Below are 288358 nucleotides of genomic sequence, written 5' to 3'. Positions count from 1 at the left end.
TACTAATGGTAAGATTGACTTATTCTTATATATATCTATATAATTAAAATCATAATAATAGTATAAGGGTGTATTTTAAACATTTAAAATACTTGGTGGTTTAATCTATTAATTAAACTATACTGTTAATTTAATCAAACTTAAACCATGTCTTTATGGAATTATTAACTCTTTTAATTAAACACTTTAATTATTTTAATGAAGTCCATAAAGTTCCAATTTTTTTTAACTTTAAAAAAAAAGATTTAATTTGGAATTAAAGTGTAAGACTTTACAAATTCCAAAACTTGAGGGCAAGTTTTGAAACTATTCCAAGTCTCTTCAATTTGTAACTCATGAGTTTTAAAGGTTCATAAAAATGAAGACTCTTCATTTTGTGAAACCTCTTTAGATCTTTAATCACAATTTAAAGAAGTGATCTTTGGTTATCCAGAACTTGAGGACAAGTTATGGACACCATCATTGCCATTAAGATAATGAATTAATCAATCATGCAAGTTACAAACAATTCCTATGATCTTCTAAAACTCATAAGAACAAATATTCATATCAACAATTTCAAGAATCATAAATAAACCATATAAAACTTGAAAATTTGATAATAACCATTTATTTGGATGAGAATAAACATTACCATAACATCAAAATCAAGTTTTACGAACAAAAACACTTTGTGGTAATGATTCTAATCCAAAACAAGCCAAAAACAAAAAAAATTCACTGAACAGTCACCACCTCGTGGTAAAATTTACCACCTCGTGGTAAACTGGCAAATTCCAAAAAACGATTTTTCTTGCAAATTGCATCAAGTATACAGAAAACAATCCTAGTCTCTGATACCACTGATGGGTTTTAAGCATTCTAACACTTCCTAAGTGTACATGCAAGCCTAATAACCTTGAATCTATGTTTTCTCTATATACATGCAAATTTCTTTTTTAAGGTTATTTCCTAACTAGCATGGCATGGGGATTACAAAAAACATAAAAATTAGTAGAAATACATACCTTGTTGTTGCTTGAATTCCTTCAAGACTTTGTGAGCCTAGCACCCCAAATGTTGTGCCTCTAATGCTTCACAGAACACTACAAAACTTGGAATAACTTGAGAGAATACTTCTTACACATGAAAATCAGTTATTCCCTCTCTAGAAACACTCTAGTCCCGATTTTGCATGCTATAGGGTTTCTTTTATAGTGTGTCATAATTAGGAGTTACAAATGTAAACCCTAATTGTCATGACTCTTTATTTCTCATGACCCATGGGTTTGTAACTCCCATGGACTATCCATGGAGCTCCATATGGTTATAACCAAACCCATAAACCATGGATCATTAATCCACCATAAAAGAATTGATGATTGTCATAATCAACCCTATATATTTAATTAGTCTCACTTTGATCACCAAATTAATACTAGATTAATACTTGATCAATACTAATTAAATAATACTATTATTAATATATTAGAACTTATAATATACTAATAATCACAAGTATACTTTCTCTCTTTTTATCTATCCAAGTATTGAAATGCCAAGCAACCCAAATGGACCATGTCAGGTCAGGTCAAGTACATACCAAATAAAGTTATGGACTTAGACACTATATCCAACACACACACACACAGATATATATATATATATATATATATATATATATATATATATATATATGTATATATATCGAGTCTTAAATGGAGTGGATAATAGTATACCCGTACCCACCCCGTCCCCGCTTCGGATAAGAAATCAAATCTCCATCGCCGATCCGTTACCCACAAATGCGGGGAATCCCCGATCTGCTTGCATCCCTAGTGATAAATAAAAGATGTTCTGTTTATATTCAGAAGTTCTGAGACCATATTTGATTCGATTATTCTTGTTTTCAGTTTGCATGTTTTGACTTCCAAAATAACTAGGTCGTTCTTCTCGAATGACTAAGTTATTCAAACCATCCACAGTCGGTTATATGTTGGAAGTAGATATGGATCAAGATTGTTATGAAGTTGGATTGCAGATGTCCAAGGTATCAGAAATAGCACGAGTTGTTGTAACATTCATGAATGCTTATAAGTTCTAAGTATTGGATTCAACCCACGCTCACTGGTATCACTTCATGGAATTTATCTCGAGTGATCGTGAGACATTAATATCATATAAGTCTTCAAACCTAGAGATATGACTTGTTTCCTATGAGTTGGTTATATATTGATTGTACGAAAACGCATTGGTAACTCGATCTTATAAAATGTGCCTTTATGTATGATTCAACAAGTAGTAGAACAAGCATATGAGTCGAAGTTTATATGTTCCTTCTTGGATTAGATGTGATATCTGGGCCCCTCGATGATTTTGTGTTGACCCATATACCGGGGCAGGTCAGAACTAAGTTGATGTGTTCAAATAAGTTCTATGTCAAACAAATCGGAAATCAGGAAACAAACTGCTGGACAATAAGTAAGAAATTGTTCAATGTATTTGCCCGGCTGATTTATCGAATAGAGGATTATATGATCACTTATCTTAAATGGCGTATCATCATCATCTCAGTTCCGCGACACCTTGAAAGAGCTACGATTGCTGATCGGTTCCTGAAGTTATTCTCTCACATATAGTTATTAGACTTATCTAAGAGGGAGACTGTTGGATTAGGTGTCTAAGTTCCTAACTATTTATGGGATGTACTTGACCCGGTTGGCATGGTCCATTTGGGTTGCATGACATTGCAACACTTGGATAGACTAAATGAAAGAAAGGACAATTAAGGATTATTAAAATATTATAAGTTCTAATATATTAATAATATTATTTAATTAGTATTGATCAAAGAATTAATTTGAAGTTAATTAAGTGATCAAAAAGAGGCTAATTAAATATATCGGGTTGACTGTGTAAATAATCTATTCTTATATAGTGGGCTAATGATCCATGGTTTGTATGGATTGGGTTAAAACAGATAAGGTGCTCCATGGATAATCCATGGAGGTTACAAACCCATGGATCATAGAATATGAAAAGCCATGAAAATTAGGGTTTACATGGTGTAACCCTAATTGTGCCACAACTATATAAAGAACCCCATGCAAGCAAAATTGGGACTACTACTAGTACAAGATAGAGGGCTAACCAATTTTGAGGTGTAAGTGAACTTCTCTCAAGTCTATTCCAAATGTTGTAGTGTTGTGTGAGACATTCGAGGCATCACACTTGAGGTGCTAAGCTCACAAGGTTCTCAAGGAAACCAAACTACAAAAAGGTATGTTCTTCTTCTAGCATTTATGTTTAAAACCCCATGGTATGCTGGATAGGTTAAGAACCTTGGAAAATCGTTTTTGCATGTATCATAGTAAAACATAGATCCAAGGTTTCTAGGGTTGCATGTACACCTTAGTAGTTTTAGAATGCTCAAAATCCAACATCATTCTCTTCCAGCCAGCACACATCAAAAGATTCCATAATCTACTTGTTGGTCTTGTTATATATACAATAAGCAGTGTGCACGACGTATCCCACAATGTAGCATTCATTAGCCTTAAAGTTGAACTTGGGGTTGGATTCTAGGTGAAGAAGGGTGCAAGTACATCCAAATATTTTGAAATGTTCAACCGATGGCTTGTGATTGTACAATATCTCGTATGGGGTCTTTATTTGTGCTTTATTGATCAGTACTCGATTCTGAACGTAACAAGCAGTATTGATCACCTCGGCCCAGAAGAAGACTGATAATTTGGAATCACAGAGCGTCCATCAAAGTACGGTTTTGCCGTTTCGCAACACCATTTTTCTGAGGAGTTCGAACAACACTATATTGACGCAATATACCCTTTTCGGCATAGAAATGCTCCAGAACTGTGTTCTTGAATTCTATGCCATTATCCGTTCTAAGTGCCTTCACCTTCTCATTTGTTTGATTCTCAATCATCACAATGAACCTCTTGATCAGTTCAGCGATCCCACTCTTGTTGGGTAACAAGAAAACCCATGTGAACCGCAAGTAGTCATCTATCACAACCAGGCAATAAGAGGTCTTGTTGATGTTGAGAACATTGACCGGACCAAATAAATCCAGGTGCAACAATTAAAGAACTTTTCTGATTGAGTTGACAGTCTTTGGCAAATCAAAACCTGGGATGATGTTTCCCTTGGGCACACGCCACGCATTTTTCAAAAGTAATAAAGTCTTTGACAAGAAGGCCACGCATTAACTCGTTTTTAGCATGACTATTCAGGTTCTTGGCATTCGCATGGCCGAGACGACGATGCCAAAGCATGGCATTGTGTTCAGAGACTTTAGAGAAGTGACATGTGACTTTTTCTAGAATATTATGATTCATTTCGATGATGTATGCATTTCCATCCGTCTTCAATTTCACCAAGATCCATTCTTCAGGGATAATAATTCCAGGCTTCAAGATCATACACTCTTTGTCAGTGAAGTGTGTTGAATAGCCTTTATCACAGATCTGTGAGACACTTAAGAGACTGTGCTTCAGCTCGGGATCATAGTTGACATTCTCAAAGCTAAGCACTCCGTTTGTGACAGTTCCTTTCTGAGTGATCTTCCTACCATCTCCTCCAGCGAAGGAAACATAGCCCCCATTAAAATTCTGAATGTCATGTAGTTGGGAGATGCATCCTATCATGTGCCTGGAACAACCACTGTCAACATACCAGGGTCAGAAGACATTCCTCCGTAGTTGTTCCTACACGATGTGCAACATTAATTAGATTTTGGAACCCTTGTCATTGAAACACTAGGTTTTCCCTTTTTAGCAACAAAAATTTCTTTTTCACTTTTTAAATTTGATTGATTACCAGACGCACATACAAAAGACTGACATGACTGGACATTTAAATTCTTAGGCACCCATTGGTATTTTGGTTTAGAAACATTTACAGGTGTTTTGGAAACATTTTTCTTTGGATTAGGCAAAGACCCAAACGAGGACTTTGATGAACCCGATCTTGGCTTAGCCACATTCAGTTTCGTTTAAGTACCTGTTGTATTTTCATGTAAAACCTGTTTATTCTTTTAAAGCCCAGCCCGTTTTCTTTCTTTATTGACATTCCATCATTTTTACGAAACGATATCTTGAGAATTTTCTAATGAGAGATCTTCCTTGTGACTCGTTCTCTCTTCTTTGTGCATAAAAAGGAACAAAAGCCCGATTTGGACAATTGCGTGCAATATGACCGGCAGTTCCACAGTTAAAACATGTATGTTTCTTAGCATAAAAACTAGTACCGCTCTTTTCTGGTCTAGTGTTCTTATTGACTCCCTTACTCTTCCCACAAGTGCATGTGCAAGATTTAGGTTGTGTGACAGGTGTAGATGGAGTGTATGTGCTAGTAACAGGAAGATCAGATTTATCAAACACATCACCACACTTATCAAAAATATTTGAATGATCAGGCATTGACACAAAATCATCACAAAGCAAAACATCAGTTTTTGAGTTAAAAACAAAAGCATCATTGTTTAATACAGACACATCAGATTTTGAAACAAGATTATTATTAGAAACACTCTCTTCAGAAGCTTGCTTGCCTTGACTTAATGGTGAATCTGCATAGGAAGTAGAAATGTTAGTATCCTTTTCCCTAACACTATTATCTGGCATAGGTACAACAGGTTTGCCATACACAAGATGTTCCTCTCTGTCCATCTCTTCCTGGGTCATAGGGATAGAAGTGTAATTGTGATTAAAAGGAGAAGGGACACTCTCATACCCTAGACCTACCTGCTTCTTGTCTTTCCATCTCATTTGTTTCTCTATTATGGTTGTAACTCTCTCACTTGACACATCAAACTTTTTGAAATTAAAATCAGCATTTTCAAATCGAAATTTTAATGTGTCAAGCTCGTCAATCATAGTGGAAAGTTGTTTCTTGATAAAATTGTAGTTCTCACACTTGTTGCTATACTCTTCCTATAGTTTCCTAAAATCCTAAGTTTTGGCCTCAAATTGTTCTTTTAGTGGTCTTTGGCCTTTCCTAAGGTTATAACCTTCGTACTTAAGGTCCTCATTTTCTGTACGCAATAATTCGATTTATTCACGAAAAAATTTAACAGTATCAATGCATGTTTGAGAACAAGAAAATTGTCTGACATCTTTCTTCTCAGGCTCACGGGTAGTGGATACCATGAAGGCAAACTGCAACTTCATCATATCTTCTTCAGGATCCTCTCCAACATTCTCCAGTGACTTCACTTATCTGGGCCAAATGTGCATTTTCAGGTCCTAAAATGTTCATGGCCTTAATTTGGTCTTCCCAATCAAATGAATGAGATACCACCGCTAGATTTGCAGTCTCGTTGTCAGCAGCAGCTCCCCTATTATTTCCAACCGACACCATTGTCCTTTCATGATTTACTCTTCTATCAGGCTTCAGACAATCACGAGCAAAGGGACTAGGCTCGTGACAATTGAAGCACCTGAACTTTCCTTTGTTGAATCACAACTTCTTCTCTGCATTCATCCCCCAATTATTCTTTCCCATTTTCTTTGCAAATTGCTTGCTCCTAAACACCACCATTGCAATTTGCCATGTAATGTCTATTTATTCTACATCCTCTAGGTGAATCTGAACAAGATCAGCAAATGAAATCTGAGGAGGCAATTCTCCAGCCACAAAGGCATTGTAGCAATTCACCAGGCCAGAGGCTAGGGCCATGTTCTCATCGGCTTCTTTGGGAGCAGAGGTGGTAATAGGAGCTTTTGAGGAGGAGGCAGCATGTGGATAAGGCATGGATGGTGGAACAACATGGGATGGTTGTTGGGAGATAGGAAAAGCTTGATTTTGTGGATCAGTAAAGGATGAAAAGTCATTGTTTGATGATATTCCCAGATTAGCAGTCAAATAGGAGTTCACATGGTTAAATTCCCTTTGCTTGTCATCAAGATCATAGGATTTAATAATTGCCACTATTTCTACAAGACTGAGTCGGTTGAGATCCTTTCTCTTCTTGATAAAAGAGACATTCATGTCCCATGACTTGGGGAGAGAGTTCAGTAGTTTCTTGTTAAACTCTGATCGTGGCACTAAAATTCCAGCAAAACTCATCTCAGTGGTAAGAGTGATAAATCGCTACAGTTGAGCCTCCCATGATTCTCCAAGAATATAACTAAACATGTTGAACTTTTGTATGAGCATGTATTGACAGCTCTACTTCATGTCTTCATTTCCCTCATAAAATTCAATCAATGCTTCCCACAGAGCTTTGGCTGACTCATACTCCCTGAATCCTTGTGTTATTTCTGGAGATAAGGCCATTGCAAGTGTTCCAAGAGCCTTCTCTTGTTACTCGATTTTCTTGAAATCCTCATCTGTTTAATTTGCAAAATCTTTGTCGACACTGGTTCCATTTTCAAGTACAACAGTGATTCTAACTGAACCCTTCAGAATGTTGCGCCATATTTTGAAATCCTTCATTTTGATGTATTTCTCCATTCTATACTTCCATTCAGGAAATCCTTCAGCAGACAGAAGACGCAGGATTCTTGTGGTCGTTCCCATAGTTGAATCCTACTCCTGATGAACTATAATGTGTTGTGATTCGATATATTTTTTTTTTAATTTTCATAATTGATTGAAAGCAAAATATGTAAAGAAAGCACAAACGAAAAGAGGTTCACAACCGAGAACAAGGTTTACAGCCCAAGGAGAGGTTACGGCCAAAAAGGGTTTACGGCCATACATGAGTTTGCATCCGAAAACAGTTCGCGGTCAAAGCATTTTATAGTCAAAGAGCAGTTTATAGTCGAAAACGTGGGTTTACAGTCCAAAACAGCACGTTTGCAGTAAAAAAACTATTTACAGCCGAAAACACAAGAGGTTTATGGCCGAAAACGAGTTTACAGCCATAAACAGATGAAGAGTTTACAGCCGAAAACACCAAGAATTTGATGAAAACAACTTATTTCGATCAGATCTTCAATCCCTTTGACCTTGAAGTCACGATCAACAGCAAAAACTCAGTAACCAAGCTTGAACATTCACGAAAATGAGGATAACTCCAAACGAAAACACAACTTGAACAGTTTTGACACTAGTGTGGCACTAATACCAATTGTAAGTCACAAATTTTGCTTGATGTATCAATCAGATCCACTTGATGGTGTGGAATCTGAATAAAGAGGATGATGCAAGATCAAATGGAGAAGAAGGAGAAAAAGAAGAAGATGAATCTATGATGTATTGATGATAAGATTGATGCTCCAACACAAAATTCACACACACATTATCTTCTTTTCTCTGAATTTCTCTCTCCACAATATGATTATGAATGAATGCCCCCTTGACTCCTCACCTTTACATATATATATATATATATATATATATATATATATATGTATATATATATATATATATATATATATATATATATATATATATATATATATGGGCCGCAAACTCAAGGCCCAAACTCAATGCTAAACGGAAAACACATGGGTTTTCGGTCCAAGCTACAAATAAAATAAATATTATTTTCGGCCCAAGACTAAAAATAATAAATTCTTAGAAAAGCAAAGTATAAACCATATTTCTTGACCCAACACTCTCCTTTAGTAGAAGCTATAACACATGATTAATCATCCCTACCTCTAGTGGAAACCGTTGATCCACTGATTCAAGCTGTAAATTCTTCAATACTAGCATATTATCCTCCTTAAGTTGCAACCAGATTTCGACTTCAAACACCTATGCAAGCTATTGATACCTTTCAAAGGGAGTCTAGTTCCAACTTCCAATGAAATATGCTCTTGCATCTCTCCCTATTGGTTCGAATAACTCAATCCCTTGGCAAAAGACTAACCAAATTTGAGAGTGATGTGGCTGAAATCAAACATATAGTCGCTTTGATAGATAATGATGATGAGATGATTGAAGACACTACCTTTAGCTCTCCAAGCAATGATCAACCAGATCCACCACCACAACCTGGTATTAATCCACCACCACCACCATCTGATAATAATCATCCACCACGAAGAAAAAAACCCCTCCTCATAGTCCCTCTCCACCTAATAACTCCCCCCCCCCCACCCAAACTGATGATGCCAAAAAGGGGGACAATCAAGCACTGGTGATGAAAACTGTAATTCTAGTTCAGTAATACTTGTCTGAATCACAAAGGGAGGATAATCAAGGAACAATGGTTGTTATTCATACTACGTTGGAAGCTATTGTTCATATAAGTGTTATCCATCCGTATGCATCTTCGGAGGGGGAGACTCCTCAAAGAACTCACAGTGGCATTGAGTCTGATGATGATCACCTTAATCCAAGAAAAAGAAAGGCATCCTTCTCAGGGGGAGCAAATAAAGCTAAAGCTGGAAATTCCTTAGCCATTGGTACTTCTTCACCCCATCCTTCTACCAAGAAAGGCAAATTAACATAAGGTGTTCATGCTTAAGAGGTAAAATTGGTGATTCAAAAATTGATTAAAAAGGTCGAAAAGTTGAACTTAATGCATTCACTTAGTCAATCTCATCTATTCACCTTAGATAGAACAAGCAATCCTATAATGTCCAAGTATACTAAGTTCCTTCTTTTGTATGCCATTGTCAACATATACAAAAAGCTGGCAGTGAGTGTTAAGCCAGTTTAACACATGTTTTGTTTACCTTGACAGTTAAAATCAAATGTGCTTTCAACATACTGATGATCTTCCTATTGCTCCCACTGAGCATCTGTTTAATATTCATTTGGAGGGCTTGCGTCATAAAGAATTGGAACTAGGCTATGATGTGATGATCTCTCTTGAACTCAGTAAGCATTTGACTGGTCTTCATATTGATGATTTTTATGACTCCTTTGAATATTATATTTCACAACATCAGAGAGGGGAGATTGTAAGGTCATGTCATATGATCTGTTTAGTCAAACACATAATACGTTGTCCACCAGTTCCAGCACCAACATTAGCTTGAACAACGACAACGTGATTTGAATGATCTTAGTGATCATTTGTATATTGGGTAGATATACTTGGTAATTATAGAGTAGATATTTTATTTGTAATCTTAGTGATTAGGTTCGGAACTTACATAGATTATATTATATCCCTAAAATAGTGGGATCTCCATTCAGTTATCATATATAGTATACAATAAGGGTTAATCCCCTAATAGAGCTTTGAGCCTTTCTTTATGCGGCTGTTCTCTTCGTGAGAAGCTTTTTCTTAGTGAAATTCTTTGTGATCATCCTTGTTCTTCTTTTAATATTTAATCTTTGTCACAACTGGAAATTTTGTGTCATGTAATCTATACATTCAAGCTAATGTGAATCAAAAACTTAAGAACATGATTGACACCTATGATTATGACTTCAAAAACTTCAATCAAATACATTATACAAGTACTACGAATAGTCATCAAACAATTGGAGACCCTAAAAGTCCTTGTTTAAGTCCATTTTGGACTAGGACTCCCTTATTGGATCCAAATGGACCAATAAGCTTCCAATTAGACTATCATGGGCTTAGAACCCTAATTGGGCTCTAATTGGACCCACACTAATTTATTTCAACATTTTGGGCCATGTTGGGCCTAGAATGAAATGAATTAAAAGCTTTGATCCATGAATAACCTAAACTAGTCCAACAAAAATGGAAAAATCATACTACATTCTTTTAGGTATAAAACACACCCTAACTAACTCTAATTTTGGGCTTAAGGGAAAAAGCCCAAATTTTTCTTTTCCCTTTCAAATTCTCGGCCCAAGGCCCAAGTCCAAGGAGAAATGGAAGAGTTGACTATTTGCTTGCCACCTCATTAATACCCAACATGTTTCCATGCACAACTCATACTTCTAGGAGCCTATCACTTCAAAGATCACATCTCTTCTTCCTATCTCTCTCACTCTCGGCCACATCTCAAACACACACACACATTTCACAAATTCTCTCAAAGAACATTCAAGAAAACTCTCTCATTTCCTCCCCATAATTTCGAGATTTTAAGAAGCTTTCAAGAGGATCTTTCAAGCTAATCACCATCTTAAGTAAGTATTTACTTATATATATAATCTAGCTATTTCATTCCATCAAAAACCTCTTCTAAATCTATTCCAACTTGTGATCATACACCTTAGAAGTCACCAAACTCGAGATCTACCAAGGAAGGGTGCTAAGGCCGAAAATCACTCCATTTCCTTCCATTTTCTTAGCAAAACCGAACCCACACCCAAGGTGATCTTCATACCCCCTATTTTCTATTTTTATGAGTTTTGTGGGGGGGGGGATACAAGTGAAAGTGTAGATCTATATGTGTTTTGTATGCCTTGTATGATTTCCATGCTTAGATGTATGCTTTTGTGTGCTATAATGTTGGATCTAGCCATAAAACCCCTCAAAACCGAGATATATCTTATGTTAAATGGTTTTAGCATCAAATATATTTCTACATACAAAGTGTTTCAAGAAAAATGGCTAAGTGGTTTAGTAACAATTTTCTTTGGGCTAAAAACACAAATTTTGGGCCTAAAATGTGAAAAATACAAAATTAAGGGTCCAAATTGACATATCACGAATTCTGATGGATGAGGTGTGCCAAAACAGTTTCAATAAAACAATTTCTGGAAATATACTCATTTAGAGGATTAAAAATATAAATTTCAAGCTTAATGGGCTAAAAATGACATTTTCGGCCCAATGAGGCCCATTATGCGAGATTTTCTGTTTTGGAGGGCCAAAACTGTATTTTTCTGTAAAACAGTGGACTATAAGTGTCCAAATCCTTTTCAAAGGTTTAAAATGCTTTTTAAATTTAAAAAGGACCAAAGTTGCAAAAATTTTACAATTTGGGCCAAAATTGTCAAAGTTGCGAAAAAGAAGGGTTATAACCGAGAAAACTGAAATTTCAGGGACTTAAACTGTTTTCATTGATAAATATGCTGAAAAATATCAATTTCAATAATTTTTGGTGTTAAAATGTGAAGAAAATTGATTTAAGGACCAAACCGGAAAGTATTTAACTAAAGGGTTGAAAAAGGTAAATTTTACCAACAATGAGGGGCTGAAAACAGAAAACTTTCAAGGCTAATTCAATACATGTAATTAATCAAACAATGGTACCACGACTATCGACGAAATACAATACACTACAATACCAAAATCGTTGTGAAACGAATTGGTTCGGTCTCGAACCAATGAAAATCCGAAACTACTAACACGACGATACTACGACTCATACAAATAACGTTTGGGAATTCAATATACATGCGAGTGTGCACAGACGTCTACGCACCATCTTTGGGCCCCAAAAGTGTAAAATCTTGCTTGTTAGGCCTAGCTAGCCCAATGACCTGATCTTAAGGCCCGAAGACATTTTTTTCTACGAAGTGTTGGGTTTCACCGACTTGGCACAACGTAGAGGGACTTTCAATGGCTTGTATACTACTGGTCCCCAAGGGTCCTTTGGTATTGCTAGTAAAGTCTACATTTTTTTTTGCGAGGCGGGTCGGGGACCCCTCGTACACATTTTTTTTATCCCCAACCGGTTAATAGAGTCATCGAGGTCTTCGTGCCCTCTTTCTCTTCGGATGTGGGATGACACGTAGTCAGGGCGGTTGGATAACGTGGTTAGTACGGACGACGCCTTCGGGATCGTTAGTATAGCTATAAACTGGTCGTTTGTGTAATGCGAGTTTGTAGCAATTAATCATGCTAAAAAATAATCCAACGTCACCTGGGAATGAGACTACTATTTTTGCAATGGTTTCAACGCAACTTCATGGAATTCAAAGGATTAGGAAAACATCGGGTTTTCCTAGGGTTTTTCAATACATACAGACTCGAAACGCACACAACTTTAATGAATGATTTTTATAAGTATAGAAACAAACAAGCATACCTATGGATCTTCACAAACATTTTCGAAAGCTTTTCATTTCAGAAAATATCAGATTTTCTGGTGGTTTTCAAACGATACGAACATTGTTTTCTTCAAATACCGCTTATGAACTCACCAACATTTTATATGTTGACGTTTTTCAAAATACTTGTATTCTCAGGGAACCAGTGATACAAAGGAAATAATATTCAGTGGTGGCCTGCAGTTTATTTATGTACGAGTCGAACAACTTATTTTTGGGAATGTAATGTTTAAACAATGTATTTCATGTAAACGCTACTGGTTGTACTATATTAATGCATGGTGACAAATGTTGTTATGTTTCATATATATTCAATGTTATGGTATTCAATTGAGTCACAACAGCCCCCGGACGTTTCCGCCGTCTGGTTCGGGGGTGTGACAGGTTGGTATCAGAGCTTTGTTTATAGTGAACTAGCATGTCGAGCCACACATTGATATGCAACTATAAACCAAAAAGAGGGACTAACATAACTCTGAACAAAACAAGTAAATAAAACACACTTGCTTGCATTAGAAAGAAGGACCTAACGCCGAATCAAACACAATAATGCTGGCATCTTGGTTAATTCGGGACTGTTCATAGTGATACCAAGGAGTGAATGTAGCCTGATCAACTACATTCTCTCCAAAGTAAAACTAACACACGTCTTGATGAGATCGGGATGGCTAGGGAACCTAAAACTATACCCTTATCACCAAAAAGAGAAAGTTCGCTTAGTCTGTACAATAGTCATAGCACCTAGGAATAATGTTAGCATATTTACATACTCGCGCAGACAGCATGGCTGGTTTTCATCACCCTGGAGACCCCTACTTCCCTAATCAGGGAAACAACGGGTGGCTAGAGGAGGAGGAGCCTGAGGAGGAGCAGCAGGGTATCCAGTTTCATCAGGTCCTAGTAGCTCATGGGATGCTTGTGGATGAGCCGGGAGAGAATCCAGGAGAAGCACACGACGTCGGACCCGACGAATACGTAGACACTGACTACGAATTTGGAGAGCTCGACGATGACGACGAAGACGGCCAGGTCAGGGACCAGGACCCCGTCCCGCCATACGAGAACGAGGCACAACCAGATCACCCCGCTCCACCAGCGAACCCCCCAAGAGAGAACTATTCCCTCGAAGCTGAGATCGCCGCACTGCGACAACAGCTGTATGCTATGGAGGCTCGGGCAGTGCAAGCAGAGCATGAGAGGGATGAGGTTATTGGAGACATGGCAGAGATGGCGCAGCTACTGGCGCAACATTTCGACATATGACCTCGGCACCACCTCCTGACGCAGCTCATCGCGGTTAGGGATAGACTTATCATAGTAGGTCATTAGGAATTATGTTATGTACTCCGGCTCTATGTTTAAGTGACTACACTACTCATGGAGCCGTTATGCTGTCGGATTAGTGTCACTTATGTATGCTCTTACGAGCAAATTTTCTTGTATTACATGCGGATAATATTAATGAACTTTTGTGTGTTTTGTTATGATATTACCAGTTATTATGTGTTGAGACGTTATGATTGTATGCCCGATGGTAGTAATGTTTAGGTTCGCACCATACACCTAGTTAGTAGGATCACAACCTCACAAAAACCACGTACACTCAACATCTTTCCGTTTCATGACAGAAAGATGCCTCGCCGAGCTACTCGCGGAAATCCCGAACCAACCCCGCCCGAAGTTGACACCACTGCTTTTCAGGCAGCCGTGTCTGCTGCGGTCACAGCAGCTATGGCACAACTTCACCGAGGGAACAACGGAGGAGGTAACGGGCAAGGATCCGGAAGTTCGAACAACGGGACGAACCAAGGACCCACTAAAACGTGCACCTACAAGGACTTCACCAACGCTAAACCACGAGCTTTCAACGGCACTGGAGGAGTGATCACTCTGAAGCGATGGATCGAGAAGGTAGAGTCGGTATTCGAGATATGCGAGTGCCCCGAGCAGATGAAGGTGAAGTTCGCGGCCTGTACTTTTGTGGACCAAGCACTCACTTGGTGGAACGGACACGTGGAAGCTATGACGCTCCCTGTCGCCAACTCTATCCCCTGGGCAGAAATGAAAGAAATGTTAATGGCTGAGTACTGCCCCCGAGGCGAAATACAAAAGATGGAGCAGGAACTATGGAACCTCACTGTGCAGAATGCGAACATCGATGCCTACATATCGAGATTTAGCGAACTATCTCTGTTGTGCCTGGGTATGATCACATCAGAAGGAAAGAAGATCGAACGATTCATCTGGGGACTGACACCTCCCATTCAGGGGAAAGTGATAGCTGCGAACCCTGAAACATTTGACAGTGCGAAGAGATTGGCAAAGAGGCTATATGATCACAACAACAAGAAGGGCGAGAAGCCAGTGGAGACTGAGAAGAAAAAGGAGGGTGATGGTAAGAAAGGGTGGAACAACAAGAGAAAGGGGCGTCAGGGCCCCGAGACCTCTAAAAAGCAGCAGACAGTGGCAGTTAACGCTGTCACCGCACCGGTTCCAGCCACACCACATGCTCCAGCCTCAGCTGCTTCAAATGCTTCAAGGCCCTATTCCGGTAATTTTCCCAAGTGCAACAAGTGCGGTTTCCATCACCATGGGGAATGTAGGGAGTTCCATTGCACCAGTTACAACCGAAGGGGACACACTGCAAGGTTCTGCAGGACATATCCTCCCCAGAATCAGAGTCAGGGAAACAATCAAAACAACAACAACAACAACCACCGCAATACCAACAACACCAATGCCGGCGGCAACAATGCAGGGCCTAGCCACACCTGTTTCGGGTGCGGAAGGACGGGGCATTTCCGCCGAGATTGCCCTAACAACAACTCAGGAAACAGGGGAGCAGGAAGAATGCTGACTATGGGTCAGAGTGATGCAGTTCAGGACCCCGCAGTTGTCACCAGTACGTTTCTCCTAAACCACACTTATGCATGCATCTTATTTGATACCGGAGCGGAGCGAAGTGTCGTAAGCGAGAAGTTTAAACATTTATTGAAACAACAACCCCAGAAGCTAAATGAAACCTATACGGTGGAAATGGCCAATGGGAAAACCGAATCCACTAGGGAAATCTACATCGGATGTACCCTAACCCTCAACCAACACGTTTTTCGAATAGACCTAATGCCAGTATCAATTAGGAGTTTCGATGTGATTATCGGCATGGATTGGTTAAGCCCCCACCATGCTGAGATTATGTGCCACGAGAAGGCCGTTCGCCTTTGTCTCCCGAATCACGAAACCCTAGTAATTTACAGAGACAAACCTAGCACGAATCTTCGTCTTATCTCGTGCATCAAAGCACAAAAACATCTGCGAAAGAACAATTTGGCGTTCTTGGCTCACATAGTGGACAAGACCAAAGAAGAAACCAACATCCAAGATATTCCGGTAGCGTGTGAATTTCCGGACGTGTTTCCTGAAGATCTTCCAGGAGTACCCCCAGAGAGACAGGTTGAGTTCCGAATCGACCTCGTTCCAGGAGCAACTCCTCTCGCTAAATCACCATATCGGTTGGCTCCTGCTGAAATGCAGGAATTGTCCAGCCAACTCAGTGAGCTTCTGGATAAGGGATTTATCCGACCTAGCTACTCGCCATGGGGAGCTCCGATGCTCTTTTTCAAAAAGAAGGACGGATCTTTCGGAATGTGCATCGATTACAGAGAGTTAAATAAACTCACTGTTAAAAACCGCTACCCACTCCCACGAATCGATGATCTATTCGACCAGCTCCAAGGAGCTAGTTATTTCTCCAAAATAGATCTACGGTCTGGATACCACCAACTCAAGGTCCGATAGGAGGATATTCCCAAAACCGCTTTCCGAACCCGCTATGGACATTATGAATTCGTCGTAATGCCCTTCGGTCTAACAAATGCACCTGCCGCATTTATGGACCTAATGAATCGTATCTGTCGACCGTTCCTTGACAACTTCGTCATTGTGTTTATCGATGACATCCTCGTCTATTCTCGAAGCAAAGAGGAGCATGGCCAACATCTACGACAAATTCTAGACACCCTGCGATCGGAAAAGCTTTACGCCAAACTCTCTAAGTGTGAGTTCTGGCTCTGGAACATGAATTTTCTAGGCCACGTAGTTAGCCAAGACGGAATTCATGTGGATCCCTCTAAGGTCAAAGCTGTGGAAGGATGGGCAACTCCGACTACGCCCACAGAAATTTGTCAGTTCTTAGGCCTAGCAGGCTACTATAGGAGATTCATCCAAAACTTCTCTAAGATCGCCAAGCCGCTTACCTTGCTTACGCAAAAGGGCGTGCCATTCAAGTGGACAGACCGACAAGAGATTGCGTTTCGAACCTTGAAGCAAGCTCTCTGCAGCGCTCCTGTACTATCTCTACCTGAAGGAACGGAAGATTTTGTAGTCTACTGTGACGCGTCGAATCAGGGTTTAGGTTGCGTTCTCATGCAACGTGGAAGAGTGATAGCATATGGGTCCCGCCAACTAAAGATGCACGAAGTAAATTACACGACCCATGACCTAGAACTGGGAGCCGTGGTCTTCGCTCTGAAAATTTGGAGGCACTACCTGTACGGTACAAAGTGCACCATCTTCACGGACCACAAAAGCCTCCAGCACATCTTGAATCAGAAGGAGCTGAACATGAGACAACGAAGATGGGTGGAATTGCTAAACGACTATGAATGCGAGATCAAGTACCATCCAGGCAAGGCCAACGTGGTAGCTGATGCATTAAGTCGGAAGGAGTACTCTAGTCGCCGTACGAGAACACACTCGATAACCATTCAATCTCATCTGGCCACTCAAATTGCATCAGTCCAGTCAGAGGCTATGAAAGCGGAAAATAGAACTAGCGAGGCATTGCGCGGGATGGAGAAGAACCTAGAAGCAAAAGAGAATGGGGTATACTACTTCATGAACCGTATTTGGGTCCCAAAAATCGGAGGATTTAGGGAGACCGTTATGAAGGAAGCCCACAAGACACGATACTCCATTCATCCCGGTTCGGACAAGATGTATTTGGACATTAAACAACACTATTGGTGGCCTAACATGAAGGCGGAAATCGCAACCTATGTTAGTCAGTGCCTTACGTGCGCCAAAGTAAAGGTGGAATACCAGAAACCTTCCGGATTGTTACAGCAACCGGCAATCCTTGAGTGGAAATGGGAGGGGATTTCTATGGATTTCGTGACCAAGCTGCCCAAGACGTCGGACGGACTGGACACCATATGGGTAATAATCGACCGACTGACGAAATCTGCCCACTTCCTGCCAATCAAAGAATCCTACAAGATGGAGAGACTGACGCGGTTGTACCTACGAGAAATCGTAAGACTCCATGGAGTGCCAAAATCTATCATCTCGGATAGGGACAGTAGGTTCACATCGCGCTTTTGGCAATCACTCCACAAGGCAATGGGAACTCATCTCGATATGAGTACCGCATATCACCCACAAACGGACGGTCAAAGTGAACGAACCATTCAAACGCTTGAAGACATGCTTCGTGCATGTGTGATAGACTTTGGAAAGTCTTGGGATACCCACCTACCGTTGATCGAATTCTCATATAACAATAGTTACCATTCGAGCATCAAAGTGGCTCCTTTCGAAGCACTGTACGGGCGTAAATGTAGATCACCGTTATGTTGGGCTGAAGTAGGTGACACCCAACTAGCAAGAACGCATATGTCAGACAGGGCACTAACAGGACCGGAGATCATTCGCGAAACCACAGAAAAGATCGTTCAGATCAGAGCTCGATTACAAGCATCACGTGACCGACAAAAGAGCTACGCCGATAAACGGCGAAAGCCCTTAGAATTCGAGGTCGGTGATCGAGTACTGTTGAAGGTCTCACCCTGTAAAGGGGTTATACGTTTCGGAAAACGGGGAAAGCTGAACCCGCGATACATTGGGCCTTTCGAAATCGTCGCCCGAATAGGCCCAGTAGCATACAGACTACAACTAGCCGCGGAGCTAAACGGTGTACACCCCGTGTTTCATGTCTCTAATCTGAAAAGTGCCTATCAGATGAAACCCTTGTCATTCCTCTTGAAGAAATCGAAATCAATGAGAATCTCCTGTTCGTCGAAGAACCAATCGAAATCATGGACAGGGAGGTGAAGCGTACTAAGCAAAGTCGCATCCCGATCATGAAGGTACGGTGGAACGCAAAGCGTGGGCCAGAATTCACGTGGGAACGCGAAGATCAAATGAAGCAAAAGTACCCTCACCTATTCTAGCATTCTCAAATCTAGCTTTCAAACAGAATTTCGCGATGAAATTCCCTCTAACGGGGGGATGATGTCACAACTGGAAATTTTGTGTCATGTAAACTATACATTCAAGCTAATGTGAATCAAAAACTTAAGAACATGATTGACACCTATGATTATGACTTCAAAAACTTCAATCAAATACATTATACAAGTACTACGAATAGTCATCAAACAATTGGAGACCCTAAAAGTCCTTGTTTAAGTCCATTTTGGACTAGGACTCCCTTATTGGATCCAAATGGACCAATAAGCTTCCAATTAGACTATCATGGGCTTAGAACCCTAATTGGGCTCTAATTGGACCCACACTAATTTATTTCAACATTTTGGGCCATGTTGGGCCTAGAATGAAATGAATTAAAAGCTTTGATCCATGAATACCCTAAACTAGTCCAACAAAAATGGAAAAATCATACTACATTCTTTTAGGTATAAAACACACCCTAACTAACTCTAATTTTGGGCTTAAGGGAAAAAGCCCAAATTTTTCTTTTCCCTTTCAAATTCTCGGCCCAAGGCCCAAGTCCAAGGAGAAATGGAAGAGTTGACTATTTGCTTGCCACCTCATTAATACCCAACATGTTTCCATGCACAACTCATACTTCTAGGAGCCTATCACTTCAAAGATCACATCTCTTCTTCCTATCTCTCTCACTCTCGGCCACATCTCAAACACACACACACATTTCACAAATTCTCTCAAAGAACATTCAAGAAAACTCTCTCATTTCCTCCCCATAATTTCGAGATTTTAAGAAGCTTTCAAGAGGATCTTTCAAGCTAATCACCATCTTAAGTAAGTATTTACTTATATATATAATCTAGCTATTTCATTCCATCAAAAACCTCTTCTAAATCTATTCCAACTTGTGATCATACACCTTAGAAGTCACCAAACTCGAGATCTACCAAGGAAGGGTGCTAAGGCCGAAAATCACTCCATTTCCTTCCATTTTCTTAGCAAAACCGAACCCACACCCAAGGTGAGCTTCATACCCCCTATTTTCTATTTTTATGAGTTTTGTGGGGGGGGGGGATACAAGTGAAAGTGTAGATCTATATGTGTTTTGTATGCCTTGTATGATTTCCATGCTTAGATGTATGCTTTTGTGTGCTATAATGTTGGATCTAGCCATAAAACCCCTCAAAACCGAGATATATCTTATGTTAAATGGTTTTAGCATCAAATATATTTCTACATACAAAGTGTTTCAAGAAAAATGGCTAAGTGGTTTAGTAACAATTTTCTTTGGGCTAAAAACACAAATTTTGGGCCTAAAATGTGAAAAATACAAAATTAAGGGTCCAAATTGACATATCACGAATTCTGATGGATGAGGTGTGCCAAAACAGTTTCAATAAAACAATTTCTGGAAATATACTCATTTAGAGGATTAAAAATATAAATTTCAAGCTTAATGGGCTAAAAATGACATTTTCGGCCCAATGAGGCCCATTATGCGAGATTTTCTGTTTTGGAGGGCCAAAACTGTATTTTTCTGTAAAACAGTGGACTATAAGTGTCCAAATCCTTTTCAAAGGTTTAAAATGCTTTTTAAATTTAAAAAGGACCAAAGTTGCAAAAATTTTACAATTTGGGCCAAAATTGTCAAAGTTGCGAAAAAGAAGGGTTATAACCGAGAAAACTGAAATTTCAGGGACTTAAACTGTTTTCATTGATAAATATGCTGAAAAATATCAATTTCAATAATTTTTGGTGTTAAAATGTGAAGAAAATTGATTTAAGGACCAAACCGGAAAGTATTTAACTAAAGGGTTGAAAAAGGTAAATTTTACCAACAATGAGGGGCTGAAAACAGAAAACTTTCAAGGCTAATTCAATACATGTAATTAATCAAACAATGGTACCACGACTATCGACGAAATACAATACACTACAATACCAAAATCGTTGTGAAACGAATTGGTTCGGTCTCGAACCAATGAAAATCCGAAACTACTAACACGACGATACTACGACTCATACAAATAACGTTTGGGAATTCAATATACATGCGAGTGTGCACAGACGTCTACGCACCATCTTTGGGCCCCAAAAGTGTAAAATCTTGCTTGTTAGGCCTAGCTAGCCCAATGACCTGATCTTAAGGCCCGAAGACATTTTTTTCTACGAAGTGTTGGGTTTCACCGACTTGGCACAACGTAGAGGGACTTTCAATGGCTTGTATACTACTGGTCCCCAAGGGTCCTTTGGTATTGCTAGTAAAGTCTACATTTTTTTTTGCGAGGCGGGTCGGGGACCCCTCGTACACATTTTTTTTATCCCCAACCGGTTAATAGAGTCATCGAGGTCTTCGTGCCCTCTTTCTCTTCGGATGTGGGACGACACGTAGTCAGGGCGGTTGGATAACGTGGTTAGTACGGACGACGCTTTCGGGATCGTTAGTATAGCTATAAACTGGTCGTTTGTGTAATGCGAGTTTGTAGCAATTAATCATGCTCAAAAATAATCCAACGTCGCCTGGGAATGAGACTACTATTTTTGCAATGGTTTCAACGCAACTTCATGGAATTCAAAGGATTAGGAAAACATCGGGTTTTCCTACGGTTTTTCAATACATACGGACTCGAAACGCACACAACTTTAATGAATGATTTTTATAAGTATAGAAACAAACAAGCATACCTATGGATCTTCACAAACATTTTCGAAAGCTTTTCATTTCAGAAAATATCGGATTTTCTGGTGGTTTTCAAACGATACGAACATTGTTTTCTTCAAATACCGCTTATGAACTCACCAACATTTTATATGTTGACGTTTTTCAAAATACTTGTATTCTCAGGGAACCAGTGATACAAAGGAAATAATATTCAGTGGTGGCCTGCAGTTTATTTATGTACGAGTCGAACAACTTATTTTTGGGAATGTAATGTTTAAACAATGTATTTCATGTAAACGCTACTGGTTGTACTATATTAATGCATGGTGACGAATGTTGTTATGTTTCATATATATTCAATGTTATGGTATTCAATTGAGTCACAACAGCCCCCCGGACGTTTCCGCCGTCTGGTTCGGGGGTGTGACAATCTTTGTTTTGTTTGCTTTTGCTTCATTATTCATACTTGGTTGTATTCGATCAATATAAACCTTTAAACAGTAATCTCTTAATGAAGTGTCATCAATAGCAATGTCTAGTGTAAACCTTCAATTATAAGGGACAAGAAAAATTAGTTAGAGGTTGAAACATAACAAGCTTCCAGTATTCCTAATCCATTTAAGATTCCAGTATTCCTAATCCATTTAAGATTCCTAATCCATATAAGGGACAAGAAAAATTAGTTAGAGGTTGAAAAATAAACTCTTGGTCAGAGTATTTTTAATCCCTTATGTATTTATAGTTAGTATATCTTTTATGGGTTGATATACTTAATTCACTATAAACAATGCTCTGATACCACTCTGTCACACCCCAAAACCAAGAACGGCGGAAACGTTCTGGGGTGGAGGACGTCATGTACAATATCACAACAATGAAAAGTAGTAAACAAGCAACAACATTATGCATTGCATGAATAATATAACTATTATACAAGTGTGTTCTGCCAAATTTTGATAAACACTAAAGCATAAATCAAAATGAAAGATGAGTCTTGAACGAGCTCCATCTTCTCTAAACCTTGCATCAGTACATGTCTATGTTTGACCTGAGGATACAAGTTATTTTGAAAGAGAGTATCAGCTTTAAAGCTGGTGAGATCATAAGTATTTTAGTGTCTTAATTTGTATGTATATGAACTATAAGTATTGAGAATGTATATGAACTGTAAGTATAACAATGTTTTGTAAATCAACTGTAAATGTTTGAAAAACCCTAGAAATCCCTATGATTCCTAATATTATATAAGGGTGTCTTTAACCAAGACCTAACTGCTCTGAATGTAGTCTTCTACCAAGACCTGACTGCTCAGAATGTAGTCTTCTACCAAGACCTGACTGCTCTGAATGTAGTCTTCTACCAAGACCTAACTGCTCTGAATGTTCGTTTCTTGTAAAAGTGTGTAATTTTCCAATTGTAACTATCATCAACAAAATATAGTTTTTACATTTAAGGTTTAAGTGAAAAGATCACTAAATATATGTAAAGGGAAAATTAATGTAGTATTGTAGTGTAGTGCTATAAGAACTACTGTTGTACTAACTACCTTAAACCGGATATATATTAAGGCATCATGTGATTAATTGTACCATACTATCGACTGGATAACAACGACAAAGGTAGGTCGTAAAAAGAAATGACGTTTGGCACCCGCAGACCTGCAGGTCCGGCTGTAGCTAGCAACAAGGTGTAGGATAGTCAATCCACAATAGATCTATACGCAAACTCACGCTCTCCCTCCAAGAGACTCTGGCTACAACTCGGGCCATGACATTGAAGGCATGCTCCGATACAGTGGATCACAATTATGTCAACGTATTTAAGTATATGTAATGTACTGAAATGTTCTACGTGTGCTAGTTGTAATGTGTGTTCTCTCTCTATCTAGCAAGTATAGTACTGTACTGTTGATGAGTTTTGATCATTCTAACACTTCCTAAGTGTACATGCAACCATAATAACCTTGGATCTATGTTTGTCTAATTATCATGCAAAGTTGATTTCCAAGGCTATGATCCTATCTAGCATACATGGGGAACAATTTTAACATAAATAATAGATTGAACTACATACGTTGTTGTTGTAAATGTTCCTTGAAACCTTGTGAGCCTAACACCCCAAGTGTGATGCCTCAAATGCTTCACACAACACCAAATGCTATGGAGTAAACTTGGAGAGAAAGTATAACACACTAAAATCGGCTCTAGCCCTCTTGTTTCTTGTCAAACCGATTTTGGGAGAAGACATGAGCTTTATATAGTGTTGACACATCTAGGGTTACACCATGTAAACCTTAATGTGTCATGACTCTTCATTTCCATGACCCATGGGTTTGTAACTCCCATGGAGCATCCAAAGGGTTTAACCCAACTTGACTATCCATGGAGCCTCGACAATCATAGCTCTTTTCAAGGTTTCTCAGGACTAAGAAGATGATGTACACCATTTCAGATAAGTGATCGTATAATCCTCTGTTCTAGATATCAGCCGGACAAACACATGGAACATAGTCTTGCTTATCGTCCAGCAGTTTGTTTCTCGATTTCCGATTTGTAGGACAAAGAACTTAATTTAACACATCAACTTAGTTCTGACCGGGCCCGGTACATAGGTCAAAACAAAATCATTGAGGGGCCCAGATATCAACTTCTAATCCAAGAAGGAACAGATAAACTTCGACTCATATGCTTGTTCAACTAATTGTTAAATTACACACAAACGCACGTTTTATAACATCGAGTTACCAATGCGGTTTCATACGTTCAACGCATAACTAACTCATAGTTAACAAGTCATATCTCTACGTTTGAAGACTTATATGATATTACCGTCTTGCGATCACTCGAGATAAATTCCATGAAGTGATACCAGCGAGCGTGGGTTGAATCCAATACTCAGAACTTATGAGCACTCATGAGTGTTGAGGCCATGTCCAACATCTTAGACCTCTACAACCAACTCATGACAGTCTTACTTCATATCTACTTCCAACATATGACTGACTGTGGATAATTTGAATAATATGTAAAACAACATAAATATTCTGGAAGTCAAAACATGCAAAAGAAATAATAGTAAACGATTGACAAAAGATAGTAACACTTTACTCATAAATAAATAAATACAACTTGTATTCATCATCAAATGTCAATTATATTTTACAAATTTCAATATTATTGAACTACTAAAACTAATATCATCCTTCAGCCCTATGCTCCTAATATGAAAACCATAGTAATGCTCAGGTTCATTCCTAACCCTTGTGGAATGCCTCAGAGGTACAACTGGAGGTATAATTGGATCAACAGGAGGTTCCTCGTCAAGTTGACTGCTAGGGTTTGAGGTTCCTTCACCACTTGACTCTTGAAGTTCTTCAAGGTCAATTAGCCTCCCAATGTCTCCTTGTCTTATGAACACACACACTCTCTCTCTCTCTCTCTCTCTCTCTCTCTCTCGAAAGACAGCCCTCCTTGCTACAAAGACCACATTCTCACTAGGTCTGTAGAAGAGGTAACCAAAGGATTTTTGTGGGTAGCCGATGAAAATACACTTCTCGCTTCGAGGTTCGAGCTTGTCATGAGTCTCGCGTCTCACGAAAGCCTTGCAACCCCAAACCTTGATGTGGGCTAGACTAGGAACTTTTCCAGTCCACATCTCGTGAGGTGTTTTGGCAACCTTCTTTGTAGGGACGAGATTAAGGATATGGGTGGCAGTCTCTAAGGCATACCCCCAAAATCAGATTGGTAGCGTAGCTCGACTCATCATGGAACGAACCATGTCCAACAAGGTTCGATTGTGCCTCTCAGCTACACCATTCAACTGTGGTGTCCTGGGAGGTGTCAATTGTGAGACAATCCCACATTCCCTTAGATAATCGAGGAACTCAGTACTAAGATAATCACCACCATGATCGAATCGAAGCATCTTAATGTTCCTGCCCAATTGATTCTCGACTTCCTGTTTAAACTCTTTAAACGTTTCAAAAGTCTCTGACTTATGCTTGATTAAGTAGACATATCCATATCTACTGTAATCATCCGTAAAAGTCACATAATAATGATTAGCATCCCTTGTGACATGTTTGAAGGGTCCACACACATCCGTGTGCACAAGATCCAAAAAACCTTCACCCCTCTCACATGAACCAGTGAAGGGTGACTTTGTCATTTTTCCAAGTAAGCATGATTCGCAACTATCATCTGACTTTAGGTCAAATGACTCCAAGACTCCATCCTTTTGGAGTTGGCCTATGCGTTTCTTGCTTATATGTCCAAGACGACAATGCCATAATGATGCTTTATCCAATTTATTATCATTAGTAGAATCAATACACATTACATTATTTCCTAAGTTATCAACAACATACACAACTTCATACACACCATCACAAGGTAATGCTTTAAAATAAAACACATTATTATAGAAAGCATTTATTCCACCAGTTTCATTATCAAGAGAAAAGGTAAAACCTTGTTTATACAAAGCATGAAAGGAAATAACATTTCTTGCCATTTCTGGAGAATAACAACATTTATTCAAATCTAAAGTAAATCCACTACTAAGCAACAAAGTATAAACTCTAATCTTGGTGACAGGTGAAACTTTTCTATTCGCCATGATCAAGTTTATCTTTCCATGCTCCACATTCTCACTTCTTCTTAGTCCCTGCATTTCAAAACAAATATGAATACCGCAACCGGTATCATGGACCCAAGAGTTAGAATAGAGTGAATTATTAGATGAGATAGTGTAAATACCTGCATGGTTGGGTTTAACTTTTCCATCCTTCAAATCTTGCTGGTACTTTGGACAGTTACGCTTCCAATGCGCCTTTTCGTGGCAGTAGAAGCATTCAGCCTCTTTGGGATTAGAAGAAGGTGTAACGAAACCTTTCTTGGTTCCACTAGAAGAGGAGCCATCAAGAGTCTTACCCTTGGTACCCTTCGAAGGGTTCTTTCTCTTCTTCCCTCTACCATTCCCGATTGCCAGGACAGGTGTTTAGTTTGGAGTAGTAGTAGGAGTGGTCACAACCGACTTACCTTTAAGACCTGATTCTGCGGTCTTTATGAGTCCCTAAAGTTTGCTAAGTGTAACTTCCTCCTTATTCATGTGGTATGTCATGCGGAATTGATCTTAGCACGAACGTAAGGAGTGCAAAATAATATCTATTGCTAACTCCTCAGGGAAGTTCACATTCAACTTCATCAATCGATCCACATACCTTTGCATTTTCTGCATGTGGCTTGTGATGGGTTCGCCATCTTTCATTCGGGTTGTGATCATAGAGGAGATGATTTCATATCGCTCTTGACGAGCACTCTGATGGTAACGGTCCATCAAATCATGGTGCATCTCAAAAGGATGGTAGTCCTCATAGGACTTTTGGAGTTCAGCTGTCATGGTGGCCATCATGATGCATGCCACTTTGGTAGCATCTCTTTCATGTGCCTCATATTCAGCAAACTCCTCAGGAGTAGCAGTTGGCTCAGGCACCTTGAGCTCCTTGTCAAGAACATATTCCTTGTTCTCGTAATGAGTGACCATCCTGATGTTTCTGATCCAATCAGTAAAGTTGCATCCATCAAAGATGACTCTCCCACAGAGATTCATGAGAGAGAAGGAGCCTGTAGGGTTTGAGCCAGGATTAGTATTGTTGGAAGACATCTGAAAAGAAGGAAAAAGGTTTAGTTTAGATACAGGGATAGTCCTTAATAAAACACCCAAATGTAGTATTAAGGCTAGGATCCAATCACAATATATTATAACCTAGAAGAGGGATGTCGTAATCCAAGTTATAACATATATGAAAGGTAGGTGAATGACGATTCACCAATTTCCACCATGAGAACGAAATATGAATTATTAGGTTTCTTTCGGCTTTTAGAAATTCCTAGATTCTTTGAGATTCATTGAACTTTTCAATGGCATGTTTCAATCTCGAGTGTGACATCATGTTTTGTGACTGGGATACCGAGGATCACAAAACAAGGTGTGAAGTAACCATGCAAATTACTTGGTACCCTTAATGTTTTACACTTAATCGTTCTGCCGGTAAACCACAAGCGCTCCTTCCGACCTCATGAAAAACCTTAAGTCACCCTTTGCCTTCCTTGGTAAGTCCAAGTTAGTGTGCCGGTAAACCACACACGCTCCACCAACGACTTAAGCAAGGTGCAAAGTGTAATTTCATGGATTAGCACCTTATTCACATTTTTCCTAAAGTAACTAAGATTGGGAATTTATAAAACATTTAGTTACTTTATAATAATCATTATACTTTTAATGAGAATTTATAAGTCCTTGTCTTACCCGTTCGGCTAACGACCCTCCACGGGTCAAGCAAGCGCTGGGTGAGAGTGGACACCCATTAAGTTGCCATTTTATAGGCAACAACCTTATACCCACCTTATAGACCGGCTTCGTGAATGAGGCGTACTAGTTGTAATACCGACTTTGATCTCATATATATATATATATATATATATATATATATATATATATATATATATATATATATATATATATATATATATATATATATATATATATATATATATATAATTATTAAATCATAATACTATAAGTATAAGGGTAGAATTTTAACTTTCAAAAAATCTAAGGGTTGGAACTAAAGTTTTAATCAAGACTTTACTTGTTCCAAAACTTGAGGGCAAGTTTTGTAACCTTTCAAAACTTTTCATTTCTTGTAACTTATGAGTTAATTAGAGTATTTAAAATGAAGACTCTTCATTTTTCTAACTCTTGTGTTCTTTTAATGGTTTTAATTCAAGTGTGACTCTTGGTTTTTCCATAACTTGAGGACAAGTTATGGACTCCGTTAAAACACATTATGATCAAGAATTAAACTACCAAGTAGGTTACAAGTAATTCCTATGATCATCTAAATTCATAAGATCAAGAACATGAATATCCATATCAAAGTTTCAAAACCACATGAACACATATAATCATGAAAAATTGATATTTGCCATTGTAAATGGATTAGAACAAACATTACTCCAACAAAAACAAGTTTTATAACACCAAAATAGTTTAGGGTAACGTTTCTAGTCCATTTCCAACAGCAAAAGTCGAAAATCTGCATTCTGTGGCTCCTACTCGTCGAGTGAACTAACCTAATCACCGAGTAGGATGAAGATACACATGAACTCGGCGAGTCCCCCCATGGACTCGGCGAGTTCATCAGGCAGAGAGCAAGTTTTTCGACTTGTTTCAACTTTTTAGCACAAATAACAAACAAACAAGCCTAGGGTCTGATACCACTGATGGGTTTTGAGCATTCTAACACTTCCTAAGTGTACATGCAACCCTAATAACCTTGGATCTATGTTTGTCTAATTATCATGCAAAGTTGATTTCCATGGCTATGATCCTATCTAGCATACATGGGGAACAAATTTAACATAAATAATAGATAGAACTACATACCTTGTTGTTGTAAATGTTCCTAGAAACCTTGTGAGCCTAGCACCCCAAGTGTGATGCCTCAAATGCTTCACACAACACCAAATGCTATGGAGTAAACTTGGAGAGAAAGTATAACACACTGAAATCGGCTCTAGCCCTCTTGTTTCTTGTCTAACCGATTTTGGGAGAACACATGAGCTTTATATAGTGTTGACACATCTAGGGTTACACCATGTAAACCCTAATGTGTCATGACTCTTCATTTCCATGACCCATGGGTTTGTAACTCCCATGGAACATCCAATGGGTTTAACCCAACTTGACTATCCATGGAGCCTCTTAACCCACTATATAAGTTATGGATGATTTACATAATTAACCCATATATTTAATTAGTTATCTTTTGATCAGTTAATTAATACCAAGATTAATGCTTGATCAAACTAATTAAATAATATTATTAATATATTAAAACTTATAATATATTAATAACCACAAGTGTTATTTCTCTCATTTAGTCTATCCAATTGCATGGTGCCATGCAACCCAAATGGACCATGTCGGGTCAGGTCAAGTACATACCAGAAATAGTTATGGACTTAGACACCTTATCCAACAGTCTCCCACTTGGATAAGTCTAATAACTATAACTGCAAGTATGACTTCAGGAACCGATCGGCATTCATAGCTCTTTTCAATGTTTCTCGGGACTAAGAAGATGATGGTACACCATTTCAGATAAGGGATCATATAATCCTCTGTTCTAGATATCAGCCGGACAAACACATGGAACATAGTCTTGCTTATCGTCCAGCAGTTTGTTTCCCGATTTCCGATTTGTTTGACAAAGAACTTAATTGAACACATCAACTTAGTTCTGATCGGGCCCGGTACATAGGTCAAAACAAAATCATCGAGGGGCCCAGATATCAGCTTCTAATCCAAGAAGGAACAGATAAACTTCGACTCATATGCTTGTTCTACTACTTGTTAAATTACACACAAACGCACGTTTTATAACATCGAGTTACCAATGCGGTTTCATACGTTCAATGCATAACTAACTCATAGTTAACAAGTCATATCTCTACGTTTGAAGACTTATATGATATTACCATCTCGCGATCACTCGAGATAAATTCCATGAAGTGATACCGGCGTGCGTGGGTTAAATCCAATACTCAGAACTTATGAGCACTCATGAGTGTTGAGGCCATGTCCAACATTGTTGGGTTGAAGATTATTTTGAAGATTGCGTCATTTGGGCTCGGCTGTTTATTTATTTAGTTTGTATTCCGGTTTGGGCCTGTCCAACCGTGAGTCCTTTTTGTTTATTATATAAGTATATGCTTGCATGCATATTAGGTTAATGATTAAAACGAAAGATCATAGCATAACGATAGAATTTACAGATTTCTTTAATTGTTCTTGTAACCTACCAATCCTCTACAGTTGATGTTCTTAATCGAGCTCTTCTGAGGATTTTGTTTTAATCATTCGACACGATTGATTCACTCTTGTCTTGTTCTTATTTTCGTGTTCTTGTTGTTTTTATAATTAATTACCTGTTTAAGATCTAATCGATCTTCATAGATTAAAGTTTTAATCTCATCAATTGGTATCAGAGCAGGAGGCTGTGTAATCGATACACATCTTTTCTGTGAAAAGGTTTAAATTAGGGTTTTTCCGCAATTACTGATATTTATTGAGCCGTCATCTCATTATTGACGTATCTTGATATTTATTGTTTTGCCCTAATCTGAGTTATTACTAGTCTGATCTTTTAACAGGTTTTTTTTCATAATGGACGAATCGCAATCAAATCCTATCAATATTTCCAACAGCATCGGTTCGACGACAAAGATTCCAATCCTTTATACCCATGACTATGAAGTCTGGGCGCATCACTTCGAAGACTACGTGATAGGATCTGAGGATAATGAATACCTCATATGGGAAGCTATCATTAATGGACCTTTTTCTCATTCGGCAACGTCCAGGATTATCAAAACTCAAAAGGAGTACAATGATCTGCTGAAGGATGTTAAAGATATTGCACAAGATGAAAAGGATAAATTCCAGTGCAATATCAAGGCGTTAAGATTGATTAGATTTGCCCTTCAATCCGACACCTTCAGGTTGGTCAGCTCATGCACGACGGCAAAGGAAGTTTGGGATAGACTTCACGAACTGTACTCTACAGACGAGGATCTTGAACATTCTATCCAAACCTTACTCTTATCGGAGTTTGGAGAATTCAGGCAAGGAGCCAAAGAAACAGTGACCCAGACGTTCGATCGCTTCAATCATCTTCTCAGCAGGATGGTCAAGCATGACATCGAAAGGAAGCTTATCAAGCAGAAGGTTACATTCTTAAATGGTCTAAGGTCTGAATGGAGAGCAGTGGTGTCTACAGTCAAAGCCCATGAGCAGTTTAAATCATATTCTCTGGCGAAACTGGTGGGTATTCTCAAGTCTCAGGAGAAGATTGTACTGCAGGAGAAAAACGTTGTTTCAAGCCTTGGTTCATTGGCCCTCCTGTCAAAAAGTAAAGCTGCGGTGGAGGATGAAGACCTTAACTTGGAGGAGTATGACCTCACGTCTGAGGATTATGCTATGATGGTGTCTAACCCCAAGAGGTTCATAAAGAAGAGATTCCCCAACAATAAAAACCGAAACTGGCAGGGGAGTTATAGTTCAGAAAAAGTTAACAATGAACCGAAGGTTGAGGAGCCCAAGAAGGAACCGAAGGCTGATGGTGATTCTGGAGTAAGCTGTTACTACTGTGGTGGGAAAAACCACTATGCTAAAGATTGTGTCCTTAAGAAGATGGCTGAAAAGGATGATGAAAAGGATGAGGAAGCTGTGCTGCAGAAAAGGCTCGATGAGATAAGAAAGAAGAAGTCTACCGCTAACCCGTCTATGAATGCTCTTATTGTGCAGGGTTCGGTTGCTGATGACGAGTTCAGTAGCGTGGAAGTTTGGTCTACCGACTCAGAAGACGATGAAGTGAGGAAGCCTACTCATGGAAAGGCTTATGTGGCAAAGGAGGAGAGCAGTGGAGGAAGATGCTTCATGGTGTCTGATGTATCTCAGATGAGGGGATACAACACCGATAGTGGAAGCAATGAACCAAAGGTGCAGGAGGACATGTGCTTTACGGCCAAACCACTCAGCCAGCAGTTCAATGAGCTTGATGAACTGATAAAGAAGGTACAATCGGTTTTTGTTTCATTTAAAGTACCACAATCCTCATATGAGAAAGAACTAAAAAATGTTAATACAAGAATTTCTCATCTAGATAGTAGCTTAACTCAAACTCGAGTCACCAATTCTAACCTAACTGATCAATTAAGCAGGGTGTCGTCGAAGAGTGAGGAGCGGTGCATGTGGATTGAGTTGAAGGAGTCTGAATTAGTTAAAATTAAAGACGAAAACATTTATTTACAAAGAGACAATTTAAAGTTGTTAAAACAGCGGAATGTTTTTTGTTTAATTGCAAAACGTCTTTATTGTAATATTACTCAACTTCACTTAGACTGTGAAATAGGCCAAAAGATCCATCGCATGATTTTGCCCTTCCTGGAGTTTAAGGAGGATGAAATTGATGCCGAAGCTTATAACTGTGAGAGTGTGATATCATCTGATGATGTCAATCCGACCTACATGTATGGACTGGACAAAATTGAATCTTTCATTAAATCCAAGGACCACAAGGATATGCTTAAAAACTTTTTGGATGAAAATGATAGACTTAAACTGAGAACCGAAACCATACAAAAATTTGACTCTTTAAACGCCAACGTAAGCTCAGAAAACAAAATTGATGTTGAAAATGCATCTGAGCTTAACGAGGACGACAACATGAGTGAAATTTCTGTAGAGGACACGGTTGACTGCTCAGAATTTGTAAAAAGTGAACCTAAAAACCACAAGAATCTAATTTCTGAAAATTCAGTGGAGTTCGCTCGATTGTCCCAACAAAAGTCACCAATCTTAGTAGAGAAAGCAGTTGTGTATCAAAAGGTTAGGACCACTCCGAATCAAGTATACAAGGTCACTGGAGTAACCGAACATCAGACACTGGAACTCGCAGCTACTGTAAACGAAGACAATGCTGATGGCTGCGATGAGTACTTCTGGTCAGCACCAATAGATAATGCAAACGAAACGGTGGGCTTATCAGAAAGAACTTCTTGGATGAGTAAAGGTAGATACATACCTGATCCCTTAAATAAGCCAGATAATTTCGATGAGCCAAGCACCAGCAGTACAAAAGACATTCCTCAGGAGAATGAAAGTTCGGCAACAGAAGACGTTCCCTCTACTTCCTCAGTGCAAAATGAAACTCCTACAGTTCAAAATGAACTAGCCAAGGAGAAACCGAAAATGAAAGCTAATGTTCATCATCATCCAAAGCAGATGAGGAATAAGAAACGAGAAAGGAACCAAAGATACAGGAAGAATCTCTCTGAAAGGAGACAATTCTGGCAATCCCAGAATGCATACTTCTCACATCAAGACAAGAATCTGAAGTATGAAAACAATCCTGTCGGAAAACCTGAGAGTCACAATAACCGAAAGCCAAGGTTCGGTTCTCAAGAGAATACCAACCGAAAGCAAAGGTTCGGTTCAAAGAACGATTCCAACCGAAAGCAAAGGTTCGGTTCAAAGAACGATTCCAACCGAAAGCAAAGGTTCGGTTCTGAAGTCAAAAGAGATCAAAACTCTAAGGTCAGTCCCTCCAATGATCAAAAGCAAAAGGGTCACCTAGAGTCTCCAACCAAAAAGTCTTCTCAATCTAAACCCACTTCTTCTAGTTCTTCTAATTCTTCTACTTCCACCAATTCATCTCCATCTTGCTCTAAAGCTAATTATGTTCGTACTCAAAAATCTCATTCGTCAGCTGAACAAAAAGGCAAACAGAAGGTCAATGAATCCAAACCAGAGTCCAAACCGATCGCACCTAATCCTAATAAGATAAAAGTTTTTACTATTAAAAGGAAAGATGAAACAACACTTATAAAACGAACATATCTAGTTGACATCTCTCTTACTGTTCCTGTTCCCATGAAAAGCTCACGTGGACCCAAGAAACTTTGGGTTCCTAAATCTGCTTAATTTTTGCAGGTTATAAGTGACGAGCAGTTCGATGAAGAATGGTACATCGATAGTGGCTGCTCACGTCACATGACAGGGAGGAAAGAGGAGCTCAGGGAATACAGATCTCTTGCAAATGGTGGCAATGTCAAGTTTGGAAATAATTCTTTCGGCACCATAAAGGGATACGGGATGATAAAAAATGGTGACTTTACTATAAGGAAGGTGGCTTATGTGGAAGGACTCCAACACAACCTCATCAGTGTATCTCAGCTTGTTGGAGGTACAGGTCTCAAAGTCTCATTCGATGATGAAGGTTCTGAAATTATTGAGAAAAAGACAAAGAAAGTAATTCACAAGTCGGAGCGAAAGGGTGAAATGTTTCCTCTAAACCTTAAACCCATCAAAGGAAACCCATCAATATGCTTGTTATCAAAAGCTCAATCTGACGAAAGCTGGTTGTGGCACCGAAGACTCTCTCATCTCAACTTTAAAGATATCAACCGACTTGTCAGTGGAGGTCATGTTAGGGGTCTTCCATTACTCAAGTTCGATAGAGATCATTTGTGTGCTGCATGCGAAATGGGGAAGCAGAGTCGTCAAAGTCATCCATCTGTAATTAACACAAAAGTTGTTGAACCACTCGAATTAATTCATATCGATTTGTGTGGTCCTTCATCTATCGAAAGCATCGGTGGTAGCAAGTATATTGTTGTTATTGTTGATGACTTTTCACGATTTACATGGGTGTTCTTTCTAAAGCTCAAATCTGAAGCGACTCATAAGCTGAAAGTGTTCATCAAGCAGATCGAAGTACAGCTCAAGAAGGTCGTTCGCAACATCAGGAGCGACAATGGTCTTGAATTTAAGAACAGGGAGTTTGAAGAATTTCTAGCAGAAAAGGGAATAAGTCACAACTTTTCAGCTCCCTACACACCACAACAGAATGGAATTGTCGAAAGACGAAACCGATCTTTGTGTGAAGCTGCCCGAACTATGCTAAGTTTCGCTTCCTTACCTCTTTATTTTTGGGCTGATGCTATTTCTGCTGCTTGTTTTACACAGAACAGGTCCTATCTCAACAAGCGATTCACACTCACACCTTATGAGATACTCAACAACAGAAAGCCCAATGTGAAATTTTTCCACGTGTTCGACTCACGGTGCTTCATCTTTAACTCTAAAGAACACCGCAACAAGTTCGATGTCAAAGCCGACGAGGGAATCTTTCTGGGCTATTCACTCACATCCAAAGCATACAGAGTCCTAAACAAGCGTTCGAGAAAAATTGAAGAGACATATTATGTGACCTTTGACGATAGCTATGTCAAAAAGCTACAGGCCAAAGAAGACACCGCTGGGGAAATCTTTCCTCAAACTGGCCAAGTCACAGTCTCGATCGCTAATCTATACGAGAAATTTCTGGAGCTCTTTGATGAACCAGAGAAAGCTTCTCTCTCAGAAGCAGGTGCATCAGACAACAAGGTCGACCACATGAAGCAAATTGTCGAAGAAGCTGCCAGGAGAATGAATGAAGGAGGATCGACTACTGATGACCCTCCATCCAACGATGCTTCAGTCGAGGGGGAGCCAAGCTCAAATGTCGAGGGGGAGCCAAGCTCTACAACGGCAACCGAAAGTGATTCTCCAACCGAAGGTGCATCAACGCCTACAAGTCCAGCATCACAAGATACCTCTGAACCTCAAGTTTCTCAAAGTTCATCAATCGAGGGGGAGCATGATGATTTGACGCTTGACTACGATAGCCAATCTGAGCCAGAAGAAATGATCAATGCTGAACTAGACCCAACCTTTGATCCAAATTACCCTCCTCTTACCAAATGGACCAGAGATCATCCTATCTCTCAAGTGGTTGGTGATGTATCTGAAAAGGTTCTGACCCGATCACAACTGAAGGCAAAACAGACATCCTTATTTTCAAAAGTTGAGTCTTGTATGTTTAACTCATTCGTATCAAAAGTTGAACTGAAGACAGTTAACACTGCCCTCGATCACTCTGATTGGGTTCAAGCAATGCAAGACGAACTGAACGAATTTGAAAGGAACAAAGTCTGGCGCCTCATTCCAACTCCACCAGATGCTTCGGTTGTTGGTCTCAAATGGGTTTTTAGGAACAAAATGGACAAGGAAGGGAATGTTATAAGGAACAAAGCTCGTCTGGTAGTAAAGGGATACTATCAGGAGGAAAGGATTGATTATGAAGAGACCTTCGCTCCTGTAGCTAGGCTGGAATCTGTAAGAATATTTCTTGCTTATGCTGCCCACAAAAACTTTGAAGTTTTCCAAATGGACGTCAAGTGTGCATTTCTCAATGGAGAACTCGAAGAAACCGTGTATGTGGAGCAACCTCCTGGGTTCGTGAACGAAAAATATCCAAATCATTGCTACATTCTGGATAAAGCTGTGTATGGCCTTAAACAAGCTCCGAGAGCCTGGTATGAAACGCTAACAAAATTTCTAAAGATGTCTAAATTCAAACAAGGTTCGGTTGACGCAACCTTCTTCCGCAAAAAGGAAGGTAACCACCTTATGATTGTTCAAATTTATGTCGATGACATCATCTTTGGCTCTACGAATCCCAGCTTAACAGCTGAATTCAGAAAGTTGATGGAGACTAAATTTGAAATGAGCTCAATGGGTCCTATTAACTTTTTCCTTGGTTTAAATATTAGACAGGGACCCGAAGGCATCTTTATCAATCAGGAAGCTTACACGAAGACTCTCCTAGCAAAGTTCGGTATGATGGGAGACTCAAAAGTCAAAGTCCCAATGGCATTCGGCACCAAGCTAACTCCATCCCTAGACAAACCGGCTGTCGATATCACGCTCTATCGTCAAATGATAGGCTTACTAATGTATCTTACTGCTAGCAGGCCTGACATCATGTTTTCTGTGTGTTATTGTGCTCGATTTCAGGCAAACCCACGCGAACCTCACATGCTTGCAGTGAAGAACATCTTACGCTATCTCAAGCGAACCACCTCCTTAGGTCTATGGTATCCTTCCAACTCAGGCTTCTTCGTTCAAGCCTATTCTGATGCTGACCTTGGAGGATGTGGACTCGACAGAAAAAGCACAACTGGTGGCTGTCAATTCCTTGACGAGAAGTTGGTCAGCTGGCAATCCAAGAAACAAACGTGTGTGTCGTTGTCTACTGCCGAAGCGGAATACATTGCCGCTGCATCCTGCACATCCCAAGTGATTTGGATCCAGAGTCAACTTCGAGACTATGGACTCAATATGAAGAAGATCCCACTATATTGTGACTCTGAAAGTGCAATTAGGATCTGTCATAACCCAGTGCAACACTCTAAAACCAAACACATAGCACTGAGGTATCACTTCATCAAAGATCACGTGGAAGATGGAAACGTCGAAGTTCACTTCGTAAGAACCACTGATCAACTGGCTGACGTCTTTACCAAAGCTCTTCCTGAAGCATCATTCAACAGAATATTGCAAGGACTAGGTATGATGGAATCAGAGTCAGTACCTAATACTACCTCTCAACCTCAAACGTAAGAAGCGAAACCAACCGAACGTTCGGTTTCGGTTAAACCATCTGACTCGCTCATTACTTCAAAGGTGGTTTTTCTTGGTTGTATATTTCTTGTACAAAATTGTTTTTCTTTGTGTTAAAAGTATTTTCCAATTGCAAGTCTAAATTCCTTGGTTTCTTAAAAATTTCCAAAACCGAAACCAACCGAACGCTCGGGTTCGGTTTTTCAAAATTTTTAGGAACCAAAACCAACCGAACGCTCGGGTTCGGTTTTTCAAAATTTTCTGGAACCGAAACCAACCGAACGCTCGGGTTCGGTTTTTCAATTTTTTTTTTCCAACCGAAACCAACCGAACGTTCGGGTTCGGTTTTTCATTTTTTTTTTCCAAAGTTTTTTTTAAGTCTTATTTTTTTCTCTTACTTATTTTTAAGTCTTATTTTTTTTCTCTTACTTATTTTTCGTTTAATTTTATTATTTTTTTATTTTTTTTATTTCTTTTGAATAAATCTCAAAAACACCAAAAATATTTTTTAGTTTTATTTTTTTCTTGTATGTTCGTTCGTTTATAGGGTTATAATTGATGATTTACTTAACTGTCCCTAGAAGCATGCTGCTGTATGTGTCCCAAGCCTCATAAGATTTTGAATAATAGCCTTTATGACTTGGTATACACAAACCTTGTCTTCCCAATAAGGCTAACACATTTATTCTAATCGTGAGCTACCTCACTCTCTTCTCACATGAGACAAGAGTTTCCTGCTTGGTCCTTTTTTTTCGCAGCAGAGGTACTTTATCTTCTTACACCATCTACATTACACTTCTCCATCATATTCATTTCATCAACGTAACCCTTGAGACTCTCAGAAATTACCACTGAGGTTTATGGTTACACAACATCTGTGTTTATGATCTTAGTTTCGTGTCACTACGAGCTGAGTGAAACCCAAAATTCAACACCTAATGAATTGACGGTGAACAATTAATTTGCTCAAGTTTTCACCAAAGGATTGACGAATGTACCCTAATGAAATCTCAAATTTTCTTTTGTGTGATTCCTATGAAATTGTTAAACACCATAACATTTCTTCCCTTGGGATCCAGTTTTTATTTTTTTTATCTGAGATTTTATATTTTTCCAAGCCACTTTAAAATAAAAACTTCTACCTACTTGTTCAACAGACTACACTGGTCTCACAAGTACTTTGATCCTTTCTTTCTTATTTCAAGATTAGAATTGATGCATCAAAGCGAAAGCCACCCCAATGTAGCCTAATTAAAAGAAGCCTTTCAACATTTCTTAAAAAGTGTTTGATCGTAATTCAACGGGAATCCACATTAACACTTTAAGGTCTCTCTTGACCTTGAAGGAAGAGATTCGTGCCCGGGATCATCAGTTTCGTGTCATTATTGACATCACAGTTAATCCTAAAAAGAATTGCTTTATTTCTTTTATTTTTACACTCTTTGCACGAAAATCTTTGATTTTCCAAAATTCCGTTACAAATTACTTTTAGGCTGCTTTATTGAATTGGTGGTTAATATTTAAGACGTGGTCAACAATTCTCCACGTGGGCAGTTTATTCAAAAAGATGCGATTTAAAAGATAAGACGGAAGGTTGCTGACTCGGCGGGAATTAAACGGATTGAAATTCAAACGACGGTAAAAAGGGGGCGCGTGTGAATTTGAAACGCCCATACTTTTACTGACATCAGGGACGCGTGTGCAACTTTCAAGCGCCATCTTTCTGGCACTTAAAGGCGCGTGAGGATTTGAAACGGTTTTCTTCTGAAACGACGCTTGTTGGGTGGCGTGACCCTAGGAATCTGACACTCTCTCTCTCCTACGTGATCATCGCGTAGAAGATTTGAAACGATTTTTCTCTCTCCAATCCCTCACTATAAAAGGCAGTCTACACTCTCATTTACCTTTTTACTGCTTCCGGATTTTCTAGAGAGAAAAAACTCCCAAAAGCTTCACTGTTCATCTTCTTCTTCTACTACATTCAACAATGGCGGAATCATCCTCAGTCCATGCTACCTCACGAATCCTTCCTATTCGTCCACAACAATGCCTGGTGATCGATCTCAACCCTCTGGCGTACGACTCCTACATGTCGCCGATCATCGAGTGCCTGAAGTACTCCCAAATCGCTACGACTCTCTCTAGGATCGAGTCCGTGCCCATGGCGTCTCTCTCGCAGGTTTATGCGACTGCCTATTACGAAAAAGCAGTCGAGCGGGTGTTCTTCGAGATTGCTGAACACAAGACCTCTATTTCTCGACAACGTTTCTACACAATGCTAGGGTTGGCTGTTGACCCATCGAGAATAAATCCGGAGACGATTCCGGTTGGGTATCTGTATAACATGTTTTACAATATGGGGTACATGGAGGTTCTCACCTCCGTCGCAAAATTCAAGAAATCTTGCTTGCCGCCACAGTGGAACGACATGTTCGCAGTCCTCTTCAAGGGCTTGTCGGAACGGAGCTCAGGGTCTGACGGTGCTACTCGACTTTTCTTGTCGATCATGTATGCAGTCTACAACGGGGTCAACTTGGATTTTGGGTTGGTCCTCTGGCAACAGCTGATCCTGAGCCTTTCTTCATCATCACGACACTCTGATGTGTCACTGGCCCGGTTCTGGATTTTAATCACAAAGTGGGCGATGGACAAGTTTGACATTCCCACTCCTACAGGTGCATCGATGTCTTCAATCGGTACGTTTCATACCAAGAAAATCATCGTATCGGATGCATCTAAATTCTCCTTTATTGGCTCTATTCCGGAGACAATGTATGGTGCCGTTCCATCTGACAGCAGACTCATTCGGACGATCAAGGAATTCAGGGCAACTGGTCCTAGGGAACTTACACCGGAAATGCTAAAGTTAATCCATGATGCTGACAAACCGGTTCCCAGGGGCAAAAAGGCGGACAAAGGGAAGCAAGCGACCAAAGCTCCTAAGGGTCCTTCTCCCAAGAAGAGGAAACAAACTAAAGTTGCACTGTCCCCACAACCGAAGAGGAGGAAGACTCAACCGAAGCGAAAGCTTTTTATTCCCTCTTCTTCGAGTGAATCAGAAAACGAGAGTTCGGGTTCGGACAGCTCTCAAGGAGGCGAAACCCCTCAACGAGGCAACACACCACCTCGATCACCTACCCCAGAGATGGAACCTCATAATTCACCAGTTCCTTCACCTCCTCCAACCATTCCTACTTCTATTCCGACCATAATCCCCACTACCACTATTCCTCCAACCTCTTTCCCTATACCACCACCCATTTTCTCAACTGCAACCGAAACACCACCAGTAACCGAAACCCCACCCGTAACCCAACCACCTCAAACCGAAACCCAGTATACAACCGAACCTACCTCCACTCAACCACCACCCGAAACTAACCCCACACTTACTCAACTTGAACCGACCAAAACAACCACACCCCCAGCTTCACCACCTCCACCATCTCCAGATAATGCCTCAGATGGTGATAACCCATTTCTTGGCGGTGATAACATGAACTTCGATTCGATCTATTTCAGTCCGTTTCAGGTTCAGAGTGACGAAGAGGATGATGCTCCAGTGACAAAGAAGCATCTTAAGGAGCTCCACGAGAAGGTTGACCTACTTCTCGCCTCTTCTTCCAACCAACAGTCATCTCTATCTGAAGTTGCACTTCAGAAGATTGTTGATGCCTTCTCCAGGGCTCAGCATGATTCGGTAGCTTCAGCAACTGCCGCCATCGAAGCCTCAACCAAAGCCTGTGAGGCTGCGACCGAAAAAGTCGATAAACTATTCTCCGACGCTTCTATCATGTTGAAGTCCTTACAGGAAAGCGCCGACGTCACAAAGACAACTTTGGAACCGATTGTTCAGCAATTGGCAAAGTTTGTTTCTACAGAGTTGACCTCGTTCGCTACACTTCGCCAATCTCTAAGCGACGACAACTCGGCCCTTCGTGCCTCCATCGACGAGCGCCTCGCTAAGCTTCAGGAGGATCTCGCAGCTGAAAATTCATTGATGGACGTTCTGGCGAGCAAAACCACCGCCCTCAAGGTCAAGAGCACGCAACTTTCAAACTCACAACAACAACTTGAAGCTCTTCGATCCGAAAGGGAGGTCATCAAGACATGTGTTTCGGATGTACATGCTGCTTTATCAAACATCCTAGAAGCACACGATCCCATTCTCAACCATTCAGTGAGTCGAACCCTTGCTGAAAAGCTTTCTCCTGCCATGGACCTTCTCAGCAAAATAGAAGGCTTACCGAGTTTCATGTCCATTCCGAAACAAGGGGGAGAAGAGAAGAAGACCGGATCGAAACCACCTCCTTCCTCCAAAGCTACTCACACAACCGAACCACCTCCGACTGGTCAAGCTTCGGGTTCTGGTGTGAAGGACAAAGGGAAAAACATAGCTGAGGAAGAAGATGAAGATGAAGATGATGAAACCATTGCTGACATGTTGAAACGAAAGAACAGTCGCAATGTGGATGATGATGTTAATCATGTGGCGCGAGAGGCTGAAGAAGCCGAACGCAAGCAGAAGGAAGCCCACGATCTCCTTGAGAGCAGGAAGACTCTCTTCCCTGCCTGGACTCGGAAGCGCTTGATTAAAGAAGCCATAGATACTCCCAGCATCTTATGGCTCAAGCCGGTGATCTCGTTCGACCGCTACAAGTCTGTCGACTCGCAGTTCGACATGCCGCTGACTCGAAAGGCGTTTATCTTCCACGCCTTCTCAAATATCTTTGAAGTCCCTCATCCAGATGCTGAACTTGATAGGGAGCTCATCTATTTCTATCTGAAGGCTGCTCGTCCTCAGTATCTGACTTGGAGCGCCCAGAAGATAGTAAACGTTCGGGTCTTAAAGCCTTACACCGAAAGAAGGTTCATAAACGTTCGGTTCAAGGTGATTCGAGGATCTGCAAAAACTGCACATCATATCTCCCTGGCAGATCTACCGAACTTAAATCCTCATGATTGGATTGTCTTGCATAATATCCTTTTGACTAATGAAGCCGAATATGATCCCATTATAGACCATATCAAAAGGATGTTAGTCTGTTACATCATGGAGGTTGCCCTTATGGATCAGGAGGTTGCCATAGTCTTCAAAAAGAAACCAAAGATAGCTCCTGTGGGATCGGCCAGTGATCTCAACCAAATGCAAATGGGCAGGATCGACCCGAGACGCAACTCGGTTATGTTCACTAGAGCAGAAGGACATAAATGGCTCTTTGCTTTAGCTGACAAACATCTTTACACCACTGCTTGTCTAGAGCTTGTGTTATCGATCATCAAAAGGTGTAAAGAGAATTCAGCTGATGATATCAAGTACTTCAACGACATGATCCAATGGTACATCCGGTTTAGACAGACAATTCTCGCTCTCACCAAATGTCTGTTTAGCACCGTGAAGAAGAAGGTACCTGCTTCAGCTGCTGGCCCAAGTAACAAGTGAAGATCTCGCTCCAATTGACGCAAAGGGGGAGATTGTTGGGCTGAAGATTATTTTGAAGATTGCTTCATTTGGGCTCGGCTGTTTATTTATTTAGTTTGTATTCCGGTTTGGGCATGTCCAACCGTGAGTCCTTTTTGTTTATTATATAAGTATATGCTTGCATGCATATTAGGTTAATGATTAAAACGAAAGATCAGAGCATAACGATAGAATTTACAGATTTCTTTAATCGTTCTTGTAACCTACCAATCCTCTACAATTGATGTTCTTAATCGAGCTCTTCTGAGGATTTTGTTTTAATCATTCGACACGATTGATTCACTCTTGCCTTGTTCTTATTTTCATGTTCTTGCTATTTTTATAATTAATTACCTGTTTAAGATCTAATCGATCTTCATAGATTAAAGTTTTAATCTCATCAAACATCTTAGACCTCTACAACCAACTCATGACAGTCTTACTTCATATCTACTTCCAACATATGACTGACTGTGGATAATTTGAATAATATGTAAAACAAAATATTCTGGAAGTCAAAACATGCAAAAGAAATAATAGTAAACGATTGACAAAAGATAGTAACACTTTACTCATAAATAAATACAACTTTTATTCATCATCAAATGTCAATTAAATTTTACAAATTTCAATATTATCTAACTAAAAAAACTAATATCATCCTTCAGCCCTATGCTCCTAGCATGCTGGAGATGCTTAACCCTACCCAGTCCCTTCGTGAGGGGATCTGCTGGGTTCTCATCCGATGATACCCTCTTTGCCACGAGGAGTCCTTCTTCAATACGATGTCTGATGAAATGATATTTTCTGTCAATGTGTCTAGAAAACATTTGAAGGAAAACATTTGAAGGAAACTGTTTGGTACAGTGTAATAAAGAGTTTTAAACACATAAAGTGTTTATGGAAAACATTTGAAGGAAACTGTTTGGTAAAACGGCTAATGAGTAGCCAATCATTTGAATGTTGCTTATTAATCACATGTGATTGATATAATAATTAACATAATTCTACTTGTACCCCCCCCCCCCATAAAACATTTAAAAATAGTTAAAAAATTTATTAAGGGGTATGAACTCACCTGTTGTGGGTAATACGGATGAATTGAAGAGGTAGGACTGCTAGGTGTCAAGTGAAGTCTTGAACACACTCTATGATCCTAGTTAACATATAATATCACATATATGCAACAAATTAGTCTATAAACAACTAATAAACAAGTCAAGACAGCGTAGGACATGCTAAACACCTTTATCAAGTGTTATTAGCCTCTAGGATTGCATCTAAGTGTTTGTAGGGGAAGCTATTGTGTGCAGGGCTCAAGGAAAACTCCATAAGGGAGTTCACAACCCTAAAGACACTACTAAATGAGTTTATGGTCGTAAACTCATGATTTTACAACCGTGAGCTCATACTTATGTGTCCATTTGATGTTTGATGCTCTATAAGGTCCTAAGAAGCATTTCTACTTAATAGCTTGGTCATTGGAAGAGTTTAGGGCATAATATAACTCCTTTTAGGATTTTACGGCCCTGGGACCATATCCCTTGGAGATTATGGCCATAATCTCCCTTTGGAGGATGTTTATGGTGTTTTCAAATCCCTAAATTAACTAGGAACTAAACTAGGCTATTGTACAAGGTTTTAGAAAAGTTTATAGCACCATTTGGCACTATTGCCTAGAGTTCACGGCCCTAGAACTTATTGGGCTGTGAACACCTTACTCTTGGTGTTCTAAGGGTGTTTGCTAGTCCTAAACTCATTAGGGTACATGTCTAAACTAGTCTCTTGGCTTAAGGAAGGCTTTTAGGGTGTTTTGGCACTTAAACATGGACTTCACGGCCCAAGAACTTCCTTGGCCGTGAACTCACTTTCACCCTTTGTTTCTTAATGATTTTGTGGTCTAAACATGTCATGGTAGTTCCTAGGTTGAGTTCCAAGGATTTGAGGGACATTAGGCACACTTTTGGCCCTTCTAAAGGAGTTTACTCTCCAAGTGTTCTTGGGCGGTAAAGTCCCAAATCTTGGGGTTTTGATCCGATTTCGATGTTATAAAACACAATCTGAGCTATATAATACAACTAGATAGAAGTACTCACGACTTGGGATAAAAACCCGAAGATCCGTGAGAGAGAATTCGGCTTTTCTCTAGTTGGAAATGTAACTAATGAATAAATATGGTTTAGATTTCTATATATAGTCCTGAGATTTTTGGCAGAAAATATTTTCTTCCCGGAATGAACTCTAATATCATAGAGTTTTGGAATAACAGTGTTGCACAAAACCCGAGTGCATCCACTCTCCTGATATCTCCTTAAGGGTAAAACCTGGAATACTCAAACTTATACCCGAAGTCTGGAATTTCACTATAACTGTTCTAACTTCTATCGACTTCATATGGTTTGTTCAGAATGGAAATTTCGGGTTGTCACATCATCCCGCTGTTGAAGGGAATTTCGTCCTGAAATTAGAATTTAGGCAAGGAAGTAGGTACGAATGATAGAGTCATGAGGAGGAAACTTCTTAATCGATTGGTTCTATTGCTCCTAAGTGAAATCGGGTTCTCGGTTGGTATCCCAACGAACCTTCACTAACTGGCGACGACATTGCTTCGTCCGCTTGACCTCTCGGTCGAGGGTCACTATGGTTCTAATACGAAGGCGAGGATCTCGTTAATCTCTTCCTCGTCGAGTGGGCTTACAAGAGTCCTAACGGAAAGGTACAGTTTCACGATCGAGACGCGAAGAGTAAAATGTACGTTACTAAGTTAGCGAAGTAGGTCTAGTTTGTGCGAGGCACAGGACCGATTCTGGTAAGAATATCGGAGGTCCTAACTATATTGGATTTAGCTTTCCACATGATACGAAGCGTATTAAGCTATTCCCAGAGTGAGTTTTTCCTATAGAATTTGGTCTCTCACATGGAATTCCAAAGGTTCTTTCTCTTGCTAAACTTCCCAGTCAAGGGCCACCCCCTTTCCGGGTAAAAGTCGGATGGGTTTCTGTGATTTGCGAGGAGTTATGGACGAACTATGACAGTAGGTCTGTAAGACCTATAATTTGGCGAATTTCTGTCGATGTCTCTGGTGTCGACAAATTCTCAACAGTTTTGACAAATTGAAAGAGTACTAAAAAATTCCCACATTACTAACAGTGTGTCATAGGAACCTGAATCTTCAATTTCAAAACTTGTGCTTAGAGAACTTCGCGAAAGTTCCTCTGAAGGTAATGTTTCCAGGGGTTCCTTCGTACCACGAGGGTAGATAAGTAAGTCATTACATGGAGAAATGACGAACTAATCCAAGTAAGAAAGACGTACCCTACTCATTTAGCTCGTGAATACTATGGGCGTATTGGTCCTATCCAAAGGGTATCACTACGGACTCAAAGTGTCCGCATCGAGTTCGGAAGATAGTCTTCCGGACATCCTTCCCTAACACTCGAACTGGTGATATTCGGATCTCAGGTCCATTTTTGAAAGTAATTCTTTCCTTGCGTTTGCTCAACCAATTCATCTATGCGAGGCAGAGACAACAATTTCTAACGGAAAAATCTGGACGGAGCCCTCGATAGCCGAGGCACATATGATGCAATCCGGCGATCTCTGGAAGATTAAGACTGGAGCTCTCCAGGGTGAGAAGCCTAGTCTTCCAATTCTATTTCTGTGTAGTTCGCTAAGTTGTCCGGACTGTTCTTGATTCTCCGTAGGTGTTTAGACTGTAGGGCGATCGATTTACAGGAGTCGTACTGGGTTCTAAGTTTGTTCACATGACGATGTGATTACTCGTAGGCTTGGGCAGTCTCCGTCCTGAAGTTCATATTAGAATTTATATATGGTTTCACAATCACAATCTCGTGTATACGAGTCGTATATAATTAAGATTGAAAAGGTAGTCGAATAACTGATTCTTCTTTAAGCTCACATCCCATCGAGGAAAAAGAAGTTAAAGTGGAATCATCAATTCTAAACCTGTAGAACCTTAATTATATATCACTCTTATGTATACATTCCTCAGTGATAGGTCAACCGCATGAATCCTTGGATTAAACTTAACGTACTGCACGAGTGGTACTTCGGGGATTTCTTCGGAAACGAGAAGAACTAAGAGGTACTCCACGCATGAGTACTTCGGTGTTCTGAAATGACGGTTTCGCTAAAAAGACGTTTACTGATAAGGAGACGTACGTATGAAGCTGTTTTTGTGAGGATCAAATTGAATCGAGTCGTATGATAATGTCGGAATCATATTGAAACTTAAAGACATTAGATTTGAACACAAGACGTTTACAGACAAAACACAACCGTGCAACCATCATCAGAGTTACAATACTATAGACTTACAACAAGACCATTGCTGCGAATAAGGTATACTACAAAAGGCAAGTATACGCAGCACGAGCATCCCTATACAGACATGATCTCGCAAAAGGTAAGACTCTAGTTGCACTAGTTCTGGATAGTTTATAAGTTTGTTACAACAACACGCCTAAATTAAATTAACGAGGGTCCGACGTAGTTTCTCCTACAGCTGTGATCCTGAGAATCTTCCCATCAGCACCCGAGTTCTTCACTATCGGGCAATCTTTCTTTAAGTGTCCAATTTCACTGCATTGGTGACGTATCTGGACAGCACCAACATTGGTGGTGGAAGTGAGGTGTTTAGCCAGTGTTATGTGGACACGAGTGCCTTCCTCATTACTCCACCTTGGAAATTGCTTCCTAAAGCGTTCGGCTGTATCACTACTCTCGTGTGTAGGGTTGGTCCTGATGAAAGGGACTTGAGTGATGGGTCGTGCCGGTGCTGCACAGCTACGAGCATGGTGCCCTATTTTTAGGCAATTGCAACATTGCATCTCATGGCAAGCCCCATGATGATGGAAACTACACTTATCACACTTCGGGAGTTTTCCCTCGCATGGCCTGCTCGGTACGGGAATGGCAGGGGTTTCCACTTGTTGCTGTTGCATGGTAAGTTTTTGGGATTTCTTGCATTCTTTCTGGGCTTGACGCTTTCGTTTCTTGTTCTCTGTCTTCCGGCTTTGCAATCCTGTGACTGTTACTATTTGGCGACTTCCTGGATGGATACCACGATTGGAAACTTCAATCCCATCATTAGCATTGATTGTGCTGATAGCGCTACGGTGCGCAAGGACAGCTGTCACGGCAGCCACCACGGCAGTTGTAACTACAGTTTGAAAGGTAGCGGCGTCCATAGGAAAAGTAGAGGTTTCGTTGTTCGATTGATTGCTTCCGGATGACAACATGATTCTGTAATACGAAAGATATGGATTTTGTGAGCGATTCTAGCTTACCCTAGATGTACTTCGATTGCTTAATCAAATATTAAGAGTATGTTCTTGAAAGGTTGACCTACATCCCTATGATGCAGTCCTAGTACGGCTTAGAGGTATGATCGCGAAGGTTTGACCTACATCCCTATGATGCAGTCCTAGTACGGAATGGAAGTGAGTTTGTAGAGTGGTCTCAAGACGTTTGTCGTTCAAGCCGAGGTATCGTGGGTTGGTGAATAACAGGATCCAACCACTAAAAGAGACTTGGAAATGTCTCCGGAGCTAAATTACTATAGTCCAATGACTTGACTAAAGCAGGTTTCAGATAGTCTCCAATGAAAGTATGATGAGAGTACTTGAATAAAGGAAATGACACAGAAGTTAGCCGACTATCAATATCTTTGATATTCATGACGTAAAAGTTCGGGAAAATGACCTTGTGAAGGTCTTACATCATATCCAGAGAAGATAGTTCTTGACAGCATAAAGTGTTGGATAAGGTGTCTAAGTCCATAACTATTTCTGGTATGTACTTGACTCGACCCGGCATGGTCCATTTGGGTTGCATGGCACCATGCAATTGGATAGACTAAATGAGAGAAATAACACTAGTGGTTATTAATATATTATAAGTTCTAATATATTAATAATATTATTTATTAGTTTGATCAAGAATTAATCTTGGTATTAATTAAGTGATCAAAAGATAACTAATTAAAGATATGGGTTGATTATGTAAATCATCCATAACTTATATAGTGGGCTAAGAGGCTCCATGGATAGTCAATTTGGGTTAAACCCATTCGATGTTCCATGGAGGCTCCATGGGAGTTACAAACCCATGGGTCATGGAAATGAAGAGTCATGACACATTAGGGTTTACATGGTGTAACCCTAGATGTGTCAACACAATATATAAAGCTCATGTGTTCTCCCAAAATCGGTTAGACAAGAAACAAGAGGGCTAGAGCCGATTTTAGTGTGTTATACTTTCTCTCCAAGTTTATTCCATAGCATTTGGTGTTGTGTGAAGCATTTGAGGTATCACACTTGGGGTGCTAGGCTCACAAGGTTTCAAGGAACATTTACAACAACAAGGTATGTAGTTCTATCTATTATTTATGTTAAAATTGTTCCCCATGTATGCTAGATAGGATCATAGCCTTGGAAATCAACTTTGCATGATAATTAGACAAACATAGATCCAAGGGTATTAGGGTTGCATGTACACTTAGGAAGGGTTAGAATGCTCAAAACCCATCAGTGGTATCAGAGCCTAGGGTTAGAACATTTGGTGTTTGTTTATGTTAAAAACTTGTTGTCTGCCTGATGAACTCGCCGAGTCCATGGGGGGACTCGTCGAGTTCATGTGTATCTTCATTCTACTCGGCGAGTAGGAGCCACAGAATGTAGATTTTCGACTGTTGCTGCTGGAAATGGACTAGAAACATTACCCTAAACTGTTTTGGTGTTATAAAACTTGTTTTAGATGGAGTAATGTTTGTTCTAATCCATTTACAATGGAAAATATCAATTTTTCATGATTATATGTATTCACATGTTTTTGAAACATTGATATGGATATTCATATTCTTGATCTTATGAATTTAGATGATCATAGGAATTACTTGTAACCTACTAGGTAGTTTAATTCTTGATCGTAATGTGTTTTAATGGAGTCCATAACTTGTCCTCAAGTTATGGAAAACCAAGAGTGACACTTAAATTAAAACCATTAAAAGAACACAAGAGTTAGAAAAATGAAGAGTCTTCATTTTAAATACTCTAATTAAATCATAAGTTACAAGAAATGTAAAGTTTTGAAAGGTTACAAAACTTGCCCTCAAGTTTTGGAACAAGTATAGTCTTGATTAAAACTTTAGTTCCAACCCTTAGATTTTTAAAAGTTAAAATTCTACCCTTATACTTATAGTATTATGATTTAATAATTATATATATATATATATATATATATATATATATATATATATATATATATATATATATATATATATATATATATATATATGTATAAGATCAAAGTCGTCTTACCGCTAGTACGCCTCATTCACGAAGCCGGTCTATAAGGTGGGTATAAGGTTGATGCCTATAAAATGGCAACTTAATGGGTGTCCACTCTCACCCACCACTTGCTTGACCGGTGGAGGGTCGTTAGCCGAACGGGTAAGACAAGGACTTATAAATTCTCATTAAAAGTATAATGATTATTATAAAGTAACTAAATGTTTTATAAATTCTCAATCTTAGTTACTTTAGGAAAAATGTGAATAAGGTGCTAATCATGAAATTACACTTTGCACCTTGCTTAAGTCGTTGGTGGAGCGTGTGTGGTTTACCGAAACACTAAGTTGGACATACCAAGGAAGGCAAAGGGTGACTTAAGGTTTTTCATGAGGTCGGAAGGAGCGCGTGTGGTTTACCGGCACAACGATTAAGTGAAAAACATTAAGGGTACCAAGTAATTTGCATGGTTACTTCACACCTTGTTTTGTGATCCTCGGTATCCCAGTCACAAAACATGAACGGAACACTCGAGATTAAAACATGCCATTGAAAAGTTCAATGAATCTCAAAGAATCTAGGAATTTCGAAAAGTCAAACAAAACCTAATAATTTATATTTCGTTTTCATGGTGGAAATTGGTGAATCGTCATTCACCTACCTTTCAAATATGTTATAACTTGGATTACGGCATCCCACTTCTAGGTTATAATATATTGTGACTGGATCCTAGCCTTAATACTATATTTGGGTGTTTTTTTAAGGACTATCCCTATATCTAAACTAAACCTTTTTCCTTCTTTTTAGAGGTCTTCCAACAATGCTACTCCTGGCTCAAACTCTACAGGCTCCTTCTCTCTCATGAATCTCTGTGGGAGAGTCATCTTTGATGGATCCAACTTACTGATTGGATCAGAAACATCAGGATGGTCACTCGTTATGAGAACAAGGAATATGTTCTTGACAAGGAGCTCAAGGTGCCTGAGCCAACTGCTACTCCTGAGGAGTTTGCTGAATATAAGGCACATGAAAGAGATGCTACCAAAGTGGCATGCATCATGATGGCCACCATGATAGCTGAACTCCAAAAGTCCTATGAGGACTACTATCCTTTTGAGATGCACCAGGATTTGATGGACCGCTACCATCAGAGTGCTTGTCAAGAGCGATATGAAATCATCTCCTCTATGATCACAACCCGAATGAAAGATGGCGAACCCATCACAAGCCACATGTAGAAAATGCAAAGGTATGTGGATCGATTGATGAAGTTGAATGTGAACTTCCCTAAGGAGTTAGCAATAGATATTATTTTGCACTCCTTACGTTCCTGCTATGATCAATTCCGCATGACATACCACATGAATAAGGAGGAAGTTACACTTAGAAAACTTCAGGGACTCCTAAAGACCGTAGAATCAGGTCTTAAAGGTAAGTCGGTTGTGACCACTCCTGATACTACTCCAAACTCAGGACCTGTCCTGGCAATCGAGAAAGGTAGAGGAAAGAAGAGAAAGAACCCTTCGAAGGGTACCAAGGGTAAGACTCTTGATGGCTCCTCTTCTAGCAGAACCAAGAAAGGTTTCGTTACACCTTCTTCTGATCCCAAAGTGGCTGAATGCTTCTACTGCCACGAAAAGGCGCACTGGAAGCGTAACTGTCCAAAATACCAGCAAGATTTGAAGGATGGGAAAGTTAAACCCAACCATGCAGGTATTTACACTATCTCATCTAATAATTCACTCTATTCTAACTCTTGGGTCCTTGATACCGGTTGCGGTATTCATATTTGTTCTAAAATGCAGGGACTAAGAAGAAGTGAGAATATGGAGCATGGAAAGATAAACTTGATCATGGCGAATACGAAAGTTTCACCTGTCACCAAGATTGGAGTTTATACTTTGTTGCTCAGTAGTGGATTTACTTTAGATTTGAATAAATGTTGTTATTTGCCAGAAATGGCAAGAAATGTTATTTCCTTTCATGCTTTGTATGAATAAGGTTTTACCTTTTCTTTTGATAATGAAACTGGTGGAATAAATGCTTTCTATAATAATGTGTTTTATTTTAAAGCATTACCTTGTGATGGTGTGTATGAAGATGTGTCTGTTGTAGATAACATAGGAAATAATGTAATGTGTATTGATTCTACTAATGATAATAACTTGGATAAAGCATCATTATGGCATTGTCGTCTTGGACATATAAGCAAGAAACGCATAGGCCAAATCCAAAAGGATGGAGTCTTGATGTCACTTGACCTAAAGTCAGATGATAGTTGCGAACCATGATTACTTGGAAAAATGACAAAGTCACCCTTCACTGGTTCATGTGAGAGGGGTGAAGGTTTGTTGGATCTTGTACACACGGATGTGTGTGGATCCTTCAAACATGCCACAAGGGATGTTAATCGTTATTATGTGACTTTTACAGATGATTACAGTAGACATGGATATGTCTACTTAATCAAGCATAAGTCAAAGACTTTTGAAAGGCTTAAAGAGTTTAAACCGGAAGTCGAGAATCAATTGGGCAGGAACATTAAGATACTTCGATCCGATCATGGTGGTGAGTATCTTAGTACTGAGTTCTTCGATTATCTAAGGGAATGTGGGATTGTCTCACAATTGACACCTCCCAGGACACCACAGTTGAATGGTGTAGCTGAGAGGCGCAATCGAACCTTGTTGGACATGGTTCGTTCCATGATGAGTCGAGCTATGCTACCAATCTCATTTTGGGGGTATGCCTTAGAGAATGCGACCCATATCCTTAATCTCGTCCCTATAAAGAAGGTTCCCAAAACACCTCACGAGATGTGGACTGGAAAATTTCCTAGTCTAGCCCACATCAAGGTTTAGGGTTGCAAGGCTTTCGTGAGACACGAGACTCATGACAAGCTCGAACCTCGAAGCGAGAAGTGTATTTTCATCGGCTACCCACAAAAATCCTTTGGTTACCTCTTCTATAGACCTAGTGAGAATGTGGTGTTTGTAGCAAGGAGGGTTGTCTTTCGACAGAGAGAGTTTATAAGACAAGGAGACAGTGAGAGGCAAATTGACCTTGAAGAACTTCAAGAGTCAAGTGGTGAAGGAACCTCAAACCCTAGCAGTCAACTTGAGGAGGAACCTCATGTTGATCCAATTATACCTCCAGTTGTACCTCTGAGGCGTTCCACAAGGGTTAGGAATGAACCTGAGCATTACTATGGTTTTCATATTACTGCGGAAGGTGAGACACTTATTAGTGATGAGACACTAATAGGTCTACATGAACCTAACAGTTATGCGGAAGCCATGGCAGGCCCTGAGTCTGCTAAATGGACAGAGGCAATGGAAAGCGAGATACAATCCATGTATGACAATCAAGTTTGGAACTTGGTTGAAAACTGCTTTCCTTAATGGAATGTTGGCTGAGGATGTTTACATGAATCAGCCAGAGGGTTTTTCAGCTCAAAGTACCCTAATAGAGTGTGTAAGCTTGAGAAATCCATCTATGGATTAAAGCAAGCACCTCGCAGATGGAATCTTTGATTTGATGAGAAAGTCAAGGAATTTGGCTTTTCTAGGAGTGAAGATGAATCTTGTGTATATGTCAAGGCTAGTGGGAGTATAGTTAGCTTTTTGGTATTATATGTGGATGACATACTACTCATTGGAAATGACATCCCAACTCTGCAGGAAGTTAAGTCCTGGCTTGGGAAGTGTTTTGCTATGAAGGACCTAGGAGAAGCTGCCTATATCCTAGGGATAAGGATCTTGAGAAACCGGAGTAAAAGACTAATTGGACTTAGTCAGAGTACATACTTGGACAAGGTGTTGAAGAGATTCAGCATGCAAGATTCCAAGAAAGGAGAGTTACCCATCCAGAGTAACACTAGACTGAGTAAGACTCAGAGCCCGAGTACTGAGGTTGAGATAGCAGAAATGAGTCGGATACCTTATGCTTCGGCAGTAGGCTCGATCATGTATGATATGACTTGTACTCATCCTGATGTAGCCTTTGCTTTAAGCATGGTTAGCAGGTATCAGGGGAATCCTGGTAAGGCTCACTGGACAGTGGTAAAGAACATTCTCAAGTACCTGCGAAGGACTAAGGACTGGGTCCTTACCCTCGGTGGGAGTGATGACTTGAGAGTTGTAGGGTATAGTGATGCTAGCTTCCAGACTGATAGGGATAATTTCCGCTCTCAGTCGGGCTGGGTCTTTACCTTGAATGGAGGAGCAATTTCTTGGAAAAGTTCCAAGCAGGAGACAGTGGCTGATTCAACTTGCGAATCAGAGTATATAGCGGCAAGCGAAGCGGCAAAAGAGGCTATGTGGCTAAAGAACTTCATTGGTGACCTTGGAGTTGTACCAGCTATATCGGAGCCTACAGAGATTTTCTGTGATAGTGAAAGTGCAGTTGCCTTAGCAAAGGAACCAAGGGATAACGGGAAATCCAGAGACATTGACATAAAATATCATTTCATCAGACATCGTATTGAAGAAGCACTCCTCGTGGCAAATAGGGTATCATCGGATGAGAACCCGGCAGATCCCCTCACAAAGGGACTGGGTAGGGTTAAGCTTCTTCAGCATGCTAGGAGCATAGGGCTGAAGGATGATATTAGTTTTTGTAGTTAGATAATATTGAAATTTGTAAAATGTAACTGACATTGGATGATGAATAAAAGTTGTATTTATTTATGAGTAAAGTGTTACTATCTTTTGTCAATCGTTTACTATGATTTCTTTTGCATGTTTTGACTTCCAGAATATTTATGTTGTTTCACATATTATTCAAATTATCCACAATCAGTCATATGTTGGAAGTAGATATGAAGTAATACTGTCATGAGTTAGTTGTAGAGGTCTAAGATGTTGGACATGGCCTCAACACTCATGAGTGCTCATAAGTTCTGAGTATTGGATTCAACCCACGCTCGCTGGTATCACTTCATGGAATTTATCTCGAGTGATCGCGAGACGGTAATATCATATAAGTATTCAAACCTAGAGATATGACTTGTTAACTATGAGTTTGTTATGCATTGAACGTATGAAATCGCATTGGTAACTCGATGTTATAAAACGTGCGTTTGTGTGTAATTTAACAAGTAGTAGAACAAGCATATGAGTCGAAGTTTATTTGTTCCTTCTTGGATTAGAAGCTGATATCTGGGCCCCTCGATGATTTTGTTTTGACCTATGTACCGGGCCCGGTCAGAACTAAGTTGATGTGTTCAATTAAGTTCTTTGTCAAAAAAATCGGAAATCGGGAAACAAACTGCTAGACGATAAGCAAGACTATGTTCCATGTGTTTGTTCGACTGATATCTAGAACAGAGGATTATATGATCCCTTATCTGAAATGGCATACCATCATCTTCTCAGTCCCGAGAATCCTTGAAAAGAGCTACAATTGATGATCGGTTCCTGAAGTCATACTTGCAATTATAGTTATTAGACTTATCCAAGTGGAGACTGTTGGATAAGGTGTCTAAGTCCATAACTATTTCTGGTATGTACTTGACCCGACCCGGCATGGTCCATTTGGGTTGCATGGCACCATGCAATTGGATAGACTAAATGATCAAGAATTAATCTTGGTATTAATTAAGTGATCAAAAGATAACTAATTAAATATACGGGTTGATTATGTAAATCATCCATAACTTATATAGTGGGCTAAAAGGCTCGATGGATAGTCAAGTTGGATTAAACCCATTGGATCCTCCATGGAGGCTCCATGGGAGTTACAAACCCATGGGTCATGGAAATGATGAGTGATGACACATTAGGGTTTACATGGTGTAACCCTAGATGTGTCAACACTATATAAAGGTCATGTGTTCTCCCAAAATAAGTTAGACATGAAACAAGACGGCTAGAGCCGATTTTAGTGTGTTATACTTTCTCTCCAAGTTTACTCCATAGCATTTGGTGTTGTGTGAAGCATTTGAGGCATCACACTTGGGGTGTTAGGCTCACAAGCTTTCAAGGAACATTTACAATAACAAGGTATGTAGTTCTATCTATTATTTATGTTAAAATTGTTCCCCATGTATGCTAGATAGGATCATAGCCTTGGAAATCAACTTTGCATGATAATTAGACAAACATCGATCCAAGGTTATTAGGGTTGCATGTACACTTAGGAAGTGTTAGAATGCTCAAAACTCATCATAAAGACCTAACCAAATGTACTTACAGTACAAGATAATTTCATAGAAAATGCCACATCGGGCATAGACAGAAAAACGATTCCTTTTAACAAGGAAAATAAAGTAAAGCGTCTACTACTAGCGACGGTCATCCCTCTGGTGAACTCTCAGTTCAGCCAGTTGACGTTCCAAATCAAGCAGGTGTCTTTCGTACACCTTCTGGCATACTCGGAGCTCTATGACTTCGGCTCGTGATTCAGCCAGTGCTTGAAGCAGGGTTTCATGGTTTCTCTCAGATCTCTCGCGAGCATCTTCTAGACGAATGGTGCAGAGACTATCCATTCTCGCATCGGCGACAACTTCGGTGATCTGATGTAGGGCTGTCCTGCCTTGAATCTCATTTCGAGCCACTCTGCGGACCAAGATTGGCAAGATTCTGTCTGCTGATCCCCCATTGCTCAGGTCGTAAAAGCTTCGGTCACCATTAAATGGCATGGGCTGATCTTGTCCTTGGCTTCATGTTTCCAAGCATTCCACCCACTCAGGCGTCGGGCCATGAAAAGTCGGACAAGGGTTAGGAATTGGAAAGGAAGCTGCTTGAGGTAGGTTCTCAACCTCGGGTTCGGAGTTAGCATCGTCCGAAAGGTCTTCATCATGGTGATCATTTAAAGGGATAAGATGATCATTCTCTAGTTCTTCTCCAAACCAACCAGCTATGACTTCGTTCGAAAGATATTGGTTGTCATGGTGATGGGGTCCAGCCATGTTATCTACGTGAGAATTGGGGTAAGAAAATAATTATTAGACGATCTATCTAGATTTAGAAAATCTTCATTAGTTACATCGCTATTTGTGAAGTGCATACTAGTTATATGTAATCGAAACAGGATAGCCCTTCGAATATGTGACCTTAACTCCAAATTCACACAGAATAGGGGTAAAGTAAATTTTTCACAGATTCTAAGTCTATAACATCCTAATTACATATAGCCTTAGTGTATCCACTTAGCAACTATCAACTTAGTAATGAAGATCCCGTTTTAGTTCTCAAGTATAAAGTACTTATAGTAACACCAAATACTCCTATAGTATTTTTTAAGTTTAATGTTATGTTCTACTGTTCTCATTGTGGTAGGGTTGGTATGATTTTAGATTTGTTTCAACCACACAACTACACTTAGGCACATGCTAGTCAACCCTCGGATAATATAGTTGATCAAGCTATATCTTCCCAGTTTTGACAATATGTCTCTAAGTCCACCTGTGTTGCCCAACAATCGTAATTCTTTTGTACTGTCCTAGTGACACTGATTTTAGTATGAATGCAGCACGTATACTTAATTAAATATTTTATTATTTAAAGTATAAACTCTTGGTCAGAGTATTTTTAATCCCTTATGTATTTATAGTTATTATATCTTTTATAGGTTGATATACTTAATTCGCTATAAACAATGCTCTGATACCACTCTGTCACACCCCAAAACCAAGAACGGCGGAAACGTTCTGGGGCGGAGGACGTCATGTACAGTATCACAACAATGAAAAGTAGTAAACAAGAAACAACATCATCCATTGCATTAATAATATAATTATTATACAAGTGTGTTCTGTCAAATTTTGATAAACACTAAAGCATAAATCAAAATGAAAGATGAGTCTTGAACGAGCTCCATCTTCTCTAGACCTTGCATCGGTACCTGTCTATGTTTGACCTGAGGATACAAGTTATTTTGAAAGAGAGTATCAGCTTTAAAGCTGGTGAGATCATAAGTATTTTAGTGTCTTAATTTGTATGTAAGAATTTGAATGTATATGAACTATAAGTATTGAGAATGTATATGAGTTGTAAGTATAACAATGTTTTGTAAATCAACTGTAAATGTTTGAAAAACCCTAGAAATCCCTATGATTCCTACTATTATATAAGGGTGTCTTCTACCAAGACCTAACTGCTCTGAATGTAGTCTTCTACCAAGACCTAACCGCTCTTAATGTAGTCTTCTACCAAGACCTGGCTGCTCTGAATGTAGTCTTCTACCAAGACCTAACTGCTCTGAATGTTCGTTTCTTATAAAAGTGTGTAATTTTCCAAGGGTAACTATCATTAACAAAATATAGTTTTTACATTTAATGTTTAAGTGAAAAGATCACTAAATATATGTAAAGGGAAAATTAATGTAGTACTTAATGTAGTGCTATAAGAACTACTGCTGTACTAACTACCTTAAACCAGATTTATATTAAGGCATCATGTGATTAATTGTACCATACTATCGACTGGATAACAACGACAAAGGTAGGTCGTAAAAAGAAATGACGTTTGGCACCCGCAGACCTGCAGGTCCGGTTGTAGCTAGCAGCAAGGTGTAGGATAGTCAATCCAGTATAGATCTATACGCAAACTCATGCTCTCTCGCTCCAAGAGACTATGGCTACCACTCGGGCCATGACATTGAAGGCATGCTTCGATACAGTGGATCACAATTATGTCAACGTATTTATGTATATGTAATGTACTGAATTGTTCTACGTGTGCTAGCTGTAATGTGTGTTCTCTCTCTATCTAGAAAGTATAGTACTGTACTGTAATGTTCTAGCTGCAATGTATGCTCTCTCTATCTACCAAGTATAGTAATGTACTGTAATGTTCTAGAAATTATTGACTCATGAATGAACTGACTCATTGTATGATATCACATTCTAGTAATAGTTCTAGTATCTTCCTAAACTACCCATATGGTTGTATACTAGTAATCTAATTGGTACGTATGGACATGGATGTATGCCCTTGCTACCCAAGGGCATTGGATGAACTTGAAGGACCTTTATGACTATATAAGTACACATGATATATAACTAATATTTAAATGACCTTCGGACCGGTACCCAATATCCCACCAGACCACATCCAAATCGAGGAAAAGGAAATAGGGTGGATAACCTTGATGTCAATCTATAAAACGGTTTTGAAAAACCTTTGAACATAATTATTATCTAAGAAAAGATCGACTTGATGTCAATCTATAAAACGGTTTTGAAGGCATGGGTTTGATAAAACAGTTTAGTATAAAGAAACATTTGTTTGAAACACAATTGTAAACAAGTTTGAAATGTAACATACAGAGTAATATGTACAGTGTAATAAAGAGTTTTAAACACATAAAGTGTTTATGGAAAACATTTGAAGGAAACTGTTTCATAAAACGGCTAATGAGTAGCCAATTATTTGAATGCTGCTTATTAATCACATGTGATTGATATAATAATTAGCATAATTCAACTTGTATCCCCCCCATAAAACATTTAAAAACAGTTAAAACATTTATTAAGGGGTATGAACTCACCTGTTGTGGGTGATACGGATGAACTGAAGAGGTAGGACTGCTAGGTGTCAAGTGAAGTATTGAACACACTCTATGATCCTAGTTAACATATAATATCACATATATGTAACAAATTAGTCTATAAACAACAAATAAACAAGTCAAGACACCCTAGGACATTCTAAACACCTTTATCAAGTGTTATTAGCCTCTAGGATTGCATCTAACTGTTTGTAGGGGAAGCTATTGTGTGTAGGGCTCAAGGAAAACTCCATAAGGGAGTTCACAAACCTAAAGACACTACTAAATGAGTTTACGGTCATAAACTCATGAGTTTACGGCCGTGATCTCATACTTATGTGTCCATTTGATGTTTGATTCTCTATAAGGTCCTAAGAAGCATTTCTACTTAACGGCTTGGTCCTTGGAAGAGTTTAGGGCATAATATAACTCCTTTTAGGAGTTTATGGCCCTGGGACCATATCCCTTGGAGATTACGGCCGTAATCTCCCTTGGGAGGATGTTTATGGTGTTTTCAACTCCCTAAATTAACTAGGAACTAAACTAGGCTATTGTACAAGGTTTTAGAAGAGTTTATAGCACCATTTGGCACTATTGCATGCAGTTCACGGCCCTAGAACTTCTTGGGCCGTGAACACCTTACTCTTGGTGTTCTAAGGTGTTGGATTAGTGTCTAAGTCCATAACTATTTTGGTATGTACTTGACCCGATGGTGCATGGTCCTTTTGGGTTGCCTTCACCAAAGCAACTTGAAAGGATGAATTATGGAGAGAGAGGGTTAATTATGATTTATTAATATATTATGAGAATAATATATTAAAGAAGAAATCATATTGTTTAATTAATATTAGTCAATAATTAATTAACAATAAATTTTGTGGCTAAAAGACATTAATTAAACTTAAGGGACTAGAACTATCAATTGTATGATAGTTGAATATTGGGCTAATGGACTCCTTATTAGAGGGGTGGACGAATTCTATGGGGAAACCCATTATAAATCGTCCTAGGCCTCTAAGGAGGGAGTCCAAGGGTTGCTTAGGGCTTAAGCAGTCAAATTAGGGTTTCCTTGTTAGATAACCCTAATAGCCTCACTATTTAATGATCCCTAGAGCACCAAAAACATGGCTAAGAGTTTCCTTAGGGTTTCCACACGTTTTTGGGTGCCTCCTCTCTTATCATTCTTCATCCTCTTGCTCTTGGTGTTTGTGAGCCATTAGAGGAGTGATACTTGTGACTCTAGGCTTTCTAAAGCCATTACAAGGAGGATTTGAGTTGTTATTGCAACATAACAACAAGACGTATGTAATCTAATCTTCTTGGTGAATTTCGAAAATAGTATGACTCATTAGGGTTTTATTATGTGCTCATAATGTTGTGTATCTAATAGTGAAAACATAGATCCAACTCTAGGGTTGCATGCATACATAGGATTGTTTGTATAAAACCCATCAGTGATATCAGAGCCATTGGTTTTTGTTTTCAATTAGCTTTATTCAATTGTATGAACTTGACATATTAGGGTTTATTGCCAATAAACCCTAGGAAGCTAGGATTTTCGAGATTAGGGTTTCCAAACCCTAATTTGCAAAAGCTTGAATAAGATTTTCAAATCCTTTCCTTAAACCTTTAGATTTCTAAATCTAGGGTTTGTCATAACCCCTTGATTTTCGAAATTGGCCTCCTCTCCAAGATAAGATCCTAAAATTTAGGGATTTGGATTATCTCATATCTTGTAATTATCCTTTGATAGTTAAATATGGTAATTAAGGATTTTGGAATATCCCATCCTTATTTTCGAAATCTATGAAGATTTTTAAGGGATTAGGATATCTTAAATGTATAAATGGTAATTATCCTCATGATTTAGATAATCCCTTATGATTTAATAATTAAAATTAATAGTCTAATTAAAGATAATTATTAGATCAAGAGTTTTAATGTTTAAAATTTTAATTTAAATGTCTTAAATTCGAAAATTTTAAGTGAGATTAAAACCTAATTGTTTTGAAAAGTTTCAAAACTTGTCCTCAAGTTTTGGAATTTAAATTGTCGATTAAAAGTTAATTTTGAAAGTCTAAATTTCAAAATCCTAATTTTGAAAAGTTCAAATTAAACCCTTGTGGTTTTATTAAAATTAATTAAGTGTATAATTAAAATAGAGTTAATAAATCCATAATGATTTTGGTTAATTAAAAGTAAAATTTAAAACCACCTACTATTTTAAAAGTGTAAAATACACCCTTATACTATGTATAACATTAGAGGTTTAATATTATATATGTATAACTTAAGTGCTAGTCTTACCGTTAGTAGGCATCATTCAAGAAGCCGATCTATAAGGGGGGTATAAGGTAATGGCCTATAAAATGGCCATTTAATGGGTGTCCACTCTTACCCACCGTTTCCTTGATTAGTGGAGGGTCGTTAGCCGAACGGGTAGGATAGGGCAAATCCTTTCCATTAAAAATATAATGAAGTATAAAGTAACTAAAAGTTTTACAAAATTCCCAATCTTAGCTACTTTAGGCAAAAGTGTATTGATGCGATTCCATGAAATTACACTTTGTGCCCTTGCGAAGACGTTAGTGGAGCGTGTGTGGTTAACCGACACACTAAATGGTTCTAAGCAAAGGTATCAAAGGGTGACTGAATGTTTGTCATAGTTCGGTGGAGCGTGTGTGGTTAACCGGCACATCGAATAGGTGACTGTAACATGTGGGGGCACCATGTAAGTTTGCATGGTTATTCACACCCGCTTTGTGATCCTCAGTATCCCAGTCACAAACTAGAGGGCTGTAACACCGTGAATTTCAAAATAATTTTTTGCATAATATAAAAACATATTCATTTAATTTTCATAAAACATCAATGTTTGAAACTCCAATCCATGTCATACAAAGTATCCCAAGATCACATATCATAAAAATCCCATGTGTGTGTACTGATCAAGCCGGCGCCTTCCCACGGTCATCACTAGTACCTGAAATAAATAACACCAACACTGTAAGCACAAAGCTGAGTGAGTTCCCCAAAATACCACACATAACACATATTAGCCACTCGAGGCTATAACTCTGTGGGTCCGTAGACCCTACTCTGTGAACCCTCTGGTTCTAACTCTGGGAACCTTCCGGTTCCAACTCTATAAACATGCACAGCATAAATCATATAGATATAATGCAGTACAACACAGAACATACATATAGCATACAAATACTATGTCACATAACTCTGATTACCTACTCAAGGTAAAGTATAGTGAGAAGACTCACCTCGCGTATCTCGATAACTCGCAAATCCCGGAAATCACTTGCGCTCGATCCTCCGAGCTATAATCCTCCTATAACACAATATATCTCTAACTAACACTTTCTCAACTAAGGTTGATTACCCCTATCAAGTCAACACTGGTCAACTCTGGTCAACGGTCAACGGTCAACTTTGACCGGACTCGGCGAGTGCACTAGAGCGACTCGGCGAGTCTATACGCGTTCACTGACTCCCTAGAATCCTCCGTTGACACGTCGAGTGCTTCCCTGACTCGACGAGTTCCACCTGGCATGAATCGTGGGGCCACCACGACTCAACTCGCCGAGTCTCAAGAACAACTCGGCGAGTTCAGGCTTGACTGAGCCCTCTAATGACTCTCCCTGACTCACTGGGTCAACCCCCAACCCGGCGAGTCCACTCGAAGAACACTTTACGTGAAACCCCAACCCTACTTGCCGAGTCTCAAGAACAACTCGGCGAGTTCATGCCATGCACAAACTCTATTGACCTTATGAGGTCAGATCTGCTTTCCCAAACCATAGATCTAGCCTCCCCAAGCATGAATGTCACGTAAAGTTTGGAACTTGATGCTTGTATAACCCCCACAAGGCATCAAAAGATGATTTGGTCCCAAAAATGACCACCTAGGTCTAATAACTCCATAATAACCCAAAAAGCCCCAAGGGTTAAGGTCTCTGGACCTCTTTGAGTCCAGATCCAAGGCACAAACTCGAAGAGGGACCATTTGCTTCACATAATCACTCTTCAAAGGAATTATAAAACCCTAACTCTAAAGACCAACCCTAAAACTGAAGGAGATTCGAATCATTACCTCAAAATGAAGCCTCTGGACTCTGGATCTGCTAGAATCTCACCTCCTCTTTGCTCTTGCCACCTTCTTCTTGCTAAAAAAGGAACACAAAGGCCCAAAAGTGACTTCTTCTCTCCCAAAACGAATTAGCTCTCTTAGGGTTCTCTCAAGGGACTGGTAGCCGCAATGGGAGGCTATAAGTGCCCTTAAATAGGCTCCAAACCCGGGGATTTAGGGTTTCATTAAACAGCGTGGACTCGCCGAGTCCACTCCTTGGACTCGCTGAGTCCAGGCGCGAACCCGCGTCCAAACCGCGATCCTACTCGGCGATTCTGAGCTTCAACTCGTCGAGTATCCTCACAAAATGCCAAAAAAATATAAGAATGAATAATACCTGGGAATCCGGGCTGTTACAATTCTCCCCCACTAGAACTAGACTTCGCCCTCGAAGTCTCGCTCTGCAAATAACTCCGGATGCTGCTCATGCATCTCACGCTCCGGCTCCCAAGTCATCTCGGACCCCTTCCGATGTTGCCACTGAACCAAAACCAGGGGTACCTCCTTGTTCCTCAGAACCTTGATTTTCCGATCTCTGATTGCCACTGGTCTCTCAGCATAATTCAGGCTCGCATCCACCTGAATATCCTGTAATGGAACCACTGCCGACTCATCGGCTATACACTTCCGCAGTTGCGACACATGGAAAGTGTCGTGAATCTGCCCCAACTTTGCTGGCAAATCCAAATGATAGGCTACCCGGCCTACCCTCGTGATCACTCGGAATGGACCAATATATATGGGCCCCAACTTGCCCTTCTTCCTAAATCAAATCACTCCTTTCCAAGGAGAGACCTTCAAGAGTACAAGGTCACCGACCTGAAACTCAAGCTCGGACCGACGTCTGTCTGCATAACTCTTCTGACGACTCTAAGCGGTCAACAACCTCTGTCCGACCTGCTGGATCTGCTCTATCGTCTAAAGCACGATCTCTGTACTACCCATCACCTGTTGTCCAACCTCTCCCCAATAAATGGGGGTCCGACACCTCCTCCCATACAACAGCTCAAAGGGAGGCATACCAATGCTCGAATGATGGCTGTTGTTGTATGAAAACTCTGCCAAGGGCAAATATGCATCCCAACTACCCTCGAAATCCAACACACATGCCCGGAGCATGTCCTCGAGCGTCTAAATCGTCCGCTCACTCTGACCGTCTGTCTGGGGATGATATGCGGTACTAAAATGCACTCTAGTACCCAACTCCTCATGAAACTTCTTCCAGAATCTGGAAGTGAAACGCACATCACGGTCTGAAACAATCGAGATCGGCACCCCATGCCGAGATACCACTTCCCTCACATACACCTCTGCCAATTTCTCTGCTGAAGAACTCTTGCTGATAGCAAGGAAGTGAGCGCTCTTCGTCAACCTGTCCACAATCACCCAAATTACATCAACTCCTCTGGTAGTCCTTGACAATTTGGTGATGAAATCCATGGTGATCTGTTCCCACTTCCATTCGGGAACCTCCAATGGCTGCAACTTACCATGCGGCCTCTGGTGCTCGGCTTTAACCCTACGGCAGGTCAAGCACCTCTCAACAAACCATGCAACATCCCTCTTCATACAAGGCCACCAATACTCCTTTCTCAGGTCCAAATACATCTTAGTGGCCCCAGGATGGATCGAAAATTTCGACCGATGAGCCTCTTCCATCAAAACGGTACGCGTTCCTCCCACAAACGGGACCCAGATACGCCCCTAAAATGTCATAAGCCCCCGACCATCGGTAACGAACTTTGAAACCAAACCAACAACCCGTTCCTTCTTCTGCATCTCAGGTTGCACAGCCTCGGCGTGTGCCCCACGAATGGCGTCCAACACTGGAGCTATCACGGTCAATCTCAAACATACATCCCGCAGCGGGGTGCTCTCCGCCCTGTGGCTGAGTGCATCGGCTACAACATTAGCCTTGCCTAGGTGGTACAGGATCTCACAATCATAATCCTTGACCACATCCAACCACCTTCTCTGTCGCATGTTTAGGTTGGGCTGATCCATCAAATATTTCAAACTCTTATGGTCTGTGTATATCGTACACCGAACCCCATACAGGTAGTGACGCCAAATCTTGAGGGCGAACACCACTGTCCCCAACTCTAGATCATGGGTGGGGTATCTCATCTCATGAGGCTTCAGCTGCCTCGATGCATATGCTATCACATGCCCCCTCTGCATCAGCACCGCCCCAACCCTAAAATTGATGCGTCACAGTATACCACAAAGTCCTCCATCCCTTCCGGGAGGGCTAACACCGGGGCTTCGCATAACCTTTGGCGAAGTGTCTCAAAGGAGGCCTGCTGCTCGGGGCCCCATGAAAAAGCAACACCCTTCCGGGTCAACCTGGTGAGTGGCACTGCGATCTTAGAGAAATCCTTGATAAATATCCGATAATACCCTGCCAACCCTAGGAAACTCCTGATCTCGGAGGGTGACCTCGGCACCTCCCAACTCATCACCGCCTCAACCTTGGCCGGGTCGACCAATATCCCTTTCTGGTTAACGAGATGTCCTAAGAACTGGACCTCCCGCAACCAGAAATCACACTTGGAGAATTTGGCATAAAGCCTCTCCGATCTCAGAACTCCGAGAACCTCTCTCAAATGCTCCTCATGCTGCTCTCTAGATCTCGAATATACCAGAATGTCGTCGATAAATACAATCACCGACCGATCCAACATCGGCCTGCACACTCGGTTCATGAGATCCATGAACACTGCTGAGGCATTGGTGAGCCCGAAAGGCATCACCACAAACTCATAATGCCCATAACGCGTCCTAAAAGCCGTCTTCTGGACGTCCTCATCTCGCACCCTCACCTGATGATATCCAGTCCTCAAATCGATCTTGGAGAACCAAGACACTCCCTGCAACTGATCGAACAAATCGTCGATCCTCGGCAACGGGTAACGGTTCTTGACTGTCCGTTTGTTCAACTCCCGGTAATCAATGCACATCCGGTGTGAACCATCCTTCTTCCTGACAAACAGGATAGGCGCTCCCCACGGTGAGCTGCTCGGCCGAATAAACCCCTTTCCCAGCAGCTCCTGAAGCTGCGAGGATTACTCTTGCATCTCTGGAGGTGCAAGGCGATAAGGCACCTTAGCGATAGGTGCGGCCCCCGGAACCAAGTCGATACTAAACTCCACTTGCCTCACAGGAGGCACACCCGGCAACTCCTTAGGAAACACATTCGGGAACTCACGCACTACCGGAACCTCCTCAACTAACCTCGGTCTCTCGGAATCCACCCGCGTATCCATCACATACGCCACAAAACCCTTACAGCCCTGTTGTAGACACTGCCTCGCCCTAGCGGCCGAACAAAACGCTGATCCCGAACGTGTACCCTCGTCGTACACCTTAAGAACTCCCCCACTAGGGTCTCGTATGGTCACCATTTGTCGCTCGTAGTCGATAACCGCACTGTATCTGCTCAACCAGTCCATGCCCACAATGACACAGACATCAGCCATCGCAATAGGAACCAGATCAATCGGGAACTCAACACCGAAAATCTCGACTACGCACCCCCGGAGAACCTCCATGGCATATATCACCGTCTCGTCAGCTATGGAAACTCTCAGAGGCCGACTCAACGCCTCACGACTAACACTGATATGCTGACTAAAAGCCAAAGATACAAAAGACATACTCGCACCCGAGTCAAATAACACCAAGGCAGGTACAGAATTCACAAGAAAAGTACCTACGCATAACATAATATAAGCATAATATCTCAACATCAAAATAAATACACGAAAGAATACATACCAGCCACAACATCGGGCGCTGCGCGGACCTCCTCCGCGATCAGCTGAAAAGCTCTCCCTCATGCCCTCGGCGCCTCGGCCTTCACTGGCCGACTCTCGGTAGCTCTGATGGCGGCAGGGGCAGCTCCCTGAGATGATCCTCGCAATTACGGACACTCTGCCTTCTGGTGTCCAGTCTGGTTGCAGTGGAAACACACCGCAAACCCCTTGGGGCAGTCCTTGGCCATATGCCCCTCCTTGCCACATTTGTAGCAAGATCCCGCTCTACAGACTCCATCGTGACCCTTTCCGCACTTCCCACAAGTGCAACCCTTCTGGCTCCCTGGTTTGGGATCAGCGGGCTTGGCCCGCTTGGCTGCCGGCTGAGACTACGCCGGTCGCCAATCCCTCCCCTGAGACTCCTCCTCCTCCCTGGCCTGAGTCTCTAACTCAATCTCCCTCTTCCGGGCATTTGCCTGAAGCTCGGCAAATGTCCGGTACGAGGAGTTCGCCGCGAACTCCCGAATGTCTCTCCTCAAAATACTCAGATATCGGCTCATACGTGCCTGCTCGGTGGACACGTGCTCAGGGCAGAACATCGCCCTCTCATGGAACATCTTGGTAATCGCCGTAACCGACTCAGTACCCTGCTTGAGGGTCAGAAACTCCTGGGCCAAACGCTCCCTCTCCACCTGGGGAACGTACTCATCTCGGAACATGGCAGTGAACCTCTCCCAGGTCACTGCCGCAAGCTCAGCAGGCGTAAAGTGCGCCGTCACAAACTTCCACCAGTCCTTCGCTCCCAAGCGAAGCTGGTTCAGCGCGAATCGAACCTTCAAATGCTCAGGAGATGAGCAAGTGAAGAAACACCCCTCTATGTTAGAAATCCATCTCATAGCCGCCACCGGGTCCTGGGTCCCATCAAACTCTGGCGGTTTTGTGTTGCTGAACTCTCTGAACAGCAACGCATCACCACTCTGCGGCCTCGCGGCAGCAATAGCTGCAGTGGCCGCTGCAACAGCAGCCTCAGAAAGAGCGGAATAACGCTCCTCAAAGGTCTCAATCAGCGTGGTCTTAATAGACCCGAACATCTCTGGTATCTCTTCCCTGATGGCCGCAGCCACCTCCTCATGGATGATCCGGCGGATCTCCTCATCACCGGTCTCACTGCTCTCAGGCATCAGATGTGTCCTCACCATGATCTACCTCTGAAATACAACATACGATAAATTAGAATCCATTCGAGCATACTCACACTCGACAACTCATCCTTTCGTGATCCTTGGTATTCCAAAGATTCTTACTTGGGCTGTACACCGCTCCGGTGCTTTCAGTAGTACGGGCCCAATACTACTGTCCGCACCCTATAAGAATACACCCCAAGTCCTCCTCTTCGGATTCCAAATCCCAAGTACTCTATCATGTATAATCCACTCTCTAACAGATCTCTCATAAGCCCCTCGCTGCTACCTACTCACTCTAAAGCATCTCATAGCAGCTCACCTCTCCCTAGGCTAAGGCATCACAAATCAGGCCACTCTAGTCCTAATAGGAGTACCTAGCCTACTCTAGCATGAGAATACATCATATCAATATCAATATCACATAACATGAGGGTATTTTGGGGAAATCACCATTCGGGCACGGACTGATCGTACACACAACTCTGCTCTGTGTTCTTCCAAAAACCTTTTACTCTTTTTGAAAATACTTCTCAAATCCTCAGTTTGAGTTCAAATACGCTCGAAGGTGTACTCGAATCCCTCAAATCAAGGCTTTGATACCAACTTGTAACACCGTGAATTTCAAAATAATTTTTCGCATAATATAAAAACATATTCATTTAATTTTCATAAAACATCAATGTTTGAAACTCCAATCCATGTCATACAAAGTATCCCAAGATCACATATCATAAAAATCCCATGTGTGTGTACTGATCAAGCCGGCGCCTTCCCACGATCATCACTAGTACCTGAAACAAATAACACCAACATTGTAAGCACAAAGCTTAGTGAGTTCCCCAAAATACCACACATAACACATACTAGCCACTCGAGACTATAACTATGTGGGTCCGTAGACCCTACTCTGTGAACCCTCTGGTTCTTACTCTGGGAACTTTCCGGTTCCAACTCTATAAACATGCACAGCATAAATCACATAGAAATAATGCAGTACAACATATAACATACATATAGCATACAAATACTCTGTCACATAACTCTGATTACCTACTCAAGGTAAAGTATAGTGAGAAGACTCACCTCGCGTATCTCGATAACTCGCAAATCTCGAAAATCACTCGCGCTCGATCCTCCGAGCTATAATCCTCCTATAACACAATATATCTCTAATTAACACTTTCTCAACTAAGGTTGACTACCCCTATCAAGTCAACATTGGTCAACTCTGGTCAACGGTCAACGGTCAACTTTGACCGGACTCGGCGAGTGCACTAGAGCGACTCGGCGAGTCTATACGCGTTCACTGACTCCCTAGAATCCTCCGTTGACACGTCGAGTGCTTCCCTGACTCGACGAGTTCCACCTGGCATGAATCGTGGGGCCACCATGACTCAACTCGCCGAGTCTCAAGAACAACTCGGCGAGTTCAGGCTTGACTCAGCCCTCTAATGACTCTCCCTGACTCACTGGGTCAACCCCCAACCCGGCGAGTCCACTCGAAGAACACTTTACTTGAAACCCCAACCCTACTCGCCGAGTCTCAAGAACAACTCGTCGAGTTCATTCCATGCACAAACTCTATTGACCTTCTGAGGTCAGATCTGCTTTCCCAAACCATAGATCTAGCCTCCCCAAGCATGAATGTCACGTAAAGTTTGGAACTTGATGCTTGTATAACCCCCACAAGGCATCAAAAGATGATTTGGTCCCAAAAATGACCACCTAGGTCTAATAACTCCATAATAACCCAAAAAGCCCCAAGGGTTAAGGTCTCTGGACCTCTTTGAGTCCAGATCCAAGGCACAAACTCGAAGAGGGACCATTTGCTTCACATAATCACTCTTCAAAGGAATTATAAAACCCTAACTCTAAAGACCAACCCTAAAACTGAAGGAGATTCGAATCATTACCTCAAAATGAAGCCTCTGGACTCTGGATCTGCTAGAATCTCACCTCCTCCTTGCTCTTGCCACCTTCTTCTTGCTAAACAAGGAACACAAAGGCCCAAAAGTGACTTCTTCTCTCCCAAAACGAATTAGCTCTTTTAGGGTTCTCTCAAGGGACTGGTAGCCGCAATGGGAGGCTATAAGTGCCCTTAAATAGGCTCTAAACCCAGGGATTTAGGGTTTCATTAAACAGTGTGGACTCGTCGAGTCCAGGCGCGAACCCGCGTCGAAACCGCGATCCTACTCAGTGGTTCTGAGCTCCAACTCGCCGAGTATCCTCACAAAATGCCAAAAAAATACAAGAATGAATAATACCTGCGAATCCGGGCTGTTACAGGGGCATAATGAGATTTAAACATGCCATTGAAAAGTTCAATGAATCTCAAAGGATCTAGGAGTTTTCATAGATTTAAAACTTAAATTTCTTTTTCGTTTTTTATGGTGGAAACTGGTAAATCGTGATTTACCTACGTTCAAATATTCTGCAACTAGATTACGGGATCCCTTTTCTAGGTTGTAGCGTATTGTGTTGGGTCCTAGCCTTAATATCTCATTTGGGTGATTTATAAAGGACTCAATCAATCAACTAACTTGAATTTAGTTTCTCCCGTTTTGTAGATGTCAAAGTACGACAACTATGGTATTCCCAAATCCCGTGGAACAAGCTTTCCACATGAAGATGATATTCCACGATTCGATCGAGGAACAAGAAATCATGCTTCACTTCCTCCACCTCCTCCAATTATTCTCCCTAACCCACAAGTTCGAAGTCTTGAAAAGTTCAAGCTCACTCAAGCCCTTTTGGCAAGTAAACATGGGAAACCTGTGTGTACACGTCTTAGAGATGAAGTCACACATTGATAGGTTATGAATGTTGGGATCTGTTGTCTGTGAGGAGCTGGCTATTGACGGGGTTCTTCAGTCGCTTCCTAAGTCATATAATGAGTTCGTAAGAAAGTACTATATGATGAACCACAACGTGACCCTTTTAGATCTCACCTACATGCTTATTGCTATTGAATCAGCAATGATTTGGCACACTGGAAAAGCAAAGTTGATTGGTGAATCTACATTCTAGACTTCCATGGATATAGGCAATGGAAACGAAAGGCATGCCATGATCGAAAGGTTTGATCATAAGAGAAAGGCAAAGTCTGAAGTAGTTCCATGTGCTATTCTAAAAGAGTCAATTTGCTTTTATTGCCAAGAGAAGGGGCATTGGAGACAAAGCTGCCCTATTTACCTAAGAGATCTAAGAGATGGGAGAGTCAAACCGTATGGCTCTGCTTTAGGTAAATTCCATTAACTAACTCTTTTAAGTTCCTATTCTAGATTCTTAATACATGATGTGATAAGATTACATTTGATGTTTTGTAGAATCGAAGAAAAGAGAGGAAACTTAAGGGAAGAAGTGAGCGGAACTAATCGTGAAGAAATGGATTTCGATCGCATTACTTGAAGATTAGATTCTTGAGCTACTACTTGGAGTTAGAATAAGATTGCTAAGAAATATGTATTAGCATAGTTTTTCAAAGAGTTGCATTGTAAGGACAAATTTTTCCGCAATAAAATAAAATTTTGATTTTATATTATTTATTTATCCTTGCCATGGCGTGTATGAAAAATTGATGTTTTGAATGTTTCTATTATTAGCAATAACGGATTTGATTCTTAATTATGTGGAAATGTCGAGAATTTACCAAATAGGGAGAGTTTCTCATCACCCAAGTTTCAATTGGACAGAAACTAGGAATCATGCAACTTGGTTGCATGATGAATAAGAAATTTCATATTTGGAAATTAGACTAATTCGTTGATAAAGTGTCAAGTGAAGGACTAGGAGATCGAGTACACAAAGTTGTGTGTTAATCAAGTCCACCATAAGAGTAACAAAGATATTCGTCATGATTTACTAAAGGTTTAGTAAATATGATTATACTTATAAGATTAAGTGTAATTTTGAATTGATTGAAAGAGTTTAAATCAATTACAGAACGAAAAAGAAGAATCAAGTAGGAATGAAGATAAAAGTTTTTGTATTCTAAGAAGAAGGGAGAGTACCTTTTATTATGTTTTATGATAGGTCTTAATGATTAAGACCCATATCTCAATTGATCCTCTAAGTGAGTCTTAGTACAATTGTATGTCTGATAAGAGGAATCAAGAATTGAAGAAATGGTTAAATCAAGAAGTCAATCATACTTCGTTCCAAAACAAGTCTTAGAGTTAAGATTGTGACATTGAGTGACAAGTCTTAAGAAGGTTTTTAACATTCACCAAATGTGGAAAGTTGTGATGTCTTGGATAAGACAAAGACCAACTAGGACCAATTTTGTGAAGTGCTTTGTCTTGCTAAAAGCTACACTAACTCTTGAGTATTTGTTTGTCGAGAAATGTTTATTGACAAGAGAATCTTATATGTCAAGGAGTCAGTGGGAGTCTTAATGGTCTTGAAAAGTTAAAGAACTAATCAAGAATAAACCTTATCGATCATCACTAGCACACGACTTGAGGTTCACAACCTATCGTGTTGACACTATCTTGTTTCTGTGTCGTTCCAATTGAGTTAATTATGCATGTGAGTTCTATGAGTTCTTATTTGAACGCATAAAAGCCAAGCACCTTGATCAATGAAAAGTACATTGATAGGAAAGGATGCATTGCTTAACTGCTTGGAAGACATGGTGGGCACTCATGTTACCATAAGGCAAGAAATCAAGACTAAGAGTTCGGTCCATACGAGTTTGGATTTGTCGCAAATCTTGGTTTTGACAAATTCACATGGATAGGAACACATACACCATTAAAATCTAAGTGTCATAAGATTCCCTCCTTCATGAAGATGACTGTGAGGAAATACTTTCACTAAGAGAGAGTTTAAGAAGATAGTGATTGTGAAAATTGGATTCTCGAATTTGATTATGGTTACGGTATCTCTTTCCATGATTCGAATTGTGAGATTTGGCAATTAGTCTGAATTGTTTAGACACACATATGAACTATCTTAGGAAAAGGTGTATAAGTTTAAGAAGCTTAGATAAAGGCTTATCGAGGCATCTGGTATTAGAAATCTGAAAGTTCAGCTTATTTCTGAATACATGTGAAAGATAATGGGAGCATAAGTGTTATGCTTATATGATAATAATCATCATGATAGTAGGAGCATAAATGTTGTGCTTGTATGATTATTAAGGCAAGTATTGCAAGTTAGCAATATTAATTATAGAAAACAAGAGTTTAACTTTGCAAAGTGGTAAGGGTTGAAAAGTTGTTTTGCTATAATTAAGGGAGAGAATATTATGCTTCATTTCAAATCTAAAGGCTTAGGTTGTGGAATGTTAATAAATTTAGTCAAGGATACATAGTGCGTGCTCAAAATTTCGATTATGATTATGGTATCCCTGTTCATAGTTTGAATTGTGAGAACATGACACATTAAATATTATGGCAGAAGATTGATAAAGTATCGTATCTTTATGTAAGACATTATGCATCGTGTCCCATACGCTTCGGGTATAGGATTGATTGCAAGTGCTATAATATTTGACCATTCTAAAATTTTCCAAATGTCTAGCGCATTTAGAGGGAAAAAGGATGAGAATCGGTTTTGACTAAGATACTTAAACAACCATCAAAGGACGATCCAAAGCTCGCTGAGGATTGGTCGCTATATGGTATTGGATGGACCATATTGACATTATTATGAATAGATAAGATTCTATTAAGAATGAGTTGTCATATGGAAAAATGGAAATGTTTCCATATTAGGAGTTGGATATTGAGAATCTGTATCTAAATTAGAAACTTCTATGCAAGAAAGGATGTTCAAAGGAATGTACTTTGAGTGAGAGACATCATATCTATAGAATTGTTTCTTATAGAGATTAGCCAAGTCTTGATGATTTTAAGCTATGACTTTACGAAAGAATCATTGCATAAAATGTTAGAATCTAGCATAAGTAACAAGAATTTGATATTCTTACACTTGTGATAGGGATTGGGAGTTGTGAAATGAGGATGATTGGAAATGTGTTCATTTGATCTATTTCACAAAGTAAGGACCATAGGTAAACATTGTGTGCATGCTAAGAGCATGGGACAAGTGTAGTAAAAATTCAAGTAGGAAGTTTATTACCCGAAACAACAAATAATGAGTAATCGATATGGTGATAAATAAAAGGTGTTTTATTTATACTCAATGGTTCGGGACCATATAGGATTAGTATTATTCTTGTGTTTCACTTTGCATGTTTTGACTTCCTGAATAATTAATTATTTCAGAATAATCGAATTATTCAAACGGACCACAGTCGTTCATATGTTGGAAGTATGTATGAATGAAGACTGTCGTGAATTGGTGTGTGGATTGTCTAAAGTGTATTAGACATAAGCAAATGTTTGCTGCAACGTTCATGAGTGCTTATGAATATGATTTGAGCATTGGATTAAAACCACGCTCACTTGGATCACTTCATGGATTTTATCACGAATGATTGGTGAGACGATAATATCTTATATTCTTGAAACCGAGATGTGTGAGTTGTATCTTGCGATTCGGTTACACATTGATAATATGTAAACACACCAGTAACTTGGTGTCATAAAACATATTGCTGTGTGTGATTCGGTAAGTGAGTGCAAGCAAGCATTGAATCAAAGTTTATCCGTTCCTTTTATCCAGAGTAGGATGAAAGCGATATCTATGGGCCCCTCGATGATTTAGTGATGACACCTAAGTGCTTAGCCAAGCCGGGACTAATTTGATGTGTTCAGTTGTAGTCTATTGTCAGTCGTCATAAATCGGAAATCGGGAAACAACACATAGACAGAGAGAATGATTTAAATCCATGTCTCAGTCTATACAATATCTAGAATGGAGGAATATATGATCTCTTATCTAAAGGACGCGTATCTGATAAGATCAGAGTTGACGGCGCCTTTTGAAAGCTACGATTGCGGATCAGGATCTGAAGTCATATGCATAATAGTTATTAGACTTATCCAGGTGGGAGACTGTTGGATTAGTGTCTAAGTCCATAACTATTTTGGTATGTACTTGACCCAATGGTGCATGGTCCTTTTGGGTTGCCTTCACCAAAGCAACTTGATAGGATGAATTATGGAGAGAGAGGATTAATTATGATTTATTAATATATTTTGAGATTAATATATTAAAGGAGAAATCATATTGTTTAATTAATATTAGTCAATAATAATTAAGAATTAATTTTGTGGCTAAAAGACATTAATTAAAATTAAGGGACTAGAACTGTCAATTGTATGATAGTTGAATATTGGGCTAATGGACTCCTTATTAGAGGGATGGACGAATTCTATGGGGAAACCCATTATAAATCGTCCTAGGCCTCTAAGGAGGGAGTCCATGGGTTGCTTGGGGCTTAAGCAGTCAAATTAGGGTTTCCTTGTTAGATAACCCTAATAGTCTCACTATTTAAGGATCCCTAGAGCACCAAAAACGTGGCTAAGAGTTTCCTTAGGGTTTCCACACGTTTTTGGGTGCCTCCTCTCTTATCATTCTTCATCCTCTTACTCTTGGTGTTTGTGAGCCATTAGAGGAGTGACACTTGTGACTCTAAGCTTTCTAAAGCCATTACAAGGAGGATTTGAGTTGTTATTGCAACATAACAACAAGAGGTATGTAATCTAATCTTCTTGGTGAATTTCGAAAATAGTATGACTCATTAGGGTTTTATTATGTGTTCATAATGTTGTGTATCTAATAGTGAAAACATAGATCCAACTCTAGGGTTGCATGCACACATAGGATTGTTTGTATAAAACCCATCATAAGGGTGTTTGCTAGTCCTAAACTTATTAGGGTACATGTCTAAACTAGTCTCTTGGCTCAAGTAAGGCTTTTAGGGTGTTTTGGCACTTAAACATGGAGTTCACGGCCCAAGAACTTCCTTGGCCGTGAACTCACTTTCACCCTTTTTTCTTAATGATTTTGTGGTCTAAACATGTCATGGTAGTTCCTAGGTTGAGCTCCAAGGCTTTGAGGGACATTGGGCACACTATTGGCCCTTATAAAGGAGTTTACTCTCCAAGTGTTCTTGGGCGGTAAACTACTAAATCTTGGGGTTTTCATCCGCTTTTGATGTTATAAAACACAATCTAAGCTATATAATACAACTAGATAGAAGTACTCACGATTTGGGATAAAAACCCAAAGATCCGTGAGAGAGAATTCGGCTTTTCTCTATTTGGAAATGTAACTAATGAATAAATATGGTTTAAAGTTCTATATATAGTCCTGAGATTTTTGGGAGAAAATATTTTGTTCCTGGAATGAACTCTAATATCATAGAGTTTTGGAATAACAGTGTTGCACAAAACCCGAGTGCATCCACTCTCCTGATATCTCCTGAAAGGTAAAACCTGGAATACTCAAACTTATACCCGAAGTCTGGAATTTCACTGTAACTGTTCTAACTTCTATTGACTTCATATGGTTTGTTCAGAATGGAAATTTCGGGTTGTCACACCCGGACGGCTAATTACGGTCTCGGTCTAGGGTTTTTGAAGTGTTTCCAGCCATGAACAAGTTTGCGGTCAACAATGTTTGTGGTGGAGCGTCTCCGGGTTCTCGGTGCGAGGGTTTGCGGTGGAGCATCTGCGAGGGTTTTCGGCTTCGGAAGATTTCGGTTTGCAAGTTTCCGGTCTTGCAGTTCTCGGTACTGATTTCGGTCTTGTTGTTCTCGGTTTGGTGTTTGATCCGAGATTTCGGTGCGATTCTACTCGGTTAGGATCAAGAGGTCTCGCATTTTCGGCCTAAAGTTTTGACTTTCGACTTTTGACTTCCAAGTTTGACTTTGTATCTTTCAATTTTGACCTTTGACTTTCAAAGTTGACTTTTGACTCTCAAGTTTAATCTTTAACTTTTAACTTTGACTTTCTCATTTAATTTTCAAGTTTTAACGTTTGACTTTCTCGTTTGATTTTTAATTCTCAAGTTTGACTTTTTAAGTTTAACCTTTGAGTTTTCAATTCAAAGGGTATTTTTGGTAAACAATGATTTCCACAATCACCAACGTTAATGAAACTTCATGTTCTCAGTCTTGTGAAGCTACAATTAAGCTTCTTCGTGATCAAATTGATATATTACGTAGACACAATGAGGACCTTAAATATGAAGGATATACTCTTAGGAAGGCCTAAAAACCTTTAAAAGAACAACTAGAGGCCAAAACCAAGGACTTTAGAAAACGTCAAGAAGCATATAGTAATAAATGTGAAAACTATAACTATGTTAAGAGACAACTTGCCAGCTTGACTGACGAGCTTGATGTGTCAAGTCAAAAAGTTAAGACTATGATTGAAAAACAACTAAAATTTAAAGATAATCAAAATAAGGATCTAGGGTTTCACAATGTTCCACCTCCCTTTAATGAAAACTATACCCCACCCCTTGAAATCAATAAGGAAGAGACACATGCTCAGTTTGGTCTGCCCCCTGTACCAGCTTCAGTTAAGACTGAACAATCAGGCCCAACTGAGAATATGTAGGTGAACGATACTGATGATTCTACTTCATGTGCAGGTAACGTAGTAGAAGATGAGAATAAGGAGAATAGGAACAATTCTAGTTTTGTTGATTCTGTTGATTGTCAACCCAATTTCTCTTTGAACTCTAAATCGGTTGCTTCTAATTCAATTACTTCTAATAAACCTACTATTGGTAAATACAGGCCACAAAACAAGCGAAACAGACTGCTTGTTGTAACCGTGCTTGTGGAAACAATCAGAGACAAGGCATGTGCATGCTACCAGGGACAGGCAGAAACAACTTCTACATGAAGAAACATACTTGTTTCCACTGTGGAACACCTGGACACATTGCCATAAATTTTCCAAATCGTGCACATATTCCCTACTATGCAAAACTGGCAAAACGAGCCAAAAAGGAGATTCTCCAAAAGAAATCCTTATAGGTCACAATCGCGCAATGGTGACTGGAATGAGAAAAAGGCGAAGAATCAAACTCCCAAGGACAAGAAGGGAATTCCGGCCAAGAAGCCAAACTCAAGAGATGGTCCAGTTAAACCAAAATCGGTTAGGTCAAAGTCATCTCGGTGTTCGGTTTCATGTTTTAAAGCAACTGATAAGGAAACCATCCGATCAAACAAGAAATGGGTTAAACCCGACTACAGATGGGTACCAAAGGTTCATACTCCCAAATTATCTAATGATTCTAACACTTCTTCATCTTTTGTGTGTGATAAACAGGATATGTCATGGGAGAGAGTATCTTGCGTCAATGATCAAGGTCAACCCAGTTTCAAAATGGATTGGGTTCTAAAGACCAACTAATCCCGCACTTTGTGCTAGACCAACTATGGGGAATATCATCAGACTTCGATTTTTTTGATAATGGCTTTTCCAGGCACATGATAGGGGGCATATGTCAACTGTACAACATTGAGAAATTAAATTGAGGGTATGTGTCCTTTGCAGGAAAGGAAGAAAGAAGAGGATCACAAATGGGGATTGTACTTAACAATGTGGAGAATTCTTGGACATGTTCCAAATATGAGACACAACTAAGATTGAATATGTTGTTGTATATGTGTGCTGTTCTTAGAACATCTGGATGCGACTTCAATTGGTTAATTACTGTTTGCATTTTCTCGATACTCCTGAGTTTCTCTTAAAAAGATTCGTTTTAAAGACAATTTTGTTTTTTATTTTCTTTCTTCCCCATGCCCAAATTAAGGGGGAGAAATCAAAATCCAAAATAAAAAACTAAAATCAAAAAGATGTTTTCTTTTGTAAGCACTTTTGGAAGTGACATTAAGAATGAGTGATAACGGGCAGTTTAAACAAGTGTAAGGTACTGAAGCTGAATTGTGTAGACTATATCCTCAATGTGCTGTTAGGCACGATGGATTCAAAAGGACTAGACATAGATTGACAATGAAAGTACTTGATAGTGTGGACTTATATACTTTCATTTGGACTGACCATATGAAGCTTGGATAGATTGAGCAGTGAAATAAACAAGGGAGCCTACAAGATACATTAAAGATACTTATCATCTAGAACTGTTGATCAACACTTCTTCGATGTACGGACTTATTTCCTTAATTCTGGTGCTGATAGAATGACTGAGGGGTTCTGATAAAGTAGGTATGTGTGAAATTTTTTTCTTGCTTTCTATCTGCTAGTCATATGTTTCCTCCTTTGCGCGATTGGAACATATCCGAACTGGAATGCAACATATGCAACTTTATTTCTATGCACCTTCTTATCTATGCAATTATTTCTATCTGTTAGCCCTATGCTGTCTCCTCTACGTGATTGGAAATGATCCGACCTGGAACACAACATATGCAACATTCTACCTCTCAATCCCTCTATCTATTTTTAAGTCATATATAGTTTCCTCTGCGTGATTGGAAGACATCTGACTTGGGATACAACATATATGTCTCTATATCCATCTTCTCTCTTAAATTATTGAGAAATCACCTAAAGTAAACAGTTCTTTCAAATTCCTTGATTGCTAGGGTATGTCGTGAATTGGGGAACACGTTCTAGTGCACCAAAAATTGAACTACTTAAATGGTTGTCTATAGATCTCGGTGTTGAATTTAATGTAGACAACGATATCATTGGCCGTCGTTAGCTAAATGGTCCATTTAGGAATATGGGTGCAATGTCTTGTCACTTATATTCTCTCCAACTTGTCAATATCTTTTGTGTTAAAGTGGATCACAATAACGGTGATTGAGTAGATCTAAACATGCAGGTGTGTGCTGATAAACGATATCGAATTGCTTGATAACTTTGATCCCAAAAATGTTTTAAATTTAGTTGTCATTTTTGTTTTTGTTAATTTTGTTCATATTTTTTTATCTATGCACAAATTTAGAGGGAGAATTAAAAAAATCAAAAAGAAAACATAAATTAAAAAAAACCAAACCCAAAAATATGTTTACTTCTTTTTCAGAAAAAACAAAAATCAAAAAATATTGTTTTGCATTGTTATTTTTATTTTTATTTCATAGCTATTTCTATTGTATGCTAAGTCTATTTTTACTTTTATTTTTTTATCTCAGAGTTCCGTTGGTCCTAAAAAGCAATTTCAAAAAGGAAGAAGAGACTCAAGGAGTCTATATCGGAATTTTATGAGCAAAGGTTGGGTCCTTGAACAACTGTGGTGAGAATGGTCTATATGATTCTGTGATACACATGGACTTTTTAGTCATTTGTTACTTTTCAAGGTGCAATAGTGGTCATTGAAAAATTCTCATTCGAAGGAACAAGAAGTGAAGATTATTCTTCAACAGTCAATCTTTCAACCCCAGAAGCAATGTGAAAATGTACTTGAAGTTATGTGACAGATTACAATGAAGCCTCCTTAATCAATTTGCTGCTATCGATGAACCTGCTGAAGTGATCCAGAAGAATCGGTCTCTCTATTATTTTCTCAGAAGATTTTCAAAGATGAAAGTGCTATTTTTCAAGAATCCTTAAAAGAAGCCTCCACTCCTAATGTGCGTTCGATTTAAATTTTTTGAAGAAAAGTCCAACTATTCAAGATGAATTCGTTTAAGCAGACATTCATATGTCCATTTTGAAGTTGTGAAGAAATCGATGATAAAAGCTGAAGCCAAGCACAAAGAAAAGATTGAGAAGAAAAGAAAGCTACAAACCTTGGGGGAGCTTGTTAGGTCATATGAAAAGAATGCTATAAACCAAGGAGGAGATGGTTAGGTCTAAATTTATGGTTTATAGATTGCTTTTCGAGGCCTTAATGGTTTTTGATGTAGTGTCGAAATTCCGATGAGTTTATTTGTTGTTTGGACCGAAATAACATGTGATTTTGGTCAAGATATTGGGTATTCGGTTTGGGCTCTATACTATATATATATATATATATATATATATATATAGAGAGAGAGAGAGAGATACAGAGAGAGAGAGAGAGAGCGAGAGAGATTAGAGAGGGGGGACATTTCGTGGATGCAATATTACAAGGCATGTGATTATAGAGAGAAAACAAGAGAGAACATGTGTAATCATCATCTTGTGTACCAAATTATATTGAATATAGTATGCATTTGAAGATTAATCATCTTGTGCTCTTGTTCTTCTTCTCTATTTTATCTTGCATCATTCACTTGATTGGAATTCCACACCATCAAATGAATCTGATTGACACATCAAAGCGAATTGGGGACTTACATGTAGGAACCCATTTTATCGATTGGATTGGTGCGGAATAATATTACCAAGAAGATAATCGTGTGAACAAGATATGTGAGTAAAACTATAATAGATAGATAGAGAGATACAACATAAAAAATTAACAACACTCATGGATGGGGTGAATCCACACCCAAAACTCTCTTTACAATCTATGTCTACATAGTGAACATATATATATATATATATATATATATATATATATATATATATATATATATATATATATATATATATATATATATATATATATATTAAAATGACGCTGGCCTCCACTTTATATACTAGTGGATGAAATATGCTTTCCATCCAAGTGAATATTCTAACCTAATAAACATTCATCATCATAGAGCATCTTCATGCTCCAAAAATTACCCCTAAATGCTCGAAAGCGGTAAGAGTAAAACAGTGATAAAAGGCAAAACATCCGACGAGCAAGGCTGGTAAGTCTGGTGCTAAAGTGTCTCGGAAAAGATGAAGTTGTCGTGATCTCGGAATCTGGCAATGGAATCTCTATCATCAAAGAACATACAGAGGAACCCAATATCCGAATAAAAATATGAAAACCCAATCTTCGAATGTGATTAATTCTCGAAAACCAATCATGTTCACAATCTCCCCTCGAGTGTTGAACTGAAGAACACAATGTTGAAGCACACAATGTCTTCAAAATTCCGAAGATCAAAAGACATGGTCTAGCAATCCAAAAATTTTATCGGAAGATCAAAAATAAGTGCCACATCTCATCGCCAAAATAATTTTTGTCTTCAAAATATCGCAAATCCAAACTCTATAAATTATAAGATCTGATCTAGATGCAAACACAAATGAGACATCACAAAATGTAGAGTCTGAAGATAAATAACCATAATGCGTAGAACATCTAGTAATGCCAAAAATTCGATCAATGAATACCAAAAACTAGTGCCGCATCATAATACTAAATTGATCTTCATCTTCAAATGTCTCTAACGTCAAAACTCCAATTATAAATCATAATGGATGCTCATGACTCTCCCCCTATTTTTGATCGACCATGAATTAAATATAAAAAATAATCATGAAACTCGACAAGAGAATATGTCGGATAAGATGGAGCATCACACGCTCCCCCTTGATGTGAGCCTCTACCCGTTAAAACGATGATATTATTTTTCGGGTCATGGGTAGACTTGGTGATGTATTTGATGGGTTTTAGCCATAAGAACATCCTATATGTTCATGCAAACCCTAATGCTTGGATCTAGGTTTCTCTATTGTACATGCAATTCATCCAAGACTATAAACCATACATCTAGCATATGATAATCAATATAACATATGAATTAGGGTTTAGATCATACCTTGATTGTTATGTAGCAATAACAATCTCAAATCCTCCTCGTGATGACTTTAGAAAGCTTATTAAAGTCACAAATGTCACTCCTCTAATGGTTCACAAACACCAAGAGCAAGAGGATGAAGAAGAGAAGAGAAGGAGACACCCAAAAACCGTCCAAAACCCTAAGGAGTTACTTGCCCACATTTTTGGTGCTCTAGGGATCTTTAAATAATGAAGCTATTAGGGTTATCAAACAAGGAAACCCTAATTTGGATGCTTAAGCCCTAAGCAACCCATGGACTCCTTCCTTAAAGGCCCTAGGACAATTTCTAATGGGTTTCCCCATAGAATTCGTCAACTTCTTTAATATGGAGTCCATTAGCTCAATATTCAACTATCATACAATTGACAGTTCCAGTCCCTTAAGCTTAATTAATGTCTTTTAGCCACAACCTTAATTCTTATTAATTCTTGACTAATATTAATTAAACAATATGATTTCTCCTTTAATATATTATTCTCATAATATATTAATAAATCATATTTAATCCTTTCTCTCCATAATTCATCCTATCAAGTTGCTTTGGTGAAGGCAACCCAAAAGGACCATGCACCATTGGGTCAAGTACATACCAAAATAGTTATGGACTTAGAAACTAATCCAACAGTCTCCCACTTGGATAAGTCAAATAACTATTCGGCGTATGACTTCAGATCTTGATCTGCAATCGTAGCTTTCCAAAGTTGTTATCAACTCTGATCTTATCAGATATGCATGTCCTTTAGATAAGGGATCATATATTCCTCTATTCTAGATATCGTATAGACTGAGACATGGATCTAAATCATTCTCTCTGTCTGTGTGTTGTTTCCCGAATTCAGATTTATGACGACTGACAACAGACTACAATTGAACACATCAATTTAGTCTCGGCTTGGCCAAGCGCTTAGGTGCCATCACTAAATCATCGAGGGGCCCACAGATATCGCTTTCACCCTACTTTGGATAAAAGGAACGGATAAACTTTGACTCAATGCTCGCTTTCACTCACTCACCGAATCACACACAACAATATGTTTTATAACACCAAGTTACTGGTGTGTTTACATATTATCAATGTGCAACCGACTTGCAAGATACAACTCACACATCTTGGTTTCAAGAATATAAGATGTTATCGTCTCACCAATCACTCGTGATAACAGTCAATGAAGTGATCCAAGTGAGTGTGGGATTAATCCAATGTTCAAATCATATTCATAAGCACTCGTGAATGTTGCAGCAAACATTTGCTTATGTCTAATACACTTTAGACAATACACACACCAATTCACGACAGTCTTCTTTCATATCTACTTCCAACATATGAACGACTGTGGCCCGTTTGAATAATTTGACTGTACTAAACAAGTAAAATTATTCAGGAAGTCAAAACATGCAAAGTGAAACACAAGGATAATACTAATCCCATATGGCCTCAAACCTTTGAGTATAAATAAAACACCTTTTATTTATCACCATATCGATTACTCATTATCTGTTGTTTCGGGTAATCAACTTCTTACTTGAATTATTACAACACTTGTCCCATGCTCCTAGCATGCACACAATGTTTTCCTACGGTTCTTACTTAGTGAAATAGATCAAATGAACACATGTCCAATCATACGCATTTCACAACTCCCAATCCTTTCTACAAGTGAAAGAATATCAAATTCTTGCCACTTATAAAATATGTTAGATTCAAACATTTTATGCAATGATCCTTTCGTAATGTCATTGCACTAAAGTCACAATGACTATTGCCAATGAAATTACAAAGTCCTCTATCGGAGATTGTTACAAGACAATTCCTTAGATGTGATGTCTCTCACTCAAAGTACATTCCTTTGAACATCCTTTTGCATAAAAGTTTCTAACTTAGACATTAATTCTCAATATCCAATTCCCAATATGGAAACCTTTCCATATTTTCCATATGACAACTCATTCTTAATAGAATCTTATCTACTCATAATAATGTCGATATGGTCCATCCAATACTATACTTCCAACTACTCACAAGCGACCAATCCTCGGCAAACTTTGGATTTTCCTTTGATAGTTGTTTAATTATCTTAGTCAAAACCAATTCTTGTCCTTTTCCCTCTAAATGTGCTAGACATTTGGAAAATTTTAGAATGGTCAAATATTTTATGTCTTACATAAAGATCTGATACTTTATCAATCTTCTGCCATAATATTTTATGTGCTACGTTCTCACAATTCGAAATATGAAGAGGAATGCCGTAATCATAATCGAAATTTAAGAACGTGCTATGTATCCTTGACTAAATTTATTAGCATTCCACAACCTAAGCCTTTGGATTTGAAATGAAGCATAATATTCTCTCCCTTAATTATAGCAAAACAATTATTCAACCCTTACAACTTTGCAAAGTATGACTCTTGTTTTCTATAATTAATATTGCTAACTTGCAATATTTGCCTTAATAATCATACAATCATACCATTTATGCTCCCACTATCATGATGATGATCATAAACATAACACTTATGCTCCCACTAGCTTTGACATGTATTCAGAAACAGCTTAACTTCCAGAAAAACAATACCTATTGAATTTCTTAAGTCCATGTTTCTAATACCTAATGCTTTGATAATCTTTTATCAAGGCTTCTTGAACTTATGCACCTTTGTCTTAGATAACTCATATGTGTGTCTAAACAATTCAGACTAATTTCCAAATCTCACAATTCGAATCATGGAAAGGGATTCCGTAACCATAATCGAATTCGAGAATCCAATTTTCACAATCACTATCTTCTTAAAATCTCTCTTAGTGAAAGCATTTCCTCACAGTCATTTTCATGAAGGAGGGAATCTTATGAAACTTAGAATTTAATGGTGTATGTGTTCCTATCCATGTGAATTTGTCAAAAAACAAAGTTTACGACAAATTCAAACTCATATGGACCGAACTTTCTTAATCTTGAGTAGTTAAGCAGCTCACCCTTTCCCATCAATGTACTTTTCATTGATTAAGGTCCTTTTATTCATTCAAAAGAGAACTCATAGAACTCATATGCATAATTAACTTGATTGGAACAACACAGAAACAAGATAATGTCAACACGATAGGTTGTAAACCTCTACTCGTGTGCTAGTGATGATCGATAAGGTTTATTCTTGATTAGTTCTTGAATCTTTTCAACACCATTAAGACTCCCACTAACTCCATGACATATAAGATTCTCTTGCCAATAAACATTTTTTGACAAACAAATATTCAAGAGTTAGTGTAGCTTTTATCAAGACAAAACACCATATATATAAAATTGGTCCTAGTTGGTCTTTATCTTATCCAAGACATCACAACTTTCCAATTTCAAATGTACGAAAATAAGAAAATCATTTTCCAAATTCTACACTTGATGAATGTTATAAACCTTCTTAAGACTTGTCACTCAATGTCACAATCTTAACTCTAAGACTTGTTTTGGAACGAAGTATGAGTGACTTCTTGATTTAACCATTTCTTCAATTCTCGATTCCTCTTCTTATACATACAACTGTACTAAGACTTATTTAGAGGATCAATTGAAATATGGTTCTTAATCATTAAGACATATCATAAAGCATAAAAGGTACTCTCCCTTCTTCTTAGAATAGAGAAACTTTTATCTTTCTGCCTACTTGATTCTTCTTATTCGTTCTGCTATTGATTTAAATCTTTTCAATCAATTCTGAATTACACTTAATCTTGTAAGTATAATCACATTTACTAAACTTTTAGTAAATCATGACGAATATCTTTGTTACTCTTGTGGTGGACTTAATCAACACACAACTTTGTGTACTCGATCTCTTAGTCCCTGGCTTGACACTTTGTCAACGAATTAGTCTAATTTCCAAATATGAAATTTCCCATTCATCATGCAACCAAGTTGCGTGATTCCAAATTTCTGTCCAACTGAAACTTGGGCGATGAGAAACTCTCCCTATTTGGTAAATTCTCGACATTTCCACAATTATCATAATTAAGAATCACATCCATTCGTTGTAGAAATATGCAAACATCAATTTTTCATAACGATTTTATTGCAAGGAAATAAATAAATAAATAAATAAATGAGTCAAATCAAACTTTATTTTATTCATAAAATCAGCGGAAAACATTTGTCCTTACAATGCAAATTCAAATGAAAAACTATGTAATCAACTATTCCTAACAACTCTATCATAACTTTCTAAGCTCAAAATCTAATCTTCAATTCCATGCGATCGAGATCCATTTCTTCGTGATTAGACTCATCTTGCTTTTTCATCAAGCTTCCTCTCTTTTCACTGATCCTGCAAAACATTCAAATGCAATCTTATCACATCATGTATTAAGAATCAATGAATAGGAACTTAATGGAGTTAGATAGTGGATTATACCTGAAGTACAACCATACTCTTTGACTCTCCCATCTTCTGGACTCTTTAGGCTCTTAGGGCAGACTTGTATCCAACGCCCTTTCTCTTGGCAGCAAACGCAGGTCGGTTCTCCTAGAATTCCTCGGAAGCATGGTTGGTTGACTTTCCTAACAAATACGCTCCATTGCTTTGCCAAATCATTTCTGATTCAGCAGCAATGAGCATGTAAGTTAGGTCAATGAGGCTTTCATCATGATCCATCATATAATACTTTCTTTTGAACTCATTATATGATTCAGGAAGTGACTGCAGAACCTAGTTCACAGCCAACTTTTCAGGGAATGACGCACCCAACATTATCAACCTATCGATGTGTGATTTCATTCCTAGAATGTGGGCACACACGGGTTTACCATCTTCATGTTTCATTTCCAATAGGGCTTTAGTGACATTGAACCTTTCAATTCTTCGATCTTATGGGTTAGGGAGAACAATTGGAGGAGGTGGAGGAAGTGAAGCATGATTTCTTGTTCCTCGATCAAATCGTGGAATATCATCTTCATGTGGAATGCTTGTTCCACGGGATTTGGGAAGACCATAGTTGTCGTACTTTGACATCTACAAAACGGGAGAAAACAAATTCAAGTTAGTTGATTGATTGAGTCCTTAATAAATCACCCAAATGAGATATTAAGGCTAGGACCCAACACAATACGCTACAACCTAGAAAAGGGATTCCGTAATCTAGTTGCAGAATATTTGAAGGTAAGTGAATGACGATTCACTAATTTCCACCATTAAAAACGAAAAGGAAATTTAAGTTTTAAATCTATGAAAACTCCTAGATACTTTGAGATTCATTGAACATTTCAATGGCACGTTTAAATCTCGATATGCCCCTCTAGTTTGTGACTGGGATGCCGAGGATCACAAATCGGGTGTGAATAACCATGCAAATCTACAAGGTGCCCACACATGTTACAGTCACCTATTCGATGTGCCGGTAAACCACACACGCTCCACCGAACGATGACAAACATTGAGTCACCCTTTGCTACCTTTGCTTAGAACCATTTAGTGTGCTGGTAAACCACACACGCTCCGCTAACTTCTTCACAAGGGCACAAAGTGTAATTTCATGGAATTGCATCAATTCACTTTTGCCTAAGTAACTAAGATTGGGAATTTGTAAAACATTTAGTTACTTTTGTACTTCATTATATATATAATGGAAGGTTTTGTCCTATCCTACCCGTTTGGCTAACGACCCTCCACTAGTCAAGAGTGTGGTGGGTAAGAGTGGATACCCATTCAATCGCCATTTTATAGGCAATTTCCTTAAACACCCCTTATAGACCAGCTTCGTGCATGAGGCCTACTAACGGTAAGACTGACTTTTACTCATACATATATATAATGTTAGACCTTTATTGTTATATATATATATATATATATATATATATATATATATATAGTATAGGGTGTATTTTACACTTTTAAAATACTAGGTGGTCAAATTTAACAATTATACTTTTAATTCATTTAAGTTGTGAACAAAAACTTTATGGATTTATTAAATCTCCTTTAATTATACACCTTAATTAATTAATAAAACCATAAGAGTGTGATTTGAACTTTTCAAAACAATACTAGGGTTTTAGAATTTAACATTCCTAAATTAAACTTTTAATCAACTTTTAAATTCCAAAACTTGAGGGCAAGTTTTGAAACATTTCAAAACATTAGGGTTTAGAATTTAAATATTTCAAAATCAAACTTTTAATCAAAATTTAAATTCCAAAACTTGAGGGCAAGTTTTGAAACCTTTTCAAAACATTAGGGTTTTAACTATTTAAATTTCAAAATAAAAGTTTTGAGTTCAAATTTAAACTATAAAACCTAAAGGGGAGAATTGAAACTTTTTCACAACACAAGGATCAAATAACAAATAATATAAATCAAACAATTAATTTCATCATTACCTATATTTGATCTAATTTCAATTTCTTGCAAAATAAGTTACCCAATTAATACAAATAATCAAACTTTATCATATAAGGAAGTTATTATCTAATCAACTGGTAATTATCTTTTGTTTAATCAAGGATATACTCATAAATATGTATAAAATCGGATTTTAATGACCAAAAACAGATAAGGCAAGTATTCATGAGTAAAATAGCGGGAAATCCCGAATATAGCTCCATCTGACGCTCGAACTCGCCGAATACCACACTGTACTCGCCGAGTTGAGGCCTACTCGCCGAGTACAATGTGGCACTCGCCGAGTTCATTAGGCAGGGAGCTCAAAACTCAATTTTGCAACTTGAACAAACACATAATGCATCAATACAATAGAAACCAATCAAGGCTCTGATACCACTGATGAGTTTTAGCCATAAGAACATCTTATATGCTCATGTAAACCCTAATGCTTGGATCTAGGTTTCTCTATTGTACATGCAATTCATCCAAGACTATAAACCATAGATCTAGCATATGATAATCAATATAACATATGAATTAGGGTTTAGATCATACCTTGATTGTTATGTAGCAATAACAATCTCAAATCCTCCTCGTGATGAGTTTAGAAAGCTTAGAGTCACAAATGTCACTTCTCTAATGGTTCACAAACACCAAGAGCAAGAGGATGAAGAAGATAAGAGAAGGAGACACCCAAAAACCGTCCAAAACCCTAAGGAGTTACTTGCCCACGTTTTTGGTGCACTAGGGATCTTTAAATAGTGAAGCTATTAGGATTATCAAACAAGGAAACCCTAATTTGGATGCTTAAGCCCTAAGCAACCCATGGACTCCTTCCTTAAAGGCCCTAGGATGATTTCTAATGGGGTTCCCCATAGAATTCGTCCACTTATTTAACATGGAGTCCATTAGCTCAATATTCAACTATCATACAATTGACAGTTCGAGTCCCTTAAGTTTAGTTAATGTCTTTTAGCCACAACCTTAATTCTTATTAATTCTAGACTAATATTAATTAAATAATATGATTTCTGCTTTAATATATTATTCTCATAATATATTAATAAATCATATTAATCCTTTCTCTCCATAATTCATCCTATCAAGTTGCTTTGGTGAAGGCAACCCAAAAGGACCATGCACCATCGGGTCAAGTACATACCAAAATAGTTATGGACTTAGACACTAATCCAACAGTATTGCCGAACTGAACAAACACTATAGACCATACATGATGACCCACTGCTGAAGAATCATAATGTTGAACTAAAGTAATGGTTATAACTAAAATGCAAAACCGAACTCCCAAAATACAACCAATGATTCGTCAATCAAGGTTGAAGTGAACCAGTCTAGACCTCTAATCGGTCTGAATGGTGGTTTGAGACCATATGTAACTAGTCCAAAGGAAGTAAAATGAGAACCTCGAAAAACATTGCTAATCAGACAAGCTTCCGAATGAAAATTTGTGGGTCAGAATCTCTGAAGCACATAAATATGAGGCTTCAAATACGAGTTGCTCGGAAAGAGGAAGAGAACACAAATAATAATCTCTGAACTAACTGTGTCTTCACTCATAATCAGCAAGAAGAATGAGGCATTGAACCATGGGGCTAAAAATGGTATTAAAAAATAATTGGTTTTAAAAAAAAATAGTTTTGATAAAAATAATTGGTATTAAAAAACTGGTTTAGAAAAATAATGGGTATTAAATAAAATTAATTGGGTAGACTTAAAATAAAATGAAATAAAATTAAAAATAAAAAAATGGATGAATTTCGGAATTAATAGGATTAGGAAATAGGTTGGAAGATCAAATTGATTCACAATGAAAATGGATTCACCAAAAAAAAGTTTCAAAATGGGACATGGGTTATATGAAAGACCCTAACTTTCGTATTTCTGAAAGACCCAAACTTTCATACTTGAGAATATAGTTACTCCAAAACATGCTACTTGCATATTCATAAAAACAATATTTTACATTGATAAAGAGGTTACAAACTACTGGATACAAACTGACTATTACAAAGTGTTATATATTACATAACTACCCAGGATACTATACATTTATACATACATGATCCCTAAATACAAAAGTAATATTACAACTATTCTAAACCTTCCGATAGTATATGACTATACTGGTTACTTATCTCCTGCAAATTTGTTAAACATTGAGAGGGTAAGCGGCGACGCTTAGTGAGTTCAATAATAGATACAATATAACGTTATGCCATATATATACTTCAATATGGCAGAAGCAAAGAGGAAAAAGGAACAAGGGCATATGTGAATCATGTGACAAACTTTCCATATGAATCATTGATCTGATTCAAAGATATACAATCAATGAGACATAACAATTTCCATACTTGATATACATCAATAAACCTTCGGCCTGAATGGCATAGAAGACATACACTTTTCTGATTAAACATTTTGGTAGATTTCAGGCTTTCAGCCCTGTCTAACCTTCTGCCAATGCCATAGAATAGAAATCATTCTCTTACGGAGACATGTTCTACATGGCCAGAGGCTACATACCAGTACCAATGTGAATCTAAGTCCTTTCACTGATCACATAGTCAAAGGTATTTCTTTGCTGTTAAAAATAGCGTATAAAAATAACACAAGAAAATAACCCGGAATAAATTACATTGAAAAGCACATAGCACATATAACACATAACATACAATTCTTCCTATATATTAAACTCACCTTGAAATAACCGGGGGTTATAATAACAATTTGAGCAGCATTTTCAGCTCCAAATATTACTTTATTTGTTGAAAACCGGGAGATTTATTGAAAACCAGGCTCTGCGAAAGTAGAACTTCAAAACCGAAAAAAAATTGGGCTTCTCGGGAACTTCGGGACGTATTTCGGGTCCTAAAATTGATATCGGGGCTTCGGTGGAAGTCAAAATATTAAAAATATTGAAAAACGGTGAAAATTTGGCAATTTCTCCATTTTCCTCGGCAAGGCTCGCATGCCTTTTATTTATAAGGCGAGGATGTGAGGGTTGGCTGATCAGAAGGGGGAGTCAGCGAGGTAGGTGGCAGCCGCGGAGCGACGCCAGGTGGCGGGTGCGAGCTTCGGACACGCGAAGGGCACGCGACGCTCTCGGATTGGACCAGCGAAGCTCGGATGCAATGAGTCACAACGACACGGGGCGAGGCGCGATGGAAGGGGATAGGCTTCAGCCTCGGTCCAATCAGAAGGCAATACGCGTCTGCTAATTCACCTAGATCGGATGATGTGGCCCATTCCAGATCTTATCCATGCGAAAATTCTCGGAAATTGAGCCCAAATCTTCTAAAATCCATAACTTTCACATACGGGCTCCGTTTTTTATGTTCTTTATATGCACGTGTAGTAAAAATTATGTTCTACAACTTTCGTTCAGACTTCGTCGGCAAATTTTGAATTTATTCTTAATATTATTATTTTTAACAGACCGGGACTGGTAAATCCGTTAAAAATTCATAACTTCTTCATCCGACATCCGTTTTCGTCATACTTTTTACCGTTGTACTAGTATTTACGAGATCTTCAATTCTCGTTTAGGTTGTGTCGGCTAAAAATCACCTGATCTAAAATTCGATTTTTTAGCTGTCTACTGCTAAGCTGAAACTTAGAAAAATCATAACTTCCTCATAGGAAGTCAGATTTTGGTGTTCTTTTTATCGAACTTCACGGTTTAACGAAGACTACGACTTTCATTTAGATCACTAAGGCTAAAAAGTAGTTTATCAAAAAATCACTTTTTACGTCATTCGACGTCGTGTCGGTTTTGTCGTTGATCTTAGAATGGTCATAACTTCTTCTTTATAACTCGGATTTCGACAAGGTTTTTGCCTTCAAGTTTCTAACGAGATTATTTAAAACTTTCAATAATAAAATTTTACTTATTTGAAATTTTATATTTTCGCTAAATTTCATTATTTGGCTTTTAGTTGGAATTTCATAAGACTTCCAATATTTTATGAGTGGTTCTAAACATAGTTTTACTTTATTTCTAGTAAAAACTATCTGTTAGAACTCAACACTCAATTTTACATAATATTTCATAATATTATTCACCTTTATAATTTACAATACACGATTTCAAAACCTGTATGTTACAAATACCTCCTCCTTTTGAGGATTTCGTCACCAAAATCATAACGATTAAAAAAAATAAATGAGGATACTTCACTCTTATCTCATTCTTATTTTCCCCAAGTATAATTTGGGCCTCGATGGTGCTTCCACTTGACAAGCACCAACTCCACTTCTTTATTACATAGATTAGTCGTTCATTCGTTTACGATCTTTTCAGGTTTTTCTACATATCTTAACTTATTATCCAATTTCTTTTAGGATAACGAAATCGTTTCATCATATACGCTCAAACATTTTCACAGATAACTCACATGAAATATATCATGAATACCTGCCAAATCTTCAGGCAATTCCAAATGGTATGCTTGTTTACCAATTTTCTGGATGATCTTGAAAGGATCAACAAATCTAGGACTTAGTTTTCCTTTCTCTCTAAATCATATAGTTCCTTTTCATGTGGATACCTTCAGTATTACGAATTCACTCTCCTAGAATTCTATAGGTCATCTTATCTTTTCTGCACATAACTTTTATCGATCCTGGGCCACTTTCATTCCTTCTCATAGCAATTGAATCTTATCAGTGGTATCCCAGATCATTTCAGGGCCTCCAAGGATCTTCTGTCCTATATCTCGCCAACATAATGGCGTACGACACTTATGACCATATAATGCTTCATATGATGGCATTTTGATTGAAGCATGGTAACTGTTATTATATGAAAATTCTACAAGATTAATTACTTGTCCCAGTTACCACCGAATTCCAAGACACATGCACGAAGCATATCTTCTACTGTTTGGATAGTTCTCTCTGTCTGACCATCTGTCTAGGGATGACAAACTTTGCTGAGAGAACCTCGAGATCCCAATTCACGTTTCATACTCACCCAAAAGTGAAAAGTGAAGCGAGTATCATGATCGAAAATAATCTTTAGTGGCACATCATGTCTCGCAATGATTTCGTCTAAGTAAACTTGTGTGTATTTCTCCATTAGAACCGTTGTACGTATGGTGAGAAAATATGCACTCTTAGTCAGCTGGTTGACAATTACCCAAATGTTATCATTCTATATAGCAGTCTCTGGCGATTAGAGTAGCACCAGGCATAAGGTCCATTTGGAATTCTATTTGCCTAATATATCCTCGATATAATTTACGAGTTTTTTTTCTTCTAAGAAAAAAGTTATTATTTTTAACGTAGACATAAAGAGAATCCTCTTCTTCAATAGGGATGCATACTATCTCTTCGTAGCACAAGAGTTCTGCATGGTTCTTAGAAAACCAATCCATGCCGAGAATAATATCAAGGTTGGGCAAGGAGATAGGAATTAGGTTAGCAAGAAGATTATAACCTTCAATTCCTATGACACTATCTCTATAGACTTTATCAGCAAGTAATAATATACTTCCTATGTTATCTATATGAAATGGTTGGACAATTACGTAACAAGCAATTCGAAAAGAATGTGCGAATTTATAAGGCACGAAAGAATCTGAGGCATCACAATCAAATAAGATGTGAGCAGATCTAGAGTTTACGAGAAAATTACTAGTCACAACATTCGAGTCCGAGCATACTTCTTCTGTTGTAGTCTAAAATGTACGATATTTAACTTTTGGTTTGCCAAACAATTTTCAAACTCTTCAAACTTCTTAGTTACTAGCGGTGCTCAAAGCTGCATCCGCTCGTCATTCCCTATTGGGCCTTCGATCCTAATCTTTGAGTTAAAACTCAATTCTAATTGCAAACTCCTGCTCCTTCTTGGTTTATAGACTAAACCCAAGATAAGGTCTTTACTTTTGCTATAACAACAACTTGAATGGTCATATTCTAGTGACCTTTGATTTTATATCACACAAAACACATAACGAACCAAACTCTTGTATTAGAATCAGATCGAATAAATCGAGCTAATGGAATAAAGAAAACAAAAAGAGTTTGATCAACATGTGGATGCTTCGGAACAGAAAGAATAGCACCATGTATCTCTAATTTGTGCTTTCGGACATACACATCAATTTTGTCAAATGACAGAATATTTCAATTGATTACTAAATCATGAATGCCATATTGTAATCTTTCCATGAATAACTAAATTTTTCATCACCTTCATAACAACTAACATCCCTAGTTAATGGTTGCTCAATTCTTCAATGATGATCATTATATTTCTATCGACCATCTCCTTCTTGACTGAAATTTCGTCATTACTCAATACATGGCTTTCTAAACCAATCAACTTTATCTTTATAGATTTATATTAATCGGACTCCACTCTTTATGACATTAAGATTTGAATGATAATTATCTTCTTAGTCATTACCGAAATGAAGGTAACGACACTCATGAATAAAACAGAATCATTTACTAGCTTCTTGGTAACCTTGTGACATTCCCTGATCCAAGCGTGACTCCTGTGCTTCCGATAGTATAGGCTTCTACTACCATTCACACCTACTCATACTCGTCCCAAGTATTTTTTCGAAGTTTTCCAAGTCACCATTCAAAATCACAAAACAACTTATCACACATGAATGTGTTCAAACAAATACACACAACAATTTCTCCAAGACTCAACTAGGTTTTCCGCGTTTCTATCAAACATGTCTTGGATTACTTATACTCGCCTTCTAAAATTCTTCTCATGCATATGCTTGATCTAGCATATTCTAATACCTTTTTATATGTCGATAGAATTTTACTTCCAATTCTTCATATAAATTCTTTCTCGGGTAGTGTCTACTCTGCAAGACATACTACACCCAAAATTTACTCTAGCAATGTGGAGACAAACGGTTTTCAACTACTTGTATCATCTTTTAACTTATGTAATTGACCATGCACTTTTGTTCATTTCATTATCCTTCCATGTCATCGTTATTCTTGTATTTGAGCAAGTCTAAGTCTGCTTCATAGGAGTCTATCCTAAGAAGTTTGCATTATAGCTGCATCTCAGCAAGCTCTACTAGCTTCAACTTGCTTCTCTGTCATTCCTGACTACAACATTTCTTCTCACACAATACTATGGGTGTATTATTTCTTCAACTAAGCATTCTACCTTACTTAAACAAGTATGTTACTTAACCTTTTATTACTAAATGACTTAATTCACCATCCTAATCATGTATGTTAAAATCGGCTTAACACACAACGGAACTTCCATAAGGATGTAATAGAAGTCAATCATTACTCAGTATTAATAAATACTAAGTCTGAATATCCTATATAGGGTTACTACTCAAACTGCATACTACATTACATTGTTTTTGAAAAATTCTTGGCCTATTGAGTTTGAAAACTTCATTAGTCCTTCCTTTAATTCTTCTAAATCTTGTACAACATCAATTGAGATACTATCGAAGTATTGATCGCTATGTTTGGTTCTTCCGATTCTATAAACAATCACTGCTTCAATCTGGTGGAACAACTTCATCGGTTATGCCAAAACATTTATCTTGACCAAACGTGTGTCAAACGCACATCTTTCTTCTAAATATGTTATTATTTCATCAAATTTATACTTTGAATGTACAACACCACTCTATTGGTATTAATACACTATTTACAATTTCACTTGGTAAATACTATTTTACGATATCCCTCGATCGTTTATCTACAAACTTATCGATCATAAGTCTCTTTATCACTTCGAAAAGTTTCATGTAAATTCTAATAAGGAAATTCTTAGAATTCTAAACATATAATTTTCTCATCTACACCAAGGTCGGTAACAGACCTTAAACTTTCTTAAATAATAGCAATATAGGTATGAAACCTAAAGCAGGCTATATTTACTAATCATTTAGCATATCCTAGAATATAAGGCATATCTCCTCTTAATATTCTAGTGCTTGCCCCATTAGGTATTCAACCTAAAGTATACTAGATACATACTGTATCATCTTTACTTAACAATTCATCTTTAAGTCTAGAAATTCTCAAAATTCCAAGTTCACATAACCTAATTCTCTAAAAAATTTGAAATAACTTAATATCTTAGAATTCTAGGGTTTATCAATACCCAATACCCCACTTAAGTATTTCCTATGGTTTGTATCCATATATTTACAATGTGTCACACCCCAAAACCGGAACGCCGGACACGTTCTGGGGTGGATGACGTCATGTCAAGTATCACAACATATGCAGTATAGTAATCAAAGTACAAAAACCATTGCATTAGTAATAATAATTTTACATAGTTTACATTTCATAGCAACATCAAAGTAATATAAGGAATAATATAGATGCAGCTCGGTACTAGGCTGTCTTCACAAAAGCTCCCAGGATGTACCTGTCTATCGCTGACCTGAGAATACAAGTTATTTTGAAAGCGAGTATCAACATTTTATAATGTTGGTGAGTCCATAAGTATTTAGTGTCATTTGTATAAATATGCATTTTTATTCAAAATAACTTTATGAAAGATAGTAGTTTAGAATCTATGCTGTATTAGCGTCCTTTCCTGAAAATCCTATATTTTTTTAAAAAAACAGTCTTCTACCAAGACCCGACTAATTTGTGTTTTAAGGAGTAGTTTTCCCCAAAAAACTATCATTACTAATTATAGAATTAACTTTAAAAGAGTAATGAGAAAATCAAAAGTGAAGATACTAAGGGAAAAATAACATATGCCTCAGCAGTAATACTGCTGACTAAGGCAAAAGAAATCATAGACTCCAGGAAAGTATCGAATGAATGATACACCTAGCTCAGTCGAACAAAAGGAAGCACAGACTCCAGACAGTATCGAATGGACGACACAGCTAGCAAAGTCTAAAACAAAGGAATATAGACTCCAAACTGTATCGAGTGAACAATACAGCTAGTGAAGTCTAAAACAAAGGGTGAATGTGAACCCATATGTAACCATGCTGAGCGATGATAGAGTATCCGATGACCCTCCAGGTCAAGCGTAGAGATAGTGACATTTAGAAGTAGTGGCATTATGTCACCCATGGGCCTTACGGGCGCGGACTGTAGCTAGTTGTCTGGGTGTGGGAGTGTCAGTCCTGTATAGATCTATACACATGATGTTCGCTCTCCTTCCCGGAGACTCTGGTTACACAGAGTTGGTGCAATGAAGCATCGTAGAGGGAAATAGTGTGTCACATTCTAAAGTAAAAGAGAGAGAGAGGGATAGAGATAGAGATAGAGATAGAGATAGAGATAGAGATAAAGATAGAGATAGAGATAGAGATTGAGATAGAGATAGAGATAGATATAGATATAGAGTCTCCTAACTATTCCTATAATAGTTACTAGGGTTCCAGAAACATGAATAATAGAAGGATGCATGTACTACTGAAGGCGATGAATTGGCTGAGTGAGAGAGAGGTTTTATGTCCATACATGTATACATGATATATAATTAATGTTTAAACGACCATCGGACGGATAACTGATACCCACCAGACCACATCCCAACGAGGAAAAGGAAATAGGGCGAACTAGCCATCCTAAGTCCTTTAAACACTATTTATATAATTATACAAATATAGGCATGCATTTAACGAAACAAAAGCATAGAAGAAACTTTGGTAAAACCTTTGGAAAACTTTTACAAATAAGAATTTATGACTTGATGTCATTTTGTAAAACAAGCTTTGACAACCTTTGGAAATCTTTTGAAAAACCATTCATAAACAACTTTGAAAAATGATTTGTATAAAACGGTTTAAGTGAAGAAAACATTTGATAAGAAATTTCGACTAGATGTCTCTTAAGTAAACAAACTTTGAAAAACTTTGGATAACCTTTCATGATCTAAAAAGGGATATTCATACTTTAACAAGATTCAAAACCCTGATTTGGAAATCTTTAATCTAGATAAACAATTTAACATGCAAAATTTATTTTTCTATACAGTTATTAATCACATGTGATTTATCTAATAACTATACAGTTCAACTTGTATTCCCACTATAAAGCAGTTAAAATCATTTAAAATGTTAATTCAGGGGTATGAACTCACCTGTTGCGGGTGGATCGGACGGAGGTGTCGGTTGGGTGCTCGATGCCAAGTAAAGACTTGAACACACTTAGTGACCTATTAACATATGATGACATATTTTTACATACAATTAGTGATTATAATACAAATTAAAGACGTATAAGGATCCTAATGTGCGGAAAACACTTTGGTCAAGTGCTAGGAGGCTATTGGGTTGCAATAACGGAGCGTATGGCCTAGTTAGGGAGTTTACTCTTCAAGAGTAAACTCTTTATGGAGATTTCAGCCCTAAGACCATATCCCCATGAGTTTACGGCCGTAAACTCATGGGTGGTGTGTTTTTGGATGTGTAAAGGTCTTATATTACTTGTAGAATTAGGCTAGGTTCAAATCCAGGACATAGGAAGGGGTTAAGGCTCCAAATGAACTATTTAAGGGAGTTCACGGCTGTAAATAAAGAGTTTACGGTCGTAAACTCTCACTTGGTCCTTCCACTCATGATTTAAGGTCTTAAATGAAAGAGTATAAGGTTCTATGCATTTTTCCAAGACAAAGGGGGGAAGTTAGGGCATCATTTGGCCTTCTTAATGGAGTTTATGTGACAACCCGAAATTTAGGGCTACTATTATAACCGTCAATCTATCCGTGAATCTCTTGTTTATCCGAATTACTGATTTTTAATGCACCTAAAGTAAAACAAATAATTTTATTCCATTTATTATATGATGTCATATGATACATTGCTTCCGAGTGTGTAAATCGTCAACATAATCAAACCGCTTAAATGACAACGTTAATTAATGCGTCTGAATAACTGAAATTTTGCATTAAGCAGTTTTGAGAAAAAAAAACATTAAAATATTATAGTACATGTTCCCTTATTTCCAAAAATATAAAGAACGTCCAAAACGGAGTTCGTATGCAAAAGATACAACAGTTTTAAGAAAACGGACAGTAAAACACTATTTTTCTTTAATCGTGTAAAACTGAATCGATCCGTTGAAGCCCTTACGCTTTGCCGATGGGATTTCCGAGAGCGTTTTTGGACTCAGGTTATAGTCTATTATTTAATTTCACACTCGAAATATCTATTACGAAAATATTCACAAAAGTCGCGAAAACAGACACCGCGAGCCGTTTAAACGCAAAACTTTAAATGTGATTTCCCGGAGTTTCGTAACTCCAAAAATTAATTTGTTTAATGTTTTAGAATCCTTGAATTAAACTCTATCTAACGATACTCTCAAAAAAAATTTCTCGATGCACGGATCACGAGGCACCCGGTTTTTAGTGTTTTGAACAATTAAAAGAGGGAATAAACCATGTGGGGCCCACATATGACTTAAGGAGCCCAAAAATCTGATCTTTCCCTCCCTTGTATCATCCCACGTGACTATATCTTCTTCCCCCGCTCCTTCTTTGTGTGCAAGTTTCACCAAAGAGAGTACATGATGAGTTGGAAGTATGGCTTACTTGTGTTGTGTGTGGGCATTTTTGGCTATAAAAGGAAGCTTAGATCACCCCCAAAATCACACCTCAAACTCCAGCTTTGTTCTCCATGTCTAAGATCTCCATTGTCTCTCTCTAAAACACTCTCTATCCCTCTCACGGTATACCACTTAACACCACCCAAAAACCATCAAACACCCCATTACTACCAAACTACTGCTTGTGAAGTTCCTCAGCCCCCTCTACCTTCGAACTTGCTGGAAAAGGGAAGAAAAATCGGCAGCAGGAGGCTACCGAACTTTCTCAATCTTCACAACATCATCGTCACTACCACCTTGCACCACCGACTTCCGCCACCTCCAGCCATCCATACGGTTGTAGGTAATCTCCAAACAACCCCTTTAATTATTTGTAATCCTTCGTCAATCATGAAATAACCACAATACAATCGCTGCATTTTTTTTTCCTGTTTCCATGCGAGGGACGAAGAACAAGAGGCAATGTGCCTCCTGTTATGAAACACAATGAAACCAAACTTTAAAACAAATTAAATACTTTTAGTCCCTCAACTTTCGAACTTGTACAACTTTGGCCATTCCTTCCTTTGGAATTAATTATTTTAACCCCCAAACCAAATACCCTTTCAAAACTAACCCTAAGTAAATGAAACTTGTATTAAAATGTGCAAAAATAATCTCCGTTTGGAAAATCCTTTACAAATTGACCCAAATTTTAATAAAAACAAACTATTTATAAAGTTTTTTTATATTCTATTTATTTAGTTAACTATTTTAATATCGAATTATTAAAGTTTTTAAATTTTTAAAATTAATTAATTTTTGGATTATTTACAAATTTTGGAAACTATTAAAAATAAACATTCTTTATTCAGATAAAATTTATTTAATTATTTAAATAAATTTTGAATCAGCAAAACTAAGGAAATTATTCAATGAAACATTATAATACCAAATCACATCCAAATATTAATATATAACGAAATTGTAAGAAATCGGATTAAACCCGGAGATTACGACATCAAGACAACACATTCCGATTTTCAAAACGACTCGATAACCGCTCATTAAGGTGAGTGTTACGGCCCCACTTTTACATGTTTTCAAGGGGGGGGGGGGGATACATGTAGTACTTGTATATCTAGTATATATCTATTTTCTAAATACTTTGTTTAAACAAACAAAACTGCCGTTTTTATGCAATATGATTCACACAAAAATATTATTTATTACGCTACTACTTAGGGTACGTGTACTAAGTAATATTTATCATACAGAATACATAAAACAATATCATTGTTTTGTGTAAATACTTTACCGGTTTTAGAAATAATTGTTTAAATGCTTACATGTTAAGTAAACAAAATCGTTTTAAACCTCAATAGTTTTATATGTTATTTTGTTAAGATAATACGATTAATAAAAATAACATATATGTTTTGACTAAAATTATGCTATGGCTGTATAGCCGGTTATCAACTTGATAGTTTCATTATACCTCATACATAGATAAAAATATATATAGGTTTATATATTTTTACGAGTTATAGAGCTCGTATCTTAGGCTCAATTATGTGCTTGTACTCAAAGTTTTATCAATTGTTTATACAAGTATTGTACTCTTCAATGGGTACGCTTATCAAATATACTTGTGAATTACCTGTTTATCCGTATCTACGGTTGTTAAGTTCAACATTGGCGGATAACTTTATCCGTATATCCGTATATCTGTTGATGACATAAATATATAGGTTTCTACATTTATACAAGTTATAGAACTTGTATCTTAGGCTCATACATGTGCTTGTATACACTATACTAAGTTTTGTCAACTGTTTAAACAAGTATCGCACACTTTACGTGTGTGCTTATCAAATATACTTGTTGTTTATCCGTATCTGCGGTTGTTAAGTTCAACCTTGGTAGATAACTGTATCCGTATATCCGTATGTTTGTTTATCCGTATCTGCGGTTGTGAAGTACAACCTTGGCAAAAAACTTTATTCGTTACCCGTACAACCATGGATTTGGTTGCTTTGAAACACAATTTAAAATATGGAATTACTAATGGAACATAACGTTTTGGCTTCGAAGATTTATTACAAACACAACTTTAAGTATGGAATTACTTATGAAACATAACGTTTCGGCTTTCAAAGATTCATTACAATCACAGTTTTACGTATGGGTTTACTTATACAAACTATACATTTTGGCTTTTAAAAACTCATTGCAAACACTGTTTTAACTATTGCTATACATACAAAGATAATACTTTTTAGACTTACTAAAAGTATTACTGCGTTAGCAGAAAACCTGTGACACTCACCAACCTTTGTGTTGACTTTCAAAATTACATGTATTCTTAGGGATCATTAGCCAGACGTTCAGACAGAAGATTAGCTGTGGATTGCAGACGACCTAGCTAGGTTGTTTTTGATATTTGCTTACCTGTTTAAGGCAACTACTATACTATTATTATCTGTAAGAACCTTGTATTCAAACTTAATGATGAAATAGAAATGCAGTTTTGTTTATCGTTGTACTTGTGCTATATATTCAGTTTATCTGTGATCCATGAACTTAGTCCCACTCCCGGCGTGTTCCGCCTTGGCCGGGGGTGTGACAGAATGGTATCAGAGCTAAATTGGCTATAGAGAACTCGTATCCTCGAAAGAGGAATACAACTATAGCAAACTAGCTTCTAATAAAAGTATTATTAATAATAACACTACTTGTCGACTACTTACACCATTGGATGGCCGGCCATCGTATGTGCTCGGTATTCGGGAAGAACAAACAAAAATTTATAATACTACAAACCCCACCAACCATAATATATAAGAGTTTATATATACTCTGACCCGCAATGAGAAAACTTAATAAAATTTCAACATCCCTTCAACTAAAACTACCAACTCAACCCTTCAGGTCAGACGCCTCAATTAGGGTTAGTACCGTACAGAAGTCATACCATAAATAAACCTGGAATGCACACCTATGTTATTTATGGTCAGGCCGGTGCACAACTAACCCTGAGCAAGGAGTCTGACAGACTACAACGGTTGAATGTTTTAAGAGATTGAAGGATGTTCTCCAGATTCGCTACAGCAACCTAGTACCTTAGAATCCATACATACATTTTAAAAAACTTACAATTCATTAGCAATTAAGGTCCCCTTTCTATCCTTTAGAAATCTAGAGGATTTCTAAACCAAGCACCTTTTCCTTATCATTTGGAAATCTAGAGGATTTCTAAATCAATCCTCTTTCTCTTATAATTTGTAGGATTTCACAAGCAAACTATATCATAAAATGCATCCCATGCATACTTGTTAGGACTTTATAGTATTAAGACAACTTAACGTGTCCGTTTGAAACATATTAGGAGATGGCCCCACGAAAGCAACCGGGAGTTCGTCCACCGCCAACTCCCCGAGGCAACGCGAGGAGAACCCCACCAGTAACTCAAACATCAGTGGAAACGCCAAACCAGGGAGGAGACCCAGAAGTAACAAATGTAAACCAAACATTCCAAATGAATTCTGCCATGATGCAGAACATGCTCGCACAAGGAATTGCTACGGCTTTGGCAGCATACGAGGCAGCCCGAAATGGAAACACTGGAAATAGTGGAAGTGGCACTCCCACAACTCACCAAAGCAACACCAGACACTGCTCCTATAAGGATTTCATGAGCTGCAAACCTTGACCCTTCTACGACACTGAAGGAGCTGTTGGGCTATCCCGTTGGATAGAAAAGACTGAGGCTGTCTTCCACATCAGTGCTTGCCCCGATGACTGTAGGGTTAAGTACGCTACCTGGACGTTGATGGACTCCGCCTTAACTTGGTGGAATAACCATGCAAAGTCCATGGGAATTGTTGAAGCTTATGCCATGGGCTGGGAATCCCTAAAGCAGCTAATGACCAAGGAGTATTGTCCCCGACAGGAGATACAAGCTCTAGAGCAAGAGCTTTGGAAACTTGTCATGAAAGGATCAGAAGTAGCTGCCTACACCTCTCGATTCAATGACCTTGCAAACCTTTGCCCAGGAATGGTGACCCTGGAAGACAGGAAGATCGAAAGGTACATTTGGGGACTAGCTTCACTTGTTCAAGGTCTAGTGACGGCATCCAAACCCTCCACTTTCGATAATGCTAAGCAATTAGCCTATCAGTTGACTGAACAGTGTGTCCGGAAAGGTACCATGACCCCACCGGCAGAGAAGAAGCTCATTGGAGGCACTAAAAGGAAGTTTCATGGGGAAACAAAGGAGGACTCCAAGCATCAGAAGTTTGAACCAGAACCGTTAGCTGTCTACGCTGCAGTTACTAATACTCCCACCCCAACTAAGTCCTACTCTGGGACTTTACCTCATTGTATAAAGTGCAATTTCCACTATGTCGGAAATTACAGGGAGGTGATCTGAAACAAGTGTAACATGAGAGGTCACATATCGAGGTACTGTAGAAGAACCCCAACCACTACGGCAGAAGGAATTCATAATTGTTACGAGTGCAATCAGCCAGGGCATTTTAGGAAGGACTGCCCACAACTAAAGAACCAAGGTGGCAATGGAAGGGTACTTATGATCACAGCAGCAGAGGCTCTTCCGGAACCACCTGTGGTTATTCGTACGTTTCATAACAACAATGTTTAGGCCTCGGTATTTATTAATACTAGTGCCAATTAAAGTTTTATCGACCATAGGTTTCAAAACACGACTAAACATGAAATCTATGCAGTAGATATAACAAAAAGTACTTGCTAGTTGCCTTGTAAGGTCGAACCTTGAAATATGGTGATGTTTGAGAACAAGTCTCAGCATCAACGTATATCTCAGTATCAGCATCAACGTTTGAGCAGCTCAGCATGTTTAGTTTATTCAGTGCATTGTAACAGATTTTGTATTTATCTTGTTTCCATAGTTAGCATAAATTAGTTAGCTGGCATATCCCTGATTTGTAGGGATTGTCTAGAATAGCAGTATATAATCTTTTGTATAGGTTTGTGAATGGTTACGCCTTTCATAAACCCTAATCGCTGCTTTGTGCACACGATAATCTCTTTGTGAGATTATCTTTCTTAGTGAAAGTTTTTCTTCGTGAATTCTTCTTGTTTTTATTTACTGTCATTGTTTGATAAATTGATTGATCTAAAGGCCTTTTCAATTGGTATCAGAGCACGTTTCTCTTATCAAACAAATGGCTTCATCTTCTTCTTCGTCGAACTCATCAAATCATCCCTCCGCTAAAATTCCTCCTTTTGATGAAACAAATTTTGCCATGTGGAAAATAAAGGCTCTATATGCTTTAGAATCAGTAGATGAAGACATGTTGGACATTGTCGAAAAGGGTCCATATGTCCTAATGTATCAGCCTCTGAAAAACAACGTTCCTGATGGTGCTATGAAGAAAACACCTAGAGAAAACTGGATGGCAGATGACAAAAGAAAAAATGGTCTAGATGTTCGTGCTCGTGCCGCAATCAGCTACGCTCTGCCATACAATATTTTTGGGCTAGTTCAAAATTGTATCTCAGCAAAAGAGATGATGGATACTCTGACTGTATCTTTTGAAGGCACTGAAGAAGTTAAGGCTACTCAAATAAATCATCTTAACCGAAGGTATGAACTTTTTTTGCTAAGAAAGGTGAAACCTTGACTCAAACCTTTAACAGATTCAATACTCTTGTTAATGATCTACGGAGATTAGATCAGTTGAAGCATAGAACTGTTCTAGTGCAGAAGTTTTTGGATTCTCTTGGTGCAGGTTGGGAGAACCATGTTGATGTGCTGAAAAATAGTGAGAAGATAAACACCATGGACTTACAAAGTCTGTATGGAAATCTTCAATACTATGAGGAATCCAAGCTTCAAAGAAAGGAGCTAATGAAAGATTCTCAGCGTAAATCATCTGTAGCCTTGTTCTCAAACAAAAAGCTAGTGTCAGATTCAGACACTGAAAGCCATTCAGACACTGATTCCTCTAAAACTGACACTGATGATCTTGAAAAGGTTGTGGCTAGTGCAGCTTTGATTGTAAAGACCTTTGAGAAATCAGGCCGAAACTTCTCCAAGTTTCAGAAAAAGATGGGTGGAAAGTTCTCAAAAAGATCAGAAGCTGATAAAGAGCATGGTACTGATAAGAAAGAGAAGGCTCAGTGCTTTAACTATGGGAGCACTGATCACTTTGCAAAGGAATGTAAACAAAAAAAACAAGGCTCGGATGAATACTGGAAGCAGAAGTACAACAAGCTAATTGAGAAACTGAAAGCAGAGAACTTGGAACATAAAGTTCTTGTTGCTGAAGAAGAAAAATGGAAGACTGATGAGGAGTCATCAGATGATGAAGTCAAGTGTCTAATGGTAAAGATAGAAGACACGGATGTTCCTGAAAAAGGCACAAGTACATTTGATGCTGATATGTCCGATGCTGTTGAAAATTCCAGGAAGCACAACACTGACTCTTCTTCAATGTATCAGGTTAAAAACTTTTTTTTCTATTCAATGAATGAAAAAATCAAAATGTTTGAGTATTTGGGTGTTATTAATTCTAAGAAGAATCAAACGATAAGAGATTTTCAAAATCAAATTGATCTTCTTGAAACTGATATATCCATGAAAAATAACATTATTGAGTCCATTCAGGAAAATCTTAGAATCACTAGTTTGTCAAACTCATTTTTGTCTACTGAAATTGACAATGTTAAAGATCTTTTGATCAAAGAACAAACTGTGCTTCATACTTGGGCAAAATCTCACAAAAATGCTAATTATATTATTTCTGCTCAAATTCCACATTCATGTGAGAAAATTCTTGGGGGTAATTTTGCAGAAGCTGAAAAGGTTTTTAAATCACAAGAAAAAGAATCTGAATTTTATTCCATGAATGAGATGAAAAACAATTTCAAAAATAAGTTTGTCAGTAACTCTTTTATTAATCAGAGTCTAATTGATGAATACTGTGTTACTAACTCTAATGGTGTTACTGAGTGTAATGTTGAAATTACCGGAATTGATCCAACTTCTTACCCTGCACATCTTGTAATACCAACTCCCCTCACTGAGAATATTATTGCCTTCCCTATCTCAAACGGAGTGTTTCATGTTGTTCATGAACAACTTAAGCATTTTCCTGATTGTAATGCATCTGTGAATAAGTCCAAATCAGACATTGATAGCTCATCATCTATCACTGATCAAATTCTTTCTGACACTGAATTCAGTTGTGACTCAATGATAAACAAAAGGATTCAAAGCTATCTTGGTGAATCTTACATGTCAAAATGTGTCAAGTCCAAAAATTTGCTTACCAAGAGGAACTTTGGTACTAGAGTTTCTTACAGATGTGGTGATACCTCTCACAAGATCAGTGAATGTTCATTTGATAAATCATCCTTAAGAGCTGATAATATTAAAATTAGAAATGAAAAATGGATTCTTAAGTCAAATTCTTTAAATTGTCTTCCTAAGGAGTGTTATAATCCATTATCAAATAACTTTGTGAATGACCCATCCTCGAATGGGTCAGTGTGTTCTAACTAGTTTCTCAGCACTGCAGGGTCAGGAGCATCTTTGGTACTTAAATAGTGGTTGCTCAAGGCATATGACAGGATCCAAGTCTCTCCTGGAAGACTATGTCAAGAAAACTGGTCCTGCAGTAACTTATGGAGACAATGGAAAAGGGTTCACTAAAGGATATGGAAATATCAAATGCAATAATGTGGTTTTTCAAAACGTTTCATATGTAAAGGGTCTCAAACACAACCTTATCTCCATCAGCCAATTGTGTGATGCTGACTATGAAGTTCACTTTACAAAGAAGGAAGGTAGAGTTGTCAACATTGACAAGAACATCGTACTTTCAGCAAGTAGAAAGGATGATATATATGTTCTTGATATGTTCTCATGTGACAAGGCGCTGATGCAATGCTTCTTTACAAAGTCTCAGACCAATCTCAGCTGGATTTGGCAGAAAAAGTTCAGCAACAAAAATCAGTTATTTCTATTTGCCAAAGTAAATATATTTCTGACTTGCTTGTTAAGTATTCTTTCAGTGACTGCAAACCAGCCTCTACTCCAGTGTCCAAGACTGATAAGATGCACGCTGATGCAACTGGAACTGATGTCAATCACTCTTTGTATCGAGGAATGATTGGATCTCTTTTATATCTCACGGCAAGTCGTCCTGATATCATGTTTGGAGCCATTCTCTGTGCTCGATTCCAAGCTAATCCCAAGGAATCCCATCTCATGGCCGTCAAACGTATCTTTCGATACTTGAAAGGGACTCAAAACTTAGCACTGTGGTATCCTCGCGACTCAGCATTTGAACTTTTTGGATACACTGATTCAGACTATGCAGGATGCAACTTAGACAAAAAGAGTACGTCTGGTGGATGTCATTTCCTTGGAAATCGTCTCATCAGCTGGTCTAGCAAGAAGCAAACATCAGTAGCCATCTCGACTGTAGAAGCTGAGTATGTTGCAGCTAGGAGATGTTGTGCTCAGCTCTTATGGATTCAAAATCAGCTTCTAGATTATGGGATTAAGTTCTCAAAGACTCCCATATATTGTGATAACACGAGTGCCATTCAAATGACACAAAACCCTGTTCAGCACTCAAAGACGAAGCATATCAAAATCAGACATCATTTCATCAGAGATAATGTTGAGAAGGGAAAAGTTGTTCTCGAACATGTTAAGACTTCAGAGCAACTTGCTGACATCTTCACCAAGGCACTGGATTCTCAAACAACTGCTTACATTATTGGAGAACTTGGAATGATTATTTTGTAATTAATTTTGCTAATGTTTGGTATTGTCTTATAAGCTGATGTACATTGTGCTGATGATGACATGCTGGTGATATTTGCATACCGAGTACTTGGTTTGATCTCTTATCTTTCTCTCTTCTTCAAGTCTTCTAAACTAAAGTTGAATGATTCACTGTATTAAACCATACACTGATAACAACTTAAAAATCTTTGCCGATGGTTAGATCACAACACCAAGATCTATCACACACAATTATCTCTTCTTACTAATCTTACACTGATTCTGTGATTCAGTGTGACAAAACACACGCTGATGAGAATCTAAAAATCTTTGCCGATGGTTAGACCAAAACACCAAGGTTTATCACACGCAACAATCCTTTCTTTACCTTCTTCTCATTCAGTGTCTAATGATTCGGTAAGATAAACCACTCACTGATAAAGTCACAACACTCTGTGCCGATGGTTAAATAATACAACTAGTATCTATCACATGCACCAATCTCCTTGCTAGCCCCAATTGAGCAAGTTGTACCTTGAATTGACGGAGAAATATTTTCAGCATGTAATTTTTGTGACCCTGATCTCAGCGCTTCCGCAAACACTGATTGACGCCTCATCTTCAGTTAACGGCTCTTTTACCCAACGGCTATTTTTTTATCTGACAGGTTGTTATGATACGCCGTTATTTTTGAAGAAAATAATCATTACCTTTTTTAAAAAGGCCCGTTTAATTCCATATTTAAACCTCTTCTCACCCTTATTTCAAACTTTCCTTCCACAATCTAAACTTCTTTCACTTATACTCAAAACCCTAGAACCCTAAAAACTCTCTAATGGCTGCTACTTTGTTCACCTTCTCCTCTACTTCACGAAGGGTAATCCCTGCCCCAAACTCTCCTCCTCTCCCAATATACATCAAAGCCACAAACTTTGTATTTAACCCTGATATTCCAGATGTTCATAGAGGTCTTGGACTCGATGATTTTGTTAACTTCTTAGCCTCCTGCCGTCTTCGTTACGCCATCAGTGACATTCCATCCGAGTTCTTACCTGAACAAGTCTGTGAGTTCTACTACACAGCAACAGTCAATGATGAAAACAATGTCATCACCGGGACCATTGGTCATGGAAGACATTCTGTCTTCATTACCGCAGAACTCCTCAGTGCTGCACTCAGGTTACCTATCTTTGAACCTTTCTCTGAACTTCCTTCTATTGAACGGTGTAGACGTCTATTCGATCAACTGGGATATGATCACTCAAAGGCTGGTGCTCGATCGGCTCTATTCTGCGCCTATGTATGACCCCAGGATGGAAATTCTTCACCGGTGCTCTGTGCAAGTGTGTGGGTCACAAGTCTCGAAGTGGTGATCAACTAAGTAATTATGAGCAACAAGTCATCTGCTCACTTCTTCTCAACAAAAGACTTGATTATGGGGCCCTATTCTTTGATCAACTTGTTTAGCTTCTTCATGCAAATGTACGCGCTGATCACGTTCCCTTTCCACGCTGGATTGCTCTTGTGCTCGATAAATTTTTCGCTGCAGACTACTTCTCACACTCTGGAAATACCATTCAATGCCCTCGCATGTCTATTCGAATGTATCAAGATGATCCCCTGGATACTGACATCGGAATTTCTGATAGGATGAGAGAATGGAGTGCAAATCCATACACTGTTCCTTCTCTCACCGCTGATACTGATGAAGGAGGCGCTGATGGTAACCATGAAGATCATGCCGGTCAAGAGGATGAACCACATGATGGTGGTCATTTCTCTCCTCAAATTTCTCATCATATCGTCTCTGTTACTGAGAAAGTTCCCTCAGCTCAAAAGAATTCACTGATTCAGGGGGAGCAACAATTTCAGGGGGAGCACCCATCTCAGGGGGAGCATCCCTCACAGGGGGAGAATCCACCCCAGGGGGACCAATATTCTCTGGGGATGCCACCTAGCTCACCAGCAGCTCTAGCCACTTCATTTATTCAAATTCCGGCCTCAGCATTTACTGAACATCTGACACTGACTCGGGACATGAGTCAGCGTCTTCTACGCATTGAGGCTGATGTTAATTAGCTAAAAGAAGTTCTTCTGCATACTCCTCCCTCTAGTCCCCAATCTGATGATGCTCAAAAAGGGGGAGATACTGATGATGATGCTGATGCTGATGCTGATGATAATGCTGATGATGAACCAAATGAGAGAGACACCGAACCTGTTGACAACACCATTGTTCAGCCTGAATCATCAAAGCCGATGCATGAGTCTGACTCTGCGGGGCCTAATAGTCCAGCAGCTACTGAAAAGCTGGTTGAAGATAGTGAGCATGATGATGAACCAGATGATGAATGTCAAATACTGGATATGAACTTCATTAATCCCCTTATTCCAGTTCAAGAAGAAGATTCAGATGATCTTGATAATGAATCTCAAAGGCCAGACATGAAATTAGTCGATCCTATTGCTGATCCCATTATTCTGGTCCAAGGAGAAGATTCAGACGTTTCCAGTGAAGATTCTCATCCGCTATCTCGAAAGCGTAAGGTAGCAGATACTGACTTGGCTCATTCTCAAACTGATACTTCTCTGCCTGGCAAGAAGCCCAAGTCCATAGTCAGTATATCAAATTTGGCGGCTGAATGGAACATGTCTCCTGATCAAGTTAAACAAATTCTTGATGAAGCTAATCAAGCTCAGCTTCTAAAGAATATTGCTCAAGCTGATGAAACCCTTATTCAGCATAAACTTCAGGCCAAAGGATCTTTTGAAGCTCAGATACAGAAATTCTTGGAATTTCAGTCCAAATCTCAATCTTCTCAGCCTTCTTCTAGCAGCAGTAAGCCTAAGTCTGACAGTGTTCTTGACAGGATTGATCGAAAGAGGTTTGAAGACGTTCTTAATCGACGAGTGTGTGGTGATAAGATCATCAAAGTTAAAGCTTCCAAACCACGCAATGAGAAAATTCTTACGTTGCTGATCACTCGTCAAGGTCCTCAACATTCATACACTGAAGTTGTCAAGAGGGGTGAGCTGATCAAATATGGATATTCTAAATGGATGGAATTACTCGAATTAGCATCCAAGCAAACCTCAGCTCACTCCTCTGAACTGACATGTGCTCTTCATTTGCTGATCAAGAAAGTTCAGCGTTTGGATCTTGTTCCTAAATAACGACCTCAGTATCAAGGCCAAAGGTCATCTGTTCCGAGAACTCGAAGAACCAAATTTCAAGTTGATAGTGAAGATGTGTTGGTTCTGGACTTTGGTGCTGGTGGAATAAACAATTCTCTTCCTATCAGTGTTGACCCGGTTCAGCATAAATTTATCTCAGTTCCTGAACACGGGATGTTCTATCTCGATAAAAATAGAAAGATGTGTTTTCAGCGAACTGCTGAGATCCCAAAGGCTCCAACCACTCATCTCGTTGGCTTAAGGCAAATGTGCATGAGTCATCAAGATCTCTCAGGAGAGTTTCACATTCTTATTGCTATGGAGCTGCTGAATAGAAGACAGGAGTTGCTGGATAGTCCTTACTGGCCAGTAAAAATAAAGGCTGAAGCTGAGTATGAAGAGTTCTTGTCCAGAGGTGTTTTGACTTAGTTAGTTTTGAACATCATCATATTGGGGAAGATTGTAAGGTCGAACCTTGAAATATGATGATGTTTGAGAACAAATCTCAACATCAGCGTATATCTCAGTATCAGCATCAACGTTTGAGCAGCTCAGCGTGTTTAGTTTATTCAGTGCATTTGTAACAAATTTTGTATTTATCTTGTTTCCATAGTTAGCGTAAATTAGTTAGCTGGCATATCCCAGATTTGTAGGGATTGTCTAGAATAGCAGTATATAATCTTTTGTATAGGTTTGTGAATGGTTACGCCTTTCATAAACCCTAATCGTTGCTTTGTGCACACGATAATCTCTTTGTGAGATTATCTTTCTTAGTGAAAGTTTTTCTTCGTGAATTCTTCTTGTTCTTATTTACTGTCATTGTTTGATAAATTGATTGATCTAAAGTCCTTTTCATGCCTTATCACCGAAGTTAATCATGCCATTCACATAGAAACTAAGGACCCTTGCTGGTAATCTATGCTTGCTAAATTTATACGTTAGGGTTGTATATAATTAAGATTCTACAGACTTAGGATTTGTGATTCCGCTTTACTTCTTGTTCCTTGTTTGGTTGTGGGCTTAGAGTAGAATCACTTATTCGACTGTCTATTCAATCTTGATTATATACGACTTATATACACCAAAGGAATGTAGAAGGACCAGCCAGGGATCATGTGCCACGTAAGTACATTACTATTTATCGATATGGCAAAAGTACTCCCTAGTTGCTTTCTCACCTGAATTAATCACATCATTCATATAGAAACTAAGGACCCTTGCTGGTAATCTACGATTGCTAAGTGTATAAGTCGGGGTTATATATAATAAAGATTCTAAAAACTTAGGATTTGTGATTCCACCTTACTTCCTGTTCCTTGTTTGGTTGTGGGCTTAGGGTAGATCACTTATTCGACAGTCTGTTCGATCTTGATTATATACGACTTGTATACACCAAACGATTATAGAAGGACCAGGCAGGGATCATGTATCACGAGATTACATTACTATTTATGGAAGCCCTGGTACTACCAGTACCAACTTAATTTCGGGACGAAATTTCCTTTAACGAGGAGGTAATGTGACAACCCGAAATTTAGGGCTACTATTATAACCGTCAATCTATCTGTGAATCTCTTCTTTATCCGAATTACTGATTTTTAATGCACCTAAAGTAAAACAAATAATTTTATTCCATTTATTATATGATGTCATATGATACATTGCTTCCGAGTGTGTAAATCGTCAACATAATCAAACCGCTTAAATGAAAACGTTAATTAATGCGTCTGAAAAACATAAATTTTGCATTAAGCAGTTTTGAGAAAAAAAAACATTAAAATATTATAGTAAATGTTCCCCTATTTCCGAAAATATAAAGAATGTCCAAAACGGAGTTCGTATGCAAAAGATACGACAGGTTTAAGAAAAACATACAGTAAAACACTGTTTTTCTTTAATCGCGTAAAACTGAATCGATCCGTTGAAGCCCTTACGCTTTGCTGATGGGATTTCCGAGAGCGTTTTTGGACTCAGGTTATAGTCTATTATTTAATTTCACACGCAAAATATCTATTACAAAAATATTCACAAAAGTCACGAAAACAGACACCGTGAGCCGTTTAAACGCAAAACTTAAAATATGATTTCCCGGAGTTCCGTAACTCCAAAAATTAATCTGTTTAATGTTTTAGAAACCTTGAATTAAACTCTATCTAACGATACTCTCAAAAAAAATTTCTCGATGCACAGATCCCGAGGCACCTGGTTTTTAGTGTTTTGGACAATTAAAAGAGGGAATAAACCATGTGGGGCCCACATATGACTTAAGAGCCCAAAAATATGATCTTTCCCTCCCTTGTATCATCCCATGTGACTATATCTTTCCCCTTTCCTTCTTTCTTTGTGTGCAAGTTTCACCACCAAAGAGAGTACATGATGAGTTGGAAGTATGGCTTACTTGTGTTGTGTGAGGGCATTTTTGGCTATAAAAGGAAGCTTAGATCACCCCCAAAATCACACCTCAAACTCCAGCTTTGTTCTCCATGTCTAAGATCTCCATTGTCTCTCTCTAAAACACTCTCTATCCCTCTCACAGTATACCACTTAACACCACCCAAAAACCATCAAACACCCCATTGCTACCAAACTACTGCTTGTGAAGTTCCTCAGCCCCCTCTACCTTCGAACTTGCTGGAAAAGGGAAGAAAAATCGGCAGCAGGAGGCTACCGAACTTTCTCAATCTTCACAGCATCATCGTCACTACCACCTTGCGCCACCGACTTCCGCCACCTCCAGCCATCCATACGGTTGTAGGTAATCTCCAAACAACCCCTTTAATTATTGGTAATCCTTCGTCAATCATGAAATAACCACAATACAATCGCTGCATTTTTTTTCCTGTTTCCATGTGAGGGACGACGAACAGGAGGCAATTGGCCTCCTGTTATCAAACACAATGAAACCAAACTTTAAAACAAATTAAATACTTTTAGTCCCTCAACTTTCGAACTTGTACAACTTTTGCCATTCCTTCCTTTGGAATTAATTATTTTAACCCCCAAACCAAATACCCTTTCAAAACTAACCCTAAGTAAATGAAACTTGTATTAAAATGTGCAAAAATAATCTCCGTTTGGAAAATCCTTTACAAATTGACCCAAATTTTAATAAAAACAAACTATTTATAAAGTTTTTTTTTTATATTCTATTTATTTAGTTAACTAATTTAATATCAAATTATTAAAGTTTTTAAATTTTTAAAATTAATTAATTTTGGCATTATTTACAAATTTTGGAAACTATTAAAAATAAACATTCTTTATTCAGATAAAATTTATTTAATTATTTAAATAAATTTTGAATCAGCAAAACTAAGGAAATTATTCAATGAAACATTATAATACCAAATCACATCCAAATATTAATATATAATGAAATTGTAAGAAATCGGATTAAACCCGGAGATTACGACATCAAGACAACACATTCCGGTTTTCACAACGACTCGATAACCGCTCATTAAGGTGAGTGTTACGGCCCCACTTTTACATGTTTTCAGGGGGGGGGGGGGGGGGGGGGGATACATGTAGTACTTGTATATCTAGTATATATCTATTTTCTAAATACTTTGTTTAAACAAACAAAACTGCCATTTTTATGCAATATGATTCACACAAAAATATTATTTATTACGCTACTACTTACGGTACGTGTACTAAGTAATATTTATCATACAAAATACATATTGTGTAAATACTTTACCGGTTTTAGAAATAATTGTTTAAATGCTTACATGTTAAGTAAACAAAATCGTTTTAAACCTCAATAGTTTTATATGTTATTTTGTTAAGATAATACGATTAATAAAAATAACATATACGTTTTGACTAAAATTATGCTATGGCTGTATAGCCGGTTATCAACTTGATAGTTTCATTATACCTCATACATAGATAAAAATATATATAGGTTTATATATTTTTACGAGTTATAGAGCTCGTATCTTAGGCTCAATTATGTGCTTGTACTCAAAGTTTTATCAATTGTTTATACAAGTATTGTACTCTTCAATGGGTACGCTTGTCAAATATACTTGTGAATTACCTGTTTATCCGTATCTGCGGTTGTTAAGTTCAACATTGGCGGATAACTTTATCCGTATATCCGTATTTCTGTTTATGACATAAATATATAGGTTTCTACATTTATACAAGTTATAGAACTTGTATCTTAGGCTCATACATGTGCTTGTATACACTATACTAAGTTTTTTCAACTGTTTAAACAAGTATCGCACACTTTACGTGTGTGCTTATCAAATATACTTGTTGTTTATCCATATCTGCGGTTGTTAAGTTCAACCTTGGCAGATAACTGTATCCGTATATCCGTATGTTTGTTTATCCGTATTTGCGGTTGTGAAGTACAACCTTGGCAGAAAACTTTATTCATTACCCGTACAACCATGGATTTGGTTGCTTTCAAACACAATTTAAAATATGGAATTACTAATGGAACATAACGTTTTGGCTTCAAAGATTTATTACAAACACAACTTTAAGTATGGAATTACTTATGAAACATAACGTTTCGGCTTTCAAAGATTCATTACAATCACAGTTTTACGTATGGGTTTACTTATACAAACTATACATTTTGGCTTTTAGAAACTCATTGCAAACACTGTTTTAACTGTTGTTATACATACAAAGATAATACTTTTTAGACTTACTAAAAGTATTACTGCGTTAGCAGAAAACCTGTGACACTCACCAACCTTTGTGTTGACTTTCAAAATTACATGTATTCTTAGGGGATCATTAGCCAGACGTTCAGACAGAAGATTAGTTGTGGATTGCAGACGACCTAGCTAGGTTGTTTTTGATATTTGCTTACCTGTTTAAGGAAACTACTGTACTATTATTATCTGTAAGAACCTTGTATTCAAACTTAATGATGAAATAGAAATGCAGTTTTGTTTCTCGTTGTACTTGTGCTATATATTCAGTTTATCTGTGATCCATGAACTTAGTCCCACTCCCGGCGTGTTCCGCCTTGGCCGGGGGTGTGACAGTTTATGGCCCATGGACCAATCCTTGAGCGGTTTACGGTCGTAAACTCCTAAGTCCATAGTTTCCTTGATGTTTATGGCCCTACTTCATTGGTGGTTGATTCTAGACATTTACCCAAGCCTTAGGAGGTGTTTCAGGGCAAATTTAACACCTTAATTGGTGTTCACGGCCCGAGAATAGGGGTTTACGGTCCAAGAGTGTTCTTGGGCTGTAAACACATGTTTACTCCTCAAAAGACAAGGCGTTGGTGTTCCAAGTCCTTTCATGTAAGCCCCTAAGTCATAACTAAGCTCCATAAGTGGTTTGGAAGGGTTTTGGGGCTTCAAAACCCCATTTATGAGTGTTTGCAATCCAAGAGTGTTCTTGGGCTGTAAACACATGATTATGAGGTTTTTGGGTGATTTAACCACGAATTTTCAGGTATATTAAGCTAATCAACAAGGTTGGATAGATTACTTACGACTGTGGAGCTCGAAATGGGCGTTTTTGGATCGAAAGCAACTTGTAGAGAGAGAGAGGGAGTATAGAGAGAGCGAAAAGGGTGTAAATGAGGTTTACTCACCCTTATATAGGGGTTTCAGTTTGTGGCCCAGTGGAAATCTACCCGATACTGACGTTAAACGGGGCTTTTGGTCGCACCTGATTGAATGGTCGTAATTTGGCTTAATTGTAACTAAAACTTTTCAAGGGATTATTAAGGGTGTTTCACGTGCCTCTAATTTGTTCCGACTCTTATGAAATTATAATAAAAGTCCCAATTTAATTAACCTAATCCAAAAGGTTAACGTACAATTTAATAATGCGAGTTTTATTAACGGAAGAAGAGGTTAAAATGACGGGATAAATTTCGGGTTGTCACATCATCCCCCCATTAGAGGGAATTTCGTCCTGAAATTTTTGTTTAGGCAAGGAAGTAGGCATGAACAATCGGATAGAGAGATGAGGGTGCTTTCTATTCGGTTGGTCCTTGCGCTCCCAAGCTAACTCTGTCCTTTACTTGGCGTCCTAACAAACTTTCACTTACGGGATGCGGATTCCGTTTCGTTAAGTTAGCGTTTCCTACAGGTTCGTCTATGAAGTTAGGGTTCCCAATGATTTCTATCAAGATGGGTGGGATACAAAGAGTGACGTCGGGCAAACACTTTTCAAGTCTAAGAAGTGGATTGATTTCGGGTGAAACTTATGGAATTTCCGAAAGTAGTCGTGGTCTGACGAGGGTTGGACCAATTTTTGTAAAGAATCTCGGATGGTCCTAAGCTCTTGGAAAGGTAGAGTTTTTCAGTACTTAGAACATAGAGTACTTCTATGGTGGGATCATCACTGGCGTGATCGCCATTCTGAAGTTCCAAACGTTCTCTCATACTGGGAGTGTAGTCCTTCAGGTTGGTTCTTAGAAAGCTCGGGTTATCCTTGGATTCTTGTTTCCTGTCAACTGGCTTTCAGAGGATTTCTAGATCAGCGGATGAATTGGATGTCTACAGGTATCTGTTTGCTGATGGGCGTCTATCTCAACCTAGTGCAAAATGAACCTGCACTTCTGGTTCTTGAGATGTTTCTAACAGAACTATCAGGGTCGGGGAGATAGGGTTTTAGCAGACGGATGTTTAGAAAGTTTTTAAACTTCTCATCATCGTCTAGTTGATGCTTTCATGACATGATTCCCAACAGGAGAGAATCATGCTCTTACTTGCTTTGCTGTTTCATGAATAACAATCTCTACTCAGGGCTAACACAGTCCTTAGAGATTTTTTGAAGTGTTGGACTATCTCGGGAGGTGGTTCTACTATTTCTGTGCGAGATAGTATTCTTAGAACACCTAGTAGTCCAACGAATCTCTAAGACATACTCTATTCTCTAAGGCGTTGGTTTTTTTCAGTTGCAGAAAGCACGTGCTCTTGTATAACCCATCGGCTAACACTTAGACTGGTGTCAAGTATATAATCACTTCATGATCTGGGTTATAAGGCTTTACGCAACCTACTTTGGTACTTTATTCAAGTATTCGTGGTTGCGGAGGTTATCCTGTGGTTCTTAGCATTCTAGTATTCACTTCATAGAATGCAGTCTATCGTCTATAGGGCGACAGTGACTTCTTCCACGTGAGGGGGGGGGGGGGGGGGAGTGTCCTAGGTACTACTCGTCAGTAACAGGGTGGACGAAGTGCCTGAGTAGTGTGAGCATCTTCTGCAATTACTCTTCCGGTGATTCTGAGTTTTCTTGATTTAGGTTAAGTCTAGAAGTATAGGGTTCCGTTACTCGGAACTTCTAATCTCTTCATCCACTCTTCTCAGAGTTTAACTTATCGCAGCTTCCAGGTTTCCGGGATATCCGCTGAGATGCTTAATTCGTGTGATTAAGCGTGAATGGATGGTCGTAGTCAATGTCTTTGACTCTCACGACTTAGATTTCTTTACCAACTGTGGGTGTTGGCTACTAAGTTGGCTTAATCGGGATGACAAAAAATTTCGGATTTGTGGTCATTTTAGTAGCTCAACCCGCAGTGGTTCTCTTGACTCTAGTTCCTATTCTATGGGATAGGATGAAGGGTTTCTACTTTAGGGTTCGTGGTAGAGCTCGTACTTGGCTTAACCACTAATACATGGTGTATGCAAGCCATATATAATTGAGGTCGACAGGATGTTCAGTTGTGCGACTCCACCCTAGACCCACAACCCAACGAGGAACAGGGAGTAGGGAGGAAGCACACATCTTAAATCTTATTGATCTAAATTATATACCACTCTTATGCATATACTCAGTTAGTAGTAACTAATCCCATGAGTTCTTTCTCTTGATTCACGAACCTGATTGTGAGGTGCTAAGGGTCCTTCTGGGGGATCTACGGAGTAGGTTTCGGGTGGTTATCGCCTTCTTGAATACCTGCAGTGTCTTTCGCTTCGGTTTCCATCTATCTAAGAAGGCGTTGGTTAACAACGCGCGATACCCTTCTCCTGGGTATTTCGGAAGGATTTTAGATAAGAGAGACGACTGAAGGATCGCATTAGGTTTTATTATTAGGTTCGTAAGAACTTTTATTTGCCGAAATGGCTACGGTGAAAGTTCTTTCTACACAGCACTAGGAATTTACACATGGTTGCACTAAGTCGAACCATGATTGATAGAGGCTTCGAAGTTGGCATACATCGACATGACATAGCATGAGGGTCGATAGGACCATGTTCTGAACGGGCACATAAGCTCTTGGCGTCTCAGGTTTCGTCCCATGTATCACTGTCGCGGATACTTGGACCGATAGAGTCGACGCGGAACTATAGAGGTTCCCGAGGGTTTCTGAATAGTGTACCCTTCATGAATGGATTCTCACGAGGCCTTTCTATAATCGCCTAACATATACTACTCATGTCTAATTATGGTGGGAAGGACTGTTGACGGAGCGACTCCGCCCTAAATCCACAACCAAACGAGGAACACGAAATGAGGCAGCATCACTCACTCTAGGTCTATCCATCTTAATTATACATGGCTTTAACGTATGTATCGATCCATTATAGCTTTACTTGATGAAATTTTGAATTTTACAACAATGCTGCGACTATTAGCGTTTTAATGTTTTCGATTAGTTATCTAGGATCGAGAGACGTACCAAAAGTTCTACCGGATTCCTTGATGACTCTCCCTAGGTATTTAGAGTTAGACTCCTCCTGCGCCTTCTTTGTTTCCTTCAGTTGGGTAGTCCTTCTTGAAGTGTCCAATCTCACCGCATAGATGGCATATTGGACTGGTCGCCACATTGGTGGTTGATGTGATGAACTCAACTGGGGTTCTGCAAATACGAGCGGTAAGCCCCTTCTTGTTGCACCTAGCACAAAAGAATTCTCGACATATTCCATGATGATGGTAGCTACACTTGCTGCAGTGGAGAAGGTTTCCTAGGTACGGTCTTCTAGGTGTCGGGATGGAAGGGCTGGCAGGGGTATTGACTGTCTCAGCTCGTTGCCCTTCGAAAGGTCCTTCAGCCGAGGAACTTCCCTCGTTCTTGAACTTTCACTTCAGTGGATTTGGTTGAGGTTCTTGGGTGGCTGGGTACGCAGAAGTTGGTTGCTGCCGTCCATTGCTAGGATCGGGATTCTCAATAGGGCTCTTGCTAACATTGGCGTTGTTAGCATTCAGTTGAGCCATGACAGCTGCTACGGCTGCCGAGACTGCAGCTTGGAACCTAGCTTCATCAAATAGGAGAGTTAGTTTCTTGCCAGTGGATTGGTTATGTTTCTTCGGAGACATGGTTTTTCCTACACAAAAAGGAACACAAGCTGTTAAGAGACGATGGTTAACCCTGGGCGTATCTATCCCCACTATAATAGGCAATAATTTTTCCCGCGCCTTGGATATTGGTTATCTGAGTGTCGACCTACATCCCTATGATGTAGTCCGGGTATTGAAGGTAGGAGTAATAGTATCAGAAAGTCATAAGATGGGATTCGTTGCTACTAAGTTATCTTTATACTAGAGAGATTCACTCTCCGGTTTTGGAAAGATTTGAGGACAGTTCGGAACGAAGACTGCAGGAAGAAAGGCTCATGAAGACTTATGGCTAAACATTCTCAACCGAGGTTTTGAAATCCGATCTATTCGTATTACTTGCGACGGGAAGAGGCGATTTAGCTAACACATAGTGTGAGTAGCGTAATCACTAACTCATTAAAGTGTATTATTTTATGGATGTATTAGCGGTGAGAATACGAGGAAAAGACACTTCTCGGGTTCCCTGTATTGGCTCCCTCTGTCTACCTCTTATCTTTGACTGGGGCCGGCGTTTGTTTTCTTCGGGTAGTTACCTAGGGTTCTCTTCTTGTGTAGACATATTGAATTTCTACTATGTCTTACTTCCAATTCTGACTCTGAGTGTCAGCGCTATCTTACTTCTGATCCTACCCCCTTAGTGTCATCGCTTCATGATGGATGACTGGAAACCTAGGAAGTTCAGGCGGATTTCCCACCAGTGTCCCTAAAAGGTATATTCACTTGGTGATTTCAATAGTCTCGTCCTAGTTCATCTGTTTCCGAACTGGTAATCTTCTCAATGAACCTTCTTCTGGGTCTGAATCAACTTTTCTGTTGAACACTGAAGTGGATAGGGTTTTCTACAGGATTCGTGCGAGAATGGAAATGTCTAGAGAATCCTAAGAGATTATTAACATTTCACTAGGTGATCCATATCGATTCCTGCTAAAATTACATAGGGTACACAAATTATATATAACCTAGATCCGATAGGCCTTCGAATATGTGATACAACTCTATATCCACATCCCAACGAGGAAAAGGAAGTAGAGCAAAACCACACATTCTTAGTCTATGAGATCCTTATTATATATAACCTTGGAAGTATACCCTCTGTAATCATAGGTATATCAATAAGGATCTTTTTAGTTTTTCACACAAGGTTGTCTATGGATCCTAAAATACCCCTATGGTATTTTAATTTCTTACTTGATTCTTAACTTCTAAATATGGTTCTGGTATTAAGGTGAGTCTTTTTGTATTCCAAAATACTCCCATAGTATTTTAAACTTTATGTTTGGCTCAAGAATTCCTAGTTGGTAAGTTTCAGATTCGTTGCAACACCACCATCACTCCTAAGCACACGTTGGTTGCATCTCGAATAAATGAAGTTGATCAAGTTACATTTATTCCAGATTACGATTACATAATTGCCCAGGTTTGACGGTAATGGTCAACATCCAAAGACTTTTATTTGTTTTTCTTGTGATACTTTTGTTCGAGTGTTTTAGATTCTGGATGTTCTTATACTTTGGTAAAATATGGTTATATTTTAAAGTATAATTCTTGGTCAGAGTGTTTTATCCCAATGTATTTATAGTCTGTATATCTTTTATGAATTGATATATTGAGCTCACTATAAACAATGCTCTGATACCAATCTGTCACACCCCAAAACCAAAACGACGGAAACGGTCTTGGGTGGATGACGTCATGTCAAGTATCACAACATATGCAGTGTAGTAATCAAAGTACAACAACCATTGCATTAATAGTAATAATTTTACACAGTTTACAATTCATAGCAACATCAAAGTAATACAAGGAATAATATAGATGCAGCTCGGTACTAGGCTGTCATCACAAAAGCTCTCGGGATGTACCTGTCTATCGCTGACCTGAGAATACAAGTTATTTTGAAAGCGAGTATCAGCATTTTATAATGTTGGTGAGTCCACAAGTATTTAGTGTCATTTGTATAAATATGCATTTTTATTCAAAATAACTTTATGAAAGATAGTAGTTTAGAATCTACGGTGTATTCGCATCCTTTCCAGAAAATCCTATATTTTCTAAATAAACATAGTCTTCTACCAAGACCCGACTGATTTATGTTTTAAGGAGTAGTTTTCCCCAAATTACTATCATTACCAAATACAGAATTCACTTTAAAAGAGTAATGAGAAAATCAAAAGTGAAGATACTAAGGCAAAAATAACATATGCCTCAGCATTAATACTGCTGACTAAGGCAAAAGAAATCATAGACTCCAGGAAAGTATCGAATGAATGAGACGCCTGGCTCACTCTAACAAAAGGAAGCACAGACTCCAGAAAGTATCGAATGGACGACACAGCTATCAAAGTCTAAAATAAAGGAATACAGACTCCAGACAGTATCGAGTGAACGATATAGCTAGTGAAGTCTAAAACAAAGGCTGAATGTGAACCTGTATGTAACCATGTTGATTGACGATAGAGTATCCGGTGACCTGGAGCTAGTAGTCTAGGTGTGGGAGTGTGAGTCCCGTATAGATCTATACACATGATGTTCGCTCTCCTTCCTGGAGACTCTGGTTACACGACGTTGTTGTAGTGAAGCATCGTAGAGGGAAATAGTGTCACATTCTAAAGTAAAAGAGAGAGAGGCATAGAGATAGAGATAGAGATAGAGCTAGAGATAGAGATAGAGATAGAGATAGAGATAGAGATAGAGCTAGAGATAGAGATAGAGATAGAGATAGAGATAGAGATAGAGATAAAGTCTCCTAACTATTCCTATAATAATTACTAGGGTTCCAGAAACATGAATAATAGAAGGATGCCTATACTACTCAAGGTGATGAATTGGCTGAGTGAGAGAGAGGTTTTATGTCCATACATGTATACATGATATATAATTAATGTTCAAACGACCTTCAGACGGATAACCGATACCCACCAGACCACATCCCAACGAGGAAAAGGAAATAGGGCAAACTAGCCTTCCTAAGTCCTTTAAACATTATTTATATAATTATACAAATATAGGCATGCATTTAACATATCAGAAGCATAGAAGAAACTTTGGTAAAACCTTTGGGAAACCTTTACAAATAATAATTTACGACTTGATGTCATTTTGTAAAACAAGCTTTGACAACCTTTGGAAATCTTTTGAAAAACCTTTCATAAACAACTTTGAAAAATGATTTGTATAAAACGGTTTAAGTGAAGAAAACATTTGGTAAGAAATTTCGACTAGATGTCTATTAAGTAAACAAACTTTGAAAAACTTTGGATAACTTATCATGATCTAAAAAGGGACATTCATACTTTAACAAGATTCGAAAACCTGATTTGGAAATCTTTAATCTAGATAAACAATTTAACATGCAAAATCTATTTTGCTATACAGTTATTAATCACATGTGATTTATCTAATAAATGTACAGTTCAACTTGTAATCCCCCTATAAAGCAGTTAAAATCATTTAAAAGGTTAATTCAGGGGTATGAACTCACCTGTTGCGGGTGGATCGGACGGAGGTGTCGGTTGGGTGCTCGGTGCCAAGTAAAGACTTGAACACACTTAGTGACCTATTAACATATGATGACATATGTTTACATACAATTAGTGATTATAATACTAATTAAACACGTATAAGCATCCTAATGTGCGGAAAACACTTTGGTCAAGAGCTAGGAGGCTATTGGGTTGCAATAAGGGAGTGTATGGCCTAGTTAAGGAGTTTACTATTCAAGGGTAAAATCCTTATGGAGATTTCAGCCCTAAGACCATATCCCCATGAGTTTACGGTAGTAAACTCATGGGTGGTGTGTTTTTGGATGTCTAAAGGTCTTATATCACTTGTAGAATTAGGATAGGTTCAAATCTAGGGCATAGGAAGGGGTTAAGGCTCCAAATGAACCATTTAAGGTAGTTCACGGCTGTAAACTCTCACTTGGTCCTTCCACTCATGATTTAAGGTCTTAAATGAAAGAGTATAAGGTTCTATGCATTTTTCCAAGCCAAAGGGGGGAAGTTAGGGCATCATTTGCCCTTCTTAAGGGAGTTTACGGCCAATGGACCAATCATTGGGGGGTTTACGGCCGTAAACTCCTAAGTCCATAGTTTCCTTGATGTTTAAGGCCCCTACATCATTGGTGGTTGATTCTAGACATTTACCCAAGCCTTAGGAGGTGTTTCAGGGCAAATTTAACACCTTAATTGGTGTTCACGGCCCAAGAAGAGGGGTTTACGGTCCAAGAGTGTTCTTGGGCCATAAAATCATGTTTACTCCTCAAAAGACAAGGTTTTGATGCTCTAAGTCCTTTCATGTAAGCCCCTAAGTCATAACTAAGCTCCATAAGTGGTTTGGAAGGGTTTTGGGGCTTCAAAACCCCATTTATGAGTGTTTGCGGTCCAAGAGTGTTCTTGGGCCGTAAGCCCATGATTATGAGGGTTTTGGGTGATTTAAACACGAATTTTCAAGTATATTAAGCTAATCAACAAGGTCGGATAGATTACTTACGATTATGGAGCTCGAAATGGGTGTTTTTGGATCGAAAGCAACTTGTAGAGAGAGAGAGAGAGTAGAGAGAGAGAGTGAAAAGGGTGTAAATGAGGTTTACTCACCCTTATATAGGGGTTTGATTTTGTGGCCCAGTGGAAATCTACCCGATACTAACGTTAAACGGGGCTTTTGGTCGCACGTGATTGAATGGTCATAATTTGGCTTAATTGTAACTAAAACTTTTCAAGGAATTATTGAGGGTGTTTCACGTGCCTCTAATTTGTTCCGACTCTTATGAAGTCATAATAAAAGTCCCAATTTAATTAACCTAATCCAAAAGCTTAACAGACAATTTGATAAAGCGAGTTTTATTAACGGAAGAAGAGATTAAAATGACGGGATAAATTTCGGGTTGTCGCACAATGATTCAGTTCATATATTGAACTTCCAATAGTTTAAGTCTAAATACCAATCTGTGGTATTTAGTTCACTTAAACCACTACTCTGATACCATGATTGAAAGACCCTAACTTTCGAATTTCTCAAAGACCCAAACTTTCATACTTGACAATATAGTTACTCCAAAACATGCTACTTTCATATTCATAAAAACAATATTTTACATTGATAAAGAGGTTACAAACTACTGGATACAAACTGACTATTACAAAGTGTTATATATTACATAACTACCCAGGATACTATACATTTATACATACATGATCCCTAAATACAAAAGTAATATTCTATACTGGTTACTTATCTCCTGCAAATTTGTTAAACATTGAGAGGGTAAGCGGTGATGCTTAGTGAGTTCAATAATAGATACAATATAACATTATGCCATATATATATGATGGGTTGTGAGCATTCTAACACTTCCTAAGTGTACATGCAACCCTAATAAACCTTGGATCTATGTTTGTCTAAGATACATGCAAATAATTACTTTTCCAAGGTTCATATCCTAACTAGCATGGCATGGGGAACTTGAATCAAATAAAGCTAGTAGAAACACTTACCTTGTAGTTGTAGTTGATTCCTTGGAGTTTTAGATCCTAGCACCAATAGTGTGGATGCCTCAAATGGAAATCACAAATCACCACAAACATGGAACTTTGAGAGAATAGTCACTACTATCTTGAAATCGGCCCTCACCTCAACAAGTGTCAACTAGTGTGATTTCAAGAACCAAAGCCTCCTTTATATAGTGTGATGGATTAGGGTTACATCCATGTAAACCCTAATACCCATGTCTCTTCATTTCCATAAGATCCATGGGTTAAAGCTCCATGGAGTATCCATGGACTTTCCCATACAAGCCTAGCCCATACCAAATAAGCATTAGCCCACACTATATAAATATAGAAGCCCATATTTAATTAGTAATATCTTTGATCTCTAAATTAATCCTAGATTAATTATAGATCAATACTAATTAAATAATATGATATTAAATTAATATATTAGAACTTATAATATATTAATAAATCATAACCTGTACTATTCTCAAATATTATCCATAAATTGTTCGGGTGAAGTGCAACCCAAATGGACCATGTCGGGTCTGGTCAAGTACATACCAAATATAGTTATGGGCTTAGACACTATATCCAACAGTCTCCCACTTGGATAAGTCTAATAACTATAGTTGCAAGTATGACTTCAGGAACCGATCAGCAATCGTAGCTCTTTAAACTCCGTTGAACTAGAATGCGCCATTTAGATAAGTGATCATATAATCCTCTGTTCTAGATATCAGCCGGACAAATACATGGAAAAATGTCTTGCTTATTGTCCAGCAATTTGTTTCCCGATTTCTGATTTGTTTGACAAAGAACTTAATTGAACACATCAACTTAGTTCTAACCGGGCCCGATACATAGGTCAAAACACAATCATCGAGAGGCCCAGATATCAGCTTCTAATCCAAGAAGGAACAGATAAACTTCGACTCATATGTTTGTTCTACCACTCATTGAATTATACACAAAGGCACGTTTTATAACATCGAGTTACCAATGCGTTTTCGTACAATCAATGCATAATCAACTCCTAGGTAACAAATCATATCTCTAGGCTTGAAGACTTATATGATATTACCGTCTCACGATCACTCGAGATAAAATTCCATGAAGTGATTCCAGTGAGCGTGGGTTGAGTCCAATGCTCAGAACTTATGAGCACTCATGATTGTTGTAGCCATGTCCAACACCTTAGACCTCTGCAACCAATCATGACAGTCTTGATTCATACCTACTTCCGACATATGACCGACTGTGGAGGTTTGAATAATATGATCTACCAAACATAATTATTCTGGAAGTCAAAACATGCAAAAGAAATATAGTAACGATTGACAAGAGATAGAAACACTTTACTCATAAATAAAACACTTTTTATTCATCATCTAATGTCAATTACACTTTACAAATTTCATAATTTATCTAACTACTAAAACTCATATCATCCTTCAGCCCTATGCTTCGAGCATGCTGGAGATGCTTAACCCTACTCAGTCCCTTCGTGAGGAGATCTGTTGGGTTCTCATCCGATGATACCCTCTTAGCCACGAGAATTCCTTCTTCTATTCGATGTCTGATGAAGTGATATTTTCTGTCAATGTGTCTGGATCTCCCATGATCTCTTGGTTCCTTAGCTAAGGCAACCGCACTATTGCTGTCACAGAAAATCTCCATTGGCTCTTTTATAGCTGGTACAACTCCAAGGTCTCCGATGAAGTTCTTTATCCATATAGCCTCCTTTGCTGCCTCTCTTGTTGCTATATACTCTGATTCACAAGTGGAATCAGCCACTGTCTCCTGCTTGGAACTCTTCCAAGTGATTGCTCCTCCGTTGAAGGTAAAGACCCAGCCCGACTGAGAGCGGAAATTATCCCTATCAGTCTGGAAGCTAGCATCACTATACCCTACAACTCTCAAGTCATCATTCCCACCGAAGGTAAGGACCCAGTCCTTAGTCCTTCATAGGTACTTGAGGATATTCTTTACCGCAGTCCAGTGTTCCTTGCCAGGGTTCTCCTGATACCTGCTAACCATGCTCAAAGCAAAGGCTACATCAGGTCGAGTACACGTTATACCATACATGATCGATCCTACAGCTGAAGCATAAGGAAGTCGACTCATTTTTTCTATCTCAGCCTCAGTACTAGGGCTTTGTGTCTTACTCAATCTGGCATTACTCTGAATGGGTAACTCACCTTTCTTGGAGTTATGCATGTTGAATCTTTTCAACACTTTTTCCAAGTAGGAACTTTGACTAAGTCCAATTAGTCTTTTACTCCGGTCTCTCAAAATCCTTATCCCTAGAATATAGGCAGCTTCTCCTAGGTCCTTCATAGAGAAACACTTCCCAAGCCAGGAATTAACTTCCTGCAAAGTTAGGATGTCATTTCCTATGAGTAGTATGTCATCCACATACAATACCAAGAAGCTGACTATACTCCCACTAACCTTGACATAAACACAAGATTCATCTTCACTCCTAGAAAAGCCAAATTCCCTGACCTTTTCATCAAAGCAAAGATTCCATCTGCGAGGTGCTTGCTTCAATCCATAAATGGATTTCTCAAGCTTACACACTCTATTAGGGTACTCGTTGCTGACAAAACCCTCTGGATGACTCATATAAACATCTTCAGCCAACTTTCCATTAAGGAAAGCGATTTGGACATCCATTTGCCATATTTCATAGTCATGAAATGCAGCTATGGCTAATAGAACCTGAATAGACTTAATCTTGGCTACTGGAGAAAAGGTCTCATCATAGTCCACTCCAGGAATTTGAGAGAAGCCCTTTGCAACCAGTTTAGCCTTATAAGTGTGTACTTTACCATCCATGTCGGTCTTCTTCTTGAAGACCCATTTGCACCGTATAGTCTTACGACCTGGTACATTCTCAACCAAGTTCCAAACTTGATTGTCATACATGGATTGTATCTTGCTATCCATAGCCTCTTTCCATTTCACATACTTGGGGCCTGACATGGCTTTCGCGTAACTGTTAGGTTCATCCAGACCTACTAGTGTCTCATCACTAATAAGTGTCTCACCTTCCGCAGTAATATGAAAACCATAGTAGTGCTCAGGTGCATTCCTCCTTTAGTTGGCTCAATAGGAGTTTCCTCCTCAAGTTGAGGGCTAGGGTTTGAAGTTCCTTCACCAGTTGACTCTTGAAGTTCTTCAAGGTCAATTTGCCTCCCACTGTCTCCTTGACTTATAAATTCTTTCTCACGAAAGACTCCTCTTCTTGCTACAAAGACCACATTATCACTAGGTCTGTAAAAGAGGTAACCAAAGGATCTTTGTGGGTAGCCGATGAAAATACACCTCTCGCTTCGGGGTTCTAGCTTATCATGAGACTCGCGCCTCACAAAAGCTACGCAACCCCAAATCTTGATGTGGTCTAGTTTGGGTACTTTACCAGTCCACATCTCGTGAGGAGTTTACTTTCTTTGTAGGGACTAGATTAAGGATATGGGCGGTAGTCTTTAAGGCATACCCCCAAAATGAGATTGGTAGCGAAGCTCGACTCATCATGGAACGAACCATATCCAACAAGGTTCGATTACGCCTCTCAGCTACACCATTCAACTGTGGTGTCCTGGGAGGTGTCAATTGTGAGACTATCCCACATTCCCTTAGATAGTCGAGGAACTCTGAACTAAGATACTCACCACCACGATCGGATCGAAGCATCTTAATGTTCCTGCCCAATTGATTCTCGACTTCCTGTTTAAATTCCTTAAACCTTTCGAAAGTCTCTGACTTATGCTTGATTAAATAGACATATCCATATCTACTGTAATCATCAGTAAAAGTCAAATAATAACGATTAGCATCCCTTGTGGCATGTTTGAATGGTCCACACACATCTGTGTGTACTAGGTCCATCAAACCTTCACCCCTCTCACAAGAACCTGTGAAGGGTGACTTTGTCATTTTTCCAAGTAAGCACGATTCGCAACTATCATCTGACTTTAGGTCAAATGATTCCAAGACTCCATCCTTTTGGAGTTGGCCTATGCGCTTCTTGCTTATATGTCCAAGTCGACAATGCCATAATGATGCTTTATCCAAGTTATTAATAGAATCAATACACATCACATTATTTCCTAAGTTATCAACCACAGATACTGTTTCATACACGCCATCACAAGGTAATGCTTTAAAATAAAGAACATTATTAAAGAAAGCATCAATAGAACCAACTTCATTATTAAATGAAAAAGGTAAAACCTTGTTTATATAATGCATGAAAGGAAATAATATTTCTTGCCATTTCTGGCGAATAACAACATTTATTCAAATCTAAACTAAACCCACTACTTAGCGACAAAGTATAAACTCCAATCTTGGTGACAGGTGTAACTTTCCTATTTCCCATGATTAAGTTTATTCTTCCTTGCTCCACATTCTCACTTCTTCTTTGTCCCTGCAAGTCACAACAAATATGAATACCACAACCGGTATCAAGGACCCAAGATTTAGAATGGGGTGAGTTATTAGAAATGGTAGTGTAAATACCTGCATGGTTGGGTTTAACTTTCCCATCCTTTACATCTTGCTGGTACTTTGGGCAGTTCCATTTCCAATGTGCCTTTTCATGGCAATAGAAGCATTCAGCCTCTTTTGAGTCAGAAGAAGGAGTGATGAAACCTTTCTTGGTTCCACTTGAATAAGAGCCATCAAGGGTCCTAACCTTGGTACCCTTCGAAGAACTCTTTCTCTTCTTCCCTCGTCCTTTCCCGATTGCCAAGACAGGGGCGGAGTTTGTAGGAGTAGAAGTAGTAACAACCGCCTTACCCTTAAGACCACTTTCCTCGGTCTTTAAGAGTCCTTGAAGTTTGCTGAGTGTGACCTTTTCCTTGTTCATGTGGTATGTCATGCGGAATTGATCATAACATGAAGGTAAGGAATGCAAAATGATATCTATTGCTAGCTCCTCGGGGAAGTTCACATTAAGCTTCAGCAAACGGTCCACAAATCTTTGCATTTTCTGCATGTGGCCCGTGATGGGTTCACCATCCTTCATGCGAGTTGTTATCATGGAGGAGATGATTTCATACCTCTCTTGACGAGCACTTTGATGGTATCTTTCCATCAAGTCTTGGTGCATCTCATAGGGGTAGAAATCTTCATAGGATTTTTGGAGATCCGCGGTCGTTGTGGCCATCATGATGCATGCCACTTTGGTGGCATCTCTTTCATGTGCCCTAAACTCAGCGATCTCTTGAGGAGTAGAAACTGACTCATCAATCTCCTTAAGTTCCTTATCAAGGACATATTCCTTGTCCTCGTAGCGAGTAATTATTCTAATGTTTCTGATCCATTCATTAAAGTTGGATCCATCAAAAGTGACTTTCCCACATAAGTTCATAAGGGTAAAGGAGCCATTGGGATTAGAGCCAGAAGCAGTAGAGTTTGCAGACATCTGAAAAGAAGAAAGAAGGTTTTAGTTTAGATATAGAGATAGTCCTTAATAAAACACCCAAATGTAGTATTAAGGCTAGGATCTAATCACAATATATTATACTTAGAAGAGGTATGTCGTAATCTAAGTAATAACATATTTGAAAGGTAGGTGAATGACGATTCACCAATTTCCACCAAAGTCGAAATATTAAAATATTAAATTTGGTTCTTAGAAACTCCTAGATTCTTTTGAGATTCAATGAACTTTTCAAAGGCATGTTTCAATCTCGAGTGTGCCCTCCAAGTTTTGTGACTGGGATGCCGAGGATCACAAAACGAGGTGTGAAGTAACCATGCAAATTACTTGGTACCCTTAATAAATTACCCCTCAATCGATGTGCCGGTTAACCACACACGCTCCATCGATACTATGATAAATATTAAGTCACCCTTTACTTACCTTGTTAAGTCCAAATTAGTGTGCCGGTTAACCACACACGCTCCACTAACGACTTAGACAAAGTGTAAAGTGTAATTTCATGGATTAGCACCTTATTCACATTTTTCCTAAAGTAACTAAGATTGGGAATTTAATAAAACATTTAGTTACTTTATAATATTCATCATACTTTTAATGAGAATTTATAAGTCCTTGTCTTACCCGTTCGGCTAACGACCCTCCACCAGTCAAGCAAGCGGTGGGTGAGAGTGGACACCCATTAAGTTGCCATTTTATAGGCAACAACGTTATACCCACCTTATAGACCGGCTTCATGAATGAGGCGTACTAGCAGTAAGACGACTTTAATCTTATACATACATATATATATATATATATATATATATATATATATATATATATATATATATATAATTATTAAATCATAATAATATAAGTATAAGGGTTGAATTTTAACTTTTAAAATTCTAAGGGTTGGAACTAAAGTTTTTAATATGACTTTACTTGTTCCGAAACTTGAGGGCAAGTTTTGTAAACTTTCAAAACTTTTCACTTCTTGTAACTTATGAGTTTAATAGAGTAATAAAATGAAGACTCGTCATTTTTCTAACTCTTGTGTTCTTTTAATGATTTTTAATTCAAGTGACTTTTGGTTTTCCATAACTTGAGGACAAGTTATGGACTCCATTAAAACACATAATGATCAAGAATTAATCTACCACATAGGTAACAAATAATTCCTATGATCATCTAAACATCATAAGATCAAGAACATGAACATGAACACTTTCATGAATCAAAACTACACTAAAAACTTTGTAATTTTGATATCTTGTTGTTGTAATTGGATTAGCATGAACATTACACCATCTTAAACAAGTTTTCAAGTACCAAAACAGTTTAGGGTAATGTTTCTAGTCTATTTCCAGCAACTAAAGTCGAAAATCTGCACTCTGTGGCTCCTACTCGCCGAGTGCATGAACCTACTCGGCGAGTAGGTTGAAGATACACATGAACTCGACGAGTCCCCCCATGGACTCGGCGAGTTCATCAGGCAGACAACAAGTTTTTTGACTTTTTCAACTATTTTGCATCAAGTATCAAACAAACAAGCCTAGGCTCTGATACCACTGATGGGTTTTGAGCATTCTAACACTTCCTAAGTGTACATGCAACCCTAATAAACCTTGGATCTATGTTCTTCTAAGATACATGCAAATAATTATTTTTCCAAGGTTCATATCCTAACTAGCATGGCATGGGGAACTTGAATCAAATAAAGCTAGTAGAAACACTTACCTTGTAGTTGTAGTTGATTCCTTTGAGTTTTAGAGCGTAGCACCAATAGTGTGGATGCCTCAAATGGAAATCACAAATCACCACAAACTTGGAACTTTGAGAGAATAGTCACTACTATCTTGAAAGCGGCCCTCACCTCAACAAGTGTCAACTAGTGTGATTTCAAGAACCACCTCCTTTATATAGTGTGATGGATTAGGTTTACATCCATGTAAACCCTAATACTCATGTCTCTTCATTTCCATGAGATCCAAGGGTTAAAGCTCCATGGAGTATCCATGGACTTTCCCATACAAGCCTAGCCCATACCAAATAAGCATTAGCCCACACTATATAAATATAGGAGCCCATATTTAATTAGTAATATCTTTGATCTCTAAATTAATCCTAGATTAATTATAGATCAATACTAATTAAATAATATGATCTTATATTAATATATTAGAACTTATAATATATTAATAAATCATAACCTGTACTATTCTCAAATATTATCCATAAATTGTTCGGGTGAAGTGCAACCCAAATGGACCATGCCCGGTTGGGTCAAGTACATACCAAATATAATTATGGACTTAGACACTATATCCAACAATATATACTTCAATATGGCAAAAGCAAAGAGGAACAAGGAACAACAAGGGCATATGTGAATCATGTGACAAAATTTCCATATCAATCATTGATTTGATTCAAAGATATACAATCAACGAGACATAACGATTTCCATACTTGATATACATCAATAAAGCTTCGGCCCGAATGGCACAGAAGACATACACTTTTCTAATTAAACATTTTGGTAGATTTCAGGCTTTCAGCCCTGTCTAACCTTCTGCCAATGCCATAGAATAGAAATCATTCTCTTATGGAGACATGTTCTACATGGCCAGATGCTACATACCAGTACCAATGTGAATCTAAGTCCTTTCACTGATCAAATGGTCAAAAGTATTTCTTTGCTATTAAAAATAGCGAATAAAAATAACACGAGAAAATAACCCGGAATAATAAAATTGAACAGCACATAACACATATAACACATAACATACAATTGTTCCTATATATTGAACTCACCTTGAAATAACCGGGGGTTATAATAATAATTTGAGCAGCATTTCGGCTCCAAATATGACTTTATTCGTTGAAAACCGAAGATTTATTGAAAACCGGGCTCTGTGAAGGTAGAACTTCAAAACCAAAAAAAATAAATTTTTGGGCTTCTCGGGAACTTCGGAACGTATTTCGGGTGCTAAACTTGATATTGGGGCTTCGGGGGAAGTCAAAATATTAAAAATATTGAAAAAGGGTGAAAATTTGGCAATTTCTCCATTTTACTCGGCAAGGCTCGCATGCCTTGTATTTATAGGGCGAGGATGCGAGGTTCGGCTGATCAGAAGGGGAGTCAGCGAGGCAGGTGGCAGCCGTGGAGTGAGGCCAGGTGGCGGGTGCGAGCTTCGGACACGCGAAGGGCACATGACGCTCTCGGATTGGACCAGCGAAGCTCGGATGCGATGAGTCACAGCGACACGGAGCGAGGCGCGTCGGAAGGGGATAGGCTTTGGCCTTGGTCCAATCAGAAGGCAACACACGTCAGTTGATTCACCTAGATCGGATGACGTGGCCCATTCCGGATCTTATCCATGCGAAAATTCTCGGAAATTGAGCCCAAATCTTCTAAAATCCATAACTTTCTCATATGGGCTCTGTTTTTGACGTTCTTTATATGCACGCGTAGGTAAAACTATGTTCTACAACTTTTGTTTAGAATTCGTGGGCAAACTTTGACTTTATTTTTAATATTATTATTTTTAACAGACCGGGAATGGTAAATCCGTTAAAAATTCATAACTTCTTAATCCGACATCCGTTTTCTTCAGACTTTTTACCGTTGTACTAATATTGACGAGATCTTCAATTCTCGTTTTGGTTGTGTTGGCTAAAAATCACCCGATATAAAATTCGATTTTTTAGCTGTCTACTGCTAAGCTGAAACTTAGAAAAATCATAACTTCCTCATAGGAAGTCATATTTTGGCGTTCTTTTTATCGAACTTCACGGTTTAACGAAGACTACGACTTTCATTTAGATCACTAAGGCTAAAAAGTAGTTTATCAAAAAATCACTTTTTACGTCATTCGACGTCGTGTCGGTTTTGTCGTTGATCTTCGAATGGTCATAACTTCTTCTTTATAACTCGGATTTCGACAAGGTTTTTGCCTTCAAGTTTCTAACGAGATTATTTAAAACTTTCAATAATAAAATTTTACTTATTTGAAATTTTATATTTTCGCTAAATTTCATTATTTGGCTTTTAGTTGGAATTTCATAAGACTTCCAATATTTTATGAGTGATTCTAAACATAGTTTTACTTTAATTCTAGTAAAAACTATCTGTTAGAATTCAACACTCAATTTTACATAATATTTCATAATATTATTCACTTTTATAATTTAAAATACACGATTTCAAAACGTGTATGTTACATTAGAAATCGGTGGGTCTGAAATGATTTTTATGTGGCTAGGTCCGAAATCTTGGAATAGATTCAAAAGGAGCCAAAATGGGTTAAGATGGATCCATATTGAGGGCAGTCTCAGAACTTTTAGGATCCATAGTGAAAATGGAGTCACATGAAAATCTAAAATGGATTTGACCGAGACAGGTAGGGTAAGACAGAATGGGTATGATGGGTTCAAATGGATTAACAATTGAATCTCAGAATTGGTTTAGGTGGGGTCCACCTCAGAAATTTGAAGGAAACAAAAAGATTGGTATTGAAAACACGGAGCAGATGCAACAACAGAGTGAATTGAATGGAGGTGGGTGGGGTCACTTGGTGAGTCTCGGATAGGTGTGCATCAAGCATTTACCAAAAAAAATGTGAATTTAATGAAATGGATGTGTAATGCCCGAAAAGATGTGTAGAGGACCGAACTGTACTCAATACGAGATATGTCACACCCCAAAACCAAGCACGGCGGAAACGTTCTGGGGCGGAGGACATCATGTACAATATCACAACAATGTAAAGTAGTGAACAAGCAACAACATCATCCATTGCATTAATAATAGAATTATTATACAAGTGTGTTCTGTCAAATTTTGATAAACACTAAAGCATAAATCAATAATGAAAGATGGGTCTTGAACGAGCTCCATCTTCTCTAAACCTTGCATCGGTACCTGTCTATGTTTGACCTGAGGATACAAGTTATTTTGAAAGAGAGTATCAGCTTTAAAGCTGGTGAGATCATAAGTATTTTAGTGTCTTAATTTGTAAGTAAGTATTTGTATGTATGAATTTGTATGTAAGAATTTGTAAGTAAGTATTTGTATGTAAGAATTTGTAAGTATATGAATTGTAAGTATTGAAAGTGTATATGAACTGTAAGTATGAAAATGTTTATAAAACAACTGTAAATGTTTGAAAAACCCTAGAAATCCCTATGATTCCTACTATCATATGAAGGTGTCTTTTACCAAGACCTAACTGCTCTGAATGTAATCTTCTACCAAGACCTAACTGCTCTGAATGTACGTTTCTTGTAAAAGTGTGTAATTTTCCAAGTGTAACTATCATTAACAAAATATATTTTTTACATTTAATGCTTAAGTGAAAAGATCACTATATATATGTAAAGGGAAAATTTATGTAGTACTGTAGTGTAGTGCTGTAAGAACTACTGTTGTACTAACTACCTTAAACCGGATTTATATTAAGGCATCATGCGATTAATTGCACCATGCTATTGACTGGTAACAACGACATAAGTATGGTCGTAAAAAGGAATGATGTTTGGCACCCACAGACCTGTAGGTCCCGCTGTAGCTAGTAGCAAGGTGTAGGATAGTCAATCTAGTATAGATCTATACGCAAACTCACTCTCTCCTTCCAAGAGAATTATGGCTACAAATCGGGCCATGACATTTAAGGCATGCTCCGATACAGTGGATCACGATTATGTCAACGTAGTAATGTATATGTAATGTACGAAAAAGTTCTACGTGTGCTAGCTGTAATGTGTGTTCTCCCTCTATCTAGAAAGTGTAGTAATGTACTGTAATGTTCTAGCTGTAGTGTACGTGCTCTCTATCTTGCAAGTATAGTAATGTACTGTAATGTTCTAGCTGTAGTGTACGTGCTCTCTATCTAGCAAGTATAGTAATGTACTGTAATGTTCTAGCTGTAGTGTACGTGCTCTCTATCTAGCAAGTATAGTAATGTACTGTAATGTTCTAGCAAGTATTGACTCTTGAATGAACTGACTCATTGTATGGTATCACGTTCTAGTATTGTTCTAGTATCTTCCTAAACTACCCGTATGGTAGTTTACTAGTAATCTAAATGGTACGTATGGACATGGATGTATACCCTTGCTACCCAAGGGCATGGGATGTACTGGAAGGGCCTTTATGACTATATATGTACATATGATATATAACTAATATTTAAACGACCTTCAGACGAGTATCCGATATCCCACCAGACCACATCTCAAGCGCGAAAAGGAAATAGGGTGGATAGCCTTCCTAAGTCTTTTAAACATTTCTTATATAACCATACATATAGAGGCATGCAATTTATAATATAAAAGCATAAATAAGTTTTGTAAAACCTTTGAACATAATTATTATCTTAAGAAAGATCGACTTGATGTCAATCTATAAAACGGTTTTGAAGGCATGGGTTTGATAAAACGGTTTAGTATAAAGAACATTTGTTTGAAACACAATTGTAAATAAGTTTGAAAAGTAATATACATAGTAAAATGTACAAAGAAATAAGTAGTTTTAAACACATAAAGTGTTTATGAAAGACATTTGAAGGAAACTGTTTAGTAAAACGGCTAATGAGTAGCCAATCATTTGAATGCTGCTTATTAATCACATGTGATTGATATAATAATTAGCATAGTTCTACTTGTATCCCCCCCATAAAACATTTCAAAAGACTTTAAAACATTGATTAAGGGGTATGAACTCACCTGTGGTAAGTGGATCGGAAGGAAGTGTCGGATAAGTGCTTGGTGTCAAGTGAAGACTTAGACACGCACAAAGATCCTAATAACATATAAGGATATATGTATATACACAATTAGTCTTTAAACAAATAATAAACAAAGTTAAGACACTCTAGGACATGCTAAACACTTTATACAAGTGTTATACGTCTCAAGGGTTGCATCTAAGTGTTGTAGGGAAATGCTAGAGTGTTTGGGGTCCAAGGGTAAACTCCCTTGGAGTTTACGGTTTTGATGGTCATGAAACCAAGAGTTTACGGTAGTAAACTCTAGAGTTTACGGTCGTAAACTCTAGTCCTAATAACTAGGTGTTGTTTGGTGGTTTAACAAGCCTCTTGGAGCAATTCTACTAAGTGGTTTGGCCTTTGGAATGGACTAGGGCATCAAAACACCTCATTTGAGGAGTTTACGGCCTCATGGCATTTTCCCTTGGGTTCATAAACCGTAAACCCATATGGAAGAGTGTAAAGCCATGTTTTCAAGTCCCTAACACAACTAGGTAAGTGTATGAGCTAGTTTCTAAGCCTAAGGAAGGAAAATGACCAACTTAAACTCAGTTTAGGGTGTTTACGGTTTTGGGAGATCCCCAAACCGTAAACCCCTATATTTGATGGTCTTTGATGTTTTTCTAGGTTTAAACTCAATGAGGAAGGGTTTAAACATGTCAAGGAAGGTTTAAACATCAAACTAGGGCTTAGATAAGGACTTAGGCACATTTTGGTGCCCTTTATGGTGGTTACGGCCCAAGAACATTCTTGGACCGTGAACACCTTCAATCTTGTGTTCTTGACATATTTTCTTGATGTTTAAATGTAGTACTAGCTTAAAATCACTCAAGGATAGAAGCACTTACTATTTGAAGGCTTGATTTGTGCTAAAAGGCCAAGAACACTTAGTGTGTGTTCTTGGTGTTTTGGAAAATCTAAACAAAAACCGGAAATGAATGGATGAATAGATGCACAAAAACTAGATTAAGTGTTTTACTAACTTGAAAGGGTTAAAACACTTACAAGATTGAAGATTTGGAATTAAATCTTGGATGATACTTGAGAGAAAACTTGGAGTTTACTCTTTTGACTTTTTAGGGAGTAAACACAAATGACTAGTTACTTGGGGAGTAAACTCACACATAGGTATGAGTTTACGGTTTTGGTGACTTCTAAACCCAAAACATAAAAGTTTGGTCGGGTGTTTCTAATACGCGAAGTGTTTGCGGTTTTCAAAAATCAAAACCCGAGACGACACTTTCTTTCACCCGTTCGTTTTAAAAATAATATTAAAATAATCAAATGAACTTTATATTTCTTAAAAATAAGAAATAATGACATTGACTTATGATACGAAGGGGTTGCTTTTAGGGTTTGACCGAATGGAAATTTCGGGTTGTCATATCATCCCCCTGTTAAACGGAATTTCGTCCTGAAATTAGAATTTAGATCAGGAAGTAGGTATGAATGATCAAGTCGAGAGGAGGAAACCTCCTAATCGATTGGTTCTAGCGCTCCTAAGTGAAATCGGGTCCTCGGTTGGTATCCCAACGAACCTTCACTAACGGGAGACTGCGTTGCTTCGTCCGCTTGACCTCTCAGTCGAGGGTCACTGCGGTTCAAATAGAAAGGCGAGGATCTCTACGAGTGGACTTACAAGAGTCCTAACAGAAAGGTATGGTTTCACGATCGAGACGCGAAGAGTAAAATGTACGTTCCTGAGTTTGCGGAGTAGGCCTAGTTTGTGCGAGGTATAGGACCAATTCTGGTAACAATCTCGGAGGTGCTATCTATCTTGGACTTTGCTTTCCACGCGATACGAAGCGTATTAAGCCATTCCCAGAGTGAGTTTTTCCTAAAGAACTTGGTCTCTCACTTGGAGCTTCCAAGGGTTCTTTCTCTTGCTAAACTTCCTAGTCAAGGGCCACTCCTTGCTGGGTCAAAGTCGAAAGGGTTCCTGTAATTTGCGAGGAGTTCTGAATGAACTATGACAGTAGGTTTGTAAGACCTAGAATGTGGCAAATTTTTGTCGGCATCTCTGGTGTCGACAAATTCTCAACGATTTTGACAAATTGAAAGAATACTCAAAATTTTCCACATCACTAATAGTGTGTCGTAGGAAATCTAACCCTTAAATTTCAAAACTCGTGTTTAGAGAACTTTGCGTATGTTCCTCCGACGGTAATGTTTCCATAGGTTCCTTCTTACTATGAGGGTAGATAAGTAAGTCGTTACATGGAGAATGAAGAACTGATCCAAGTAAGAAAGACGGACTCTATTCATTAAACTTATGAAAACTATGGGCGTATTGGTCCTATCCGAAGGTTATCACTACGGATTCGAAGTGTCCGCATCGAGTTCGGAAGATAGTCTTCCGGACAACCTTCCCTAACACTCGAAATGGTGATATTTGGATCTCAGACCCAATTCTGAAAGCAATTCTTTCCTTGCGTTTGCTCAACCATTTCATCTATGCGAGGCAGAGATAACGATTTCTAATGAAAAATCTAGATGGAGTCCTCGATATCCGAGGTACATACGATGCAATCCGCCTATCTCTGGAAGAATAAGACCGGGGTTCCCCAGGGTGAGAAGCATAGTCTTCCAATTCTATTTCGTCGTAGTTCGTTAAGTCCTCTGTATTGTTCTTGTATCTCGGTAGATGTTTAGAATGTATGGAGATCTGTTTACGGGAGTCATACTGGGTTCTAAGTTTGCTCACATGTCGATGCGATTACTCGTAGACTTAGGCAGTTCTCCGTCCTGAAGTTCATATTAGAATTCATACATGGTTTCTGATGGGTTTTGGCCATATGAACATTCATATGTGCACATGCAAACCCTAATGCTTGGATCTAGGTTTCTCTAATTAAACATGCTTTGAATCCAAGACTTCTAATGACCAATTAGGTATAAGAACAATACAAAATCGGATCTAGAAGTTTACCTTTGAATCTCTTGTTTATCTTGTTGTCTTGGAGCTCTAGGGTCACAATTGTCACTCCTCTAATGGCTTACAAACACCAACTGGCAAGGAGGATGATTTGAGAGAGAGAGGAGAGGGAAGATTCGGCCAGGGTTTCTTTTCTTTAGAAGAGATACCAATTTCCCTTGCCCTAGGGGTATATTTATACTTATAAGGCTCCTAGGGTTTCACCCTTAAACCCTAGTTAGATAATCTTTCCTTAAAGCAATCCAAATCCTTTCCAAGATAATGCCTTAGAAGAATTTGAGGCTATCCCAAGCCCTTGAATTCGTCCAAACCTTATCCCTTAAGGATTTACAGCCCAAAGTGCAACTATCAAACAATTGACAGTTTATACCCTCTTATTTAATTAATCTCTTTAAGTCACCAAATTAATACTAATTAATCTATGACTTATATTAATCAAATAACAGTATTATTATTCCTCATATTATTCTCATAATATATTAATAATATCTATTCTCTCATAATAAATCATCCTATCAAGTTGCTATGGTGAAGGCAACCCAAAAGGACCATGCACAATCGGGTCAAATACTTGCCTAATATAGTTGCAGCCTTAGACACTATTCCAACAGTCTCCCACTTGGATAAGTCTAGTAACTATATGCACAAGTACAATCCGATTCGCAATCGTAGCTCTCAAAGATGCTGTCAAACTCTGATCTAATCAATCTTGTCCTTTAGATAAGGGATCGTACAGTCCTCTGTTAGATATCATGCTGACAATTTCTATGCAATGATTAGTCTAACATTTAGGTTTCTCGATCTCTGATTTATTTGACATAGAACTTAATCGAACAGATCAATTCAGTTTTGACCGGGCCCGGCACATAAGTCAAATCAAATCATCGAGCGGCCGAGATATCGCTTTTATCCTCTTGGGATAAAAGTTAAAGATAAACTTCGACTTATATGGATTTACTTATTCATTAATCAACTATACACAACAATGCGTTTTATAACATCGAGTTACCAATGCGTTTTCGCATTATCAATGTACAATCAATTAACAAATAACAATCCATATATCTAGGTTTTAAGACTATATGATATTATCGTCTTGCGATCACCCTTTTTGTCGTATTCCATAAGGTGATTCCAGCAAGCGCGGGTTTGTTCCAATGCTCAAAACCAGTTTATAAGCACTCATGAATGTCGCAGCAATCTTTTTCTATGTCTAATACCATTTAGACAATCTACGTACCAATTCACGACAATCTTCATTCATATCTACTTCCAACATATGAACGATTGTGGACAATTTGAATAATTCGATTATTCTTAATAAACTCAATTATTCTGGAAGTCAAAACATGCAAAATGAAACAATAGTTAAACAATTAACATAAGACAGTAACATTACTCATAAATAAAACTCCTTTATTTAATCATCAAATGTTAATTACATTTATCTATTACACGTTTCTAATACTATCTAATCTATGCTAATATCATCCTTCAGCCAAATACTCCTAGCATGCTGCAAGTGTTTAACCCTACTCAGTCCCTTCATAAGCGGATCTGCTGGGTTATCTTTTGATGATATCCTCTTCACTACGAGTTGTCCTTCTTCTACACGATGTCTAATAAAGTGATAGTTTCTGTCGATGTGTCGAGATCTACCATGATCCCTCGGTTCCTTGGTCAAGGCAACCGCTCCTTCATTATCACAGAAAATCTCCATGGGCTCCTTTATGGCAGGTACAACTCCAAGATCACCGATGAAGTTCTCCAACCATATTGCCTCCTTCGACGCATCGCTCGCTGCAATGTACTCTGATTCGCACATTAAATCAGCTACGGTTTCTTGTTTGGAACTTTTCCAAGTTACTGCTCCTCTATTTAGGGTAAAGACCCAGCCCGACTGCGAACGGTAGTTGTCCCTGTCGGTCTGAAAGCTGGCGTCACTATACCCTTGCACCTTCAAGTCATCACTCACTCCGAGGACTAAAAACCATTCCTTCGTCCTTCGAAGGTACTTAAGGATATTCTTCACCGCAATCCAATGGGCTTTGCCAGGGTTCCCTTGATATCTACTAACCATGCTCAAAGCAAAGGCTACATCAGGGCGAGTACAAGTCATAGCATACATGATTGAGCCAACTGCGGAAGCGTATGGAACTCGGCTCATTTCAGCTATTTCAGCTTCGGTACTCGGACTTTGAGTCTTACTCAACTTGGCATTACTTTGTATAGGTAATTCTCCCTTCTTCGAGTTTTCGATACTAAAACGTTTTAGTACCTTCTCTAAGTAAGTGTTCTGACTAAGTCCTATTAGTCGCTTACTTCTTTCTCTCACTATCCTTATTCCCAAAATATAGGAAGCCTCTCCGAGGTCCTTCATAGCGAGGCACTTCCCGAGCCAGGACTTAAGCTCCTGCAGAGTCGGGATGTCGTTTCCTATGAGTAGTATGTCATCGACATACAAAACGAGAAAGCTAACTATGCTCCCACTGGCTTTGACATATACACACGATTCATCTTTGCTTCGTACAAATCCAAACTCTTTGACTTTCTCATCGAAGCAAAGATTCCATCTGCGAGATGCTTGCTTAAGTCCATAAATGGACTTCTCAAGCTTACACACTCTATTCGGATGCTTCGGATCCACAAACCCCTCTAGCTGAGCCATGTAAACATCCTCATCCATCTTCCCGTTAAGGAAAGCGGTCTTGACATCCATTTGCCAAATCTCATAATCATGAAATGTGGCAATAGCTAGCGTCACTCTAATAGATTTTGTTGGGCTGAAGTTTTATTTAAAGTTGCGTCTTTTGGGCTCGTTAGATTAGCCTTGTATTCTCCGGTTTGGGCCTGTCCAACCGAGAGCCTTTTATGTATAGTATTTAAGTTAATGCTTGCATGCATATTAGGTTAAGATTCAAGATTTCTGATTTAAGATTCCAGAGTTTTACGATATAGCTTTCTTGTAATCTTCTAATCCTTTACAGTTAATGTTCTTAATCGAGCTCTTCTAAGGATTTTATTTAATCATTCGACACGATTGATTCAAGCTGTTTTGTTCTTAATATTGCGTTCTGCTTTGTTATTAATATTGCGTTCTTGCTGTTTCATATTCATATACTTGTTCAAGATCTAATCGATCTTCTTAGATTAAAAGTTGTTTTAATCCCATCAATTGGTATCAGAGTAGGAGGCTGTGTAATCGATACACATCTTTTCTGTGAAAAATATTTCCATTAGGGTTTTTCCGCAATCATCGATATTTATTGAGCCGTCATCTTAATTGACGTATCTTAGTATTTATTGTTTTGCCCTAATCTGCTTTATTACAAGTCTGATCTTTGAACAGGTTATTACGATCATAATGGACGCGACGCAATCAAACCCTATTAATATTTCCAACAGCATTGGTTCGACGACAAAGATTCCAATCTTATACACCCATGACTATGAAGTATGGGCACATCATTTTGAAGATTACGTGATTGGATCGGAGGACAATGGTTTTCTCATATGGGAAGCCATCATCAATGGACCGTTTTCTCATTCTGCTACATCCAGAATAATCAAGACGCAAAAAGAGTACAACGATCTGCTCAAGGACGTGACGAATATTGCGCAAGATGAAAAAGATAAATTCCAATGCAATATTAAGGCACTAAGGTTGATCAGATTCGCCCTTCAGTCCGACACATTCAGACTGGTCAGCTCATGTACCACGGCGAAGGAAGTGTGGGATAGACTTCGTGAACTGTATTCAACAGACGAAGATCTTGAACATTCCATCCAAACCTTGCTTCTATCTGAGTTTGGAGAATTCAGGCAAGGGGCCGAAGAAACGGTGACCCAGACGTTTGATCGCTTCAATCATCTTCTCAGCAAGATGATCAAACACGACATTGAAAGGAAGCTCATCGAACAAAAGGTTACTTTCTTGAACGGACTGAGATCTGAATGGAGAGCAGTAGTTTCCACAGTCAAAGCCCATGAACAGTTTAAATCATACTCTTTGGCGAAACTGGTGGGTATTCTAAAGTCCCAAGAGAAGATTGTGGTTCAAGAGAAGAACGTTGTGTCTAGTCTTGGTTCGTTGGCCCTCCTATCTAAAAGTAAAGCCGTGATGGAGGATGAAGAGCTCAACTTGGAAGAATATGACCTCACAACTGAGGATTATGCCATGATGGTATCCAATCCTAAGAGGTTCATAAAGAAGAGATTCCCCAGCACCAAAAACCGAAACTGGCAGGGGAGTTACAGCTCTGAAAAAGCGAACAATGAACCGAAGGCTGAGGAGCCCAAGAAGGAACCGAAGGCAGATGGCGATTCCAGAGTAAGTTGCTTCTACTGTGGTGGCAAGAACCACTATGCTAAGGACTGTGTTCTTAAGAAGATGGCTGAAAAGGACGATGGAAAGGATGAGGAAGCCATGCTGCAGAAGAGATTGGATGAGTTGAGAAAGAAGAAGTCTACCGCTAACCCTTCTATTAATGCTCTTATTGTGCAGGGTTCGGTTAATGATGATGAGTTCGGTAGCACCGAAGTTTGGTCTACTAACTCAGAAGACGAAGAAGTGAGGAAGCCTACTCATGGAAAGGCTTATATAGCTAAGGAGGAAAGCAGTGGTGGAAAATGCTTCATGGTGTCTGGCATATCTCAGATGAGGGGATACAATACCGATGGAGGAAGCAATGGACCAAAGGTGCAGGAGGATATGTGCTTTATGGCCAAACCACTCAGCCAGCAGTTCAATGAGCTTGATGAACTGATAAAGAAGGTACAATCTGTTTTTATTTCATCTAAAGTTCCATCATCATCATATGAGAAAGAACTAAAAAATGTTAATACAAGAATTTCTCATTTAGATTGTAGCTTAACTCAAACTCGAGTCACCAATTCTAACCTGTCTGATCAATTAAGCAGGGTGGCGTCGAAGAGTGAGGAGCGGCGTATGTGGATTGAGTTAAAAGAGTCGGAATTAGTTAAAGTTAAGGACGAAAACATTTATTTGTAGAGAGACAATTTGAAATTGTTAAAACAACGAAATGTTTTTTGTTTAATAGCTAAACGTTTATATTCCAATATTACTCAACTTCACTTGGATTGTGAAATAGGCCAAAAGATCCATCGCATGATTTTGCCTTTCCTCGAATTTAAGGAGGATGAAATCGATGCCGAAGCTTACAATTGTGAGAGTGTGATATCGTCTGATGATGTCAACCCAACTTATAGAATTGGACTGGATAAAATTGAGTCCTTCATTAAATCCAAAGACCATAAGGACATGCTCAAAAATCTTTTGGACGAAAATGACAGACTTAAACTGAGAACCGAAACCATACAAAAGTTTGACTCTCTAAATGCCAACGTAAGCTCAGAAAATAAAATCGATGTTGAAAATGCATCTGAGCTTAACGAGGACGAAAACATGAGTGAAATTTCTGTAGAGGATATGGTTGACTGCTCAGAATTTGTTAAAAGCGAAACTGAAAACCACAAAAATCTTATTTCTAAAAATTCTGTGGAATTCGCTAGATTGTCCCAACAAAAGTCCCCGAAATTAGTAGAAAGAGCTGTTGTGTATCAAAAAGTCAGGACCACTCCGAACCAGGTATACAAGGTGACTGGAGTAACCGAACATCAAACAGCTGAACTCACGGCTATTGTTAATGAAGACAATGCTGATGGCTGTGATGAGTTCTTCTGGGAAGCTCCTATTGATAATGGAAACGAAACCGTTGGCCTATCTGAAAGAACCTCCTGGATGAAGAAAGGGAGATACATACCTGAACCCTTGAACAAGCCTGATAATTTCAGTGAACCAAGCACAAGTGCTACAAAAGATACTCCTCAAGAGGTTGATCGTTCAGCAAAAGAAGACATTCCTTCAACGCCAACAGCTCGAAGTGAAACTTCATCAGATACTCCTTCCACTTCCTCAGGGCAAACTGAATCTTCTTCAGATATTCCCTCTGCTCCCTCGGCTCAAAGAAAAACTCCTGAAGTTCAAAAGAAACCAGCCAAGGTGACATCAAAAACGAAAGTGAACGTTCATCATCAACCTAAGCAGATGAGGGATAAAAAGATAGAAAGGAACCTAAGATACAGGAAAAACCTTTCTGAAAGGAAACAATTCTGGCACTCCCAGAATGCATACTATTCACACAAAGACAAGAATCTAAAGTATGAAAACAATCCCGTAAGAAAGCCTGAAAGTTTCAACAACCGAAAGCCAAGGTTCGGTTCGCAAGAAAACAACAACCGAAAGTCAAGGTTCGGTTCGCAAGAAGACTCCAACCGAAGGCAAAGGTTCGGTTCTGAAAAGGATTTCAACCGAAACCAAAGGTTCGGTTCCAAGAACAACTCCAACCGAACGCAGAGGTTCGGCTCTGAAGTCAAAAGAGAACAAGACTCGAAGGTTAGCCCCTCTAATGATCAAAAGCAAAAGGGTCACCTTGAGTCATCAGCCAGGAAGTCCTCCCCATCCAAATTCTCTCGTTCTAATTCTTCTCGTTCTTCTACTTCTACTCATTCATCTCCATCTTGCTCTAAAGCTAATCCCGCTTTTCCTCAAAAACCTCATTCATCAGCTGAACAAAAGGGAAAGCAGAAGGTCGATGAATCCAAACCTGAGTCCAAAGCAAACAAACCCAATCTTAACAAAATAAAAGTCTTCACCATTAAAAAGAAAGATGAAACAACTCTAATTAAAAGAACATATTTAGTTGACATCTCTCTTACTATTCCAGTTCCCATGAAAACCTCACATGGACCCAAGAAACTTTGGGTTCCTAAATCTGCTTAATTTTGCAAGTTATAAGTGACGAGCAGTTTGACGAAGAATGGTACATCGACAGTGGCTGCTCGCGTCACATGATAGGGAGGAAAGAGGAGCTCAGGGAATACAGATCTCTTGCAAATGGTGGCAACGTTAAGTTTGGAAATAACTCTTTCGGCACCATAAAGGGATATGGGATGATAACGAATGGTGATTTTACCATAAGGAAGGTGGCCTATGTGGAAGGACTTCAACACAACCTCATCAGCGTATCTCAGCTTGTTGGAGGTACAGGTCTCAAAGTTTCTTTCGATGATGAAGGTTCTGAAATCATAGAGAAAAAGACAAAGAAAGTGATTATGAAGTCAGAGCGAAAGGGTGAAATGTTTCCTCTGAACATGAAACCCATCAAAGGAAACCCAGCCATATGTCTGCTATCAAAAGCTCAATCCGACGAAAGCTGGTTGTGGCACAGAAGACTCTCTCATCTCAATTTCAAAGATATCAACCGACTTGTCACTGGAGGTCATGTTAGGGGTCTTCCATTGCTCAAGTTTGACAGAGAGCATTTATGTGTTGCATGCGAAATGGGAAAGCAGAGTCGTCAAAGTCACCCATCCGTAATTAACACAAAAGTTGTTGAACCACTCGAATTGCTTCATATCGATTTGTGTGGTCCATCATCTATTGAAAGCATCGGTGGTAGCAAGTACATTCTTGTTATCGTTGATGACTTCTCTCGATTTACATGGGTGTTCTTTTTAAAGCTCAAATCTGAAGCGACTCAAAAGCTGAAAGTGTTTATCAAGCAAATTGAAGTCCAGCTCAAGAAGGTCGTTCGAAACATCAGGAGTGACAATGGTCTCGAATTCAAGAATAGGGAGTTTGAAGAGTTTCTTGCAGAAAAGGGAATTAGTCATAATTTCTCAGCTCCCTACACACCACAGCAGAACGGAATAGTCGAAAGACGAAACCGATCTCTGTGTGAAGCTGCCCGAACTATGGTAAGTTTCGCTTCCTTACCTCTTTACTTTTGGGCTGACGCTATTTCTGCTGCTTGTTATACACAAAACAGGTCCTATCTCAACAAGCGATTCACGCTCACACCATATGAGATATTAAACAACAGGAAGCCCAATGTGAAATTTTTCCACGTTTTTGGCTCAAGGTGTTTCATCTTTAACTCTAAAGAACACCGCAACAAGTTTGATGTCAAAGCCGACGAGGGAATCTTTCTGGGTTACTCGCTCACATCCAAGGCGTACAGGGTCCTAAACAAACGTTCAAGAAGGATTGAAGATACATACTATGTGACCTTCGACGATAACTATGTCAAGAAGCTACATGCCATAGATGACACTGCCAGGGAAATCTTTCCTCAAACTGGCCAAGTCACAGTCTCAATCGCCAATTTGTACGAGAATTTTCTAGAACTCTTTGACGAACCGGAAAAAGCTTCTCTCTCAGAAGCAGGTGCAGCTGACAACAAAGCTGATCATTTGAAGCAAATTGTCGAAGATGCTGCAAGAAGAATGCATGAAGGAGAATCGCCCACTGATGAATCTCCAACCAACAATGCTTCAGTCGAGGGGGAGCCAAGCTCACAAGTCCAGGGGGAGCCAAACTCTACTACTTCAACTGAAAGTACCTCTCCAACCGAAGGTACCTCTCCAACCGAAGATGCCCCTCCAAACGAAGGTGCTTCAATGCCTGAAAATCCAGCACCACAAGAAACCCCTGAACCTCATGTTTCTCAAGACTCATCAATTGAGGGGGAGCATGATGATATGACGCTTGATTTCGATAGCCAATCTGAGCCAGAAGAGATGATCAACGCTGAACTAGATCCAACCTTCGATCCGAATTACCCTCCTCTTATAAAATGGACCAGAGATCATCCTATCTCTCAAGTAGTTAGTGATATATCTGAAAAGGTTATGACCCGATCTCAACTGAAGGCTAAACAGACATCCTTATTTTCAAAGGTTGAGTTTTGTATGTTTAACTCATTCGTATCAAAAGTTGAACCGAAGACAGTGAACACTGCCCTCGATCACTCTGATTGGGTTCAAGCAATGCAAGACGAACTGAACGAATTTGAAAGGAACAAAGTCTGGCGCCTCATTCCAACTCCTCCGGATGCTTCAGTTGTTGGTCTTAAATGGGTTTTTAGAAAATAAATGGACAAGGAGGGTAATGTCATAAGGAACAAGACTCGTCTGGTTGTCAAGGGATACTGTCAGGAGGAAGGGATAGATTACGAAGAGACGTTCGCTCCAGTAGCTAGGCTAGAATCGGTTAGAATATTTCTGGCCTATGCTGCTCACAAAAACTTTGAGGTTTTCCAAATGGACGTAAAGTGCGCATTTCTAAATGGAGAACTTGAAGAAACTGTGTATGTGGAGCAACCTCCTGGGTTTGTGAACGAAAAGTATCCAAATCATTGCTACATCTTGGATAAAGCTGTGTATGGCCTTAAACAAGCTCCGAGAGCCTGGTATGAAACGCTTACAAAATTTTTAAAGATGTCCAAATTCAAACAAGGTTCGGTTGACCCAACCTTCTTTCGCAAAAAGGAAGGTAACCACCTTATGATAGTTCAAATTTATGTCGATGACATCATCTTCGGCTCTACGAATCCCAGCTCAACAGCTGAATTCAGAAAGTTGATGGAGACTAAGTTTGAAATGAGCTCAATGGGTCCTATTAATTTTTTCCTTGGTTTAAATATAAGACAGGGACCCGAAGGCATCTTTATCAATCAGGAAGCTTACACGAAGACTCTCCTAGCAAAGTTTGGCATGATGGGAGACTCAAAAGTCAAAGTCCCAATGGCATTCGGCACCAAACTTACCCCTTCACAAGATAAACCGGCTGTCGACATCACGCTCTATCGTCAAATCATAGGCTCGTTGATGTATCTAACTGCTAGCAGGCCTGATATCATGTTTTCTGTGTGCTATTGTGCTCGATTTCAGGCTAACCCACGCGAACCTCACATGTTGGCAGTAAAGAACATCCTACGCTATCTCAAGCGAACCACCTCCTTAGGTCTATGGTATCCATCCAATTCAGGCTTCTTCGTTCAAGCCTATTCTGATGCTGACCTTGGAGGATGTGGACTCGACCGCAAAAGCACAACTGGTGGCTGTCAATTTCTTGATGGGAAGTTGGTCAGCTGGCAATCCAAGAAACAAACGTGTGTGTCGCTGTCTACTGCCGAAGCGGAATACATTGCCGCTGCATCCTGCACATCACAAGTGATTTGGATCCAGAGTCAACTTCGAGACTATGGACTCAATATGAAGAAGATCCCACTATATTGTGACTCTGAAAGTGCAATTAGGATCTGTCATAACCCAGTGCAACACTCTAAAACCAAACACATAGCACTGAGGTATCACTTCATCAAAGATCATGTGGAAGATGGAAATGTCGAAGTTCACTTCGTAAGAACCACTGATCAACTGGCTGACGTCTTCACCAAAGCTCTTCCAGAAGCATCGTTCAATAAAATATTGCAAGGGCTAGGAATGATGGAATCAGAGTCAGTACCTCACACTACCTCTAAACCTCAAGCGTAAGAAGCGAAACCAACCGAACGTTCGGGTTCGGTTCAACCATCTCACTCGCTCAATACTTCAAAGGTAGTTTTTTTTTCTGTGTTGTATATTTCTTGTGCAAAATTTGTTTTTCTTTGTGTAAAAAGTTTTTCCATATTGCATATCTAAACTCCTTGGTTTCTTAAAAATTTTCCAAAACCGAAACCTCCAGAAGGTTCGGGTTCGGTTTTTCAAAATTTTCCTGAACCGAAACCAACCGAAGGTTCGGGTTCGGTTTTTCAAAATTTTCCAGAACCGAAACCAACCGAAGGTTCGGGTTCGGTTTTTCAACTTTTTCCAACCGAACGTTCGGGTTCGGTTTTTCAATTTTTCGAAAGTTTTTTTTTTAATCGTATTTTTTTTCTTTTCAATCTTTTATATTTTTTTAAAGTCTCATTTTTTTTATCTTCTTTTTATTTTTTTAAAATATCAAAACTCCAAAAATATTTTTGTGTGCTCATTTGTTTATGGGAATATATTCGATGACTTACTTAAGTGTCCCTAGAAGCATGCTGCTGTATGTGTCCCAAGCCTCATAAGATTTTGAATAATAGCCTTCATGACCTGGTATACACAAACCTTGTCTTCCCAATAAGGCTAACTCATTTATTCTAATCGTGAGCTACCCCACTCTCTTCTCACATGAGTTCAGAGTCTCCTGCTTGGTCCTTATGTTCGCAGCAGAGGTACTATGTCTTCTTTCACCATCCCCATTACACTTCTCCATAACATTCGTTTCATCACTGTAACCCTTGAGACTCTCAGAAACTACCACTAAGGTTTATGGTTACACAACATCTGTGTTTATGATCTTAGTTTCGTGCCACTACGAGCTGAGTGAAACCCAAAATTCAACACCAACGAATTGACGGTGACCAATTAACTTGATCAAGTTTTCACCAATGAATTGACGAATGTACCTTCATGAAATCTCAATTTCTTTTCTTTTTGCGTGATTCCAATGAAATTGTTACACACCATAACATTTCTTCCCATGGGATCCAGTTTTATATTTTTATTTGAGATTTCATATTAATCCAAGCCACTACAAAATCAACTCAAACCTACTTGTTCAACAGACTACACGGGTCTCACAAGTACTTTGTTCACATTCGTTCTTATATCAAGAATTGAATTGTTGAATCAAAGCGAAACCACCCTTAATTAGCCTTATTAAAAGAAGCCTTTCAACATTTATTAATAAATGTTTGATCGTAATTCAACGGGATTCCACACTAACACTTTGAGTTCTCTCTTGACCTTGAAGGAAGAGATTCGTGCCCGGGATCATCAGTTTCGTGTCATTATTGACATCACAGATCATCCTAAAAAGAGTTGCTTTATTTCTTTATTTTTTTTACACTCTTTGCACGAAAATCCTAGATTTTCAAAAAATTATGTTACTAATTATTTTACAGGCTGGATATTTACTGGATGATTACAAATGAAGTAGTGGTCCAAAATTAGCCACGTGGATCATTAATTGGAAACAACCGTTTAAATGGGGAAAAGACAAAAAGTTGCTGACTCGGCGGAAGTTAAATGGATAGAAATTCAAACGACGGTAAAAAGGAGGGCGCGTGAATTTGAAGCGGCCGCGCTTTTTCTGACACTTTTGGACGCGTGTGCAGTATTGAAGCGTCATCAATCTGGCATTAATGGTGCGTGTGGAAATGGAAACAGTTCCTCTCTCTGAACCGGCGCTTCGTGGGCGGCGTGATCCTAGGAATTTGACACTCTCTCTCCTACGTGATCATCGCACATCCCAACTGTCACCAATCAGTCACTCCAAAAACCCGTTTCGTATTTCCATAAGATATTTGAAACGATTTTTCTCTCTCCTATCACCTACTATAAAAACCCATCGACACCACCTTTTACCTCTTTACTGCCCCCATAATTTCCAAAGCAAAAATACTTCCAAACTATCTCCCGGTCATCTTCTTCTCCCAACCTGCAACAATGGCTGAATCCTCTTCCGTCCATGCTACCTCTCAGATTCTTCCAATCCGTCCTCAGCAATGCCTCGTGATTGATCTCAACCCACTGGCGTATGATTCTTATATGTCGCCGGTCATCGAGTGTCTCAAGTACTCCCAGCTTGCTCCTGCACTGTCACGGATTGAAACGGTGCCAATGGTGGCCTTATCTCAGGTCTACGCAACGGCTTACTACGACAAGGCCGTCGACAGGGTATTTTTCGAAGTGGCGGAACACAAGACGTCGATTTCTCGTCCGCACTTCTGCACCATGCTTGGGTTTGCTGCTGACCCATCGCGAGTTCACCCGGAAACGATTCCGGTTGGTATGCTCTACAACATGTTCTACAACATGGGCTACACGGAAGTTCTCACCTCCGTCGCCAGGTTCAAGAAGTCCTACCTACCGCCCCAGTGGAATGGGTTATTTACAGTTCTCTTCAAGGGACTGTCAGAGAGGAGCTCAGGATCGGACGGGGCCAGTCGTCTTTTCCTGTCAATTATGTATGGGGTGTACAACGGGATAAATTTGGACTATGGGTTTGTCCTTTGGCAACAACTGATTCAGAGCCTCTCTTCCTCTTCCCGACACTCCGAGGTGTCGCTGGCCCGGTTCTGGATCTTGATCACAAGATGGGCCATGGACAAGTTTAACGTTCCCACAGCCGACGGGGCACCGATGTCTTCTATTGGTACGTTTCATACCAAGAAGATCATCGTATCCGATGCTTCCAAATTTTCCTTCATTGGCTCTATCCCGGAGTCGATGTATGCCGATGTGCCCGCTGATAGCAGACTGATCAGAACGATCAAGGAGTTTCGCCAAACTGGTCCAAGGGAACTGACACCGGACATGCTGCGATCGATTCATGATGCCGACAAACCGGTGGCCAGGGGCAAAAAGGGTGACAAAGGGAAGCAAGTGTCCAAAGCTCCAAAGGGACCTTCTCCAAAGAAGCGTAAACAACAGAAACCTGCTTCATCCCCACAACCGAAAAGGAGGAAAACCCAACCGAAGCGAAAGCTCCTTATTCCCTCCTCCTCAAGCGAATCCGAAGGTGGGAGTTCGGACTCTAAGGGCTCACAAGGAGACGAATCTCCTCAATGAGGCAACACACCACCTCGGTCCCCAACCCCGGAGATGGAACTTCACCAATCCCCAGTTCCTTCCCCTCCACCCACAATACCTATTTCCATTCCCACCATAAACCCTACTATACCACCAACCTCATTCCCTATACCCCCACCCATATTCACCACATCAACCGACACACCACCTGTAACCGAAACCCCTCCTGTAACCGAACCTCCACAAACCGAAACCCATACACCACCACCACCCGAAACTAACCCTCCACCCACTCAACCTGAACCAACCAAACCCATAACACCCCCAGCTTCACCACCACCTCAATCTCCAGAAGACGCCTCCGATGGCGATGATCAATACCTTGGTGGTGATCACATGAACTTTGATTCGGTCTACTATAGTCCGTTTCAAGTTCAAAGTGATGAGGAGGATGATGCTCCAGTGACAAAGAAGCATCTCCGCGAGCTTAACGAGAAGGTTGATCAACTTCTCGCCTCCTCTTCCAACCAGCAGTCCTCTTTGTCTGAAGCCGCCCTTCAGAAAATCGTTGACGCCTTCTCCAGGGCTCAACATGATTCAATGGCCTCAGCAACTGCTGCGATAGACGCCTCCACCCGAGCCTGTGAGGCTGCGACCGAAAAAGTCGATAAACTATTCTCCGACGCTTCTGACCTGCTGCAGTCCCTGCAGGAAAGCGCCGATGCCACAAAGACAACTCTGGAACCGATTGTTCAGCAATTGGCCAAGTTCGTCTCGACGGAGTTGACTTCGTTCGCTACCCTCCGACAAAATATCAGCGACGACAACTCGGCACTCCGTGCCTCCATTGATGCCCGCCTGGCAAAGCTACAAGAGGATCTTGCAGCTGAGAACTCTCTAATGGACATTTTGGCAAGTAAAACAACTGCCCTAAAGGTCAAGAGCACGCAGCTTTCCAACTCTCAAGAACAATTGGAAGCTCTTCGATCCGAGAGGGAAGTAATAAAGACGTGTGTTTCGGATGTCCACGCTGCTCTATCCAACATCCTGGAAGCACACGATCCCATCCTTAATCATTCGGTGAGGCGCACCCTCGCTGAAAAGCTCTCCCCGGCCATGGATTTATTAAGCAAGATTGAAGGCCTGCCGAGTTTCGTGTCCATTCCGAAACAAGGGGGAGATGAGAAGAAAGGATTGAAACCACCCCCTTCCTCCAAAGCTGCTCACACCACCGAACCACCCCCAACTGGTCATGCCTCGGGTTCGGGTGTGAAGAACAAGGGCAAAAACATAGTAGAGGGAGGAGATGAAGATGAAGATGAAGATGAAGACAACGAGACCATTGCCGACATGTTGAAATGGAAAAACAGTCGCAATGCTGAAGATGATGCCAGTCGTGTGGCGCGTGAGGCTGAAGAAGCCGAACGAAAGCAAAAAGAAGCTCACGATCTCCTTGAGAGCCGAAAGCTGCTCTTCCCTACCTGGACCAGGGATCGTTTAATAAAAGAGGCCATAGAGACTCCAAGCATACTATAGCTCGAGCCAGTGATATCGTTCGACTGCATCAACACCATCGATTCGCAGTTCGATATGCCACTGACTCGAAAGGCGTTCATCTTCCACGCCTTCTCCAACATTTTTGAAGTCCCGCATCCGAACGATGAGCTTGACAGGGAGCTCATTGACTTCTACCTGGGGGCCGCTCGCCCTCAATACCTTACATGGAGCGCCCAGAAGATTGTCAATGTTCGGGTGATGAAGCCTTTTGCCGTGGGGAGATTTACAAACGTCAAGTTCAAGCTTATCCGAGGATCTGCAAGAACTGCTCACCTCATCACCCTGGCGGATCTACCAAATCTGAATCCTCATGACTGGATAGTCTTGTATAATATCCTGCTGACAAATGAAGCCGAATATGGTCCCATCTTAGACCATGTCAAAAGGATGTTGGCTTGCTACATCATGGAGGTTGCCCAAATGGATCAGGAGGTCGCCACTGTTTTCAAGAAGAAACCAAAAGTAGCATCAGTGGGATCGGCCAGTGATCTAAACACAATGAAAATGGGCAAGATAGATCCAAGGCGAAACTCAGTGATGTTCACCAGAGCCGAAGGACAGAAATGTCTGTTCGCTTTAGCTGACAAGCACCTCTACACCACAGCTTGCTTGGAGCACGTCCTATCAATCGTCAAGCGGTGTAAAGACAATTCGGCAGATGACATCAAGTACTTCAGTGATATGATCAATTGGTACATCCGGTTTAGACAGACCATCCTCTCCATAACCAAGTGTCTGTTTAGTACCGTGAAGAAGAAGGTACCAGCTTCAGCTGCCGGCCCAAGTAAGAAGTGAAGGTCTCGCTCCAAATTGACGCAAAGGGGGAGATTGTTAGGCTGAAGTTTTATTTAAAGTTGCATCTTTTGGGCTCGTTAGATTAGCCTTGTATTCTCCGGTTTGGGTCTGTCCAACCGAGAGCCTTTTATGTATAGTATTTAAGTTAATGCTTGCATGCATATTAGGTTAAGATTCAAGATTTCTGATTTAAGATTCCAGAGTTTTACGATATAGCTTTCTTGTAATCTTCTAATCCTTTACAGTTGATGTTCTTAATCGAGCTCTTCTAAGGATTTTATTTAATCATTCGACACGATTGATTTAAGCTGTTTTGTTCTTAATATTGCGTTCTGCTTTGTTATTAATATTGCGTTCTTACTGTTTCATATTCATATACTTGTTCAAGATCTAATCGATCTTCTTAGATTAAAAGTTGTTTTAATCCCATCAGATTTTATCTTCGCAACTGGTGAGAAGGTCTCATCATAGTCAACTCCAGGAGTTTGAGTAAAGCCCTTCGCAACCAATCGCGCTTTATATGTGTGTACATTTCCATCCATGTCGGTCTTCTTCTTGAAGATCCATTTGCACCCAACGGTCTTACGTCCGGGCACATTATTAACCAAATTCCAAACTTGGTTATCATACATGGATTGGATCTCGCCATCCATTGCCTCTTTCCATTTCACAGACTCCGGGCCTGTCATGGCTTCCTTATAGCTATTACGTTCATCAAGGTTTATTAGTGTACCATCACTAATATACGTGTCCCCTTCGGTAGTAATATGAAAACCATAAAACTGGGGTTGAACTCTAACTCTTTCGGAACGTCTAAGAGGTAAGGACTCGTCAATTGGTTCAACTGGAGTTTTTTCCTCGGGTTGAGTGCCAGCGGTAGAGGTTCCTTCATCTATCGACTCTTGAATTTCTTCAAGCTCAATTTGCCTCCCACTGTCTCCTTGGCCTATGAGTTCTCGCTCTTGGAAAACTCCTCTCCTCGCAACAAAGACAACATTGTCCTTCGGTCTATAGAAGAGATATCCAAAGGATTTCTGCGGGTGACTGATGAAAATACATCACCCATTACGAGGTTCAAGCTTGTCGTGAGTATCTCGTTGTATGAAAGCCTCGCAACCCCAAACCTTGATATGTGCTAACGAGGGAGCTTTCCCTGTCCACATCTCGTGAGGTGTTTTGGCAACTTTCTTAGTAGGGACTCAGTTAAGGATATGGGCGGCAGTCTCTAAGGCATACCCCCAAAAAGAGATTGATAGTGAAGCACGACTCATCATAGAGCGAACCATATCCAATAAGGTTCGATTACGCCTTTCTGCCACACCATTCAACTGCGGTGTCCTAGAAGGCGTCAATTGTGAAACTATTCCACACTCCTTGAGATAATCGTGGAATTCAAGACTTAGGTACTCTCCTCCTCGATCAGATCGAAGCATCTTGCTTTTCCTGCCCAATTGATTCTCCACTTCATTCTTGAACTCTTTGAACTTTTCAAAAGTTTCTGACTTTTGCTTGATTAAATAGGTATACCCATATCTACTATAGTCATCGGTAAAAGTCACATAGAAGCGGTTCCCATCCTTCGTGGTTGATCTAAACGGTCCACATACATCGGTATGTATTAGGTCCAATAGACCCTCACCCCTTTCGCAAGAACCAGCGAAGGGTGACTTAGTCATCTTTCCAAGCAAACAAGACTCGCATGTGTCATCTTCCCTAAGGTCGAATGACTCCAACACTACATCCTTTTGGAGTTTGGCTATGCGTTTCTTGTTGACATGTCCAAGACGACAATGCCACAAGGATGCTTTATCCATACTATTGGAAGAATCTATGTTCAAAACATCATTTCCTAAGTTATCAACAATCATAACAGTTTCATAAATTCCATTACACGGTATTGCTTCAAAATAAAAGACACCATTTAGATAAGCCAAAATAGAACCATTCTCATTATTAAAAGAAAATCTAAAACTTTGTCTAAACAAACCATGAAATGAAATGATGTTTCTAGCCATTTATGGCGAATAGCAATAATTGTTGAAATCTAAACTTAAACCATTCCTAAGCACTAAAGAATACACTCTAATCTTGGTCACAGGCGACGATCTTCTGTTCCCCATGATTCGATTAGTCCTTCCATGCTCCACATCCCTATTTCTTCTTAGTCCCTACACATTAGAACAAATGTGGTAACCACAACCGGTATCAAGAACCCAAGAAATAGCATGAGATGAATCGTTAGATTTAATTATGTATATACCTACGAAAGACGGCTTGATCTTTCCTTCCTTGATGGCTTGCAGGTACTCTGGGCAGCTTCTCTTCCAATGTCCTATCGTGTGGCAGTGGTGGCACTCTGCCTCCTTTAGGTTAGGGCAGGGCTTAGCAGGATCAACTTTGGTCCTACTAGAAGAGGCACCATCTCGGGCTTTAACCTTGCGATAGTTCCTAGACGAAGCCTTCCTCTTCTTTCAGTTTCCTTGTCCAATAGCCAAAACAGGAGCAGCGGGTGGATTGGGAGTTGGTGCAACAGACTTGTCCTTGAAGTCGCTCTCAGCGACCCTCAGGAGACCTTGGAGTTTGCTTAGGGTGACCTCCTCTTTGTTCATGTGGTAGGTCATCCTAAATTGATTGTAGCTTTGAGGAAAAGAGTGAAGCACCATGTCGATCGCCAAGTCTTCCCCAAAGTCAACATTCAACTTGCAAAGACGGTCGACATACCTTTGCATCTTTTGTAGGTGCACGGTAAGAGACTCTCCATGACCCATCTTAGCGGAAATCATGTTAGTGAAAATCTCATAACGCTCTTGTCTCGCGTTTTGGTGGTATCTCTCCAATAAGTCTTGATGCATCTCGTACGGGTACATGTCCTCATAGGACTTTTGGAATTCGGAGTTCATAGTGGCTATCATGATGCAATGTACCTTGGTTGATCTCGCTCATGAGTTTCAAAAGCGGTCATTTCAGCCAGAGTAGCGATTTCAGGGTTGATTTTCTCGAGCTTCTCAACGAGGACATACTCTTTATCCTCATAGCGAGCAATTGTGCGAATGTATCTTATCCATTCGCTAAAGTTCGTACCATCGAAAGTGACCTTTTGACAAAGGCTCATCAATGTGAATGAACTAGCAGCAGCATTGCTTGCGTTCGACATCTACAAATAGAAAGGACAAAGATCGATTAGAATATGAATCCCTAATTATCACCCAATAAGAAAATTAGGGCTAGGATCCAACAACAATATTTACATATTAGAAAAGGGATGCCGTAATCTAACATGCAAATAATATGAAGGTAAGTGAATGATGATTCACTAATCCTCCACCATGAAAACCTAACTTTAAGTTCTAAATGTATTCGAGAATTCCTAGGTTTAGATGAGATTCATTGAAACTTTTCAATGACATGTTTAAATCTCGATATGCCCCTCTTGTTTGTGATTGGGATACCGAGGATCACAAAGCGGGTGTGAATTACCATGCAAATTCACATGGTGCCTTCAATGTAACGATCACCTATTCGATGTGCCGGTAAACCACACACGCTCCATCGAACTATGATAAACAATGAATCACCCTTTGCCACCTTTGCTTAGAACCAATTAGTGTGCCGGTAAACCACACACGCTCCACTAACTTCTTAGCAAGGGTGCAAAGTGTAATTTCATGGGATTGCATCAATTCACTTTTCCTAAAGTAACTAAGATTGGGGAATTTTAAAAAACATGTAGTTACTTTGTATTTCATATTATACTTTTAATGAGAGGATGAGGTTGCCCTATCCTACCCGTTCGGCTAACGACCCTCCACCGATCAAGCAAGCGGTGGCTGTGAGTGTACACCCATTAAGCGCCATTTTATAGGCCCCAACCTTATACCCACCTTATAGATCGGCTTCGTGAATGAGGCCTACTAACAGTAAGACTAGCATTTTAGTTATATATATATATATATATATATATATATATATATATATTAATCTTGTAATATTATATTAGTATAGGGTTGTATTTTAAATTTGTAAAATTCTAGGGTTTGAAATTTAAATTTTCTAAATTAAAACTTTTAATCATAAAACATAAATTTCAAAACTTGAGGACAAGTTTTAAACATTTAAAACATGGAGGATCAAATAACAAATAATCTTAACAATTAATTCCATAATTATCCATATTTGATTTATTTAAGATTTCTCACATAACAATTTACCAATTTAATCAAAATAATTAATTAATTATCACATAAGAAAATTAAATATTTTATTAATTGATAAATCTCTTTAATTAGATCAAGATTATAGTCATATATATCAAAAAATCATATTAGGGTTGATCTAATATGATAAAGGCAAGTTTCCATAAGATAAATATAAAAAAAATCCCGAATCTGGCCCTTCCTGACGCTCGGACTCGCCGAGTGCACCATGGGACTCGCCGAGTCAAGCCAACTCGCCGAGTCCATGACTCAGAAACATAAAATTCGAATTTTTCAAGGAAGATACAAACAAACAAGCAACAATTTAATAGAAACCAATCTAGGCTCTGATACCACTGATGGGTTTTGGCCATATGAACATTCCTATGTGCACACGCAAACCCTAATGCTTGGATCTAGGTTTCTTTAATTAAACATGCTTTGAATCCAAGACTTCTAATGACTAATTAGGTATAAGAACAATACAAAATCAGATCTAGAAGTTTACCTTTGAATCTCTTGTTTGATCTTGTTGTCTTGGAGCTCTAGGGTCACAATTATCACTCCTCTAATAGCTTACAAACACCAACTAGCAAGGAGGATGATTTGAGAGAGAGAGAGAGGAGAGGGAAGATTCGGCCAAGGTTTCTTTTCTTTAGAAGAGATACCGATTTCCCTTGCCCTAGGGGTCTATTTATACTTATAAGGTTCCTAGGGTTTCACCCTTAAACCCTAGTTGGATAATCTTTCCTTAAAGCAATCCAAATCCTTTCCAAGATAATGCCTTGGACGAATTTGAGGCTATCCCAAGCCCTAGAATTCATCCAACCCTTATCCCTTAAGGATTTACAGCCCAAAGTGCAACTATCAAACAATTGACAGTTTATACCCTCTTATTTAATTAATCTCTTTAAGTCACCAAATTAATACTAATTAATCTATGACTTATAATATCTAATCTCTCATAATAAATCATCCTATCAAGTTGCTATGGTGAAGGCAAACCAAAAGGACCATGCACAATCGGGTCAAATACTTGCCTTTTATAGTTGCAGCCTTAGACACTAATCCAACAGTTTCACAGTCACAATCTCGTGTATACGAGTCGTGTATAATTAAGACTGAAAAGGTAGTCGAATAACTGATTCTTCTTTAAGCTCATATCCTATTGGAGAAAAAGAAGTTAAAGTGGAATCATCAATTCTAAACCTGTAGAACCTTGATTATATATTACCCTTATGTATACATTCCTCAGCGACAGATCAACCGTATGAATCTTTGGGTTGAACTTGACGTACTGCACGAGTGGTACTTCGGGGATTTCTTCGGAAAAGAGAGTAACTATGAGGTACTCTAGTCATGGGTAATTCGGTGTTATGATATGACGGCTTTGCTGGAAGGGCGATTTCGAAGAAAGTGATGTACGTATGAAGTTGTTTTCGTGAAGATCAAATTGAATCGTGTCGTATGATAGTGTTGGAATCATACTGAAACTTAAAGACATTAGATTTGAACATAAAACGTTTTACAGACAAAACACAACCGTGCAACCATCAACAAAGTTACAATACTTTAGACTTACAACAAGTCCATTGCTGCGAATTAGGTATACTACAAAAGGCAAGTATACGTAGCACGAGCATCCTTATACTGACAGGATCTCGCAAAAAGGTAAGACTCTAGTTGCACTAGTTCTAGATAGTTTATAAGTCTGTTACAACGAAACACATTAATTACATTAACATGGGTTCTGGAGCAGGTTCTCCCGCAGCTGTGATCCTGAGAATCCTCCCATCTACGCCAGAGTTCTTTGTTATAGGGAAATCCTTCTTGACGTGCCCTACCTCCCCGCATTGGTGGCATGACTGGCTAGTAGTAGCTTTGGTGACGGGATTGCGGTGTTTAGCCAGTGTTATGTGGACACGAGTGCCTTCCTCGTTACTCCACTTTGAAAATTGCTTCCTAAATCGTTCGGCGTTATAATTACTCTCGTGTGTAGGGTTAGTCCCGATGAAAGGGACTTGAGTGATGGGTCGTGCCGGTGCTCCACAGCCATGAGCATGGTGCCCTATGTTTAGGCAATTGCAACATTGCATCTCATGGCAAGCCCCATGATGATGGAAACTACACTTATCACACTTCGGGAGTTTTCCCTTATATGGCCTGCTCGGTACGGGAATGGCAGGATTTTCCACTAGCTGTCGTTGCATAGCCAACCTTTGGGATTTCTTGCGTTCTTTCTGGGTTTGACGCTTTCGTTTCTTGTTCTCTGCTTTTCGGCTTTGCGAGCCTGTGACTGTTACTGTTTGGCGACTTCCTGGATGGATACCACGATTGGAAACTTCATTCCCATCAGCAGCATTGATTGTCCTGATAGCGCTACGGTGCGCAAGGACCGCGGTACGGCAGCTACCACGGCAGCTGTAACTGCTGTTTGGAAGGTAGCGGCGTCCATAGGAAAAGCGGAGGTTTCGCTGTTCGGCTGATTGCTTCCGGATGACGACATGATTCTGTAACACGAAAGATAAGGATTTTGTGAGCGATTCTGGTCGGCCCTTGATGTACTTCGATTGTTCATGTAAAGAGTAAGACAATGATCTCGAAAGTTTGACCTGCATCCCTATGATGCAGTCCTAGCACAGATTGGAAGTATGTTCACGGAGGTTTGACCTACATCCCTATGATGCAGTCCTAGTACGGAATGGAAGTGAGTTTGTAGAATGGTCTCAAGACGTTTGTCGTTCAAGTCGAGGTACTTGAATAAAGAAGGACACGGGAGTTAGCCGACTGTCAATATCTTTGATATTCATGACGTAAAGATTCGGGAAAATAACCTTGTAAAGGTCTTACATCATATCCAGAGAAGTTTCGAAACAGGATAGGCCTTCGAATAAGTGATCTTAACTCCAAATTCACACAAAATAGGGGTAAAGTAAAATTTTCACATATTCTAAGTCTATAACATCCTAATTACATATAGCCATAGTGTATCCACATAGCAACTATCAATTTAGTAATGAAGATCCCATTTTAGTTCTCAAGTATGAAGTACTTATAGTAACACCAAATACTCCTATAGTATTTTAAGTTTAATGTTATTTTCTACTATTCTCATTGTGGTAGGGTTAGTAAGATTTTAGACTTGTTGCAACCACACAACTACACTTAGGCACATGCTAGTCAACCCTCGGATAATATAGGTGATCAAGCTATATCTTCCCAGTTTTGACCATATGTCTCTAAGCCCATTTGTGTTGCCCAACAATCGTAATTCTTTTGTACTGTCCTAGTGACACTGATTTTAGTATGAATGCAGCACGTATACTTAATTAAATATTTTATTATTTAAAGTATAGACTCTTGGTCAGAGTATTTTTAATCCCTTATGAATTTATAGTTAGTATGTCTTTTATGGGTTGATATACTTAATTCACTATAAACAATACTCTGATACCAATCTGTCACACCCCAAAACCAAGAACGGCGGAAACGTTCTGGTGCGGAGGACGTCATGTACAGTATCACAACAATGTAAAGTAGTAAACAACCAACAACATCATCCATTGCATTAATAATAGAATTATTATACAAGTGTGTTCTGTCAAATTTTGATAAACACTAAAGCATAAATCAATAATGAAAGATGGGTCTTGAACGAGCTCCATCTTCTCTAAACCTTGCATCGGTACCTGTCTATGTTTGACCTGAGGATACAAGTTATTTTGAAAGAGAGTATCAGCTTTAAAGCTGGTGAGATCATAAGTATTTTAGTATCTTAATTTGTAAGTAAGTATTTGTATGTATGAATTTGTATGTAAGAATTTGTAAGTAAGTATTTGTATGTATGAGTTTGTATGTAAGAATTTGTAAGTATATGAATTGTAAGTATTGAAAGTGTATATGAACTTTAAGAATGAAAATGTTTGTAAAACAACTGTAAATGTTTGAAAAACCCTAGAAATCCCTATGATTCCTACTATCATATGAAGGTGTCTTCTACCAAGACCTAACTGCTCTGAATGTAATCTTCTACCAAGACCTAACTGCTCTGAATGTACGTTTCTTGTAAAAGTGTGTAATTTTCCAAGTGTAACTATCATTAACAAAATATAGTTTTTACATTTAATGCTTAAGTGAAAAGATCACTAAATATATGTAAAGGGAAAATTTATGTAGTACTGTAGTGTAGTGCTGTAAGAACTACTGCTGTACTAACTACCTTAAACCAGATTTATATTAAGGCATCATGTGATTAATTGCACCATGCTATTGACTGGTAACAACGACATAAGTATGGTCGTAAAAAGGAATGATGTTTGGCACCCGCAGACCTGCAAGTCCGGCTGTAGCTAGCAGCAAGGTGTAGGATAGTCAATCCAGCATAGATCTATACACAAACTCATGCTCTCCCTCCAAGAGAATTTTGGCTACAACTCGGGCCATGACATTTAAGGCATGCTCCGATACAGTGGATCACGATTATGTCAATGTAGTAATGTATATGTAATGTACGGAAAAGTTCTATGTGTGCTAGCTGTAATGTGTGTTCTCCCTCTAGCTAGCAAGTATAGTAATGTATTGGAATGTTCTAGCTGTAGTGTACGTGCTCTCTATCTAGCAAGTATAGTAATGTACTGTAATGTTCTAGCTGTAGTGTACGTGCTCTCTATCTAGCAAGTATAGTAATGTACTGTAATATTCTAGCTGTAGTGTACGTGCTCTCTATCTAGCAAGTATACTAATGTACTGTAATGTTCTAACTATAGTGTACGTGCTCTCTATCCAACAAGTATAGTAATGTACTGTAATGTTCTAGCAAGTATTGACTCATGAATGAACTGACACATTATATGGAGAGCAGAAGATGAGGACAAGGAGAGCACTACTGAACAAGGAGAGCACTACTGAACAAACCAATGACTTTGAACTCTGAATCTGTTGCTTCGAACTCAACTGCTTCTAATCAACCTGCCGTTGAGAAATACAGGCCACCAATTCCAGTGAAGCAGAGTGCCTGTTGTAACTGTGAGTGTAGGAAGAGCAAGAGACAAGGCAAGGATATGCCACCCGGGTGTGACAACTCGAAATTTTCATTCGGTCAAAACCTAAAAGTCAATTACTTCGATTTATAGGTCAATTACATTATTACTTATTTTTAGCAAATTTAAATTTCGTTCGATTATTTTAATATTATTCTTTAAACGAACGGGTGAAAGAAAGTGTCGTCTCAGGTTTTGAAATTTAAAAACCGCACACACCTCGTGTCTTAGAAGTTCAGAACCAAAATTTTATGTTTGGTTCGAAAAATCATCCAAAAACCGTGAACTCATGCATAAGCATGAGTTTACTCCTCAATTAGTCACTTTATTTCTTCACCCTAAAAGAGTAAACTCCAAAAAGAGTAAACTCGAAAACCCTCTCAAGTATCATCCAAGTTTTGTTCAATATATTCAATATAGTAAGTGTTTCTAGCCCTTTCAAGTTAGTATATCACTTAATCTAGTGATTGTACATCATTTAATCCATCCATTTTTGTGTTTTGATTAGTTTTCCAAATACACTAAGAACACACACTAAGTGTTCTTGGACTTTTAGCTCAATTCAAGCTTCCTTATAGTAAGTACTTCCATCCTTGAGTCTTATTAAGCTTGTATTACATGTTAGCATCAAAGAAAAGTCCCAAGAACACCAAGTTAAAGGTATTCACGGTTTTGGGAGGTCCTAAAACCGTAAACACCAAGATTAATTGCAAAGTGGTGCCTTAGGGTGCCTAGATGCTTCACCATGCCTTAGGGACTTGTCTAGATTCATCCTTGATGAGTTTATCACACAAAAAGCACCAAAACCTTACATTTTTATGTGTTTACGGTTTGGAGATCTCCCAAAACCGTAAACACCCCAAAAGGTGTATAAAAGTCCCATGGTTGTTCCATATGTCTAAATCTAACCTAGACTATTGACATGATTGAGCTAAGGACTTGAAAACCCCCAAATACCAAACTTATGGGTTTAAGGTAGTAAACTCATGAGTTTAAGGTAGTAAAATCATGAGTTTAAGGTAGTAAACTCATGGAGAAATGGTCCTTAGACCGTAAACTCCATTTAGGAGTGTTTTGATGCCAGACAACACTTCCTAAGGCTAAATCATGAAGTAGGAATGCTTGGAATAGCTTAGAAGACTTCAAAACAACAAATGGTCAAAAGGTTAGGAGTTTACGACCGTAAACTCAAGAGTTTATGACCGTAAACTCAAGGGGTGTTGGTCCTTAGGGAGTAAACTCATTTTAAGAGTGTTCCTTGAACCCAATCATACTAGCCTTTCCCTACAACACTTAGATGCACTCCTTAACACTTATAACACTTATACAAAGTGTTTGTCATGTCCTTGAGTGTCTTGACTTGTTTATTAATTGTTTAAAGACTATTTTTTTTATATACATATGTCTTTATATGTTATTAGGATCTTTGTGCTTGTCTAAGTCTTCACTTGACACCAAGCACTTATCCGACACTTCCTTCCGATCCACTTGCTATAGGTGAGTTCATACCCCTTAATCAATGTTTTAAATGTTTTTAAATGCTTTATGAGGGGATACAAGTAGAATCATGCTACTTATTATATCAATCACATCTGATTAATAAGCAGCATTCAAATGATTTACTACTCATTAACCGTTTTACCAAATAGTTTCCTTCAAATGATTTTCATAAACACTTTATCTGTTTAAAACTCCTTATTAAACTGTACATTTTACTCTGTATGTTTCATTTCAAACTCATTTACAATTGTGCACACATTATAGCTAGTGCACACAGTACATTACTATACTATTACATAGATACTTCTACATGAGTACATTTACATGAATATGTTTACATATATACACCTACATGAGTACATCTACATAGATACGCCTACATGAGTACATCTACATACATACATCTACATGAGTACATGAGTACACTTACATGAGTACGTTTACATAGATAACATATGATGAATTACTAGTACATTTTATATGTATAGATTCTGTTATATAATCCTCATTCTTATCTTCACTTTGTGATACAATCACATAATTGGCGAGATAGATTGGATTTAATATCCTATTACCAAAGGATACTTTGTGGGATTAACCATTCCTAAAATCTCTGTTAGCTACAGAGGTAAAAGTACATCCACAGATGTCAACGGTTGATACCATTACAGGTATACTTTAAGGGACTAACTATTCCTATACCCATCTATTAGCAACATAGGTAAATGTACATCTACAAATGTCTTCAGTTGACACCGTTAGTTACCCTAGTACCAAAGGGTAATCCTTAGGTTATTTATATTATTACCTTTATCTTGTGACCCATTCACATAATCAATGAGGTGAATTATATTTGAGTATCCTAGTACCAAAGGATACAATGTCTTATAATAATAATAATGGTAGCACAGTCGGGTCTTGGTAGAAGGCTACATTCAGAATAGTTAAGTCTTGGTAGAAGACTACATTTAGAACAGTTAGGTCTTGGTAGAAGACTCCCTTTATAATAGTAGGGCTCATAGGGATTTCTAGGGTTTTTCAAACATTTACAGTTGTTTTACAAACATTTTCATACTTACACGAACTTTCTTTCAAAATATTTTCAAGTCTTTCATTACATGTCAAACAAATACTTACATACAAATTAAGACACATTAATAGTTATGATCTCACCAGCTTTAAAGCTGATACTCTCTTTCAAAATAACTTGTATCCTCAGGTCAACAGTAGACAGGTACTGATGCAAGGTTTAGAGAAGAAGGAGCTCGTTGAAGACTCATCTTTCATTTTTTTTATACTTTAGTGTCTATTATAATTTGACAGAACACTTGTATTAAAATTATATTATTAATGCAATGGATGATGTTGTTGCTTGTCTACTACTTTTCATTGTTGTGATACTGTACATGATGTCCTCCGCCCCAGAACGTTTCCGCCGTTCTTGGTTTTGGGGTGTGACAGATTGGTATCAGAGCATTGTTTATAATGTATTAAGTATATCAACCCATAAAAGATATACTAACTATAAATACATAGGGATTAAAAATACTCTGACCAAGAGTTTATACGTTAAATAGTAAATTATTTAACTTAGTATATGTGCCTGCATTCATACTAAAATCAGTGTCACTAGGACAGTACAAAAGAATTACGATTGTTGGGAAACACAAGTGGACTTAGAGACATATAGTCAAATCTAGGAAGATATAGCTTGATCAACTATATTATTTAAGGTTTGAATAGCATGTGCCTAAGTGTAGTTGTGTGGTTGCAACAAGTCTAAAAGCTTACCAACAATACCACAATGAGAACAGTAGAACATAACATTAAACTTAAAATACTATAGGAGTATTTGGTGTTACTATAAGTACTTTATACTTGAAAACTAAAACGGGATCTTCAGTACTAAGTTGATAGTTGCTAAGTGGATACACTAAGGCTATATGTACTTAGGATGATACAGAATTAGAATCTGTGAAAATTTTACTTTACCCCTATTCTGTGTGAATTTGGAGTTAAGGTCACTTATTCGAAGGCCTATCCTGTTTCGATTACATATAACTGGTATGCACTTCACAAATGGTGATGTAACTAATGAAGATTTTCTAAATAATTATCTAGATAGTTCGTCTAATGATTATTTTCTTACCCCGAATCTCGCATAGATAACATGGCTGGACTCCATCCCCACGGCAACCAGTATCTTCCGAACGAAGTCATTGCTGGTTGGTTTGGAGAAGAACCAGAGAATGATCATCCTATCCCTTTGAATGATCACCATGATGATGACCTTTCGGACGGTGCTAACTCCAAACCCCGGGTTGAGAACCTACCCCAGGCAGCTCCCATTCCAATTCCTAACCCTCGTCCGACTTTTCATGGCCCGACGCCTGAGTGGGTGGAATGCTTGGAAACATGGAGCCAAGGACAAGATCAGCCCATGCCATTTAATGGTGACTGAAGCTTCTATGACCTGAGCAATGGGGGCTCAGCAGACAGAATCTTGCCAATCTTGGTCCGTAGAGTGCCCCGAAATGAGATTCAAGGCAGGACAGCCCTACATCAGATCACTGAAGTTGTCGCCAATGCAAGAATGCATACCCTCCGTACCATTCATCTAGAAGATGCTCGTGAGAGAGTTGAGAGAAACCATGAAACCCTACTGCAAGCACTAGCCGAATCACGAGCCGAAGTCATAGAGCTCCGAGTACGCCAGAGGGTGTACGAAATACACTTACTTGATGTGGAACGTCAATTGGCTGCACTGAGAGTTCACCAGAAGGATGACCGTCGCTAGTAGCAGATGCTTTACTTTATTTTCCTTGTTAAAAGGAATCGTCTTTCTGTCTATGCTCTATGTAGCATTTTCTATGAAACTATCTTGTACCGTAAGTACTTTTGGTTAGGTCTGTAAGCTGTCAAGGACTATCTTCTCTGGATATGATGTAATACCTTTTACAAGGTCATTTTCCCAGACTATTACGTCATGAATATCAAAGATATTGACAGTCGGCTAACTTCTGTGTCATTCTTTATCCAAGTACTCTCATTATACTTTCATGTGAGTATACCTGAAACATGCTTTAGTCAAGTCTTTGGACTATAGCAATTTAACTCAGGAGACATTTCCAAGTTTCTTTTAGTGGTTGGATCATGTTATTCACCAACCAACGATACCTCGGCTTGAACGTCAAATGTGTTGAGACCATTCTCCGAACATACTTCCACTCAGTACTAGGACTGCATCATGAGGATGTAGGTCAAACATTCACGAACATACTTCCATTCCGTGCTAGGACTGCATCATAGGGATGTACGTCAAACTTTCTAGAACATACTTGTACTCTTTACTTGAACAATCGAAGTACATCTAGGGTCAACCAGAATTGCTCACAAAATCCTTATCTTTCGTGTTACAGAATCATGTCGTCATCCAGAAACAATCAGTCGAGCAACGAAACCCCTGCTTTTCCTTATGGACGCCGCTACTTTTCAAGCCGCCATTACAACTGCCGTAATGGCTGCCGTGACAGCTGTCCTTGCAAACCGCAGCACTGTCAATGCAAACAAGACTGAAAAAGGAGTTGACAATCCCGATCGTGTTAACGATCCGAGAAATCAACAAATAGTAACAGTCACCACCACCCAAAACAACAACTCAGAGTTCAAGAAACGAAAACATCAAGCCCAAGTAGAACGCAAGCGATTTCAGAGAATTGCCATGCAACAACAAGTGGAAACCTCTGTCATCCCAGTACAGAGCAGACCATATGAAGGAACACTCCCGAAGTGCGACCGGTGCAACTACCACCACAAGGGATTTTTCCGAGCCTAGAAATGCAATAATTGCAACAAGATGGGGCACATTGCTCGTTTCTGTAGAACTACCTCCACCATTGGAGCAAGCCTAGTTTGCTATAGTTATGGTGAGGAAGGGAACTATTACAGAAATTGTCCAAAAGAGAATATCAGCGAAAGCAACCGTGTCCCCATAACTCCTACTCGACACTTCACTTCCACCATAAATGTTGGTGCTGCTCAGATATGTCACCAATGCGGTGAAATTGGGAACCTCAAGAAGGATTGTCCAATAACAAAGAACTCGGGCGCTGATGGGAAGATTCTCAGGATCACAGCTGCAGGAGAACCTGCTCCGGAACCACGTTAATGTAATATAGGCGTTTCTTTGTAACAGACTTATAAACCGTTTTAATTTAGTGTGACCTGAGTGTTACCTTTTGAGGGATCCCGTCAATTAAGGGACCCCTATGATGCATATACTTGTCTTTTGTAGTATACCTTATTCGCAGCAATAGTCTTATAGTAAGCCTAAAGTACCATAACTCTGTTGATGATTGCACGGTTGTATTTTGTCTATAACGCCTTATGTTCAAAGCTAATGTCTTTAAGTTTCCTGATAATTCCGACATTTTCTTACAACTAGATTCGATTTGATCCGCTCAATACCAGCTTCATAAGTACATCTCTTTCTCAGTAAACGTCCTTTCCAACAAAGTCGTCATATCAGAACACCGAAGTACTCATGCATGGAGTACCTCATAATTCTTTTATTTTCCGAAGAAATCCCCGAAGTACCCATCGTACAGTACGTCAAGTTCAAATCCAAAGATCCATACAGTTGATCTGTCGCTGAAGAATGTATACATAGGGGTGATATATAATCAAGGTTCTACAGGTTTAGAATTTATGATTCCACTTTACCTTCTTTTTCCTCGATGGGATATGAGCTTAAAGAAGAATCAGCTATTCGACTACCTTTGCAATCTTAATTATATACGACTCGTATACACGACATTGTGATCGTTGAACCAAGTATGAATTCTAATATGAACTTCAGGATGAAGAACTGCCCAAATCTACGAGTAATCGCATCGGCATGTGAACAAACTTAGAACCCAATATGACTCCTGAAAACAGATCGCCCTATAGTCTAAACACCTACGGAGATACAAGAACAACCCAGAAAACTTAGCGAACTACACATAAATAGAATTGGAAGACTAGGCTTCTTACCCTGGAGAACTCCGGTCTTATCCTTCCAGAGGTCGGATTGCATCATATGTACCTCAGGTATCGAGGGCTCCGTCAAGATTTCCCATTAAAAATCGTTGCCTCTGCCCCGCATAGATGAAGTGGTTGAGCAAACGCAAGGAAAGGATGAATTTCAGAAATGGACCTGAGATCCGAATATCACCAGTTTGAGTGTTAGGGAAGGATGCCCGGAAGACTACCTTCTGAACTCGATGTGGCCACTTCGAGTCCGTAGTGATACCTCTTGGATAGGACCAATACGCCTGAAGCATTCATGATTTTAATGAATAGAGTCCGTCTTTCTTACTTGGATCAGTTCGTCATTCTCCATGTAACGACTTACTTATCTACCCTCGAAGTAAGAAGGAACCCGCGGAAACATTACCCTTAGAGATACTTTTCGCAAAGTTCTCTGAACACGAGTTTTGGAATTGAAGAGTAAAAATTTCCTAAGACACACTATTATTGATGTGGAAATTCTTGAGTACTCTGTCAATTTATCAAAACCATTGAGAATTTGTCGACACCAGAGCCGCCGACAAGAATTCGCCAAATTCTAGGTCTTACAGACCTACTGTCTTAGTTCATCAAGAACTCCTCGCAAATCAGAGAAACCTTTACAACTTTGACCCAGCAGGGGGTGGCCCTTTCCTGGGAAGATAAACAAGAAAAAGAAACCTTGGAGATTCAAAGTGAGAGACCAAGTTCTTTAGGAAAACTCACTCTGGGAATCACTTAATGCGCTTCGTAAAGCATGGAAAGCTAAGTCCAAGATAATCAGGACCTCCGAGATTCTTACCAAAATCGGTCCTGTATCTCGCAGACTAAACCTACTCCGCGAACTCAGTAACGTACAATTTACCCTTCGCGTCTCGATCTTGAAACCGTAACTTTCCGTTAGGACTCTCGTAAGTCCACTCGACGAGATTGAGATTAACGAGATCCTCGCCTTCGTGTTAGAACCGTTGTGACCCTCAACCGAGAGGTCAAGCGGACAAAGCAACGTCGTCGCCAGTTAGTGAAGGTTTGTTGGGATACCAACCGAGGACCCAAATTCACTTATGAGCACGTGAAACGATCGATTAGGAAGTTTCCCACCTCTCGACTCGACCATTCATACCTACTTCCTTACGTAAATTCTAATTTCGGGACGAAATTCCCTTTAACATGGGGATGATGTGACAACTCGAAATTTTAATTCGGTAAAACCCTAAAAGTCAATCACTTCGATTTATAGGTCAATTAAATTATTACTTATTTTTAGCAAATTTAAAGTTCGTTTGATTATTTTAATATTATTCTTTAAACGAACGGGTGAAAGAAAGTGTTGTCTCGGGTTTTGAAATTTAAAAACCGCAAACACCTCGTGTCTTAGAAGCTCATGACCAAACTTTTATGTTTGGGTCGAAAAATCATCCAAAAACCATGAACTCATGCATAAGCATGAGTTTACTCCTCAAATTAGTCACTTTTCATTTCTTCACCCTAAAAGAGTAAACTCCAAAAAGAGTAAACTCAAAAACCCTCTCAAGTATCATCCAAGTTTTGTTCAATATGTTCAATCTAGTAAGTGTTTCTAGCCCATTCAAGTTAGTATATCACTTAATCTAGTGATTGTACATCCTTTAATCCATCCATTTTTGTGTTTTGATTAATTTTCAGAAAACACCAAGAACACACAAAGTGTTCTTGGACTTTTAGCTCAATTCAAGCTTCCTTATAGTAAGTACTTCCATCCTTGAGTCTTATTAAGCTTGTATTACATGTTAGCATCAAAGAAAAGTCCCAAGAACACCAAGTTAAAGGTGTTCATAGTTTTGGGAGGTCCCAAAACTGTAAACACCAAGATTAACTGCAAAGTGGTGCCTTAGGTTCCTAGATGCTTCACCATGCCTTAGGGACTTGTCTAGATGCATCCTTGATGAGTTTATCACACAAATAGCACCAAAAACTTACATTTTTATGTGTTTACGGTTTGGGGATCTCCCAAAACCATAAACACCCCAAAAGGTGTATAAAAGTCCAATAAAAGTCCCATGGTTGTTCCTTATGTCTAAATCTAACCTAGACTATTCCCATGATTGAGCTAAGGACTTGAAAACCCCCAAATACCAAACTTATGGGTTTAAGGTAGTAAACTCATGAGTTTAAGGTAGTAAACTCATGTAGTACATGATGGGTTTTGAGCATTCTAACACTTCCTAAGTGTACATGCAACCCTAATAACCTTGGATCTATGTTTGTCTAATTAATCATGCAAAGTTGAATTCCAAGGTTATATTCCTATCAAGCATACATGGGGAACAATTTTTAACTTGAATGAAAGATAAAATAACTTACCTTGTTGTTGCTTATGTTCCTTGAAACCTTGTGAGCCTAGCACCCCAAGTGTGATGCCTCAAATGCTTCACACAACACCAAATGCTCTTGGAAAGACTTTTGAGAGAATACACACTTCTTGAAATCGGCCTAGCCCTCTTCTTTCATATGTGTAGCCCCATTTTAGTGGAGAATGGGATTCTTATATAGTGTTGACACATCTAGGGTTACACCATGTAAACCCTAATGTGTCATGACTCTTCATTTCCATGACCCATGGGTTTGTAACTCCCATGGAGCATCCATGGAGCATCCTATGGGTGGAACCCAACTTAATAATCCATGGAGCCTCTTAGCCCACTATATAAGATATGAATGATTTACATAATCAACCCATATATTTAATTACTTATCTTTTGATCACTTAATTAATTCTAAATTAATTCTTTGATCAGACTAATCAACTAATATTATTAATATATTAGAACTTATAATATATTAATAATCTCCAAGTGTTATTCCTCTCATTTAGTCTATCCAATTGCATGGTGCCATGCAACCCAAATGGACCATGCCGGGTCGGGTCAAGTACTAACCAGAAATAGTTATGGACTTAGACACCTTATCCAACAGTCTCCCACTTGGATAAGTCTAATAACTATAACTCTAGTACTTCAGGAACCGACCGGCAATCGTAGCTCTTTCAAGGTCTCTCAGAACTGAGAAGATGTTGATACGCCATTTAAGATAAGTGATCATATAATCCTCTGTTCTAGATATCAGCCGGACAAATACATGGAACAATGTCTTACTTATTGTCCAGCAGTTTGTTTCCCTATTTCCGATTTGTTTGACAAAGAACTTAATTGAACACATCAACTTAGTTCTGACCGGGCCCGATACATAGGTCAAAACAAAATCATCGAGGGGCCCAGATATCAGCTTCTAATCCAAGAAGGAACCGATAAACTTCGACTCATATGTTTGTTCTACCACTCATTGAATTATACACAAAAGCACGTTTTATAACATCGAGTTACCAATGCGTTTTCGTACAATCAATGCATAACCAACTTGTAAGTAACAAATCAAATCTCTAGTTTTGAAGACATATATGATATTATCGTCTCACGATCACTCAAGATAGAATTCCATGAAGTGATTCCAGTGAGCGTGGGTTGTGTCCAATACTCAGAACTTATGAGCACTCATGATTGTTGTAGCCTTGTCCATCACCTTAGACCTCTACAACCAATCATGACAGTCTTGATTCATACCTACTTCCCGACATATGACTGACTGTGGAGGTTTGAATAATTTGTTATACCAAACAAAATTATTTTGGAAGTCAAAACATGCAAAAGAAATATAGTAAACGATCGACAAGAGATAGCAACACTTTACTCATAAATAAAACACCTTTTATTCATCATCTAATGTCAATTACACTTTACAAATTTCGAGGTTATCTAACTACTAAATCTAATATCATCCTTCATCCCTATGCTCCGAGCATGCTGGAGATGCTTAACCGGAGTCAGTCCCTTCGTGAGGAGATCTGCTGGGTTCTCATCCGATGATACCCTCTTTTCCACGAGGAGTCCTTCTTCTATTCGATGTCTGATAAAATGGTATTTTCTGTCTATGTGTCTGGATCTCCCGTGATCCCTTGGTTCCTTGGCTAAGGCAACAGCACTTTCACTATCACAGAAAATTTCCATTGGCTCTTTAATAGCTGGTACAACTCCAAGGTCTCCAATGAAGTTCTTCAGCCATATCGCCTCCTTTTCCGCCTCGCTAGCTGCAATATACTCTGATTCACAAGTTGAATCAGCCACTGTCTCTTGCTTGGAACTCTTCCAAGAAATTGCTCCTCCATTTAGGGTAAAGACCCAGCCCGACTGAGAGCGGAAATTATCCCTATAAGTCTCGAAGCTAGCATCACTATACCCTACAACTCTCAAGTCATGACTCCCACCGAGGGTAAGGACCCAGTCCTTAGTCCTCCGTAGGTACTTGAGGATATTCTTTACCACAGTCCAGTGTGCCTTGCCAGGGTTCCCTTGATACCTGCTAACCATGCTCAGGGCAAAGGCTACATCAGGTCGAGTACACGTCATAGCATACGTGATCGATCCTACAGCCGAAGCATAAGGTATTCGACTCATTTATGCTATCTCAGCCTCAGTGCTAGGGCTTTGTGTCTCACTCAATCTGGCGTTACTCTGGATGAGTAACTCTCCTTTCTTTGAGTCCTGCATGCTGAATCTCTTCAGCACCTTATCCAAGTAGGTACTCTGACTAAGTCCAATTAGTCTTTTACTCCGATCTCTCAAGATCCCTATCCCTAGAATATAGGCAGCTTCTCCTAGGTCCTTCATAGAGAAACACTTCCCAAGCCAGGACTTAACTTCCTGCAGAGTTGGGATGTCATTTCCTATGAGTAGTATGTCATCCACATACAACACCAAAAAGCTAAATATACTCCCACTAGCCTTGACATACACGCAAGACTCATCTTCACTCCTAGAAAAACCAAATTCCTTGACCTTTTCATCAAAGCAAAGATTCCATCTGCGAGGTGCTTGCTTCAATCCATAAATAGATTTCTCAAGCTTATACACTCTATTAGGGTACTCGCTGTTGACAAAACCCTATGGCTACTCATGTAAACATCTTCAGCCAATTTTCCATTAAGGAAAGCGGTTTTGACATCCATTTGCCATATTTCATAGTCATGAAATGCAGCTATGGCTAACAGAACCCGAATAGACTTAATCTTGGCTACTGGAGAAAAGGTCTCATCATAGTCCACTCCAGGAATTTGAGAGAAGGCCTTTGCAACCAGTCTAGCCTTATAAGTGTGTACTTTACCATCCATGTCGGTCTTCTTCTTGAAGATCCATTTGCACCCTACTGTCTTACGACCTGGTACATTCTCGACCAAGTTCCAAACTTGATTGCCATACATAGACTGTATTTCCCTGTCCATTGCCTCTTTCCACTTGGCTGACTCAGGGCCTGCCATGGCTTCCGCGTAACTGTTAGGTTCATCCAGACCTATCAGTGTCTCATCACTAATAAGTGTATCTCCTTCTACAGTAATATGGAATCCATAGTAATGATCAGGAGCATTCCTAACCCTTGTGGGACGCCTCAGAGGTACAGACTTGTCAATTGGCTCAACAGGAGTTTCCTCCTCAAGTTGAGTGCTAGGGTTTGAAGTTCCTTCACTGCTTGAATCTTGAATTTCTTCAATATCAACTTGCCTCCCACTGTTTCCTTGGCTTATGAACTCTCACTCTCTCTAAAGAAAGCCCTCCTTGCTACAAAGACCACATTTTCACTAGGTTTGTAGAAGAGGTAACCAAAGGATTGCTGTGGGTAGCCGATGAAAATACACCTCTCGCTTCGGGGTTCGAGCTTATCATGAGTGTCGCGTCTCACGAAAGCCTCGCAACCCCAAATCTTGATGTGGTCTAGTTTGGGTACTTTACTAGTCCACATCTCGTGAGGAGTTTTGGCAACTTTCTTTGTAGGGACTAGATTAAGAATATGGGTGGTAGTCTCTAAGGCATACCCCCAGAATGAGATTGGTAGCGAAGCTCGACTCATCACGGAACAAACCATATCCAACAAGGTTCGATTACGCCTCTCAGCCACACCATTCAACTATGGTGTCCTGGGAGGTGTCAATTGTGAGACTATCCCACATTCCCTTAGATAGTAAAGGGACTCTAAACTAAGATACTCACCACCACGATCGGATCGAAGCATCTTAATGTTCCTGCCCAATTGATTCTAGACTTCCTGTTTAAATTCCTTAAACCTTTCGAAAGTCTCTGACTTATGCTTGATCAAGTAGACATATGCATATCTACTGTAATCATCAATAAAAGTCAAATAATAATGATTAGCATCCCTTGTGGCATGTTTGAATGGTCCACACACATCCGTGTGTACAAGGTCCAACAAACCTTCACCCCTCTCACAAGAACCTGTGAAGGGTGACTTTGTCATTTTTCCAAGTAAGCATGATTCGCAACTATCATCTAACTTTATGTCAAATGACTCCAAGACTCCATCCTTTTGGAGTTGGCCTATGCGTTTCTTGCTTATATGTCCAAGACGACAATGCCATAATGATGCTTTATCCAAGTTATTATTAACAGAATCAATACACAATACATTATTTCCTAAGTAATCAACCACAGATACTGTTTCATACACACCATCACAAGGTAATGCTTTAAAATAAAGAACATTATTAAAGAAAGCATTAATCGAACCAACTTCATTATCAAATGAAAAGGTTAAACCTTGTTTATACGATGCATGAAAGGAAATAATATTTCTTGCCATCTCTAGCGAATAACAACACTTATTCAAATCTAAACTAAACCCACTACTTAGTTATAAAGTATAAACTCCAATCTTGGTGACAGGTAAAGCTTTCCTATTCCCCATGATTAAGTTTATTCTTCCTTGCTCCACATTCTCACTTCTTCTTAGTCCCTACAAGTCGCAACAAATATGAATACCACAACCGGTATCAAGGACCCAAGATTTAGAATGGGGTGAGTTATTAGAAATGATAGTGTAAATACCCGCATGGTTGGGTTTAACTTTCCCATCCTTCACATCTTGCTGGTATTTTGGGCAGTTCCGCTTCCAATGTGATTTCTCATTGCAATAGAAGCATTCAGCCTCTTTTGGGTCAGAAGAAGGAGTGATGAAACCTTTCTTGGTTCCACTTGAAGAAGAGCCATCAAGGGTCCGAGCCTTGGTACCCTTAGAAGAGCTCTTTCTCTTCTTCCCTCGACTTTTCCCGATTGCCAAAACCGGAGTGGAGTTTGGAGTAGAAGTGTTAACAACCGACTTCCCCTTAAGACCTGATTCTGCAGTCTTGAGAAGTCCCTGAAGTTTGCTGAGTGTGACCTCTTCCTTATTCATGTGATATGTCATGCGGAATTGATCATAGCACGATGGTAAGGAGTGCAAAATCATATCTATTGCAAGCTCCTCAGGGAAGTTCACATTAAGCTTCAGCAATCGATCCACATACCTTTTCATTTTCTGCATGTGGCTCGTGACGGATTCCCCGTCCTTCATCATGGTTGTTATCATGGAGCAGATGATTTCATACCTCTCTTGTCGTGCACTTTGATGGTATCTTTCCATCAGATCTTGGTGCATTTCATAAGGGTAGAAATCCTCATAGGACTTTTGGAGTTCCGCTGTCATCGTGGCCATCATGATGCATGCTTCTTTGGTAGCATCCCTTTTCATGTGCCTGAAAGTCAGCGATCTCCTGGGGAGTTGCAGTGGTCTCATCAATCTCCTTAAGATGCTTGTCAAGGACATATTCTTTGTCCTCGTAGCAGGTAATCATCCTGATGTTTCTGATCCACTCATTGAAGTTGGATCCATCAAAAGTGACTTTCCCACACAAGTTCATAAGGGTAAAGTAGCCATTAGGATTAGAGCCAGAAGCAGCATTGTTTGAAGACATCTGAAGGAAGAGGACAAGATTAGTTTAGATATTAAGAGAGTCCTTAATAAAACACCCAAATGTAATATTAAGGCTAGGATCCAATCACAATATATTATAACTTAGAAGAGGTATGCCGTAATCCAAGCTATAACATATTTGAAAGGTAGGTGAATGACGATTCACCAATTTCCACCACGAAAACCGAAATATTAAATATTAGGTTTTTGATTGGTTCTTAGAAATTCCTAGATTCTTTGAGATTCAATGAACTTTTCGAAGGCATGTTTCAATCTCGAGTGTGCCCTCCAAGTTTTGTGACTGGGATACCGAGGATCACAAAACGAGGTGTGAAGTAACCATGCAAATCACTTGGTACCCTTAAAGTTTATCACTCAATCGATGTGCCGGTAAACCACACACGCTCCACCGATACTATAATAAACCTTAAGTCACCCTTTACCTACCTTGTTAAGTCCAAGTTAGTGTGCCGGTTAACCACACACGCTCCACCAACGACTTAAACAAAGTGTAAAGTGTAATTTCATGGATTAGCACCTTATTCACATTATTCCTAAAGTAACTAAGATTGGGAATTTAATAAAACATTTAGTTACTGTATAATATTCATCATACTTTTAATGAGAATTTATAAGTCCTTGTCCTACCCGTTCAGCTAACGACCCTCCACCAGTCAAGCAAGCGGTGGGTGAGAGTGGACACCCATTAAGTTGCCATTTTATAGGCAGCAACCTTATACCCACCTTATAGACCGGCTTCGTGAATGAGGCGTACTAGTGGTAAGACGACTTTGTTCTTATACATATATATATATATATATATATATATATATATATATATATATATATATATAATTATTAAATCATAATAATATAAGTATAAGGGTTGAGTTTTAACTTTTAAAATTCTAAGGGTTGGAAGTAAAGTTTTTAACATGACTTTACTTGTTCTAAAACTTGAGGGCAAGTTTTGTAAACTTTCAAAACTTTTCATTTCTTGTAACTTATGAGTTTATTAGAGTAATAAAAATGAAGACTCTTCATTTTTCTAACTCTTGTGTTCTTTTAATGGTTTTAACTCAAGTGACTTTTGGTTTTCCATAACTTGAGGACAAGTTATGGACTCCATTAAAATACATTATGATCAAGAATTAAACTACCACATAGGTTACAAATAATTCCTATGATCATCTAAACACCATCTAAAACAAGTTTTCAAGTACCAAAACAGTTTAGGGTAATGTTTCTAGTCCATTTCCAGCAACTAAAGTCAAAAATCTGCACTCTGTGGCTCCTACTCGCCGAGTGCATGAACCTACTCAGCGAGTAGGTTGAAGATACAAGTGAACTCGGCGAGTCTCCCCATGGACTCGGCAAGTTCATCAGGCAGACAGCAAGCTTTTTGACTTTTTTAACTTTTAAGCACAAATAACAAACAAACAAGCCTAGGCTCTGATACCACTGATGGGTTTTGAGCATTCTAACACTTCCTAGATGTACATGCAACTCTAATAACCTTGGATATATGTTTGTCTAACTAATCATGCAAAGTTGAATTCCAAGGTTATATTCTTATCTAGCATACATGGGGAACAATTTTTAACTTGAATGAAAGATAGAATAACTTACCTTGTTGTTGCTTATGTTCCTTGACACCTTGTGAGCCTAGCACCCCAAGTGTGATGCCTCAAATACTTCACACAACACCAAATGCTCTTGGAATGACTTTTGAGAGAATACACACTTCTTGAAATCGGCCTAGCCCTCTTGTTTCATATGTGTAGCCCCATTTTGGTGGAGAATGGGATTCTTATATAGTGTTGACACATCTAGGGTTACACCATGTAAACCCTAATGTGTCATGACTCTTCATTTCCATGACCCATGGGTTTGTAACTCCCGTGGAGCATCCATGGAGCATCCTATGGGTGGAACCCAACTTGATAATCCATGGAGCCTCTTAGCCCACTATACAAGATATTAATGATTTACATTATCAACCCGTATATTTAATTAGTTATCTTTTGATCACTTAATTAATTCTAAATTAATTCTTTGATCAAACTAATCAAATAATATTATTAATATATTAGAACTTATAATATATTAATAATCTCCAAGTGTTATTCCTCTCATTTAGTCTATCCAATTACATTGTGCCATGCAACCCAAAAGGACCATGCCGGGTCGGGTCAAGAACTAACCAGAAATAGTTATGGACTTAGACACCTTATCCAACAGTAAACTCATGGAGAAATGGTCCTTAGACCGTAAACTCCATTTAGGAGTGTTTTGATGCCACACAACACTTCTTAAGGCTAAATCATGAAGTAGGAATGCTTGGAATAGCTTAGAAGACTTCAAAACAACAAATGGTCAAAAGGGTAGGAGTTTACGACCGTAAACTGAAGAGTTTACGACCGTAAAATCAAGAGTTTACGACCGTAAACTCAAGGGGTGTTGGTCCTTAGGGAGTAAACTCATTTTAAGAGTGTTCCTTGAACCCCAATCATACTAGCCTTTCCCTACAACACTTAGATGCACTCCTTAACACTTATAACACTTATACAAAGTGTTTATCATGACCTAGAGTGTCTTAACTTCTTTATTAATTGTTTAAAGACTATTTTTTTATATACATATGTATTTATATGTTATTAGGATCTTTGTGCGTGTCTAAGTCTTCACTTGACACCAAGCACTTATCCGACACTTACTTCCGATCCACTTGCTACAGGTGAGTTCATACCCCTTAATCAATGTTTTAAATGCTTTGTGGGGGGGGGGATACAAATAGAATCATGCTACTTATTATATCAATCACATGTGATTAATAAGCAGCATTCATATGATTTACTACTCATTAACCGTTTTACCAAACAGTTCCCTTCGAATGATTTTCATAAACACTTTATATGTTTAAAACTCCTTATTAAACTATACATTTTACTCTGTATGTTTCATTTCAAACTCATTTACAATTGTGTTTCAAACAAATGTTACTTTATACTTAAACTGTTCTATCAAACCCATGCTTTCAAACCGTTTTATAGATTGACATCAAGTCGATCTTTTCTTAGATAATAATTATGTTCAAAGGTTTTACAAAACTTATTTTATGCTTTTATATTATCAATTGCATGCTATATATGTATAGTTATATAAGAAATGTTTAAATGACTTAGGAAGGCTATCCACCTATTTCTTTTTTGCGCTTGAGATGTGGTCTGGTGGGATATCGGGTACCCGTCCGAAGGTCGTTTAAATATTAGTTATATATCATGTGTACATATATAGTCATAAAGGTTCTTCCATTCCATTCAGTACCCTTGGGTAGCAAGGGTATACTTCCATGTTCATATGTACCAGTTACATTACTAGTAAGCTACCATATGGGTAGTTTAGGAAGATACTAGAACTAATACTAGAACACGATATCATACAATGAGTCGGTTCATTCATGAGTCAATACTTGCTAGATAGATAGAGAACACACATTATAGCTAGTGCACATAGTACATTACTATCCTATTACATAGATACTTCTACATGAGTACATTTACATGAATACGTTTACATATATACACCTACATGAGTACATCTACATAGATACACCTACATGAGTACATCTACATAGATACATCTAGATGAGTACATGAGTATACTTACATGAGTACGTTTACATAGATAACAATATGATGAATTACTAGTACATTTTATATGTATAGATTCTGTTATATAATCCTCATTCTTATCTTTACTTTGTGATACAATCATAAAATCGGTGAGATAGATTGGATTTAATATCCTAGTACCAAAGGATACTTTGCGGGATTAACCATTCCTAAAGTCTCTGTTAGCTACAGATGTAAAAGTACATCCACAGATGTCAACGGTTGATACCATTACAGCTATACTTTAAGGGACTAACTATTCCTATACCCAGCTGTTAGCAACATAGGTAAATGTACATCTACGGATGTCTTTAGTTAACACTGTTAGTTACCCTAGTACCAAAGGGTAATCCTTAGGTTATTTATATTATTACCTTTATCTTGTGACCCATTCACATAATCGATGAGGTGAATTATATTTGAGTATCCTAGTACCAAAGGATACAATGTCTTATAATAATAATAATGGTAGCACAGTCGGGTCTTGGTAGAAGGCTTCATTCAGAATAGTTAAGTCTTGGTAGAAGACTACATTTAGAACAGTTAGGTCTTGGTAGAAGACTCCCTTTATAATAGTAGGGATCATAGGGATTTCTAGGGTTTTTCAAACGTTTACAGTTGTTTTACAAACATTTTCATACTTACATGAACTTTCTTTCAAAACATTTTCAAGTCTTTCATTACATGTGAAAACAAATACTTACATACAAATTAAGACACATTAACACTTATGATCTCACCAGCTTTAAAGCTGATACTCTCTTTCAAAATAACTTGTATACTCAGGTCAACAGTAGATAGGTACCGATGCAAGGTTTAGAGAAGATGGAGCTCGTTCAAGACTCATCTTTCATTTTGTTTATACTTTAGTGTCTATTATAATTTGACAGAACACTTGTATTAAAATTATATTATTAATGCAATGGATGATGTTGTTGCTTGTTTACTACTTTTCATTGTTGTGATACTCTACATGACGTCCTCCGCCTCAGAACGTTTCCGCCGTTCTTGGTTTTGGGGTGTGACACAGGGGCAGGAAGAAATAACTTTACAGTGAAGGAAAACACATGTTTTCACTGTGGAACACCTGGACACATTGCCAGAAATTATCCTAGTCGCACATACGTTCCTTAGTATGCTCAAGGCCGGCAGAACGCGCCAAGAGGGAGATACTTCAAAAGAAACCCCTCAAGGTCACGTCCAGACCATGGTAACTGGAACGCGCAGAAGGCCAGGAATCCGAATCCCAAGGACAAGGAGGGAATGTCGGCCTAGAAGCCCAATCCAAGAGATGCTCCAGTGAAGTAAATACCGGTTAGGTCAAAGTCATCTCGGCAGCCGACTTCCAGTTCAAAAGCAAGTACTGAGCCACCCATCGGATCGAAAAAAATGGGTTAAACCCAACTACAAATGGGTTCCAAAGGCTCACTCTCCCAAATCTTCTAACGACTCTAATATTTCTTCATCTTCTGTTTGTGATAAACAGGATATGTCATGGGAGAGAGTATTATGCATGGATGAAAAGGGTCAACCCAATTTCAAAATGGACTGGGTTCCAAAGACCAACTGATCCCGCTCTGTGTCGGAGTAGCTATGGAGGCATATCATCAGACTTCGGTTTGTTGGTAGTGGCTGTTCCAGGCATATGATAGGGGACATCTCTCAAATGTACAAAATTTTGACCTTTGCTTGAGAGTATGTGTCCTTTGCGAGAAGGAAGAAAGGAAGAGATCACAAATGGAGTTAGTGCTTAACGATGTGAAGAATTTTTGGATCTCTTCTTAGATTACGCGTGCTGTTCTCAGACCTTCTGAATGCAGATTCAATTGGTGAATTACGGTTTGCGTTTTCTTCTCTATACTCCTGAGTTTTTTTTCTTAAGCTGATTCGTTTTAAGATTAATTTTTGTTTTAGCATTGTTTAAATTTGTGCATTTACTTTCGTTTCTCTCCTATGCACAAATTTAGGGGGCGAAATAAAATAAAAAAAAATTAGAAAAGTTAAAAAAAATGTTGGATATCAAAAGTGCTTGAGGGAGATGTTTTGGGAAATGAAAGTAGCAAGTGATAACAGACAATCTGAATCAGCGTAACGTACCTAAGTTGAATCGTCTACGCTCTGTGCTCGATGCGTTAGCAGGCACGAAAGATTTTAAATGGACTTGACTAGGGAGAGTTGAGCCTAATGAATTTAAGGACTTGACAAACTTTGACCTAGTTAGATTCGTTTAACCTGACTTCACGATGCTCGGATAGGTTGAGCAGGGAGATATACATGGGAATCTACCGGTCACATTAAATAACCCGTATCTAGAACTGTGGATTCACTTTTCCTCGATGTGTGGATTTTGTCCATAATTCCGGTTGGATGGGGCGACTGGTAAATTCCGATAAATTGGGTCTATAGAATATCGTTTTATTTATTTCTGTCTGTTAGTCATATGTTGTCTCCTTTGCGTGAATTCCAATCCGATCTGGTACACAACATATGCAACTCTGTTTCTCTGCATGTTATATATATATATATATATATATATATATATATATATATATATATATATATATATATATATATATATATATATATATATATATATATATATATGAAATTCCTCTTATCTGTTAGCCATATGCTGTCTCCTTTGCGTGACTTCTAATCCGACCTGGTACGCAGCCTATGCAACCTTCTACTTCTCAACCCCTCTGAAACAAAAATAATAGAATTCTGAATCTATCCTCTCTCTAAATGGTTGTCTGCTCACCCGGTGTAAGGAGTACTCTGTAAGTTCCTGATGGCTGGGGCATATCAGGAAGCGGGAAACATGTTCTAGTACACTTAAAATTGAATACATAAAGATTGTCTGTAGATCTCGCTGCTCGATTTAGGTGGACAACAATATCCCTGGTTGTAGTCAGTTAAATGGTCTGAAGAAAAATTTATTTAAGAATTAGGGCCAATCATGATAATAAAGTTACAATTAGATATACGCATGTATCATGTCATTGGTAAATTGTCCAAAATTGTCACAAATTTTTCGTGTTTAAGTGGACCACAATACTGGCGATCGGTCAGACGTAGATGTGAAGATAAGGGTACCGACAAGTGGAATAAGATTGTGCAAAAACTTTTACCCCAAATCACTCTTAAAGTTAGATATCATTTTATTTTTGTTAAGTTTGATCATAGTGTTCTTCTAATTTAAATAAAAGGGGAGAATTAAAAAAAAAGGTGTTATTTCTGTTTTACTTTTGTTCTAAGTTTTCTTTTAGTTTTGTTTTGTCTTGAAAAGTGATTTCAGGTATAGATAAGACTCATAAAGCTTGTGTCGAAGATTTCTGAGCCAAAGGCTTCGTCCATGAGCATCGAAGAATTCTTATTCGAAGGAGAAAGAAATGAAGATTATTCTTTCAAATTCAATCTTTCAACCCCAGAAGCAAGGTGAAGCTGAAATTGAAGATTATGTGACGGATTCCATTGAAGCCTCCTCAATCAGTCTACTGCTATCTTAAACCTGCTCAAGCGATCTAGAAGATTATTTCTCTCTGATGTTCTCTCTGAAGATTTTCAAGCTGAAAGCGCTATCTTTCAAGAATCAGTACGTCAAGCCTCCTCACCCAATGTGCGTCCAATGCCAAATTCTGAAGAAAACCTCAAGTGCTCAAGATGAAGTCATTCATTTAAGATTCATATGTTCATCCTGATGCTGTGAAGAAATCTAAGGTTAAAGTTGAAGCCAAGCTCCCATTGAAGATTGACAAGAAGAGCCAGCTACTTTTTAGAGGGAACTTGTTGGGTCATTTAAGAAAAGAAAGATATAAACCAAGGGGGAGATTGTTGGGTCAAAATATGGTTTATACTTTACTTTTCTAGGCAAATGTATTTTTCTGTAATATTTTTGGAGTTTACGGTCATGTTTACGGTTGAGTTTACGGCCGTAAACACCTTACAGCCGTAAACCCATTTACGACCCATGTTCTCTAAACCATATTCTCCATGTATATATGTAAATATATATATATATATATATATATATATATATATATATATATATATATATATATATATATATATATATATATATATATATAGGTGTTAGGGTGAGGAGTAGAGATTGATGAAACGCAAGGAGTTTACGGCCAGAGAGGAGAGAAACGGGAGCTTTTATGTCTCTATAATCAATTCATATTATTCTTCTTCTCCTTCTCTTATATTTTATCTGACATCATCCGTTTGAATGGGATTTCGCACCATCAAACGGATCTGACTGATACACAGGCAGATTAGGGATTTACAATAACTCACTTTTTACCATTACTCGACCCCACACTCCTCTGATTCTCTCTTTCTTAGCTTCAAGATCTCTCCTCATTTTCATTGAAACATAAGGTTAATACTCGTTAGTATCATAAAATCAACTGCCATAATACTGTTTTTGATCAAAAACGACATTGAAATCGATATCATTTGTGCGTGTGCGGCCGCATGTGTGCGGTTGGTCTGTGTGTGCTTGCCACATGTGGAGTTGACCCGTGTACGGCCGCACCATCCGTGTGCGGTTGGACTCATGTGCTGTTAATAAGTATCTAATGTTGATTTAATTTTTTTTGGAAATCTCTTAATTTTTCTAATTTTTTTTATTTCATTTTGTTTTTTAGAAAATCATGGGAGACTCTGAGTTCGCAAAAGTGCACAACTTGGCCATCTTACTAGAAGATCCTCCAATGGCCCACCTCGATCTCAAATTTATTGTTGATGGTCTGAGAAGATGTTGCTTGGTCTCTGCTCTCACATTCAGTCCAACAATTTATCAATATTTGATTAAAGAATTTTGGGGGAGTGCTTCTGTAAAGAGGAACAATAACGATGAGGAATATCATGAGGCATATATAAAAGGAAAGAAAGTTTTAGTCATGGAAGACACCATTCGAGAAGCCCTTCAAATCGATGATAAGCATGAATATCCAAGAGAGATTAGTGATAATCAGATTAAGGAAGTTCATGGACAAATGGGCTATGAAGGAACCTTTACATCAACCCACAAGAAGCTGTTGCCACCTTGTTGGAAATATCTGGCTCATGTTTTTGTGAGTAGTATTTCAGGACGCAGATCTGGTGCTAACGAGATATCTCTAGAGAACACTGGTGCCATCACTGCTTTGGCATCTGGAGTAAACATTAACTTTTTAAAATTTATCTTGCATGAGATGATTTTGAATGTCGATGGAAACAAAAGGGACAAGTTTCTGATGTATCCAAGGTTTATCCAACTGATCCTTAACGTTATGCATCCTGAGATTGAAAGGAAAGGAGAGAACCTGGATATCAAGTCAGTTGGCCCAAGTGCTTTTGGTTTAATGAAGCAAAAGAGATCAGGAAAGCTCAACTTTGATGGAAAATTTCCTTTAATCAGATTTGGTATCTTTGCCGAGGAGAATGATCAATCAGAACCCAACGAATCTTCTTGTCCTACAGAGACTGACGATGTGGTCATCTTTACGTATGAACCTGAAATTGAAGAAGGTTTAAAATCTCCTGTGGCCATAGTTGCATCAGAACATGATATAATACAGATTGTGGAAGACGAGAGTGATTCTGATGGAGATAGAGAAGAACATGAAGGAAATGATGAATTTCTAAATGATATGGACTTCTCGGGCGTTGAAAATGTTGCGATTCCCATCAACTTTGATTTTGAACAGGAAAATGAACTTGACATAGATCTGGACCTCTCTGACAGGTTTTTCGAAAAGGTCTATGAAGTTGCTCAAACTGCAACCAAGACTAGGGCTGCAAAGAAGACTCTCAATCCTATGCCTCCTTCGTCTACCCAAATGGAAAAATTTTCAAGTCAACAGGGTACAGATTCAAGGATTCCTCCCCTAGACTCTGCTACTCCTACATTTATCTCGACACAGGCACAAACCTCTCTACCTCCCGTACAAGGAATGGATCAGAATTTGAGGCAGGGAGTATTCACTCAAAACCAGTCAGGACCTGTTTCAGCCACTATTATCACCACAACTGTTGCAACCCCACCCCTCCAATCCCATGAAGGTCCAACTACCATGCATGAGACATGCGAACCATCTAGTGTTCCGGCATATTCCCCAACCCGACTGTCACTTGATGAGGCCTCTATCAGAATCGCCAAGCACCTTGCTCAACACAGTCCAACCTCTTCCTCTCATGGCAAAGGTATATCTTTTAGAGAAGAGCATTCAGGTGATGACAAGTCTGTTGTCTTAGCACTTCGAGAAGAGATTGGTGTTGTCAGGCAAGAACTGATTGAAAAGAACATTCAACTAGATCAACTCACTTCTCACATAGAAGAGCTTAAAGAAAAGGATGAAGAGAAGTCAAAACAGATTAAGGATCTGCAGACGAATCGTGGCTCTGTGACTGCCTTCTACATGAATTTGAAGAATGTTCTGTATTATGCGTTCGGGGATAAAGTTAAAGCATTATTTTAGCAACCGCACAGAATTGAGGATCCTCCCATGACTTCCACACAATCTACTTTAGGTGACCTTCCAGTTGATCCTCCTTCTCCTAGAACAACTACAATTGTCAATAGATTTGAAAAGGAACCTGAAGGCAGCAGAGCCCACATCACAATCAAACAAAGAAAGATGACTGTTATGGCTAACAAAAGCGAAGGGTTACTCTTCATGAAAAACTCAAACGAAAATCGGAAGACAAAGGATCCTGAATTAACAGTGACGGATCTTAAAAAACGCAAATTTGGTGATGAGTATGGAGATCGCTCTGGGATCAGAATGTGGGGTTATGATCCTGAGTCTAAGTTATGGGTAGTTAAGAGGAATTCTGGTCACTCAGAACGCTATAAAAACATCCATGATTTTCACTCATGGACAAAGGTCGATCTCTCTGAACTCTCAAGAGCCCCATTCCACAATTCCTCTAATAATCAAAGTGCTACGAATTTCCATCAGTTCCTAATCAGACAGGTTAGGGATAACTTCCCATCAATGAAGACGACAAAACCCATGATTGTAAACGATAAAGATATTCTTGATCCTGAGACTAACCGACCAATGAAGATCATGTTGTGGCCTGCTACCAATCAAGTCAAAGAGATTCCCATTCCACAACATTTTTTAGGAGGGATATCTTGATGATATGGAGCTTTGGGCTTTTGATGATGAAACAGCAACTGCAGCTATCAAGTTCAAAAACAGGGGCACTGTTCTGAGACTCGTCTGCACAAAGGATCTTCTAAGTTTTAGGGATAGAGACATTCGAACCCTAGCTCGTCACCAAATTATTTGCAGAAAAGATGTCATGGAGGTTGCTGCAAAGGAATTCACTAGAATGGTCGCCTTTATCATAAATGGAAACCTATGGATGGGATCAATGGGAAAAGTTGACATGAAGCTGCCCAAAGCTCTTGGAGAATGAAGACCTGAGTTCATGCTAGCCACAAAACAAGGGGGGTATTGATGGTCTTTGATTTTATGGTTTGGGCTAGGCATTCTTTTGTATAGGTCTTGGTAGGATGTTGTGGAGTGTTGTAGTAATTATAGCTTGGTTGTGGGTGTGTGCTGTCGTTACTGTGTGTGCAGCCGCACAATGTGTGTGCGGTCGTACACGCTTGTGCGGCTGCACTCTTCTGTGCTGCTATAGGTGGTATAAATAGTTTTAGTTTCTGTCAGTGTGTCAGAAGTGAGTGACGAATGAATAGTGATTTATATGTGTGTACTTTCAAGGTGTACTTGACATTGATGAGTTATAGATGTGTGCATGCTTGATGTTATTTCTCTTCTACTTCTTATACACTCTATTTTGATTGTTATTACTTCACGGATTACTGATTTGCATCTATAGTTTTTGGGACTAACATTGATCAAAATCCAAATGAGCATCTTCAAATATTTATTCAGCTTCTGAAAATTCTTCTATAATAGATAAAGTATCATTAATGTTGTCATTTGTATTACTTGGAGCATCATTGTCATCTTAGAATGGTAACAAAATTTCATATTTGATATGTTTTCGACTTGGCTCACCCTGAAAACATGTATATGCTTTGTGTTGCTCCCCCTTAACATCCACATTCGAAAGTAATGGCTCCACCTCCACTTGAGGTTGTGTTGCCAAGTTCTCCCCCTCAAACTGACCAGATGCCGAAGTTTGACCCTCTCCAACATGAGCTCTTGGTGTCGAAGATGAATATTCATCTGTTTCTTCGTCAGTAATTGTTGAGACATCAGCATGTGACAACCCGAAATTTCTATTATGTACAACCATTCACTTCAACAGAAGTCAGAACTGTTTCTACTAACTTTTAAGTTTTTTGGAGTCAGTTTGAATGTTTTAAAGCTTAGTACTTCAAGAGATAACTAGAGAGAGGATACTTTAGGGTAAAGTGAGCAACATTTAGGTCCCAAAACTCCAAGAGTTTGGATTTTACGGCCTAAACATGGATTTTACGGACGTAAACTCTAAGGAGTATAAATATGACACTTAGTCATTTTAATTACTTTTTACCATTTTCAAAACCAATAAGCCATTCTCTCTCAAGGATCATCCAATTTTCCTTCTGGATCTTCAACTTAGTAAGTGTTTCTTTCATGATTAGTTGATATACTTCATCACCTAGTGATCTTACATGATTTCATCCATGAAATCATCCTCTTTTCTTAGATCTTCAAGCACTTCACCAAGAACACCAAGAACACACACTACTGTTCTTAAGCCTTAAGAACCCTTACAAGCTTCTATACTATAAGTACTCTTGTCTTAGTTTGTTCTATTCTTAAATCAACTAGATTACACTTAAAAATCATCAAGAAAACTAGATCAAAAGGGAGTTTATGGCCTAGGAACCTCCTTGGGCCGTAAACTCTATGTAAGGGTCCAAATGAGCCCTAATCCTTTCCAAAGACTTAGAATCAAGTCTAGAACACTCCTAACATGAACTAAGGACCTTAAACATTTATTTGGTACATGATACCATGAGTTTACGGCAGTGAACTCATGGAGATATGGTCCTTAGGCCGTAAACACTAATTACTGGTGCAATGGTGCCACCATTCCTCCCTAGGGCTTAAACTTGATCATGGAACACTTCATATTGACTTAAAGACCTTAAATCACAATTAGATACTTAGTACCATGAGTTTACGGCCGTAAACTCATGTGGTTCTTACCATACGGGCCATATACTCCCAAGTGAGGCCCTACACCCCTTATGTGCAACCCTATGTGGTTTAACACTTCAGTACAAGTGTCTCCCAGTCCCTAAGGTTGTTCCATTACCTAATTAGTTGTTATAAAGAATAATTGTAAGCATATATGTGTCATTATATGTTAAATAGGATCCGTGTGTGCTTAAGTCCTCAGTTGACAATTAGCATCCTTTACCGATCTTACTTTCGCGTCACCCACTACAGGTGAGTTCATACCCCTTAACCAACCTTTTAAGTGCTTTTAAATGTTTTTATGGGGGGATACAAGTTGAATATCATAGTTATTAGATCAATCACATGTGATTAATAACTATCAAACATATGGAATTGCCATACTTTCAAACTGTTTTATCAAACAAACTACTTTTAAATCGTTTTATAAACTGACATCAAGTCATTATTATTTATTGTTTCAAACCCTTTAAATGTATCACAAAACCTCATTTCAACTTATATATTGTTAAAACCATATCTATACACTTATGTAGTAAGTATCTATATATATATATATATATATATATATATATATATATATATATATATATATATATATATATATATGTGTGTGTGTGTGTGTGTGTGTATTGATAGGAAAGATGTAACTTCAGTTCCAACACTTTTGTGTAGCAAAGGTGTATAATCATACTTGGACATTTCAAACTACATTACTAGTAAACTATAATAGGTATAGTTTAGGAGATACTACTTGCTATTCCTAGTACAAGGAATCACCCAAGAATCAGTTCATTCATGAGTCTATACAAATATACTACATACTATATGAAGAGATACTATTACATACTATATGAGGAGATACTACTACAAACTATACGGGACTGACCATCCTATACCCGACTGTTAGCTGCAGTGGGAGACTGCACATCGACGGATGTCCTCAGTTGTACTGTTCGGTGAGTTACCACTTCGTGTTTATCCTAAGACAAAAGGATACGATTTCAATGATTATATAATTTTCCCTATTACTTTTATCTTGTGACACATTCACATAATCGATGAGGTAGACTGTATTTTGATAATAATAGTTATACACGGGAAAAACCTTCGTTCATACAGAGAAGCAAACCTTCAAAACAGTCGGGTCTTGGTAGAAGACTACATTTTATACTAGTAGGAAATATGAGATTTTCTAGGGCTTTCATACTAAGACGAACTTTTTCATCAAATATTTATAAGTCTTTTCTTTACAGTTTTACCAATCAATGACACTAAAATACTTATGAATTCACCAGCTTAAAAGCTGATCTACGCTTTCAAAATAACTTGTATTCTCAGGTCATCAGTAGACAGGTACCGGAGACAGGTTTTTGAGAAGACGGAGCACAGACAAGACTCGAATTTTATTTTGATCATTCATTTTTGGTGTCTATTACATTACAAAGAACACACATGCATTAAAACTATACTATTAATGCAATGGATGATGTTGTTTCTTGTTTACTACTTTGCATTGTTATGATACTTTACATCACGTCCTCCGCCCCAGAAGGTTTACGCCGTTCTACGGTTTTGGGGTGTGAAAAATTGGTATCAAAACATTGTTTGTAGTGAATTGAGTATATCAACCTATAAAAGATATACTAACTATAAACACAATGGGATTAAAGTACTCTGACCAAGAGTTTATACTTTTAAATAATAACATATTTAGCTAAGTATACATACTTGCATTCATACTAAAATCAGTGTCGCTAGGACAGAACAAAAGTATTAGGATTGTTGAATATCACAAACAAACTTGGGGATGTATGGTCGGTTCTGGGAGTGGCATAGCCTGATCAACTATGTTGGTCCGAGAAGTGATTCGCATATGCCTAGGAATGGTTGTGGTATGACAAGTCTAAAAACTTACCAACACTACTACAATGAGAACATTAGAAAAAAAAACATAAACTTAAAATACTATAGGAGTATTTCGTGTTACTATAAATATCTTAGTTAGTACGTCTCTTAAACTGATTCTTTTACCCTACTTCTCGCGTAGATAACATGGTTGGATTTCATATCACTGGAGACTCGTACTTCCCAAATCAGGGTAATGCTGGATGGCTAGATGGAGAGCCAGAAGATGAGCATCCAATTCCTTTGGATGATCACCTCGCAGAAGGCTTTTCGAATGGTTCTGACTCTGAGCCAGAGGTCAACAACCTACCCCTAGAGGGTCAAGCTCCAAACCTCAACCCCCGACCCACGTTTCAAGGTCCCACACCCTTGTGGGCAAAAAACTTGAATCATTGGAGTGATGAGCAGGGTCAACCATTACCCTTCAATAGAGACCGGAGCTTTTACAACCTCAGCGAAGGATGCTCGGCTGACTGAGTCCTGCCCATTATTGTCCGCCGGATTGCTCGGAATGTCGAGCAAGGTCGGGTAACCATTGACCGAGTCATGGAAATTGATGCCAACTCTGGTGTTAACACGGTCCGCATTCGCCATCTCGAAGAGGATATGGAAAGGACCGGGAGAACCAATGAGACTCTGCAGCAACAGCTACCTGCTTCCCGAGCTGAAGTCATAGAACTTCGAGTTCACCAGAGGGCTCATGAGAGACACCTTCAAGAAGTGGTTCATCAACTAGCTGATCTGAAGGTTCGCCCGAGGAATTCCCGTCACCGGTAGAACATGTCTAGCTCATATTTCCTTTTGATTTAAGGAATAGCCTTTCTTACCTATGCTCTAAGTAGCAGTTATCTGTAAATTATTCCTACCTTTCAAGTACTTTATTAGACTTCTAAACTGTCAACATTTTCCCCTTTGGTATGATGTAAGACCTTTAGTTAGGTCATTTTCCCGAACTTATTTACATCTTATATACCAGTAATTTCGGCAGTTATCTAATCTATTCAGAGATTCATGCTTTCATTTGATATCGAACAATGGTGACTTAGTTCACAACACACTTTCAGTTTCTATACTATTGGATTCTTATCGTTGTTTCTATCTTTAAAACTTGAAGTTAAAGGATTCCTCCTCGCAGAAATCCAAGACGTAACAATAATAACGAAACACCAATAACACCACCACCGCCACCACCTCCTCATTTCGACGCTGCTATGTTCCAAGCGGCTGTCACGACGGCCATAGCGGCTGCCCTGTCACACATCAATACTCCTGTCCCTAGTGGATCGGGAATTCGTGCACCTCTTTCTAACCATGGCAAGAGTCATGGGCACTCCCGCGAGTGCACCTACAAGTATTTTACGAAGGCCAAACCCAGGAATTTCAATGGAACTGGAGGGGTCATGATTTTGAGGCAGTGGATAGAAAAGACAGAAGCAGTGTTTGAAATCTGCGCCTGCCCAGAGAATAACAAGGTCAAGTTTCCTACTTGTACCTTTTCTGATAGGGTTTTAACTTGGTTGAATGGCCACCTTAAGTCACTGGTTCTAATTCTGGAAAATTCGATAAGCTCGGAGAACTTGAAAGCTATGCTGATGAGATAGTACTGTCCATGAGGGGAAATTCAAAAACTCGAGCAGGAACTCTGGGGTGCTAAGATGGTTGATTCTGACGTATCAACCTATACTAATAGATTCTATGATCTGGCAATTCTTTGCCCGGATATGGTTGCTCTTGAGAGTAAAAAAATAGAGAGATATATTTGGGGACTATCACCCCAGATTCAGGCAAGTGTGTTAGATTCAAGGCCTGTTACTTTTGACAGCGCTAAAGAATTGGCACAATCTATTATCGATCATGGAAACCACCAGAACACAACAATTGCTACACCCGATCAACAAAAGGGAAACAACAACAACAGGAAGAAAGGTTGGAACAAGAAAAAAGGAGGGCCTTAACAAGAATCTTCAAAGAAACAACAACTAGTTACAGTAAATGATGCTATCGTACCTACTGCTGTTCCTACTAACCCCTTCCCAACAAAGCCTTATGTGGGTAACCTTCCGAAGTGCAACAAATGCAACTTCCACCAAAACGGACCTTGCCGGGAAATGCAGTGCTCTAACTGCAACAGAAAGGGGCATACTGCCCATTTCTGCAAGACTCCCGCAAAGCCAAGCACTTAAGTTCCCAATGCTGGTGTGGGCCAAGCTTGCTACGGTTGTGGCGAGGTGGGTTACTACAAACGGAAATGCCCGAAAGGCAGTGAATACCGGCAGAGTGGGACGAGTTTTGGCTATGGGCCACGAGGAAGCCAGAGCTGATCCTATGATAGTTACTGGTACGTTTCTCCTCGATAATTCATATGCATGCATACTATTCGATAGCGGAGTAGAGAGAAGCTTCAAAAGCCAGAAATTTGTTCGCTTACTTAAACAAAAACCAGATGCACCAGAGGAATCATTCACTGTAGAAATGGCAAACGGGAAAACAGAAAGTACGAACTGCATATACATAGGTTGTACACTAACTCTAGATGGTCATTATTTCCAAATAGACCTCATGCCGGTCTCAATTAAAATTTTTGACGTCATAATCGGCATGGATTGGTTAAGTCATCGTCGCGCCGACATCATGTGCTTTGAGAAAGCAGTTCGTCTTAACCTCCCTAACAAAGAAACTCTAGTTATTTACGGCGACAAATCTAGTAGGAACCTTCGCATCATTTCGTCTATCCAAGCTCAAAAGTACTTGCGAAAAGAATATCATGCATTCCTTGCTCACATCATCGATACGAGTCAAGAAGTGAAGGAAATTTAGAACATTCCAGAAGTACACGACTTTCCCGACATCTTTCCAGAAGAACTACCGGGATTACCACCGCAACGCCAAGTTGAGTTCGGAATCGACTTAGTGCTAGGGGTTATGCTAGTAGCCAAACCTCCTTATCGCCTGGCACCAGTAGAGATGCAGGAGCTTTCCTGTCAGCTTAACGAACTTCTCAAGAAGGGATTTGTTAGGCCAAGCTTCTCACCATGGGGAGCACTGGTCTTGTTCGTCAAGAACAAAGACGGAACATTTCGTATGTGCATCGACTACAGGGAACTCAATAGGCTTACTGTCAAGAATCGCTACCCTCCACCCCGCATCAACGACTTATTTGATCAACTTCAAGGAGCAAACTACTTCTCAAAGATAGATCTACGATCCAGGTATCACCAGTTACGAGTGCTAGAGGAAGATTTCCCCAAGACAGCCTTCCGAACTCGTTATGGACACTACGAGTTTGTAGTGATGCCATTCGGATTAACCAACACACCAGTTGTATTCATGGACCTGATGAATAGGGTGTGCCGTCCTTACTTAGATCAGTTCGTTATCGTCTTCATCGATGACATACTTATCTACCCCCGAAGTAAGGAGGAGCATAGTCAACACCTACGAAAAGTCTTAGAAACATTACAATCGTAGAAGCTCTATGCGAAGTTCTCTAAATGTGAGTGTTGGATTCGAAGAGCTGAATTCTTGGGCCAAGTCGTTAGCGAAAAGGGAATACATGTGGACCCTTCCAAAATTAAGGCTATTGAAAACTGGTCGGCACCAAAGACACCTACTGAAATTCGTTAATTTCTAGGTCTCGATGGCTACTATCGCAGGTTCATACAGAACTTCTCTAGCATTGCTAATCCGCTTACTACACTGACCCAGAAAGGCGTGGCCTTTGACTAGGAAGAGAAACAAGAGAAGGCGTTCCAAATGCTGAAGCGAGCCTTATGCACCGCGCCAATACTATCCCTCCCAGAAGGAATAGAAGACTTCATAGTCTATTGCGATGCATCTAACCAAGGGCTCATATATGTTCTGATGCAACGAGGTAAGGTCATCTGATATGCCTCGAGACAGATGAAGACGCACGAGGTCAATTACACCACACATGATCTTGAGTTAGGAGCAGTTGTGTTTGCTCTGAAGATCTGGAGACATTATCTGTATGGTACAAAAAGCACTATCTTTATAGATCACAAAAGCCTTCAATACATCTTCGACCAGAAGGAGCTCAACATGAGACAACGACGGCGGGTCGAGCTACTCAATGACTACGAATGCGAAATTCGTTATCCTCCCGGCAAGGCCAACGCAATAGCTGACGCCCTAAGTCGGAAAGAATACTCTGGTCATAGAGTAAAATCATTGACTATGACAATCCATTCACACTTGTCCGCACAAATTAAGGAGGCTCAGCTCGGCGCTTTGAAAACCGAAAAAGTGGCAAGTGAATCCCTGAGAGGGATGGATAAGAACTTGGAAGTGAAGGGTGGCGGATCCTTATATCTCTTGGACCGAATCTGGACACCGAAACATGGTGGCTTTAGAGACGTGGTCATGACCGAGGCGCGCAACACTCGGTATTCTGTTCGGTGACAACCCGAAATTTTTTTCTGTACAAACAATATCACTTCAATAGAAGTCAGAACAGTCGCAGTAAATTTTCAGACTTTTCTGTATAAGTTTGAGTATTTTAGGGTTTATACTTAATGAGATATCAGGAGAGTGGATGCACTAGCATTTTGTGCAACTCTGTTATTCCAAAACTCTATTACATTAGAGTTCATTTCGGGAATAAACTATTTTCTGCAAAAAAATCCCAGGACTATATATAGAAATCTGAGCCATTTTCATTCATTAATTACATTTCCAATTAGAGAAAATCCATTTTCTCTCTCACTGATCTTCGGGTTTTCATCCCAAATCGTGAGTACCTATCTCTAGTTGTATTATATAGCTAGTAATCTGCTTAATAACATAGATTTCATAATAAAACAACTAGATTCGAGAGTTTACCGCCCAAGAACACCTTGGGGAGTAAACTCTTAAAATGATGCCTAGTCCTTCCCCCGTGATATGTAATTACCTTAGGCTTCTATTCAAGTGTTTATAAGACTACAAATCACCCATGAACACCAAGAGTAAGGTGTTCACGGACCAAGAACTTTTTGGACCATGAACTCTAAACTCAAGGGCCTAAGAGTGCTTTAATCACTCCTAAAGCCTTGGACAAAGACCAATATTTACTCCTAGTTGAATTAAGAACTTTAAAACATCAAAGACCCATCCCAAAAGAGAGATTACGGCCGTAATCTCTTATGGAAATGGTCTTTGGGCCGTGAACATCAATCAAGGGTACCAAAGTTTGCCTAAGGCCTTCATTAGCCTTAGATAAATTTCTAGAACCTATCCTAGATGAGAATGAAACTTGAAAACATAAAAATACCCCTTCCCATAGGAGTTTATGGCAGTAAACTCAAAAGGGAATGGCCTAGGGGCCGTAAACTCCGCAAGGGAGTGTATCTATGCCCTAAACCCTTCCAAGGATTAAACCATTAAGTAGAATTGCTTCTAGGGATCATGTAACACTTCAAAACACAAAATGTCATTAAGCTTAGGAGCTTATGGCCGTAAACTCAAGGGTTTATGACCGTAAACTCCTTGTGTGAGGTTTATTGGAGAGTAAACTCATGTATAGGGTCCTTTGGAACCCTAAACCCAATTGCCTTGTCCTACAACAACTTAGATGGAATCCTTAGGGCTTATAACACTTATATAAAGTGTTTATCATGTTCTAGGATGTCTTAACATGTACAATTAGTAGTTTAAGAGTAATTGGGTGCATATATGTGTGATTATATGTTCATTAGGATCACAGTGTGTGTACAAGTCCTCACTTGACACCTAACAATCCTACACCGTTCAGTACATCCAAACCACCACCTTCAGCTGAGTTCAAACCCCTTAATCATATTTTTAAATGATTTTAAATGCTTTAATGGCGGGGGGAATACACGTAGAAAACAATATGTTATTAAATCACTCATATGTATTTTATAACTGTGTTTTCATCCAACAGATTTCACATACTTCAAAATGTGATGCATAAAATGGTTTTCTATCTTAAAAATACTTTGTTATCAAATGTATTACTTTTGAAATGTTTATTAAAATGACATTAAGTCATTGTTAATTATTGTTCAAAACTCCTAGATGTTTTACAAAACCATTTTTACCTTCTTGAACAAAACTATACCTATACACTTATGTTCTTATATATGTATTGATGTTATAGTTTTCATCTTGCATTCAGTTTCCCACACTCTTGTGTAGCAAGGGTGTATAAACCTGCTTGAACAACCAATTACCTTCTAGTTAACTGTTATAGGGATAGTTAGAAGATACAAAACATTATTCCTATTACAAGGAATTACATCAGAGTCAGTTCATTCATGAGTCTATACTATACATTACATGTTACATGAATACACTTACATGAGTACACTTACATGGATACACTTACATGAATACCTTACATGAAACATTAAATGAGTACCTTTACGTAGATACATTTACCTGTATAAACTTACATGAATACTTGTATCTCGATTCACGAGGATGTTTTATTAGTACCTTCTGTGTAAATTGTCCTGCCTATCCCAGTTCAACAGGATATCTAGACGGGACTAACCATTCCGAATCCCACCTGTTAGCAACAGTGGTTGATGAACATCTACAGATGCCTACGGTTATTACTTCTACTAGGAGTACCTTTATGGGACTAACCATTCCTTGGGCCTACTCTTCGCTATAGAGGTTGATGAACATCTACGGATGCCTACGGTTAATACTTATACTAGGAGTACCTTTACGGGACTAACCCTTCCTCCCCCCTGCTGCAGCTACAGAGGACAACTGAACAATCTACGGATGTTCGAAGTTTATACATTTCGCTAATCGCGATGTCTTTTTAATCCTAATACAAAAGGATAACAATTACAATAGTACATTTTCCTATTACTTTATTTTGTGATACATTCACATAAACGATGAGTTAGACTAAGTACTGTTATTAATAGTCAAAAGAAAGGAAAAACCATCATTTTCATAGCAAAACATTCGGGTCTTGGTAGAAGACTACATTTCATACTAGTAGGAAATAAGGGATTTTCTAGGGCTTTCATTACTTACATCAACTGTTTCATTTAAAGATTTATAGGGCATTCATAACAGCTTTCCAAAACAAGACAATGACAATTAAATACTTATGAATTCACCAGCTTTAGGCTGATACTCGCTTTCAAAATAACTTGTATTCTTAGGTCACCAGCAGACAGGTACGATGGCCAGGTTTTGAGAAGACGGAGCACAGACAAGACTCGTCTTTTATTTTTGATTGTATATTTTGGTGTCTTATTACTTTGAAAGAACAAACATGTATTAAAACTTTACTTTTAATGCAATGGATGATGTTGTTGCTTGTTTTCTACTTTACACTGTTGTGATACTGTACATGATGTCCTCCACCCCGGAACGTTTCCGCCATTCTTGGTGTTGGGGTGTGACAGATTGGTATAAGAGCATTGTTTATAGTGAATATAGTATATCAACCGATAAAATATATAGTAACTATAAATACATTGGGATTAAAACACTATATCTAAGAGTTATACTTCTAAATAATAAAATATTTAAGTAAGTATACGTGCCTGCATTCATACTAAAATCAGTGTCACAATGACAAGAACAAAAGTATTACGATTGTTGAATATCACAAGTAAGCCTAGGGATATATGGTCAGTCTTGGGAATGGCATAGCCTGATCAACTATGCTGGTCCAAGGAGTGATTAGCATATGCCCAAGAATTGTTGTGATGTTGCAATAAGTCTAAAAACTTACCAACACAACCATAAAGAAATATCGTAGGGGAATTTGGTCTTACTGTAATTATATTAGTCAGTTCGTCTATTTAGCTATTTCTTATATCCCTTTTCTCACGTAGATTTTAATGGATGGATTTCATCACGGCGATCCGCACTTCCCAAACCAAGGCAACGCTGGATGGCTAGAGGAAGAACCAGAAGATGATCACCCAATCCCTTTGGATGATCACCATGCTGAGGGTTTTTCCGATAGTTCTGACTCGGAGCCTGAAGTCAACAACCTACCCCCAGTTGCTCAAGACCCAAACCTGAACCCCCGTCCCGCATTTCAAGGACCCACGCCTTTGTGGGCCACTAACTTGACTAGATGGAGTCAGGAATAGGGTCAACCCATTCCCTACAACGAAGACAGAAGTTTCTACAACCTTACTGAAGGAGGTTCTGCTGACAGGGTCCTACCCATCAAGGTTCGTAGGATCTCTAGGAACATGATACTGGGTCAAGCAACTATCGATCGAGTCGTGGAGATTGACGCCAACTCTAGCGTTAACACTGTCCACATTCGCCAACTAGAGTCTGCTCATGAAAGGACTCTGTTCCACAATGGAACTATGTAGAGGGAACTTGCTGTAACTCAAGCCGAAGTTAGGGAACTTCAAGCTCAGCAAGTGAGAGCTTACAGGCATATAAGGGACATAGAACATCTACTGTCGGGATCAAGAACTCATGCTAGCAGTTCTCATCGCCGATAGAACCTTAACGACTCATCTTTTGGATATAACCTAGTTTATGCAATAACTTTGGTCAAATTTCCTATCTTTGTAAATCTTAGTCATAGTTCTGTCAAAACTGTCTTATCTTGGTTGATGTAAGGCCTACTTCTAGGCCATTTTTCCCGAATTTGTTACATCTGTAATCCCAGTATTATTGACAGATATCTAATCATATGGAAATTATTATCCAAATGCTATCATCTTCATTTAGCTACTATTCATTTTGTTGATGGAATATGGAGAGTTAGTCCATGAGACACATTCATTATTCATTTATTCTTATCCATGCCATCATCTTTTAAACGTATAGCTAAAGATGCCACCACGCAGGAATCCCAGGCGTAACCCAACTAACGAAACACCGATACCACCACCACCTCACCCTCGTCAACCACCTTCTCATTTTGATGCCACTATGTTCCAGGCAGCCTTCACGGCAGTAGTAGCAGCTGCTGTGTCCGCCATCAATGCTCCTGTCCCTAGTGGATCGGGAACAGGTGCACCTCCCTCGAACCACGACGAAAGCCATGGACATCCCCGGGAATGCACCTACAAAGACTTCACAAACGCCAAACCCCGCAGCTTCAACGAAACTGGTGGGGTTATGGTGTTAAGGCAATGGATTGAAAAGATGGAATCTGTCTTTGAAATATGTGCTTGCCAGGAGGGAAACAAGGTCAATTTTGCAGCTTGTACCTTCTCTGACAGAGCACTAACATGGTGGAACGACCATGTTAAGTATCTGGCTCTAGTGGTGGCACATTCCATCAGCTGGGAACACTTGAAGGACATGTTGATGAGAGAGTACTGTCCTCGAGGTGAAGTGAAAAAACTCGAGCAGGAACTCTAGGGTCTACAAATGGTTGGATCCGACATATCAACCAGCACGAATAGGTTCTGTGATCTGGAAATTCTATATCATGATATGGTTGCTCTTGAGAGCAAGAAGATAGAGAGATACATCTGGGGATTATCGCCCTAGATCCAGTAAAGTGTGTTAGCTTCCGAGCCTGTCACTTTTAATAGTGCCAATGAGCTGGCACAATCTCTCATAGATCACAGGAAACCTCAGAACCCAACAATCCCTACACCCGTACCACAAAAGGTCAACAACAACAAGAAGGGGTGGAACAAGAGGAAAAGAGGGGCTTTGCAAGAATCCTCCAAGAGGCAACAACTTGTGGCAATCAATGTTGCCACGATAACTCCTGTTGTCCCTACGAACCCCTTACCAGCAAAAACTTATGCTGGAACTCTCCCGAAGTGCAACAAATGCACCTTCCACCACCACGGACCTTGCAAGGAGATGCAGTGCTCTAACTGCAATAGGAAGGGGCATACAACCCGTTTCTGCAAGATTCCAACAGCTCAGGCCGCCCAGGTTCCTAACGTCGATATGGGCCAATCTTGCTTTGGTTGTGGTGAAGTGGGCTACTACAAGCGAAACTGCCCTAAAGCGGGGATGCCTGGAGGAGTAGGAAGAGTTATGGCCTTGGGCCACGAGGAAACGGTAGCTGATCCTACGATAGTTACTGGTACGTTTCTCCTTGATAACTCATATGCTTGCATACTTTTCGACAGTGGAGCAGAGAGAAGTTTCGTAAGCCATAAATTTGCACACCTGCTTAAACAAAAACCATGTGCAATAGATAATTCATTCACGGTAGAAATGGATAACGGGAAAACGGAGAGTACTAACTGCATATACGTAGGTTGTACTTTAACTTTAGATGGCCATACATTCAAGATAGACCTCATGTCGGTCCCAATTAAATGTTTCGACGTTATCATCGGCATGGATTGGTTGAGTCTTCTTCACGCCGACATCATGTGCTTTGAAAAAGTAGTTCGTATTAACCTTCCTAACAACGAAACTATAGGTATCGATGGCGACAAACCTAGTACGAGCCTTCGCATCATTTCGTGCATTTAAGCCCAGAAGTGCTTGCGAAAGGAATATCATGCATTCCTTGCACACGTCGTCGATACGAGTCAAGAAATGAAAGACATTCAGAACATACCCGAAGTACACGATTTTCCTGACATCTTCCCAGAAAAACTTCCCGGATTACCACCACAACGCCAAGTCGAGTTTAGAATCGACCTAGTGCCAGGAGCTACTCTCGTATCCAAATCTCCTTATCGTCTGGCACCGGCCGAGATGCATGAACTTTCCAGTTAGCTTAACAAACTTTTCAAGAAGGGATTCATTAGGCCAAGCTTCTCACCATGGGGAGCACCGGTCTTGTTCGTCAAGAAGAAAGATGGATCGTTTCATATGTGCATCGACTATAGAGAACTCAACAAGCTTACCATTAAAAATCATTATCCTTTGCCCCGCATTGACGATTTATTTGATCAACTTCAAGGAGCCAACTACTTCTTGAAGATAGATCTACGATCCGGATATCACCATCTACGAGTGTTAGAGGAGGATGTTCCCAAGACAGCCTTCCGAACTCGTTATGGACACTACAAGTTTGTAGTGATGCCATTCGGATTAACTAATGCGCCCGTAGTATTCATGGATCTGATGAATAGGGTGTGTCGTCCTTACTTGGATCAGTTCGTCATTCTTTTCATTGATGACATACTTATCTACTCTCGAACTAAGGAGGAACATAGTCAACATCTCCGTAGAGTCTTAGAAACATTGCGAGCGGAGAAACTCTATGTGAAGTTCTCCAAGTGCGAATTTTGGATCCGACGAGTCGAATTCTTAGGTCATGTTGTTAGCGAAGAGGGAATACATGTGGACCCTTCCAAAATCAAGGCCATTGAGAACTGGTCAGCACCGAAGACACCTACAGAAATTCGCCAATTTCTAGGTCTCGTTGGCTACTATCGTAGGTTCATTCAGAACTTCTCCCACATAGCGAAACCTCTTACAACCCTGACCCAGAAAGGTGTGTCCTTTGACTGGGAAGAGAAACAAGAAAGAGCGTTCTAAACGCTCAAGCGAGCCTTGTGCACCACACCAATACTATCCCTCCCCGAAGGGATAGAAGACTTCGTTCTCTATTGGGATGCATTAAATCAAGGACTCGGATGTGTTCTAATGCAGCGAGGTAAAGTCATAGCCTATCCCTCGAGACAGCTGAAGACACATGAAGCTAACTACACCACCCATGATCTTGAGCTAGGAGCAGTTGTGTTTGCTCTGAAGATCTGGAGACACTACCTGTATGGTACAAAAGGTACGATCTTTATAGACCACAAGAGTCTACATCACATTTTTTACCAGAAGGAGCTCAACATGAGACAACGACGGTGGGTCGAGCTACTCAGTGATTACGAGTGCAAAATTCGTTATCATCATGGTAAAGCCAATGTAGTAGCTAACGCCCTAAGTCGGAAAGAATATGCTGGTCGTAGAGTTAAATCTTTGACTCTAACTATCCATTCACACTTGTCCACACAAATTAAGGACACTCAGCTCGACACTTTGAAACCTGAAAATGTGGCAGGTGAATCCCTTAGAGGGATGGATAAGAACTTGGAGGTCAAGGGTGGCGGAGCCTTATACCTTATGGATCGGATCTGGACACCGAAACACAGTGGCTTTAGAGACTTGGTCATGACCGAAGCTCACAACACTCATTATTCTGTCCACCCAGGTTCAGATAAGATGTATCTAGATCTTAAAAAGTTATACTGGTAGCCTAACATGAAAGCAGATATTGCTACCTTCGTGAGTAAATGCCTTACTTACGCAAAGGTCAAGGTCGAATACCAGAAACCCTCCGGTCTTCTACAGCAACCGGAGATACCAGAATGGAAGTGGGAGCGGATCACTATGGACTTCATAACCAGGTTTCCCAAGACGACGGATGGACTTGATTCCATATGGGTCATCGTCGATAGACTGACCAAGTCTGCACACTTCTTGCCAATCAAAGAAACCGACAAAATGGAGAAACCTACGAGAACTTACATTAGGGAGATTGTACGACTGCACGGTGTTCCCTTATCTATTATCTTGGACAGAGATAGTAGATTCACTTCGAGGTTCTGGCAGTCGTTACAAAGTTCCCTAGGAACTAGGATGGACATGAGCACAGCCTACCATCCACAGACCGACGGACAAAGTGAGAGAACTATCCAAACCTTAGAAGATATGTTTCAAGCCTGTGTGATTGACTTTGGGAAAGCATGGGATACCCATTTACCCCTTGTCGAATTCTCCTACAACAATAGTTATCACACGAGCATAAAGGCAGCTCCATTCGAGGCCTTTTATGGCTGAAAGTGCAGATCCCCTCTGTGCTGGGCTAAGGTGGGTGATACCCAGTTAGCTAAGTGTGACAACCGTCAATTTTCGGTCAAGTCAAAGTCAACTAAAGTCAACAAGTCAAACCGGTTAACTCAATTTTCCATGAGTATTAGAGTTTACGTTATGTAATTTCTAAACAACTCTCTATTCTATTGAGAAATCATAAATTGAAAAGTGCGTACATCTAGATCTCCTTAGTCTAAAACTGTGGTACGTGGCGAGCCAAACCGATAAAACAATGTTGCATACTCATCGGGAGTATGCAAGATCTTAAACAAGGCTTAACGGGGGTTACGGACCCTGCATTGCGAAGCCGAACACTCAAAAAGGTCACCAATGAAACCTCTCTCAATCGTTTTCACTTTATCTCTCTCTATGTGAAATCTCTCCCAAATCTCTCTACGAATGAGAAATCTCTCCAAGAATGTCAAATCTCTCCCGAATCTCTCTAAGTATGTGAAATCTATCCAAAATCTCTCTTTGTATGAGAAATCTCTCCAAGAATGTCAAATCTCTCCCAAATCTCTCTAAGTATGTGAAATCTATCCCAAATCTCTCTTTGTATGAGAAATCTCTCCAAGAATGTCAAATCTCTCCCAAATCTCTCTAAGTATGTGAAATCTCTCCCAAATCTCTCTACGAATGAGAAATCTCTCCAAGAATGTCAAATCTCTCCCGAATCTCTCTAAGTATGTGAAATTTATCCCAAATCTCTCTTTGTATGAGAAATCTCTCCAAGAATGTCAAATCTCTCCCAAATCTCTCTAAGTATATGAAATCTCTCCCAAATCTCTCTTTGTATGAGAAATCTCTCCAAGAAGGTCAAATCTCTCCCAAATCTCTCTAAGTATGTGAAATCTCTCCCAAATCTCTCTCTGAATGAGAAATGTCTCCAAGAATGTCAAATCTCTCCCAAATCTCTCTAAGTATATGAAATCTCTCCCAAATCTTTCTTTGTATGAGAAATCTCTCCAAGAATGTCAAATCTCTCCCAAATCTCTCTTTGTATGAGAAATCTCTCCAAGAATGTCAAATCTCTCCCAAATCTCTCTAAGTATGTGAAATCTCTCCCAAATCTCTCTTTGTATGAGAAATCTCTCCAAGAATGTCAAATCTCTCCCAAATCTCTCTAAGTATGTGAAATCTCTCCCAAATCTCTCTCTAAATGAGAAATCTCTCCAAGAATGTCAAATCTCTCCCAAAACTCTCTAAGAATGTGAAATCTCTTCCAAATATCTCTTTGTATGTGAAATCTCCCCAAGTATGTCAAATCTCTCCCAAATCTCTCTGAGTATGTGGAATCTCTCTCAAATCTCTCTCAAAATCTCTCCCAACTTTCTATAATCACTCGGGGCATCCCGACCCTCGAATTTGACGAAAACAGCCCAAAAACGGAAGTCCACGCGAAAAACGGACTTAAGGAACCGAAACCCCTCTCAGGAACCGAAACCCCTCTTAGGACCCGAAAGTCCCCTTAGGAACCGAACCTTCTGATGAAGAGGAACATAACCGAAGGTACTGTTCACTACTGTTCACTACAGTTCATTCGGTTCTGACTTCTCGCCTTTTATCTCCTAACCGAACCCTCCTTTCTGATGGCTTGCCGAACATTCTCTTCTGAGGACCGAGGACCGAACCTTCCCTTCCGAGCTTCGCTTCTGAGCCTCGCTTCTGAGCTTCTGACCGAACCCTCGGCCTAGGACCCTTCGCTTCTCGCTCCTGGTTCGCATCTCGCATCCGGCTCAGCAACCACCATGACCGAACCTCGGCCTAGGGACCGAACCTCGGCCTAGGACCGAGAGGCCTCGCTGGGAAGCCTTTTTCTCCCGGTTTTCGATTAAATTCGCGTTTTAAGCCCGTTTTTAATTGTTTTAGCACGGGATTTTCACCCAAAACTTTATTTTAACATATAAGGCCCCTAAACTATTAATTAATCACGTTTTTAAGGATAAAACCTTATCCAAAAGGGAGTACGTAAAGTACAAAGATGGAGTGTTGACTTTCCTTTATTTTATGACACAAGCAACCTCCACCACCCACTCCATGTCACTATTCCCCATCAGCCCTTACCTAGTCATTTCATTGTACTTTTCACATCTTTTTCCAACCCCACAATTGGTCAAAGGCTAGAAAAGCCTCCTCTCTCCTCATTTCTCTCATTTTCTCTCTTTTCACCAAAAAGAGCAAACTCTTTTCTCTCTCATTTTCCCTCTCTAGAACTCGAGATTTAAGGGCTGATCTTGGGATTTTCCTCCACATTTGGTAAGAATAATCCCTTCTCTTTATGCTTATTTCACTTCTTTCTACTCGAATCATGGATATCTTACACAAACTCTCTCATAATTGTGTTAGATCTTCGAATCTTCAAGTGATTCTTCAAGTGTTCTTGGGTTGAACACTTCTCTTCTTCAACACTTACCTACTGAAATCACTTAAGGTGAGTTCATACCCCTATATTTTTATGTTTTCTCAAGTTTTTTAGGGGGGAATACAAGTTAAAACACCAAGAACATAACTACACTTTTCTAACAGCCTTCATCAGAAAAGTTCAACTCCATTCACGGACTGTTTTGGACCACTTAAACATTTTAGTTTTCAAAACTGTTTTAGCTGTAAGTAGTTCCAGTTCTTAGCTTTAAAATGACTACTTGGACATCTCCATACGATTTTTCTACAATTTATGGTGATTTTTACAAAACTGCCTATCATTTCAAACACAATCCGGACCAGTCTGTGATTATGGACTTTTTCACCCAAGTTGGAGATCATTAAAAATCATGATAAAAATTATGAGTAAAGTAGACTCATTTTAGAAACTCTCAGAATTTACGGATCTAGTTTTCGAATTCGTATGATTTTTCTATGACTTTTCAAAATAAGTGTAGAAAGGTTGAAAATTTGTTAATAGCTTATAACTTTCTTAACACTTTGTATTATGTTGAGCAAAGTGTATAACGATAAGTTCCAAATATTGAATGTGTTTCCATGTTAGTTTATCATCATAAACTGAAATATAGTCATTCATGATAAGATTATTCATTCATTTAGAACACGTATATTAAGCTATAATGAGTATAGTTTATGGATTCATAGCATTAAAGCATTTATAAAAGAATTCTTATACATTACAAACGTTTTGGATAAACTATAATAGGTATAGTTTATGTATCATTTACTTCTCAAACTTATTTACCAAAGGTTTTCCGTTTAGTTCACGTAAATCTGTTAATGAATAAATTTGTGAGTCATTCCCTTCGGGTTACTTCCAAAGTAACAAAGTCAAAAAGTCCTGTAAATTGTAACCATAGTCTCTTGTAGGGAGAACGTGATAGTTGTGTATAGATCTATATTGGGTTTGACAAACCCACACCAGAGCTGCTTGCAACAGCTAGACCGGCAGGTCTATGGTGACAAATGTCATTTAACGGCGACGCCTGAAGAACGTCGCATTACGAGGCCGTCTATGTCAAGTATGGTTATGATAGCTCACATGTGGTATTAACAATCATAAGATTTACGGGTTCTAACTTTAAATTAGCGAGTTAGGTCTATTTAGCTCACTGAAATTACTTTAAGTATGGAAAAGTACTTGTACGCCTTCATATAAAAAAAAGGGGGTTTTATGTCGATTTAAAATCATTTTTTACATCAACAATTACATACTTTATTGTATACTTTTGGTCTTGGTATTTAAGGCTACACATCATTCATTACGGAATTTTTCTCAAATCAGAAAGGGTTTTATGCCAATTTAAAACCACCTTTATATTTTTAAGTATGACAAATATTTGTTCATTTTCGGTCCTGGTATTTAGGACTACATAACTTTTGTAAGGAAAATATTGGATTTTCCTGGTAACATACATCTCTTTACAAAGATCGATTTTCAAACTCTTACTGTCAAAATCTTATGAACTCACCAACCTTTGTGTTGACACTTTTCAAAACTACTTGTATTATCGGGAATTCAGTGAAACAGGAAATCAACCACGTTTTGAGGATGGGACGATAAATCATCGAACAGTTCACTTTGTATCATAATGTAATTGATTTGAATCATGTAAACATATACTTTGGTGTAACTTTTTCAATTATATTTATGATGGTTGTATTTACTTTGAGCACTATTATACTCATTGTTGTGATACTCTACATGAAGTCCTCCACCCCCGGACGTTTCCGCCATCCTTGGTTTGGGGGTGTGACACTAAGGGACGAGTTCCCGAAAGCACTCTCACGGGTCCAGAGATCATTCGGGAAACGACAGAGAAGATCGTTCAAATTCGTGAACGATTGAAAGTCTCGAGAGACCGACAGAAAAGCTACGCTGACAAGCGAAGGAAACCGTTGGAATTCCAGGTGGGCGACCGAGTTCTACTGAAGGTCTCACTCTGGAAGGGCTTCATACGCTTCGGAAAGCGCGGGAAGCTCAATCCAAGATACGTAGGGCCTTTTGAGATCCTTACCTCACGAAAGAGAGGATCAGATGAAACAAAAATATCCTCATCTTTTCGCTTAGTTATCTGTAACTTCTTATTTGCTTAAATTCTAATTTTGGGACGAAATTACTTCTAACGGGGGGATGATGTGACAACCCGGAATTTTATTATGTATAAATAATATCACTTCAATAGAAGTCAGAACAGCCGCAGTAAATTTTCAAACTTTTCCGTATAAGTTTGAGTATTTCAGGGTTTACACTTAGGGAGATATCAGGAGAGTGGATGCACTAGGGTTTTGTGCAACTCTATTATCCGAAAACTCTATTACATTAGAGTTCATTTCGGGAATAAAATATTTTCTGCCAAAAATCCCAGGACTATATATAGAAATCTGAGCCATTTTCATTCATTAATTACATTTCCAACTAGAGAAAAGCCATTTTCTCTCTCACAGATCTTCGGGTTTTCATCCCAAATCGTGAGTACCTCTCTCTAGTTGTATTATTTAGCTAGTAATGTGCTTAATAACATAGATTTCATAACAAAACAACTTGATTCGAGAGTTTACCGCCCAAGAACACCTTGGGGAGTAAACTCTTAAAATGATGCCTAGTCCTTCCCCCGTGATATGTAACTACCTTAGGCTTGTATGCTAGTGTTTATAAGACTATAAATCACCTATGAAAACTAAGAGTAAGGTGTTCACGGCCCAAGAAGTTCTTGGACCGTGAACTCCAAACTCAAGGGCCAAAGAGTGCTTTAACACTCCTAAAACCTTAGACAAACACCTAGATTTTCTCCTAGTTGAATTAAGCACCTTAAAACATCAAAGACCCATCCCAAAAGAGATATTACGCCCGTAATCTCTTATGGAAATGGTCTTTGGGCTGTGAACATCAATCAAGGGTACCAAAGTTTGCCTAAGGCCTTCATTAGCCTTAGATAAATTTCTAGAACCTATCCTAGATGAGCATGAAACTTGAAAACATAAAAATACCCCTTCCCATAGGAGTTTACGGCAGTAAACTCAAAAAGGAATGGCCTAGGGGCCGTAAACTCCTCAAAGGAGTGTATCTATGCCCTAAACCCTTCCAAGGATTAAACCATCAAGTAGAAGTGCTTCTAGGGATCATGTAACACTTCAAAACACAAAATGTCATTAAGCTTAGGAGCTTACGGCCGTAAACTCAAGGGTTTATGACCTTAAACTCCTTGTGTGAGGTTTATTGGAGAGTAAACTCATGTATAGGGTCCTTTGGAACCCTAAACCCAATTGCCTTGTCCCACAACAACTTAGATGCAATCCTTAGGGCTTATAACACTTATATAAAGTTTTTATCATGTTCTAGGATGTATTAACATTTACAATTAGTAGTTTAAGAGAAATTGGGTGCATATATGTGTGATTTTATGTTCATTCGGATCATAGTGTGTGTACAAGTCATCACTTGACACCTAACAATCCTACACCGTTCAGTACATCCAAACCACCACCTTCAGCTGAGTTCAAACCCCTTAATCATATTTTTAAATGATTTTAAATGCTTTAATGGGGGGGGGGGGAATACACCTAGAAAACAGTATGTTATTAAATCACTCATATGTATTTTATAACTGTGTTTTCATCCAACAGATTTCACATACTTCAAAATGTGATGCATAAAATGGTTTTCTATCTTAAAAATACTTTGTTATCAAATGTATTACTTTTGAAATGTTTATTAAAATGACATTAAGTCATTGTTAATTATTGTTCAAAACTCCTAGATGTTTTACAAAACTATTTTTACCTTCTTGAACAAAACTATACCTATACACTTATGTTCTTATATATGTATTGATGTTATAGTTTTCATCTTGCATTCAGTTTCCCACACTCTTGTGTAGCAAGGGTGTATAAACCTGCTTGAACAACCAATTACCTTCTAGTTAACTGTTATAGGGATAGTTAGAAGATACAAAACATTATTCCTATTACAAGGAATTACATCAGAGTCAGTTCATTCATGAGTCTATACTATACATTACATGTTACATGAATACACTTACATGAGTACGCTTACATGGATACACTTACATGAATACCTTACATGAATACATTACATGAGTACCTTTACGTAGATACATTTACCTGTATAAACTTACATGAATACTTGTATCTCGATACACGAGGATGTTTTATTAGTACCTTCTGTGTAAATTGTCCTGCCTATCCCAGTTCAATGGGATATCTAGACGGGACTAACCATTCCGAATCCCACCTGTTAGCAACAGTGGTTGATGAACATCTACGGATGCCTACGGTTATTACTTATACTAGGAGTACCTTTATGGGACTAACCATTCCTTGGGCCTACTGTTCGCTACAGAGGTTGATGAACATCTACCGATGCCTACGGTTAATACTTATACTAGGAGTACCTTTACGGGACTAACCCTTCCTCCCCCTTGCTGCAGCTACAGAGGACAACTGAACAATCTACGGATGTTCGAAGTTTATACATTTCGCTAATCGCGATGTCTTTTTAATCCTAATACAAAAGGATAACAATTACAATAGTACATTTTCCTATTACTTTATTTTGTGATACATTCACATAAACGATGAGTTAGACTAAGTACTGTTGTTAATAGTCAAAAGAAAGGAAAAACCATCATTTTCATAGCAAAACATTCGGGTCTTGGTAGAAGACTACATTTCATACTAGTAGGAAATAAGGGATTTTCTAGGGCTTTCATTACTTACATTAACTGTTTCATTTAAATATTTATAGGGCATTCATAACAGCTTTCCAAAACAAGACAATGACACTTAAATACTTTTGAATTCACCAGCTTTAGGCTGATACTCGCTTTCAAAATAACTTTTATTCTCTGGTCACCAGTAGACAGGTACGATGGCCAGGTTTTAAGAAGACGGAGCACAGACAAGACTCGTCTTTTATTTTTGATTGTATATTTTGGTGTCTTATTACTTTGAAAGAACACACATGTATTAAAACTTTACTTTTAATGCAATGGATGATGTTGTTGCTTGTTTTCTACTTTACACTGTTGTGATACTGTACATCACGTCCTCCACCCCGGAACGTTTCCGCCATTCTTGGTTTTGGGGTGTGACACGTTCACCCAGGTTCAGATAAGATGTATCTGGATCTTAAAACGTTATACTGGTGGCCTAACGTTAAGGCAGATATTGCTACCTTCGTGAGTAAATGCCTTACTTGCGCAAAGGTTAAGGTCAAATACCAGAAACCATCAGGGTTTCTTCAACAACCGAAGATACCAGAATGCAAATGGGAGCAGATTACTATGGACTTCATAACCAAGTTGCCCAAGACAATGGGTGGACTTGATACCATTTGGGTCATCGTCGACAGATTGACCAAATCCGCGCATTTCCTACCAATTAAAGAGACTGACAAGATGGAGAAACTAACAAGAACATACATTAGGGAGATTGTACGACTGCAAGGTGTTCCCATATCCATTATCTCCGATAGAGACAGTAGATTCACTTCGAGATTCTGGCAGTCGCTACAAAGTTCCCTAGGAACGAGGCTAGACATGAGTACAGCCTACCATCAACAGACTGACGGACAAAGTGAGAGAACTATCCAAACCTTGGAAGATATGCTGAGAGCCTGTGTGATCGACTTTAGGAAGGCATGGGATACTCATTTACCCCTTGTCGAATTTTCCTACAACAACAGTTACCACACGAGCATGAAAGCTACTCCATTTGAAGCCCTTTATGGCCGAAAGTGCAGATCCCCTCTGTGCTGGGCTGAAGTGGGTGACACCCAGTTTGCTAGAGGACGAGTTCCTGACAGCACACTCACAGGTCCGGAGATCATTCAGGAAACGACAGAGAAGATTGTTCGGATTCATGAACGATTGAAAGCCTCTAGAGACCGACAGAAAAGCTACGCTGAAAAGCGAAGGAAACCTTTGGAATTCCAGGTGGGAGACCGCGTTCTTTTGAAAGTCTCACCCTGGAAGGGCTTCATACGTTTCGGAAAGCGTGGAAAGCTAAATCCAAGATACGTATGGCCTTTCGAGATTCTTGCCTGAATCGGCCCTGTAGCGTACAAACTCAATCTACCGCGTAAACTCAGTAACGTACATTCTACTTTCCACGTCTCGAACTTGAAAAAGTGTCTATCCGACGAGACTCTTTTAATCCCACTCGACGAGATCGAGATCAATGAGAGCCTCAACTTCGTTGAAGAACCTGTAGAGATCATGGACCGAGAGGTCAAACAAACGAAACAAAGCCGTATCCCGATAGTGAAGGTTCACTGGAACGCCAAGCGAGGACCTGAATTCACATGGGAACGCGAGGATCAAATGAAAATGAAATATCCTCATATTTTTGCTTAGTTATTTGTAGCTACTTAATTTCTTAAACTCTAACTTCGGGACGAAATTCCTTCTAACATGGGGATGATATGACAACCTGAAATTTCTATTATGTATAACCATTCAGTTCAACAAAAGTCAGAATTGTTTATGCTAACTTTTAAGCTTTTTGGAGTCAGTTTGAATGTTTTAAATCTTAGTACTTCAAGAAAATTGGAGAGAGGATACTTTACGGTAAAGTGAGAAACATTTAGGTTCCAAAACTCCAAGAGTTTGGAGTTCACGGCCTAAACAGGGAGTTTACGGCCATAAACTCTAAGGATTATAAATATGACACGTAGTCATTTTAATCACTTTTTACCATTTTCAAAACCAATAAGCCATTCTCTCTCAAGGATCATCCGATTTTCCTTCTTGATCTTCAACTTAGTAAGTGTTTCTTCCATGATTAGTTGATATACTTCATCACCTAGTGATCTAACATGATTTCATCCATTAAATCATCCTCTTTTCTTAAATCTTCAAGCATTTCACCAAGAACACACACTAGTGTTCTTGAGCCTTAAGCACCCTTACAAGCTTCTATACTGTAAGTACTCTTGTCTTAGATTGTTCTATGCATAAATCAACTAGATTACACTTAGAAATCATTAAGAAAACTAGATCAAAAGGGAGTTTACGTCCAAGGAACCTCCTTGTGCCGTAAACTCTATTTAACGGTCTAAATGAGCCCTAATCCCTTCCAAAGACTTGGAATCAAGTCTACAACAATTCTAACATGAACTAAGGACCTTAAACTTTGATTTGGTACATAATACCATGAGTTTACGGCTATAAACTCATGAAGATATGGCCCTTAGGCCGTAAACACTAGTTAGTGGTGCAATGGTGCCACCACTCCTTCCTAGGGCTTAGACTTGATCATGGAACACTTCATATTGACTTATAAGACCTTAAATCACAACTTTATACTTAGTACCATGAGTTCACAGCCGTAAACTCATGGGGATATGGTCCTTGGCCCGTAAACTCATGTGATTCTTACCATATGGGCCATAAACTCCCAAGTGAGGCCCTATATCCCTAATGTGCAACCTAATGTGGTTTAACACTTTAGTACAAGTGTTTCCTAATCCCTAAGGTTGTTTCATTACCTAATTAGTTGTTATAAACACTAATTGTAAGCATATATGTATCATTATATGTGAAATAGGATTCGTGTGTGCTCAAGTCCTCACTTGACACTTTGCATCCTTTACCAATCTTACTTTCGCATCACCCACTACAGGTGTGTTCGTACCCCGTTAACCAACCTTGTAAATACTTTTACATGCTTCTAAATGTTTTTATGGGGGGGGGGGGGAAATACAAGTTGAATATCATAGTTATTAGATCAATCACATGTGATTAATAACTATCAAACATATGGAATTGCCATACTTTCAAACTGTTTTATCAAACAAATGAGATGCAAAGTTCATATTCTCATGGGAAATAAATTCGTTGTCATCATGAGTATAAAGTACATTGCAAAAATGAGATGCAAAGTGCATATTTTCATGGGAAATAAAGTTCATTGCTAAAACAAGATACAAAATCCATATGTGCATAATGATTATACCATGAGTTCACAACCCAAGCATAATGACCGAGGGTGCCCTATTCTATGTCTATCACTAACATAGGGAAATATGGTAAAATGCACTCAAGTGAATCATGCGAGTGAGGAGCTGTCTACCTCCTAATAGCGCTATCCATAATGACCATGGGCCCAAATGAGTTAATGAGTTGTGTGAACTGATTCCAGGGACTTAAACGCGATAAGGCCTCATGAATTAACAACAGCATACACATACAAAGCAAAATATAGCAATCAATTTTGATACAAGTCAAATAAAATACAATGAATAATAAACAATTTTTTTGGGCATGCTTTTCCACCCCAAAACATAAAACCAATTAGAGGCGCAGACGTGAATACTCACAATGCTTTGAGATAATGCAAACGATGCCTTGAACTGAGTTCCACTTGTACCACTACCGCTTCCTACAACAATGTTACACACTAATGAGTCTCTAATCGAAATCTAATAGTAGTATACTTACTACTACAATAGAATTATGCCAATAATGTGTCAAATTTTTGATATTGATAAGTTATAATCATTTTTCTGTGAATATTAAATTTCCTTGAATCATTTGTTATATAACAATTTAAGTGGAAAATTCCCATTATTGAAATGTTTATATTTAACATTTTAAGAGGTGTTCTAACTGAAACTAAGGAATTCCATAAAATTTTCCAAGAATTTTGAATAGATATTTTTTCCTTTATTTAAATGCTCAAATAAACACAAATTCGAAATAAATAGGAAACATTTTATAAAATTTAGCAAACATTTTGTGCCAAATTCATGTTACAAACTTTAGAAGTTGTTTATAGGATTAAACAAACTCCGAGAACCTAGTGTGATATAATAACCAGTTTTCTTCGGCAGTCAAGTTTTATTAGAGGAATTCTTGATCCTAGCCAATTCAGAAGATCAAATTACAAGCTAATGCTTTTTCAAATCTGTTTTGATAGTATTATTTTGGCTCGATTAATCCCTAAATGGTCAACGGTGTTGCATAACTCATGATCAAAATATTCTAAATTAGCATGAACTGGGAATTGGGTTCCTTTATTGGACTTCAAGTTAAATAGATGAATGAAAATATGTTTATCCATCAAGAAAAGTATGCCTCATAACCCCTCAAGAAGTACTCAATTGATATTTATGCCCCAGCTAAATACCCCATGGTCATCATACATAATTTTTGCCTGGTCCCATTAGTGAACTGGTTGACAAAAAGAAATAACATGGCATGATAGGGGCTTTACTCTACCTTAATATAGGTCGTCTAAATATCAACTTCTCAAGTTTTCTTTGTGCTTGATTCTAAGCCAATTTGAATATGTGCCATCTTATTGTAGTGAAACAAATCTTTCTATAACTTCGAGGTACTAAGGCCTTCAAAATCTAGTACCCTGTTATAAATGATTTCCACCCTAAAGCTTTGACAAACTCAAATTATGGTGGTTTACAATTGGGCAGAAAACATACCTTCGGAGGACGTCAAGTCCTTGATGGTAGTGTGCTGAGTTGGTAATCCAAGAAAAAAATTGTATTGTTCTATAATAATCCGAAATTGAATGCATCGCTACAGCTAGTTGTTGTTCAAAAACTTTATGCATGAAATCCTAATTATCGGACTATGGTTCTGATACAAACTAATTCCTATTTGTTGTAATTCTTCAACTGCTATCACCATTTCTCACAATCTGATCCATCACTCGATGACGAAACACGTTGATATTCAATAGCATTTTATCAAATATCATTTATTAAATGGAAACATTGAACTCATCTTTGTTCCTTCTCACAATGAAGTTGTTGATGCCTCTACTAAGGCGTTAGACAAAATGAAATTGAATAGATTTCTGAACAAAATAAGAATGGTTCTTCCAGAACCTCAGTTCTTCAATAAAATATGCAGTCTCTGATCAAGTATCTAAAATTCAAACATATGATAGATTAAGTATATGTCATTATAAAAATATAAGGTTCATTTGTATATATTTTACTCTAACTTTTATCATGTTTATGTTTTTAGCTATAATCTAGTCTATATTTATCCAAATTTCTCTTCCAACATACAAAGCACATGACTAATCATCTCTAACTGATTCGACGTTAAATCCTAGAAGTTCATCCAAGAAATATTATATATGGGATGTGCAACCAAAGAAAACTCTCTGTGTCGAAATTCCAGTCTAACTAATGGTTATTTTATCTCTGATATTAATTTTTCTTAAAATAATCCTTTAAATCTCGAAAAAACACATGTGTCTTCTTAGCTAGTCTGTCTATCAGAATAAGAAAAGGCTAAACAAATTGAATAAGGAGTTGCATTTCAAGCTTCTTAGTTAAACTACAATTTGTAACACCCGTTTTAGGGGAAAGAAGCCTTTTGATGTGGTGGTTTGTCTTGCAAGAATCATCCTTATCTTCTGGACTTGTTGAGTATCCAAGACGCAATCTTTATGTTTCTAAGCCGCTAGATCCCTAGCTTTGTCCCTCATTCTTCATGTATTGGTGGTTTGGGGTGGTGAGGTCTCATAAAATTTGAAACTTTATGAATCTCTGGGAAATTTGGGGGGTTTGGTGTGTTGGATCTGAAGTAAGAATGAGTATTGGAGTCATACATGAAATCTTGGTCCTACAACACTTATTGTCACCTAACATGAGTTCAAGATATGCATTGGACATGCATTTCTGCAAAGCACAAATTTTTATGATTAGTTACGGTGCTAGAAACATTTCTAGAGTTGCTAAACAAGAAACTTTCAATATTGAGTGAGTAATGAATAAATCCATGTTATGTTTTTCCTTGTTTGGACCAATGGCTTGAGATCTTGATCTCTTGGAGAGTGTTAGGGGGTAAAGTTGGAAAATTTATCCATCTAGCCCATAGGAAGGACCAGATTTGTTCTTTGGTGCTCCTAGATTCGAAGAAAATAACTTAACCCATCAAGATGTTAAGAAACAGGTGCCCACGGTGTGGCCTTGGCCTCTATGAATATTCTCGGCTGTGTTATCATTTATGGGCCACGATATTGTTATGGGTAGGCACAATGTGGCGGTCGACTAAAGTCAATTTTGACCGATGACTTTCACCATTGACTTTTGACTTGATTTGACTTTTAGTCATACTCCTAGTTTTGGAAGGAGGGCTAAGAGTTTACCTTGTGTGACTATATAGGTGGTGTTTAGCATTTGTATTTGTAACTTCAAGAGTAGTACCAGCTAATTTTCGTCTTAAAGGTGAGTCTCTTCACTGTACTCTTGGGTCAAAGGCACCAATGTCGGCCCACTGGATTATGTTTGTAGGATGCTAGTTGTCTTTGTGACTCTTGCATGTGTTTGTATGCATGATATGGGTAAGACCCGATTCTAAATGTTATGGGTTGGGCCCAATTATACGGGCTAGGCCCAATTATATATGGTATGGGTCGGGCCTAATTATATGGGTTAGGCCCGATTATATATAATATGAGTTACGCCCAAATTGCATGGGTTAGGCCCGAATCAATCTATGTTGCATTGGGCTTGTTTTTATTTGATGGATGGTATTTTCAAGAACTCACTGAGCTTTGTGCTTACGATTTCATGTTTGTGTTTAACATACTTCTGGTTTCAAGGGGAAGAGCTTGATGTCATTGCATCGCATCCACCAATGTTCTGTACTTTATGCTTTGTATTGTATTCTAATCATGTTTGATACATTTTCCTTATACTTTGATTGGGTTTTGGAATGAATGAATGGTTGTTTTGGTTCACTTAAAGAAAATTTTTACTTCGTATTTTTGGGACTTTACAAGTTGGTATCAAAGCATTGGTTTGTGGGATTCAGGCACATTCTCGACTGAACTTGAACTCAAACTAAGGAGTTAATAAAAATTTTAAACAAAAACAACTTTCTAAAAGTAATATAAAAGAATAGGGGTGAGATACATGCAATCAGTCGAGCTCAAGTAAAGTTTACAAAAATACCATATGTGTTGTTATATATGATTTTATGAGGATTGCATGATAGAGTAGGGATAAGGCTACATTCAGGAATTGTATGCGAAAATTTCTTGATTTTTGTGATGCCTTATAGCCTAAGGAGATTGAATTCTATGTATTTCTCATGATTTATATCAGCTCAGTTAATGGTTAAGTGTATGCTTTAAAAATTGTATACAATTAGGGTTTTATAGCGTTAGAATGACTGGTTTGGCCTTATTTCCTATTCCTTGTTTGGTTGTGGATTTAGGCTTGAATCATTTAAACGACAGTCTATGTTATCTCATTTTGTGTATACATTGCATGCATAAGGCAACTGGCAGTGTTAGTAGAAGTTCTTGGTGGTGAGGGAGTACATAAGTTAAGGATTCCAAAGAGAGTTTAGGGATGATAGAATTTTATGGTGTGTGCGGTTAGCAGGGTTTTCTGGAAGTGTTTTAAGGAGGTGGCTTAGAGGATTCACGATAATTCTTGAGGAAGGTACAAATAGGTGTGGAAAGTACTATTTGGCTCGTAATACTGAAAGTGCAAGATTTGTACCCAAGTCCAGGAATGTCAAGATGATTCTAATAAACTACTAGAGTGTGAGCTTTTTCGTGTTCATACTATTTTTGCGAGTTATATTTCAGTATGGTAATGACAAATGGTAGAGCAGGAGGTTTATCTGCTTTCGGTTTGAGCTTTAGTACAAACCGATTGATTAGAGTTTATGTGAGTTCATCGCGTCGGAGATCACATGAGGTATTCTTGATGCGACCCCTATGATTTTTGGTACGATCAAGGAAGGGATTGTTGATATGATGGAGGAGCACTTTTGGACCTTTCGAGATGAGTTTTATGTCAGATAGTATGGAGCATGTATCCTCACGTTCAAGGATTTTTTGGCATGTTGGGCACTAGAGTTGTGTGGGGTGAAAGACCCCAGACGAGCTTTTACCCTGAGGGGTCAAAGATGAGTTTCATCGCATGGTGTTTGAGGGAGCGATCTCGTGATTGGTGGGAGGAGGTTGGTTACGTTCTGGAAGTACCAACTACTCAGTCTATGACCAGGCCTAATTTTGTGACTAGATTTCGAGCAGAGTTTGCACCAATTGTCAAGGTGAAACAGATAGCGAGGGAGTTCAGGACCTACGTCAAACGATTGAGACTGTAGCGGAGATCACTGCCATGTTTCAAGAGATAACTTTACTGGTTCCACAGTACGTCGTAGACAAGGAGATAAAGAAGACTCAATACCATGACATCTTGAGAGCGGATATCTGAGAGTTTGTTAGCTTTCCATCTTGTCGGACATTAGAGGATATTATAGCCAGATCTCAGGTATTGGGTCTAATTTGCTTACATTGCAATCGGACAGACCATAAAAAGGCAAATTCCCAAGGTTGACGAGAGGGGTGGTGGAGGCACCCGCTCTAGCTACATTGAGGATCACAGATTGCCGTGAGGACAAGGCGATGGCCCCTGCGGTGAAGAGTAGGGATTTTCAACATACAGTCAAGGAGGCACATGCAAATCCTGATCTGGTTACAGGTATGGTCTCTATTTATTATTTGCCTTCTTTTGCTTGTTATGCTTATGTTCATGATGTAATGTTTAAGGATGTTCTTAGTGAGCGGATTGTCTACTCTGATTCTTTTTGATTTGGGTGCTATTCGATCATTCATGTCTCTTGCGCCCGTTAAGAGTTTTGACGATGCCCCTTGTGAGCTTGATTTTCCTTTGGAGGTTTAGATTGCTAGTATAACAACTGGTAAAATTGGTCACAGTTCGGCCGCCAAACCATCGTAAACTGCTATGTATTAATGACCATTTGAGTGTAATTATATGCTTATAATGTATATTAAATATATTATATTCATAATTTCTTTTGGAACATCTCAAAACATCTATCGTGGAGGATCGAATCGAAAATCACCAAAAAGTAAATATATTGGTGACGTTAAAAAATAATTTTTTGCATTACGTTTATTTGAGTATTTTGGATAAGAAATTTGAATAAATTACGTTCTCCTGATTCCGTGGATATAAAGAACGCCCAAAACAGAGATCGTACGAGAAATTTACGTTACTTTAAAGTTATAAAAATAAGTATTTATGTGAATTTCTTGAAACAAACCGCGCTCTACTTCGTTTGGAATAGCTCCTAGTCGCGTTAGCTATTTTTTGAGCATGTTTTTTAATTCAAATTATGGAATATTATTTTATAATATTTTTATAACATTTTTAACCCCAACCAAAATCAAATTCGTAAAAATCTGTCGAATCTGACCCAATTAATCACAAAACTGTAAAAGCTGTTTCTTGGAGTTTGGTATATTGGAATTGAATTTCGTCTGCATTTCTGAAATCACAATGACCAAGACAATAAGCATGCAGATTCAAAAAAATTGACAAAAACAAGATGATGACACGAGAATATAGAATCGAGGATTATAGCACAAAACATATTATACATGTTGCAATCCAAAATATCTTCTAAAAAGTCAACATTTGACTTATTGTTATGATTGACCAATTCTTAAAGATGAAGTTGCATCCCTTTTCTCTCATTCCCGATCTATCTCTCCTTCTCTCTCTAACACTACATTACTCATGCTCTAAACCTCTTCCCATGTCTTCTTTTTCTTTTCTTCCTTCTTCTTGTCAAGAACACACCACCGGTGGTGGTGATTGTTATCTTTTCTCCGGTATGATCAAAGAGGCGACAAACACCTCTTGCCCTTCTTCTTTCTGTGATAGGCTCACATTGAGAAGCCACACCCAAACAACCTTCTCCTTCATCTATCTCAACTTCCAAACATGATTTCCAAGCAATTACAGTCGAAAACCCTATTTTCCTTCATGTGTGGTCATACTAGAAAAGAAGAAACAAAGAAGAGATGTCGAAGCTGCCGCTATCTTTCTCGTCTATCCTTCTTCCTGTCAAATACAACAATCCAAACACCCTCTGAATTTTTGCTTCTTTCTATTCGATAAACTATCAAGAAGCACCGGATGTGTGTTGATTCCGAAGAAAATCAAAACGAAGCAGCATCCCACATTTACCTTTCCTCCTCCTGTTTAGCACCCGTTGTCAAACGCTCCCTGGAACTACTGTTGTCGACCGATGCTTTCCTGTCACCAAAATAGCCACCAAAGACCTTCCCTGTCAAGACACTACCGACGAGCCAAGAGTCTGCCATCGCCACCAGCTTCCACCTCCAATCTTCTTCCTCCTTTCTCGAACAAAGATCTCATAACCACCCCTTAATTGTTGTTGTTCGATTTCCGATCAATCTTTTATCCCCTTCTATGTTGTAGTTAATCAGGCCAAAAAAAGAAGGAGGCCATCAGAACAGACTTGTAGTGTTGACGCCCTTGTTCACAACCTCCCAGCCATCATCGTAGATTGGACCCTTATCCCATGTTGTATGTTTGTTCATCCTTTTCACCGTTCCTTTGCTCGATCTGATGAGAAGATGAAGAAGACACTCCTTTTTGTACGTTTGGTGAATGTGGAAATATCAATCCCTCCATAAAGTACAAGAAGTTTTTGGATGTTACAAGTTTGTATCAGAACCTTGGTTTGAGGGATTCAGGTACACTCTCGGATGTGTTAGAACGCAAACTGAGGAATTGCTGAAAAGGAAAAAGGTTTTTCAAAAAGTTATTATAAAAGAAGGGGTGTGATGTGTGTAATCATCCGAGCTCATGTAAGTAGTTCCCAAAATACTCATACGTTTTTATTTGTTTCATTACGTGTATATGTGAATAACATTCTAGATTGGGGCTAAGGATCCACTTAGAATCGCTTGATAGGATGCTAGGATAGATGCTTGTGTATGCATATTGTATGAGCCTTTAGAACTGCATGCTTGTATGGATTTCAAATGATATCATAGAGTGGCCCAACAGGGAGAGCATTGGTTAGAACTCAATGTTTGAATGTTGTTTATTTTGTGCTCATTGGGACTATTGTTGATACTAGTTAACTATTGTCACACCCCCAAACCTGAACGGCGGAAACGTTCGGGGGCGGATGACTTCATGTGGTAACGTAACAAATGAATACATAGTAAAGAAAGCAATACAACCATCATATATATAATTGAAAGTTTACATTTGTCAAAAGTTACATGTTCAAAACCAATTACAATATGATGTCAAAATACGAGATTAAACTGGCGCCGCAGCATCCCTTCATCAAAAGCAAAATGAATACCTGAAATTTACTGATTCCCTGGAACATACAAGTAAATTTTGAAAGAGTAGATCAGCAAATAAGCTGGTGAGTTTCATAAGTATTTAAATGACAATGTTTGAATGACATGAAATGTTTTGTCTTTGTTTGTTTGTGTTTAGAAAATCCTATATTTTCTACTAGTATAATAGTAGCCTTCACTCAAGACCAATGTTTGTTTCTAAAAATGTATGTAAGTGTAAAATAACCAATGAGTTTGAAAACCTTGTAAATCAATGCATTTTTAATACCCTTTGTGAGTTTTATAACCATACTATTGACTCGGAATGCCTATACACAACGTTCTTTAGGCGTTGGAATGTTATGACGTTTGTCACCCCAAACGGTGGACTGCAGCTAACAGTCAGGGCGCGGGTTGTCAAGCCCGTATAGATCTATATACAAACACCACGCTCCCCCTCCAAGGGATTCTGGTATATAATACAGGACTTGAAATGTGTACTCGAACGTACATGAAGTTAGTGTCTCACAAAACCGTGGTATAAAAACAGATCTACTTGTTAAACTGTTACGTTTGTTCTTGTATACGAAAGTAAACTTCTTGAAATTCATGTTCCTAGTACACAAGAGTTAGAAATTTGTTCGTAAAACTATACCTATTATAGTTTTCTAAAAGTGTGTCTTGTTTGTTTAGAAATACCCAGAAAAGAAATCACTTGTTTATGAAAGCATAGACTTTTGGTGTAGAGTCTAAGATAGACAAGAATAATCTAATAAAAGTTTAGTTAATACATGCATTACAACAATGTATATTTCAAAAGATAGAATGCTATTTTACATATTTTATATATATGAAAGTTCCTTATAAAGTTTGTAAATCGCATGTGATTTGGATATATAAAAGCATATAAAAGAGTTTCTTTATGTAACACACGATAATACTCGTGTGTTTTACTTGTAATCCCCCCCTTGAAAGCATATAAAAGAATTTAAAGAATATTTAAAAGGTAGATTAAGGGGTATGAACTCACTTGAAAGTTTGAAGATAGCGAGATGGAAAACCGGGCAGAGTTTCGTCTCGGGAAACGGATTTTCCTCGGGATTCTCGGGAATCTCGGGAGCAATATCGACCCTCGGGACTTGAGCAAAAAGACCAGAGCTTCGGGTTTGAACAGGCACGGAAAACGAGGCAAGGTTGTGAGAGAGAGGAGAGAAATGAGCCCTTTTCTCGGAAGCCCTTGCATCCTATTTATAGGAAGGCTGGACTGCCTCGGTACGTGGGGCGTACGCTCATACGCAGCACGTACGCGTACGTCATGCATGACCGAAGCCTCGATTGCCTCGGCTTCGGATGGGACGGGTTGCTGGGTACGCGGGTCGGATGGGACGGGTTGCTGGGGAGACGGGTCGGATGGGACGGCGGGTCGGACGGGACAGCGGGTCGGACGGGTCGGATACTTCGGACGGGTCGGACGGGTCGGATAGGGCGACGTGGACGATCAGAGGCCAAGTCTCTCGGGTACGCAGGGCGTACAGGGGTAAGCAGCACGTACCCGGATGAGGACGCTGACTCCTCTTCAGATAAGGTCCGAATTTTGAAGTAAATAAATATATAATTTATTTAATAAACTTCAAAAATTCATATCTTCTTCATACGAACTCCGTTTTCGATGGTTTTTATATCCACGTATAGGTGAGACTACGCTCTACAACTTTCGTTTAGACTCCGTCGGCAAATTCCGAAATTATTTTTTTATTATTTATTTTAAACTCATCGTGTTTAAGGAATTTCTTTGAAAATTCATAACTTCTTTATCTGATGTCGGTTTTTGCCAGACTTTTACCGCTGGAATACCATTGTCGAGACCTTCGATTCTCGTTTAGGTCATTCCGGCCAAAATTCGCTCGATCTCCGATTCGAGTTTTTAGCTGTCTGTTGCTAAGCCGAACTTGGAAAAATCATAACTTCGCTATATAAAGTCGGATTTGGGCGTTCTTTTCACGTACGATCATGGTTCAAAGACATTTAAACATAGAAGGAAATTAAATAGAACTTTTTGTACATTTTATTATGAAAGTAAATTTTATTACTCAAAGGTGGTTACAATACTTGACCCTTTTTGGTCATTACAAAGAGTTGAAATATCGGGTTGTCACATCATCCCCCCGTTAGAGAGAATTTCGTCCCGAAATTTAAAGTAGTAAAGATACTAGTGAACAAGAAAGAGATGAGGGTACTTTTGTTTCATCTGATCTTCGCGTTCTCATGTGAATTCAGGTCCCCGCTTGGCTTCCAGCGAACCTTCACGATGGGTATGCGACTTTGTTTTGTTTGTTTGACCTCTCGGTCCATGATTTCTACTAGTTCTTCCACAAAGTTGAGGCACTCGTTGATCTCGATCTCGTCGAGTGGAATAACAAGAGTCTCGTCGGACAGACACTTCTTCTAGTTTGAGACGTGGAAGGTTGGATGGATGTTACTAAGTTCGCGCGGTAGGTTAAGCTTGTAAGCCACAGGGCCGATTCTGGCAAGGATCTCGAAAGGCCCTATGTATCTTGGATTTAGTTTCCCACGCTTTCCAAATCGTATTAAACCCTTCCTCGGTGAGACCTTTAATAAGACGTGGTCTCCTACCTGGAATTCCAAAGGTTTCCTCCTTTGGTCAGCGTAGCTTTTCTGTCGGTCTCTAGAGGCTTTTAATCGTTCACGAATCTGAACGATCTTCTCTGTCGTTTCTCGTATGATTTCCGGACCGGTGAGAGTGCTTTCAGGAACTCTTCCTCTAGCTAACTGGGTATCGCCAACTTCAGTCCAGCACAGAGGGGATCTGCACTTTCGACCATAGAGGGCTTCAAACGGAGCAGCCTTTATGCTTGTATGATAACTATTGTTGTATGAAAATTCGACAAGAGGTAAATGAATATCCCATGCCTTTCCAAAGTCAATCACACAGGCTCTCAGCATATCTTCTAAAGTTTGCATTGTTCTCTCACTTTGTCCGTCTGTTTGTGGGTGGTAGGTCGTACTCATGTCTAGCCTAGTTCCCAGGGAACTTTGTAGTGACTGCCAGAATCTTGAAGTGAATCTACTATCTCGATCGGAGATAATGGATATCGGAACACCATGCAGTCGCACTACTTCCCTTAAGTAAGTTCTTGTAAGCTTCTCCATTTTGTCAGTTTCCTTGATGGGTAGGAAATGCGCGGATTTGGTCAATCTGTCGACAATGACCCATATGGTATCGAGTCCACTTGTTGTCTTGGGTAACTTGGTTATGAAGTCCATAGAAATCCGCTCCCATTTCCATTCTGGTATCTCTGGTTGTTGTAGTAATCCTGACGGTTTCTGATACTCGACCTTAACCTTAGCGCAAGTAAGACATTTACTCACGAAGGTAGCAATTTCTGCTTTCATGTTAGGCCACCAGTACAGCTTTTTAAGATCCAGATACATTTTATCTGAACCCGAGTGAACGGAATGTCTTGAGTTGTGAGCCTCGGTCATGACTACGTTTCTGAAACCACCATGTTTCGGGGTCCAGATTCGGTCCATGAGGTAGTAGGCTCCGCCACCCTTGACTTCTAGATTCTTCTCCATTCCTCGCAGGGATTCACCTGCCACGTTTTCAGGTTGCAAAGCTTCCATTTGTGCCTCCTTAATTTGTGTGGATAAGTGGGAATGGATAGTCATGGTCAGAGATTTGACCCTCCGACCAGTGTATTCCTTTCGACTGAGGGCGTCAGCTACTACGATGGCCTTGCCAGGATGATAACGAATTTCGCATTCGTAGTCATTCAGTAACTCAACCCATCGTCGTTGTCGCATGTTGAGTTCCTTTTGATCGAAAATGTGTTGAAGGCTCTTGTGATCGGTGAAAATAGTACTCTTTGTTCCGTATAAGTAGTGCCTCCAGATCTTCAGAGCAAATACCACTGCTCCTAACTCGAGATCGTGTGTCGTATAGTTCACTTCGTGTGTCTTAAGCTGTCGGGAGGCATAAGCGATAACCTTCCCTCTCTGCATAAGAACACAACCAAGTCCTTGATTTGATGCATCGCAATACACTACGAAGTCTTCTATCCCTTCGGGGAGGTATAGTATCGGTGCGGTGCACAAGGCCTGCTTTAGTGTCTGGAATGCCTTCTCTTGTTTCGCTTCCCAGTCAAAGGCCACACCTTTCTGGGTTAATGTAGTAAGAGGTTTCGCAATGCTCGAAAAGTTCTTTATGAATCTGCGATAGTAGCCAACTAGACCTAGAAATTGCCGAATTTCTGTAGGTGTCTTTGGTGCCGACCAGTTCTCAATAGCCTTAATTTTGGAGGGGTCCACGTGTATACCTTTCTCGCTAACAACGTGGCCTAAAAATTCGACTCTTCGAATCCAAAATTCGCATTTAGAGAACTTCGCATAGAGTTTCTCCTTTCGCAGTGTTTCTAGGACCTTTCGTAGGTGCTGACTATGCTCCTTCTCACTTCGAGAGTAGATAAGTATATCATCGATAAAGACGATGACGAACTGATCCAAGTAAGGGCGGCATACCCTATTCATTAGGTCCATAAACACTGCTGGTGCATTGGTTAATCCGAACGGCATCACTACAAATTCGTAGTGTCCATAACGAGTTCGGAAAGCTGTCTTTGGAATGTCCCCCTCTAGAACTCGTAGTTGGTGATATCCGGATCGTAGGTCTATCTTTGAGAAGTAGTTCGCTCCTTGAAGTTGATCGAATAGGTCGTCAATACGGGGTAGAGGATAGCGGTTCTTGACAGTAAGTTTGTTCAGCTCTCTGTAGTCGATGCACATACGGAACGATCCGTCTTTCTTCTTTACAAACAAGACCGGTGCTCCCCAAGGTGAGAAACTTGGTCTTATGAATCCTTTTTGAAGGAGTTCATTAAGTTGACTGGAAAGTTCCTGCATCTCTGCTGGTGCGAGACGGTAGGGCGACTTCGCTACTGGGGTAGCTCCTGGAACTAAGTTGATTCTGAACTCGACTTGGCGTTGCGGTGGTAATCCTGGTAGTTCTTCTGGAAAGATATCGGGATAGTCGCGTACTACCGAGATGCTCTTGATGTCCTTCAGTTCATGACTTGTATCAATGATGTGCGCTAGGAATGCTTGACAATCCTTCCGCAAGCACTTTCGAGCTTGGATGCACGAAATGATGCGAAGGTTTGTACTAGATTTGTCACCGTAGATAACTAAGGTTTCGTTGTTAGGGAGATTAAGACGGACTGCTTTCTCAAAGCACATGATGTCGGCGCGAAGAAGACTCAACCAATCCATGCCGACTATGACGTCGAAACTTTTAATTTGGACCGGCATGAGATTGATTGGGAAAGAATGGCCGTCTAAAGTTAACGTACAGCCCATGTATATGCAATTTGTGTTTTCGGTTTTTCCATTGGCCATCTCTACAGTGAATGATTTTTCTAACTTGCTAGGTTTAGGTTTAAGTAAATGAATAAAGTTTTGACTCACGAAGCTTCTCTCCGCTCCACTATCGAATAATATGCATGCGTATGAATTATCGAGAAGGAACGTACCAACAACTATAGTTGGGTCAGCTACAGCTTCGTCGTGGCCTATTGCCAAAACTCGTCCCACACCTCCGGTGCCTGCTGCCTTAGGACAGTTCCTCTTGTAGTGGCCCACCTCGCCACAACCGTAGCAAGTCTGTCCTACACCCGCACCGGGGACTTGAGTGATCGGCCTTGCAGGGTCCTTGCAGAAACGGGCTATGTGTCCTTTCCTGTTGCAGTTGGCGCACTGCATCTCTCGACAAGGTCCATCGTGGTGGAAATTGCATTTGGTGCACTTTGGGAGGTTACCTATATAAGGCTTTGTTGGGTAGGTATTTGTAGGGTCTGTAGTAGGTACAGTGGCAGCATTCACTGAAACCAGTTGTTTCTTTGCGGATTCTTGGGAAGACCCACCCTTCCCTCTATTCCACACTCTCTTTCTGCCATTGTTGTTGTTGTTGTTGTTGTTGTTGTTGTCGTTTCCTTTCTATGGTGCTGGTGCAGAAGTTGTTGAGTTCTGATGACCTCCGTAGTCAATCAGGGATTGTGCCAGTTCGTTAGCACTTTCAAAGGTGTCAGGTTTAGAAGCTAACACGCTTGATCGCATTTGGGGCGTCAGTCCCCAGATGTACCTTTCTATTTTCTTTCTCTGGGGAGCAATCATATCTGGGCAAAGGATTGCCAGCTCGCAGAATCTGTTGGTATAAGTAGCGATGTCGGTACCAACCATTCCGAGAGTCCATAGCTCATGTTCAAGCTTTTGAATCTCTCCCCGTGGGCAGTATTCTCTCATCATCATGGCTTTCAGGCTCTCCCAGCTTATGGAGTTTGCCACGATCAGGGTAAGTACTTTAACGTGGCCATTCCACCAAGTTAAAGCTTTATCAAGAAGGGTGAAAGTTGCAAATTTGACTTTGCTGTGCTCGGGACAGGAGCAGATTTCAAAGACTGCCTCCTTCCTTTCAATCCACTGCCTCAGGGCCATTACACCACCGGTTCCATAAAACATCCGGGGCTTGGCATTTGTGAAGTCCTTATAGGTGCATTCTCGAGGCGGCCCATGACTCTCGCCATGGTTGGACAGGCGTGTGCCAGATCCCGAGCCATTAGTACTTGAGTTATTGATCTGTGACATGGCAGCTGCCACCGCTGCGGTGACTGCTGCTTGAAACATAACAGCATCAAATTGAGGTGGAGGAGGTGGTGGTACAGGTGCTTCCTCACTGTTGTTTCGCCTTGGATTCCTACGCGGAGGCATCCTTCAACTATAGGTTGAAAAGACAAGGATAAGAATTTCATAGAATAGAAAATGTATGTGTCTCATGAACTAAATCGCTATAGTTCAACAACAGATGATAGTATGAGTCTTAAAATAGAGAAATGAAAGTTATTTGTAAGACTGAAGGTATGAAACAAGTATTTGGCTTCCCAAAGACCATTCAAGGTTTGAACGAAATACTCAACATAGTAGTAATAGTGCCACTTATATTAATATAAAAGTTGTTACAACGATCATGAAAATTTGACCCCTATAAGGGTCTCCGATTACAAAGTTCGAGAAATTTAAAGACTTTTAGTCGAGGTCCTAAGCTATAACAAAATTTGAGTCCTTGACAAGCACTACTTGCGTCGAAGGTTGCGCTTGGAGCTTGACTCCGCATTTGATTGCTTCGACTCCATTAGACGCCTATCAAAAGCGGCTTGTTGTTCCCTCAGTTTAGCGAGGGCTGCAATCACTTGCGCTTGAAATGCTTCGGTTTGGAGTTGAGAATTGTCTTGTATCTTGTCCAGCCTACGGATGTCAGAAGTGTGAACCTGCACTTCCACGTTGACATCCCGGAGTCGACTAGCTTGAACTCCAGACTGATAGGACTGATTAGCTAACTTACCCACCATTACCGGGAGTGCTCGATCAGCTGAACTGCCGCCGCAGACACCATAGAAGTCCCGGCACATGCTGTAGGGAGGGCGTAGGTTTTGCTGTTGGCTCTAATGGTGGAGGTGACTTCCCCAGACGGGAGTCGGTCCTTGAAAGTTCCTTACGAAGACGGGAGGTTGAATAGGTGGTGGATCGATGACTTCCGGCTCTGAGTCGGTACCGGAGTCATCTCCGACTTCTATGGGTTCCTCGTCCTCTTCGGGATCATCTTCGATCCATCCTCCGTTGCCTTGGTTGGGAAAGTAGGGGTCGCCAGGGTGGTGAAATCCAGCCATTTGACTGTACGAGAAATAGGGGTATATGAATGGAATAAAGTTGAAACATGCAAAACATGTAAGTTAAACTAGTTTAGATCGCAAATACTCCTATAGTATTTTAATTCTTGTGTTTGATTCTTTGTAATGGTTTGGTAAGGTTTGACTTGTTGCTTACTACGATCATTCCTCGATATACGTTGGTCCAATCTTGGGCAAATATAGTTGATCACTCTATATTTGTCCAAAATCTGATTACATATATCGAGTCTCAATCGTAGTGTCAACTTGTCTACATACTTGTATAGTTGTACAACATGAAAATAATTTGTGGTATGCATATAATTGTACTTAAATGAACTATCGATTTAAGTTGAACGCAAAGCTGCTTAAGCGTAAAAAGAAAATTTGTTTTGTCAGAGAGTATTAGTCCCTTAAGCATTTATAGTTTGTATATCTTATGTGGTTCGATATACTTAGTTCACTATAAACATTGCTCTGATACCAATCTGTCACACCCCCAAACCTGAACGGCGGAATCGTTCGGGGGCGGATGACTTCATGTGGTAACGTAACAAATGAATACATAGTAAAGAAAGCAATACAACCATCATATATATAATTGAAAGTTTACATTTGTCAAAAGTTACATGTTCAAAACCAATTACAATATGATGTCAAAATACAAGATTAAACTGGCGCCGCAGCATCCCTTCATCAAAAGCAAAATGAATACCTGAAATTTACCGATTCCCTGGAACATACAAGTAAATTTTGAAAGAGTAGATCAGCATATAAGCTGGTGAGTTTCATAAGTATTTAAATGACAATGTTTGAATGAAATGAAATGTTTTGTCTTTGTTTGTTTGTGTTTAGAAAATCCTATATTTTCTACTAGTATAATAGTAGCCTTCACTCAAGACCAATGTTTGTTTCTAAAAATGTATGTAAGTGTAAAATAACCAATGAGTTTGAAAACCTTGTAAATCAATGCATTTTTAATACCCTTTGTGAGTTTTATAACCATACTATTGACTCGGAATGCCTATACACAACGTTCTTCAGGCATTGGAATGTTATGACGTTTGTCACCCCAAACGGTGGACTGCAGGTAACAGTCAAGGCGCGAGTTGTCAAGCCCGTATAGATCTATATACAAACACCACGCTCCCCCACCAAGGGATTCTGGTATATAATACAGGACTTGAAATGTGTACTCGAACGTACATGAAGTTAGTGTCTCACAAAACCGTGGTATAAAAACAGATCTACTTGTTAAACTGTTATGTTTGTTCTTGTATACGAAAGTAAACTTCTTGAAATTCATGTTCCTAGTACACAAGAGTTAGAAATTTGTTCGTAAAACTATACCTATTATAGTTTTCTAAAAGTGTGTCTTGTTTGTTTAGAAATACCCAGAAAAGAAATCACTTGTTTATGAAAGCATAGATTTTTGGTGTAGAGTCTAAGATAGACAAGAATAATCTAATAAAAGTTTAGTTTATACATGCATTACAACAATGTATATTTCAAAAGATAGAATGCTATTTTACATATTTTATATATATGAAAGTTCCTTATAAAGTTTGTAAATCGCATGTGATTTGGATATATAAAAGCATATAAAAGAGTTTCTTTATGTAAAACATGATAATACTCGTGTGTTTTACTTGTAATCCCCCCCTTGAAAGCATATAATAGAATTTAAAGAATATTTAAAAGGTAGATTAAGGGGTATGAACTCACTTGAAAGTTTGAAGATAGCGAGGTGGAAAACCGGGCAGAGTTTCGTCTCGGGAAGATGGGTCGGATGGGACGGGTTGCTGGGTACGCGGGTCGGATGGGACGGGTTGCTGGGGAGATGGGTCGGATGGGACGGCGGGTCGGACGGGACAGCGGGTCGGACGGGTCGGATACTTCGGACGGGTCGGATAGGGCGACGTGGACGATCAGAGGCCAAGTCTCTCGGGTACGCAGGGCGTACAGGGGTACGCAGCGCGTACCCGGATGAGGACGCTAACTCCTCTTCGGATAAGGTCCGAATTTTGAATTAAATAAATATATAATTTATTTAATAAACTTCAAAAATTCATATCTTCTTCATACGAACTCCGTTTTCGATGGTTTTTATATCCACGCGTAGGTGAGACTACGCTCTACAACTTTCGTTTAGACTCCGTCGGCGAATTCCGAAATTATTTTTTTATTATTTATTTTAAACTCATCGTGTTTAAGGAATTTCTTTGAAAATTCATAACTTCTTTATCTGATGTCGGTTTTTGCCAGACTTTTACCGCTGGAATACCATTGTCGAGACCTTCGATTCTCGTTTAGGTCATTCCGGCCAAAAGTCGCTCGATCTCCGATTCGAGTTTTTAGCTGTCTGTTGCTAAGCCGAACTTGGAAAAATCATAACTTCGCTATATGAAGTCGGATTTGGGCGTTCTTTTCACGTACGATCATGGTTCAAAGACATTTAAACATAGAAGGAAATTAAATAGAACTTTTTGTACATTTTATTATGAAAGTAAATTTTATTACTCAAAAGTGGTTACAATACTTGACCCTTTTTGGTCATTACAAAGAGTTGAAATATCGGGTTGTCACAACTATTAAGCAAATATGCTAGGTTAAATGTTATAGAAACTAGATAATTTTAGAAGGCTAGGTTTAACTATATTGCGCAGCTCTTGTTTGAGTCCAAATGTTATAGTGTGAGACCTTACATTCAAAGAGTTATCTAGTGTCTATTCCAAGTAATTATATTCATAAGCTAGTTGGCGAGTGTTAGTGGGTGGTCCTTCTACAGCTGATGGTAGAGAGTGGTGGAAAGGGATTCTTAGGAGAGCCTAGTGAGCATTTTAGCATTAGCAAATACGTTGTTTAGTGGGAGTGTAGATTGCTGGATATTAAGGGAGTTAATTAGGGGAGTCAGGATAACTCTTGAGGAAATTACGGATAGTTGTGGAAGGTAGTATTGGGCCCATACTACTGAAAGACAAAGATCCGTACTCGAGTCAAGGGGAGGCACGTGGATACTAAGGAAGTTGAAGGGTGTAAGATTCTTAAAGTGTTTTTGTATGGCTAGCATTGTTTATTTTCAGTTGAGTATGGTGATCACTTGAGGTGGTTCAGGTCCTGGTTGAGGGATCAGGTTCGAGCTTTGGAATCGAACCCTTGGATGATTAGATGTGTGAGTTCATTTTGTCTAAGATTACACCCACTATTTTGGAAAAGACTCTTGTGAACTTTGGTACGATCAAGGAGGGCATTATGGATTTTGGATGAGCATCTGGGTGCATTCCGTACCGAGATGTTGGCTATGGTGGGTGCATTCTCTTTAACTTTCTTAGAGTTCCGTGTATGTGGGGCTCCTGAGTTCTTCGGGAAAAAGTGTTGGATATAGTGTCTAAGTCCATAACTATATTTGGTATGTACTTGACCCGACCCGGCATGGTCCATTTGGGTTGCACTTCACCCGAACAATTTATGGATAATATTTGAGAATAGTACAAGTTATGATTTATTAATATATTATAAGTTCTAATATATTAATATAAGATCATATTATTTAATTAGTAGTGATTTATAATTAATCTAGGATTAATTTAGAGATCAAAGATATTACTAATTAAATATGGGCTTCTATATTTATATAGTGTGGGCTAGTGCTTATTTGGAATGGGCTAGGCTTGCATGGGAAAAGTCCATGGATACTCCATGGAGCTTTAACCCATGGATCTCATGGAAATGAAGAGACATGGGTATTAGGGTTTACATGGAAGTAACCCTAATCCATCACACTATATAAAGGAGCCTTTGGTTCTTGAAATCACACTAGTTGACACTTGTTGAGGTGAGGGCCGATTTCAAGATAGTAGTGACTATTCTCTCAAAGTTCCAAGTTTGTGGTGATTTGTGATTTCCACTTGAGGCATCCACACTATTGGTGCTAGGCTCTAAAACTCCAAGCAATCAACTACAACTTCAAGGTAAGTATTTCTACTAGCTTTATTTGATTCATGTTCCCCATGCCATGCTAGTTAGGATATGAACCTTGGAAAAATAATTATTTGCATCTATCTTAGACAAACATAGATCCAAGGTTTATTAGGGTTACATGTACACTTAGGAAGTGTTAGAATGCTCAAAACCCTACAGTGGTATCAGAGCCTAGGCTTGTTTGTTTGATACTTGTTGCAATATTATGGAGAAAGTCGAAAAACTTGCTGTCTGACTGCTGGACTCGGCGAGTCCATGGGGGGACTCGACAAGTTCACTTGTATCTTCAACCTACTCATCGAGTAGGTTCATGCACTCGGCGAGTAGGGTCGACAGAGTCCAGATTTTTGACTTTAGTTGCTGGAAATGGATTAGAAACATTACCCTAAACTGTTTTGGTACTTGAAAACTTGTTTTAGTTGGTGTAATGTCTTGCTAATTCATTTACAACAACTAGTTATCAAAATTACAAAGTTTTAAATGTGATTTTGATTCATGAAAGTGTTCATATTCATGTTCTTGTTCTTATGATGTTTACGTGATCATAGGAATTATTTGTAACCTATGTGGTAGTTTAATTCTTGATCATAATGTGTTTTAATGGTATCCATAATTTGTCCTCAAGTTATGGAAAACCAAAAGTCACTTGAGTTAAAAACCAGTAAAAGAACACAAGAGTTAGAAAAATGAAGAGTCTTCATTTTATTACCCTAATAAACTCATAAGTTACAAGAAATGAAAAGTTTTGAAAGTTTACAAAACTTGCCCTCAAGTTTTGGAACAAGTAAAGTCAAGTTAAACTTTAGTTCCAACCCTTAGAATTTTAAAAAGTTAAAATTCAACCCTTATACTTATATTATTATGATTTAATTATATATATATATATATATATATATATATATATATATATATATATATATATATATATATATATATATATATGTATAAGAACAAAGTCGTTTTACCGCTAGTACGCCTCATTCACGAAGCCGGTCTATAAGGTGGGTATAAGGTTGTTACCTATAAAATGGCAACTTAATGGGTGTCCACTCTCACCCACCGCTTGCTTGACCGGCGGAGGGTCGTTAGCCGAACGGGTAAGACAAGGACTTACAAATTCTCATTAAAAGTATGATGAATATTATAAAGTGACTAAATGTTTTATTAAATTCCCAATCTTAGTTACTTTAGGAAAAATGTGAATAAGGTGCTAATCCATGAAATTACACTTTACACTTTGTTTAAGTCGTTGGTGGAGCGTGTGTGGTTAACCGGCACACTAACTTGGACTTAACAAGGTAGGTAAAGGGTGACTTAAGGTTTATTATAGTATCGATGGAGCGTGTGTGGTTTACCGGCACATCAATTGAGTGATAAACTTTAAGGGTACCAAGTGATTTGCATGGTTACTTCACACCTCGTTTTGTGATCCTCGGCATCCCAGTCACAAAACTTGGAGGGCACACTCGAGATTGAAACATGCCTTTGAAAAGTTCGTTGAATCTCAAAGAATCTAGGAATTTCTAAGAACCAATCAAAAAATCTAATATCTAATATTTCGGTTTTCATGGTGGAAATTGGTGAATCGTCATTCAGCTACCTTTCAAATATGTTATAGCTTGGATTACGGCATACCTCTTCCAAGTTATAATATATTGTGATTGGATCCTAGCCTTAATATTACATTTGGGTGTTTTATTAAGGACTCTCCTAATATCTAAACTAATCTTGTCCATTTCTTCCAGATGTCTTCTAACAATGCTGCTTCTGGCTCTAATCCTAATGGCTCCTTTGCCCTTATGAACTTGTGTGGGAAAGTCACCTTTGATGGATCCAACTTCAATGAGTGGATCAGAAACATCAAGATGATTACCCGCTACAAGGACAAAGAATATGTCCTTGACAAGGAGCTTAAGGAGATTGATGAGACCACTGCAACTCCTCAGGAGATCGCTGACTTTTGCGCACATGAAAGGGATGCTATGAAAGTGGCTTGCATCATGATGGCCACAATGACAGCGGAACTCCAAAAGTCTTATGAGGATTTCTACCCTTATGAAATGCACCAAGATTTGATGGAAAGATAACATCAAAGTGCACGACAAGAGAGGTATGAAATCATCTGCTCCATGATAACAGCCATGATGAAGGACGGGGAATCCGTCACGAGCCACATGCAGAAAGTGCAAAGGTATGTGGATCGTTTGCTGAAGCTTAATGTGAACTTCCCTGAGGATCTTGCAATAGATATCATTTTGCACTCCTTACCATCATGCTATGATCAATTCCGCATGACATATCACATGAATAAGGAAGAGGTCACACTCAGCAAACTTCAGGGACTTCTCAAGACCGCAGAAACAGGTCTTAAGGGGAAGTCGGTTGTTAACACTCCTACTCCAAACTCTACTCCGGTTTCGGCAATCGGGAAAAGTCGAGGGAAGAAAAGAAAGAGATCTTCGAAGGGTACCAAGGGTCGGGCCCTTGATGGCTCTTCTTCAAGTGGAACCAAGAAAGGTTTCATCACTCCTTCTTCTGAACCAAAAGAGGCTGAATGCTTCTATTGCCATGAAAAAGCTCATTGGAAGCGGAACTACCCAAAGTACCAGCAGGATGTAAAGGATGGGAAAGTTAAACCCAACCATGCAGGTATTTACACTATCTTATCTAATAACTCACCCCATTCTAAATCTTGGGTCCTTGATACCGGTTGTGGTATTCATATTTGTTGTGACTTGCAGGGACTAAGAAGAAGTGAGAATGTGGAGCAAGGAAGAATAAACTTGATCATGGGGAATAGGAAAGCTTCACCTGTCACCAAGATTGGAGTTTATACTTTATCGCTAAGTAGTGGGTTTAATTTAGATTTGAATAAATGTTGTTATTCGCCAGGAATGGCAAGAAATATTATTTCCTTTCATGCTTTGTACAAACAAGGGTTTACCTTTTCGTTTAATAATGAAGTTGGTTCTATTGATGCTTTCTTTAATAATGTTCTTTATTTTAAAGCATTACCTTGTGATGATGTGTATGAAGCTGTATCTGTTGTAGATAAATTAGGAAATAATGTTTTGTGTATTGATTCTATTAATAATAATAACTTGGATAAAGCATCATTATGGCATTGTCGCCTTGGACATATAAGCAAGAAACGCATAGGCCAACTCCAAAAGGATGGAGTCTTGGAGTCATTTGACCTAAAGTCAGATGATAGTTGCGAATCATGCTTACTTGGAAAAATGACAAAGACACCCTTCACAGGCTCGTGTGAGAGGGGTGAAGGTTTGTTGGATCTTGTACACACGGATGTGTGTGGACCATTCAAACATGCCACAACGGATGCTAATCGTTATTATTTGACTTTTATTGATGATTACAGTAGATATGGATATGTCTACCTAATCAAGCATAAGTCAGAGACTTTCGAGAAGTTTAAGGAATTTAAACAGGAAGTCGAGAATCAATTGGGCAGGAACATTAAGATGCTTCGATCCGATCGTGGTGGTGAGTATCTTAGTTCAGAGTTACTTGACTATCTTAGGGAATGTGGGATTGTCTCACAATTGACACCTCCCAGGACACCACAGTTGAATGGTGTAGCTGAGAGGCGTAATCGAACCTTGTTAGATATGGTTCGTTCCATGATGAGTCGAGCTACGCTACCAATCTCATTCTGGGGGTATGCCTTAGAGACTGCTGTCCATATTCTTAATCTGGTCCCTACAAAGAAAGTTGCCAAAACTCCTCACGAGACGTGGACTGGTAAAGTACCTAAACTAGACCACATCAAGATTTGGGGTTGCGAGGCTTTCGTGAGACGCGAGACTCATGATAAGCTCGAACCTCGAAGCGAGAGGTGTATTTTCATCGGCTACCCACAGCAATCCTTTGGATACCTCTTCTACAGACCTAGTGATAATGTGGTCTTTGTAGCAAGAAGAGGAGTTTTTCGAGAAAGAGAGTTTATAAGCCAAGGAAACAGTGGGAGGCAAATTGATCCTGAAGAAATTCAAGAGTCAAGTGGTGAAGGAACTTCAAACCCTAGCCCTCAAATTGAGGAGGAAACTCCTGTTGAGCCAGTTGATGTGCCTGTACCTCTGAGGCGTTCCACGAGAGTTAGGAATGCACCTGAGCATTATTATGGTTTCCATATTACTTCGGAAGGTGAGACACTTATTAGTGATGAGACACTAGTAGGTCTGGATGAACCTAACAGCTACACGGAAGCCATGGCAGGCCCTGAGGCTGCTAAATGGAAAGAGGCTATGGATAGCGAGATACAATCCATGTATGACAATCAAGTTTGGAACTTGGTTGAGAATGTACCTGGTCGTAAGACTGTAGGGTGCAAATGGATCTTCAAGAAGAAGACCGACATGGATGGTAATGTACACACTTATAAGGCACGACTGGTTGCAAAAGGTTATTCTCAAACTCGCGGAGTTGATTATGATGAAAGCTTTTCATCAGTGGCCAAGATAAAGTCTATTAGGGTTCTGTTAGCCATTGCTGCACTTCATGACTATGAAATATGGCAAATGGATGTCAAAACCGCTTTCCTTAATGGAAAGTTGGCTGAGGATGTTTACATGGTTCAGCCAGAGGGTTTTGTCAGTACCGAGTACCCCAATAGAGTGTGTAAACTCGAGAAATCCATTTATGGATTGAAACAGGCACCTCGCAGGTGGAATCTTTGCTTTGATGAGAAAGTCAAGGAATTTGGCTTTTCAAGGAGTGAAGATGAATCTGGCGTCTATATCAAGGCTAGTGGGAGCATAGTCAGTTTTTTGGTACTATATGTGGATGACATACTACTCATAGGAAATGACATCCCAACCCTGCAGGAAGTAAAGTCCTGGCTTGGGAAGTGTTTCGCTATGAAGGACCTTGGTGAAGCTGCCTATATCCTAGGGATAAAGATTTTGAGAAACAGGAGTAAAAGACTAATTGGACTTAGTCAAAGTACCTACTTGGACAAAGTGTTGAAAAGATTCAACATGCATAACTCCAAGAAAGGTGAGTTACCCATTCAGAGTAACGCCAGATTGAGTAAGACACAAAGCCCTAGTACTGAGGTTGAGATAGCATAAATGAGTTGACTTCCTTACGCTTCAGCTGTAGGATCGATCATGTATGCTATGACGTGTACTCGACCTGATGTAGCCTTTGCTTTGAGAATGGTTAGCAGGTATCAGGGGAACCCTGGCAAGGAACACTGGACTGCGGTAAAGAATATCCTCAAGTACCTGCGAAGGACTAAGGACTGGGTCCTTACCTTCAGTGGGAGTGATGACATGAGAGTTGTAGGGTATAGTGATGCTAGCTTCCAGACTGATAGGGATAATTTCCGCTCTCAGTTGGGCTGGGTCTTTACCTTAAACGGAGGAGCAATCACTTGGAAGAGTTCCAAGCAGGAGACAGTGGCTGATTCTACTTGTGAATCAGAGTATATAGCGGCAAGCGAGGCAGCAAAGGAGGCTATATGGCTAAAGAACTTCATCGGAGACCTTGGAGTTGTACCAGCTATAAAAGAGCCAATGGAGATTTTCTGTGACAGCATTAGTGCGGTTGCCTTAGCCAAGGAACCAAGAGATCATGGGAGATCCAGACACATTGACAGAAAATATCACTTCATCAGACATCGAATAGAAGAAGGGATCCTCGTGGCGAAGAGAGTATCATTAGATGAGAACCCAGCAGATCCCCTCACGAAGGGACTGAGTAGGGTTAAGCATCTCCAGCATGCTCGGAGCATAGGGCTGAAGGATGATATAAGTTTTAGTAGTTAGATAAATTATGAAATTTGTAAAGTGTAATTGACATTTGATGATGAATAAAAGGTGTTTTATTTATGAGTAAAGTGTTGCTATCTCTTGTCAATCATTTACTATATTTCTTTTGCATGTTTTGACTTCCAAAATAATTATGTTTGGTATATCATATTATTCAAACCTCCACAGTCGGTCATATGTCGGAAGTAGGTATGAATCAATACTGTCATGATTGGTTGCAGAGGTCTAAGGTGTTGGACATGGCTACAACAATCATGAGTGCTCATAAGTTTTGAGCATTGGACTCAACCCACGCTCACTAGAATCACTTCATGGAATTTTATCTCGAGTGATCGTGAGACGGTAATATCATATAAGTCTTCAAACCTAGAGATATGATTTGTTACTTACGAGTTGGTTATGCATTGATTGTACGAAAACGCATTGGTAACTCGATGTTATAAAACGTGCTTTTGTGTGTAATTCAATGAGTGGTAGAACAAACATATGAGTCGAAGTTTATCTGTTCCTTCTTGGATTAGAAGCTGATATCTGGGCCCCTCGATGATTTTGTTTTGACCTATGTACCGGGCCCGGTCAGAACTAAATTGATGTGTTCAGTTGAGTTCTATGTCAAACAAATCGGAAATCGGGAAACAAATGTTGGACAATAAGCAAGACAATGTTCCATGTATTTGTACGGCTGATATCTAGAACAGAGAATTATATGATCACTTATCTAAATGGTGCGTTCTAGTTCAACAGAGTTTAAAGAGCTACGATTGCTGATCGGTTCCTGAAGTTATACTTGCAAATATAGTTACTAGACTTATCCAAGTGGGAGACTGTTGGATATAGTGTCTAAGTCCATAACTATGTTTGGTATGTACTTGACCCGACTCGGCATGGTCCATTTGGGTTGCACTTCACCCGAACAATTTATGGATAATATTTGAGAATAGTACAAGTTATGATTTATTAACATATTATAAGTTCTAATATATTAATATAAGATCATATTATTTAATTAGTAGTGATCTATAATTAATCTAGGATTAATTTAGAGATCAAAGATATTACTAATTAAATATGGGCTTCTATATTTATATAGTGTGGGCTAGTGCTTATTTGGAATGGGCTAGGCTTGCATGGGAAAAGTCCATGGATACTCCATGGAGCTTTAACCCATGGATCTCATGGAAATGAAGAGACATGGGTATTAGGGTTTACATGGAAGTAACCCTAATCCATCACACTATATAAAGGAGGCTTTGGTTCTTGAAATCACACTAGTTGACACTTGTTGAGGTGAGGGTCGATTTCAAGATAGTAGTGACTATTCTCTCAAAGTTCCAAATTTGTGGTGATTTGTGATTTCCACTTGAGGCATCCACACTATTGGTGCTAGGCTCTAAAACTCCAAGCAATCAACTACAACTTCAAGGTAAGTATTTCTACTAGCTTTATTTGATTCATGTTCCCCATGCCATGCTAGTTAGGATATGAACCTTGGAAAAATAATTATTTGCATGTATCTTAGACAAACATAGATCCAAGGTTTATTAGGGTTGCATGTACACTTAGGAAGTGTTAGAATGCTCAAAACTCAACAAAAAGGACCTCATTGCTAGCAGGTGATAGTTGGCAGATGTCGCGAACACTTTCTGGACAAGCTTCTACCCTGAGCACGCAAAGGTCAGACTTGCATCCTGTCCTCTGAAAGACAGAGCACGTGACTGGTCGGAGGAGGAAGGGCATGCCTTAGGAGGTGAGGCTATTGATTTGATGACTTGGGATGATTTTACTAAGAGGTTCAGACCTGAGTTTGAACTAGTAATCGAGGTCCAGCAGCTGGCGAGAGAGTTTCAGGACCTCCGTTAGACTATTGAGTCTGTGGTAGAGATTATCGCCATGTTTCTAAAGAGGGTTTTCTTGGTTCTATAGTATGTGGCGGACGAGGAGATAAAGAAGGCCAACTACCATGATATGTTGATGGATTCAATATGGGAGTTTGTGAGCATGTCTAGCTTCAAGACATTGGAGGACATGATAGCTTGGGCTCGTGAGCATGAGATTTATCTAGAGACTGTGAGGAAGAAGAAGTCGGTTCAGGCGCAGGTATCATATGGCTCGGTTACGAAGTACAAGGTTATTGATTCACAATTGAGAGGCCAACACGGTCGGGGCCGCTATCCCAAGTGCCGAAAGGCACATGATGCGGTTTGTAGGGTGGGTGGTTTTGGTTGATTTAAGCACAACAAGATGGGTCCCTACAACAGGGATTACACCACCACCACCACTACTCAAGTATCTAATCTAACTTTCTTTCATTGCAACACGAGGGGCCAAAAAAATGCCATTTGTCCGAGCTTAGCAGGAGGAGCGGTTGCAGCGCCCACTCCATCGACAGTGAGGATCACTGACGGCCGCCAAGTCAAGACGGATATGCCAATTATGAGGAGCCAAGCTTTCCAAGTGATAGCCGAGGAGGCTCGCACAACACATGATGTGGTTACAGGTACATATTTTCTCCCTATCTCTTTTTCTTATTTGTTAATTATTGTTGTTTTCTATATTGCTATTCAGCGACGTTCCTAGTAAACGATGTTCCAGCTTTGGTTCTGTTTGATTCGAGCGCCACCCGATCATTTTTATTTCTTTCGCTCAGCAAGATATTTAGTGACACTCTTGGGAAGCTTGATAATACATTAGAGGTATACATCGCCTATGATCATCCAGTATGGGTACCGAGGGTTCATCAGGGTTTCATTCTGGAGTTATTTAGCGAGCGGTATCCGATTGATTTGGTTCATTTTCCTTTGCATGAGAGCAGTGTGATCGTGGGGATGGATTGTTTGAGAACTAATGGGGTGATGATTGATTACGACCTCCAGTTATTTCAGGTTATAACCCTAAGTGGAGGAGAACTAGTTATTCAAGGCGAGGGTGCTCAGTGTAGATTGGCTCTCTATTCAACTACACGAGATATAAAATATCTTCAGCAAGGTTGTTCGAGTTTTTTGGCTTATGTATTGGACACCAGGAAGAAGATAAAGAGAACTATCTAGGATGTGTCGGTCGTTCCAGAGTACTCAGATGTGTTCCCGGAGGACTTGCCTGGAATGCCTTTGGAGAGGGAGGTGGAGCTCTAAATTGATCTGGTTCTAGGTGGAGCTCCGATAGCTAAGGTACCTTATCGGTTAGCACCGTCGGAGAGCTGTTAGACAAGCGGCTTATCAGACTAGGTAGTTTACCCTAAGGAGCGTCGAATTTTTTGTGAAGAAAAAAGGATGGCTCCCACAAGATGTGCATTGATTATCGGGAGTTGAACAAGTTAACAGTGAAGAACTTTTACTTTCTTCCAAGGATTGATGATTTATTGGACCACTTACTTGGTGTGTCTAGGTTTTCCAATATCAATTTAAGTTTAGGCTATCATCATATGAGAGTTCAGGATGAGGATGTTCCGAAAATGACATTCATGACTCGTTATGGTCATTACAAGTTCGTGGAGATGTCTTTTGCGCTCACCAATGCACCAGCATCATTCATGGGTCTCATGAATAGGGTTTGTAGAATGATGTTAGATCGGTCATTCATTATGTTTATTGATGATATCTTGGTCTATTCTAAGAAAAGTGAGCATCATGAGGATCATCTATGAGAGGTTTTGGAGACTCTGAGAAAGGAGAGGTTATATGCAAAATTCTCTAAGTGTGAGTTATGGTTGCACGAGGTGCTGTTTCTGGGCACCTTGTCAATCAGAAGGGTATATTGGTTGATCTGGCCAAGATCAAGGTCGTGATGCATTGGGAAGTTTCGAGGTTGAAGGTTTGTGATGATCGGATACACTTCAAGTGTTAATAAGAAATGTAAAACTAATCTAAGCAAAATAATCAACATAAAGTAAATAACACAAAAGTTCTCCAAATTGTTCCTTTCACTAAGAAAGGAGGTTTTATTCTTCACCAAGAAGATGGGTTTGTCACAAAGACGATTGGCGCAAAGTCGTGTCCTACAACATTAGGGTTTCCCCTAATGTTGTATATATACTAATCTATACATGTATATCCCATGATTGACAAGATTGTATCAAATCTATACTATGAACTGATATTATCCTAAAGATATCGGACCTTTGATCTATTTTATAATTATCTATATCATTATGTAATATACAAAGATTACACATAATAACTATACTAAGTGCTGACGCTGGCAAACTTAATACAATGGCATTGTCGACATGTAGAAGATGATACAGATACATCAGTGTGTCATGTGTTTGACTCATCTGATCATAATATGTGACCTTACAATCTCCCCTATCTGATGATGTCAAAACTAAACTTCTTCTTCAGAGTCATCTGAAGAGCCATTGTAGAAATTGCCAGCTTCTTTCAAGACTTCAGGCTTTACCCATCTGAATTGATCAAGCTTAAGTGAAATCTAGTCTTCTACTCAGACCTAGTGATATTAACACACAATATCCTCTTTCCAGTTCATAGTGACCTAGTCCTTCCAAACAAAGGTGAACAAGTGCTCAGTAAGAGCAGAAGGATGGTTATAAATGCGTTGAAAGCACATCTGATTTTGATTGTCGAGATAGAAGATTATGTGCTCTGGTTCTAGAATAAACATGTAGTGGATATGTTCCACACCAGCTGGTAATTCATTGTTGATGTATCTGGTGCCATAGGGAAGAAGAAATTGGTATTCATAGACTATCGAGTAGTGATTGTTCTTCCTAATGAGGTTGATCTAGATGAACTAGCTGATGTACCAGTGGATAGCACCTGGTTCAGTTACTTTACTTTGTTGAGAAGATGCTGGATTGCCAACTTCACTTCTTGATCATGAACGCCCATGTGTTTGTCGATAATATCTTTAATGTGCATCCATTCGCAATAGCCAAATGTAACTAGCTCACTAGCAAATACAACTTCAGTGTATTCGTCCTCTGTTTTCTTTCTAACCATGTGAAGCTTTAGTGACTTGTTCTTTGCCTTGGTGCATCTTACTTTGATGATGGAATCAGGCTTTGTTCTACAAGTCAAAACGGCTGCAAACGTCTTTTTATCAATCTGGTCATATAGGTTTGAAACACTCTGTTGTTTTTCCACATTGTTGTTGAAAATCTTCTTGACCTGATTATCAGTTCTTTGAACATCATCATTCTTATCATTGGAAACAAGTTCTCGAACAAGTTTCGCAAAAAAACATTCTTGTTTTCTGACTTCTTTCGTTTGTGGAATAATAGCATTGTACTCCACCATGATTTCTCTAACTTCCTCGATAGATAAGCTCCATGTTTTTGCTAACTCATCTAGATCAAAGATGAGCTTTCTTTTCTTTTGAGGAGGACCAGTTGTAGAGGAACTTCCACCTTCAGTGTTAAGAGCTCCTCCTGAGAAGGAAGCCTTTGTTTTTCGATGATTGAGGTGGACACCATCATGAGAATTAATGTCACTATTTGTTCCTTGAGGAACCTCTTGAGAAATCTCCCCCTAAAAACATGAACCAGGATAGACAACATTTAATGGAACAGGAGGAACAACTTGAAACCAATATCCAGAAACCCTTCATAGTCATCGGTTTCTGATTGGTTACAAGTGTCTGGAATGGGCTGATCAGTTGTAGCATCAGCATCAGCATCAACAATCAATTTTTCAGTTTCAGTTTCAGCTTCAACCATTCAGTCATCTCAGGCTGAGATGCAATCACCAGTTGCATTTGCAGTGGTTGAGGACCCTCTTGATAATTCCCCCTCCCTTTTGGCAGCATCAGATTGGGGAGGACAGTTAGGAGGGGGAGAAGGAGTTCTTGGAGGAGGATGAGATGGTGGAGGACGTAGTGGAGGTAAATTTGTTGATGGAGGTGGGGATGGAGGAGGGTTATCACCTAGAGAATTTGGTGGAGTATCATCAACAACCATATCATCATCATCATCATCATCCAAAGCCATAAGTCTCTTCATTGTAGCCACATCTCTTTCAACTTTAGTCAACCTTTTATCCATTGACTGAGTTAAATACATGTGACAACCATCAATTTCCGGTCAAGTCAAAGTCAAATAAAGTCAACAAGTCAAACCGGTCAACTCAACTAACCCTTGGGTACTAGGGCTTACGTTAGGTAATTACTATACAACTCGCTATTCTAATGAGAAATCATAAATTGAAAAGTCCGTAAATATAGATTTCCTTAACCTGAAACTGTGGTAAGTAACGAACCAAACCGATAAAACAATGTTGCATACTCATCGGGAGTGTGTAAGATCCTTAAACATGGCTTAACAGGGTTTACGGACCTTGTGTTGTGAAGCCGAACACTCACAAATGTCACACACGAAACCTCTCTCAATCGTTTTCACTCTATCTCTCTATTTAGAATCTCTCCTAAATCTCTCCACGTACATCAAATCTCTCCCAAATCTCTCTAAGTATGTGAAATCTCTCCCAAATCTCTCTAAGTATGTGAAATCTCTCCCTAAATCTCTCTTTGTATGAGAAATCTCTCCAAGAATGTAAAATCTCTCCCAAATCTCTCTAAGTAAGTGAAATCTCTCCCAAATCTCTTTAACTGTGTGAAATATCTCCCAAATCTCTCTTTGTATGAGAAATCTCTCCAAGAATGTGAAATCTCTCCCAAATCTCTCTAAGTATGTGAAATATCTCCCAAATATCTCTTTGTATGAGAAATCTCTCCAAGAATGTGAAATCTCTCCCAAATCTCTCTCAAAAGTTCCTTCAACTTTTTATAGTTATCCTGACCCTTAACCAGGTCAAAAACGGCATGAAACGGGGTAAAACGGATAAAATAGACTTAAGGAACCGAAACCCCTCATAAGGAGTTAAACCCTCATAAGGAGTCGAACCCTCTTAGGAAGCGAACATGTGAGAAGCGAAACTTGTCAGAAGCGAACTACCCCCTCGGACCGAAGCTCAGCAGACCGAACCCGATCCTTTCCTTTCGAACTGTGCCTGCATGATGAACCGAACCTCGCACAAGGAACCGAAGCTACCTTCGGCCCATTTCGCCTCTTACCCTCTTTTGCCTCATTTCGCCTTCGGCCCATGACCAGAAGGGACCGAACCACGGCCAGGACCGAGAGGTCTCGCAGGAAAGCCCATTTCTTCGCGGTTTTCGATTCAGACTTCGTTTTGGCTTCGTTTTTCATCGTTTTAACGTGGGATTTTCACCCGAAACTTTAATTTAACATTTAGGGACCCATATCTAGTAATTACCCACGTTTTGGGGGATACAACCTTATCCATGAAGAGTGGGTGAGGTACAAAGGTTGAATGTTGACTTTTCTTTGGATTATGACACAAGCAACCACCATACCCACTCCATGACTAACCCACACTCCTCCCCACCATCCCTAGTCACTTCCTTGTACCTTTCCATCAGTCATCAGCCCCTCCCACGTTCTAAGAGCTGGAACAAATCAACCTCTCTCCTCATTTTCACTCACTTGCTCTCCTTTCACCAAAAATCAAACACAACTTTTCTCTCAAACTTTTTCTCTCCATTTCGAGACACCAAGGCTGATCATCAAGCTTTATTACACTCTTGGTAAGTAAAATTCATCCTCCTTATGATTATTACACTTCATTCTACTCCAATCATCGATTGCTTACACAAACTCCATTACTTTGATGTTAGATTCACGAAAATCTTCAAGACATCTTCTTAGTGTTCTTGAGTGGAACACTACCTTTCTCCATCATCCATCTACTGAAATCATATAAGGTGAGTTCATACCCCTATCTTTTCATGGTTTTTCTTAAGTTTTAAAGGGGGAATACAGGTTAAAACACCAAGAACACAACTAAACTTTCTCAACAGCATTCATCAAGAAAGTTTAACTCCATTCACGGACTGTTTTGGGAAACTTAAACATTTTAGTTTTCAAAAAAGTTTTAGGTGCATGTAGCTCTAGTTCTTAGCTTTAAAATGACTACTTGCACATCTCCACACGATTTTTCTACAAATTATGGTGATTTCTACAAAACTGCCTATCATTTCAATAGCAAATCCGGACTAGTCTGTGATTATGGACTTTTTCACACAAGTTGGAGGTCATTAAAATTTATGAAGAAACTAGACTCATTTCCCAAAGTCTCAGAATTTACGGATTCACTTTTCGACTTCGTATGATTTTTCTAAAACAGCGCATAAAGGTTAAAAACTAGTTAATGGCTTATAACTTTCGTAACACTTTGTATTATGTTGAGCAAATTGTATAACAATGAGTTCTAATTATTGAATGTGTTTCCTAGTTAGTTTATCATAATAAACTGAAATTTAGTCATTCATGATAAGATTCTTTATTCGTTTAGAACACATATATTAAGCTATAATAAGCATAGTTTATGGATTCAAAGCGCTAATGTGTTTTCATAAAAGAGTTCTTATACATTGCAAACGTTTTGGATAAACTATAATAGGTATAGTTTATGTATCATTTACTTTTCAAACGTATTTATCAAAGGTTTTTATTTTAGTTCACGTAAATCTGTTAATGAATAAGTTTGTGAGTCATTCGCTTTAGGTTACTTCCATAGTAACAAAGTCAAAAGGTCCTGTAAATTGTAACCAGAGTCTCTTGTAGGGAGAACGTTGTGACAACCCAAAGTTTATTCCGTTACATTACCCCGTTACCGTTAACGGAATATTCCATTTTATAAAAGTTCCGTTAATTAGAGGGCACCAAATAAATAAATGTTTTATTTATTTATATTTTTACATCGTTATAGTCGTAAGAAAGTAAATAAAAACACTTAAATTACAGTTCCATTTAATTTGAAAAAGTTAGTTTTTATTATTATGACCACTAAATTGGGTGCGACCAAGAGCCCCGTATAACGGCAGTATTGGGTAGATTTCCACTGAGCTTCAACTCCAACCCTTATATATATAAGGGAGAGTAAACTCCATTTCAACCTTTTTACTCTCTCTCTAAACTCTCTTTCTACAAACTTTTCCAGAGCCAAAAATCGTCCGTTTCGACCCCGAAACGAGTAGGTAAACTACCCTAACTTGTTATGTAGCTTATCTAGCCTGCAAATTCGAGTTTAAAACATAAATTAAGGACAAAATGAGGTGTTTACGGCCCAAGAACACTCTAGGGCTGTGAACACCATTTATTGGGGTTTTTAAGCCCCAAAACCCCTCTAAATTGTCCCTAAGGCTTAGATATGACTTGTAGGCTTATGGAATCGGACTTAGAACACCTTGAACTAGCATTTTGGGGAGTAAACATGAGTTTACTGCCCAAGAACATGCTTGGTCCGTAAACTCCTCTTCATGGAGAGTAAACTCATATTTGTGTGTTAAAAATGCCTTTAAACACACCAATGGCCTTGGATTAAATTCTAGAATCGACCACCAACAAGCTAGGGACCTTAAACTCAATTAAAACAACTCCATAAGGAATTCATGGCCGTAAACCCCTCATGAAAGGGTACCTGGGCCGTAAACTCCTATAAAGGGGTTAAATGGTGCCCTAAACTCCCTATTTGACTTGGAAAAATACATAGGATTTATTCTCAACCACTTAAGCCCTTAAAAGACACAAGAAAGATGTCCTTGGGAGCTTACGGCCGTAAACTCTCATAATGGGGTCGTAAACTCCCATTTGGTCAATTCAAGTGCCTCAAACCCATTCATACCTTTTATATTTGGACCTAGCAAAATTCCACAATTGATATGAGACCTTTAAAACACCGTAGAACACCCTCACCATGAGTTTACGGCCATAAACTCATGGGGAGTGTTCTAGGGCCGTGAACTCTATGTATAGAGTTTACTCTTGAAGAGTAAACTCCGTTCCTAAGTCATTCAAGCCCTTAAATGTTACCCGGGACACCCCAAACACTTAACCAAAGTGTTTTTTGCTCCTTAGAGTGCGTATACTTGTTTAATTCGTATTAAATGTACTAATTGTATGTGAACATATGTTATCATATGTGAAATAGGTCACTAAGTGTGTCCAAGTCTTTACTTGACACCGAGCACCAAACCGGCACCTTTGTCGGATCCACTTACACCAGGTGAGTTCATACCCCTGAATGAACCTTTTAAATTTTTTTACATATTTTATAGGGGGAATACAAGTTAAACATACCAGTTATCATATCAATCACATGTGATTGATAACCCGCATGCACAAGGATTTACCACACTGTAAACTGTTTTACCAAGTAGGATACTATAAATGGTTTTCCAAAAGATTTTCACTTGTTCAAAGCTCTTACTTATACTGTTTTATCAAAGTTCATTTCAAACTAGTTTATGAAAAGTTTCCAAGGAATTTCTAAAGGTTTTCAAACTTATTTTACCAAAGTTGTGATTTTCTCAAGTTTAAAGGTTTTCTTCCATGTTTTGATACTCCCTCTTAGTTTAAACTCCTACTTGATAACGCTTTCACTTTGTGATGCCTTTATACCTGTTATTGCCTCTATTTCGCTTATACTTGTAGTTGCTTATGCCTATTAGACGCTCTTACTTCACTTGTTGTCGCTTCCACTTCGTGATACACTTATATTTGGTAATACTTATACTTCACGATTCGGTTATTCAACACGATTCGGTTATTCACACTGTTCGTTTATACATCACGAATTGGTTATTCACATTGTTCGGTTATACATCATGAATCGGTTATTCACACTATTCGGTTATACATCACGATTCGGTTATTCACACTGTTCACTTATACTTCACGATTCGGTTATTCCACACGATTTGGTTATACATCACAATTTGGTTATACTTCATGATATGGTTCCACTTGTTACACACTCAAACGTAGTTAGATGTATGCATGTGCTTGTATAGATGCATATAAATAATGATTGAAGGATTAAAATCGGTGTCACAATGACAAGAACAAAAGTATTACGATTGTTAAATATCACAAGTGAGCTCGGGGATGTATGGTCAGTCCTGGGAATGGCATAGCCTGATCAACTATGCTGGTCCTAGGAGTGATTAGCATATGCCCTAGAATGGTTGTGATATGTTAACAAGTCTAAAAACTTGCCAACAATACCACAAGAAGATCAGTAGAACTTAAACTTAGAATACAATAGGTGTATTTTTGTACTACTAGTTACACGTATACTATATCCGTATACCTCTCTTCTCACGTGGATCTAAATGGCTGGATTCCATCATGGCGACCCGTACTTTCCAAATGAAGGTAATGCCGGGTGGATCGATGAAGAGACCGAAGATGAGCATCCAATCCCTTTGGATGATCACCTCGTAGAAGGCTTTTCTGATGGATCCGACTCCGAGCCTGAAGTCAACAACCTACCGCTTGTAGGTCAAGCCCCGAACAACAACCCTCGACCAGCTTTTCCAGGTCCTACTCCCATGTGGGCAAACGACTTGAATCGCTGGAGTGATGAGCAGGGTCAACCCTTACCATACTTTGGGGACCGAACCTTTTACAACATCAGCGATGGTGGCTCTGCTGACAGAGCTCTGCCGGTAATCATCCGCAGAATAGCTCGTAATGTCGAGCAAGGTCGAGCAGCCATCGACCGGGTCATGGAGATTGATGCCAATTCAGGTGTCAATACAGTCCGCATCCGCCATCTTGAAGAAGACATGGAACGGACCGGGAGAACCAACGAAACTCTGCAGCAACAGCTGGCTGCCTCCCGTGCTGAAGTCTTGGAACTTCGAGCTCGTCAGAGAGCTCAGGATCGACACCTTCAAGAGGTGTTTCGCCAAGTGTCCGACCTCAGGGCTCGCCCGAGGAATTCCCATCGCCATTAGATGATGTCTAGTACATCTCTATCTTTTGATTTAGGGATAGCCTTGAACTTATGTGCTCTAAGTAGCACTTGTCTGTAAAATATTCCTAACTTTCAGTCCTCTAATTAGGAATCTAAGAACTGTCAAACTTATCCTTTTGGTATGATGTAAGACCTACTGATAGGTCGATTTTCCTTGAACATATTACATCAGTAATACCCGTACCATTGAAATCTATCTAATCTGTGGGAAATCTGTACACTTGTGTATTCCTACTATTATTTCTTATGGTGATTTCAAACACTCATTCAACTGTTGGGCTATGGTTAGTTAGTCCATGCGTCACTCTCACGTTGCTTACAAATTGATTCTTACCATCTTTCTCATCTTTATAAACTTATAGTTGAAAGATGCCTCCTCGCAAGACTCCCAGGAATAGGAATAATCCTGCACCTCCACCGCCTCCGGTCATCGATACTGCAGCCCTGAATGCTGCCGTAGCTGCAGTAGTGGCAACTGCCATGGCTCAGTATCACTCATCAGATGCCAGCAGAGGTGGAACCCCGGTGGAATCTATTCCGATCGAAATCCCTGTGCGCTCGAGAGAGTGCTCCTACAAGGATTTCACAAACTGCAAGCCGAAGCCTTTCTATGGCACCGACGGAGTCATTGCTCTCTCGCAATGGTTCGAGAAGACTGAATCAGTCTTCGAAATCTGTTCATGCCCTGCTGCGTGCAAAGTGAAATGTGCCGCATGCACCTTTGAGGGTAAAGCCCTAACGTGGTGGAACGGCCACGTCAAAGCACTAACCCTCGTCGTGGCTAACGACATGGGATGGGAAACGATGAAGGACCTCATGACTGAGGAATACTGCCTGAGGGGCGAAATCCAGAAGTTGGAACATGAACTCTGGAATCTGACCATGAAGGGCACCAATGTGATCGCTTACACTGCCCGATTTAGCGAACTGTTGGCCCTATGCCGCAATATGGTTCCCACTGAAGGGAAAAAGATCGAACGGTACGTATGGGGGCTAATGCCTCCGTACCAGGGGAATGTCTTAGCATCGAACCCCGCTACCTTCGACAGTGCCAAGCGTTTGGCACAAAGACTCATTGACCATGGAGTCAAGACCCCTACAACCACAACCACCCTAGCCATCCCAGAACCCTCAAAACCCGCTGGCACCAAGCGGAAGTTTTGGGATGAGAAGAAGAAACAGCAAGCTGCAAAGAAACAACAAATCGTGGCAGTGCATGCCGCGGTAACCCCTACTGCAGATACTGCTCCGGCAAGTCGGTATGTTGGAAGTTTGCCCAAGTGCAACAAATGCAACTACCACCACAACGGCGCCTTCCGTGAAATGCAGTGTTCTAACTGCAACAGAAAAGGACACACCGTCCGATTCTGTAAGTTCCCGGCACAACCGATCTCCCAAGTTCCTGGCTCATGCGCGAGCCCAACTTGCTATGGATGTGGCGAAACAGGCCACTTTAAAAGGGACTGCCCCAAGGCGAGGAATGTTGGGGGAGCAGGGAGAGTACTAGCTATAGGCCACGGGGAAGCAGTTGCTGACCCGACAGTGGTGACTGGTACGTTCCTCCTTGATAACTCCTATGCATGCTTTCTATTCGATAGTGGAGCGGAGCGAAGCTTCGTAAACCACAAATTTGCTCGCATGCTTAAGCAACAACCACATGCACTTATTGAACAATTCACAGTAGAAATGGCCAATGGGAAAACTGAAAGTACTAATAGCATATACTTAGGTTGTCTTCTAACCTTAGATAACCATTCATTCCCAATCGACCTTATGCCGGTCTCAATAAAAAGTTTCGACGTTATTATCGGCATGGATTGGTTAAGTCTTCATCGCGCCGACATCATGTGCTACGAGAAAGCAGTCCGTCTAATACTCCCGTCTAACGAAACTCTTATAGTCTACGGAGACAAACCTGGTGCGAGTCTTCGCATTATATCTAGTATTCAAGCACAGAAATATCTGCGCAAAGAATACCACGCCTTTCTTGCTCACGTCGTCGACACGAACCTAGAAACGAAAGAACTAAAGAACATCCCAGTAGTGAGCGACTTCCCCGACATTTTCCCAGAAGAACTACCCGGGTTACCTCCGCAACGACAAGTCGAGTTCAGAATCGACTTAGTCCTAGGAGCTACCCCAGTAGCTAAGTCGCCCTACCGTTTAGCACCAGCCGAGATGCAGGAACTCTCTGGTCAACTTAACGAACTGCTCAGCAAGGGCTTTATAAGACCAAGTTTCTCACCTTGGGGAGCACCGGTCTTGTTCGTTAAGAAGAAAGACGGATCATTCCGTATGTGTATTGACTACAGAGAACTCAACAAATTGACGATCAAAAATCGTTACCCTCTGCCACGCATAGATGATCTATTCGACCAACTGCAAGGGGCGAACTATTTTTCTAAGATTGATCTGAGATCCGGATACCACCAGTTACGAGTGCTAGAGGAGGATGTGCCGAAGACAGCCTTCCGAACTCGTTACGGACACTACGAGTTCGTGGTGATGCCATTCAGATTGACCAATGTGCCCGCAGTCTTCATGGATCTGATGAATAGAGTATGTCGACCTTACTTAGATCAGTTCGTCATCATTTTCATTGACGACATCCTGATCTACTCCAGAAGTAAGAAAGAGCATGGCGATCACCTGCGACAAGTTCTAGAGACATTACGAAAAGAGAAACTTTATGAGAAGTTCTCGAAATGTGAATTTTGGATCCGAAGAGTCGAATTCTTAGGACACATGGTAAGCGAAGACGGAATCCACGTGGACCCATCCAAAATAAAAGCCATTGAGAACTGGTCAGCGCCAAAGACGCCTACGGAAATTCATCAATTTCTAGGTCTCACTAGCTACTACCGCAGGTTCATTCAGAACTTCTCCCGAATAGCGAAACCTCTTACGACCCTGAACCAGAAAGGCGTGGCCTTTGACTGGGAAGAGAAACAAGAAAGAGCGTTCCAAACGCTCAAACGAGCCTTGTGCACCGCACCAATACTATCCCTTCCGGAAGGAATAGAAGACTTCGTAGTCTATTGCGACACATCAAATCAAGGACTCAGATGTGTTCTGATGCAGCGAGGTAAGGTCATCGCCTACGCCTCGAGACAGTTGAAGACACACGAGGTTAACTACACGACCCACGATCTTGAACTAGGAGTAGTAGTGTTTGCTCTGAAGATCTGGAGACATTACTTGTATGGAACGAAGAGCACTATCTTTACCGACCACAAGAGTTTGCAACATATTTTCGATCAGAAGGAGCTCAACATGAGACAACGACGGTGGGTCGAGCTACTCAGTGATTACGAATGTGATATTCGTTATCATCCGGGTAAGGCCAACGTAGTAGCAGACGCCCTAAGTCGGAAGGAATATTCTGGTCGCAAAGTCAAGTCATTATCAATAACCATCCATTCACACCTGACTAAGCAAATTCAGGCGGCTCAACTTGAGGCCATGAAACCTGAAAATGTGTCGAGTGAATCCCTTAGAGGAATGGACAAGAATTTAGAAGCCAAGGGTGACGGAACTTTATATTTCATGAACCGGATCTGGACATCGAAACACGGTGGTTTCCGAGATTTGGTCATGATCGAGGCGCACAACACTCGGTATTCCGTCCACCCAGGTTCAGATAAGATGTATCTGGATCTTAAAAAGCTATACTGGTGGCCTAATATGAAAGAAGAGATTGCTACCTTCGTAAGTAAATGCCTTACTTGCGCAAAGGTTAAGGTCGAGTACCAGAAGCCCTCCGGTTTATTACAACAACCAAAGATCTCGGAATGGAAGTGGGAGCAGATCACTATGGATTTCATAACCAAGTTGCCCAAGACGACGGGTGGACTTGACACCATATGGGTCATCGTTGATAGATTGACCAAGTCTGCACACTTCCTGCCTATCAAAGAAACCGACAAGATGGAGAAACTTACGAGAACATACATTAGGGAAATTGTACGTCTACATGGTGTACCTATTTCCATCATCTCCGATAGAGATAGTAGGTTCACCTCAAGATTTTGGCAATCACTACAACGTTCCCTAGGAACAACGCTGGACATGAGCACAGCCTACCATCCACAGACCGACGGACAGAGTGAGAGGACCATCCAAACACTGGAAGATATGTTGCGAGCCTGTGTGATTGATTTTGGGAAGGCATGGGATACTCATTTACCCCTTGTCGAATTTTCCTATAATAACAGTTATCACACGAGCATCAAGGTTGCTCCATTTGAAGCTCTCTACGGCCGGAAGTGCAGATCCCCTTTGTGCTGGGCTGAGGTGGGTGATACCCAATTAGCAAGAGGGCAAGCTTCCGACAGTACTCTCACTGGTCCGGAAATCATTCGGGAAACGACAGAGAAAATCGTTCAGATCCATGAACGATTGAAAGCCTCTAGAGACCGACAGAAGAGCTACGCCGATAAACGAAGAAAACCTTTGGAATTTCAGGTGGGATACCGAGTCCTTCTCAAAGTCTCACCCTGGAAAGGCTTGATACGCTTCGGCAAGCGTGGAAAGCTTAATCCGAGGTACATAAGGCCTTTCGAGATTCTTGCCAGAGTCGGCCCCGTAGCTTACAAACTCGACCTACCCGACACACTTCGTAACGTACATTCTACATTCCACGTATCTAACTTGAAAAAGTGTCTGTCCGACGAGACTCTCGTAATCCCACTCGACGAGATCGAGATCAACGAGAGCCTCAACTTCGTGGAAGAACCTGTAGAGATCATGGACCGTGAGGTCAAGCAGACGAAACAATGCTGTATCCCTATCGTGAAGGTTCGTTGGAACGCCAAGCGAGGACCGGAATTCACTTGGGAACGCGAGGATCAGATGAAGTTGAAATACCCTCATCTTTTCGCTTAATTGTTGTAACTTTATATTTGCTTAAATTCTAATTTCGGGACGAAATTCCCTCTAACAGGGGGATGATATGACAACCCAAAATTTCCATTTGTACGAACATTATCTATTCAATAGAAGCTAGTCCAGTTTCAGTGATTTTCACACTTTTCTGAACCAGTTTGTATACATTAGGGTTAATGTTTAAGGAGATATCAGGAGAGTGGATGCTCCTGGTTTTGTGAAATTTGAGCATTTCAAGTTTCATCATGTTACAGTCCCATATCAAGAATAAAAATATTTTCTGCCAAAATATTCCAGGACTATAAATAGTTTTCTGAATTAAATTAATTCATTATTCACAATTCCAAATAGAGAAAAGCCATATTCTCTCTGACGGATCTTCGGGTTTTCATCCCAGATTGTGAGTCTACTTTACTAAATATGTTTCAATACTTGTTAGATGCTTTATAACATCAATTACATGTTTAGATTACAAGATCCGGGAGTTTACCGCCCAAGAACGTTCTCGGGGAGTAAACTCCAAAATGGAGCTTTAAGGCTACCTAGACCCATTCTCTTGTTAAGCAACTTATTAAGGGCCTTGTGTATGATCTTAAGAGACTAGAAAGCATCCAAAATCAACAAGTAATAGGATTTTACGGCCAAGGACTTCTCTTGGGCTGTAAACCCCTTTTCAAGGGCATTTTGTGCCCTAAACTACCCCTAATGCTTAAGGACTTAAACCCTCAAATGCTTGTACCTATTTTAGACATCAAAACACTTCAAAATCATAAGTTTATAGGAGTTTACAGCCAAGAACCTCTCTTGGGCCGTAAACCCCTTTTCCAAAGGCTAAATGCACCACAAACACCCCTAAGGCTTTAAGACAATTACCATTGAACACCTAGGACTTGAATGGGGAGTAAAAGACATCAAGAACATCCCTTAAAGGGAGTTTACGGCCAAGGAACACCTCTTGGGCCGTAAACTCCAAGTGAAAGCCTAATTGTGTGCCTCTTGTCCCCATTAGCCTTAGATAAAATCATGGAAGCTATCCTTGATGTGCAAGTGCCTCAAAACAATTAAAAGCCATCACTCCATAGGATTTTACGGCCGTAAACTCTAGGGTATATGGACATTAGGCCGTAAACTCCCCTATGGAGCATTCTAGGGCCTTAAACTACTTTATGTCTTATTCCAACAAAGCTAGGAGTGTTCTAGGACCAAGATAACACCTTAAAACACCCAAAACCACCAAGTGAGGAGTTAACGGCCATAAACCCATGATTTTACGGCCATAAACTCCAAAGGGTGGGGTTTTTTGGGTGGTGAACTCTTATGCAAGGCCATTTGATGTTTCAAACCCTTTTGCCTTGTCCCGTAGCAACATAGATGCAACCATTAGGACCTTAAACACTTATAAAAAAGTGTTTACATGTTCCTAAGTGTTTTAACTTATTTAAGTTATTATTTGTCTAATTAGTTATGTATATGCTTATTATATGATAACTAGGCTCGTGCGTGTAAACAAGTCTCCGTTTTCCACCTAGCACGGTATCCGACACTGCAATTCGTACAGCTCACCACAAGTGAGTTCATACCCCTTGAATCAACCTTTGAAATGATTTTAAATGTTTTAAATACTTTATGGGGGGGGGGAATACAAGTCAAATACTTATAGTTATTGCTTCAATCACATGTGATTGCATTTAATCACATGTGATTAATAACTAGGAAAACAACGATTTTTACCACTGTTCAAACTGTTTATCAAACTGCTTTACTTTGAAATGTTTTACAAACTCTTTTACTATCCAAACTTATTTACAGACTGTAATTTCAAACAAATGTTTCTTATACTTAAATCGTTTTATCAACTTATGCCTTCAAATTGTATTATAGATTGACAGCAAGCTGATCTTCTCTTGAAATTATATTTATCTTTCAAATGTCTTTTCAAAACTTATTTATGCCTTTATATTATCAATTGCATGCCCATATATGTATAGATATATAAATAATGTTTAAAGGGCTTACGAAGGCCATCCGCCCTATTTCCTTTTTCTCGATTTGGATGTGGTCTGGTGGGATTTCGGGTGACCATCCGAAGGTCGTTTCCATATTACTTATATATCATATATACATATATAGACATAAAAGTACTTCCATATTCATACTTATCAGTACATCAATGGTTAGTTACCATCGGGGTAACACAGGAACATATACAGCTATACTAGAAACAAGTACATATACAACTATACTAGAAACAAGCCCATATGCAGCTATAGTAGAAACAAGTACATATACAGCTATACTAGAAACAAGTACATATACAGCTATACTAGAAACAAGTACATATACAACTATACCAGAAACATGAGCATATACAGCTATACTAGAAACATGAACATATACAGCTATACTAGAACGAGAAACATTACATATACATGAATACGTTAACAATTGTGATCCACTGTGTCGGAGCATGCCTTAAATGTCATGGCCCGAGTTGTAGCCAGAATTCTCTTGGAGGGAGAGCGTGAGTTTGCGTATAGATCTATACTGGATTGACTATCCTACACCTTGCTGCTAGCTACAGCCGGACTTGCAGGTCTGCGGGTGCCAAACGTCATTTCTTTATTACGACCATTCATTATGTCGTTGTTACCAGTCGATAGCATGGTGCAATTTATCACATTATACCTTAATATAAATCCGGTTTAAGGTAGTAATTAGTACAACAATAGTTCTTATTATACAAAACTACAGTACTACAATGATTTACCCATTACATATTTTAGTGATAACCTCACTTAAGCATTAATGTACATACTATATTTTATTAAATGATAGTTACACTTGGGAAATCACATACCTTTACAATGAACGAGTATACAAAACATCTAAGCCTTGGTAGAAGGTTACTTTAACAGAAAATATAGGTTTTTCTGAGAGATTCAAACTTTTACAAACACTTTCAAACACTTACATACATTTTTCAACTTATACTTGCGTCAGGTTCAAACGTTTTGACAACAAACATTGACACTAAAATACTTATGAACTCACTAGCTTAATGCTGATAAACTCTTTCAAAATAACTTGTATTCTCAGGTCATCAGTAGACAGGTACCGAGGCCAGCTTTTGAGAAGATGGAGTGCATTCAAGACTCATCTCATATTATTTTGTTTTACATTATTTTGGTGTCTATAACTGTACAGAACACGCTTGTATTGAAATTATATATTTAATGCAATGGATGATGTTGTTTGCTTATTTACATTTACTGTGTTGTGATACTATACATGACGTCCTCCGCCCCAGAACGTTTCCGCCGTTCTTGGTTTTGGGGTGTGACACCAGGTTACCTTATAATTCATGGCCTTAAGGTAATGGTATTTTACCAGCAATTTACATTGTATGCTGGGAACCCACTCTCAGAGTCACACTGTTTTTAGACCTTGCTAGCTGTATCTTTCATTTGATACTGTCTGGGGTCTGTATTCACTGTTTTTAGACCTTCCTAACTGTATCTTTCATTTGATAATGTCTGGGGTCTGTATTCACTGTTTTTAGACCTTACTAGCCGTACCTTTCATTTGGTACCATCTGGGGTCTATGTCTCCCTTTGTTAGACTGAGCCAGGCGTGTCATTTGTTCGATACTCTCCTGGAGTCTATGATTCCTTTTTCCTTAGTCCGCAGTCCTCACTGCTGAGGCATATGTTATTTTCCGTGATTCCTCTTGCTTTCTTTAATAATCAAATTCTGTATTTTGATAATGATAGCGATTAAGGGAAAAAACTACTTTTCACCACATAACTCCGTCCAGTCTTAGTAGAAGACTGCTTTTATTAAAGAAAATATAGGATTTTCTGGAAAAGACACTAATGTAATGGATACACTGAAACTACCACTTTTATTAAGTTATTTGGATAAAATGCCACTAAATACTTATGAACTCACCAGCATTTGTAAAAATGCTGATACTCACTTTTCAAATAACTTGTATTCTCAGGTCAGCATTAGACAGGTACATCCCCGGAGCTGTTGATGAAGATAGCTTAGTACCATGTTGTACTTATTATATTTACTTGTATTACTTTGATGTATGGTAATGTAAACCATGTAAAACTATTACTATTAATGCAATGTTTTGTTGTACTTTGATTACTATAATGCATGTGTTGTGATACTTGACATGACGTCATCCACCCCAGAACGTTTCTGCCGTTCCGGTTTTGGGGTGTGACAAACATGATAGTTGTGTATAGATCTATATTGGTTTGACAAACCACACCTGAGCTTCTTGCAACAGCTAGACCGACAGGTCTGTGGAGACAAATGTCATTTAACGGCGACGCCTGATGAACGTCATATTACGAGGCCGTCTATGTCAAGTATGGTTATAATAGCTTACATGTGGTATTAACAAATCATAAGATTTACGGGTTCTACTTTTAAATTAGTGATTTATGTCGATTTAGCCCACATAAATTACCTTAAGTATGGAAAAATACTTGTACGCTTTCATATCAAAAAGGGTTTTATGTCGATTTAAAACCACGGTTATATCAGTAAGTATGGAAAATACTTGTTTATTTTTGGTCCTGGGATTTAGGATCACATAACTTTTAAAAGGAAAATATTGGATTTTTCTTGGTGACTCACAACACATTACAAAGAACAGTTTCCAAACTCTTTATCTCAAAAACTTATGAATTCATCAACAGCGTTTTGAGGATGGGACGATAAATCGTCAAATAGTTCATTTTGTCATCATAATGTAATTTGTTTGAATCATGTAAAAATATACTTTGGTGTAACTTTTTCAATTATATTTATGATGGTTATATTTACTTTGAGCACTATTATACTCGTTGTGATACTATACATGAAATCCTCCACCCCCGGACGTTTACGACATCCTTGGTTTGGGGGTGTGACAGATTGGTATCAGAGCATTGTTTATAGTGAACTAAGTATGTCGAACCACATAGGATATATAAACTATAAATACATTTGGGACTAAAGGTCTCTGATTTTAAAATATTTTAATGAGGTATACTTTTAGAAAATAAATAGTTTTCTTGTTTAAAGTATTCATACCTGCATTCATACTAACATACATGTCACAATGACCAGAACAAGAGTATTACGATTATTGAATATCACAGGTAAGCTCGGGGATGTATGGTCAGTCTTGGGAGTGGCATATCCTGATCAACTATGCTGGTCCCAGGAGTGATTAGCACATGCCCAAGAATGGTTGTGATATGGCGACAAGTCTAAAAATTTACCAACACTACCACAATGAGAACATTAGAACAGAACATGAGTTTAAAATACTATGGGAGTATTTTGTGCTACTATAAGTACTTACATGAGAACTAAACATGTCTCTATCAAGTAGGTCGATAGTTGTTAAGTGAATACGCTAAGGTTATATGAAATTTAGGCGTTATAGACTCAGAATCCGTGACCGTTGCTTTACTTCCTATTCCCGTTGGATTGTGGATTTGGAGTTAGCGTCACCTATTCGAAGGACTATCCTGCCTTGATTTCATATAACTAGTATCCACTACACAAGTATTGACATAACTGATAAAGATCATCTAATAATTATCTAGATAGTTCGTCCAATAATTATCTTCTTACTCCTGTTCTCGCACATATAACATAGTAAGATCCTACTTACCAGACGACCCCTACTTTCCCAACCAGACAAATGATGGATGGTTATGAGAAGAATCAGAAGGGGAACCAGAGGTAATCAACCCTCCATGCATAGCCAGGGTTCCCGCGAACCGTTTCGACTACATCGAACCTGTGCCCCGTTGGGCAACCGTGATTGAGGGTTGAAGTAGACAACAATGACAGCAACCACCAGGTGGAGACCAATGAGGGTGCTATGACCTCAACCACGGGGGACCGACTGACAGAGCCCTCTCGGCAAAGACCTGACAGATCGCGAACATCAGGGATTAAAACAGGTAGACTACAACCTGAGTTTGGAAACTAGGTGCTACTACAGACCCTACCGTCTCACGTACCCGAGACTCGAAATTAGACTACTATTTCCGAGACTAACTCTCTTTTTAGGAACTTATCGCCGCCCGGGAAGAGGCAAGAGAGTAACAAGGTAGACAAACGACATTCAAAAAAAGAATGATTGCAGCCAAGCATTGATTGACAGAACTTCAAGGTGCATCGACTTAGCCTCAAGCATCACAAGGGACGGATCGTCGTGAGTAGAGTTCATACCGCTCACAAGACCTTGTAAATTAGGTTCATGAGTATGCGTTGGTGGTATGTAATTCTAGGCGTAAGCACCACACTGCAATTTAAGCAATCATACTAATCGAGAGATCTAGTTGCTATCAAAACTTTTCCTTGCATGGATGTGAGACAGACCTGCATCGAGATCAAAATTTTCACTGAAACTAGAATTACTAGAATCATATTAACAAGATGGGCTTAGGAACTAGCTTGGATCAAGTTACAAGGTTTCACTTGGATACAGAACTACTAAAATACATGAGTTTATCTATAAAGACTCTTGTTATGAATTGTTTTCAGAACACCATAAAACAACCGAAATACGTTACAAATTGAACTAAGATAAACTTAGTGAGAAAACTCACGATGTAGTTATTCTTAAAAAAAAAAAAAAAAAAAAAAACTCATTATCATCTCACTTTTAAACATTTTGGTGGAAGGGGGCTTTCTTCGTAGACCTATAGGGTGCGGTCATACCAGCACTAATGCACCGGATCCCATCAAAACTCCTCAGCCAAGCGTGTTTGGACAAACATGATCCCAAGATGAGTAAAGCTTAAAACGCCCATATGAAACCTACTTCTATCCTCTACCATAACTCCGTCTCAGGAACATTAGCAGAAACACTAAGAATAGTACAACGATGTGCCAAATTTATATATGGGAATATAACTCGTAAGAATGCACTTGAGATAATTATCCCCACTCCCAAAGTCATTTTCATCGTGAAACAGAGCTATGTCTTCACCAAGAGGCAACCAACCAACTAGCAAGGCGCCAACCCTGCAGATAGACTCTGCTACTTTTCAAGTTGCAACCACGGCAGCCGTCATGGCGCAGCTCAATGCTAACAACGCCAGCAGAGATGGAAGCGGTACTGACAATACAGATTGTTGTAACAATCAGGAACACCAACGGGTGTCTGCCAACGAAGGCGCCCCAGGCCACAAACCTACGAACAAGAAGCGAAAGTTTTGGGACGAAAAGAAGTGTAACCTACCTCAAAAATTTGCTGGAAGAAAGCAATCCGTAGCTGCACCTGCCATTACAGCAGCAGTCACGACACATGCCTCGACACTACACACAAGGTCTGTCACCCAAGTACTGGCCAGACCATATAAGGGATCACTCCCAAGGTGAAACAAGTGTGGATATCATCACACAGGAGCTTGCCTGATTTTACACTGTAACAAATGCAACAGGAAAGGAAATACCGTCCCTTTCTTCAAGGCCCCAACCCAGCATCTCCCTTCAATCAACTGCACCAAGATAGGCCCAATATGCTACCTATGTGGCGAAACGGGACACTTCAAGAGAGAATGTCCAACTGTGAAGAATGATGGGGGATTAGGAGGAGTGTGATGAACACACCAGCATGAGCAGCAAGGGAACCATATTAGGACTTTTGTAATGTTTCCAACGACAAAAAAGTTTAAGTACCATATGTTTGTAATGAATTTGGTATGCTTGCTAAAATCACCGTCTTTCTAAAAAGTAGTTAAAATACTCTCTCGTTCAAATCAAACCAAAGACACTCATACATGACCTTAGGATCATTACCTATAAGTTGTGATGACTTTATACATACATCGGGGTTAATTATAATCAAAACACTAAAGACTTGAAGGAAATAATTCCATCCGGACTCCTATTCCATGTCTAGTCGTAGGATTTGATTGGAGCCACCCACTCGACAATTTCACCAATATCAAACTACATACGACGTACATATACCGCTCGATCATAGAGTGACCTGTCAGGGATCATGATATCAAGTATCATTACTAGCTATCGAAACGCACTCACTACCAGTGCTAGACATTGTGGTACGAATCATCTACAGTAATAATAACATCGAACAAAACGGAACACACTGAAAAGAAACACAAGATACTCTATCACTCTAATGAGCACTTCTTACGAATACAACTTAACACATGTTTTATCTAAAAAGATACTGATGTCACCATTCAATTTTGATTGGTATAGTCCTCATCTTCCCGATTAAACGGCTACGAAAGGACCCTTCACCTAACCCACCGAATAACGGAACCTTCGTCTCTCATGAACATAAATCCGACACGGACCTCTGGGTCATCTCTCGTTATGAAACCCCAAAACACTCACCAGAGGAGTCTTATACCTTCTGAAACCTTATCACAAGTATTTCCTGGAGACCCTTCAGGAATGTCACGCATATGGCAGACAAGGTTCAAGCACAGAGGCTTGGGACAGATACGGTTAGTCTACCACTACTACGTGTATACACGAGGATAATGTATAATTAAGATTCTACAGACATTGTATGTATGCTTCCGCCCTATTTCTTGTTCCTTGTCTGGTTGTAGCCTTGGGACGGAGTCACCCGTTCAACTGTCTAGCCAACCTTGACTACATACGACCTATATGCGAAATTTAATGTTAGATGGACCAGGTACGAGTCCTGCTATGAACTTCGGATCAAGGCTACCCAGGAGTACGATTGAACGTCCTACCATCCGAATAAGTCTAGTCATGTAAACCAAACCCACATGCTTCCTACCGAGCTAAGCAATCAAGGAAGCACTACAGCAGGCCCTATGCAGCACTCCGAGGAGAAGGTATTACATATGACCTAAAACAGCTAAAGAAGTACGAGGTCGGCTAGGTAACGCATGACCTCGAACTAGGAGCGGTAGTGTTCGCCCTAAAGGTCTAGAGACACCATCTATACGACACGAAGCATACAATCTTCACCGACCATAAGAACCTAAAGGGCACGTGGGGCATGTCATCCCATGAAACGGATCTGGACACCAAGGTTTATGGATTCAGAGAATAATTTCAAGAACGAAGCACACGAGAACTCGCTACTCCCTTCATCCAGGCTCGGACAAGATGTGTCCGGACCTCAGAAAGTACCATCAGTGGGCGAATAGGAAAGTAGACATCGTTACACATGTGGGCAAGTATCGGACTTGTGCCAATGTCAAGAGAGAATAAAGGAAGCCTTCGTATCTCCTACAACAACCAGTGATTCCTGAAAGTAATTGGGAGCAGCTAACCATGGGCTTCATAACCAAGCTACCCAAGGAAATGGATGGTCTCGATAAAATTTGGGTAACCGTCGACAGACTGGCCGAATCCACACACTCTCTTCTAATCAAAGAAACCAACAGGATGGAGGAATCGACTAGAACGTACATCAAAGAGATTATGTGACCATAGGGTCTATTAATATCTGTTATCTCTAACAGAGAGAGTAGATCCGTTTCGTCACCCTGGCAACCCTTACACGGAACTAGGTTGGACTTGAGTATGGCCTACCAACACCAAACCAACGGGCAGAACAAAAGGGGCTGTTCAAACCTTAGGCGACATGTAAATAGCTTGGGTGATTAACTTCGGTAAAGCGTGGGAATGCCCACTTACCACTTGGCGAAATTGAAATGAACGAGAGTCTCCACTTTGTAGCGGAGAGCCTAAAGGCACACATAGAATACACTATCATTTCAAAACAATAACTCCTTTAAATCGACTTAGCTGAAGTTACAATAAGAAATTCCAAGGTCGTCAGTTAACATCAGACGGTTGGTCCCTGCCATACCAATTTTTTTGTACTATGAAAAGTTTCCCCCATGCTTTCTCCAACTTCTTGAAGTCCCGGTCAAAGTGCTAATTTCGAGACGAAATTCCTTCTAACGGGGGCATGATGTGACAACTGTCAATTTTCGGTCAAGTCAAAGTCAAATAAAGTCAACAATTCAAACCGGTCAACTCAACTAACCCTTGGTTACTAGGGCTTACGTTAGCTAATTACTATACAACTCGCTATTCTAATAAGAATTCATAAATTGAAAAGTTCGTACATCTAGATTTCCTTAACCTCTCTGTGTTTTCACATCGAGAATTATTTGCAGATGAAGAGATGTCAAAGGGGCTTCTTACTCCCCAAAAAAATCGTCCTACATCTCTATATAAACGCTGGTTTATCAAGAAGACGCAAGAAAAGCACTTCGAATTGTTGATTAATCGCCAGAGATGGCTTAGAACCAATCGTTCATTATCTAATGGATCTTTCCGTTCTAATACTCTATCCGAGAGTTATCAGTATTTATCAAATCTGTTCCTATCTAACGGAACACTATTGGATCAAATGACAAAGGCATTGTTGAGAAAAAGATGGCTTTTCCCGGATGAAATGCAAATTGGATTCATGGAACAGGATAAGGATTTCCCATTCCTTAGCCAGAAAGATATGTCGTGGTAAGTAACAAACCAAACCGATAAAACAATGTTGCATACTCATCGGGAGTGTGTAAGATCTTTAAACATGGCTTAACAGGGTTTACGGACCTTACGTTGCGAAGCCGGACACTCACAAATGTCACACACAAAACCTCTCTCAATCGTTTTCACTTTATCTCTCTCTATTTAGAATCTCTCCCAAATCTCTCCATGTATGTCAAATCTCTCCCAAATCTCTCTAAGTATGTGAAATCTCTCTTTGTATGAGAAATCTCTCCAAGAATGTGAAATCTCTCCCAAATCTCTCTAAGTATGTGAAATCTCTCCCAAATCTCTCTAAGTATGTGAAATTTCTCCCAAGTATCTCTTTGTATGAGAAATCTCTCCAAGAATGTGAAATCTCTCCCAAATCTCTCTAAGTATGTGAAATCTCTCCCAAATCTCTCTTTGTATGAGAAATCTCTCCAAGAATGTGAAATCTCTCCCAAATCTCTCTTAAAAGTTCCTTAAACTTTTAATAATCTTTCGGGCCATCCCGACCCTTAACCAGGTCAAAAACGGCTTGAAACTGGGTAAAAACGGATAAAATAGACTTAAGGACCCGAAACCCCTCTTAAGGAGCCGAACCCTCTTAAGGAGCCGAACCTTCTTAGGAAGCGAACTTGTCAGAAGCGAAACTTGTCAAAAGCAAACTACCCCCTCGGACCAAATCTCAGTAGACCGAACCCGAACCTTCCCTTTCGGACCGAGCCTCGCATTGTGACAACCCAAGTTGTCCCGTTACATTTCCCCGTTACCGTTAACGGAATATTCCACTACTGTATAAAAGTTCCGTTAATTAGAGGGCGTCAATTTAATAAACATTCCATTGGTTCAAATTAATATGCCGTTAAGTCGTGATAAAAGGAAATAAAAACACATAACACACATTTCCATTTAAATGGAAAATGTTAAGTTTTATTGTTACGACCACTAAATCGGGTGCGACCAAAAGCCCCGTTTAACGGCAGTATCGGGTAAAATTCCACTGAGCCCCGACTCGGAACCCTATATAAGGGTGAGTGGAGTCCATTGGAGACTTTTTACACTCTCTCTCTATACTCTCTCTCTAGACCCGTTTTCGCCCCGAATCCGCAACCAAACGCTTCCAGAATTGTAAGTCCGCTTACCCTAGCTTACTCTAAACATTATGATTCATGTTTATAGCATAGAATTGGGCTTGGAACATGTGTTTACGGCCAAGGAGCATGCTTGGGCCGTAAACACTTAATAAGTGGGTTTTTAAGCAATTTAACCCCTACAAACCAACATTGGGACTTAGATACGACCTTATGGCTTGCAAATCCGGACTTAGAACACCCTAGACATGAATTTTGAGGAGCAAATAGGAGTTTACGGCCAAGAAATGTGCTTGGGCCGTAAACCCCTCAAACATGGGGTGTAAACTCATTTTTACATGCTTAAAAGCCATAGAACTCCACCAATAGCCTTGGAATAAATCCTAGAATCATCTAAAAATAGTTTGGGGACCTTAAACATGTCAAACACCCTCCATTTAGGAGTTTACGGCCAAAGCTTCCCAAGAAATAGTTCCAGAGCCGTAAACTCATAAATACATGTTAAAGGGTGCCCTAAATTCATCCCAAGGCTTAATACATAAATTAGGGGCTTGTCCTTTGGGTTTGGATCAATTAAACTCAATAAAATGAAGGAGTAAAAGGAGTTTACGGCCCAGACATCTGTCAAGGCCGTAAACACCCTTAAACATGCTCAAAACATTGATTTAATCCCCCAAAATGGCATCATACTTCATTATAAATTACTAGCAAGGCAATAAGGGCTTGAAACTTCACCAAACTAAAGGGATGAGAATTTACGGCCGTAAACTCCCTTAGGAGCTGTCCCTAGTCCGTAAACTCCAATATAATGCCCTTAGAAGCCTTAAACCCACTCATGCCTTTTTGGAAAAGTACTTAGAATAATTCCATGAGCAAGTAGAAGCCTTAAAACACCCTAGAACCCATCACCATGAGTTTACGGCCGTAAACTCATGGTGAGTAGTCCCTGGACCGTAAACATGGTGTTAGGGGTTTACTCTCGGAGAGTAAACTCCATTCCTAAGCCATACGCACCTTTAGACGCTACCCGGGACACCCAAACGCTTATCCAAAGTGTTTTCCGCTCCTTTGAGCGTGTATATTTGTTTAATTAGTATTAAATATACTAATTGTATGTGAACATATGTTATCATATGTTAAATAGGTCATTGTGTGTGTTTAAGTCCTTGCGTGACACCGAACGCCCAAACGGCACCTTCGTCGGACCTACTTACACCAGGTGAGTTCATACCCCTGAATGAACCTTTTAAATGTTTTCACATGTTTTATAGGGGGGGGGGGGGGGAAATACAAGTTAAACATGCCAGTTATCATATCAATCACATGTGATTGATAACCCACATGCACAAGATTTTACCACTGTACATTGTTTTACCGAGTAGAACACTATAATGGTTTTCAATTGTTTCAAAACTCTTACTTATACTGTTTTATCTAAATTCATTTTAAACTGGTTTATGAAAGATTTTCTAAGGTTTTCAAACATATTTTACAAAAGAATACAAATTGTGATTTTCTCCGGACATAAAGGCTTTTCATCAAGGTTTCCCTTTTTTTCGACGTATACTTTTACTTGTTAAATACTGCTGCTTCCCTTATACTTATTTATTACTCCTACTCTGTAACGCTTTCACTTATACTTGAAGTGACTTATACTTGATGGACGCTTATACTTATTCACACTCTTACTTAGTGATACGATTCTACTTTGCTTATACTTGATATCGACTCTACTTCACTTATACTCGATACGCTCATACTTCACTTATTGTCGTCTCTACTTCGTGATATGCTTATACTTGTTCGACACTCTTACTTCACTTGCGATCACTCCTACTTCACTTGTTAGACACTCCTACTTCACAAAGATCACTCCTACTTGATACACACTCAGTCGTAGTTAGATGTATGTCTGTGCTTGTATAGATGCATATAAATAATGATTGAAGGACATAGGAAGGCTTGTCCGCCCTATTTCGTTTTCTTCGTCGAGATGTGGTCTGGTGGGATCAGATGTCCATCTGAAGGTCGTTTGATTCATTAACTATATATTATGTACACAAGCATAGACATATGGGTTTACTTCAATCAGTTCAGTTAAGAGTCTCTACCTCTAGTCTACACTTACATTAGAAACCCACTATTAGGTAGTCTCAACCTCTAGTTCAGCACTTACACACTACCCACTATTTGGGATGCATCTTCAGGACACGGCCTTCTTCGTCGTCTAGTTGGTAACCAGAGTCTCCTGTAGGGAGAGCGGACATTGTGTGTATAGATCTATACGGGATTGACAACCCTGCACCCAGACTGCTAGCTACAGTCCTGGCCTACCAAGCCAACGGGTGACAAATGTCACATTTTAGACGCTTGTAGGGCGTCTGGTACTCTAGTCAGTATGGTTACGAGTATCCCGCGTTACCTTATAATTCATTGGCTTTAAGGTAACGGTATTTCGCCAGCAATTTACACTGTATGCTGGTAACTCATTTTCAGAGTCATACTGTTTTGACCTTACAAGACGTATCTTTCATTTGATACTGTCTGGGGTCTGTCTTCTCTGTTTTGACCTTACAAGACGTATCTTTCATTTGATATTGTCTGGGGTCTGTTTTCTCTGTTTTGACCTTACAAGACATATCTCTCATTTGATGTTGTATGGGGTCTGTATCCACTGTATTCACAGTATCCACTGTATTCACTGTTTTAGACCTTACTAGACGTATCTTTCATTTGATATTGTCAGCGGTCTGTATTCACTGTTTTGGACCTTACCAGCTGTACCTTTCATTTGGTATCTTCTGGGGTCTGTGTCTCTATTTGTTAGACTGAACCAGGCATGTCGTTCGTTCGATACTCTCCTGGAGTCTATGATTCCTTGCCTTAGTCAGCAGTCATCACTGTTGAGGCATATGTTATTCCCTCATGTCATTTGCTTTCCTCAATAATGAAATTAAGTATTTTGATAATGATAGCAATTTAGGGAAAATAACTTTTTACCACATAACACTGACCAGCCTTGGTAGAAGGCTGCTTTTATTAAAGAAAATATAGGATTTTCTGGAAAGGACTCTAATACACTGAAATCTCTTAAACTACTACTTTATAAAGTTATTCGGATAAATGTCACTAAATACTTATGAACTCACCAGCATTTGTAAAAATCCTGATACTCGCTTTTCAAATAACTTGTATTCTCAGGTTAGCATTAGACAGGTACATCTCGGAGCTGTTGATGAAGATAGCTTAGTATCATGTTGTATCTATTCTATTACTTGTATTACTTTGAATTGTTGGAATGTAACCATGTAAAATTATTACTATTAATGCAATGTTTTTTTGTACTTTGATTACTATAATGCATATGTTGTGATACTTGACATGACGTCATCCACCCCATAACGTTTCCGCCGTTCCGGTTTTGGGGTGTGACACGCATGATGAACCGAACCTCGCACAAGGAACCGAAGCTACCTTCGGCCCATTTCGCCTCTTACCCTCTTTCGCCTCATTTCGCCTTCGGCCCATGACCAGAAGGGACCGAACCTCGGCCAGGACCGAGAGGTCTCGCAGGAAAGCCCATTTCTTCCCGGTTTTCGATCCCGACTTCGTTTTGGCTTCGTTTTTCATCGTTGAAACTCGGGATTTTCATCCGAAACTTTATTTTAACATTTAGGGACCCATATCTACTAATTACCCACGTTTTTGGGGATACAACCTTATCCATGAAGAGTGGGTGAAGTACAAAGATTGAGTGTTGACTTATCTTTGTATTATAACACAAGCAACCACCATACCCACTCCATGACTAACCCACACTCCTCCCCACCATCCCTAGTCACTTCCTTGTACCTTTCCATCAATCATCAGCCCCTCCCACGTTCTAAGAGCTAGAAAAAATCAACCTCTCTCCTCATTTTTACTCACTTGCTCTCCTTTCACCAAAAATCAAACACAACTTTTCTCTCAAACTTTTTCTCTCCATTTCGAGACTCCAAGGCTGATCATCAAGCTTTATTATACTCTTGGTAAGTATAATTCATCCTCCTTGTGATTATTACACTTCATTCTACTCCAATCATCGATTTCTTACACAAACTCCATCACTTTGATGTTAGATTCACGAAAATCTTCAAGACAACTTCTTAGTGTTCTTGAGTGGAACACTACTTTTCTCCATCATCCATCTACTGAAATCATATAAGTTTAGTTCATACCCCTATCTTTTCATGTTTTTTCTTAAGTTTTAAGGGGGGAATACAAGTAAAAACACCAAGAACACAACTAAACTTTCTCAACAGCTTTCATCAAGAAAGTTTAACTCCATTCACGGACTGTTTTGGGAAACTTAAACAGTTTAGTTTTCAAAACTGTTTTAGGTGCAAGTAGTGCCCGTTCTTAGCTTTAGCATGACTACTTGCACATCTCCACGCGATTTTTCTACAAATTATGGTGATTTCTACAAAACTGCCTATCATTTCAAGAGCAAATCCGTACCAGTCTGCAATTATGGACTTTTTAACACAAGTTGGAGGTCATTAAAATTCATAATAAAATTTATGAAGAAACTAGACTCATTTCCCAAACTCTCAGAATTTACCGATTCACTTTTTGACTTCGTATGATTTTTCTATGATTTTTCTAAAACAGCACAGAAAGGTTAAAAACTAGTTAATGGCTTATAACTTTCGTAACACTTTGTATTATGTTGAGCAAATTGTATAACATTGAGTTCTAATTATTGAATGTGTTTCCTTGTTATTCTATCATAATAAACTGAAATTTTGTCATTCATGATAAGATTCTTCATTCATTTAGAGCACATATATTAAGCTATAATAAGCATAGTTTATGGATTCATAGCGCTAATGTGTTTTCATAAAAGAGTTCTTATACATTGCAAACGTTTTGGATAAACTATAATAGGTATAGTTTATGTATCATTTACTTTTCAAACTTATTTATCAAAGGTTTTCAGTTTAGTTCACGTAAATCTGTTAATGAATAAGTTTGTGAGTCATTCGCTTCGGGTTACTTCCAAAGTAACAAAGTCAAAAAGTCCTGTAAATTGTAACCAGAGTCTCTTGAAGGGAGAACGTGGTAGTTGTGTATAGATCTATATTGGGTTTGACAAACCATACCTCAGGAGCTTGCAACAGCTAGACCGGCAGGTCTGTGGTGACAAGTGTCATTTAACGGCGACGCCTGAAAAACGTCGTATTACGAGGCCGTCTATGTCAAGTATTGTTATAATAGCTCGCATGTGGTACTAACAAATCGTAAGATTTACAGGTTCTACTTTAAATTAGTGAGTTATGTCGATTTAGCTAAAAGAAATTACCTTAAGTATGGAAAAATACTTGTACGCTTTCATATCAAAAAGGGTTTTATGTCGATTTAAAACCACGGTTATATCATTAAGTATGGAAAATACTTGTTTATTTTTGGTCTTGGGATTTAGGATCACATAACTTTTAAAAGGAAAATATTGGATTTTTCTTGGTGACACACAACACATTACAAAGAACGGTTTCCAAACTCTTTATGTCAAAAACTTACGAACTCACCAACTTAATTGTCGACACTTTTTCAAAACTAATTGTATTCTCAGGAATTCAGTGAAACAGAAAATCAACAGCGTTTTCAGGATGGGACGATAAATTGTCAAACAGTTCATTTTGTCATCATAATGTAATTTATTTGAATCATGTAAACATATACTTTGGTGAAACTTTTTCAATTATATTTACGATGGTTATATTTACTTTGAGCACTATTATACTCGTTGTGATACTATACATGAAGTCCTCCACCCCCGGACGTTTACGCAATCCTTGGTTTGGGGGTGTGACACTACACAATTAAGGAGAGTAGGGAAAGCACAACAGTTTCAAGTTGGAGTTGGATTTTCCCTGATCACCCAGATGAAGAACAGAAGTAGTAATGGGTGATGTCATAAGGGGAATCGTTTCAGCTTGATGAACATTATCAGCTTGAGGATAAGTGGACGGTTTTCGAGAAGGTTCATCCTAGATCATTGGCTTGGTACTATCTCCAACAGGAGGGTTAATCCACGATGTTCAGTGTCATCAACAAAGGAAGAGGGTGAAGAAGTAGTTCAAAAATGTATGTGCTTGTTCAGCCTTGGTGGAGAGTTCATTTTCTGAGTGAAGTCATCTCCTATGTCAATTACGGAGTCTTCTTCATCTTTATCAGTGTTTTCTTCCTCTTTATCCCCTTCTTTTCTTACCAGCTTCTGAATCATCATCATTATCTTCTTCATCACCAGCATCATCATTATCCTCTTCATCACAAGCAACATCATTGTTATTATCCTCTTTAGAGTCAGAGGATTCAACCACATAGTGTTTTTCAATCCAGTTTTTCATCCTTGCAGTAACAGGAAAATCATCCTTAGATTGAGCAGCATTGATAATGTTTGAGGAAAGTGCAGGAATTGGAATAATAATTCCATGACTTTCAACATAACTGTCTTTTTGAGACAAGATAATACCAAGCCAACAACGATAAGGAACATTTAATGGGTTTTTTTTCCAGTAATGCAATGAACCAGTTGATCAAGAAGAAGTTGAGAAAAGTCTAGTTTCTTGTTGTAAACAATAGAGTATAAAGTTCTTAGCTCAAAGAGATTCAATTGATCTAAACTTCCAGTCTTGTGACCAGACATTTTCCAATCACACCTATTAAGGATTTCCACCCTGCACTAAAACATTGACGAAGAGTGTTCTTGTATGGATCACGAGTGAGGCCTGGAAGTTTGAAGCTATACCCTAATTCTTCACTAACATATTTGTAGCTTTCTTTAGAGGGTGTTTCAAAGTACCTTTTGAATCGAGGAAGATGAAGAGCAATTCAAAATAATTCCACATCAATGGTAACCCTATATTGACCATCTCCAATGGTTCAAGCAACATTCTCAACAAAGCATGTATAGAAAAACACACATACTTTTTTAGGGTAGAAAGGTACCAGGAAATCACATAATGGATATCGAAGAGGACCGCTTTTCACATAGTCAACAAAGTCTTAGACTCTTGAGTTTGTAAAATGCTTTGGGATTCATCCAAGAATGCCACGTTAGTGGATTAAATGATAGTGGTAGAGTCAAGAGCATGAGGACCTTTGATGATGTTAGCGTTGGGAGCAAACTCATACAAGGGCTTTGACATGGTGAAAACTTTGAGGAAGATGACGATTTGGAGTCTTTTTTAGAGAGAGAGCTTAATTGCTTGAATTGCTTGTAAAAGTGACCTAGGATGAAGAATCCCCAACTTATACCAAAATGGTTTCTTCCTTTTTATGTAATCATGAGTGACGATATATGTGTCGTAAAGATCTCATATCCCAAGATAATGAAGAATCTTTTAAGAAGATATCCAAAAAGTTACCATTTAGACAAGGAAGTTACATAAGTAAGACAAGTCATCTGTGGCAATGAGCATCAGATAAAGTGATTAGTGAATATGATTATCATGATCATATAGTTAGTTTGTGATGTCTCCTGGTAGTGTGGGCCAAAAGTACCATTCACCGAAATAGTATTTCGAGATCTCGTCAGTGTATGGTGTCATACGATGAATCATAAATCTCTTTTACTAGAAGAAAAATGGCAAGGGTGGATAGGTGTGTTTAATATAACACGAACAATGATATACCCATCGGCACTGATTTTTCAAGCTCTCATCAGTGTATGGTACATTACGTTAAATCATAAAACTTTAAAGAAGAATGCGAAGGTAAGAATGGATTGGTACGTGTGATAGCCTATGGTTTTACATAGTGAATCAACAGGATCTGTTAAGAGATAAAGAAGAGAATAGATTGTTTCAGTCATTCTGAGGTGAAATCATTGTGAACCATTAATAGTTTAACTCAACAACAAGAAGTGATTTAAATTTACGTATCATAGAGTAAGTTGCAATCTAAAATCAAAGATTCCCCATTAATTTATAATTGTACAATGTCATACCTCAAACCAGGATATCAGGGACATGAACAACCCTTTGTCATTTAAGGACCTGACAAGTATCTCTTACGCTAATGACTAATCAATCACGGCAAGCCATTGGGTTATGCTCAATGTTTCAGCAGAACATGAGACTTGATGCATACAGCAAGCATGCTTCTAGGGACAGGGTCAAGTAAACATGATTAAATTAAAATAAACACCTTATCCTTTTTATCAATCTTTTATTTGGACCATGTGATCCCACTTTGAGAGTTTAGACAGTGCTAAACAATCAACGTGAGAGGGTGACTCAGCAGATGCTCTCACTGATGAGAAACTTAGAGAGAATTTGTCACATATAACAGCATGCTTCTAAGGACGATCATGTGTCAAAAGTTCCATACTAGGCTCAAAATAGCCACCGTCAGATTCCTTTTTATAAAAATGGTACAAGATAAGAATAAAAGAATTAGTCAAACAAGAAAATAGTTGAAACAGGGAAATATGTGCAGCTTTTTTAGAAAGGTGATAAAGACTCGCTCCATCAAATCCTTGGAACTAAATGGTCATTAATGCACTTCCATTTTTCGAGATATCTACCACTTGAAATTTCATCTATAAAAGAAAACAAGCAAGATGAACCATATCACACAATAACATAATTCATAGTAAACAAGGAGAGAGAATGCCTTTAATCATTGAGGTTCTGCAGATTGATTCCACGCTTCAAGATCACCAAGAACAAACGAAGAACATGAACTATTCTATGTAACCAACGAGTTAGAGGGATCCAATCTTTGTAACCTTCGAGTTATAAGAGTCACAAAGACGAAACTCAAACGTTCCATTCATTGAGATCCATGGAGGAAGAAAACATGCGATCACTGTCTTGTAGAAGATGCCTTTGGATCTTTGAGGTGATAACGTTGTAATGACAACATCTATGGAAATTAGTCGTGCCATATCACCTAACTTCATCTCATCCCATTAAAATAGAAATAGGTTATTAAAGACAGAGGGGACACTTAGTGGCATAGTTATCCCCCCATTTGGTCTCATTAGGATAACACAACATGCCAATCGGTGTGTGCATCAGTGTCAGTGAAAGGGCATTTGTTGCTTAAGTAAAGATGCATAGTCATGATCAGCTGGTTTCACAAGGAGAGTGATGTATTTAAGGAATGACATGTTGATCCCTTAAAAGTAGTTCAGTAAGATAAGGCCACTATTGATAAAGAAGATCATGTAGGAAATGTGAGTATAAAAAGAAAGTGTACTCATAATGTGTACTTCTTTGTTAAAGAATAAAAGAAATTTTGTAAATCAAACAAGCCAAAAATAAATTAAAAGTGTAGCAGCTTATGTTCAAAAACTTAAAAGTAGCTAAGCATAAAACAAAAATAAAGTATCAGCGTCAAAATCAACAAATCAAACCATATATATAACGTTCTCTCTGAGAGCAGAAAGCACGGTTTTGTTTTCAGAATTAAACACTTTTCCCTGATGACGATTGAAAAGAACTTTGTAACCAGCGTCACAAAGTTGATTGATGGAGATGAAGTTGCCTTTCAGTCCTTCTACATAGAACACAACCTTCAGCCTAATTTTCTTGCATTCAAAAGTTCCAACACCTGTTACAGCTCTTCAACTATCGTCACTGAAAGTCACCATAGGACCATCCTTCTCTATAGAATTTGTTAGAAATGACTTGTAACCGGTCAAGTGTCTAGAACTTCCATTATCTAAGTACCAAGTTTGACCTAGATTTGGACTTGATCCTTTACCAGCGTGAGAATCAATAGTGTCACAAATGCCATCAGGGGAATCATTTACAAGTGCCATGAGACCCTTAACGTTCAGCCCCTAATCTTTTGATGTCTCCTCTTCATCCAACCATTCTTCATGATCCAATTACTTTGCAATGAAGGCTTTCGGCAGAGAGATATTCTCTTTCTTCATGTGGGCCATTAGCTTCTTGTACAAAACTTATAGTTCTCAGGACTCTAGGTTTCTTTCTTTTCCTTGCAATCCTTGGCAAAATGGTCAAGTAATGCTTGAGGATAAGTGCAACATTCGTGACAAGTTCATCGGTGAGATCGTCATTACTTTCTTCACCTTGATCTCAATTATCTGAGTCGCTGATGGTTTTCCTTACTTCCTTTTGAGACACTAGGGCAACAAAATTTTCCTTTCTTGAGTCCTTCATGATTTCCTTACGAAGAGCTTTGGTCTCTTCATAATTTTGTAGATTACAAAATAAATAATTTAGATTCATGGAATTCATCTTCTCACCGTTCTTAATAACATCGGCGTGATGTTCCCAACTTTTCTAAAGAGAATCGAGAAACTTTAGAACCAAACGTGATGAGTGCTTGACGATCCCTAGCCTGTGCATATCATTAACCAAATAGTTATACGTATTGTAGTCATTGGTAAGAGACTCGCCGTGTTGAGAAAATAAATGCTCTTATCTCTGATTAAGATTATTGATGGTCGTAGCCTGAACTTCCACAGTGCCTTCATAAGCCATTGTCAGCATGTTCATCATCTCTTACGTTGATTCACAATTCTATATGAGATGATACACATAGTATGGAAGAGAATTTCCAATAGCGGCCCTGGCTTTCACATCAAGACTGAGCAGTCTCTTGTCATCATCATCATAACTCGTTGTTGGCTTTTGCTTTAGGGGCAATGGGAACGTTGTTTACCATGGGTTGGTACATAGGAACATGGGGACCTTTTTCAACAATATTTCTCATCTCATAGTCAATGGTTTCAAGAACAACCATGGCCTTGGTTTTCCACACTGCGAAGTTGTGTTCATCAAAGGGGAGGAATTATGTTGAGACCAAAGGATTTAGGATTTCTTGAAATCAAAATTACAAATTAAATGTATCATAAACCCACTCTGATACCAATTGAAGGTTTGTGATGATAAGATACACTTCAAGTATGAATAACAACGTAAAACTAATCTAAGCAAAATAATCAACAAAAAGTAAATAACACAAAAGCTCTCCAAATCGCTCCTTTCACTAAGAAAATAGGTTGTTTCTTCACCAAGAAGACAGGTTTGTCACAAAGACAATCAACACAAAGTTGTGTTCCACAACATTAGGTTATGCCCTAATGTTGTTTATATACTAATCTATACAAGTATATCCCATGATTGACGGGATTCTATCTAATATATATGAAGAACAGATCTGATCATAAAGATATCGGATCTATGATCTATCCTATACCTATCTATATCATTAACTAATATATAAAGATTACACATAATACATATACTAAGTGTTGATGCTGGTAAACTTGATACGATGGCGTTGTCGACGTGTAGAAGTTGATGTTGATAGATTAGCGTGTCAAGTGTTTCACTCATTGGATCTTAAGGTGTGACCTTATAGAGGTCTCCATCTGAGATTCAGAGTTTCCTTGGTCTAGTTGGGTATTATCGGAGATTTATTGAGAACTTTCCAGGATTGCAGTTTTGTTGACCAGTTTGACGAAGAAGTCTATTACTTTTCGTTGGTGTTTGATACTTTGAGACGGAAGTTATGTGAGGCTCTAATTTTATCCTTGTCGGAGGGTGTGGATGATATCATGGTATACTGTGATGTGATGATAATGGGTCTGGGTGTCGCAATGAAGCTGAGGGGTCATGTTATTGCTTATGATTCAAGGCAGCTTAAGCCTTATGAGGTGAACTTTCCCACTCATGATTTGAAGTTGGGGTTGGTGGTTTTTTCCCTCGAGATTTTGCATCATTACTTTTATGGGGTTCTTTTTATCATCTACACGGACCACAAGAGTTTGAGCTATTTGATGGGTCATCAAAATCTAAACATGAGGCAGCATAGGTGGCTTGATGTGGTGAAGGATTATGATTGTGAAATCATTTATCACCCTAAGAACGCCAACATGGTGGTCGATTTTGTTAGACTATAGGCGGCTGGTACTCCAATCAAGGATATATGTTTGAGGATGACAGTGATTACCCCACTCTTAGAGAGAATTCGTGAGGCTCTGGTTAAGGCTATGAAATATGAGCACCAGAAGAGTGAGCTTATTGTGCGCCAGGTGTCCTCTTTTGATTATGATAGCCAGGGATTATTGACCCTTCATTGGAGAGTTTGGGTTCCATATTTTGGAGGTTTGCTGGAGATTTTGATGGAGGAGGGGCATAAGTCAAAGTTTTTGATTCATCTGGGTGCAACAAAGCTACCTCTATGTTGATTATTGGTGGTCGTGCATGAATCGGGATGTAGCCTGGTATGTGGAGAGTTGCTTGACTTACAGGATAGTAAAGGCCAACCATCAGAGACCTCACGACAAGATGGAACCATGTTTACATTTGAAAATGGGAAGATATTACGATGGATTTTATCATGAAGCTATTGTGGACTGCATGAGGGGTAGATTTGATTTGGGTCATCAAGGATCGATTTACCAAGAGTGCGCACTTTGTTCCTATCCCGGGGAGCATATCTACAGAGAAAATAGCAGACGTATATATCCATGAGGTGGTGGCATGGCAAGGGATCCCAGTCATTGTTGTTTCTAAGCGGGATGTTCGGTTGACTTCCAGATTCTGGAGGAGATTTCATCAGGATTTTGGTACATAACTATACTTCATCATGGCCTTTCATCCATATATTGATGGCCAGAGATATTGGACTATTTAGACATTGGAGGATATGCTAAGGGAATATGTATTGTATTTTAGCAGAAACTAGGATACGTATTTCCCATTGGTCGAGTATTCTTACAACAATAGCTATCACGCCAGTATCGATTGACCACCTTTTGAGATACTCTACGCAATGAGTGTTGTAGTAGGTGTCTAAGCCCATAACTATAATTGGTATGTACTTTATTTCATATTAGCGCGGTCCTTTTGGGTTGCCTTCATACTAGCAACTAGACAGGATGACCTATTAAGAAAGAGGAAGAATTTATTATTTGATTAATAAATTGAATTAAACGATTTATTAATGTATTATGGAAATAATATATTAATTAAAAATCATATTATTTAATTAATATTTAATCATAAATTAATTTGGAATTAATTGTGGGATTAAAGGAATTAATTAAATGTATAGGGGTTGTTTGGCAATTTATTCATAGTTGTGGATTTGGGTTCTAGAACCCTCCTAGATGGGTTGGACAAAATCTTCTAGGGAAGCCCTAGAAATTTAGTCCAGGAGGCTCTTCGATGATGTTCTTGGGTTTCTTAGACCTTAAGCTAAGGAATTAGGGTTTCCTCTTTAAAACTCTAGCTTTAGCCTTAGGTTACCAACAACTATATCAAGGGTATACCCCTTAGGGATTTCGGCCAATCATTCTAGCGCTAAGAAGAGCCGAAATATTGAAGCTTTCTCATCCTCCTCTCTCATACATCCTCTTGCTAAGTGTGTTTGTGATCCATTAGAGGTGTTACACTTGTGACACTAGTTCTCAAGCTTCAACAACTTCAAGGAATTGATTGTTATTACTATATAACAATTAAAGGTTAGTCTACTTTCTCTTATTGTGAACTTCGATTATAGTAGATTTCTCCTAGGGTTTATTCTTTTGTGTTCAATACTTGCATGTCCAATACTGAAAACATAGATCCTACAAATT

The sequence above is a fragment of the Lactuca sativa genome, chromosome 3, assembly GCF_002870075.4.
Source record: "Lactuca sativa cultivar Salinas chromosome 3, Lsat_Salinas_v11, whole genome shotgun sequence".
In the NCBI taxonomy this organism is placed as follows: domain Eukaryota; kingdom Viridiplantae; phylum Streptophyta; class Magnoliopsida; order Asterales; family Asteraceae; genus Lactuca; species Lactuca sativa.
Note: the sequence above shows the minus strand (reverse complement) of the source record.